The following is a 288,358-nucleotide window of genomic DNA, read 5'->3' on the forward strand; positions in this document are numbered from 1 at the left end:
ATAATAAATAAGTGATGAGTTTTCTGCCTCGGAGAATCCAGCAGGGGCAGGACCCAGCCAGGTGCCTGGGAAGCCAAACTCTTTTCCAGCATTTATAACTGAATTCTCAACAGCCAACTCCAAACTCCACAGTCAGTTCAGACCACAGAGTTTCTATGTATTTTATGGGTCACAGAATGACTTCTTTCTCTGGTCCTCTGGAATAAAGAAAGTCCCTCAGCCTATTCATTCTATGAATTAAAAAAAAAAAAAAAAAAAAGATTAGAAAGGTCTCCCTAGGTTACAATGTTGTTCATGTCCTTTGACCAGAAAGACTTAGAGAAAAACTTCAGGATTGATCTGAGGGATGCAGAGCCCAGGTTCCATTAAAGTATATTAATGCCAAGGTCTGTGCAATTAGTGAAAAGTCAATCCCCATTACTAGTTAACACTATTGAATATCTGCTTTCTTTAATAAAAAGCCATGTCCAGTACAAAGAGAATAAGTCAATAGGTTGGCTGCATTTAGATCTTTTCTGCCTGTTCCGCAAATGCACAGAGAAACTCCCTGTCAGAGCTCCCTGTCTGTCTGCCAAGCTCGGTCTGTGAGCTGGCAGCCAGCCCTGACGTCTCTGCCTGGAGTCTTTCATTAGCACCATCTCGCCTTAGCTCTTGTTTCTCTAATCAGAAAATTTGAGTTTTACCTTGTGCTTAAAAAACCCTCTATGTGAGCTTAACCTTGATCCGCCTCTGATTTGGACTTGTTCAGAAAACAAGCTATCTGCAGCTTCGGATATACTTGGAAACCCCAGCACTGGCCAGCATCAGCCTACCCTCGGGCAAGGAGAGTGTGGGGTGGGCGCAACCTCCTACAAGGGGCCGCAGAATCTTTAGGGGCTGCGAGAGTCATCAGGTAAGCCCTTTCCATTGTTTCACAGCTGGCATACCCTATCTGCTGCCAGTCTGGGAGGCAGCTGGAATGTTCCAGATTGTCAATTGTGAAGAGCAAAGTAGGATACACCTGTCCCTGGACGTTTCCGAGTCCTCTGGTTTCCCAGGGCACATTCACCCTCTGCCGCGGAGGCTGCCCCTCTGTAGCTCAGCCTGGCTACCCATCCTCCACCATGTGGCCCACGGAGGGCAGGAGCTATCTAGGCACCACTCTCATCATAACACTGAGTTTATTACAGATTAAACGGACCCCTGAACCGCTCCGTCTCTCATGTACTTGCTGATCATAAGCAACTTACTCTTATGTTGGAATACTGTATTTCCGTTAACGTGAATCACACTTCCCCAAATCATTTTATTTACCAGAATTCTCAGCCTTTGACTGAAAGGGATTGATATCATTTTCTGTGCAGAATTATATGGTATTCTTTTTGTATCGCTGGGTCTTTATTCTTACTCATTAGTCTGTACTCAGTACTTCTGCACCCGCTGTCCCTTCCCAGAGCATGTGTTTGGAGGGGTTAGTAGGCTGAGTGGTGATACTAGTTTGCATCACGGTTTCAGTAAAAGGAAATATTTGAAATCCATTCCTTTGAAGATTCAGCAAATCAGTATAGATTGTTCTCGGAGTTTCAATTGCTTCAAGTCTATTATTTCTCCACCCAAGAAGGTAGACACATCTAAAGAAGGGAGAGCTTGCTGAACCTACAGCTGCTGATTCCTGGTCCTCAGGTCTGCTCTGCCACGTCAATCATCACAGACCAGGCCCTACACCGTGAAACCAAAGAATGAGCCCCGCTATTGTTGTGGGTGCTTCCTAAAGCCACTGATGGCATCCACTGTACTTGGAGAATTAAGAGGAGGCATTTCCTGTACCACCTCATGGAGTAGCTTGTGGGGGAATGTAACTGAAGCAAACAGTGGCAATTTACACCATCCTAATACAAGGTGGGGATGTGCTGGATTGCGAGGAGGCATTTATGGCAACACAAATAGCCAGTTTTTCTCTACATTCAAGGTGATAGATTTTGAAAAGGCAGGTTTTTAGGTGCCAAGGAAAGATTTAAAAGCCATCAGACAGGCTGGCAGAGTGCTCCCAATAGCTCAGATGCCTCTGCCAAAGGAATGCCGACTAAGGAACAGGTGACTAGATCAAGGGACCACTGATCTTTGTCATCCCTGGTAGATGAAGGTTGTCTACTTAGCCAGAAGCAGTGACTGAATTCCCATTTCGGTATGGAGGTCACAAAGCGATAAGCAGGCACTGTCAAGAAAATAATGCAGGATGAAGTATGGTAATGAATGTTGGGAAATGAACAAATGCAGTCCCAAGCAATCGGCCTGTGTGACATTTATGTAGGAAAACCGCCTTTTAAGGGTTCGACAGTTGTCTTTGGTCCTTTAGCAAATCCCACTCTGATAACCTTGAAATGAATAGCAGGAGGCAGAACTGGATTAAACAATTTCACTTTTGCAAAATATAAAGAGATGTTTTAAAAGTTCAAAATTCACAGAATTGCCTCAAATGCTACAAACCTTATGGAACATCAAGCAGTCATCCTTTCTTGCCTTCAAGATGGGGTGTGGCGTGGGGGGCTGGGAAGGCTGTCAGAGATATTCCCCCATGCTGTAGGCACTCCTGAGGACCATCTTTGCAGGAGGCTCAAGTTGCCAAGCCAGAGCTGGCAGAAGACTGGCTCCATAAAATGAGCACAGAATGGAATGCACTCTCACCTTTGAGTGCAAGTGCATTTTGAGATTTTTATCTGAAATGAATCCTGATTAATATCAACGACTAAAGGAGAAAAATATTCAAGCGTGTGTTTATAATTGTTGACATGCATAAAGGATATACCTTAAATCTGAGTCATAATACTGGAAGGAAAGAGTACTGAGAAATGCACACCACTGATGCCGTCTTCCCAAGAAAGTCAACACGCCAGACCCCACAAGAGACAGGGAAAGTTGTCTCAGTGACTTGTCCAGTTTCTCTGCAGTGTGCACATGGTAAAGTCAGGTCTTCATTGTCACTTTCTCCGTACAGACATCCTGAGCTACCTTACCTAAATGTTTTACCTCCCCCACCTCCCAAGCAATTCCTATCCTCTTTCCTAATACACCATATAATTTATTTTTTCAATCTTATTTAGTCCAGCTCCCCAGTGGAATGGAAGCTTCATAAAGACAGTGCTTTGTTCATTTCTATGTCCTCAATGAGTAGAACAAAGCCTGATAAGTAGTAAGAGCTCAATAAATATTTATTAAATTAGTGAATAAAAGAACGAATGAATGCCAGTAATTTACCAGAGGAGATTTCCATCTCTTCTTCATTTAAATATAAAGGCCAGGTATTTTCATTGGGCACTAGAAGCATCAACACCATGATCTTCATCACAAATGAAGCTCTTACCATGTGCCAGGCCTTCTGAGAAATGCCACACTGTGTTATCTTAATGTTCACAACCAACCCCTGAGCTGAGTGTGATCATCCCTACTCCACAATGAATAAATGATGAGCCAAGGAGATCAAGTAACCTGCCAATGCTGGCATAGAAGAATCAGGTAGAGCTCAAGTACAAGTTGAAATCGAACACAATGGATCTCCACCAGAGGGTAAGTCCCCCACCCCCTGGGCATTGATTCACTTTTCATTGTTGCAACTGGGGAGTTTCTACTGGTATCCAGTGGGCAGATATCAAAGATGTTGCTAAACATCCCACAGTGCATAGGCTATCTCTCCCACAGTGAAGAATTATCAGCCCCAAAGGTCAACTGCGCTGAGGTTGAGAAACCCTGGTCTAACTCCATAAACTGTGTTTGGTCACTGTGCACTTTTGCTTGATTAGTTGCTGGTGGTGGTGAAAATGGCATCAACCCTATTGTAAAGCAATATGACAATATTTTTTTTAGGAGTGTTGATTGTTTTCATATCTTCTAACTCCAGAATCTTATTTCTGTAAATCTGGCCTCAAGAAATAATATGATATATGGGAAATGTCCACAAATATCTATCATGACACTATTTGTAATAGCAAAAATCAGAAGCCACCTAATGTCTGGTAATCAAGGAATTGTTAAGTAAACTCTGGGATATCCACTCGTTGGGATATTAAGCAGCTATTAAAATGATATTTTTAAGAGTTTATAAAGAAATGGGAAAATGCTTACACAGAAATGATAAATTTTAAAAGTTAAGTTTCAAAATTACGTATGCAGTATGACTGTTAAAAAATACCAAAAAATTATACATACAGAATAGGTGAAGCAGAAATACACTAAAATATTAACAGTGCTGTAGAATACAAGCTGGTTAATTTCTTTCTTTTATCTTTCAGTACTTCCAAAATGTTCTATAATAACCATCTATTCATTTCATAATGGAGAAAATATCATTTAAAAAGTAAGACTTTTTTTTTTTTTGTAAGAAGAAAGAAAGGTAAAGAGAGCACTGATACCTAAAATGAACTTCAGACCTGTTGAGCTGTGTTTGGCTCTTATGTGGATTTATTAACTGTGTTTAATTAGTATTTGTTATTATTTATTATTCCTTTTAGGTAATAAAAGTTAGAAAGAAAGGCACGTTAACTATGTTGTAACTAGCTTCATCTTTGCCAGTTTATAGCTACCGAAAACATTTTACTCGCTTATCTTAAATTTGTCTTTTAATGTTTTAAAAACATTTGATTCCATGGAGTCAAAGAATTCCCGGCCTGAGAACCAGGACTTCTGTTCGGGCCGTGGCTGTGTGGGGCCCCGAGGGGCACGTGGGGGGCGGACGTGTGTGGCTAACCTCCCTCTGCATGGACCCAAAGCTGGGGGCCGTGGGCCTGGCGGCTGAGCATGAGCTCTGGACTCCCAAGGCCGGGAGTCAGATCCCAGCTCCACGCTCACGAGAGCGCCCTCGAATGAGTTCTTAACCCTTGCATGCCCTCTCTGGCTCCCAAGCCTGTTTAAAACCTCTGGGAAATGCTGTTAACACCTGGCAGACTCTGTGCTCTTTGAATACGACAACTTGGGACCATTCAGCTTCAAAGTTGTCCCACGACCAGCCTAGTTCTTCACCCTACCTTTCGCCCCACTTTCCAGAGATGCCTTTAATCTTGAGAAAACTGGAGGCTTGGTCCACAAGAGGTGAGACACCACCTAGGGAAGCCTCATCCAAGATGCTTTACCTTTGGACTTTGTTTTAAATGAAACCTGCCTTCATCCTGTGGACTGATGGGGGAAAGGCTTGGCTTTCTGGTCAACTTTAGGCTGCAGCCCAGGAGTAAGAAGCACAGACAAAGCAGCCAGAGAGACAGATCTTCGCTTCCTCAGACACTTATACTGGGAAATGAAGGGACAGAGAGCTCAGTTATTTAATTAACCCTCAGAGTCTCTGGAATGTAAACATTTTCTTTGTAAAGCCCCGAGACTGCCCTTGTTTCCAACCCAAGGCCTGTATTTCTGCCTCTCCTCCTATTCTCTCTGTTCTTGATGCCCCCCCCCCCACCATAATACATTGTTAGATGACTTGCTTGCACAGAGGGACAGGATTTTTTCCCCCCAAAATCCTTTAGGCATTAGAAATTTTCTCCCTTATCAATTTTCCATCGACTGGCCCTCTATTCCCTAATGGCACTGGATTGGTACACACGGCAGACACTGGCCCCGAAACAAAAGGAAAGGCGAGAAGATAGAGATACACACAGCCAGCCTCCCTGGCTATTCCCAGGGTGTCCCACTGACAATGCTGTGTGGAAGGGAAATTGTTCTATCAGCGACTGTGTTAGATTCATGACCCCACCACAACCTTGAATTGGCCTTTAGTTGTCGCTGATGGGAACTGAAGAACAGCGCCTGTCGACATGATTGCTACTCTCCAATGAATCAGAACATACAGGGCGAGGAGCAGCACATTAAACCAGCTACAGAAATATATCACTGTACTTTTATATAGATGTATTGCTTTTGCCCAGGCATATAAATGATTGGGCCAGCCACTTATTTTTTTTTTTTTTCAAGGACTATAAATTTAAAATAAGCTAAGGGTTTTAAAATTATGTTCTTTTTAAAAAATCAAGGTAGCTATTTTAAGGCAACAGTCAAATATTTAAAGATCATCTTATATGGATATTTCAGCCACTGTCATTGGGAGGAAAATCAGCTCTTCCACCAGCACTCAGGTTGCTTAATACATGGACACTGACTTATCATGTGTTGTCATTTGCTAATTGATGTTTTTAAAAAGTAAATGTTTCCCATATTTATTTTCCTGCCTGCTTACTAGAGAAAGTATAGTTCACAAATATAAGTTGTGATTTCAAGCATACCTACCAGCCTAGAATAAGGTGCTGTAAAAGTCAAGGTGTTCAGAGAAAGCTAAGAGCTGGGAATCAATGACTCTTATATTTGGAGGTTATAGGGTCCCACTGAGACTGAAGCCAATGGACCCTCTTCCCAGAAGTGCATGTAGATGCTTTCACTCATAAGCAAAATTTTTCATTTTACTTCAAAGACTCACAAACTTTCTGAAGCTCCTCCCTAAAGCCCAGGTTGAGATCCCCTGCCTTTGAGGTTATTATCTTATAAAGGTATGAAGTTGGGACATACTAGAATGAAGTGATCAGCTGTAAAACATGTCTCAAGTGGTTGGTAATTAAAAATAGGTGAAGTATAAATGTTTGCAAATGATTTACTTTTTAGAAGTGTGTACAGTTGAGAAGATTCAAAGGGTTACCTATAACAGCATTAGTCTCAGTTGTCACCATAATAAGACCTTATGTGGTCTAACTCCTGCCTACCTCCCTCACATCACCTCTTAACACTTTTTTCTCACCCCCAAAGCTCCAGCCACATGACCTCCTTTCTAATTTCCAGCTCACTAAGTTCTTTCCTGCCTTGGGTTATTTTTAATGCTGGGCAAGCATTTTTAATGTTCTGGGCACAGTTTGAACAAGGCCACAAAATCTATCTTATATTCTGTAGAGAGAAACAGACAATAGATGCATGAATAAATCTATAAGTTTGATCATTTCAAATGTTAGGAAGCAATTAAAATAAGATGGTGATGGGATAGAGAGTGACTGATGGGTGGCCACTTAATGCCTTTCTGAGAAGATTTTAGCTGAAATGGGAGAAATGAGAAACAGCTGCAGGTTAATGAAAACATTTTGCAGTAGCAAGTGCAAATGCCCTGAGGCTGGAAAGAACTTGGTGGTTTGGAAGGTCAGAAAGGAGGCCATGCGGCATCTGACAGGCTCTCTCATGGAGAAACTTAAAGATCTATGCTGTTGCCCAACTCATTGATATGCCATAAGCAGTTGTGGTAATTACAAATTAAGTGCTTTATTTCCCTGCAATGATTTTGAGCTTTTGTCAAAATCTGGATATGCAAATTGAGGAAATTCAAGACATAATTTGAGATGGAGTAACATGAGGCCCAGAGTGGTGAAGTAATTTGCCCAAGGTCACACAGCTAGTTAATGAGTTAGCTTAGTGGAAGAGACCAAAGGAAAGCCACAGCTTGTGCATTTGTGGGGTAATATTCTGGCACCATAACACTCTACTGCCCAGTCATCTTCATATGACTTTCCAAAGGTTCCTTTTTCTGGAAAACCAGCCTGGAGCCTGGTTCCATATGCTGCTAAGGCCCAGAGATACACCATCATTACATGGTTTTTAGCTTTCATGAACTTCTGTTTAAATCTAGCTCTGAGTTCTTTGTGCTCTTAAGTGGATTGGCCCTTTGTGGTATAGTTGCAAATATTTTTCCCCAGTTTGTGAGTTATTTTTTGACCTTTCAAAAAGGTGTTTCTTGCCCTAAGAATTTTTAATTTAATTTTATGTAGCTAGATTTATCAAACTTTTTTTTTTTGCCAAGGAAAGTAAGAACTTACTCTAGAAAATTTTACACCTGAGAGAGCATAAGGAAAAGGAAAACTCAAAGGCTATGTAATTGGGTGGATTCTAGTCCCACCTAATTCATTTTCATCATTTTAGCTGCTAGACCTTTGGAAAAGTATTTAACCTTTCGGAGCCTAGTTTTTCTTATCTGTAAAATGGGATGATAAAATGTATCTCGTGCTGCCATAAGGATTTGAAATGCTTAATTCAATGGTTGGCACTAAAGAGACATTATTATTATTATTATTTTCATAATACATCTAATTCTGATAATTTAACAAAAATCTCAAGATGTGTTTGATATTTTGTTCTCAACATTATTTCATCAAGATTCCACCACTCCAGAACCTGAGAGCTTTTTACCCATTCACCTGTACGCTCATCAAAATTGTTCTCTTCGCTTCCTGAAATTATCTTTTGAAATGTTCTCATGTCTTGTTCTATAATGAATTTAGAGAAAGTTATGAAGATGAAGGAGTTAACATCCGTAAGGCACACTGAGCTGGGAGAAATAGCATTAAAATGAGTTCCATAAAGGATTCTAATTAACCTATTATCACCCTATCTCTCCAAAGCCCTTTCCTGCCCCCCAATCCCAAGTTCAAAGTTTTGTGGTCATTCCCAAAGGACACATCATCCAAAGAACCGGGAATCTTCAGTTGACCCTGGTTATTGTCACACCACAAAGTACTCACTGGAATTCCTATGGTCAAACCTATACTTCATTAACAGTCCATTCCTTTTCATTTGCCCTGTGAAACAAAACAGATACCCACAGGGAAGTCTGATGACACCTTTGTTTTCAATACCATTCAAAGCAAACACAACCAAGACTATTCCCCTAATCCTTTGGCAGCGGCTTCTAAATTATTTGAACACAACAAGACTCTCGTCTACCCATGAATGAACTAGGAGGAGGTGCTTCCTTATAGAGTACAGATGTCTTGCAGGGCAAAAAAAAAAACCAAAAAACGTCCAAGGGCCCCATGGATGGGAAAAGATTTTCTTCTAGTTAACTGATGTTTGTTTTTCTCATTGCTTTATTCCAAGGGGGTGACTTGGACACAGTTGTCCTTCTACCCTTTTGCAAATCCTCAGGGCATAGAACTGATGGAGGGAGAGTGGAAGTGATAAATGAAAGGCAACTGACTCTGCACCTCGGCTGTAATCTGGGTACCACACTTAGAGATGTATTATTTCAGTGGTTCTTAGTGAAGGGGATACCACCCCTGAATGACATCTGGAAAGTTTGTGGAGCCACTTTTTGTTGTCATAATAATTGAAGAGTACTACTGACAGTTATGGGATGGCATAAAGAAAAGTAAATATTTGTTCTTTGTCCAAGTTTCCTGGCACAGAGACACTAAAGTACTTGGAATCTCCTGAGCAATGAATGTCTTTTGTATTCTAATGAGATGGGTTTTAGGCAAGAGAGTGGGGGATGAGATGGGGGTATGGTGTCCCTAGATAGCTTTAGGATGGAGCGTAGTCACCAGAAAGACAAGCCATGATTAGAGGATTGGAACTATCAGCCTCACTCTGCACCCCAAACCTACCCCTACCCCTGGGGAGAGGAGAGGGGCTGGAGATTAAGGTCAGTCATTCATCACCAATGATTTAATTATTCATGCCTATGTAATGAAACCCCTAGACAGTGGGATTTGGGGAACTTCTGAGTCAGTGAACACATTTCCATCCAAAAGGCTGGCATGTCCAGAAAGGGCATAGGGGCTCTGCACCTCCCCCCACCTTGCCATATTTATCTCTTCTATTTGGTTGTTTCTAAGTTGCATCCTTTATAATAAATTTTTAATACTAAATATAGCATTTTTCTGAGTTCTGTGGGTCATTCTATAAAATTATTGAACTCGGGGTAGGGCGACGGTAGTGACTCCCAAATTTTGATGGTAGAGAAAGAATGAATTATCTTTCTCTTCTATCCTTAGAAAAAATTACAAAAGTCATTATCAAAGGGTTATTCAGAATATTGATTCAAAAATTGTAAGAATAAAATGTATCAGAGAGTTAAAGGTTATGAGCAACCAATTCCAAGGCATGGCAGTGGGTTTTCCCCCACAAAGCAATTCTCATATACCAGCAGGGAGTCCTACAATTCAACTCCATTCTTACACTGTATCTGGAGATACCATCAGATCCGCAGGCTAAGTCCCACAAGACCGCCCCCATTCCCATTCAAATACCACTGTCAAGTCCAGGTTGTTCGCTAGGCTTCTCACAGACCAGCTACAGATTGGAGATTCCCATGACCTCTTCCTTGGGTTCTATTAACTTGCTAGAGAGGATCATAGGACTCAAACATTTTAGTTACTAGATTACCAGTTTATTCTAAAAGGATATAACTCAGGAACAGCCAGACGGAAGAGATGCATAAGGCAAGGCACATGGAGAGGGTGAGGAGCTTCCGTGCCTTCTCCCAGCACACCACTCTCCCCAAATTTCCACATGTTCACCAACCCAATGTTTTGAGTTTTTTATGGAGGCTTCATTATACAGGCATCATTGATTAAATCATTGGCATTGGCATTGATTCAACCTCCAGCCCCTCTCTCCTCCCCAAAGGTGTGTTGAATGGGAGTGGGAGATTGGGGTCCATAGGCTGACAGTTCCAACCCTCTAATCATGAGGTTGGCTCTCCTGGCAACCAGCCCCCATCCAGAAGTGCAGTCCAAAGTCACCTCATTAACATAACAGAAGACACCTTTATTACTATCATCACTTAGGAAATGCCAAGGGACTTAGAAGCCTTGTGCCAGAAAGGGGAGGAAAATCAAATGTGTATTTCTTAATATAAATCACAACTTCACAGAGGTGTGTTGGGCAATTAATTAATAAAATTGTGTTCTTTTTCTGGATTTTGTGATTTTACTTTTGTACCTGTTTGTATTAGTAATTTTATATCTTTTTTCTTACAGAGGACCTCTCACATTGTATAAGCTTCAGGTCTCACAAATAGCTAGCTCAGGCCCCACTGCTCATGAGGCCTGAGCTAGCTATTTTCAAAGCGCTATTAGGCAAAATAGCTTGTGTCATATGGTACCAGAGGGCTAGAAATTTAATTAATGGTGGAAGCTACAGCAGGACAGATTTCTGGTCAATTTAAGAAAAAGCATTTTAATATTCAAAACCTTCCAAAGACAAAGAAGGAACCTATGGGGAGTAGTGAGTTCCATGACTGTGGAGCTATTTAAGTAAATGTGTCATAATCATTTGGCATGGCCACTGTTGTGTGGGCCCAAGCTCGGAAGGCTGGCGGGGTATAATGAGCTTTCAGATATACTTTGATGCAGAGTGTCTTCTTCCTGTCTGTGTTCCCTCGGACCCCTCCTCGCGTCCCCAACTTTCCTCTCACAATAGAATCTCAGGGAGTGGGGACACAGGCAGGAGTAATGAGGGCAGAAAACGAGGAACACAGCAAACACATCATCTTTTCATGAAGAGGAGCCGAAGGCTCAGAAGTGAGATTAATGGCATGGCAGACTCAGCAGCTGAGAGGGAATCCACAGCAGACACTTTCTAGAAACACCTTCTACAAGCTTCCCAAAGACCTAATCACGTCCTAAGGGAAAGGCCCAGTTTCTCACTAACGGTGGAGGCAGTTGCTATGCCATTAACCTTTGCAAGGGGTCATCGCCACACCATGAGCTCAACATGCCACCCAGAAAATGTAACTGAACATCAGTTTTGCTGTTCCTCTTGCTTAACTGTTTTAAATGTCCTTGAACTGCATTCCTCCACCAGGCTTAATTTTATGGATTGCGGATTACATTTACTGCTCAGCACTTCTTGCTCAACCCTGGACAATCGCAGGCCTACTGAGTTGTTAACTCACACGGTCAGCATGAATGTCTGAGACTAGTTATACCAAATGACTGCAGTGTAGGCCATTAACACCTGGCCTTCGAGCGTCCCAATGAAATCAGCACTTTGGTTCTTCCTTTCCACCCAGCAAAACCCCAAGAGGAATGTGCGAGTGATGGCTTAGGTTAACTGTGCTTATCTTCCAGAGAATTCAGATTTCTGCCCCAGTCTTACTAGCTGTCTTATCTTGGAAAGTTGCGTTGGAAAGCTGCAGGGAGGCCTCTTTTCCCATCTTATGGGCTACCTGTAGAGTTCCAGAGACAGATGTGACTTCTTCAGAGTCCACAGAAATGCAGTAGGTTATCCTGATGCATTTGTTTTTTCCATTTGCTCAAGTGACTTGGTTAGGAGAGTTCGAAAAAGTTGTAAAAGCTACAAAAAGCTTTAGAATGATAGGATTTTAAAGTTGAAAGGAAATTTATTTATTATTTGCATCTGTAGGTCTGAAACATCTCAAATAAAGGTGACTAGAACCTGCTGCATGTAGGACCTACAGCCTAAGCCACTGTATCTGCCCGTCAGGATGAACACTCCACTCAAGTCAGAGGAATGAGCCCAGGAGAGTGGAGTACAGTGAACATAACTCGTCTCTGATGGGCACTTGAAATCATTGCTAAAGGGCTCCCAGTTCAGTGCTAATAACTTTGTCAACTTTTCCAGGTCTTTTTCTCATTTTGTCAGTCCCATTCAGTGTAGATGGTTGTTCTGTGAAAGTCTGACATGTGTCGGGATGCTCAGGTTAACAATGTCCATGATTCTATTTAGGAGGAGAACAGTCTGCAGCAGCTGAGAGTGGGGAGACAATTCTGAAACGTCCTCTCCTGGTTCACTCAACCGTCCCCCCCACTGCTCCCGTGAAGGGGAGGTTGACAAATTCCCGATATCAAAACCAGCTGTCAGGACAACACAGGGTAATAGCTGTCCTTGTCAGATGCACCAATTAATTCACCTGACTGTCAATGCTAGGATAATTGATAGACTCCACAATCTGGCTGAGTAATGAAAGTCAAAGGCATTACTAAGACCATTTTACCTCCTAACAGGCGTTGGGGTGGAACTGGGGCTGTCAGTACTGGACCAATAAACCTCTGCAAAAACTAAAGCTTGACTTTTAAAAGCACGTGTGTAGGCAAGGGAGGAAGGCTCCCGGATCAACTGTATCTATTACTATGTGATCAGTTCCCCAAAATATTACCAGAAAATGCTCAAAGGAAAATATGCTAAATAAGTAAGCATTCTACTGTTTTATTCTGAAGTTTGTTTTCATGTAGACACTTCACTGTGTGGGGATGCTATTTAAGATTGTAGTTGCCTGGACCTTTCTGCACTCCTTACTTACTTTGCCAGAAGTAGAAAATAGAAATCTGGGTCAACAGAAGTCTAGCCAAAGGATTTGGTAGGAAATATTCTTGATTCTTATGATGGGATAATCCAATGACTAGCATGCAATGAGAACACTCTCATGGCTAGAGATTTTTGCTGAACATATGATGATATAATATAAAATGTTGTGGAACTCCAGGGTGTCAGTCCCAATTAGAGAGGTCTGGCAGGGAGGGTAAGAGCCATCTAATCTGGTAGGCTCCCTCGTTCTGGTAGAGTTCCTAGGAAAGCAAAGGGTTAGCTAAGAAAGGGCAGGTAGGTACAATAGGTCTAAGCAGGCAAGATGTTGAATATAAAGGTCCTAAAATCTATAGCTGTGAACAAGTCTAAACTCTGGTCTGTGCATTCTAACTTTGCTACATGTTTCTTATACTAATTTATACTATTTGCTGAGCATGGACCATCCTCAGCCCAAAAGTAATAGTAATAACAATAATGTAATTTATTGAGCATTTACTACCTTCAGGCACTTTGCTTAGATTTTATATACATCATCTCATTTAATTTTCACAGCAACCTTATGAGGTAGATATAAGTGAATACAAAATTTTAATGTGCACAGACTTCTAGCCTAACAGAAAGACACCTATGATCTCTCCCTCAGTTTTCTTCCTATTTCTCCCTCCCAAAGAGAAAGGATTCTTCCTTGCTAGTAGATGGGCTAAACACTAATCTGATCAATAAGATGCTTACAGAGAGAGGAGGAGAAGGGTGGCAGAACAGCTTGTCATTGGTTTTGGGGTGTGTAAGGTTTAATTTTTCAGGAGCATCTGAGGAGAGAGGCTTAGAGCAGCTTCAGGGAGCCAATCAAGTGAGAGGGAGGGCATAAGAATTGAATAAATATTGCCATAAACCAAGTATTTAAATCATCTATAATGTCCTTTGAAGGATGCCAGCAAACACTGGAATATCTTTTCAACTACTTTTGGGCTGTTGAAATCAGGGCTTATTATATGTGACATCACTCTGAGATAGAGCCCCATGGCCTCCAAGTTTATGAGGATTTGGGCATAAATATTACTCATTAAAAGATAAGGATATTAGAACTCTAAGAAATACCACTATTCACCCAAAGCTTTCAGTACATTTGTGAAACTGTGATTTAGCAGCACAGATGAAACTACCCCTTTTTACGTTACTTCCCATACTATTCTGAAACAGTCCCATATTCAACTATTTTACTTGGCCCATGATATCTATTTCCCTCAAAGCCTCAACTCAAAATTTAACGGCTTTCTTGTCAGCAGTAATAATACTTTTACACATTGGGTACTTACTATGTGACAGGCTATGCCAAATACTTGACTTGCATTTTCTCACATATTTCCCTGAAGTAGGTATCATCTCCAGTAGACAGAAGGGAAACTGAGGCTTCGGTAGATTAAGTACCTTGCGCAGGGCTGCACAGCTTCTGTATAGCCCAGTCCAAAGTTGGGCCCAGCTCTGTCTAACTGCAAGCCTCTGTTGCCTCTTCTGCTTTAGGATCATGGTGATGCTCCAGGGAAATGCAAATTGTTACTCTTGGGAGTGGCAGGATCTTGAATCTTGCCAAAACGCTCTAGGCACCCTTCTCGCCTTGGCCTATTTTCTTTATGATTGTTTGAGTTACCCGTTGATCTAAAACAGCCACATCATTGAAATAACCTGTGTACACAGAGGAGGGGAATGTCCAGCAGGGGATCCGGCCCTGGGGATTAGCTTCCTTGGAGGAGCCTGGTGGATAAGCTGAGATTTGTGTAGGCAGGCAGTCTTCAATTTGGATTTGTCAGGATCAGGAAGACTTGTGTGTTTTTTGTGCAGTCATGTGAGGCTCTGAGTGAGTTCATTGTAACGTTTGTTCACCTTGACTATGATCTTTAAAATCATGACCAATGTTTCTCAAGTCACCCACCTGAGAAAACACAGGCATAGGTTTGTGTAGTGTTCCAATGGAAATAGTTTCTCTTGAAAAGTAAAACATTTTTCTTCCTTTCTGCACTTCATGTTGAGTGGAGTTATTTAATGAGAAGAAAAAAAATGCAAAGAAAGGAAAAAGGTAAGGGAAAAAAAGGAAGCAAGGTCCTGTCTTGATTTTTTACCCTAAGGATCATGATATGAGACCTCCTAATTGGACTAAGGTCCGTGTACCAGTGAAAAATAGTTAAGTGGTGTCCAATAAAGTCATCCTTCCTCTCCTCACCCACCTCGCCGATTCAGGAGGCTTTCATTTCATTGCATTTCATTTTATTTTTACATTGGCCAACTGAAGCTGTCATGTTTGAGAGCTAAATGTGTTGTCCTGCGTGGGCATCACATCCATCAATTAATGTTTCTGCCTTCTGTGCTACAGGAATTATCTCCAAGTTCATCTTGATGAATTTTTCTCTCTACCTCATTACCCAAGCCAGCTACAGCAGAGACTTGTCATGTTTAATGGTGACTATCTAACACACATTCTGATTCTTTTGAATGCACACATGCCTGTTTATAGAGGCCCATGAGCATCTCATTGACTATTTTTGCATTAAAAACACTTAAATTACAACAGCCATACAAGACCCTGTAACATGAAATCAAACATTATAGAAGTGTTTTTTAAAAAATGAAAGCCCTTGAATAGAATTTCTTTTCAATGCACAATTGAGAATCGAATCATATTATATTTATACTACTGTGCTTTGATTTTTTAACTTACTTTTTTTTTTTCAAATCTGAATACAAAGTGGTAAGACAGACATTAGTAACCATTAAGCTCTTAACATTTTTAGAATGTGTTTAAGTTTTATAGCACATTCACATTTAATTTTTAATTGCTCCTCAGATGGACCTATGAGATTTTATTAGAGGAGATCCTCAGACATTAAGATTCCTGAGGTAAGTTCCTTATATGTTTCTCTGTGTTTACTTGCCTATTTTCTGGTTCTCTCGTAGAATGCAAACTTTGTGAAGGCAAGGGGCCCTGTGTATGTCACTGCTTCCCCTGGTATATAGTAAGTGGTCAATAAATATTTGTGTACAAATAAACAATAAATCATTTATTCTAAGTAGCTCTATTTTCTGGATAGTTAACAGTTTGGGTTTTAAAAATCTAAATGAATTTATTGCTGAGATGTATAAAGTCTTTCTTGCCTTTTAAAATATAGCATATTGTTCATAATCTAGCTATTTCTTGGGGTCCAAGTCATTGTTGAACCATTATCATTGTTATATATTGATTTATTATTATTTTTAAAATATGTCTTTATTGATTTCAGAGAGAGGAAGGGAGAGGGAGAGAGAGAGATAGAAACATCAATGATGAGAGAGTCATTGACCTGCTGCAGCCCGCAGCCCGGGCATGAGCCCTGACCGGGGATCAAACCCTGATCGCCTGGATCCTAGGTCGATGCTCAACCACTGAGCCACGCCTGGCTGGGCATCACTGTTATATATTTAACCACCATGATTTCAGGGCTCAAGACATATCAGGATCTTTGCCTCTACTCTAACTGACCTAGACCTTTATTTAATTTTTGAATCCTTGAGTTTTCTGACTTTAACAAATCATTGGCAGTTGATAGCATCAATTTTATTTTAGTAACATATATTGAGTTCCTGTTATATGCTAGATGTCATAATGATTACAAAAAACAAAAACAAAGACATAGTCCCAATGCACAGGGATCATGTAATTGTATATCCTTGATGTCAGTGCCCAGGAATTCTTCTCATTTGGATCTGCTTCTACTCAGTGATGAGTGTTGTGTAGTGAGTTTGGGAATCAATAACCAAGTGTGTTCACCATGTGTGTCAAGTATGAGAGAGCAGGTATAGAAATAAGGCGCCTCCTATTTATCCTGTTAAGGAGATTTTGTGTGTGGATTCGATGATAATACCTAACCTGGTGTTCATGGAGGACTTTGTTTAATCGAATCAAATTCTCAACCATGTTTAGGAGACTATGTTCTTTTTAGAGAATGTATTACTCTCTACCCATATGATAGAAATGACACTAAGACCTGAAAGAATAAATATCTTGTCTAAGTTTGCATTGCTAATTCTGTATGTTTCCTACTGGATCACAGAATCACAAGAATTTGTGACAAAATGACAAGGCACACAAGTGAGCCCTGTATGCACGTCTGTGTAAAAGTCCCAGTAGCTTTCCAAAATAGGGGATGAGAGTCACTTACCCTTTCCCTCATTAAGCAGCTTTCTTATGTGAATTTGTTAATATCAAGTCATATAAGAACAAAGAGTGGAGGCAAAGTTTTGTAATGTGTGTTGAAGGAACACGGACTAAGGAAAAACAGCAACAGACACGGTGACCAATTCAAAAGCTACTCGGCTATAATATCTTGCTATTCTCAAATCTTAATCTTTTACAGTTGCCCGAGGTATTAGTTTAGGTGGAGCAAACTCCCCAAGCCCAGAGAGCATGCAATGTCAATATAGCTTCACTTCATGTGACCTTGTCCTCAACACAGGCCTTTCTTGGGCTTCTTGTTCATATTTGTTTCTAGAGTTGGATCTCTCGTGGCTTAGGTCTCCTCTTGTCCTGGCCTTCTGACTTTTCATGATAAGTATTGGCATTTCTGTTGACTGATGTTGTGATGGCTCTTCAGGCAAATGCTCTGCTGCTGAACACAGTAGCCAGAAGGACCTTCCCAATATATAAATCAAATCATGTCATTGGGCTACTTAAAACCTGCCACTGTCTTCCTATGGGAATTAGAATGAAATTCTAATTGAAATTTGCTAATAGAATAGAATTTGCATGTTCTCATTTTATATATATATAATGTGTGTGTGTGTATACATGTACACACACATATATAATATTCCCCAAATATTCTCATTTTATATATATATATTCGCCAAAAATGGATACACACACTTTGAATACTTATAAAGGCAGTGTAATTGAGCAATCAGCTGTTAAAGTGTGTATACATTTTTTGGGACACCCTGTGTGTGTGTGAGTTCCACAAGGGCAAGGACTTTTAAATTCTCATGTACTGCTGTTTTTCCAAAGCCCAGAACAGCACCTCGCACATAGTAGGGGCTCAACATTTGGCTGTTGAATAAATGAACATAACATAATTTAGATCAACTTCATGAACTTCAGTGACTCTCATCCCTGCAAGTACTCTGTCCTGCTCTCAAGCTCATTCACAATAATCGAGCCCTTCTGATATAGTTTGCTGAATTTATAGTCTGTAATTCTTGCTCACACTCATACTGGTAGGGTCATTATAAACGACATACTAATAAATGTGCTTACAGGTCACATATAACAACAGTAAGAACAATCATCATCATCAACACTTATTGAGCACGTGCTAAATGTTGGACATTACACCTGTCTCACATTTATTTCCAACCACTACCACAGTCCTGCAAAGTAAGTGACAGAATCCACGTTTTGTGGCCCCATATTCATTATGTCTCAAATGTATTTGCAGGCTCCTATGTTCCTCTCAGCATGCTTATCAATGCTTATTAATAAACTCCTACTCTGAGCAGCTATTCTGCCAGGGACTGAGGACAAAAGAGGCTCTCACTGAAGGGAGAGGGAATGAGAGTGGCCTCGGTGCCCTGGCCACATGGAACTAGAGATATATTGTCCCCATGCTCTGCTCCAACCAGAACAGGAACTGAGCAAAAGGCTGGGGGAGGGGCTGGGAATGACCCCCTTTGCCACCATAGCTAATTTCCTGTTTGGGGAGCTTGCTAAGCATGCCAGCTTCTTTGGGATTCTATGGTGCACAATCCTGTCCCCTTTCTTGTTTCAGCAGAGGCCCGTATGGAAGAGAAATGTCCATGGTGCCCCCTCCTCTTTACAGCGCCCCTCCACTCCACTGTGCTCCACCCGGTGACAGCAAATACCCAGACCTGGCCCTTGCAGAGTTCAGAGGTAGGAGCCAGTGGGGGAGGGCTGGCCATGGCTTGTCCTTGGCAGTTGTCTGACCCTGATGTGGGGAAGGCTTTGTGGGAGGAAGGTGGGAGCCTGGGTGTGCCCAGCTGGAAGCCGCCAGTAATTTCACACTCGCAGATGGAGACTGAGGGTGATGCGAGACCCCCAGCTGTCTGCCACTCCGCCTTCGAGGCCCCCCTCGGCTGCCTGGGACTCGGGATGCTTTGGGAAGGGCCTGGTGCGGGGGGGAGCGGCCTAATAAAGCAGCTGGTCTATTAGAAGATAAGCTTTGTGGAGAATCATACAATCATTCCGAATCCCCCTAATCCCAAACTTTATTGCCCTAGATAATAAGCTTTGGTGGCGACGCTCCATTGAAATATGGAACTGTCTGCAGGCTGGAGGCACCTGCTGTGTCACTCAGCTTTGGGCCAGCAACAGCAACGCACAATTCAGGGGCAGGTGCACCTCGCCTGCTTCAGCTCCCGGAGGGACAGAGGGCAGCTAAGGGGGCCCGCTACGCTCCCACGGAGGGTTTCAAATTCTCTGTGGCCCGGAGGCCTGACTAGGGCCTGAAAACGCTCTCTCTGCAACTCCTGCATTAAGCTGTTTTGAGAACTTGGGAGACAAGAAGCAGGAGGGAGCATTTGCCAGTTGGGGACGCTGAGGCTTAGAGGCCAGTTCTGTCTGCAGACAGACCTCCGTGGACAGGGATGGATGGGTGTCTCCCTTCCTCCAACTCCTTCTTGCAGCTGCTTTAGGGCCACCTCGGCACAGGCTGCTTCCTCTTCCTGCAGGGTCCTCCCCTGCCCCCCTTACCTGTGTGTCTACCTGCGGAGATTTCCTGTCCCCTTGTCTATGATGCCTCTGTGCCCCCAAGCAGATTTCTGTGTCTTCTATGTGCCTCTCTAGTTCTTGATTCATGTCAGGATTGTAGTCCACACGACATTAATTAATCAGATAATCAATTAAATGCTTCTCTGCCTGTCTCCTTCTCTAGATTAGGAAGTTTCGAGAGCAAGGACTGTATCTGCTTCATCTTTTTGTCCACAGTATCTTGAAGATGCTCAAGATTTACAAAAAGAAAGAAAGAAAGAAAGAAAGAAAGAAAGAAAGAAAGAAAGAAAGAAAGAAAGAAAGAAAGAAAGAAAGAAAGAAAGAAAGACTAGAAGCAACCTAAATGCACATAAAATGAGAATCCTATGTAGCCATTGAAAATAATGAGGCAGATCTACACAGAGTCACAAGGAATGAGGTCCAAAGCATATTAAGTGAAAATAATGCAAAATGCTAAACACTACAAGAATGTTATTTTATGTTAAAACAAATTAATAATGATAGTATGGTGGTAATAATTGTCTCTGGGCAGGGTACTTGAAAGGGGTTATGGTGAGTGGGAGACTTCTTTTATACTTTAACCCCTTTGTAAAACTGAGACTTCCAGCATGTGTGAATATTACCTTCTAAAGAGGTGGAAGCAAATACACTTGCACATGTGGAAAGGTATCTGTTGAATGGAGGCATAAACACAGTTTATGGTCAGGTTGGTTGGCCTTACTCCTCTTATTGCATTGCCCAAACATGATCTAGAACAATGGGATGCATCGACCCCAAGGTATTGGCAACAGGTAAAGGAAATGTATGATATTAGTTCTGTCAATGCGGATGGACATTTTGGGCTGGAACAGGAATTTGTCAGTTACCATCAACCATCTGAGAAGCAATGGAGGAGAAGCTTGAATGGCACAATGCAAGAGCTGCCTGAGATGTCTCTACCTGCTCCTGAATGGACTACGAGAGGGAGAAACCAAAGGGCATTTAATGAACCTCAGTTTGAGAAATAATACATCTGTCAAGAAACATCTGTAAAGAAAACTATCATCTTTTCCTAACTGTTCTGATTAGGATAAAAATGTTTAAATTTCCCTTAATATATTCTTTCTCACTTCTCCCTCCCTCTCTCTCCCTCAACTATGGTTATAAATACCCTTGCTAGAAGGTCTGCCCTCCCTCAGATGAATATGACCTAAATTATTTGGCTCCCTCTCTGATGGTGTATTGATTACTTCCCCATTCCCATAAACAACCCCTCGGCACCTCTCCAGGGGACTGACTGCACTAGATTAAATTAAGAGCAATCTTGGGTTTTAACAGAACCTCTCCACCAAGCAGTTGCCTTGCAGGAGCAATTCATGAGTTTAATTTATGATCCTAACGGACTCTAGGAAGGCTGACCATTTCTTTTAACATAGCCTTTAGTTATAGAGACTGGGTTTGGGGACCTTTGATTAAGGTTGGGTGTGTTCCCCAATTCAAGAGATAGAAGGTAAGAACATGCACAGTGTGTGAGGTCACCCACAGAACCAAATTGAGAGCTCTGTTCAGGCAGAAGTGGCTCAACTCTGAAAATGGCATTTGGGTGGTTGCTCATCTGCTGTGGGTTAACGTGGCAATGCGTTCTTTGTGGCCTTCTCCCGCTAAGCTGCTGTGTGAATGTTTGCTTCTATGTTTTCATGAAACATGTGGCATGTGGCTGTGATCATGATTCTGATGGGCAGAAATTCAGGAACTCCCTGCTTCTTTCTCTCAGGTGGGATTTAGGTTTAAAATAATTCTCAATTAGCTAATGAAGAATTCACTTAATGGCTTCACTTACATATCCCATCATGCACTGTGCCTCCACAATCATCTGTTTCTCCAGAAAATTCCCTATTGTTTTTCTAAGGCCTATCTCCTGAATTTAGTTGCCTTGACCTGCTTCAAAGAGCCTGAGAGGCTGAGGCAGGAGTTTGCCTTTTTGGTAACTGACTTGGGTAGAGAGGGCACCCTTAGTTTTTAGGACCTCCACAGCCAATATCCCCAAGACAGGACATTATAACACAGCAAGAGTTTGGGACATTGGAGTAGAATTCAATGGCCAGATACACACAGTTCCCAGATCCATCAGCACATAAAATGCCCAAGATGCTGAAAACCTTCATGGGCCCCAGATCGCCTACCTTTAGGAAACAGCGTCCTAGATCAGTGATTCAAGCATAATGGTCCACATTAAGCATATTTTGTATATAACTGTTGAATTGCAAGCAACTAGTCGGCATGTTATTATATTTGCAGACATTCAACTAACTACTTACTAATTTTGATTTTCAGCATTCTTTGAAATTTTTTTCCAGTCTTCAAACACTGTCATAATCTGGGTGCCCTGATCATGCTGCCCAAAGGATGAAAGAGCCCTGAAACCATCCTTTGCTCTCTGGAGGAGTTGATGGTACCGCAAGCAGGATTCAGAGAACATGATTTTCATTGGCTGCATTGGGGCGGCCTCTGGAGTATTCCAGAGAGGTGTGTCAGCCAAGGATGCACCCTCACACTGCTCTGAACTTCCAAGGAACACTGTTTCAGTTAGTCTTTGCTGTATAACAGACCATCCCAAAATGTGGCTTAAAACAATGATTTATTATTTTTCAAGATTTTGTGAATTGGCTCCAATTGTGCCTGGGTTTGCTCCAACAGCTAAATTCAGGTGGAGGACCAGCTGGGCTCAAGGTTGAGATGGTGGCATGTGTGGGAGTGGGTGCTGGCTGTTGGCTGGGGTGCCTCACTTCTCTCCTGTTTCGTCCCTCATCTTCCAGGGTACACTAGACCAGCTCACTGTATGGTGGCCTCTGGGCAGCATTCAAAGAGTGTGGAAATAGATTGCTCAGAGCAAGCCACGACAACAGCCCAGCTCCAAGAGGGTGGAGAAACAGACATCCTCCTGGGTGGGAAGGGTGCGGAATCACAGTGCAAAGGGGCCTGGACACTGCCGTGGAAGGAATTCGCAGCCATTAAACACGTGCCACGGCCTCGCAACAAAGGGACTGCGGGCCCAAGGAGAGGGGAAAAGGAAGTGTCCAGAGCCTTCAAAGAAGCTGGAGCGCTGGCCTGAACCACAGGCCCTGTGGCTCTGCCCCCTTCCAAGCCCTTCCTTTCTAAAGCGGCTCGCCTGCTGAGGGCAGCTCAGCAGCATTTTGCCCGAGCAGCTTGAGGGGCCCTGGTCTCCCATATGGTCATTTTGTCCCTCTCATCCTTCTCATCTGCCTGGAATGGGGCTGTCCCTCACCCAGGAAACCTCGGACAGGCGCCTGCCTCGGCAGTCACGGAGGAAGAAAACAAAGCCACGGTCCTAAATGATACAGGAGGTAACGTAGGCTCTCAAATCAAATGCCTGGAAGGTGGCCACAGAGGTAGCAGCTGTACCGCCGCCTCCCGCAACCACATGGAAGATACAGCTAAAACACAGAACCACCAGCACTCAGCGCCTCCTGAATTCCGGCTGCACAGAAGCCCCACAACCAGGGAACTAAAGAAGCACCGAGACCTGTAGGAGGGGTGAAGACGCGGGCGGATCGGGGCTGGATCCCGGAGATGGGGCCGCGGGCCCACACCCGGTGCCGCAGGGTAAACCCGGGAGGGAATCTCAGCGGCGGAGGTTTCCCAGAGGAGCGAGGGGTCCCAGCCCCACAGCAGGCCCCAGCCCAGGGCTCCAGGGCTGGGAAGAGACGTCCCCACAACTCTGGGCTGTGAAACCAGCGGGGACTGTCCCTGAGGGTCGCGGAGGCTGCGGGAGCCCCAGCAGCTCCTCTCAAAGGGCCCGGCACGGACTCACTCGGACGCTCCCTCTGAGCCCAGCGCCGGGCAGCAGCCTGAAAGGACCTGGGACACTCGGGGAGGAACTAACCTGCCTGAAGTCGGGGCGAGAGCTGGAGGGCGGCTTCCTCCCAGGCAGAAGGGCTGGCGGAGGCCATTGCTCCTGTGGCGAGTCCTCCCCGCACACAGCCCGCAGGCAGGCGCCATGTTTGAATCGCCAGCCCCTGACTCACACCGTTGGCCCCGCCCCGTGATTCCCGGAGGCCCCGCCCCCCACCTGCAGCTCATCCAGGCCATTTCCAGGGGCTTTTCTGTGCAAGTGGCCTCTCGAGCCTCATGCTTAGGACTTTCCTAAAATCTCTCAAACAAGCAGCAGCTGCCCCATGCGGCTTGATAAGTGGTCCCAGGCCTGGCACTAGCGGCAGCCTGCACTGGCTCATAGCTTGGCCTCTCCTGGGCACCTCCAAGCCCAGCACAAGTAGCAGCCAACTACGGTTTGCTGAGTAGCTCACGCTGGGTGGCCCTGGGCGAGGCACTGGCAGAGGCTGACTTTGCACCTCCCGGGAGGCCCCAGAGACAGTGCACTTAGTGGTCAGACTCGACCACGCTGGATTACAACCCTACCACATTCACAAGTGACACACTCAAGGGGCGCACTTGGTGAACACCAAAGCCCCACTGAAGTAAATCCTGCTCCATAGGGGTGTCTCCAGCACAGCAGCTCTTTGACTGTATTTGCAGCGGGTCCTCACAGCTAATTGGCCTGGGGGTCAGTTCCTCCCAGTGATGCCAACAGCAACCAAGGCTCAACTACAGCAGGACAGTGCACACAGACCACTCAGGGGAGCACCTAGAAGGCCCAGCTCAGGTGACTGGGGAAGCTGAGCCACTGGACCCTACAGGACACCTACTACACAGAGCCACTCTACCAATTCCAGGAGACATAGCAGCTCTACCTAATACATAGAAGCAAACACCAGGAAGCAGCCAAAATGCAGAGGCAAAGAAACATGTCACAAAGAACAAAAGAAATCTCCAGAAGGAACTAAATGAAATAGATCCAAGCAAGCTAACAGATACAGAGCTCAGAATTTTGTTTATAAGGATGATCAAGGATATTAGTAAGACTATTTTGAAAATAATGAGACCATCAATGACATAATAAAGTACCACCTTGAAATGAAGGCTACAGGAACTGAAATGAAGAATAATTTACTGGGAATCAACAGTAGAGCACAGGATGCTGAGAATCAAATCAGCAATTTGGAACATGAGGAAACAAAAACACCCAACCAGAAGAGCAAAAAGAAAAAAGAATCCAGAAATACAAAGATAGTATAAGGAGCCTCTGGGACAACTTCAAGAGGCCAACATTTGTATTATTGGGGTGCCATAAGGAGAAGAAAGAGAGCAAGAAATTGAAAACCTATTTGAAAATAATTACAGAAAACTTCCCCTACCTGGGGAAAGAAATAGACTTACAAGTCCAGGAAACACAGAGGATTCCAAACAAGAGGAACCCAAAGAGGCCCACAGCAAGACACATCATAATTAAAATTCCAAAGGTTAAAGACAAAGAGAGAATCTTAAAAGCAGCAAGAGAAAAGCAGTTAGTTACCTACAAGGGAGCACCCATATGATTGTCAGCTGATTTCTCAACAGGAACTTTGCAGACCAGAAGGGAGTGGCAAGAAATATTCAAAGTGATGAAAAACATGGAACTACAACCAAGATTGCTCTTCCCAGCAAAGCTATCATTTAGAATTGAGGGTCAGATAAAGAGCTTCACAGATAAGAAAAACCTAAAGGAGTTCATCACCACCAGACCAGCACTACAGGAAATGTTGAAGGGTTGTCTTTAAGAAGTAGCTAATGAACAAAAGAATCTGACGAACTAAATAGATCCAGAGACATTGACGCAGGCAACAGACGATCATATTTCAGAGGAAAGAGTGAAGGGGTTTGGAGGGTGGGAAGAGATTAACCAAAGAAGTTATATGCATATATGCATAACCCATGGACACAGTCAATAACAGGGTGAAGGCCTGGGGAGGGGGTGGGAGCGAGGTGGTGGGGGCCAATTGGGGGGGGGAATGGGACACCTTTAATACTTTCAACAATGAAGATAAAATAAAAAAAAATAAAAATAAAAATGCCTAGGTTTGAATCCAGACTCTATTACCTGCTGGTGTAATATATAAACAAGAGACATAAACTCGTTAAGCCCCAGTTTCCTCCTGTGTAAAATGGGATGGTTATTGTTTCTTTTAAAATTTTTAATCATGTGTGTGTGTTTATATGTGCATTCAATGAGACAATGTCATTTTGCTTCAATATATTTTTGTAAGCCATTTGTTAATTCTTAAATATTAGTTCTCATTATTTTCCAAAGACACAGAAGTCAAACCAAAAACAGTTGTCTGAAATGAATATCTTAACATATATTTATAAAATACCCATTCAAAAAGAAAAAAAAAAAAAATTCAGCCTCCCCAGTTACCCTGATATTTAAAGTCCTACTGTTGTGCTTTATTGTGGGCTGGGAAGTAGTGTGAAAATGGTCTGCATTTTGTGCTCAAACCAACCTGGGTTCTAATCCTGGCTCTGCCAGTTACGAACTGTGTAATTTTGAGCACAGCACTTACCTCCCTAAGTCTCAGTTTTCTCATCTGCAAAGTACACATAATATCACATACAATTATATATTAAAGGAGTAGATGTGAAAATTAAGGTAATGGATGTGAAATACCTGGCACACAGTAGGTATTCAAAACATAGTAGATCTCTTACCTCCACTTATTGAATTTCTAATTTCCCACTGGAGTTCAAGTAAGAAATTCAACAATATTTTTTGAGCTCTGGAATATAGAAGATGGCGATTGACTTGACTTTCACAGGTTTTTTTGGTTTGATTTCGGGTCTTTGCCAGGAGCCACAAAAATTAGCCTCCCCTCTCTTGAAACGTCAAGTGTGTTTCTGTCCTAATCGACTGTTCTCCCTGCTCTGTCTCTTTAAGGAAAAGACCCTGAACAGGCTGCTCACCTCATTAATGCTAAAGGCTGTGAGTTTTTCGGTTCTGGTGAACTCTGCATGACCCTCACAGACAATAATTGCTTTAACATAGGGTTAGGCAACAGCAACAAACTTGTCTAAATATAAGCCAGGGCTTAAAATACAACTTAACCTGGGAGATTTAAGTGGGTAAAGAAGATGCTTCTCTCCGGAATTGCTTCTTGATTAATCACCCCATCTGAGGCCCTTGGAAAAATGACAGTTTTCAAACAGGACTTTAAATGTCTCCGGCTCTACTTTTCCACGCTGGCAGGAAGCCAGTTTCTATAAGCCACGGGTTCTTAAAGGGGACAGATTCCCTTGGATTTTCTGTGTTGCACAGCTCAGGAAGAGAGCGGGGTAGTGAGGGACTGACTGACGGCAGGGAGTTTTTATGCTCCTCACTTCAGGTTTGCTCGTCTTTAAGACAAGCCAAAGGAACAGCCGTTGAACCTAGAAGAGAAGCAGTGCCTGGGGAAGTGCACACCTCAGCTGTCCTCGGGGCTTAGGGGAAACAGGCTTCACTATGCCCACTGGCTCATTTCCAGTCACATTGTCCAGTATCTTGCCATCTACACTTGGGTCCAGGCATTTTGTTGACTTGGCCCTAATCTGCCCTCTGTCCCTCCTGCTGACCTGTGTCAACTCTAGGGTTTTTCCCAGCTTCCACTTCTCAACATCCATGCCTTGAGTGTAGGGAGCTTCAATTTGCAACCAATCTGGAGATCATCTCCCATCTATAGTTGTTTCTCTTTCTCAAACCTGGGCTAGAGTCTAATATCTCCTCCATACCTGCTGGGCACCCACAGCATCACTGGAAGATACCAGTGACTAGTCTCCTCTCCTCTGTGTACTTGCCAATGGACAAGCTGATTTCTGCTCTCACCAAATCCCTCTGTGGTCTCTAAGTGACTTTGGCTTTATCATCTGGCACTAAAGTATGCCTCCAACTGATGGGATTTTTAGACAAGAGTTCCATCTTGGCCTTGGGTTAGAGATTTTTCTTAGCCAAGAAAGATTTCTTCCTGATCTTAAACCAAGTAAGCTCTATACAGGGTTAGGTTGGCCAAGTGGTTCTCACGTTGTGTCCCTCATCCACACCCTAGGGTTCTGCACAAGATGCTCTGGGGATCTCCCGCATGGTTTCAACAAGAGTGCCTCTCCTCTGACCAGGCTTGTTTACAATAGCGGAGTTCCATCTAGGATCGCCCTTCTCGTCTGCAACATTCATCCCAAGATATTTGCAGAGCTTGCGCCTTCTTTTCCTTTGTGTCAATAGTTCAACTGTTTTGCACAACCGCCCTATATAAAATAGCAACATAAACACAAGCTCCTCCAATTTCCTATTTTTCAGACCATAGTATTTATACCATCTGCGATGCCATACAGTCATTATTTATGGTGATTCAAGTTTCCATGAATTTTTGTTATGTTTCATACTTCATTCCCTGCACCTAAAACAATGTGGACTCATAGGAAGTATTCAATAAACATTTGTACAATAAATGAAAAAATTATACTTACAGAGAGAGCCCTAAAATTCTAGGGCATTATGTCTTGTTTATCCTAAGTCAGAATGACTTATTGATGGAATAATTTCTTTCTTTCTTTTTATTTTATTCTATTTAAAAAATTAACATACAGTCAAGTTGACTTTTTTTTTTTTGGCATGTGGTTCTATGAGTTTTAACACATGTATAGATTTGTGTAACCACCACCACAGTCAGGGTACAATACAGTTCCATCATCCCCCCCAAAACTTCCCATGCTGCCCCTTCGGAGTCAAATACCACGTTCCCCACCAAACCCCTGACAACCTTTGATCATGATACCTTTGTCTTTTTAAGACTATCATATAAATGGAATCATACAGAATGAAATCTATTGAGACTGCCTTCTTTCACTGTCTGAATTTTAAGACTTTTTAATATATTCTAGCTACAAGACATAATGTAATTTACAAATATTTTTTCCAAACTGTAGTTTGTCTTTTCCTTTTCAAAGTAATGTGTTTGACAAAGCAAAAGTTTTTAATTTCAATAAAGTTCAGCTTACCAATTTTTTTTATGGATTGTGCTTTTGATGTCATATCTAAGAACTCGTTGCCTAATTCCAGGTCATAAATATTTTTCTATGTTTTCTTCTGAAAGTTTTATACATTTATGTTTTACAATTAAATCAGTGATCTGTTCTGAGTTAATTTTTATATAAGGTTTAGGTCTAAGTATAGTTAATTATTTTTGCATATGAAGTCCAATTGTTCTAACACCATTTGTTGAAAAGACTCACCTCTCTTCGAAGAATTGTCTTTGCACCTTTAAAAAAAAAAAGATCATACTTGTGTGGGTCTGTTTTGGATTTCCTTTGTTATTCCATTGAAGTATGTTTCTATCCCTTCACCAAAACCACACTTCCTTTATTAATGCATCTTGATAGTAATTGTTAAAATCAGATAGAATGAGTTTTCCAACTTTGTTATGGAATAGTTTTCTGACCTCTATCATCCTGGGCTACAAAAGAGAAAATAAAGGAAAAAAACTTATTGGGCACTGTGTATGTCATAGGCAGTGGACCATGGGAACTTACAGTATTTAATTTTTAAAACAATGCATTCCAGTTAGGTATTATTTTCCCATTTTTGAAGATAATTGAATCTCAGAGAATTTTAATAACATGCCCAAGACTGTATATTTAATATAAGGCAAAGCCAGGTCTTAACCACAGGTCAGAGTGACCCTTAAGCTCACGCCCTTTCTACTGCACAATAGTTCGTGTCAACTCTGGATTCTGGAGGTATGGAATATGCCTGAGATTGCTCTGCTGGATTTAATTTTTAAGAAATAATTTATGTTAAAAAAAACCAAAACCCTCTGTGGTTTCCCAAAGTTATTTTGTTCCCATGGTTGAGATGCAAACATATTCTTATTTATACAGTCTGAACAGAAGGTTTAGTTGGGCCTCTTGAAAGACTGTGCCGAGTTAATAATCTAAGAGTAGATTGTCACACTGGCTATAGGAAGATAAATAATCAAGGATTATAAGTCTTTAATTTAATATAACTTATTCTCATTAATTAAATGCCAATTACCTGCTTGTCTTTCCTGGGAACTGGCCTTTGCAATCAATCTTTTCAGAAACGTTATACACACACGCTCACAGAGGTATTAATATCACTCAAGATTTACAGGCACTGGACTCTTTGGCTTAAACCATCCTCAAACACTCTACACTGTAACCGCAGATAATCGTCATAAATTTCCTGATCTTTGACCTAACCGGTTCTTAAATTTCCATTCCCTAACGGGCTTGAGGAGTTCGTATTTATCATACTGAGACGCTTACTTCTAAGGATCAGCGCGTTCCAGCAGGGCTCTGGATTGCAGAGCTGACCCACCCTCCTCCTCGGGGGTTTCGCTAGTCACAACACATGAGAATCCTTGGGACTCAGAGAGCACTCTGTCTTGACTCCCCTGTGCAAATCATTCATTCGCGGACAATATAACCTTGCAAAGTATCTGGAGCAACTTGACCCCTCAGAAGTCTTTTGAATGCCCCACCTGCACCGATTTAAGCATTCACTGGCAGCACACATCCACTGCTGAGAATATCCCCATTCCAGCCTTTAGCAGTTGGCTGTGTGAATCTGCAATTTTTATTAAATTTCTTATTCTCTAGACTGCTTATTCCTTATGCTTGTACGTAACTATACATTTTATGGGTGCCCATAAATTTAAGTCTTGCAAATAGCTGGTGGTTTGCTTTGCAGAGCTAGTCTGGAATGTGTGCCTTTTAATTCTGTTTTTAAGCTCAAAACAAGGAGACAAAGGAGGAAACCAAATTTATTGAAGGAAACCCCAGATTTACTTGCAAGCTCAGAGTCACAGCTTCCTACATCTGATCAGCTTCCACTCTTTCTTTTCTTAACATTTCAATTTGAGTGCACAGAATAGAATTATCTCCATAGCAATCATTTGTTGAATGTACTTTTTATGTTGGTCTATTTTGAAAATTAAAATAATTATGTATGCACATGCAAAGTAGAATTTAGAGTGTAGAAAAGTACAGGAGAGATAAGTCATAAAGCAACTATTGACATGCATATATAAATTATTTGATAATGGTAGCTCACATGTGCCAGGCACTATGCTCTTTGCATTCATTTTCTCACTGACTTTTCTCAATAATCCTATGAGATCAATACTGTTATCTCTCTTAATGATGAGGGAACTGAGGTTCAAAGAGATTAAATAATTTGATCAAAACCTCACAGCTGGAGAGTGGTAGAATCCTGTTCAGAACTAAATTTGCTTGACTCCAAATCCCATGTTCCAAACATGATACTAAAAACTTGAGTTATTCACCATCATTATGTCTCAGATTCATCTTTTCAACCATGTAGCTGTGACCTAGCTTACCCGTGTTAAAAATCAGTCAATTATGGGTGTTTAATGTGGGCAGGTTCAAACATCTTCTAAGAAGCACTTCATAGCTTAGCTTGACTAATTCATTCCTGAGTTTGACCAATTCATTGCTCCAATTTGTAGGAAACAAAGAAAACTGGGCTGGGGATTTCTTAATAAGTCATTATTCTTGCAAAGAAACATGATACTATTGATTTTTATCAGTACATCAAAGGCTATGAATTATTGCAGCTTTTTCCCCCTTCACTAGAAGAGATAGATATGCATCAATTTACTTATATTTTTTCAGCCAATCTCCATGGTCACGTGGATGAGTTATTTATTAGTAAGGTGGTAGGGCTGAAATTGTCCTCAGCAGCACACTGCTCTGACTTAAACTCAACAACCTATTCCACTCATTCCCAAAAGTGGGTACTCTAGGTCTTACATGAACCTGGTTATTGTTGATTAGATTGGGGTGGACACATAACCTGGGTACCAATTCATTGGCTAGGAAAAAGTTGGTCAAATGATTTTTTTTTTTTTTTACTGAGCATCAGATAGAAGATCCATGAACAATTGCTACTGAGGTACCTGGACAGTCTTGGTTTGTTCCCTCTCCAGGCTTGCTTGTTTCTTGCTATTTATTATGTCTGTATCCTATAAAAAAGCTTTTCTTTTGAGTGAATTGGAGCAACTTTTGGTTCCTTGCAATCCAATATCCCCTGGGAAAGAGAGATATTTTAAACTTTCTTTAATATCAGAAAGAACTTTTGGAAGTAGAAATGGGTAAAGGTCCACCCACTAAAGAGCATAAAATGGTATGTATCAGACTTGAAAGAGTTAACTTGCCTGCAAAGAACCAAGGGGTTGACTTCCTTGGCTTCAGTTGGGCCCAGATTAATTTTGGTTGGTTATAAATGGTGTTTTTATTTGGGAGGCATGGGACATACGTGATAAATGTGAGGACTATCACATGTCTTATAAAGAGCTAATTGTTTGTGAAAGATGCTCTCCCAGTGACACACACGAGTCTGATGCACCCTGGCTGCCGGCTCTTCTATAACAATTTCAGGAAACCATCAACCCTTACACCAGAACGTAATGTGACAAAGTAGAGATTGTCTTCTTTGACCTTGGCAGGATCTGGAGACATTAAAGAAAGATCAAATACTCTTTTTTTTAAATAAACAACTTTATGAAGACCTAATCACCCTGCATACTAAATTCAAGCACAGGATTTAGATGCCAACCATTTTCTCATTAACACTGTTGTTAATTTTTCATGCCGTATCCAATTTTCTCCATGTCTCAGACTAACCATTTACTCTAATTTATTAGCTTAGGAATTGCCGAATTACAAAGGTGAGAAAAAATTATATGTTTCGCCTTTCCTCCAGAGTTAGACTCCCCTCCCTAGGAAATGGAATTCTTCACTCAAGAAATCATTTCTTCCCATCCTTTAAATTGGTATTTTATCAAATCTCCAGCCTCTGGAATGTTGGCAGGCATTACCCAGAGTGGACTGTAATGCACTGTTTCGTGTCTTTGTAAAAGTCATTTTGCATTTATCTTCAGAATTATTTTTATCATTTTTATGAACAGTTTAACATATTTACTCATGTGTAAATGGACAATGGGTGAAGATTAGGGAGGCTTCATTTGCAGTGAAGACCTCACTATAGTCTCAGAAAAAAAGTTGAACTGCTGGCTAAAGATTTTAAATTGTGCATGTCAAATTATGGTCATAATCTCTAACCTTTAAGATATTGCTTTTAAATAGGACAGAAAATTTATTTAAAAAGTGAATATATATATATATATATATATATATATATATCACACACAAAACAGGTACCTATCTATTAAACAGATATATTGATATCTTTTCTATATTTATGAAAACATATATATATATATATATATATATATATATATATATATAAAACATGTATATAGATATATAAAACATGTATATAGATATATGAACATATAATATCATCCTGACAAGGAGTCCTGAAACAGCACTGTACTAGAGAATTATTAAAGACTTGAGTTTGTTGTTAATTCTTTACTGCGATTAAAGAGACATATTTGTGAAGTTTTTTGACCTACTTGGAAGAAAAGAGAGACATCTTAAAACTATAGGAAACTTCAGGAATTGCCCCAAAGCTTTAAAGTAGTCAAGGCCCTGGCCCATGGGAGATGTAGTTCATTCTTGATTATTTGGGTGTCCATTTCAACATTGCTTTGCAGATGTCAATGTTAACATTAGTCAGAGAAGTTCTAAATCCTTAAAGAATAGATTGTGCACTCATTAGCTTGTTTTAAGATGTATCATCCAAACAATGAAAGTTTAAAAGGCTTAAAACATTAATTTCTGAGATTTAACATTAGCCAGACCTCTCTGGCTTACAGGCGTGCACTCTTAACTACATGGTCCAAGGGTCACTTGCCTTGTACTCATTTATTTTTCCAATAAAAGATAGTTGTCATCAAACATTCTTAAAATGAATCTACTGATACCTTTTCCTGCTTATACACAGCATGGCCAAAAAGTAACAGTTATGAAATATAAACCATGGTCTGCAAAAATCACTGCAGAAGACGGAGACCGTGTTTTACAGGACAGCCGGGGGAGCAAACAGAGTAGCACTGTCTTTGGAGGAGAACAGGCTCATCTGCTCTGCTGCAGGTTAGACTACTGTGGTTAAGGCTTTGGTTGGCGCCTCTCTTTGGCCCAGCTCTGGACTGAATCTTATGCTGAGTAGAATGCCTGACACATAGTGGTCACATGATACATTTAGTTACCTGGTGCATGACTGTAGAGGTACAGATTTGCATCCCTGACTTCGATCTAACGTTCCCCAGGTGCGTGTTACTGGCCACTAAAAACACCTGAAAAGACACTCTACTGGGTGTGCCATCGCACTGCCAAACCTCATTCCCCAAATGCGGACTAAAACAGAATCTCTTTGACTTCAGGTGAGTAGTAGAAACATTTCCTAACAAAACAAAAGAACTATACATAGAGTCAACTGAAGAATGACAATGATAATTTTATAAAACTTTCATATGAAAAGAACTACGTAAGAGAAAAAAGTGCCCAACATACATCTCCCTCTAGAAGGCCTCTAGGTCAGCAGTCAGCAATAATTATTTGGCGTGTTGTGAACGGAGAATGCCTCTATTGAATTGCTTTTAACACTGGTCCAAAGGGGTGGTGATGAAGGGGCTCTTTAAATAGCTTTGAGAACGCCGAGCTTTAAAAGCAGTAGGTGATGTCCTCAGCATGCCATCCCAGCGATTCACTGCAGATACTACCCGCAACCACAGAACTGGCATGGATATAAATACTCATATCGATAAATGGGATATTGCTGAATCCACAAGAATAGCTGGAATAACCTGCATATTGTCACTTCACGGGAGATACATAATTTATTTCTTGGGAAAAGCCTTCTTTAAGAGTCACATCGTCACAAAACAGTCTCCCATGTGCCACTGTGTTGATTCTGTTAGAAAAAACCCATCACATATAAATTGTGCTCAAGAGTCCAGCTTTCCTGGCCCTCTGTAAAAGCCAGCAGACCTCATATTAATGAAACAACCAGGCTACCCACTTGCCCTCTTTGCTCAAGGGTGTCCTGCTATCTGAGAAGGTGAATTCATCAATTCATAGTTTCGAGAAAGTAAGTGATCAAAAGACATACAGAAGTCACACCTATTGACCTGAGAAATCATTCAGTTTTGGACCTAGATCTTTTGCTTTCTCTCCTTCCTAGTCTCATTCCCTGACCCCAACCTCACCTTTTTACTGAGTAAATTTCTCTGCACAACCTCTGAACTCAAATCTATTTTATGGCTGTTCCTGAATATTGTACCCATAGAACTCACCCTTCTTGGGAAGATGATCTATTAAATACAAATGTGAGAGAAATGCAGTGCCCATCTACCATAGTTTCTGAATCTTCTCAGAATACACGGATTCCATTCTTAAGACATAAAAGCAACATATTGCTTCCACTGCAACCAGTGGTGTCATAACTAGGTCCAGACTTCTTAGTTAGTTGGCCCTTTAGAAAAGAATGTAAGGAAAATTCTTATCCTTTTGTACACCTTATTTCAATTCCACTGGTACCTAGAAATACAGCCAGTGAAGGAAAAGGGTTAATTTGTTATATGTTGGACATAGTACCATTGAAATAGACACAAACACATCCATTCATTCTTTCTCTCTCATGAGAGATACTTTAATGCAGAAACAAAGTGTGACGAGTATCATTATTTTTATTATTTCTATAAAATGGATTTTCACAACTTTTCTCAGGTAAAAAAAACCTCCAATTTTTCAACTTTTAAAGATAAGAGCTAAGATAAACATGGTATTTCAAATCTTGCAACAATTAGTGCTAGAGATAGGAGTACTGTGTTTCTGGGATCTCTGTACTATTTATGCTTCAAACCTTTTATCTTCGTTATCATCATCATCTAATGAGATAAAAACTTTGTGGAGGGCCCCTTCTGGTGATTGAATCAGTACGAGGTCTTATTTAGAGAATGCCAGACTCTGCCTTCTCTCAAGGAACCTCTAGAAGATAAGAATTATTTTGATATTCCTATTTATCTTCCATTTCTGATCTACTGATCTTTGCAAAACTGAGTGTGGAGGGGTCAGATATCTCTAGCCTGGGAGATGGAACTCAAGAAAGTGGGACAAATTGAAAGAAAGGAGGAAATTGCACCCTGTATGTAACACCCTTTCTGTTCCTGGTGATAGTAAGTTCAAGAAAGCTCATGAGGGAATCTCACTGCTTGTTCAAATGCCCACGCACAGCATCAAAGTCCAAAACCCTGGTTTCCACACCTCATAATCCAACCTTGATAGCCATGCCCACAGGAGTACAAGCTCTTGTATCTGAGAGCTACAGACCACAGTGGGCAACTGGACCAACTCCCCAGGAAACACTGGTCAACAGGATATCAGTGCAGCCCAGGCCAAAGTCACCCTTCCATACAGGTTCAGAACAGCATAAAGAAACATGTGCTCCGGGCAGTGTTTCTCCAGGGAGCTATTTCAGATTCCACATAAGAGTAACTGGTGGCCTTGGATAAATCATTCCTCTCATTTATGTGCTGAATGGAAGAAAACAAGTCAACAACTGATGCATGCAAAAGCATTTGGAGGTGATGGATGGAGACATTATGGTGCATTTCGTCAATGGCATGCCATTAGAGGAAACCATTTCATAGAGTAAATTAAGAAAACAAACCAGCTACGTGACACACTTGAAATTGCCACTGGCCAGACCAGTTTTCCTCCTGCAGGAATGAAGCTGCGTGGATTGACGTTATCATGCTCACTCAGGCTCCCTTTCCTGGGTTAGCTGCTTCTACTTGTCTGAGACTTATACCCCCAGCCCGCACTTCCACACGATGGCCACTCACATAGCTGGAGAAACTGGTGTATCACAGACCCCAACTTTCTTTTCTTGCTCTCTTGAACTATTATTTAAATATCTCTTACTGCTGTTTAACTTCATGTGTCAAGATCTCATTTTCTTCACCAAGTTATACGAACCTTTCTTGGCAAAATCTGGGTCTTCCAAATAAAGCTTATTAGCACAGCCCCGGGCTTATAATATTCAGTAAATATTTGTTGATTTCATCTGTGATGAACTTCTCTCTTTCTCACATACCTGGCTATTATCTGGCAAACGCTGATTAATTCATTCAGAAAGCACTTCTTCAGACCTAGATACTGGGAGCGCAGAGACAGGAGACGTGGCTCCTGACCTCGGGGAGCTCAGGCACACAAGCAACAATCAGAACCTGCTGCAGGTGGAAGTGTGGGGAGCAGGGGCTAGGGGAGCCCCAAAGGCTGCTGTTCTGGGTAGGGGAATTCAGGGAAGGCTCCTAGGAACCAGGAGTCCCTTTAAGATTAAGTGCTGTTAACTAAGCATTATAGCTGGTGTGTGAAAGGGCATGTTAGTGAGCCCAAGCATGGAGCATTGGGTTCCAAGTCATTTGCTATTTCAGGAGCTTCTACTGCAGAGCTCAACCTATTCCCAAGGTCATCCACTCAGGTCAGGGCAGAAATGGGCTATGAAATCACAGGCCCTTTCCCTTGGTAAGCGGGCGCTGAGAGCATACGGATGCACCTCATGGTAACTGTGGCTTCATAAAAATCAAAGCTGATTGATGGGAGCAGGCTCTCTGCCTTCGTGTGTTTAGTCTGCTCGTGCTTTTAGCACCGCTGTGGCTGTGCTTCCTAATGGAAATGCATTTCTCACTCTCACCATTACCCAGATATAGATGCTCTCGGATATAAAAGGCCATTTACCTCAAGATCTTTGTCTTGTAAGGCATCCCTAATTCAGGAAGGAAACGAGAAGGAGTCGAGAAGAACCCACCACAAATGTTTTGTCAGGTAGTTCAGAGAGAGAGAGAAAGAGAGACAGGAATTTAAAGAGCTCAATTTATGTTTGGCTTGAGTTTGCAGCACCATTACCCTGACTCAGTCCAGTTCGAGGAATTCACTTTCTTTTGTGAGGGACTCTAACATAAAAAATTAAGCTAAAGGTTTATTTTTGCCATTTTTTCTTTAAGATATTATGATTGACAAAATAATAAAATCTTCCATTCATTTTATAGCTCAGTGGGCCCAGGACCTTATCGGTATTATCACATCAACTCGGACATCTATTGTGGGGTAGGAATTATTCCCACTACACAGGTGTGGAGTCAGAGGCTGAGAGAAGCAAAGCAGCACATCCAGGGTATCCAGATGGCATAACTGGGATTTGAAAACAAGCACACCTGCTTCCAACGTTGGGGGCTCTTACCACATCCAATGTCTTTCAGACCGGACATACATGTGCATGTTAAACACATGATGAAGAGCTGTCCACATTCAGAGCTAGGCATGGCAGGAACCATGCATCCACCTCTCATTCAGGAGGAGGAGCTGGGTGCCCATCAGAGTTGTTGTAGATGGACTAGTTGAAGAGAAAGAAAGGGAACCCTCCTGGAAACACTCAGAAGGCAGATTCCAAGGTTTCTTTCAAATAATTTGGCTTAATAATAACAAGCCACCGATAAGTGACTCATTCTCTGCTATAAAATCACATTATCAGTCTGGCCAAACTGATCTTTCCATCCAATTATCCTGAATAACAAACTGGAAAAGCAGTTCATACTCAAAACTGCCAAGGCAGGGCTCTCTCTGATTTGCTGTGTGACCACGGTGGTGCCACTGACCCTCTCTGAACGTCTTATGAGCTGCAGAGGTCAACTTTATATGGCACCTGGAAAGAGGGAGGCTTCTCAGAGAGGCCTTTGAATCATTGTGGTTTGCTCATCCATGGAAAGGCAGGATAGCAGCAGAGAGGTAGAGGTGACATCTTCAAAAGGAAGAGAGTAGCTCTGAACTTCTGGAAGAGCCATGCTAGAGAGTGGGCACGCATGCAGTAATCCTGCTACTTCACTAAGAAGCAGGAGAAAAAAGGTTTTGCATTAAGAAGTTGACACGCAGAAATGAGCCTGAAGCCTCCTGTGACACCACCCATTAAGACTCAGAGGAGGAAAGACTGTCGGGTCCGGGAACCCTCAACACATGGGCCCCCTGAGCAGTGCTTCCCAAGTGCCGCAGCTCAGGGTCAAATTCTCAAAACAAAGCACACCTTAATTCACTTTGGTTTAGTAATTAAACATGAGGTACCTAAAACTTTTAGGAAAGTGAGAATAGCGCATGAAAAGATACTGGGAAATCAAAATAATATATGGATGTTAACTCCCTTGGAGCAGCATTTTCCTGCTGGACAAGGTTTGGGGGAGGGGAGCATTATTCTGGGCACAGCAAGTGTTTTATCTGCAACTGATAAATCTCAAATCCTCCAAGCTTCTGTTTCTCCCTACTTAAGACCTGGGTCACGGTATTTATTTACTTAAGTGATGGAGATGACGGCAGGCTTAACGCTGGCCACCTGTCAGAATAGCAGTAACCTGCCTCTTAAGGGGATTTCAGCGACCCCCCCCCGCACCCCCAGCGCCCAACGTCTTTATAAGACAAAAGGGGATTGGGAGAAAAATGTAGGCAGTAAAATTCACTAATTGAGCTTGAAGGAGATGGTGAGATGGTAGGTAAAGGCTCCAAGAGGAGAGAGATGCTGAGATCCAAGGGTGCCATTTAAAGCAACATGAAAGAGGGCAGGCCTCTTCCTATTAGGAGATTAGAAGGGATTTGGCAAAATATGATACCCAAACCGAAAAGTCAGGCCCTCTTATCTGCCTCTTGCAAATGCCCTTGGGGTTCTTCATATTCTCATGAAGAGAGGTTCGGTGCCCTTTCCAAAGAATGCAAACAAACACATTTTCTCAGAAATAAGGCCACAGTGCTCTTGAGGGCGAGGAGTCAACAGACAGGTCCTGCTGGAGGATCTGCAGGCTGCTTGGGGGACCTCGTTTAACACACACACATGCACCACTCCCTGGATGCTGGGCAGTGATCTCCAAATATTAACTCATATAACAAGTTACAACCACCTCAGCGTCACCCCCGAGACGCTGCGTACCTGGTCAAAGGCAGCACAGTGCTAGCTGGAGGTGGAGCCAGGACTCCCAGGCACCTGGCCCCGGGCTCTGGGCTCTCACCCACCGTGCTGCAGGCAGAGGGGTGGCTGGCGTGAGGCTGTCACAAAGCTGTGTTGCCGGTGCTGCAGCAGCTCCGTGAGGGATAGGAAACGTCCCCAGGCCCACATCAGTGTTAGATCAGCTCTGATTTCTGCTCCCGGGCCAGGGCGATGCAAAGGGAGTCATGGAGACAGGCAGACCTGGTTTTGAACCTTCTATCTTCCTAGGGAAACGTATTCAACTTTTGGAGCCTTAGTTTCCATCTATAAAGGGAGGCTTATGTAACCTCTCCCAGGGTTTTGTATTAGAAACAAAATGTGAAGCCTGCTCAGCAGAGTGCCTGGTAATGGAAAGGGAGAAAGTGTCCAATCTGTAAAAGCTGTTTCAAATGTTTCCTTGTGCTAAGGCTCAGTGAAGAGCGCGTCGGGCCTCTGGACAGTCACTGTGGCCCGCTGGAGGCAGTTCACGCCTGGGAAGTAGATGGAGAACCTGGAGCGGCTGAAGGGAACGCTGTCCCTGAGCCAGTCTACCCTGGAGATTCTGCAGGCTGGGCTGCTTCCTGCCCCCACACAATGAAAAGCAATTTTAGTAAGTGTTAAGCTTAATTAGTTTGTGTCCAGGCGTGCTTTCAAGGGTTGTGCATGCACACTTGTCATCATGATCAGCCACCTGTTTCTGGAGAGCCTGTTTTTCCAGAAGTCTGTGCAGAGCTCCTCGGTGCAGTGACTGGGTGAAATATCCACTCAGTCCACCTCTCACTCCAGCTCCCTAGGAATGGGCCTGAAGTCAGCACCCTCTTCTGCAGCTGGAGCAGGTCAGAGGAGGGCTGACTGCTTCCAGTGCATCTTAGCTATTTACTACGGTAGTGGACCACCTCTGACTGGGGAGCTGGAGCGTTCGCTCAGCTCAGATAAAGTGGTCAGCACAGGCTCTGGGTGGAGCTGAGACAACTATGATAGCCCGAGATGATTCTATGTGAGTCTGAGCTGGAATTCTGGCCTAGAACATTCTTTCTGTTCTGCTGGTATTGAAGTCCAGCTGGGCATGGCTCAGCGGTTGAGCATCAACCTAGGATCCAGGAGATCATGGTTCGATTCCTGGTCAGGGCACATGCCCGGGTTGCGGGCTCGAACCCCAGTCGAGGGCGTGCAGGAGGCAGCAGATCAATGACTCTCTCATCATTGATGTTTCTCTCTCTCTCTCCCTCTCCCTTCCTTTCTGTGAAATCAATAAAGATGTATTAAAAAGAAGAAAAGAATTTCTTTCTGGAATTACTGCCAAAGAATCTCCAGTGGGGAGGAAGGAAGGAAGGTGTGGGTGAATGCAGCTCGACAGGCACTGGAACATAAACTCTTGGGCTACGTTGCAGATTCAAGATCATGCTGCTCTTCTTCAATGGCTCTTCCAGAGAAAATAAAAGAGACATGCATAGTTTTTCCCTCCTCACCGCCTGCGCCTCCTGCCTGCCACAGCATTTTAATGGCACACATCATTAAAAAAATGGGGAGGGGGCGTGATAACTGCTCCTGGGGACAAACGGGAATGTGCAGTGGTTACTCTATCACTCACTGGTTCTCTTTCTCAGGACCACTCCGTGCACAGTGGAGCCTCCAGCCTCCACTGCACAGTCACTCTGCTCCTATAGAAATGACAGTGGCCAAAGCGAAATCTTCACCCTCTGAAATCTATGGCAAGATAGATGACAGCGTGATGGAAGGAGAGAGTACACTGAGTGCCTTATCGATCCACCTGCCAGCCTGTGAATGGTGGGTAATAAAAATTTATTGAAAATTAGAAAAAATGTCACTGATTTTAATTCCTTTGAAAGGGAGTACTGATGTTGCATATGAATAGCACCCCCCCCCAAAGCCTTCCACAGGGCGCATTCACCATCCCCCCACCAGCCAACCCTCCAAACAGCACGGATTTAAAAATCTTGCAATTTTATTTGCATATAAAGGCCGCTAGATATAGAATATCACAATAAATTTAAAGAAACAACTGCTTTCCTAAATTTCATTAACAAGGTAACATAAAATAGAATAAAGCTCAACAGCATTTACAATGGGAAAACAGAAATGACTATTAGCGACAATATTTTGTGCTAGCGAAGATTGCATCGACACACAGTGCAAAATGGGGGGAGGGAGAGGGAGAAAGAAGACAATTCAGGGTATTTAAATATAAAGGACAACTAAGCCTTATTTTAGTTCGCTTCCATCGCATCCATTTAAGTCTATACACACCTGTAACTGTACCTAGATTTGACTCAAGCTCTTTAAGATCTTGAGTTCTGAGAAAATGTGTGAGCTCCTTCGGACTTCGGATGCCCAGCTATACAGCATCCCCTTGCAGCTCTACTGTCCTTGGCAATATTAAACTCCTAACTTAGTCATAATACACAAAAAATACTTATATATATAAACCCATATCAAAAAGGAGTTTGCACACTCATTTTTTTTTTTTTTTTACTGCATGAAATACCTGCTCTTGACAGATTCCATTTCCATATTTTTAAAGCTAAAATAATTTAAAAGAAACAAACAAACAATGAGACCTTGTATAATAACCACAGTGTGGATCTCACTAGCTAAGCCATCCTTTAAATGAGGGCCGCTTTCTTCCCCTTGACACAACTTTCTTTAGAGTGAGAGTGTGAAGGGAAGTCTTGCTCCTCGCCGACTCCTGTTGAGAAGATTCCCATCAATCGGGGCCCCACCTGCAGAACAGAAGCATGACCAAGAAAACAACAACAAAACATCAAAAAATAAAATAGTTCAAACAATACTCTTCAACAGTTGTGCAAATCCGGTTGGTTTTTAAAACACTGCCTACCTGTTTCTTTTTTTTTCTTTCTTTTTTCTTCCAGCTTAAAGCATATTAAAATAAGACTTTTATTACCTTTTAGAAAGAAAGCTTGGCTGTCATTTGGCGAACACTAACAATTTACAATGGCGTGGCCTTCGAGAAAACAGAAGTCATTTTACAAATTCACAATGCTCCTCTGATTTCAAATGGATACCCCATTTAAAAAATAATAATAATAATAATAATAAAGAAGCACAACCTCTAGCATCATTTTTTTTTTTTTCTTGTTCCAGCAATTTACAAAAAGAACTCACAGAATTTGGAAATCAACAAGTCAGAGAATGTAAATTTATAATTAGAAAAAATGGCAGTTTATAGACCTTCCCTCACACTGGGCATTCCGAGCTTCAGGAACCCTGTGGGTTCGGAAGGTCAAATATAATTGGAGGGTTGGTCGGTTGAAAGCTGACTGTACACGTGGAGGCGTTGATGTAGGTGGTGTAACCGTCGGTCATGATGCCGTAACCTGTGGGGGGAGAGAGTGTCACGCTTACTGTAAAACATACAAATAACAGCGACTCGATGCGGGGCCATCAGGCAAGGAAAACAAACAAGCAAGTCTTTGCCAGTGGGCAGGGAGATGAAATTCAGCGGAGCCTCCCAGATATAACAGCTTTGAGAAGCAGCTCTCGATTTTATTCTACTTTCTTTAAAAGGAGAATCCTCTACTTCAAAGAGAAGGGATTCTTTTGTCCGTATTTAAATACTGGATCTGTCAGAGAAAGGCCGTAAAGTGTCTTTACTAGGGAGAATATATATATAAAAAATATGCCCTTTTTTTAAAATGTGATTTTCATTTCAAAGCACCTGTGTTAACTATTGAGTTCTAGGGGAGAGAGTGAGTAACATAAACTCAGGGACACACATCCAAGCCCCAAGAAGACTTCCAGACGCATGAGCAAGAAGAGGAGTTGCATTGGGAGCTGGGAGAGGGGGCTGCTCAGCTTCCCTATCTATGAAATACCATCTAAACTGCCGCAGTGAAAGGACACCGTAAGTGCTCTCCTCTTACTTAAATTGTGTGGCTTTCATCCTGAGTTCCATTTCATTCAAAAAAGTCAAGTAATCAGACGTCCTAGCGACTTGGAGAAAGATCGCCATAGGACACTGCTTCCTAAGCTTACCTGGACACTGAATCAAGCAAAAAACACTTCCCACATGCAGTATAAATTTCTTGTGACCTACTGGAAGAAAGCTAAGAAAGTTTCTCTGGGTCTTTGGTCTGTACGATCCTTTTATAATTTTTAATACATTGAAATTTTCAGCATGTTTGCAAATTTGCACATTTCCCTGGATACCTTGTTTGCCTTATAGCCTCTGCAATTAAGTTTGTAATTCTATGCTGGTATCAAGCTCTAGGGCACAGAAAAATATGCCTGTGAAAAAAATGAAATTACCAGGACTTACAGAAATAACTGATAAGGGTTTTTCCCCCCCTTCCAAACTGCTAAAATTTCTCCAAGTAAGCCTGCGGAGAGCTTAATGAGGGTCAATGGAAAAATCTCTTAAGAAAAGAAAAGAGGCATTTAAAACTCGCCCTGTTTAGTTCTGGGGTCAGAAAGCCTTGTTATCGCTCTCCATCAGGAGGCTGGCATTTGCCCTCTCTCTGCCCTCTTCAGCTGTCAGGCGAATAAAATCGAGACCAGTTTATTTGAATATGATCTCCTCCCTTTTAAGCAAGTTTATTATTTTGGGACTTCAGTGGAATTCCCCAATTGTCTGGCTAGTTTAAAGCTAATTAATGATTAAAAAAAAAAAGATGAAATGCAAACCCATAGGCATGCTGCAGGAATTTAAACCTGATAACTGCCCCTAGAAATGCTGTTTAGACATGAGCGCCCATTCCTCTTACCCCTGAATCATGCATCAGGCCTTAGAGAAGTGCCCTCCTTTTCAGGGAACACAGCTCAGTCAGGGCAGGGTGACATCCGCTCTCGGGGAGCTGCACCCCTGCTTTCCATTCCCTTAACTGGAGCCTGCACTTGGAGCTCACTTATTTTTTCTGGCCTCAGTAGGATGACTGCCAGTATGTTCTCTATTACCTTCCTAAACCAGGAAGCCACTGGATTTGTGGACTTTGAAAAGCAAACTTGGTTTTTCTGTTTTTGTTGTTTTTTTCATTGGTTACATAGACCTAAACACCTCAAATGCAGATTCATAAATAACCTTAAGGAGCAGCTATAAGCAGGACACGGAGAGGATATGTGTCTGCCTACACACACCCACTGCACACAAACGTGTGTAACTGGGAGAGTCCGGCGGGGCCAGAAAATCAAAGGCCAGTTGAAAGAGGGCTCTGGTTCTGTCCGAAGGCCCGGTTCCCCCGGTTTGCAAAAGGGAGGGCAGACCAACCTAGAACCCTGAAGGTTCCTGGGAGACTTCCAGGTTCTGTGAACTTGACTCCAGCTTACTCGGAAAGGCAGAAAACGGCAACTGGACCAGTTCCCATTTAGGGTGGATTTAATTATTCTGTTTAACCTCAGCCGGAGCTAATAGCGCTGATGACTTCTGAGAAGTCTGAAATGGTTTTCTGAGGTTACTGGTTCCTGCCACTTCTGTTACATGGCTTTCGCTGCACGTCCAAAGTTATTTTTTGAAGACTGTCTTGTCTTCCTGGGTCTCTGTGTGCATTCTACATGAAGCACATTTAGAGGTAGGAAGAGGCCACAGGAGTTATTTAGTCTAAAATCCAGGCCGTTTCTTCCAACACTCAAAGAGGGAATTTGTCCTTTATTACTTCACGGCTGTCCTACCACAGTGGTTATCAAACATTCCTCATCAGAGCCCTGAAATTCCAGAGGCTGCCCGGGGGCAGTGCTGGGTTTTCTACAAGGTGGGTCAGGCCTGGCTTCTACTCTGTTTAAAAGAGAGCAGCTCCTATAAAATATTTATCAGCTTTATATGCAGGTGTTTCTCCTAATATTTTACCTGATGAAAGGGTTCTGCTGCTAGGAAGAGTTTGAAAATTATTGCTCCAGTGACTCCCAGTGCAGCCAAGGTCCCCACTGTGGCACGGGATCATGGCTAACGACACAACATGTCCTGGCCCCTTTCTTCTGGTCTTACCTTCATGAATTCCACCAAACACGTGCAGCTTGGGTCGGACTCGCCTCTGAACTGTGTTTAAAAGCTCCACGCAGCCCACTCTCTGAAGCTCCTTTGGAACCCAGTCTCGAAAACCTAAGGGCAAAATGCAATCAATACTCTTAATTTTCTTTCTTCAGGTAAGGTTTCATTTAGACTTTCAGGAAGCCATAACTCACGGAAGGTTTATTACATTATCTGTAATCCTAGCCTCTCCATTAAAGCTCACAATGGCTTTTAAGGAACTTCTCACTCGTCACTTTGTCTTCTTTAGGTTCTTGAAAAGAATTTTTTTTTTTTTTTTGGTTTCCATTTTTTTTTCTTCCTGTTAATTAACCTTTTTTTTTTTCTTTCTTTCTGTGAGGGCTTTGATTTACTTAGCCACGGGTTTCAAATCTTCTTCATGGGCTCAGTGACATTTATTCCCGGCAGTCCCATAATGTCTCTTCCTCCCCTGATTCAGTTCCTTTCTTTTTTTATTATACTTTCCTAATAGCAGTTCACTTCCAAGATAATTCAAAGACAGTTTGGGAAGAGCTGCCTGCCAACTGGCCACAAGATACCTTGCTCTCTTTAGATCACCAACTTTTAACCCTTGGAGGTTCCTGATGACCAAAGCTTGGGGATGCCAACTTCCTCCTCTAGTCTCCTCTCTAGCGACAGGCAGCAACGGTGACCTCGCAGTGACATGTAGAAAGCTGGGGCTATGTAAAAGTCACTTAGTTCTACACTTAATGCAGAAAATCCATAAAAACTGACATCAATTATAGCAAAAGTCAGCTGTCTGAATGATTATGGTCCAAGTGACTCAGCAGGACGGGGCGTAAAGAAGGCAGGTGGGACAAAAGGCTAAGTCATAGTCAGTGGGAACCCATTCCATAGCTCCATGAGGTGATTCCTGTTATAGAGAAGTGATCAGGCAGAAAGGGACAGGACGAGTCTATTCCACTTTGGCGAGACTGGAGAGATGGAGATTTAGCATCTCTTTAAAGACATGTTGGCTGGACTGTGGGGAATGGCCAGAGTCTGGGAGGAAGAACATCAGAAAGTGGGGGCCCTATAAAAACCCAACCAGAGTTTTTAAAACTTTGTTAATTAGAGGGAAAAAATCCTTAGTTCACAGTAATTGGCATATTCTCTATTCCCTCCAGATGTGCTTTTTCTTGAAGGGGTAAATATCTCATTTTGTATACAATCACCAGAGAAAGCATCTTGCTCACATCATAATAATAAAGTCCCATGGTGTGGTGGCTTCCCTTCCCAGGAGAAACGTCAAGGCCAATCCCCAGCCCCCACTCCCACCTCCCAAGGCGGCATTTTCACAAGAGTCCCAATAGCTGTACTGACTGAGGTTCAGCTTTACCTTATGAAACTCCACCTGAGTTTTCCTTTTGGAACTCCAGATCTTACTCTGCTCTATGCACAGCTCCCTGGACACTTCAGCTTTGCTACAAAGAGAGGGTAGCTTCCCTCGCGAGGACATCTGAATCCTTTGGTGGCTAGAATTCAGACTTCCTGTTATTACCACTTACTTTTGTACCAAAATTAACAACTTGATGAAGTCTGTGTATGAATTGATCTGTCCAAAGTTATATTTCAAATAATACTTCAGGCACGTAAATGGCCAAGTCCCTCACAGTAAGAGGCCTATGGGGAATCATGCCCGAGCCCAACCAGGCTGCCTGGGGAAAGCTCCCAGCTGGCTGGGATGCCATCTCTGGAGGATCTCACTGGGTAACTCTGCTGATCAGAATATTCCACTAGCAATTTAATGCTTTAGTAAGTTTCTAATGATTGCAAAATAGGCAAGTGAATTAATTATGACTTGATAAGTTTGTGGATAAGTATAATCTTTTAAAACATGGGATGGAGTGGTATGGGGTAGGGAAAAAGCATGGGGACGGTGGTTCCGAAGCGTTGAAAACATTAGGAAGTGCAGGTCGTGCGCAAATCTACACTCTCCCGCCTGCAACAGACCTGGCGCCCCTTCTCTTGCTTCGCCAGCATTAAAATGTGCCACCAGTTCAGGCCCTGGTCCTCCCTGCCTCTGGGTCTTTGTGACACACTGAGCACTCCCCTTCTAAGGGCAGGACAGCAGCACTTAGTGTCTCGGAGGCAAAAATATCCAAAAGATTAAATTCGCATTAGGGGATGTGTTAGGTCTTTTATTTTTCAGGCTCATGGAGGAGAAAAGTGACATGAGTAACAGTCCTAGACCACAGGGAAAAAAAAAGTGAAAATCATGTATTTTCGTAGTGTTTTCCCCCCTCTCTCTAAATCAAGATGATCGAGAGAAGTTTTCTAGTACCCTTACAGATTTGCTGAGGGGCTACGTGTTTCTTACCACAACTTAAAGAGAAAGAAAACTCTCCTACTAAAAGTGAAACATCTGAATTTCCTGAGCACAGCTTAGTTTGATAAGGGAGGGTCCTGGTATAACAGACACTGAGTAGATGGGGGATCCAGGTGGTGGTCATGTTTGGAAAATGTTCTATGGCTAAGCCAAACCCTAACAAGCGCACAAATAACTAGAAGGTAATTATAGAAATCAAATAATTGCCCTGGCAGGCGTGGCTCAGTTGGTTGGAGCATCATTCTGCACACAGAAAGGTCACGGGTTCGATTCCCAGTCAGGGAACATACCTAGGTTGTGGGTTGGATCCCCAGTTGGGGTGCTTATAGGAGGCAACCCATCGATGTTTCTCTCTCACAGTGATGTCTCTCTCTTTCTCTCTCTCTCTCTCCAAATCAATGAACATGTCCTTGGGTGAGTACTAAAGAAAAAAAAAATTCAAATAATCATCTTGTAACCCATAAATTGGGTAACCACAGGTCGCCTGGAAGCACACTGGCAATCTACACCTGGTTGTGGGCTCAATATATCTACAGGATGAGTAGCTTTAAGTGACATTCAATGTAAGTCCTTATTTAACACCTTACTAAAAAAAAAAATAATAAAAGGGTCCTTTTCTCATATAACCAGCACAATGGTTAAACTTTAAAGATCTCCCAGGTTATATGATGATATGGAAAAGAAAAAATGAGCTCCTTTGAACAAAAGTTTCCATCATCTCACTGCCACGCAAAAGCCCTGTGATTGGGAGGCCCCCGTCTTCCTTCCAGTCCCCATTCCTTTACTCCAAAGTGAGTACAGTTCTTAAAATAAATTACCAAGCTCAAAAGACTGTGGTGCTCCATACTCATTTGATTTTCCCTGACTTGACTAAATCAAAAAATTTAATTTCAAGAACACCTGTAAGCCCAGCAGAACTGCTGAGTTTAATTATCATACCGGGGTTCTTTAAAGACATCGATACTTTTCTTTTAGTACCCCCCCCTTTTTTTTAAAAAAAGAAAAATTATTATGTCCCCAAAGCACTTATTCATCACGCTTGGGGAAAAAAGGCGTCTTCTACGACACAAAAGGAAAACCTTCGCTTCACTTACCTAGAGGAGGTCCGTGCGTCATGAGAATGTCGATGCCCTCGGGGATGAGGTTCCATTTGTCCAGCAGAGACTGGCCTCTGGGTAGGTTAAAGCCCCATCCGTTAAACCACGGGGTCCTTGGGGAGACAAGGCACACGGTGTCAGGCGGGCAGGCCCGTTTCTGCCCTGCCACCGCTCTCGCACATGCCCCCGGCGGCGGCTCTTTGCTTTTTGCCGCTGGCCCCCGCCGCGGGCCGCCCTTCTGTTGGCCGCTTCAAAACCAACCCATCTGAAAGCAAGTGCGGGGCCTGCGGCTGCTCAGCTAGAACGGGGCACGCGGCCTTTGCGTGGAGACTTTCCCAGCAGACTTGTGTCAAAACCTGAACCATGCTGAGTCCTTCCCGAAATCTCAGTGCCTGCTCAGATGCCCAGCCCAGCCCGAAGCACCCTGCCCCTCCAGCAGGGCCTCGGGGCTAAGAAGTGCCATCCGCGCCCCTTCCTCCCCATCACTGTGGACTGACTTCCCCCGGGGGTTCTCGCTGAAGTCCTGGGAGAGAAGTAGGAGGGTTGGAAGGCAGACACCTCGGTATGTGGGGAATATCCTGGGCCGAGGATATGGGAAAAAATATATGGGGACTCTGAGAGGTGAGATGGGACACAGTGAACACAAGGCCAAGGTGGAGTTTTCCTCCGTCACCAAAGGGGAGATTTCTGGGGACATCCCTGGTCACTCTGGAATCTACTGTCCTGACAGTGAGTGTGAACAGCCCACTCTCCCAGGAACTTCTGCTCTAGGAGTGAGGTTCTGCGATCACTGCTGTGGGGTCTCCATCCAACCAGTAAGCATGTCTACTTGGACCTGAAAATGTCCCTCCATTTATAACAACAGAAGACTACCATAGGCTAAATCACAGCAGAACAAAGCAGTGCCCAATGCTGTCCTAGTCCCAAACATCTGGCTATAACCATTAGTTTTTGAAACCAACTCTTTTGCTCCCTGGGAAAATTCCAACTTGCTAAGGCGTACATGCAGAAAAGACAAGTTGGCCAACTTTCCGGTTTAGCCTTTAACCTTCAACTGCAGCCGCCTCTTCCATGCCTCCTGAAAGAGGAGCGCCGGTGTCCAAGGTCACCTGGGCAGTCACAGCTGGTTAAACAAGGTGCACTCTTACTTAAAGCCTTTCATGGCCCAGGCCAGTCAGATTCTCCCAAGGCTCTGAACTCGGAAACCCTGACCCAGCATTCACTTGGTGATGGACACGTGCAGTCAAGGCCAGAGGTGAAAGAATGAGAACAAAAAGCCATGTGAACACCCAAGTTACAGGTGAGAACCTCAGTTCCCAATGAGGTTTGAGGGAGAAAGTTCCAGAGATAAGAGTCTGTGTTGCCCCAACTAGAAACAGAGAAACCATGTAAGTATCTGACTTGGTTCCTAACCGCTTTCCATGTCCCTAAGTCATCCTCAGGAAGCTTACTTGTGATAACAATAGTAATATGAAACAATAATAAGAATAATTATTATAAAGCTATTATTTATTGAATGTTTATGTCAAGGTACTATTCTAAGCACTTTATTTTTATAACATATTTAAACCTCACAACAAGCTCATGATGTGGGTACTATTATTAACCCCATTTTACATATGAGAAAACTGAGGCACAGAGAGGCCCACTAAACACAACCAATAGATTGGATCTAAACCCAACCAGGCCGGTTCCAAAACCCATACTCTTCACCACCATGCAATTCCTCTTCTTATATATAACCTGAATGAACTTACAATTTTCTGGCCCTGGGTGAGTCCTTTCTTTCAAGTTTGAGTGTTTTGTTGCTTGAAGCCAAATGAGCTCGTAATGGGAATAATATATATATGGCATGGTTCTGAAATCCAGCAATAAGATGCTGAAAGAGACAGGAGTAAGATGGTGGAGTGGACACCAATGGTTTCTGCCTGCTCAGATCTTTCCTCTTTTCTTTTGGTAACAGCGTCTGAATTGTCTGGGAGCTATTTTAGCCACCATGCTGGTAGCCTGAGCTTGGAAATCAAACCACCACAAAGAAAGCCAAGAAACAGAGCACCTTGATGACGCTGCTGGACATCGGGATCCTGCTGCGCCTGAAGCCAATCACATTTTCCTTCTAAGTATACAAGCGAGCAAAACCCTTTTCTTTTTATTAGCTTGAGTTAGTTAGATCCTGATTCTTGCAACTGAAGAAGTCCTATTATATACAATTATTGCATTTAGTGTAGAGATGACCTACATACCCAGGGTAGGCAATAATCTCTCCCAACCCCCAAGATGGTTATGTTCCAATTCTTGGAACCTGTAAACATGCTACTTTACATAGCAAAGGGGAATGAAGGTTGCCATGGAGTTTAGGAGCTAATCAGCTGACCTTAAATGAGGGGGATTTAAATGAGGCACAAGCCAAGGAATGTGGGCAGCCTCTAGAAGCTGGAAAAGATAAGGAAAGGAAAGGAATTCTCCAAGGAGCCTCCAGAAAGGAGCACAACCCTGCTGATACCTAAATTTCAGCCTAGTGAGACCTGGGTCAGACTCCTGACCTACAGACTGTTAGGTAATAAATACCTGTTGTCTTAAGCCACTAAGTTTGTGGTTATTTGTCACAGCAACAATAGAAAATGAATGCAGTGCCTAAAGGGTCTGAGCTGTCCATATTTACAGGTCAGGGACTGTGAGTGGCCCTGGCCTCGCATGGTAGGCAACGTATGTCTAATCGATGCAGCCCTTCCTTGCTCAGTTAGATGCAATGCTGGTGGTTTCCTCGGAGGAAAAGGGGGGCACTGGGCACCACAGGCGTGGGGATAAGGCCAGGGAGACCCTTCCAGAGCTCAATGAATCCGTCCCACTCTGTCTTCCAGGCCTCCCTGCCTCCCGATTCTGAAACTTGTTCATTTGAGTCTAAAATAGAGCTTTCCCAGTTTGAGATGCCATCCTTCCCCTGCGTTTTTTACAAATGCTTTTTTGTTGTTAGGAGGAACCCTTTCCCGGGGTTTGTCTTAAAAGGAAAAAATATGGCAAGTTTGGAACCCAGCGAAAAAATCAGTGAACATTTTGGCACGAGAGAGAGAAAAATAAGCAAAAACATCTGTTTTCCTAGATTTTGAAAACAAGCTTCTGGGTCTATGGTTCCTGCCTGAATGGCAAATAAAGAAGGGTTTGAAAGAGTCCCAAGCACACCCAAGTCGTCAGTACAATGAGGGGCTCTGATTTCGCTGCCAGGGTCTGTCTGCGGGCAGTCAGCCTCCGAACCCCCACGACATCCCAGGGGCTTCCAGCGTCAAAGAAACAGGACTTAATTTTTTCAGTCTTCGCAGTTTTCTCTCACAGAATTTTTTCTTAGAAACCCACAACCCTATCCCCCCGGGAAATGCTCAGCTTTACAACTGCACTGTAAAAAACCCAGACAGGCCCATGGTCTATAGATACCCTAAATTTCATTTGGTCAATGTTAAGCTTGTGACAAAATCCAGAAGTTTCCAAGGTAAGGGTAAACTTCAGAAATTCCTGGCTTTTCTTTTGACTCAATCCTGTATGTGTATGAGAACACCACAGAGGTTAAGTTGTAGGAAAGAGCACATTTATCAAGGCCCTCATATGCTTTCCATAGGGGATTTACATAGACTATTAAATTTAATTTCTCATGACAATCCTCGAGCTAGGTATTATCAGCTTTATTTTTTAGATAAAAAAGCTGAAGATCAGTAATGTCAAGTAACTTGCAAGCTCACATTTGAACTCAGGTCTGCTTGCTCCAAAGCTGAGCTAAAACCTTGTAGGCCAATTCCAGTTAGGCTCTCACTCGCATAAAGTAAACACCGGGCTGCTCCATGCGATCTGTCAGGCCGCGCACTGCACAACCCCGTGAAACAAAGTGTGACCAGCAACGTGGCTATGGCTTTTCTGGGATGTTTTCTGTTCCTCTAGATCCTTAAAGCCTTTTCCACAAGACAGTGGCCAGGTGGCGGGAAAAGCAGCCTGGTGATGGGTTTCAGAATTATCCCAGCCTGGTGTCACAGGAGTTGGGAGACCCATGTGCTGGCGTGAATTCACTAACCCACGTGGACCTTAAATAAGAGAAAGACCCTAGGTGGGCCAGTTTCCTCTCCTGAGACATAAATGAGTGGGTGGATTCGATGACTGGTTTTCAGGATTGTTTTTAGGTTGCAGAAATCCTTTGCAGAAGCCTGGACCCAGACCAGGTACCAGCAGGGGCGCTCTTGCTGGGGGAGAGGGAGGAAGGAACCGAGTCCCCTCCTCCTTTCTCACCCACAGCTCTGAGCGCCACTGGCACAACCTGGCCCTTGATGATCTTCCTAGGATCCAGAAATCCGAACATTCTAGAATTCTGGGCAGACTATTAACGTTCTGAGTAAATGCTGTGAATTGCTTTCAATGAATTCCCTGAATTGCCTGTAAGGGCCTGAGTCCAGTGTGGGAGAAATAACTACATAGAGTAGAGACAGAATGTGTCAGCATCAACGAATGATGCTTTATCCAGCTGCGTTTCAGCCTGAAACATGAAACCCCGGCAGCGAGCCCATCGGGGTTCACTGGCAAATACGTGCCACAGTCGTGCCCAGTCCACCCCCAGAGCCCCACAGTGGGCTTTGCTCTGTAGCAATGGGGGTCAGGGGGAAGGAGAGAGGAACCCAAGGGAACAATGCTTATCGCCTCAGCCAAGGATTTAATAACTAGCTGTGACTAACAAATACCACATGGGAACTGACTCATAAGAAAATGTCCCACAAAGCACCCTATTGCCAGTGGACGAATCGGAGCTCATAACCCAGCCCCTCACAGAGAGGGATTAGAAAGCCCTGGGAGGAAGGGAAACACTGCAGCCGCCTGAGGCTATTGGACAGAAGAGTCGGATGGATGGAAGCCAGGGGTGCTTGCTCTCAAGGTGCCCTCCCTGTTGCTCTCGGAATTAGAGGCACTTGGCCTCTCCGGGCTGGAAGTCCAGGAGCAGGCGCTAAGGGAGTTCACCTAGGCAGAACTCGTTTCAAACAATGTCAATACAAAACAGGTTTTCTGTGTGGAAGCAGGTGGAGATGAAATCACAGCAAAGGTCATCTGTGTTTGCAGTACACCGTGCTGTGGGCAGTAGGGAGGTGCCGGACCATAAATCCTAGGCCCGGACAGGTGAATGGCTGTTTACTCTCCCACCGACTTCAGCGCGGCTGGGCATGCCCCAGGAAAGCGAGAAGCTGGCTGCTCAGCTCAGATGGGCTGCTCAGGTTCCCAGCCCGGCTGCTGATCAGTGCCAACAATTTCTCCATGGACGGAGGGCTCCTGGCCAGGCTATATCACAGACGGGGGAGTCTTGTTCCTACAGTCTCCTGGGTGCCTCCTGCAGAGATGAAGCCTCAGGTGGGCTCCACTGGAATTCTGACTGGACTGTGAAGGAGAAAACGAAGGGCTCACATGCCAGACCCAAGAGCTGGTGTTTTGGGCATGCCACTTACAGATATGAGAACCCGGGGTTTCTGTAAAAGTTAGCCATTCTTGTTTTGGAGACAGTGGGTAAGAGCATGGATCACGGAGTCCAAAGACCCATGTTCAAGTCCCACGTCTGCTACTGACTGGTGGCTTCTCTGAGCCTCAGTCACCTCATCTTTCCCATAGAGACAATATCTGCCTAAGTGGATAGGGTGAGACACTATGTAAAACTTTTGGCAGAGCACTGCCACAAAGTGTTAATGTGCAGCTTTCATTTACATATGATATATATTAGCAGTATGAGTGTAGGCGCGCACACACACACACACACACACACACACACACACACACGAGTTGCTCAGGTTACCCTTTCTCTCTAGAATTTCCCAAGCCACGGCTCATCAAATCAGCGACATTCCAGCTCCAGACTTTTGAAAAGTCCCCAGTGAATAAGCAAGCATTACTCGATGGCTAGATAGAGCCCGATTTCCTCCGGCTGATTACTTATTAAAAGGCACTTCCTCAGTTCACTCCCGAGTGGAAGTTTTTCAGAACAGCACTCACTCCTGGCTGCCTGGCCCAGTCTTGCATAGATGGTCCCGGGGAAAGTGAGAGCACAGGGCAAACCTGTTAGTCAAGGCTGCTTAGCCGGCTGGTACAGGTGGTTAGATTTTGACAGGATCTTAAATTGGGGAAGTTCAAGGAAGAAGGTTACTTTGGGTCCTCGGAATATTTATAAGAGAGGGATTGGAGAGGTTCCCTGGAGGAACTGAGGAGCTACTTACTAATGACATCACCACCACCTGGCAGCTCCATTAAGCGAAACCCAGAATCTGGGAGCAGGTGGGTTCCCACATACGCTTTCTTTTCTAAATAGTGGCATTTCAGAATTGCCACCTTCTCCAGGCCTGGCACTCCCAGCCGCCGTCGGCCCATCTCTGACTGCACAACACACCAGGTCCAAGAGGAGCTAATTTAACCACCGCTGGTTAAAATCACACCGCACTTTACAGCGTCCCTCTCATGCCACGAAGCTGTCATGATAATTCTTGATCTCACCTGACAGCTGGGCCCTCCCCTGACTGCACAGCTTCCCATCAGTTAGAAAGAGCAGCTTCCCCGGCACCAGATGTGTCGTCCTGCATATCCGATGAAAGGCAGACACCTGGCCCGCTCCCCGCCTCGCCTCCTTTCCTCCGCCTACTCTGGAGAGCCAGCCTTCTCCCCCCGAGTCCCTCCACTAGGCAGCCTGGGAGTTACTTTTCCATGCAGTTGAAAAGACATCTCGGGCTAGCCGAAGGAGGGATGTCATACCTTGTGCAGCAAAGCGACATACACACCCACTGACTAGGAGAGGGAGGGACAACTTAACTTCAGGACAAGATTTACATCCCAGTGCAGCTGCCTGGCGCAAATCACGGGAGGCTCAGCAGCCACCGAAGGGCAGCGTGGGCTTCTCGCACTCCAGCTGTCTAGTCTCGTCTCTTCACTCTGACTTTGTAACTTGGTCTCTCCTTACGAGGGCCTTGGGATGGGAAGAGATACTGTTTTGATAAAGGGCAGGCCTGGGTGAGTAACGTGGTCTGCATGCCGTGGACAGGACAGGAGCAAATCACTCCTGAGATAGTCACCTGAGGCCCATGAGCTGTGACCTGGGGCTTTGCAAACCAAGGCGGCACACACTCCAGTCTTGACAAACATGTCCACGGTGTCCCCTTTTGTGTAACTAATCAGGGATGAGTGTCAGGATTACCCCTCTGTTGCCCATTTTCCTTCCCTCTGCTGGAAAGGAGATGAAGCAGAGTTTGCTCTAGGAACCAAGGGGGGAGTCACTATGACCTGTTTTTGAACTTGGTGTGCCCTGAATTATTAAAAATCACAGTGTCTGCCTGGCCCTCCCAAGCATACCTGCCTTAAATCTTATACACAAATTCATAGCAGGAAGAGGAAGATTTCCAGGCCATTTCCTTCCCACAGGGATGTGAGGAAGACTGTGCCCGCCCATCACGCACAGAGCCCGACAGGGCAGAGGGCAGACCACGCGGGACTTCCGTCAGGGGGGGCAGGTGGAGCAGGTGTGGCACATGCCTCGGCGCTTCCAGATGGGTCTCTTTGTTCTGTGGCTGAGGAAACCAGAGGGGCAGTCCTAGGGCGCCTGATCAGAGGGTGGGCCCCAACTCAACAGCTCCCAGTGGGACGTGCATTGATATCCAACCCCCCGGAAGGGAGAATTCTTCACAGCAGCCACCACCCAGGTTTCACAGAAAAAGGAAGGCTCAGTAGATGACAAGCAGAAAGAGAAAAGCAGCATTTGCTTTTTTCCCTTTGCTTTTGCAATCATTTTTTTTTTTTTTACTGTGGCATAATATATATAACATAAAATTTAATATTCTAACCATTTTTAAATGTACAGTTCAATGGAAGTAAGTACATTCACAGTGTTGTGCAAGCATCACCACCACCCATCTCCAGCACGGTTTATATTCATCATCGCTAACAGAAGCTCTGTGCCCATTAAACAACAGCTCCACATCACCCTCTGCCCACAGCCCCTGGCAACCACCAGTCTACGTTCTGTCTCTATAAATATGTCTACGCTGGGTACCGCACATAAGTGGAATCGGACAATATTTGTAATCTTGCGTGGAGCTCATTTTTCCTAGCATAATGGGTTTAAGGTTCATCCAGGCTGTAGCACGGATATGTTAGAAATCCATTCCTTTTTATGAATGAATAATATTCCACTGCATGGGTATATAGCATTCATTTTCTCATCTAAGGTTTCTGAAAGTCTAGGATGTGCCAGGCACCAAGCTTGGCCAGAGAGAGACACAGATGACAAGTCCGAGTCCCTTTCTTCGTGAAGTGTGCAGTTCCTGGGTTGAAAGCCCAGTGAGGACAGTCTCCGTGTGGTATTTTGGGGATATTGACTCACTCAACAGACATAACCTGGATGCCTACTAGATTCTGTCAAGGTAGGTGCTGGGGACACAAAATTGAGCTCAGTTTCCGGGATAAACCCACAGCTTGGGTTTTCATAGGTAAAGCTGTCCTGGATAGTAGTCTTTAAACGTTGGCCTTTATGTCTAAGCAACCTCATTTTAGAGGCACTTGGGGAACACCAGAATGAGCTGAGAATTCATCCAGCAACTCCAAGTACAGATCGTCCCCTAGGCCAGGAGGCGACCAATGGCATTTTGGGCAGGACTTCTCGGGGGAGGTCTCATTTCCTCACACACGCCCGTCAATAAGGCTCTTCAGCTGAAACCAGGACCACAGAGCACAAAACCACATCCCAGTAAGAGACTGAGCCGGTGAGGGCAGCCTGTGTCACACACCTGGCCGGCTCCAGAGCACACGACAAACAGGTCAGGGGAGGAGGCGGGCGACTGCCAGGTAGTCAGGCAACAAGGCAGACAGCACCTGCAGCTCCCTCGCCCCTTCCCACCCCGGAGACATGTCACAGAAACGCAGCAGGCAGAGAGTGTTTTTCTAACTCAGGTTTCCCAGAAGAGTAAAAAGAGAAAAGGTGGGTTCGGGATTAGCGAGATGTTGTCTGTGACATAGCGAACTCTTAAAATTTGATGGACTGATGAAGTCTCTGCCCCTCAGTGAAGGATAATACATTTTACCATGTTTAATTTAGGTTAGAATGTGTGAGTGTGTGTGTGTCACACCCATTTACATCGCTCCTGCTGGTTTCTCTTTATACTATTTTATATTCTGGGGCCCCAGACAGATATAGCCTGGGAGGATTATGCTGTTAAGAAAGCCTGTCTCCTGAAAAATTGCTCCAAAGGGAGTAAATGATAAGAGGACAATAAAATACTATGTAGTCACTCATTAAACACAGCAAGGAAGCTTGGAAACTCCGTGACTTCAAGTCTGGTTTACCACTGTGTCCCCAGCACCTGGCACAGGGCAGACACCTAAGGATTTGTCAGCTGAACGGAGTTAAGAATGAGAGTTCATGAAGAGTTTATAACTTCACAAGGAAACGTGTTGTATTGCTTGATGGTCAACGGAAAAACAAAGTATTAATGTGATTTTCAGTATAAATCCAAGTCTGCCAAAAACACTTAGGAAGAAACAGACCGACATGCCGAATGCATGGTTATCCCGGGGCCGGGAGGAGGGTTAGCGATGATTTTTCTCCCTTCTTTCTGTTTGTCTATGTTCTACTTTTTCTATGCTGAATTTATATCATTTAGGGGAAAAAAAAGTATTCAGTGTAAAAAGTCTCCATTCAGCTAAATGCAAGCTGAGTGTGGAGGGAGATACCTGGAGAATTCATTCTCTACTTAGACTCTACTCTCTGACTGCAGAGCAGGTTCCTCCAGGGGGTGAAGGAATCAGTGGGTTTGGGGCACTTCTGCTCAAGAAGACGATGGGGGGCCTGCGTTTTCTCTCCCCTCCTCATTACCACTTGTGGGAACAGAAGGGCTTCTTCAGTAGCAAAGGTCTTGTATTGATTCAAGTAATTCAATGCACATTTACTGAGCACCTGCTGTGCACCAGGCACCCTTCCTGGTGGCTCACCTCTCACTGTACTGGGGAATTTCAGTTTAAATGTAGGTAATATTACGTAACTGCATAGTACTTACAACAAATCATTCTCACATTTATTTGTTTACAATAACCCCGAGTGGCGGGCAAGGTATTCATTTTAGAGAAAGTGGTGTACAGAAATAGGAATGTTAGTAACTTGCCCAAGGTCACTTATAGCTGAGACAGCATTTCGTAGTCCAGTGATTCCTTACCCAAGGTTAAAAGTTAGGTCTGGGTTCAAATTCTGATGGTTTTTGGCTTAGCAATATGACCTCAGGCAAGTTTTTCCACCTGATCTCGGATTTCTCGCCTATAAAGTGGAGATAATACCAGTCACATAGATGTGTGAGAACTGAAAGTGATAATATATTTAGTGAATTTAAGGCAGAGTGTTTGCCCTATATTAAGAATTAGGTATTAGCTCTCATTGTCATCATGATTATGAATGTTAATGTTATAAATATTAGTATCACCAACTCTTTGTTTTTTTTCCTAATTTATCTTCTTTGTGTCTCTACAAAAATGTACCTTCTTTCCACTTCTCAGATTCAGAATGTAGATGCCAAAGAACTGGGTGAATCTGTCTCCAAGCAACAAGTGACAGCATTCAGATACTGTGGACCAGCTTCCAATAAGGGCACAGCACAACTTGCTGTTAGAAGTCATGCGCTCCAGTCCTGGCTTCCAACTTAACCTGCTACATATCCTGGAGCACCCAACCTCTCTAATTCTGTTTCCTTAACTGCAATAGGGTAACAAGTCCTATGAAACTGGAAAGGTCATCAAACACAAACACGTGCGCATAAGCAAGTAGCCACTACAGGGAAAGTGCCTTCTGATGAAGTGTCTTCTAATTCCCACATCACTGGCTGCCCATGTTGCCTGTTTGTGTCATTTGAAAAGCTCAGAAGAACTGGAATCACTGACAAGTAGGTCAGATGTAAGTTAAACTGTTGGACCCATTTATCTACCATTTTGGCTCTAAACGACTAGTTTCAGTCCAGACCGATTTAGTAAAGTGAGAAAACTGTGACGGCAAACTGGCAGCACACACCATCAGAAGAAAGAGTGAAAAGCTGAAGCTGCCCCTTCAATTCAGAGGTTACAGCAAGCAGACAGATCCTGGTGTCTCCCTCGCTGTGTGCCAGCCAACCATATATTATTAATTGGGCTCAGCATACACGGTGGAACACCTTCCCCTGCAAGGCCCTGGCAAGGCCTCCAGGGAGATCTGAATACAATGCGAGACCGTCCCAACCTGCCATCTGGTTGGGGTAACGAGATGGTCAAAATTAGTCTCCTCTCTCTCTGCCCATTAAAATTCTACTGAGCCCTCAAGGCTCAACTGGTATTTTCCCCAAGAAGCCTGCCCGATGCCCTCAGCACTTTGTTTAATTGTCATTTGTGAAACTGATTGTACTGTGCATTATTACTGGCCTGTGCATGTGCACAGGTGTGTTTTAACTTATTTCCCACATCATTCCTGCAAGCACTGGATACAAAAGTTGTGCTACGAATATGTCTATCTTCCCCAACAGATTGTGAGCCACGTCCTGCTGATTATATTGGGGCCTCCAAGATCTAGCGCAGTGCCTAGTACATAAGAAATGCCAAGAAAATATTGATAATAATGAAAAGAGCGAAAGAGTCTAGAGCAAGTGCCCAAGGGAGTGATCCAGGTAGTGTCTGGGATTTGAGGTTAGAATGGGGGTAAGACAGATTCAGGTTGGGTTTTTAAACAACAAAAACCATTTTAAAATGCTCATTCTCACGCAGGCCTTCGCTGCAAAAAATGATAGCCACTGTGTGACTACTGAGCACTCAAAATGTGGCGAGTGTGAATTGAAATGTACTGTAAACGTGAAGCACACATGTGATTTTGGATACTTCATACAAAAAGGAATGCAAAGGTGCCTTAATTTATATAATCATTACATGTTTATTTTTATTTATTTATTTTTAATTTTTTAATTGATTTTAGAGAGGGAGGAAAGGAGAAGGAGAGAGAGAAACATCAATGTGAGAGAGAAATATCGATCGGTTGCCTCCCATACCCGCCCCAACTGGGGCTGGAACCTGCCACCCGGATGTGTGCCCCTAACTGGGAATGGAACCGGAGACCTTTCGGCGTATGGGAAGATGCTCCAACCAATCGAGCCACACCAGCCAGGGCTTCACTACATGTTTAAATGATAATATTCTGGAGACAGTGGGTTAAATAAAATATATTATTAAAATGAGTTTTACTTTTTTTCATTTTTTAATGAGGCTACCAGGAAATTTTAAATTAAATACGTGGTTCCTGTTATATTATTGGACAATGCTATCACAGATTGCACAAATGTTTGTATTATGATTCAGTGATCCCTGTTTAGGGATTATATCTTAATAAAGTAATCCATAAGCAAGGGAAAATGTTATGTGCAAAGTTATTCGCCACAGTGTCATCTTTAAGAGCAAGATATTAGAAACAAGTATATCCTAAACTCTGTATAAAAATCAGAATGGTTAAGAAAATTACTATGATCAGAATATCCAATAATATGTATACTATGCAAGCACTAATTATGAAGAGTAGGCAGCCACACAAATTCTTAAGACACAACATTGCTTGGAAAAGTTAGGCCCCAGCAGTGTTCAATTTTACGTATAATCTAGATGCACGCATGTTCTTTCCATCACGCACTGTACATTTGCCGAATGATTACTACACACCAGGTTGTGTATAAGGAAAGATCGGAAAAGAAAGGGGATGTGGGGACAGCCAGGTGTACAGATGGAAACACATACCAGGTGAGCCCGCCATCTGGAGGAGGTCACACCTAACCTTTCCTGGGATGAGCAATGACTGGAAAAACTGTGAGGAAGAACACGGTAGCTAGTCTTTTGGTCAGGAGTGGTATGGAGTTTTTGGCAGATTCCCAAGGTTTCTTGAATTTTTATCAAAAAAAAAAGCTAGAGTGGAAATCAGGGTCTGCTCCGCAGCGAGCGTCTGGCACCGAGCAGGTAGGTGTGTGCTGCTGGCTCCCAGGGGAACTGATCTGTCCGTAAGAGTGAGGCCCTGGAGTCAGACTCGTTTCTGAACTGGTTCTAACACCTCCTGTTGCACCATTCTGAGTCTCAGTTTGCCCATCTGTAGAATGGAGACAATTCTAGTATCTATTTCATGGACTTCAGGGTGGAACCTGCCTGCTCCTAACACTACTTTCTAGTTATTCTGAGTCACTTATTCACTTATTTTCACTCTAGAATCTTTTATAGCCTTTGGATTTACTCAGCCAAAATTTCTTCTTCATTTCTTTATGCCTCGAAGGATGATGAAATTATAAATGTTCTATATAATGCGAGAGTGAAATAATTTAACCGGAGAATTATTTAGGTCTGCTGTCTCTCACTCAGCAGCGTAACTCTTACAAAAGCCAGACTGTACTCTCATTTCAAATTCCACTCCCTCCCCGACCAGCCTGTTACTCATTCGGTTCCAATCCACTCAGAGTACCGAGCACCACTGTTCAACCTCCAGGTGATCTCCCCGTTAGTCGAAAACAAAACCAGGTCAATCGTTTTGTTGGTTTTTTAAAGAGTGGTTGATGAGTTCAAGAAATCTGGAAAAAGAAACATTTCACTTTTTTCTCATACTCAGTCCTGCTCTTTCTCCAATAAAAGACTAAACACATTTACACGAAAACAGACTCTTTGTTTTATAAATAGAACGTTGTTCAAGGTTTTCTAGAGGTGTCTGCTAAAAATAAAGAGGGTTACGGTTTACCTCTTTATAGCTTTCAAAACAAAACCAAAAAGCCGGAGCTTAACCAAACATGTTATATTTCTATTTTGAAAGGTATCTTTATGTGAGCCAGGCCCGATTCCTTGAAATGAAATTCCCCAGAAATTAGGTTTCCTATGTTTATACAAGATGTGCCTATGTAAAGGAACGGCACCATAGCGGGTTTTATTTTTTGACACCATAGTGTTTATTTTATTTTTTTAAAACACATGCCCCAGAGTGAATACAACTGAATATTATACTTCCATGCTATCAAGCACTCACAGAATTCTTGTGAAAATTGCTTACTTTGAGGAGTATGATAACCATTTTGATGCATAAGTTCTAGGTTATCTGCTCACAAATTAACAGCATTACTGAAGATGATGCTGGTCCCTGAATTGTGAACTGTGACCCATGCTGTTTCTAGGTTGCCTGCTTGAAACTTAGTGTCATGTTGTGGAGACAATGCCAGGTTCCTGGGCAAGTCCCCAGAGGCCAAGCTAACTACAATGACCACAATAGTGCTGAGAACTCTCGCTGCCCAGACTGTGAGGCAGGGCTGGTTTTCAGCTCTGAATGCCAGGGACACGTCTCTCCTTGCCCTGGTGAAACAAGTCCCCAGTCTGCAGTTCAGTGGTGGCTCTGGGGCCAGGGGCAGAGGCTACAAGTTGGGCAAAAGTGAAGCAAGGCTTCCTGGTGTAACTTTCCCGGGCAGTATCTCCCCTACTAGGTCCAACAGATCTGATCTGCTGAGATTGTTCTGGATCACACGGGGTTTTATGGTTAAATAAGTTTGAGAAACACTATTGCAACTCCCTCCACTTTGGGGTATAAAGTGAACATTACCACAGTAAAGACTCTGAGAAGCCCTGGAGAGAAATTTGTTTGACTTGATATAACTTGACGTGATCCCAACATATTAGGCCCCTACAAATCCTGTCCCAATTTCTTCTATGATGCCTATGAACAATAGCTAACATTTATAAAAGCCGTGCCGGGTGCTGTTCTGAGCACTTTACATACATGAAGTCATTCAATGCCCATAGCGTCCCTTTGAAGTAAAGGGTAAGATTAACCTTATTTATGATTTGAACACTGAGGCAGAGAGAGGTGAGATTTCCAGAGCCACACGGAGACCCCTGTTCAGTCACCGTGCAAAAATAACCCTTGGAGAGCAATCATCTTGATGGTCACTTTAGGGAAGAGTGCCCAGCAGGTAGGCCCAGGCCCGCTGCAGGTGGCCCTGCTATCCCTTCCTTTTCCTTCACCTTCATGTCCTAGCCCAGGAGTCTTTGGAAGCTGGATGTGGCAATTTTCTAAGGGTGACAGGGTTCCCTCTTTTGCAACAAAGACAAAGTCTAACAGTGGGTCTTCATTCGTAAAAGACTGAAGGAAGATTCACCCACAGCTCAGGGGAAACCAGGCTACTTTATCCTGGAGTATTCATTTCCTGTTTTCGCTATAACAAATTACCGCAAATTTGGTGGCTTAAAACAACATACATTTATTCTGTTACAGTTTTGGAATTCAGAAGTCCACAGTCTCATTTGACTAAAATTGAGGTATTGGCAGGTGGCAGCTCTAGCGGAGAATCCGTTTCATTGAGTTTTCCAGGGGCCGCCTGCATTCCCCTCGGCTGTGGCTCTGGCTCTGGGCCCTGTGTGACTGTGACCTCGGCTTCTGTGGTCCCTGTTCTCTCACTCTGACCTTCCTGCCTCTCTCTTATAAGGGCCCTGTGCTTACACTGGGCCCACTGAGATAATCCAGGATAATCTCCCCATCTCAAGGCCCTTAATATAAATGTATCTGCAAAAGCAATTTTGCTATGTAAGGCTTACAGATTTGGGGGATTAGGATGTGGGCATCTTTTGGGGGACGGGGAGCATTATTCTGCCTACCACATTGGCATTGCACTGCTGGGGAGCTGCAGAGGAAGATGGGGACCTGAAGTTGGCACGGGGCGGGAGGAAAGAGAGATTCCTCTGGGGCCCCCAGCTTCCCCTACACGGGGAGGGGAAAGAGACAAGGTCATGGGCTTCTCCCTTCCTCACCTGCCCCCTTTCCCATCACCAGCTCAGTCGGCTATGACGGCCCCTGAGCCACAGAGGTGAGAGGAACAAGGCAGGGATGCGCTTCTCAAGCGGGTGTGGCTCGGCTGGTTGGGGGCACGCAGGAGGCAGCCAGTCGATGTTTCTCTCTCATCGATGTTTCTCTCTCTCCCTCTCCCTTCCTCTCTCTCTCTCAAATCAATAAAAACATTTTTTTATATAAAAGTGGCGTTGTCTGACTTTTCAACAACTGGAAAATTCTAGGAGTCCGGGTTTTGCTGGTTCTCCCTAAAACAGAAAACTCTGAACTAGTGGCCTTGACAGCCGATCACAGTGGCCCGACATTGGGAAGAATACCTGACATTCGTGAGCTCCACTCTGCTTCTGAGGACACTGGCTGAGCACATCCAGGGAGCCGGACAGAAACACCCCTTTCTCCGAACCCTGACAAAGGGGAGAGTGGGGAGCTTTGGGAGTCCACGAGTAGGGACACTTGGCTGGTGGGCAAAGCCTGGTGGCCCATCATTCATATCCTACCTCTCTCTAGACTGGAGTCGTTCTTGGTTTCATGAGGAAGTAACTGGGGTCTGAATTTCCAGCTCTGCCTCTACCAACAACTGTCAAACTGCCCATGTTAATCCGCATGGGGTCAATCTCTAAGGGCAGAGAAGGGATTTGGGCTCAGGTCAGCCTGTCTATAAATTCCATGTTTGTTTGTTTTTCCCCCTCGACAAGACACAAGGCGAAGTCATGAGCTCAGGAGAGCGTGGTCAGTGCAGTACAGCAGAGAGACACCACAGTCAGGTACCGAGAGACCCGGGTTCTAAACCTGCCTCTGCCTTATAAAGAGCTGTGTCTCCTGTGGTAAATTACCTTTATGCAGCTGCTCCCTCATCTGCCCATCAGGGGACAGAGTGCTGACACAATCACCTGAGAGGTCCACTCCAGAGTTAAGTCGGTCAGGGCAGGCCCGGGGATGTGCATTTTAACAAGGTCAGGAGCTGCCTGTAGTGTTAGCCCTGGGACCAGAGTCTGAGAAGCACTGGCATCGTGGTAAAGAGTTGGCTTCTGTGGCAGATGACCTTAGTTCAAATCCTGGCAGTTAGCTTAATTTACTTCTCTGTGCGTTAGCGACCTCCTCTGTAAATGCAGCTAACAGCAAAACCTACCTCACACACTTCTGTATGTAAGACACTTCCAACAGGACCTGCTATTTCATAAGCATTATATCTGTTATTATTATTGGGAGATTTTTCTTTCCTGCTTTGATGTTTTAGTCTTTGTTTATATTAGTTCTTTCCACAAAAAAATGGGTATGTGTAATTTGAAAATCCTAGACTTCACCCCAATAGCTACTCCAGACACGGCTGGGACTCACATTTTCTCATCAAGATCTATGTGGATTGGGGCCTTTGCTGAGTAACAGAAAGAGATTTCTCAATAAGTCAGTTTTGAAAATGAGCACCTTTATCTTCCAAATCAGACAACATCTAGGTTCCAGCAATAAATAAAGACATCATCTCCTGCCTGGAGAGTATGGCCAAGGTGGTCATCTCTGGATGGTCAAGGCCGTGACAGACACCACTTCTCTGAGCCTGCCTGGGCTGGCCATGGGAGGTGCAGAGAGCTTCTTCTATTTAAGCTGAAGGAAATTAGCAGTGGAACAAATTAAAACAACAATCAGATTTAAGTGGCCTCTACCAGGAAATTAACTTTAATGGATATTGTCATCACCAGGCCTACCTCCGAGTCGCTCTGCTCACAGCGTTGGGATGCAATAAAAACCAGAGCCTAAATGCTGAGTTACCCACCCACAGCTCAGAATGAATTTTCTTTTTACTACCTTATGTTTGCTTTAATATGTTCCTTTCCCTGTTCATTCAAGCTTTTCTATGATTCTATTAAACTGATTGCACACCTCTGCAAATGACTGCACACTTTACCTGAGCTGAAAGCTCAAATGAGGACTGGGAGACGGATTTCTTGCTTTCTCACTTTCTCTTAAATGAGATCTGAAAGCTTCCCTTTTCTCCATCACAGTCCAACCCTTGAATGGTGAGGGTGCTTGAAGGGACTGCTTTCTGTTCCTACATGAAGTCCTGGGCACCGCTACTCGATCTGGGGCTCCTCTGGAACACTTTGTTCAATTCTAGACCTTGTCTTGTCACCAGCCTTCCTCTACCCACCTGGCCTATGAGTAGCCTTCCCCCCTCATTCACAACACCTCTAGATTCTGTATTGAAATTTAGACTGGGGGTTCAGCTGTCATCTTTACTAGCTACCTCGAAATCAACAAATCAAGATCAAGAGATCAAGAGCAATGCAAGGGAGGCAGATAGAGGGAATGGGGCCTCATGGGAGAATCTGACTTGTTAACAAAATGAGCCTCCAGGGCCAAGGAGCAGAACTTTGGGGGAAGCAGAGCTGATGGGCCTGGCCACCCAGTCCATCTACCAGCGGCTCATGCTGGGTAAGAGCATGGATTCTAGAGCCAGACAACTGGCTTTGAATTCTTGTTCCGACACTTACCAGCTGGGCGAACTCTGGCAAACCTCACTGTGCCTCAGTTTTCTCATCTGTATAACTGGAATAGTAATAGCTTTTCTACCTCGAGGGATTATCATGAAGCTTAGTTAAAATACATAAAACAACCAGAATGCCCCCGACACATATGAAGTGCTAGGTGCTTGTTAACTGAGTAAAATGTGTCGGGCCCTACTATGTGTCCGAGATGACAAAGACAAGGCTTTCACTCTCTAGGAGTTGATGGTCTGATCAAGGGGATGCTTGAGGAGAAAGTGGGGGGCAGTAATGCACTCTAGTTGGGGGAAAACTACAGCCGCTTCCATTTATTAAACACCTACTAGGTGCTTTCCACATATGTCCTCTAATCCCCATAAGAGTTCTTCAAGTGTTAGAGTCTCAAGTAAGTTATGAAAGATAAGACTAAGAAAGCTTCTGTCAATGAACTAAGAGGTCACAGCCAAGTGGCTGAGCTGGGACTTAGACACAGAGTTGCCTCCCTTCAAAGTTCATGTTCTTTCTCTTGACAAGATAAAGGGGTGAGACGCTTAGAAAATGTGCCATGTGCCTTTCATCCCAATAGAAATGGGTGGAGATAGAGGGCAAAAGACTGGCTTTTCTTTCCTTTTTTTTCAATCCGTAGATAACTGTGTGACCTTGGAGGAATTACCGATCTCCCTTGTGCTCCAGCTCCTTTGGGTGTAAGCCGGTGCTAATCTGTGTTCTCCCTGATCCTGCCTTGTAGGGTTATTGTGAGATGAATGGTGATAGCAGGGCAGCCCTAGAAGTGTTTAGAGTGCCAGAGAAAAGCAAGATGCTCCAACTCTAAACCTCAGCATACGACAGCCTTAACCGCCTGATCCGCCTCCCTATCTAGCGCTTGTTACATGCAGTCTTATCTCCTTACCCAAACAGAAGCTCTAGGACAGCATTTCCCCTCTTCTTATAATCCTGCAGCATTTTTCCCGGCGTTAGACACGCAGAAAGAACACACTTAACAGGTGTTAAGGAGCAGGGCTTCAGCAAGGGAGAAAGACTTAAGTAGAAAATGACAAAATGTGTCCAAGAACTCAGAAAGATGCGGAGTTTGGCAGAACAAGTCAAGAGGGACTAACATAAATGAATTGGGAGAGGAATGCTGTCTGGTTCTGAAAGAGCCTGGGTTCAGACAAACTCAGGTTAGGCCATTGCACTTACAGATTCAGAAAAGAACAAGCCCTCCAAACCTCTAAAGGTTTGCCAATCACTAATTATGTGGCAATTATTCTATTTTGGGCTTTTGCTAATGAGATCTGGGAAGTGTCTTAATTACCCAAAATTATGAAAATAATTTCAAACTTGACTCTAGGGCTAGTTTTACTCCACTTAGGAAGAAAAATATAAATGAATGTGCACGGGGTTATTTTTTATTAAAAAACAGTCTGAATTTGCTGGAACTCTAAGCGCCTATCGTAAACTCGAGTCTATAGCACACCAACGCTTTAAGGTTTGAAGTTTCAGCCACCTTTGCGGTGTCCTTATTATGTTTAATAAACTGCTAGTGGATTTTGGTAATTTCCAGAAAAAAAAGCTTTAGAAAGCCCAGCCCTTGCCAAAGGAAGAGAAGATTAATAACACTCTGTGCTCGAGGTGGGAAAAGGGGCTGGGACATAGTTTAGAAGTGGAAGTAGAAAGAATAAAGATAACTTTTTATATAATATATACGTCTCCTCATGAATTGCTTCCTATAGCCAAGTAAAGTGAATTTCCCGAGATAACACTGTATCCTGTTTGAATATACCTTTGTAATATATGGCTTGATTTTGTGATGTCATTAACATCTCTATGGCTCAGTTGTCTCGGGTATAAATCAAGGTGTTAATTGTATTACCCAAAGGGTTAATTAGAGGCAATATATGTAAAGCACTCAACATACCCTAGACCTGGGGTCAGCAAACTGTGGCCTGTGGGCCCAATCTGGCATGGTGACTATTTTTGTAAATAAAGTTTTACTGGGACACAGCCATACCCATTCCTTTGTGTATTGTGTGCGGCTGCTCCCACACTGCAATGGCAGAGTTGAGGAATCACGGGAGAGACAATATGGTTTGCAAAGTTTAAGATATTTACTGTGTGGCCCTTTGCAGAAGAAGGTTCCCTCTGCTCTTTTAGACACTAGCACTGAGTGAATGAGGGTTATTAGGGCAGTAATAGAGGGGGTAAGTACGGTTATGGCATTTTACAAATAAAAGAAGAAGGCCCAATAGGGGGGCATTCCTTACTTAAGGTAGCAAAGCTTATAAGTGCCTGGTCCAGGCTAGGCCCCACAGGCTGACTCCAAGCCCAATGTTTTTTCCCCACTACACTTTACTGACATGTTCATTTCACTCAATAAGCAACCAGGGCTGAGTTGGCACTGCCAGCAGATCGGTGGCCTTGCCTTTGGCCTCTGTACAAGGTGTGCCTGCTTGTAAGTCCTGTTCGCATGGTATCACCATGAGAAAGCATCCAAAGGACGCTAAGAAATCCCACAACAGCCACGCTTTCCACAGTGTGTTCTGCGAAATGATACTAGGTCTTAAAAAAGGGTGCCGTAGTCAAACACATTTGTAAAGAGTTAGAGTAAAGAAGTTTCTTTACTCCAGGACTTTTCAGAGCCTTTAGTGTATTGGCACACACAGTGAATCTCTAAGAGGACACGGCGGCACCTCCCACATCGATCTGTTCCCTCCTTCCACATCCCATGAGTTACCCAGCAGGACCGGTGGTCTGCAGAACACTCCTTTTTGGCCTCAGAAATAATATTTCCCCATTTGCAGGAAGGGACTATACCTCCCCACACCCGGATGACATATTTTTTAATTAATTAAAAGAAATTAAAACCAAGGAAATGCCCTTTTAATTACAACTGAAGCATTTACTGACCAAATAGTTCCCAGGAGTTGTTACTAGAAACACATGCTTTCCGATGCTGCTGAGAAAAGACTTAAGTAGCAGTTTATGTTCCTTTTAATCTTCGCAGACCTTCCTAATTCTGGGCTGACCATGAGACAATCAAGATCATCTGCTCCACGTGGAAAATCAGGAATGGAACAAGAAAGAGATCATGTTTTCATACAGCAGTTGCCACGATTCCCTTCTTTAAACCGATTGCTTTGAGAAACATCTGTAACGTATGAACTACTTTCGGTTGGTACAATCTTGTGGTACTAGCTTAATTATGCCTCCAAAAGATGCCCCCTCATTCCAGGAGCCTGGCAACAGATCTCCGATTCTGTGGTTCGGTCTCATATTTCTCTCTCTGTCTTCTAAATCAATCCCAATTATAAAAGTGGGAAGCTTTGGTCCCCAAATGCTGTTCCCGCGTCATGGCCTGTTTTCTTGGACCCCCTTCTTTTTGAGATAGGTCTCCCCGTTCCTGAGACGTAATGGGACCAAGTGCGGGGCCTATCAGCCTCCAGAGCCCCGCCCCGGGCTAGGTGAGGCTGAAACCCCCATCTCCCTGGAATTGCTCCTGCACTGGGGCGCCAGTCCCAGGGGGCAGGTGTTGTTTTCCGCTGCATCCTTGCAGCCGGGTCAGTGCCTGGACCTAGCCGATGCAAGAGAGACATTTCTGTTTGTTGATCTCTGGCTCATGGGAATAGCTGGCTCAAAGATGGAGAGAAGGGAGCGTTTCACATGCACTCAGGACACCTGAAATAAGGAGACGGGCAGGCTTGCTGGAGAGCTGTGGAAGGAGGTGGGAAGACTCCGAGGAAGAGAAAAACCCCCTCCAGCATGGCGGCTTAAGGAGAAAACCCTGATGCCCTGGCCAGTGGTTTGGCTCCGTGGTTAGAGCGTCGGCCCTGAACTGAACTGAAGGGGCCTGGGCTGGATTCCGCCAAGGGGCACGCTGCAGGCTTGACCCCCGGCCCTGGCTGGGCGATTGTGGGAGGCAACCAGGCCATGCGTCTCTCTCGCATCGATGTTTCTCTCTCTCTCTCTCCCTCCCTTCCACTCTCCCTCCCTTCCACTCTCTCTCCCTTCCACTCTCTCTGAAAAGCAACAGAAAAAATATCCTCAGTGGAGGGGAAAAAAGAAGAAAATCTTGAGACCTTGGAAGGGGAGGGAAAAAAAGGACTGATCTCCAGACAGAAATACATAGGCAATGTTTTAGGGAAAGAAGAAATGGAGCCCAGCTAACCAAGATCTGTGATGTGGGCACGTAGTCAAATGAGATCCCGGTGTTGGAGAACTGTGTCCGACAGGAAGGGTCTACAGAAACAACAGACACATTTGCAGGTCGCCTGCTCCATGTGAAAAAGTCAAGTCGGAGCAGCGGGGCTAAGGGGAGGAGACGAGACACCGCCCCAGCTCCAACCAATTTCACGGGTTGATAAGGGAACCGGGTATAAACATGCTTTAAAATTCTGTGGCAAGTGTTGGCATTCATTCCTCACTTTGTCCATTCAGCCACACAGCAGCAGTTGCTGGGCGCTCACTGTGTGCAGGCTGAGGGACCACCTCCGCCTGGGAGAGTGCGGGGCCATCACAGGCCAGGTGACACTTCAGCTGACTGTCCATTGGGACTTTCTCGCCGTGTTTTTTAAAAAATAGTTATTACTATTAAGCTTTGATTCTAACTTGTCTTGGATCAATCATTTGAGAAACTCCTCAGATGCAATATTAATATATCCCTTTGCTCACAGATTCCTGAAATCAATTCTCCACCCTTGTTTCCCCGTCTACTCTGCTGGGGACCTGGTAGGAACTGATATATTTTAAAAAGTCATAAAACAGAAACAGCAGTTACGATATGAAGACAGTAAAAATAACAGCGGTAATCATTAATGAGGGTTTCCTCTGTGTCAGGCATTAGGCAGAGTGCTTTACAGGCCGAAGCTTATGATCTAAGTATCAGTATCCTCTCTGTTTCCAGCTGAGGCATCCAAGACTTAGCAAAGTTAAATAACTCGTCCAAGGTCACCCAGCACAGGTGAGAGTCCAGCTCTGGTCGGCCTGACTTCAGGGTCAGTGTCCTGTCTGTCTCACTGAGTTCCCTTCACACTGTTTGAAGGAAGAGGGGGGGAGGGGCAAGAGGTGGGAAAGGAAAGAGAGAAGACAGAGGAGGGACAGAGAGAGAGAGAGAGAGAGAGAGAGAGAGAGAGAGAGAGAGAGGGGAGGGGGAGGCTAACTAGTCCCAAAAGATGGCACAATAGATGGGAGGTACCCAGACTTTGCAACCAGACAGAGCTGAGTCCAAATCTTCACTCTGCAGAATGAACTTAGGGAATAGGCAATGCTTTGTATGCAGCTGGGAGTAATGAACAGTAGATCCCTCCTCTGGCACCTTCTGTCTCAAGAGAATTACCAGTAACTAGTTTAATGGAATTCTATCTATTGGAAAACAGTCTGAATCAGCGCCGTTTGTCACAACAAGGAAGACTGAATCATTAAATACCAGTAAACTCACTGAAAGCAGGGATGAGCTCACCTTAGGCTTCTCCCTCGCACCCAGGTGCTTGGAACTGTGTGTTGCTCTCAATTCACATTTGACATGTGGATGAATGCACATTGCTACGATGTTCTGGAAAAAGCACCACTTTCAAAGCAGAATAAATGTCTTTCTGTGTTCTTGTCATCTCCTGAGAGTTACAGCAAAAGCAATTATTTTGAAAGAAAACTGATTAAAGCTTTTTGTAATGAGTTCAAAAACAAGTAAAGAAACAAATGGCTATTCACTGAAAAGTCAAAAAGAAACTAAACTGGATGGAATCATAATGTCAGGTGAAAAGTTTGCCCTGAAAGCACAGAAGGGGAGAAGATATGAAACTGAAAGAGGCAACTGACAGGAGGCATGATCTGCATTCCACCTGCACCGTAAAGTAATGAAAATAAAGCCATGTGCTCAGAGCAGAGCTGTCACTTCTGATAGCTCCAAATTGTTTTGCTTGTCTCACAAAGTGCTTCCAACATAGCAAACACACTTGCCTTTCTGAAGACGTTGCTTATAACAAGACTGGAAATTAATAGTGGTTTCGGAATTACAAACACACAAGCAAAACGTCATCCCTGAGTTTTTTCCAGATAGGACACTTTTCCAAGATGACCTAACTCCAGGATAGCTAAATCCATTTAAAACAAACATTCAAAATAAGCACATCTTAGGGCTGACACAAGAAATAAAAATACACATTTACTACGATCCCAAATAATGTTACACGTTAAAGCTTAAAAAGAATAAATTAATTAACTCACTTTAAAAAAAAAAAAAAGGACTTTTACTGTAATCTTACTCCATTCCACTTTTCCCTTTGGTATTATATCTGTACTTCTGGGGCGGTGCTGGTCTGTTGGAATTTTTCCCACTTGTTTAGTTTATTCTAGTTAAAATTTTTGAATGATTCAGTAATGCACCCAAACATTAAAAACGCTTTGATGCCCTCATGACAGTATTAATTTCTTAAACCCCTACAACTGTGTGCGACAAGGAACCAGCCCCTGCACCACCTTAATTAAATAAATTTCAGGATGTCCTCTGCCTTGGTTTGTCAAGACTTCGGGGAGTCGGTGATCACTCGCGTTGGGATGAAAGAATAGGACACACAGCAATTTCTTAACAGCAACCACATTAATTTATCTTCCTCTTTGGGAATTGTGAAATTAAGTTTGGGGGTGAAGAAGCTCCCACCTTCTCTTTCACTCTTCTCCCCTGACAGCACCTATTCTAGGTGTTCAGTCATTGCCTGAATGACCCGAGACAAGAGAAAATGCAGAAAGCAAAAACCAGGCTGGCCTCATTAAAATGTCCAGTGGGAGGACTCGGAAGATGAAGGAGGGCTGGGTGGGTGAGGCTGGCACAATGGGATCACTGGTCAACCCCCTCGCATCCCAGATAGGAAACAAGGCTCAAAGGCTCGACTTGATTTGTTGGCAGTCCCTCATGGGCCTAGATTCCACACTTTATGACTCCTAAGCAAAGAAGATCTTTCCATTCCTGAGTTCTAGTTTAATCCCTTATTAATTAATGTAACCTTTTTTTTCACTGTGGTAAAATATACATAACATACAATTGACTATTTTAACCATTTTTAAGTGTACAGTTCAGTGGCATTAAGTACATTCACATTATTGTGCAACTATCGCCACCTCCTATCTCCTTAACTTTTTTATCTTCCCCAATTGAAAATCTGTACCCATTAAACACCGCCCCATTCCTCCCCCACCTCAGTCCCTGGCAATCACCATTCTATCTTCTGCCTCTATGAATCTGCCTACTCTAGGTACTTCACATAAACAGAATCAGATAATCATGTCCTTTTGTGTCTGGTTTATTTCACTTAGCATGTTTTCAAGGTCATCTTTGTTGTGGTATCTGTCAGAATTTCCTTCCTTTTATGGCTGAATAATATGCCATTGTATGTATATACATTTGGTTTATCAATTCATCTGCTGACGGACATTGGGTTGCTTCCACCCTTTGGTTATGGTGAATCATGCTGCTGGGAACATAGGTGTATAAACATGTGCCTGAGCTAGCATAACCTTCAATCCAGCAATTTCTCCCTTCCCTAGGGTCACTGCTATCATCTCTACAACGATGGCAGAGGGACATGGACCTTCTTGAGTACCCCATTTTCTACTAGTACAATCTCTTCTCCATGGACCACCCAGTATTTCACTAAGCTGGTTGCAGAGAGCTAATGTTAACCCTGCCCAAATTTAGGATGATCCACAATGAACAGCTTTGCAATAAAGGTCAAAAGTTTCGTGTTCCTTCCTGGCCCTGAGAAATCCAACTGCCTACAGAAAATGGGGCATGCTAGAGGATACCAGCAAGTTCCCTCTCCTACTGTCTTCTCTTAGTGTTTCCTCCATTGGGAATTCATTCTGAGCAGACTCTTAATTCAGCTCAACCTAATGACCACTTATCCAGCTAGCACCAGGATCTATGCTAGGTATTCACTGGCTTGGTCTTGGCATCCCTAAAACTATTTTTCTTTGGAAGATACTATGATGGAATGGCACCTTTTAAAAAGAGCTAGCTGTTACACAGCGTGACTTAAGAAGAATAAATTAACTCACTGTGAAGGAAAAAGAAAAAGTATATGGAAACAGAAGAAACATCTCCCGGCATGTTTGTTCAAATTTGCTTGCCTGCTGAAGCCCCCACACTCTTCCACTCTTCCTTTCAGGCAGGATTTAAAATATCTATAGAGCCTGCTTGGCAAGGCAAAGAGAGAGCCCCCTGTATTTCAATCTGGCTAATGGCTTCCCTAACCAACCCCTCCCTACAGAAGTGCCCAACAGCAAAGGCGGAGCACCCCTCTGATTCCACACTCCCATATGAAGAACAAGACCGTTGAGTCCCCACTCCCATGCAGACTTCCAGTCTAAAATGACTTCTTATGCCCAATGTACTGATTTCCCTGAATACAGTGACTTACAATGGAAATGTGGACATTTAACACAAGTGCTTTTTGTAATGGTTCTGCATTAGCATTTTGAGAAGCGGGCAGCCACAAAGTTAACACAGTGTGTTTTCTAGAGGGGATGGAGGGAAGGAAGGAAAGAAAAGCTGTTGAAAACAAAAGGTCATTTGATTTGATAATGTTAACAGAACACTAGATGTGTGCTCTATGAATTGGGCTGCATAAGTACAGGGTCGCTCTAGGCAGACAGGCCAGTGTTTGTCAGGTGGGCTCGCCCTGCCCCAGAGCATGTGGCATCAAGTCCTATCAGTATGTGACAGAGTCCAGTGGACCAAGAGCTGGCCTCCTGCGCTGCCACGTGCCATGAAATTTCACACGAGTTCAGAACTCCTGACACTGTGATTTGATAAAAATCCCGAACCCACAGTAGCCCGTTGTGTGGGCAAACTATTCATTTTATATTCACCTCCTTGTCGTGTTGGTGCAGAGGTCATCTAAAGAGGAGGCCTAATTAATCAAACTGTCAGAGGCAATGAGGAGGAGCATGTTAATAGGACTTTTATTTCACCCAGGAAAGCGGCGGCCTGACAGCGACCAGAAAATATGGCCTGGGTGTTGCTGTTTATTAGCAATGCTGAGATCCGTGGTAAGGGGAGCCAAGCAGTGTGTGGTTGATAAACTGCAGGGTGTCAAGAAGCAGCAGCAACTCGAAATTAGACTGACAAGAGCCAGCACTCGGGGGATATTGATAGCTGATAAATAGGGAGCCAGGTGCCGAGGGGTACTCCGGAGGGAGAGGCCCGCAGCCAAGAGGGGTCTGTGCATTAGGTGGGGGCAGGGAGAAAAGGCAGAGTTCAGATTCTGTCCTCTGCCGATAGCTGAAAGGGTCTGCTTCCTAATGAGTCATTACTTCACTCCACCAGTATTTCTTCAAAGGCTCCTTGCACCAGTCCCGGTGCCAAGTGCTGGGATGCAAAGATGTGTAAGACGCCGCCCCTACCCGCCCATGCTCTGCTTATGCTGCGCAGCGGACCGCCTTCAAATATGAAGAAAACTATCCATCTTCAAAAGGGGAAACTCCCATCTGCAGCCAAGATACAAAATGAACATGTCAGGGGGTTACAGAATCGATGCCCACTCAGAAACGTCGTCAGAGGGAACCCTGGCTAAGAGCCCCTTGTCTGCTGCCACCATCTACTACTGAGCAGTATGTTTTCAGAGGTGAATGAGCATCACTGGGGGGGGGGGGTGAGCCAAATCACAAGGGCACATTTTAAAAACAGGGATCTCCAGTGGAGGCCTGGAGAGGTCCTCGTGTCATTCACACTGAGACCCGTCTATGCTTCTGCGGCCACATCCCAGGTGCTAAGGAGGGAGCCATGACGCTCAGAGGAATCAGCCAGCACAGGCCTCAGGCGCTCCTGGGATGGGTGGGCTCTCAGCATGGAGTTCCTTCCACAACCTGGCACCGCTGCCAGGCGCCCGCTGGGCAGGCGCATTCTCTACCTCTGGGCAGAGGCCCAGGTTTCTGATTGTCTTGTGGGTTCCACAGATGATCATGATGCACACTGAAATTTTTTTTTTAATCTTCACTGGAGGATATTTTTTCCATTGCTTTCCAGGGAGAGTGGAAGGGAGAGAAAGAGAGAGAGAGAAACATCGATGTGAGAGAGACACATCGATTGGTTGCCTCCCTGCATGAGCCTGCAATCGAGGTACATGCCCTTGGCCGGAATCGAACCCAGGTCCCCTCAGTCAGCAGGCTGACACTCTAACCACTGAGCCAAACTGGCTAGGGCTAAAATTTTATGGCTTTATACACTGATTCTTAAAACAACCTTTAGGCTGTTGCTATACATCTAATGTGATCTATAAGGAAACAGACAAGCCATTTTAGACAACTTTCTTCCACAAGGACCAAATGCAAAGGACTTATGTCTGTAGAAGCCATTCCCTGATGGCCCAGAGGAACATTCCCCTGTTATATTTTTAATCCCCTTTCTATGTTTTCTTCATAGCACTTGTTCATAACTTTGTTTTACTCATCTGTTTACTTTCTTGCGCTTCAGTCTCCCCTACCGGATTTTAAGGTCACCACAGCAGGAACTGTGTCTATTTTAAGCCATATATATATTATGCCTAATATATATCCACTGTCAAGAATAGAGCCTGGCACATGGCAGGTACTCCACAAACTTTGCATCTAAGTACAGCTGAAAATAAAATCAATCAGAATATCATGGATCTTCAAGTTCTGAAGTTCTTGAATATGATTTCGTTGCTTCTTCCAAAACATTCATTAAGCATCTATTACTGCCAGGCCTTGTCATACCTGGGGCTTCAGTTAGCCAAACAGCCTTGAGCCTGTACTCATGGGGTTCTACAGTCTCACTCCTTGTCTGGGTCAGAATAAATAATAAATATAATGACTGAAACACTATCAGTAACAACAGGTGTCTTAAACTGGTTCTATATTCCAGGCTGCATAAAGTAATTTGTACATATTATTTCACTGATGCTCACAACTGTCTTATAAATTAAATGCATGGGTCCCATTTTACAGATGAAAATCTGAGCTCTGGAGAGGTGAAGTAACCTGCCAGTGACCAGTCGTGGGCAAATGGGGCACTGGGATTTGACTCCAAAGCCTGGATTTGTAGGATCAGCAATAGGGCTGCACCCAGGCGTTTTGAAAACACCCAAATAACAGACACAGAAAAATAATAGCTACATATATGAACGACCTTGGACCCTACTCTGCACCCAGGTTTAGCAGCCAACACTTTAATGGCATATGTCCTAATAGAGTTTTTCAGTTTGCAAAGAATTTCCACAAAAATGACACATTTAACCCTCAGAGAAACTCTAAAAGGGAAGAGAGAAAATACTAGCTCCTTTCTCCAGAAGAGGTAACAGACTCAGAGAAGGGCTGGCTCAGCGCCACACAGCTGGTGAGCAGCAGAATCCTGAACTTGGTCCCCTGGCTCTCTGCCTTCCCAAGACCATTTTAATTTTTGCACTTAAAGGAATCACACACTATCCCAGTGGATCCTTGAAAAATAATCTGTGAGCAGCATGGTACCATGAGATGGGAGAGCAGCAGGTTTACATGTAGCAGGAGTCACCCGGGGCCTTTGGCCCAGCCTCACCACCAACTAGCTGTGGGGATCTGGGCAAACCACTGCCCTTCTCTGGGCCTCGCTTCTGCCCCTGTAACAATGAGGATGGAGACCTTGACGACATGATCTTTCCGACTCTGACACTCGACGGGAAGCTCCATCACACTCCTTGCTTCTTCCTCCTGTTTGGCTTCCTTTCTTCATCTTTTAGCTGCTTTTACGATATCCGGGAATTAGATGTGACAAAGCTTGCCCCCAGCCCTGCTGACCTGACCCACGCGCAGCAGGAAGAGGGGTCTCAGAGTAAGGGAGGGAGGCGGTCTTTGCCCGCGGGTGGCATCTGTTATGATGCATCATGGAGAGTCCAAATGCCCAGTGTCTTCTATCATCACTTAACCAGGCTGATTCAGAAACTCTGCCACTGAGGAATCTCTATCTTAGGACCAGGAATTTAGTCTATTTAGAATCTTATCAGGAACCCCCACTCCTACTCATGACATCACTCCATGGGAGATGCTATTTTAATGTTAAAAGAAGCCTTTTTCCACAAATGTCCGCTTGACTTTTACCGGTTCCCTGTGTGTTCCAACAATGTTAGAGGAACTTTCAAAGGAATACAATGCTTTATGCAGTGGGCCTCATTATCACAGAATTTAAAGGGGTGGGCGTGGGATGTTTTTTAAATTTCCCTGACTAACCGGCTTCTGGTGGAGGGGGGTTCAGTTGGAGCTTTGGAGGAAGGGGACCTGTGCCCCAGTTCCCACTCTCCATGTAACTGGATGCCATTGAGGGCAGGCCGTTTAACCTTGATTTCTTAAATTGAGAATGGAATCACACCAATTAAGCCTGCCTTGTGGAACTCGGGGCTAGAAGGGAGCCACGAGTTCCCATTTCCGCCTCTTCTCATTTTGCCCTTTCTGCTCATTTAATGCTGCCTCAAACCACCTCAACTGGCACGACAGGATAAAAGCAGAAATCAGATCGTTTCACGTCTCTGTTTAAAAACCTTCAAGGGCTTTTCACCGCCTAAGAATAAACCCCAAATTCCCGAGCTCTGCCCACAGAGTCCTGGCCTACATGTAGTGCTCTGGCCACACTGACCCCTGGGTGGCTTTACCCTTTCACCCCAGTCTCCCTGACCTTGCTATTTCCTGTTCCAAGAGCCTCTTCTCTCCAGCATGGCCAAGCGGCCAGAACTGAGTCATCCTCCAAGATCTGGCTTGAACATCCAGGGGTGTATGGACCAGTGCTGGTCCATCTCGTAGTATGAACACCTTCTCTGTACACACTCCAAGGGGACCTTTATTCGGGCAGTCTCTGCACTATGCCCTCCCTCTCCCCTCACTATATCAGTATTTCTCTTGGGGTCCACGCATCAGGATTACCTGAGGTGCTCGTTAGAAATGAAGACTCCTGGGTCTCACTCAAACTCACCGGATTACAACCCCTAGAGGTGGGGCTCAACTTGTGCACATGGCAGATGAGAATCTCGGGTGACAGGAATCGTGCCCGATTCGCTGTGTGTCCCAGCGCTGAGCACCGTACCTGGCACACAGGAGGCACTCGATGAACATTTGGAAAAGAATGAACGAAGTGCATCCTCAGGACACAGGCATCAAATTCTTGTTTGAGGGTTTGACTTGAAGATGAGTTGCCCCAGGATGTCATTTTGTCTGGCAGTGTGGGCTATACAAAGATCTCAGAGAGCGTGGCTCCCGCTTCTCTGCCAACATTATTCCATGTGGCTCTGCCAAAAGGATGGTGGGAAATTACAACAGTGGGATCTGAGAAAGAAGGGCCTTGGGCAGTGGCAGCCAGTGCTGATGAGGCAGAGGAGACCTTCCTGGCTGAGGGTCTACAGCGGCCAAGGCCCTCGTCCAATGTGACTCCCTGGTGAAGTCAGCAGGCGTTCCTTGCAAGGATGTACAACCCCGTCATGTGCTTGGGCTCTGAAGGAAAACAGCCTTGTCACTACGCAGAACGTGAAATAAATATAAAAGGTTAAATTATCTGCAGCTAAAATTAAGCCTCTGGTGACAGCCACATAGAAGCAATGGGTTCCCTGGGACACTTCCATTGAAAAGAGAATTTGGGGGCCAGGCCTAAAGAGGTACCCTGTCCCATCAAGCTGAGGCTCTGTCTAGGAAACCTCCACACCCCGAAGGCAGGTCCAGAGATACAGGGAAGCTGCTGGACGAGGGTGAGCTGCCTCTGTTGTTTGCCGGCTCTCAGGCATCCTTTAATTTAGGCTTCTTCGAAACAAACTCTTTGAATTGAGGCTTTGCAGGGGCCCTAACAAAATGAAGATGGAGAGCACTTTATTTTATCTTGGGGACAATAAAATTTCTCTCTCTCCAATAGGGTGATTTCCAAACTGGCCCATTTTGTAAAAGGTGTGCTGCAGTCCCAACACTTGCCTTTGGCCACCTACGGTGACATTCTCACTGAATTTGTTTCCTTAGACATTAGGAAAATAACTGATTTTCCCTTCCTACGGGGAAAATTGAGTGCACCAAAATTTCTGCTCATTTTCTACAGTTTGCTCGGTGATTTTGAAATGGCAGATTTCACCGGACACTGATAAGACCAAGCAGAGAAAAGTGCTTTTCTACTCTGCTTCCCAAGTTGGCTCAAAAGGACAGATGCCCTTCTGCTAAGGCAAACTTGATCCAGGCTGGCCGGCCAGGCATCCCAGATGTGGTCTCTCTGAGGTCACTGGGACAGCATTTTCATGACATTTGCATGCAGCAGGAGTCAAAGAGGAAACTTCCGATGCTCCCCTGGGTCGCCGTAGTACACAAAGGAGGCCAGGGGAGTGTCATTTCTTTCCCAAAGAGGTCATCCCCATCTTGTCCTGTCTTCCTGCCACACACCTTTGTTTCATGCATTTGTTTCATGAGCCGGCAACTAACTCCTTCACAAGATTCCAAAGGGAAGGGAGTTTCTTTTTACCTTGGCAAGGAGACTGTTGTCGCTTGAAAACAAAAGGCATCTGCATCTTAATCCCTGTGACATTGCTCGAGGAACCTTATTTACAGTATGATAAAAACCCGCTCCATTCTTACAGCCTCATTAAAGCTAAGCCTCATTTAACTAGTAGGACATTTTTACAATGGGTTTACCGGCGCGCTGTGATAAATGGCTGTCTAACATCCTTCCACAATAGCCGGGCTACAGCCACAACCAGGACAAGTATAAACACAGCATCAGTTGAACAATGCACAGGGCTGAATAGCAGGAAGGGAGGCAAGCATTTTCCCTGAGCATTTGTGTTTGTGTGGGGGTGGGGGGGGGGAAGGGGAGGGATTCTGGAAGGATAATTTATAAATTTTTTTTAACAAGTTTAATATTTCTGCTGAGGAAGTAAAGATGACCTTTGCAACTCATGACCTAATTTAAAAAAAAAAAAAAAAGTTTTCCTAGAATTTGATAATTTGATTCCTGAAAGACAAAACGGGCTGGAAGAGAATGAAAATGATTGTGCTCTCTCTCCTTCTTAAAAAATCTTATACCTAAACATTGAATTGAATGACTTGTGAGTATACATAGCTCACCTTCTAGAAGCTGAAGTCCAGCTTGCTTATTCAAGAAAAGGGACAGGTTGCTGGACAAATCAAAACAACTGGTGCTAGGCCAGATTCTGAAGAGCAAAGGATTTATTTTTATTTTTTTTATTAGAAGGTCTATAAACTGCATTTTCTTCTCTGTGACAGAGAACCTAACTACCATCTTTATATTAAACACTGTTGGGGCCTCTTCTGGGTATGTGGGTGCCAAAGGGCAAAGCATAAGGTTTCCTAAATTAGGGAAGAAACTTAGAATGTGCTAGTACATTTACTTCCTATCCAGATTTTCACTGGCCTCCGACAGAATTTCATACCAAATGCTGTTGCATAACTGGCCAGAGCAAAACCTCTAGTATTTACACTGGAGACTGAGGTCTGACATTCCGTCTAAATGAAATTTCCCAGTTGTCCCAAGCAGTTTTTACCTGGATTCCATGCTAGCAGTTTGAAATGTCACTATGTATTGTTTCAATGACAGGTGAGCAAGAGCCAAAGCTGGCTTGGCTGGCGCACAGAGCAAACAGGCCTGGGAACAAGCTAGTGTCCTCTCCCCACTTCCCTCAGGCGCTGACCCATGCTCAGTGCCAGCAGGAGGCACTGCCAAAGGGGACCCAAAGCTCTGCAGTGACCCTCTCATAGGCTGCCTAGGAGGGATGGTGGACCATTGTCACTGAAAGGAAAAAAAACTCCATCTCTGTGTGTCTCTTTCCCTGACTGTGATTTAAGAATAAAAGGCTGCCTTTTGGAACAAGTTTTGGCAATAGCACTATTTTTATTATTAGAATATACACTTAAAACAATAGTGTTCCATAAAACTAATTTTCATCGTTTAAAAATATTAAAAAGCTGAGTACAAATCCTTAGGTTACTCACAGTGTCTTGGTTTTTGTCTTCTTTTTAATACCAAAAGGCAGCTTTCTACAACCTCCGCCTCCTTTCCCATATGGGAGGGAGGCAATCAGAAGGCATGTCTGCGGGCTTCATCTAGGGGCTTCATCAACGGTATAAATCAATTAAGCATCGCTATTCCCCCCAGGCAGCCATCCCCTTGCAGATCAGCCTGGCTTAACATGATGAGATATGGGAGCTCCCCACTCACAAGGGTAAGGATTCTTCACCTGGACAGTCCTGCCAAGATTGGAGCAACCTCTGGGCACATCCAGGACTTGTTAACCAGCCAGGCATTCTATCCAGCTCTTCGAGACTGACATACTGATGCTCTGACCAAGAAGCTCTGTGACTCAGTTTCCCTTCTCTGACACAAACAGGACACTGGCCTGAGTAATGTTTCATCACATCCTGAATTCAAAGCCTCTAGGTCCTACTTTTGAGGTAGAGCATAAGTTCTAAGAATTTAAAACTCTCTCCAGACATGACTTTAGCCATGCTTTATAAATATAATTTCTTTATAGAAATTTTGCGCTAGTATAAATAAGGGAGGAAACTGTGTACAGATTCCTTTACTTTTGCTTGTCATTCCCCACGAGAAAGAGCAAATAAAGAATCTGGGAAACATTCACCTGGAGAAGAGAAACATCAAATTCCCTTTGAATGTTGGAGGAGTTACCTGCCATGTGGACTAAGGCTTAGAGGGATATGGGTTCAACCAAGAAGGTTCGAGTAGAACATAATGCCTTGCCTGACGAATGGTCCTCAGTTGAGAGGAACAAAGGCAGAGCAGTGCTAGAGGAAGGGGGATGAGCACCCAGCAGAAAAACCAATCCTGATCACATAGCAGGTAACAAATGTCCCGGCCACATTCCATATACCACTTGGGCAGTTAAGCAGAGAGTGGATGAATTCATTCATTCTCATGCTCTCTCTTTCTCTCTGTCTCTCTTTTGTGTGCACATATGTAGTGAAAGTATGCCGCAGAGGCACTGATGACTAGATAAACCTTAAGAAATGTTGCAATCCTGAGATTCCATAATCCTAAGAATGAAACGAGATGGCCTAGTCTCAACTTCCCATTTTTTCAGCCCACATTTTTTTGTAGGCACAGTATATATTTTAGGCCTTTCTGATTTTTTTAAACAGTGCCATAATGATTTCCTATATAAGACCCTTTCCATCAGTCCTGTCTTTCCAGGAAGATGAGGCTTTTCAAGCCCTATGTGAACACCAATTATTCATGCAATCACACAGCAGCAAAGCGAACAAAAACTGGTTAGACTGACAAACGCACAGCAACAGGCACTAATTCACACCTGGAAAAAAGTGATCTATACCCCTGTTAAAAATTATTACCTCATATGCAGAAATAAATTATAGAAAGAAAATTCAGTGCCTGGCGGGGATAAATCTTCTTTTTAGGCTTCATTTGATAAATTTTATTTTTTGTCCTTTAAAGGAGGCGGGGAGTTCACTCCCACAGTTTCAGTCTGTCTGTGAAAAAGACTCATCAGCGTTTATGGAATAAACCAACATGCTCTGAGAATGCACACCCAGCACTGCTCCCTGGACATGTTCTATAGGAAACAAGGAAATGCGGTCCCACCATGAGGAGAGGATTTCGCCCTGGTCTGTGACAGGGTTCTCTCAGGGACTGTATTCTTAATGATAATGTGTACCCATGAGAAGAAGGCTCACAAGGACTTTCTCATTCATATATTAATCTGACATTTTGACTTTCTAATTTTTTCAAGAGTCCTTTCTTTTTAAATTGCTGAAAACGGATATCCTCCTTAAGTCACGTGACCCCTTGGCATTTCTAAATTGTTGATATGTGCCTCAGGTTTGTAAAGTTTCAGATCCTAATCATATAAAAAAAAGTTAATAAAGTTCCATGGAAGAAAGCTAGCATTTACTCAGTGTTCAGTCAATTCCAGGAACTGTTACATACATAAACTTATTAAATCAGTTTAATCTGCAAGTGAGCTATTTCACAACCTGTATGTTGATGAGGCTCAGTAACCTAAGCAAGATAAAGTAACTAAATAGTTAGTTAGTAAATAACTAAACCAGGCTTTAAACACATTTCTATGTCCAAAGCAACACTCTTCCCAGTATACCAAAGGATCATAATAAGGTTTGCAGTATATGCTGTCTTGGTATTCTCGAGTTAGTAACAAGTATCATCTTGGGTTTACTTGTGGGTCACTACATTCTTATTTGGCTTAATTCAGAATCTATGTTCCCAGAGAGAGGATGCAGTTTGATGACAGCAATGAACCAATACGTATTAAGTTCCCCATTTCCCAATGTCCAGTGCAACCTCTGATGCTGCAGCACCTAATGTACATAAGGTATTCCTGGGACGTAAGAAATGGAGCCCTTCCCGTGGTGTGAGATTTGTGTCACAGTGGAAGGAGGCCTCACTTGAGTGCCAAAGCCCTGCCTGGACTCTCATTCTGGCTCTTCCAAATCAGCACCTGCCATCACTTCTCAGTCTGCTTTCTCTTATGCTAAATGAGAGATGAAGATGAGATGACCTCACAGGTCCTTTCCAGTTCTATGCATGAGAAAATACTTTGAGGTTGGGAGAGAAAAAGTTAAAACATGAAATAAGGATGGAAAGAAACTCAGAGATCAATGAGTACAATATTTTCATTTTATACATAAAGAAAGGGAAAGCCAAAGGGACAAGGTGACACCCAAAATGACACTACTAGGAAGTGAATCATGTATATAACTGAGATTCCCTGAGTTTTCCATCAACCCTCCTTCTACAACACAGAGCAGAATGAACTTAAAATGGAACATAATTAAGGGGAAAATATTTTTTAAAAATCAGTAAAAAAATCACAGTTATTTTATCGGCCCCAACACAGATCATGAATTAACTGGATTTTAATTTATTTAGTTCTCCACTTTTACAGGAAAGATGTCCCCATCAGGAGTCAATTGATTAAGAAACAAGCCTGAGAATAAAAGCACAGCCAACTCAAGCAGCTATGGCTTCAAAGCCAGCTGTTCTCACATTTTCATAAGCATAGAAATCACCCTGGGTGCTCAAGTGTGGATTTCTTGCCCCACCCCCAAAGGTTCCAATTCATGTTGAGGCGGGACCCAGGCACTAGGGGAGCAAGAACAGAGCGGGGGCACGGCTGAGACCTGTATTCAGGAACCTCAAGTTCTAAAGCTACATAAGTGGGGTCAATAAAATGTTGTTAATCGTGGTCACCTGGAGATAAGAGATGACCCTGATTTAAAATTCCTAGGGCAATTCTGAACAGTTATTAAAATAAAAGAGTTTTTTGTTTAACCTTCAGAAACTTAAACTTATCCAAACACTCCATCTACCAAAGATGCCTGTTTATCAGTGTCAGGTGACTTTCTGTGGACAATGTTAACACATTCACAAACCAATTTCCCAAAGCGGGACTTTCACGGGACTATCTGGTTTAACACAGACAAAGTCACTATGACAACGCTAATTTTACAAAAAGAAAACCCATAAACATCCCAGCAGAGAAAAGAAAAGCTCAGCTCTACGGTTTTAAAACACCGGGTCTCGTGAGGTTTCTCTGCAATTGGAAATGGTCAGCCTTCATAAGAAAGAAGCCTCTGCAGCCCCTTTAGGTCATGCTATAAGGAGAGGCCTTGACAAGATCATAAAATATTCAGTGCAGCAGCTTTCAAATCCACAAAGTTTCACACAGACGCTCCTTCTCTGGGTCATATTATTCTAACATGTACCTCGAGTGACCAGAGTTACGTGAAATTGGAAATAGTAATTCTCCTGCCCCCTCCTCTTCATGCCAAACTCGCCACACGTGTGGTCAGGTTGGTCACATACACCAGCATCAAACATTTCTCTCTTTGGAAATCCTGACAATGTGCATATTGTGACAATCAGTTTTGGTCAAGGGTGGCAACCGTTTTCAGGCAGCCAAACTGACACTCTTTTTCCAGAAATGAAGAGAGATAGTTTGAACTATCTGGAGACCGACAGCGGCAAGGAGTCCTTATCTGAGAGTCAGTCTGGGGTCTGTTCCATTTCGTAGCTGACATGGACCTTGTCTAAGGGGAAAAAAACACTCTAGGGGCTTAGCTGTTACAGAGGCACACTGGGCATTTGTACTTGGCACAACTGAGACCAGGGGTGCCCCGACAGGAAACAGCGATGGACAGATGAGAGATCCACACCCTGCGTCCAGCATTTTCTGTTTATATCCAGAGGATCCTGTGTTTTTTGTGAAAGCTGACTTTTCTGTATTAGTTATACCATACTTATTTGTTCTTCTTATCTTTTTTATGCATTTCTGCTTTCCTTGGCCACAGTAGAAATGTGGGTTCCAATCTCCCACCCCCTTAAAATGGAAGAAAACCCTTACTGACAAATATCAGGAATCTACAGTCCCAGATTTCTGAGGGTAGGGAGGGGAAGGAATTCTATCTGCTAAAGAAGAACCTGAGAGATTGCAGATGAAATGGTGCAGCTGCTGTGGAAATGGCATGGTAATTTCTCAGAAAAATTAAACATAGAATCACCACGTAGTCCAGAAATTTCACTTCTGGCTCTATACCCCAAAGAAGTAGAAACAGGGGCTCAAACATATCTGCACACTCATGTTCACAGCAGCATTAGTCACAATAGCCAATAGGTGGAGGCAATCCAAGTGTCCATCAACAGATGAACTGATAAACAAAATATAGCAAACACATAAAAGGAAGGGAATTCTGGCACATTCTAGGACATGGACGAACCTTGAAGACATTATGTTGAGTGAAATAAGGCAGACTTAAAAGGACACGTATTATATGATTCCACTTAGATGAGGTACTTAGACTAGTCAAACTTAAAGAAAACAGAATGGCAATTGCTCGGTGTGGGGGTTAAGGGAAATGGCACTTACTGTTCAGTAGGTACAGAGTTTCAGTTTAGGATGACAAGAAAGTTCCGGACATGGTGGCGGTGATAGTTGCACAATGATATGAATGTACTTAATGCCACTGAACTATACACTTAAAAATGGTTAAAATGGCAAATTTTATGTTATGTATTTTTATTACAATAAAAAAACACACACACCCTGGTAAGAAAACGGTGATGCCGAACAGGAGATCCCACGAATGGGACTCGGTTAGCATTGCATTTGTGCCACAGCAGAATTGAGAGGCAGGAGGCCTCTCCCTGCAGGAGAGGAAAGGATGCTCCCTTCCTCGCACCCCAGCATCAGGGTCGTGAGTAGAGGCCCTGAAGACTGTCAGGGTTGCCACGGGACAGAGATGGATGCGAATGGCCCAACAGTGCGAAGTGCAGCACCCGGGGCAGGGATGTGGTGGAAAGGACCTTAAAGAGCGAATGTCCCCTGGAAGATGACTACAATAGCTAAATCTGCTTTATAAAGAGTAAATATTCTTTTAGCCTTCCCATATTTAAACGAGAACATCTTGACAATTTAATCTTTAGAATTTTTTCCAAGTCTTATTTCAGATTCTGAAGGTAAAAGTAAGCACCACACATTTCCTATCACAAATGGAAACTTAAGCTACGTCTCAGGAGAGGATCCTGTGTAAACATTCAGGCAGAGATGCTGGGCACTCACCTTCTCCCATATATTCGTCTGATCAACTTATCATTTTGAATTCAACAAGTTTGTAATCCTTCTGGTGTTGCCAGACTCGAAGGTCTGGAAAGTGGGGTACTTGGGGAGATCAGGAAAAATATTGCAGTTACACATACAACGATCTGCACTAAAGAACTTGGAAAAGCTTGCTGTGGTTCTGGGCACATTTTAAGAACATAAAACTGAAAGTCACATTCAACACCTGTTTTTCATTACCCTCTGCTTTCCAGGGTAAAGACATCCCCGTTACCAGGGAGTAATCAAAGATGTAAACATTCCTTTAACCTAACAATCATCTGAAAGCAGCCAAAAGCAGAATGCAAGCAAAACCAACTCTACAAGCACCACCCCCCAGCATGAGCTCATTTATGTTATTCTATGGCCCATCTGGAAAGACAAAAAAATCACCCGCAACCTCCGGATCCAACTTGGGCATGAAGGAATATGAAGACTTCAGTATGTGTTCTGCATAAAAACCATAGCATAAGTAGTACAAATAATTTAAAATAATGTAAAAATACCAACAATCTTTTGAAAGTATATTCAGAAATATTCCTAAAATGGAAAGGGGAAATAAGTCACTGTTAAGGATTATTTTAAACAATGACTTCCTTCATTTAGGGGGAAAAAAATTCCGTTTCTATTTCTGGCCCTCAGTCTATTTTCCTGGAGTGGATCTCCAAAAGTTTACTCACGTCCAAGTACTTGCAAGCAAGGAGTCCAATAATCTCCCGTTCCCATCCACTCTCACATCCACGTAACTGATTAAATAAAAAGCCACTGTAGTAGGTTTAATTGACAGAAACTGAAATAAATAGATGCATTTATTACCCACATGGCCAAAAGTATGGAAAAGGGCACAGTTTCTCTATCATCTGGTATTTATTTGATGGGTGGAAAGTTTAATAAGACTCTAAAAAGGCACATATGAAGAGATTTTAAATCTGGAAAGAAAAGGGTCATACAGTAGGGAGCTGGTTGGGGGAAAAGTATTAACTGTTGGAGGAAAGAAAGATGGGCTTCCTTAAAGAACCTGTGGTTTAGAAAAAGACAAATACAATAGTTATGAATAGTTGAGTGGCTTTAGAATCGAATCTGTCAATGCACATTGTAGGTCCCCACCCAGGGCCTGCAAGGCACGGGGTGGGAATCTGCAGTTCTTACATATTCTCCACATAAGTCTTCTGTGCCTTCCAACTTGGGAAATCCTGGCCTGGGACTTTAAGTTTACAAATACTCAAACTTATAAAAGAGAGAGACTAGGTAAAAAAATTAATTAATTAAAAAAAATTTTTTTAATCCCTAACACATTTTCTCCGTAAAGATTTATATCATTCAGAAAGGTTTCTCTGCCATCTATTCAGGCCAACAGTGAAATGTCAGTTACAATACAATACTGAGAACCACCGAAGAAAATAAACACCAAATAATTGTAACCATGTAGAGGAAATGAGCTTCAAAGGGGGGTGTCCACTTCCTGGCCCAGTAAACAGCTCAGAGTAGGCCCGTGTTAGTTGCTTTCCCACGGTCATGCCTCCATTTCCCCACACGCCTGCACTTCATGCCCAGCAAGGCAGAGCTTGCAACCTAGGCTGTGGCCGTTAGTGCATTCCATTCCTTTGCCCCTGGTTATTGGTACAAGGCTGGAGATATGGCCCAAGTCAGCCCCCAGGTCCAGCTTCAGGATTTTGCTGAGTCTGCCTCTCTCTACGTACAGTTTCTTTCCCCCTTAGTTCCCCAAAGCCACTGACAGCCACTTGGAGAGCATGAGAAAACAGTACGCCTGAGAATGGAGCCGACATCTAAGAAATGGAAAGGGGGAAACAGTGTCCCACTCACTGGCTAAGGTCATCTTCAAACCTCTAAAGCCATGTCTACCTTTGAATTTTTTAAATAGGTGAGCCAATACATTCCATTTGTTCAAGCCCGTTTGGGTTGAGTCTTCAGTTACTTGCAACATAAAAATTCTCACTGATATAGGGTTATACCTTAACTGCTATATTTTTTAATATAGTAAAATATCATTCATTTGGACCTCAGATTAGTGAATTTTAGAAAACGTAGGGCTAGGTTGAAACCTATCCATACAGTGTCTAAAAGAACAAGCTTCAAAGAGAACATTTAAACTATTAGGCTATAAGCTGTATATAGTAAGCATTCAATAAAAATCTAATCAATTACATCGATATATATATATATGCCTTTATATGATACCTTACCCATACAGGCACTCATTACAAATTTGTGAAATGATAAATACATATCAGCCTATTTGATTTGATCTTTTATCAGAGCCAGAGGTTACCAGACTTGCGGACTTAGTGGGCCAGTAAAATCTCAGGGAATGTTTTAGGTACTCAGAAGCTGTTTTTATCCTGAATTAAAGAATAAAACACAGACATGCACATACACGTTCACCGACACACACACACACACCACACTAGACCGTCATCTACTACATCTCATTTTTCTTTCTTTTTTAAAAAATTATCTTTATTGTTGAAAGTATTACAGATGTCCCCTTTTTCCCCCCATTGATCTCCTCCACCTCACATCTGCCCCACCCCTAGGCCTTCCCCATAACGATGTCTGTGTCCATGAGTTATGCTTATAGACATATAAATTCTTTGATTAATCTCTCCCACCTACTCCCCCACCCCCGCCTCCCTCTGCGATCCCTCAGTCTGTTCCATGCTTCAATGTCTCTGGATCTGTTTTGTTCATCAGTTTCTTTTGTTCATTATATTCCACATATGAGTAAAATCATGTGACACTTGTCTTTCTCTGACAGGGTAAGAGATCTTTCTTTTTCACAGCTGCATAGTATTCCACAGTGTAAATGTCCCACAGTTTTTTTATCCACTCATCTGCTGATGGGCACTGAGAAGAATATATATTCTGCAGCTTTGGGATGGAATGTTCTGTAAATGTCAATAAATCCATCTGATCTAGTGTGACATTTAGGGTCACTGTTTCCTTGTTGATATTTTGTCTGCAAGACCTATCGGGTGAAGTCAGTGGGGTGTTACAGTCCCCTAGTAAAACGGTCTTGCTGTCAATCTCTCCCTTAAAGTCCTTCAGTTTTTCTATAAATTTAGGTGCTCCTATATTGGGTGCATCTGTGTTTATCGGGGTTATAAATTAAAGCTCAAAATGTAGGGTGACCATAATTTCAGAATAAAGAATAATTCTTCCCAAGAAAAGAAGCTGATGACATACAATGAAAACACAACACACATGCACACATCGTCTTTTTTCCTCACTTCACCCTGATAATACCATGAATTTACCTTTTGTTCTTTGATACACTTGACTTAATAAATCATCTGGAAACTTAGGCTTTTCACTAATTCAGAAGAGCTATTTCTCAATTATCTGGATAATCAGTAAGCCTTTCGAGTGTCTGTTCTGTACAGGGCAGGAACCTGTAAATTTGAGGCTATTTTGCCTGAGAAGAGTCTCTGATCAAGTTCAGAGAAATATCCAGAAACAGTCAAAGCTGTGACTTGCTGCTCATCTTCAATCAATTCACTTTTATGGTTTATAATTTTATAAAATTATATAATTTTTATAATTTATTTTATGTTTTAGATTCCTTTGTGAGGGTGTAAAGATTTAGCTGGGAAAGTTCTCAAGGAACTTATTGGGTTGGGAAGCCAATACTAATACCTGTGAGACACCTGGACAACTCGCAGGCTTTCTGGTTCAATCCGACTCAGATAAGAGCTCAGTTTGGTATTAAGCAAACTGAATCAGGTTCCTATTTCTACTGCTCACTAGCTACATGATTTTAGACAAGTCCCCTGTAGGCCTTGGCTGCTGTTTCTACACAGCCAGGGTTAGTGTACCTTTCTCACAAGGTTGTGAAGATGAAATAGGATGTTCAGCACAGTTTCTGGCACAGGGTACACTCTGTGAGTTAACAGTATCTCAAGTGGTTCAGGCTGAAATTGCATTTAGAGTCCATGAGGATATGTTAATTAAATAGGTGAAGCTGGAATATTAGAGCAGTTGGAAAAGTGATGGGGTCTGTGGCACACTGAAGCATCCACGTACCACAGGAAACCTTTACACTCATTTATTTGCTTAAACAAAACACTGTACATGGCAAACAACACATGTGGAGTCCAAATGTAGCCCTACTTCCTAGGTTGGGGCCTTTGGCAGGTAGAATCCAAAGAGAGAGTGAGGAGTTGAGGGTTCCAGTGGATGGAGTGTCTTTGAAAGCTACATCCAAGCTTATAGTGATTATAACGCTTCCCTGAAGCAGCCACTCACTAAGACATACTTTATCCTGTGCACAGCACCTATGGGTATCTGATAGTCTTATTTTACATTATTTTTATTTTGGGTCCACCTATTTCTTGTTAGAATGGAAACTCCATGAGAACAGACTTTGCTCTTAAGCCTGGAAACATTTGTTGAATGACTAAATGAAAGTTATTATTTGTTCCTGTGGATTTCTACACACAATCACTACTTTCAAATTCAGAATGTTAGTTTCTGAAATTTAACAGGTTTCTCTTCCCCCTTTGAATGATAACCCAGGTAGGTGAGCAATGTCTGGCAGCCATTAATACGTGGGATTAATACATGGCGAATTCGTTAAATACATGGAGAGTTCGTTTCAAAGCTGTTAGAAGAGGAACTTGGACTGAGTAATTAATTGTAGGATGCCATCGTCCCCCCTGGGGCCGGAGTGACAAAGGGTGGGGGTGCTGTTGCTGGAGGCTAAGACCACCCAGACAGCTGGGACCATAATGACTCACCCAGCTGAAAAGCTGGGTCCACTGAGGAAAGGGTTCTCCAGGGGAAGCCAGACTCCAGAGCCCCGCTAGAGGTCAGTCAGCAAAGGAGCCTGGGAATCCTAGTTGGCAGCAGTCGTCCGCCCTGGGAATCAGAGGAGCAGGCTGAGGACTGGAAGAGAGATGAATGCAAAGAGTGAAGGATCAGCGCAGCCTCTGAGTTGTAAAACATTAGCACTGAAGGGGCAATGACACGCAGGGGCCCAATCAAAGCCCAGGGCCCCAGCTGGCTCTCTATTATCTCCCCCTACTTTAAATGCTTTTGAGAATTCAACTAAAACAGAACTTTTTGGCCCCAAATACCTATGGAATATTTGGTTAAATACATTTGAAAAAGAGAATTATTGAGGCCTGTACCACCATGCCATTCAGATTCTTTACTTCTGAGCCAACTCTATTTGGTAGAAACGGGAGACTATGTCTAACGCTATACCTATTGGAACACGGGTCTGAGCCCCTGAATTGGGGGTGTGTGTGTGTGTGTGTGTGTGTGTGTGAGAGAGAGAGAGAGAGAGAGAGAGTGAGAGTGAGAGAGAGAGAGAGAGAGAGAGATGTTATAACAAATGCTTTAAGCGCATACACATAGTTCACATTTTTCCTTCACACATGACAGACTAGTTAACAGAAATATTAATCTCTGTTTGGTTTCCTCTGTTTTTCTCTCCCTTATTCCAAGGCGGCCTTTGTGTTCCTTTGCCTCAGGGGTGTTTATATCAGGGTTTAAGTTGAAGTTGCCAGAAATACCACCTGCCCCCACCCTTCCTGACTTTTGTTTTCATTGAGGGCATGAAGCTAGGTCAACACTTGGGGGAGGAGGGCCTGGGGACAGGGGTGGAGGTGAAGGATTACAAGAAACAGTCAAGATAAACTGGAGGGGGGATTCCTACAGTCCAAACAGGAGGACTGTCTGGACTAGTGAGGCCTCCGCTGGAATTCAGGGCAGGGGGATGAGGGGGGGAGTGGGACAGGGGGAGTGACAAGCCCTCAGCAGGAACAGCTGTGTGGTGTCCCTCAGGAGGACAATGCGAGCCCTCACTCTGCTTGGGCAGAGATCCCCCAGCCCAAGTCAGGGAAAAGAGAGCCATCATTTGCTTTCAAGGAACCACATGACACCAAAAAAGGGCCCATCAGCAGTGGACCAAAGTCCAGAGGGCGCCCTCCAAATGTCCTGGATCTTTCCAAGGCCCTGGGTTGGCAGCCAGGGCAGAAAGAACCTCGATCATGGGTAAAATCTAATTTCTTCCCACGCTAAGGGGTAGGGGCTCAGATGTAGATCTGTTTCAGCTGTGAAAGCAAACAAACAAACAAGCTGATGTGAAATGTCTTGCGTCTGTGTATCGTAGTGGGATAATATTCACACCTGCCACACGTTTAAATGTTTAAAAACTCAAGTTGCTGGAGCAGAGTTATAGCTCACGCCTCGGGCTTTCATCAGCAGATGCAGCTGTGCAACTGCTGGGCGTGCGAGGGGCCCGTGGCCCTGGGATTCCTCACCTCGGAGATGGGCTTGCGGACCTCGGTAAGATGGCACGAATGTCTCTTAGAGACCACATGGGGGGGACCACTCCCACATTCTACAGAGAAGGCAACGGAGCTCCCCAGAGGCCCCGAATTCAAGTCAAAGATGCCACAGATTACAACACTGTTTCCCAAGCCTCAGTCCTCATGCACTAGAGTCATGATTCATTTGCCACATCTGCGCACCACCTGTGCTAATATTTACCGAATATTTCTCTACATATGGACTCGCTTTTATTACTTAAATAAATGTATTCTTATCCTAAACAACAATATTCGTGAAATCGCAAGGTTGGTGTGCTACGTACGTATACACGTATCACACACACGCTTTTCGGTCCGCATGCAATAAACACAAAACTACCGAAGAACAAATGCTCGCCTGCGCGCCGCCTGGGGTCCTGTCACGCTTCGTTAAGTGCCACAGCTTAGCCCAGTGCGGGGAGCTGCATCGCACGCATTTCTGTGGGGCCTCCGGGTGGTCTGGGTGTTCTAATGGCATTTTCTTTTCCCTTGGATCGCGATTTCTAGACTTTGATGGCCTTCTACTGATGATTGGTCTGAATATCAAGTGATGCTAAGAGAGGAGCAAGGTAGGAGGAAAGAAAGGACAGACCGGGGAGGAAGAGATGCAATAATAAGGAGAGAAAAGAAAGAGAAAGCAAGCTGCCCGGGCAACAGGTCCTAGCAAAACTATGACCAGCACAGGGACTTCTGTACTTGTGCATGTGTGTAGGAGCAACGTCAGCGTGCCAGGAAGTCTGTTTATCAAAAACACCGTTACCTCATGAAGAGGGAGTATTATCCCTAAACAATGGTACAAAGCTCGTCCCACACATGAACCTGAAAATAGGAAACACTTACGTACCCATTGTCCGGATTCTTCCAGAGCCCCCTGGAGTTCACCCTGTCACCTGATCTTGGCCTTTTCTCTCTGCGGAGACTTACAGCGATAGCCACGCAGCCAGCCCTCCCTCCACACCTTCCCCACTTACCGTCCTTATCGGCTCAGGAAGAAATTTCTGCAAAACTCTTCCTCTGGTCACTGATATCTGGGAACCAAACCCATTAAGATATTTTTGAACCTTACTCATGCTATTTTGAATGTCTGGTGCACAGGAAGGAACTGATAAAAATAGAATGACAATGCCCTTACCGCCAAAGGAGCAAAGGGGCTGATTAAGATTGATGTCTGAGTAAATATACAATAGCAGGCCCGACATTTTAATAGCCTTTGATGGAAGCAGAAAAAGGAGTGCAGTTCTCCCTGACTGTAAATGTGTACATTTCTATTGCTTTACCATGTGCTTTTTTCTTAAAAGATGTCCCTCTTCTTTTAAATATTAGAAGTCACGTAGAATAATATTGACAATATAAAATAATGGCTAGTAGTCATTGGGCACTTACTAGATGACAGGCATGGCCCGGGAAGTTTACATGTGCTAACTGGCCCCATCCCCACGACAAACAACCCAATAGGAAGACCTGGATACTGTTATTTCTTTTTCGTAGACAAGGAAAACTCAGAATCAGAGATAGCAATAGTATAAGGGAGAGATCCAAGCCCAGTCCTGCTTCTCCAAATAAGCATATTAGCACGGGAGCTCCTTCATCTCTTCACCCCAGCTCCTCCGTAGGGAGAGCATCTAAGATACAGGCGGCTGTGAGCCCCAAACGAGAGGTATGTAAAGTCCTTCAGGGTGCCTGCTGTGGGGTAAGTCCTCAAACACACTGCACCACCACCAACACCACCATCATCTTTCCTTTTTCCATACCCTCCACTGATTAGGAGGAATATTCTCTCTCTCTATATGTAAAATTGGTTACAGTATATTAACCTTTCAGTAAGTTGCTGGATTTGATTTTCTAAATTTTGTCAAATATTTTTGTGTCTGTTCATGAGGCATATTATTATGTAATTTTGGGGGGGTAATGTCTTTGTTAGATTTTGGTATTAATGTTATGCTGGCCATAAAATGTTGAGAAGTATTCCCTCTTGTAATTTCTGAAAGAGTCTGTGCAAGATTTTGCTATTTCTTCTTTGAATGCTTAATAAAATTCACAAGTAAAGCCACCTGGGCCTGGAGTTGTCTTGTTGAGAAGGTTTCTGAAAATGAATTCTATTTCATTGTTATATATGACTTCAAATTTTATGTTTTATCTTGTGTCTTTTTTCTTAGTAAATTGTATTTTTAAAAAATTGTCCATTTCACCTGAGTTTATTGGCATAAAGTTGTTCATCACAGTCGCTTATTATATTTTAATGCTTCTAAGAACTGTAGTGATAACTCTTTCGTTCTTGATACTGGCAATTTATATTCTCTCTTTTCCCTTGATCATTAGAGGTTTACCAGTTTTGCTGATCTTTTCAAAGATCAAGTCTTAGCTTTGTTATTTTCTGTTTTCTATTTCGCTGATTTCTGCTCTTAACTTCAGGAGTTCCTTCATCTTACTTACCTTGGAATTGTTTTTGCTTTTCTTTTTCCAGGCTCCTGCAACGGAAACCTGCAGTAACTGGCTGGAGGTCATTATACTTTTCTAATATAAACATTACAGCTAAAAATTCCCCTCGAAGCAGTGCTTTATCTGTATTCTGCAAATTGTACTGTTATATTTTCATTGCTATTCATTCACTTTGAAATCATTACTAAATTTGGGCATCTCCAACTCATGTAGAAGCATGTTGCTTAATTTCCAAATATATTTTTGGAGTTTTCAAATATATCTTGTTATTGATTTCTAAATAAATCTCATTGTTTTGAGGGAATGATCTTATGATTTCAGATTTTAATGCTTTTAGATTACCGAAACCTGTTTTATGGTCAAGCACATGGTCTACCTTAGTGAAAGGACCATGTGAACTTGAAAAGAATGCAGTTCTTGGGTAAAGTGTTCATTCCACAAATATCAATTAGGTCAAGGTGGTTAGTAATGTTGTTCAGATCCTCTTATGTCTTACTGATTTTTTTGGTCTAGTCTCAACCAGTTAATGAGAGAGATGTGTTAAAATCTATTATGATTATGGAATTGTCCCTTTCTCCCTTTAACAATGTCAGTATTTGCTTCGTGTATTTTGAAGGTCCAATGTTAAGCACATATATAGTTTTGACTGTTACGTCTTTCTGATGAATTAATCCTTTTATCATCATGAATGTTCCTCTTTATCTATGGTAATCCTCTTCTTAAAATATATCTTACCTGATATTTGGCTGTTCCAGCCTTCTTCTGCTTACCATTTGCCCGGTACATCTTTTCCCATCTATTTATATCGACCTATCTGTAGCTTTTATTTGAAGTGCATCTTTATATTTAAAGTGCGTCTTTATACTTAAAGTGTGTCTTTTTTAGATAAAATATAGTTGTTTTCTAATTCATTCAAATCATCTCTGCCTTTTAAGTTCATTTCATTTAATTATTCATGTGAGCAGATATAGGTTATCTCTTATTTATTTTCATTTGCCCTGTTTTTTGTTCTTCTTTCCCTCCTTCCTGGCTTCTTTTGTATTAGTTAAAATGTTTGGAATTCTGTCTTACCCATTGGCTTCTAAGCTTTATATTTTCAGAGGCTCTTCTAGGATTACATTATACAGCCTTAAACATTTTACAGTCAAGTTAGAGATAATATTGTACCATTTCACATAAAATGTAAGAGTCTTGCAACCATGTATGTCCCCTCGCATTACTATGTGACATGGCTGTCATATCCCATCTACCAATGTTATAAACACAAGAACTATACTATTTGCTTTAAACAGTCATATAGGTTTTTCTATCCACCCAGAGAGTAACGATTTCTGACGCTCTTTATTCATTCCTAAAGATCTGAGTTCTCCTCTAGTTTCATTTCCCTTCCCACTGAAAAATGTCCTTTCCCCACTGCTTGTGGTGTGGGTTTGGTAGCAATAACTTTTATTTCTTTTATCTGAAAATGTTATTTTGTTTTTATTCTTCACGGATATTTTCATCGGCTGTAGAATTCTGGGTTCACTGGTTTTCTTTTCCTTTAGCCCTTAAAAAAATGTTCCACTGTTTCCTGCCCTCCACGGTTACTGATGAGAAGTTTGATGGATTTAAATCACTGTTCCCCTATAGGTAACACGTGCTGCTTTTCATCCGGCTGTCTAAACCAGTCTCTCATTTTCTTTGGTTTTCAGCAATTTGACTGTGATATTCCTGTGCATAGTTTACTTGAAAGTTTTCTCTATTTGGAGTCCGCTGAGCTTCTCAATATGTTAATTTATGTCTTTCACCAAATTTGGGGACTTTGGAGCATTGTTTCTTCAAATAATTTTTTGGTTCTACTCTGTCTTCTCATATGGGTCTCAAATTACCTGTATATTATTAGACCTTTGATATTGTCCCATAGATACCTGATAGGGCTGTTAATTTTTTTCAATATTGTTTTATTCTCTTCTTTGGCTTGTATAATTTCTATTAATCTACCATGGAGTTCATCCACTCCTTTTTTTCTTTTGGTCCATCTGCTATTAAGGTCCATGTAGTGAATGAATGATGTATTCAGGCATTATACTTTTTCAGTTCCAAAATTTCTACTTGGTTCATTATTTTTTTTTATATCACTTCTGGTATTTCCTAGCTTTCTATTCATTACAAATATATTTTCAATCCTCACTTAGCGTAATTATAATAGCTGCTTTAAAATCCTTTTCTGATAGTTCTAATACCTGATTCATCTTAAGGTTGGTCTCTGCCGATAGTCTTTTCCCTCGACAATGGCCCTTCACATGTGAAGTAATACTGTCTATTTTGAAGGTTATGTTGTGGAGACTCTGGATTATGCTATATTTCTCCAAAGAATGTTCATGATTTGTTTCAGCAGGCAGTTCATTTGGCTAAGAGCAAACTCTAAACTCTTAGGTGGATGGTAGTTCAATTCTTAGTTCAGACTGCTTTCAATTGCCCATGCGTGTGTGGCTCAGGAGTCACCAGAGACTTGGGCAGAGTTTATAAACAGAATTTGGGGCTCCTCTTGGCTCTCTCTTTTTTTTCTGGAACTCCCCCTCACTCGCTGGTAACTCTGGTCACTTTGATCTCTTTCAAATGGTTCCTCCTGCCAAGCAAAGAGTACAGGCTCTCCATTGGAATTTTAGCCACCCTATGCCATAACTCTATCTAACTGTAGCTGCCCTCGGGGCAAAACCATAGAAATGGAAAACTCACTTTATGCCAGTTGCTTCCTCTAAGTTTTAACTACCCTTCAAAAACCTCCTTCCTTGTGTTTATTCTCCAAAGTCCTTATGGAGTACTTCTCTCCAGAATTTATAGTTATTTGTGAAAGGTTCAATCTGTTAAGAGTTTATTCTTCTATAACCAAGGCAGAAACCCGTATTATCATTTTTATAAAGTTCTACATCAATAGCCATATATTATTTAGTTCTGTGTTTGTTAGGATAAATTTAAATAAGCAAAAAAAATGATAAAGATAAAATTCAAATTAATGTACACCTGGAGAAGGCAGAGGGATAAGAAATGGGAAAACACATAGATAAATACAAATTATTGTCTGAGTTCTAGTGCTCTGGCTGTGTGTGGGCGAATGACTGTTCATTACATTATTCAGAAAAGGGTAAATAACGTGATAATAATAAGGGCTATGCATAGACCCTCGCTGGCAGTGTGTCACGAACCAACAACTTTGATTAATTTAATTCTGTCCACCTCAAAAATAATGTTCACGGAGTCCTCGTCTTGTTCTTAGACTTCTGAAAAGTCTCCATACCAACATGATTCTGAGAAGCTCTAGTCACAGGGCCTATGAAATAGCTGAGGATTTATGAGATTCATTTATAGGTAAAATTTATGGGCCATTCAAATTTAGGCACATCTTAGACACATGGTTAATAATGAGAAATCCCCTAAATAATGTTGTCGTTTGAATGAAAAAGATAAAGAGACACAACCAGGCATGTGTGTATTGTTTCTTTGTTCACAAGACACACAGGCTGCTTGGCTGAGACAGGAAAAGCTCCTGCGGGCTTTACTCGGGCTAAGGGGAGGCCTTCAGCTTGCATGCGCAGAAGCATGTCCACATGTCAGGGGCCGTGGGACATTTTCCCAGGGGGGACTGGATGAGGAGCCTCTGGTCTTCGCATCTTACACTAGGGCTGAGTGGAACACCAGGGAATATGCTGGAGGGAGGGAAATCGCACTGGCCCACGGGGTGGAAAAAGTGATGCAATCCGGGAGCTCTTTCCCATCTCTAATTTTATGACTCTCTGTAAAAAAGAAAGAATTCAAACCACTTCCAAATAAGATCACCGGAGACCTGGCTTTGAGGGCTGCATCTGATGAGAAAGGAGTGGATGCAGATTTCTTTTCCTGGGTGATAACCACATACCATGCTAAAATACACCTCCACCTGATCACTGCTTCGGAGCAAGAATCGGGTACACTTTTGAGCAGACGCAGAACATTTCTCTGGGAAGGGGGAACCGCAGAGGGACAATCTACAACAATACCACTCAAAAATAAAGGCTTTGTTTCCCGACAACCAAAAGCTTGACAAATCGCGCCCAATGTTTTACTTCTCAGGATATTTACGCTCTTTTTCACCTGCTTCCTATCTGGTTTGGTTTTAAGGACTCCCAATGACAAACCTCTAAAGCAAAAACAGTACCGTTAGGTTTTCTTTTATTTTTTCTTACTTGATGTCATTACTAGTAAATTGTATTTTCCCAAGGGGGAAAAAAAAAATTTCATTGCTTTCACTGAAACATCCATAAAAACACATTTTAAAAGCTAAGCTTTATAAAAGTACGCTTTTGTTTTTTTAAAAAAAGGGGGACAGAGAAATTTGCTAATTGCTCTAAAATTCAAATCTCCAATCCACTGAATACCCCTTGTGGGTGTGAGGAAATAGGACCGCTTTGGGGAAAGGTAATCCTAATTATGTGGCAGGCCAGAGAGGCACCCAAGTTTATGTCAGGAGCAGATGCTGATAAGATATGCTCCAAAGGAATCGTGTCTGGACTGTTTCAACTGGGAGGGTGTTGGTGTAATGTTGGTATTTAGCTGTGATCTAGAGGCCAGCAAAGGTTAGGTTGGACAAAGCAAAGCCTAATGAAGCTGCTAGTGTCTGGGGTGAAGGAGCCACAAAGCCTTTCAAATTAGCAGCTGAATCCTGACACTCATTAGTGATTATATATGCGAGGGCTGCAACTTAAGCCCCAACCAGTAAAACAGCCTAGCGGCTCCGCATACACACAAAGGAAATAAAGTAGGTACAAAAATAAAGAACAAGAACCTTTTCAATGTCTTCCCTTTCATACTTTGACATTTTTCTTTTTCTTTTCTTCCTTTAAAAAAAAAAATAAATTAATGACAAGATTGCAGTTACCTTCCAATTTGGTACTGAAATAATTACCACCACGGCTAAAATGAGACTTCATTTATTTTTAAATCAAGGAAGGTCTAGTCAGAAATTGCTTCTGCTAAGTTCTGTACAAGACATAATACACTCTTGTTAACTAACAAAACCAATAAATCAAGCTGAAGCACTTATTAAAGTATCTCACAGCACTAAATTTATCACTGATGACAAATTTAATTTGGGACTGTGACAGTTTGCTCCTTGCATATATAGTACTCCAACAGATTATTTTTTTTAGGGGGAGGGGACGGTTATTTCATCACAAGTGACGAATGCCAAAATGTACTAGAAATTTTTAGAGATGTAAAAGACTTCCAATAGAGAACTGTTTTTCCCACAGCGGCACAGTCCCTGGGAAAAGTCATGCATTAAAATTCTTTTCCAGCCAATTCTATCATTCACAGGTTAGAGTTAGCAGAATTTTTAACATGGTGATAATGAGCATTTTACGAAGCAATTTATAATCATCACTCAGTTAACCCCACTCTATCTCCACGGGTAGGTCGCTGCAAGTCCCTTGATAATGAAGATCAGAAAATTGAGATACAGAGTTTCTCCCTACCTAACAGGTAGAATAATTTCGATCTGGGGCAGGGTCGTTTGGCACAAGGGAGGGTGGAGAGAAAAAAAAGTAAGGAAATTCACAAAATTGTGTTGGGTCTTATAAGTACTCACTATTGCAGCTAAAAGGACAATATTTTCATTTTAAGTATCAAACGAGAATTACATTCCAAATACACATAAAATTATTACTAATAGGCAACCCTTGCTCAACACCATATTTCTAGACTGTATAATATGAATAATGCCTCATTTTCTGTCCCAGTCAACGGCCCTATGCAGCTTATTGTACAACACAGCCAGGCTACGCAAGTTATATTTTCTATAAACTTTCCCTCCTCCTGAACCGCAGCTCTGCAATCCTACATTAGCATTTTCTTGCTGTCTTTTCAAAAGGTATTTTCTTCCTTGACACTGCAATCAGCATATAAAAACCAAATTTCACTGCCTGGTCCCGTTTAAGGCAAACCCAACACCCTAAACCACAGCCTGACAAGGGGAACGCATTAAGCTCTGGGACAAAGGCATCCAAGTCGACCTGTTTTGCAGACTGATTAATAGAAACAAGCTCCAAGGACTAATCACAAGTCGAGCGAGCCCTGTTTTGCAGATTAATAGAACAAAGACACACGAGAGGAGGGGAGGTTACAGCACTGGAATACAAATAAGCAAAGGTAGGCACCAGGCTTTCCTCCACTGAAGTCACATCCTGTAAAGCCAGACCCACAGGCCCCAAATCCCAGGCTGCCACACTCAGGGATAAGTCATAATGCACCACCAAAGAGGTCTGGGGTCCACCGGTCGCCCCAGCACCAAATGAGCCATCTAGGTGCCACCATCTTTGGAGATTCTGATGTAAAAGAGGAAACATTTTTTTGGCAGAAGGAGGCTGGCTCTGGGTGCTCTCGGGGAACCCTCCATGCCAGCCAGGAAGCCACAGCACTTGTTGGCTGGGACGGACACTTCCACCTCCCCACCTTCTGCAATGGCCTGCCACACGGTAGTCTGCAGAGTGTGTGTGTCCAGGCTCACAAACATACGAGGACCACATCCACAGCACCAGCAGAATGTTAGAAGAGTCATTGCCAAATCGCCCCTAGACGCACATTTTTACAGGGGAATGTGGCCTTTTTTCCCTGACTGTGAAAGTACTTACCCACTGTAAGAATATACAAAATCCCAGGGAAGTAGAATGAAAGAGAAAAAAAAGAGCATTCATAAGAGAACATCACTGTTATACTTGTGGTATATTGCCTCTCAGTTTTCATTTTCTCTGTATGTTTATATGTTTTTTGTAATGCTATGATCCCTCTGTATATTTTTAGTGGCGATATGGCTTTTGAAATGCTTACTGCTAAATATAAGAAGAAAAACATACCACAGCTCTCTGATGACTGATGCTAATTCTTGAATGACTAAAACCAGGTGAATGTACACATTTTTACTGGAATCGTAAAATCTCCATCCATGTGAGTGTCTGGTTCACTGAAGAGAGTTTACACAGCTTGTGAAACAATTCTTAGGAATTTAGATGTCTACTTTTTGCGTGATTTCTATCCTTGGTGATTTTCTGCAGTAACTATTTCCTTTTAACTCCCCCTTCCCCCATTCTTACTTGTAGAAACCCAGAAAGAGAGTGTTTAAAATAATTTTTTTTTTTTTGGTTTCATTCAAAATAAGAGTATTAGGTTCAATGGACAAAAAGAATGCATTTTTTTCCCTGGCATACTTGTCTTCTGCTTTATCAATCATCCAATTATTCTGTTGATTGCAATAATCAAGCAAGGAAAAACATTTGTAATGAAAATCATAAATATCAACAGTTACAAAATCTCAAGAGTGACCTCCAAGCACGGTTAAGCCTGTGGCCTCCAGACCAGCCAAGCTGCAGAATTTCCAAAGGAGTGATCCTGTTTCTCTCAGGCCTTTCAGAACACAGTTCAAACTCCACCGAAGGTCATTTCCATAGCAAATAACCTTAAAAACCAATACCCTCCTTGGTATCAGATTTTCCCTTTAACAGAAATACTGAACAGCACATAAACAGGGTTTCTGAATGTAGGAAGGCCCTGAAAACTCCCTTGCCTTTCATGACCTGTCTCTGAAGCTGCTCTGCAGGCCACAGCCACACGGACTCGGTCTCCAGCAAGAGCTATTCGAAAGCACACAGGTCAAGGCCAGCGCTATGCACACTCACTTAGGTTTCCCATTTTTCCTGCTCATTCCGCTGGACCAGAAGGTAAATTCTTCTCCTTACACAAGTACATCTTTCTAAGGGAGAGGCTGAATTTGGATTAGAAAAAAACTAATCTTTGCTGTTTCATGTGAAGAAAACAACACGAGAAACATGAGGAATGTATAGTAACAGAGGCATCGTAAGCAGAGCCTAAAATCCTCATTGTCAAATCTGTCTCCATATTAATTTATGTAAATAATGTACAAGCAAACCTCACAAATGGAGTTTCTGAAATTCCCTTTCCATGGTATCTTTTTCCCTTAAGTCAAAACACCACTGGAAAAAAGTAAAAAGAGTTGAGCGAGGTGGCTAACCACTGCCCAGTGGCATATTTCTAACTAGTTCTGCTACCAACGATTTCTGAGGAGGTTTTAGTCTAGCGTCTTTTATTTGTTCTGAAAGGATCAACATAAGAAGAAGGTGTCTTCCGCTGATTCTTCATTCAAAATAAAAACAGAGGCCAGATGATTACTAGTGACTTGGGGATTGGACTTTTAAATCATGAAGACAGTAAAAACTTTTATTTTTCTAGTTTCTGTCTTCGATAATCCTCTTTTTAGAACCAGGGTACTCCAATCCACTTCCCATTGCTGATGAAGCCTTGTGTGGCATGAAAACTCAGTACATCTCATTGGACTCAGTGTTCAGGCTGAACATGTCCTATTATTTCAATACATACAATCGCTTGAAATGTAGTGAGAAAAACAGTGATCTCCAGTTATTAAGCGAGGCAGACATCAGAGCCACTTAGTTTTAAGTGCCATCAGTTTGTACACAATATGAAAAAAAAAAAGCATAACCAATTTTAGAAAAAAATGGAAAATCAGTGTGTCTACTCCGACCTGTTTTTTCGCTTTACAAACATAGTAGTGGTTTTACTGAGTCTTCAGTGTTGATTTACTAGAAGTTCATATAACATTTTAGCACCACTTTTTAAAAAATGTGAGCTATCCTAAACCCACCATGCCAGACATTAGGCCTGAAAGCATCTAAATTACCCAACAAATATCACCAGCACCTTCAGATGCTGTCTTGGGAAATTTCATTCTGGGAAGAATTGTATTTTGATAGCTATTTCTTTTTCTTTCTTTCTTTCTTTTTTAAAATATGTCTTTATTGAATTCAGAGAGAGGAAGGGAGAGGGAGAGAGAGAGATAGAAACATCAGTGATAAGAGAGAGTCACTGATCGGCTGCCTCCTACATGCTCCTTACTGGGGATCGAGCCCGCAACCCGGGCATGTGCCCTGACCGGGAATCGAACCGCGATCTTCTGGATCAAATGTTGATATTCAACCTCTGAGCCACGCCAACCGGGCGATAGCTGTTTTTTAACTATTTTCTTTAATTTGCCTCTTATATACCATGTGTTTCTCTTCGCTGACTTTTCATTTCTCACTGTAAGTTTCATACTTGGACATTACTAGTCATGGTAACTCTATTTACACTTTAACCAAACTGATCTCTAATATTTGAGCAAAACTGTCTTCCTATATCCTCTCCTGAATTCATGCAGATCTGTAATTCATCTTTTCAGCATTTTACAGAACGTAGACACATTCTGCTAACCCAGAGGCTTTCAAATTTGTCACTAATTTCCTGTGTAAGCAGCCCTCATGGAACATTCCACACTCAATTTATAGTCCCCATCTAAGATTACCTTTATTTTTCTTGGGTGGAAAATGCAGTACTAAGTGTTACTCATATGTTCAAAATGATACTCATGTACATGACCTTAAAAATACCCATATATCTTAATTTAACAGACACCCATTCATTATTTTATATATTTTGACCAAATGCAGACGCTATATGGAGTTCCTTCCTTAAATGGTTTCCACTTTTCCAAATCATAAGCAACTTGCTGTGTGAAGAAAATGTACAATTGCTTTAAAAAATTCTCTTTCTCTTTCTTACACACACACACACACACACACACACACACACACACACACACACACACACAGGGATAGCCATTTTCTTAGACTAAGTGCCCTGTTCTCCTCATTTCTGCCCCACATTTTTATGATGGTATATCAGGGGCATTCTCCCCTTCTTCCCTGATATACCATCGTAAAAAAGAAAAACATAAAGCAGACAAACAGCCCCGGCCGGGTGGCTCAGCTGGTTGGAGCGTAGTCCCTTACACCAAAAAGGCTGCGGGTTCGATTCCTGGTCAGGCAATACCTAGGTTGCGGGTTTGATGCCCAGTCGGGGTGTGTATGGGAGGCAACTGATTGACGTTTCTCTCTCCCTCTCTCTCTAAAATCAATAAACATCCTCAGGTGAGAATTAACAACAACAACAAAAAGAACCCCAAGCAAAGCAAAAATGAAAAAAGAAATCCTGGCCATTACAAAACTGCATAACCGCTGCTTCTCAGGGAAGAAAATAATACTTACTGAGCATTTACTGAGTGCCAGGAACTTAACACCATCATTACATTTTAATTCCATAAAAAATATATTAAAGAATAAAACAAATAAGGACTTCGGGGTTGGACTTCCAGTTTTCCTGCTTGGGAAATGGGCATCCTTGGGTGAGTTATTTAACTTCTGTGACCTTCAATTTTATCATCTCCCAAGGGGGGTTTGTAAAATTACCTTCTCTATAGGGGGCAGATGCGGAGTGGAGGGGATCAAGGGGGGGGACATCAGTAATACTTTCAACAATAAAGATACATTCTAAAAGATGTAGAGAAAGAAAAATAGACAAAAACAAAGTTATATAAGGTATGTATATGTGGGTGATGCTCAATATATAGTAATTATTTGCACACCCATTTGCCAGATGAAACTGCAGTTCAGGGAGATGAAATAACTTGCTTAAACAAGGTAAATGAGTTCTAAATGATAAAACTGAGACTCACGCTCACTGGGGATAGCTGTTTCTAAAGGTCAAAGCCTACCGCCCTGCACTACACACTGCCTCCCCCCCTTCAGTAGGCAGAGCAGGGCTGCAGCTGTTCAAACTATGTCCAGCCGGGGATCAGGCCATTCAGGGTGTGTCTTTCTGCTGGGGAGGTCCTGCCAGAAGTTTATTAACCTGAGGAACTGGTGGTTAAAGGACCAGGGAATCAGCAGGAAGAGCTCCGCCCAGTTTCAACAAAGACTTCACTGTCAGAGGGATGTCCCTGAGCACAAGGTATGGCCTGTCCCCCAACAAGCCTCCTGGGGGCTTACAGGTGAATCCTTAGGAGGCTGAGTGATGTCATGCCTTGACCCTCTCACAGAGCAGCCTAGAAGGGAGGAGGGCTTCTGCCCTGTCCAGCATGACTTTGATTATCATGATTGTTGTAAGGGGTAGGAGGCACGTCCTGAGGCGATGCAGATGTGGTGCCCCGCAGAAGGGGAGCACCCGGCAGAAATGGCACCTGCTTACCTGTGTGCTCCAAAGTCTAGCTCATCTGCATTGCAGATCATTAAGAGGATTAAAGGAACCTATGTAGTTACCTGAACTTACTTGTGAGCACATCTGAGCTAAAGGGGAGAAGTGCGCCCCAGGAAGGCAGAGCAGCAGCAGGGCCGGCAACCAGGCAAAGATGGGTCAAGACCGTCAATGGGACCCCAAAGGACTCACTATCTGGTAATACCTGGAGAAATTCACATCACACTTGGTGTTCAGAGTATAAAGTGAGGAATCCATGTTTGCCAGGTAGCCTGAAAATAAATGGCATGGAATCTATATGACTTTAATTCAACTCTAAGAATTCAACCACTGAGAATTCTACCATTGCAAAAAGAGAATAGCAAATATTTGATAACTGGTTTCTAATGTCCAAAAGACTTGCTGAGGGCCCACCTGGTCTAGCTTCCTACCAAACACACCTTATGCTGACTTCTTTTACAGCAGTTAGAGGCAGTCTCCAACTCTAGCAGAGACTCCCACAGCTGCTCACAGCCTGGAGATAAGGCATCTGAGTAAAGAAATGACAATAAAGAGCTTAAAAATACTGTTGGAGCCTTTCTATGAAAACTCTCACTGCCTTCAAGTTAAGTTTGTCCAACTACTCCCATTGGTCACCTTTACCAAACCTATGCACCTGGAGAGATGCTGCTGTGCTTTCTCCATTACTGAACGTTCAGGAAGGATCAAGGTATGTTCAAGAAGCTCATGGACATAATTTAGTGCTTTGTTTGGCTCCATTACACTCTACGATCTTCGGTCTGCTTTGCAGATTCATGCTATGCTAGATCTTGTATTGGAAATATTTTCTTTCCTTTTGTAACTGGGTGGTCTCATCTGTGAAGACCTTCAGTCCATCAGCCACAGGCAGATCTCTACCACCACCCCTACTCATTCATTCCTTCAGCAGCTGTGGACGAAGCATCCACTCCGTGCCAGCACTGAGCCAGCCTAGGTTATGCATAGAGAGCAAAGCCAACAGGATTCCTACCCTCATGGAGCTTACAGCCACTGTATAATCCCCTTCCATCCACCAGCAGCAACTCTGGGTTAAAAAGAAACCTGTCAGTATAACATGAGAATGAAAGAACACCCAGCAGCCAGCCAGCTGCGTAACAACGTGAAGGTCCAGGTCTTCTCTGCAGCGTGGTGCCTGGACTCTCGCCAGGCCTAACTTCAGCGGGGGCACGCGGCCAGCGCTGCTTTCTCGGTGCACACGCCCAGGCTGCTGTCTCTCTCACCTGCTACTGGGTGCTTTGGAGGGGAAAAGCCACATGCACTTCATACCTGCGCCCCTGATGGGTGTGCAAAGGAAACAAGCTGTCTCAATGGAGCAGAAAGACCAGAAGGACCCGATCCATGTCTTAGGAGATGTAGATTTTTCATTTTTAAAACCGTAGGTTCTGGAGCACACTATGTAAAAGATACTGGATCATTCCTTTGTTCTGTCCCCTCCACATTTTTATTTTGCCCCCGCAAGCACCATATCACCGAGTCCTGAGAGCTGCTGAAGGGTACTGGCCTAGATTTCTGTGTGCCCTTTTTGTCACTAGATGGACACAGCCAAGTGTTCTAAGTGGCCACTTCCTGAGTTGCCTCAGGTCAAGGAGCAGAGGGACATCTGTGGTTACTAGGATACCCTGGTTTAGTCTAAAGAACTCAGCAAAGGAGCTGAGGATTCTAGTGCCATTTTCCCCCAAACTAACTCCCTGACTTTGGGCCAATCACCTTCTCGGTCAAACACTCTATCTTGGTCTCCTCGGTCAAAAGGGGGCAATACTGAGCAGACCTATAAACACTTGTACATGCTGGCTATTGTTGCTATTAATACATACCCTGCTTATTTTAACTGTCTAGAATTGCTTTTCAATTTAAATTTTAATTATTTAGAATGACTGTGAAGCCCAAGTGAGATAACACATGTGAAAACCCTCTGAGTGAAAATACCATTCAAATGTAAGTTTATTATTGTTGTCTGCTGACTGAGTTTGCCTCTCGGAATGTGCAGGAGAAAATGTAAGGTATGTCAATGGCTGATATGCACACGGACACTTCTATGCCACATTCGTCTATACAACTGCCACCAACACATCAGAGAAAGGCCGAGACAGGCTTCCCAGGCTTGGACAGGGTGGGCAGAAAGGTACGAGGTGGCTCCAACATCACAAGGTCCGCATAAACTGGCTTTCGAAACGGTATTTACTGACTCCCAATCAATGGGAGGTAGGAAGCAAAGGGATTGGCTTTGCATTCTCCTTTTTCAAATAAACAGGACAGTTGTTAAACCAGAAGTGAATCTGATCCTGTGTGGCTTTAAGAGCAGTCAGCTGCATTCTGCAACAGGCAAAAATGTAAACAGAGCCTGAAACTCTAGAGCAGGGCAGACTGGCCATAGGTTTCATAATGGGAGAGTCTGTGGGCCCTGAGCCAAGGAAAATGAAATGCTAGCCTGGGCCTTTAAACAGAATCATGTAAAAGCGGAGTGCATATTTGTTTAACACACACACACACACACACACACACACACACACACAGTTACACACACAGACCTTTTTCTGTGCCAATACTTTTCTGAACCCTCCTGAAGAAAAGCCAGAATCCGGAGTACGTGGTACAGAACCAATATTGTTTGTATAGATCTGGTTTCTTAGCATGAAAAGGTTTTCCTGCTGAACGGTGGAGAGTTTCTTTCTTTCTTTTTCTTTTTTTGGCCCAAGTTAATTACGAAGTATGACTGTGAAAATAAAATAAATGAGCCCATTCCACCCATCCCCATATCTGAATTCTATTGTATGAGTTGCCAATTGGTTTTCTAGTCATCTCACTCAATATCTGCTGTTAATTTGCTCGCTATTTCAAGAACTTGAAGACTGTCATCAGAGTCCATGATGCATTACAAAACTTATAGCTGGAAATTAAAACATCTGACGCTCTTCTGACAGGGTGAACATAGTACTCTTGCACTGAACAGAACAAGGAGAGGTGAGCAACCTTGTAGCTCTTGGTAGGCAAGCACAATTACAAATGCTGCAGAGCCGAATCAACACTTAACTCCCACTTTGAAAAATGCTGAGCAAATTACATCCAAATGAATGAATGAACTCAACATGCTTATGATCCTAAATGGGGGGAAGAGAGGAGGCGGGAAGAAAACCCTGCTCCCTCTGCCTTTGAAAATGCAACTCAATGGGCTTTCTCTTGCTATTTCAGCCGTTTTAGAATTACACTGCCTCGGCCCCAGATCTAATTTGCCTGCTGCAGAAGTTAAGGCACTTCCTCCACAGTTACTAAATCTGACAAATTACACCTGGGTCTGCTGTAACACGAAAAAATGTGCTCTTTGTTCCTGACCCCTTGGTCAGCATAGAGATCAAATTCCTGCCCATCGGAAAGCCCCACTCATATTCATTAAAAGCCACGGGGGACCGGCTGGGCATTGCCGTGGGAGAGGGAGCAAGGCGCAGGCTGCTGCTCCACCACAGGACCGCTCTGCTCAGGCAGAGCCATAGGACTTTTGACGTTTTGCAACTTGGCTTACTGATCAGTGAGTACCTGGATTTTTTTTCTTCTTCTATATGGCATCTTAGTAACAAAAGAACACTTGAAATGAGAAAGAAAAGGGGAAAAAAAGGGTTAGTCGATGTTTAAATGCCAAGTCCCACGAGTTGAGTTTACAGAAACTTGCTTGCATTAAAATGACGGCTACACAGATCAGTAACCAGAAACACAAAAATGATTCTAAAATTCCGCTGCCCCCCTACCCTGGCCAGGCAAGCAGTGTGTTACCACAGTGGCTAATGTAGGACAGATTAGAGTGTTGTCTCCTCTTTCTAACCATCCTCAGCCTCTGGAAAAGATTACAGAACCAAGGGTGATCGTAAAGAGGAAATCAGGAAGCATCTTGGAGGCAGAGAATCAACACAAGGGATGCAAGAAACCTACAGCTTTCCTGTCGTACAGCAAAGTCCTAGGAGGGCCTTGCTGCCTGGTAACACAGACCATCTTCTTCTGTCCCTCAAAGAGGGAGAGAACATAATAGGCCATGTTAAGAAAAGGTGTGACTGGACTGCTGCTCCCAAAGATGACAGCACATCACGCCTGATTCCTTTCAAGATTCCTGTAATAAAGAGACAGTGAAGGACAGCAGAAGCCACACAAGCTGCCATAAGGCCTCCTGTGGCACAGGTGTCTCCAGGAATGTGCAAACTCTCATCCTCCTTGCAGGGGAGCACTTTTCTCCCAGGAAAAGGCACCCCACTTACAACACTATTGGTACTGGCTGCTGAATTTTCCCAGGCCCATCAAACAACACCGAGATCCCCTTTCCTGTGGATCTAAGAAGTCCCACAGCACACTCCAATCGTAAACACACAGGAATGCTTTGGAGGGTCTTACGTTATTTTCCACATACACATTTCTGCTAAATTGTACATCAGGAGATACTGCTTTCCTCCTCCCTGATCTCTAGGAAACGTTCAGCTATGCTACAAGTTCTGAACATGTAACAGATATGGACTAGGACTCCTTTGCTGCAGGAGACCAAGTTGTCACAGTCCACATGTTTTAGATACATGAGTCATACCTGTCTTCCTGGTCAGATGGCCATTACTTTTGAGAAACCCATGACAGGATGGAAATCCTTAGTACCAACGTTCTGATTTCTGTTTTTAGATTAACACCACCAGCATTATCAGCAAATCAGGACTTAAGTATTTCCTCCAAAAAAGTCACTGGGAAAGCACGTAAATCAAACTTAAACGAGTTTCCACTGTGTTGCGGCTGCAATATCTAATGGGCTACTCAGCAAGCATTCACCTACAGGAGAATCTCAGGGATGGAAAAACCCAGCTTCCGAAGTGAGAAAAGGGGTAACTTGGCTTCTAGTCAAAAAAAGGTTAAAAATTGTATAAGATATTAAGATAATCAAGCATGCCCGCAAGATCCTGACTTTGAATATTCCAACTTTGGTGACATTAAAGTGAGTGGCGTAGGACGAGACTAGTGCAGATCTCATTGCCCCTGTTTTTACCAATAGAGAAGTTCAGTGATTCCTCTTGTCACCCAATCAGTAGAGGCCGAACTAGGGCTAGAACCCACCCTCTCTGACTCCTACCTACCTACCTGGTGCAATAGTCTTCATAAGAAGCGGAAAAAGGTACAAAGTACCCTGGAAACACCAACCCCGCTATATCAGTAACAGCTACCACTTATCAGATGCTCACTCGATGTCAGGAAGTCTTCTGCGTGCTGCAGATGCATTAACACATGAATCCTCCTAACAACCGTGTGAGGGACGTCACGTTGCTATCTCCCACTTTAGAGATGAGCAAACACACGCATGGAGATGTTCAGAAACTCGCCCCAGGTTCCAGGGCTGAGTGAGTGGGAGGGCTGGGAAAATTTGCCCTCCCTGCACAGAAATGCTCATGGAGGAGTTCCTAAGTCAGTGTGCAGGTTATCAACAGTCCTGGGAATATTCATTTTAACAAAACAGCTTTACAGCAAGACCCAAATTACTGATGCCTCCAAAATACAGGATGAGACTGAAATTTCTGTTTCATCAACCTCTGCATTTTTTGTTCAAACACAAAGTAGCAACAATTCCTATGGGTGAGACAAATTCCAAGTAAAGATCTCCCTTGTTGTAATGAGGTGCTAGGCAGGAAGTAGTCAAGCTTTCTGGAAAGCCCAACAAATTATGGATAAAAACAACCTCAGGATAACATTTCAGATGGCTAATGGTGCCTATTTTATTGACTTTACCACCTTTCCCAATGCTAAAATAAAATTTTTGAATGATATGAATCCAGTTCAGACATAAACTTTCTCCGAAGTTTGTTTGCACCACCACCAAAAATGAATTATCCCTCATCACATCACATTTTTTGAACTATGATGTTTTTGAAAAAACTGTGAGATGCTGCCAGATCTGCCCCAGGATCCAGAATCGCTCTCTTATTCATCACAGCCGTATCTGATTTAGCTAAACCAGATCTAAACAGGTTTGGATCTGCTCAGATATGGAGGAGGTTTGTTTGCTGTTGTCCCTTCCACAACTATCAATCCAGGGATCTGGGAAAGACCTGCTTGCTCAGGAGCAGCCTTCAATCTTCTGTACCCTCTGAAGATTTTTCAAAAATCATTTGAAGTTACTGAAAAAAATGATCATGACTCTATGCAGGGCTTCTCTGTCAGTCAGAGGTCATGCCTCAACTACCAGATGGTCATTAAGAAGCAGCTGGAAAAGTTCCCTCTCTCTCCTGTTCTTTACCCAGAAATGCTCATATCAACATCCCACACTACCCTGAGATCTGTTTTCAGATTCCTATTTGAAAAGACTGATCTCTGCTCTTTATTCTGTTTTCCCTTTACCACCTCACATATAAAATAATTCACTGACATACACCAATAAAGCTGGATACACCCACTCAGATAATAACCACCAATTATCACACCATGACCACTGCCACCCCAGCCACACCATGCACCCTGCCGTCAGACTCAAATCAGGATGCGACCATTTAGTACCCGTGTGACTCTTGAGCAGTTACTTAACCTTTCTGTGCCCCAGTTCTCTCATCTGCCAAATAAGAATCACAATAGTGCCCATCTCTTAAAGGTCCTCTCAATAAATGAGATAATGGATATAAAGGATTTAGAACAGTGCCTGGCATTTATAGTATGGACTCAATTAAGAGTTCACAATCATTCTGAGGTTGATTTTAACATGATATACTTCCTGTACCCGCTCATCAGTCCTTTTGGATGCCAAATAAAATAGGAACTATCTCAAGTTTCTGTTCTACGGAGGGTTTTACAAACCAAACTGTAGAGTGGGGTGGCCAATCTGAATTTACTGTTTGTCTTCTTCTAGTCTTAACTTGCAACTCCTGGGGCGGGACTGTAATACTTCTGCTGGGTGGGTAGAAGTTAATTCTTCAGCTCTATGTACAGATAGAACTCTCAATAAGTACATAAATAATAAAAATCCAAGACTTCTTTGATATGGATCTCTTGATCTAACAGTCCCATTTTAAAGATTAAAAACTGGCTCTGAGGGCTCAAGTTCACATAAATACTTAGTGGCAGAGCCAAGGCTAGAAAAAGTAGTAATTATTACCCTAAGCAAACCGCCAGGGACTCTTCTAAATCCACTGCAAACGTCACCTACTTTAATCTTCATCATAACCATCTAACGTGGGTATTATTTTCACCCCCTTGGAGATGCAGAAATTGGAGCTCCACCTCTGTGAATTAGCTTCTTCAAAACCAGACAACAGACAATAGAGCCAAGGCCAAAATAGGTCTTGTCTGGCCCCAAAGAATATGCACCTGCTCCAAGTTTTCTAGACCTCAGAGCAGAGAACTCTAGTCCTGAGCTCTCCCCCTGTGACTTCCCAACTGTCCATGCATCAGCCTCGTCTGGGGAGCTCTGAAAAATACGGATTTCTGGGCTCCACATAAGGAGGGAGAATCAGACTTTCAATGGGCAGGGTTTCAAAATCTGTATTTCTTCAGAGTGAGTGATGTGTAGCAAGAGTCAAGCAACCCTAATCTAAGCAAGATATTGTATGAGTGCTTCCAGTATAAAATGAGAGGGAAATAAGTGACCGAGGCTGACAGAACATTCAGGGTAGCTGAGTCTGCGTGAAGATGAACAGTGGTGACCCTCCCCCAAATCCTCTGTGTCCCAGGGACGCACATGAAGCCCCACCCGCATCCACCAAAGCCCTGCTCCCACTGGTCTTGGCTGAAAGACCTCTGCACCCCAATGAAAGCCGTAAACACGGCCTCTGCAGCAGTGCCAGGCTACGGGTTCTGTCCGAAAGACAGCACCAAGCTTCCTTTCCAGCTTTATCTGTTTCCTTGAAAGCACCTAAGTCTGCATCACGCTTTCTGAGCGCTGAGCGAAAACACGGAGGGCAGGCAGGACTGTTCAAATGAACACTTACCAAGGCGCACCGTATATTCTGAATCCCTTCACTGTTACCTCCGAGTCTTGTAAGTAAATACTGTTTGTCAGGAGGGACTGAACGTTGTCAAAGTCCTCTGGTTTCAATTTGGACACAGAGGGGAAACGGTAGTAGTCCTGTTTAACGAGGTCTGCCATGAATTCCTTATCAAATGTCAGTTCATGGTTCCCAGCAATCACTATTTTATATTCATATGGCAGGTTTCCTGAAATAAGAAAAAAAGAGCACCAATTAGCACGTTCATTTCCCATCACGAAGTACAACAGCCGAGGCTGTGTGATTAGCAGACGGTGCACCCAAATGAAATAGCTCATGCATTCCTTTATATTTCCATGGGAACCGAAATTTATGACTACTCCTTTATGCTAACAAAAATGATAATAAATGGGAAATGGGAAGCTGCTAAGAAGCTAAAAAGCTACTAAGAAGACATTAAGTTTTCTGGTTCCATTTCCCTCTTCTGTATGCTACAAATTCACTGCGACGAATCCGGCAAAAAGCACTTTAATTGCGATCCTTAAAGAAAGGTCTGGACTTGGTTCACTCCTCAAAAAATAAGCAGACCACATCGTAAGGTATTTCAACATAGAATCACTATGTTGTACGCCGGAAACTAATACTGTATTATTCAATAAAATAAATAAGCCAACCAGCTATTCTTAACAACTCAGATAACTGCTAGATTTTTAACATTCCTCCATTTAAACAAAACGTGGCACAGTCAAGCATTTCACAATTTACACAAATGAAAGGAGCTACGTAATACAATTCCATACTGTAAGTTAAAGTTTACCTTTTGGCTCGGGAATAAAAAGAACATTAATAATGCCTCCCCCTGCCCCCCCAATTAGAAGGCTAACTTTCTACCGGTTGGGGATGGGGGAAGAAACTGTAAAGCTTAACCCCCTTTTAATATTTATGGTATGGAAATGTGAGTTCTCGGTGTGTGCTTTTTATGCAAAAGTTTCCCGATCGAAATGAGATAATTCTGGGAAGAAGAATGAAAGCTATAAAGGAAAACCCAAACACCAGACTTCTGCATAGATTTATAATGTTTGAATAAAGTACAGATCATACATATTAATAACTCACCGTGATGCTATAAGAACCAAAATCCAAAGGGAGATAGTGTCGGGCAGCTGTCCCCATCCTGAAATTAATGCCCTTTCTATGCGTTTTCATTACCCATCCCTCAAGCCTCACCACTGGGCTGCTGCTCATTTCATTTCATTTCATTTTATTTTGAAAGGAAAAAGGGGTGGGACAATGGTGCCTATAATTCCAGCTTCCCCAGGCTCCTGGGTCCAACGCAAAATGAATGTTCCCTGCGATTGCATGAAGAATGAAAGTTACCACTAGCAGGACACTCGATACACTTGGAAAGAATTGGTCTTTACCAGCAAGCCAGAGGCAATGATTTAATTAATGAAGCTTAGTGAGGAAGAGAATTATATATTTTGGGGGTGGGAGGTGCGGGGAGATTTTGTCATGGGTCGACTTGGATCTCAGCAACGCACACTGTAGAGATTACAAGGTGAAGTCCGCAATCCCAGCAGCACACTGGGATCAAATGTGTCTGCCAACGCCGAAGTGATTTTTAAGATTGCTACAATATGCTACGGGTTTTTCTTTAGCTTTCACTTTTTAGGTTTCTAACAGTAATAAAATTGCCTATATAGCATGTGGGTTAATGGGGAGGCTAAAGAGAGAGATGAAAGGAGTGGGAAAATAACACTGCAGAAAGATGAAACTGGAAACACTGTGGCCAAGTGTCAATGGGTATCCTCGGCCGCTAGTCCACGATGGGGTGGCTGGGGTGGCGTGCCTTTGGTCTCAGTTATTTGCAAGGTGGACGGCTCATGGAAAATAGGAAGCCTCTCTCAAATGCATGTTTATAGGGGTTTATAATCTGTACCAGCATAAGGCAATAAGGAGTGCAATGCATATTCATAGTGCAAGCTGCTTGGATAGAATGATGATATTTTGCACAATTCCTTGCACTCAAAATATGGATAAAAGATGCATTAACGGGCTGCAAATTCCCAGCACTGCCCACGACGGAAATTTGTAAGATGCCCCACGGCTCTAATATCATGGCTCTGTGACTCCATTGGCCTAATACCACCCCGCCCCCCAAGTTTACCTGTGTTCCCAAGGCTGGAGCATTTTCCCGGACAGTAATCTGTTCCATGGCAGGTCCTACCAGCGTGACTCTATGAGCGACTGTATTTGTACAAGTCAGGCTGTAGCTGCCCGGTTCCCCTTTAATCATTCATGATGATGGACTCACTGTAAACCCTTTCTTTATGCACCACTGCTCTTGCAACAGGGCTTGGTTTCTCGCTTTTTCCATTTTAGAGCTTTGGTGCAGAGATGGCATGGGTGAGGTTGGGAGGCAGGGCAAAAGAAAGCACACGTTTCCCCTTCAGACCAGTTTGTTTTTTTTTTTGTTTTTTTTAAAAAGGTAAAACTGCTGCAAAGTAAATCTTCCTCAGGAAGATAGGACTCCTCAGAGTGTTTTAAATCAAATTGGGAGACTCGACATAAAGAAGTAGCCACCAAAATGAACAGCCGCAGAAACGGTGATGAAATTTACACACTGCCAACAAACTCATCTCTTTCTGAGAATCCAATAGCAGTTCCCAACTTCCAGTCTCTGTCACCTATGTTATGAGATTGTCTGACATATTTTCTTTTTTTGCTGAACTGACCTTTCCTCTATAATCTGCCAACCTTTATGTTTTATATGAAAAGTGTAAGCAGGGCAGCTGACAAACCTCCTGCTACTTGACAGCATTTTAGTTTTTTTTTCAGGCTAGATTAATTTGGAAGGTTCTGCAGTCAAGCTCCAAACTTCTTGGTATTCAAATATCATCAAACAAAAAGGTGCCTGCTTTTATCCACTTTATTCAGACTAACCGATAGCAGCTGACCTGCCTGAACAAAAAAATCAAGGCCTCATAGTGTCATTCCGACACAGAAAAACTCTTGCTTCAAATGGCCTGAAGAACTTGACCAACTAACCAGTTCCATCTTTCCTAAGACATGACCTATGTCTTACGTGTGATACATAAAATTATTTTAGATGGAATGGAGATGCACATTTGGCAAAATGTCAAGTAGTTTTCTGTATGTTTTAAAAATACATATTGCCCGGCCAGGCATGGCTCAGTGGTTGAGCATCGACCTAGGATCCAGGCGATCGGGGTTCGATTCCCGGTCAGGGCACATGCCCTGGCTGTGGGCTCAATCCCCAGTCGGGGGCGTGCAGGAGGCAGCCGATCAATGACTCTCTCATCATTAATGTTTCTCTTTCTCTCTCCCTCTCCCTTCCTCTCTCTGAAATCAATAAAGATATATTAAAAAAATAATAAAAAATAAAAATACATATTTGAAAAGATACAATGTAACAGTGCAAATAATACACTAGTTCATTTTTCTAGTTTTTATTTTTCTATTTTTATACAGGGTGGGGCAAAAGTAGGTTTACAAAGTTGTTCATATGGAAAGTAATACATTAATAATAACAATAAAAATACAAAAATAAACTCTGTGTTTCACATACTCACAGCTGTAAACCTATTTTTGCCCCAGCCTGTATATAAAATATGAGATTATTTAAAGAAAACAACTGAACAAATAATTGTACAGATAATTCACAAATATGGCCAATAATAGCACAGATAATTCACAGGTATGATGATGGCAGTAAGTGATGAATAAAATGTGGAAAACGAGTCCCTTGGGTCTGGTTGGAGCTATGGACCGTGGTGAGACCATAAACTCTTAGAGGCAGCAATTAAGTCTCATTCTAACCTGCGTCTTCTTACTGTATCTGTTAGTGCCTCACAGTTTCACATAAATAGATGCTCAGTTAAAAATTACAGGATATTGAAAGTCAGATGGGTCCTCACTGGGCCCTAGAGTTCTAACTGCCCCACGTTCTGGCTGCCGCCTGGTCCCTAAGCAGTCGCCACAAACCCTTCCAGGTTCCTCTCCAGCTGCCAGGCTCCTTTTGACCCCCTACTGGGCATATGACATGTCCTCTAACCTCAAGGAAGGCTTTCTTCACTCCTCTTACCTGCCCTATTACTCTATTTGTACCTCATTTAATAACAGGCCTCTTAACTCCATTCCTCCCACTCCCACTGGCACTTTCCAAACAGCTCTCTTAGATTATGTTGAATCTTTGTCTCTCTCTTTGTAATCGCTTCCTTAGCGAGTTTATGTTTTCCCATCCCATGAAAACAAAACACAAGCAGCCCTTCACACACACACACACACACACACACACACACACACGCACGCGTGCACGCACCTCACATACAATTCCATACCATCCCTAACTTTGTGGCTTCCTTGAGATGCCTCCTCATTTCACTTCTATAGTTCTGGAAAGAAAATTCCAGGAGCTAGCAACTGGTGGGCCAAATTCAGCCCACAGATGTATTATAGTTGGCCCTCAATTGTGTTTTATTTTTTTTCAATTGAGCTAATATTTGGAAATCGGGAGTTCTGGGTTTCTAGCTTATTCTGGAAAATTGCAAGATCGGGCGAAGCTGACCTCCATCTGCCGCAGACCTTTCCACTTTCTATTACTGGTCACATCTGGCCCCTTGATCCATGTTTGTGTTGCCTGATAGGCCATTATCAGAATTAGCAACTTAGAGACAAATGGTTACTCAGAACTGACCCAACAAAGTCTTCCAAGAGTTTACCCTGGAATATAAGTGATGACCTAACAGCCAAAGCCAAGACTTATTCTCCATTCCCATCTCCACTGATCCCACTGCCACTGTGGCACCCCTGTGCCTCAGAGGATCAATCCCCTTGATTACTGACGTCACACTCTCGTTCCCTCCTCCCCATCTGCTGCTCCTCTTCCTCCTTCGTCTTCCTCAGCTCCCTCTGCCTCTTCGCTGACTCATTACACTCTCCCTCTTCACCTTTACTTCTGTGGGTATTACTTAATATTTTCTGACTGTATGTCTCCCATTTCTATTCCTTGTGATTCAATTTTTAAACCATGACAATTTAATCCATGGGGGCGGCCTAAGGTGAAGGGTGGGGGCTCCAGGCTGCGGCATGTGTTAGCTGCATAACCTTGGACGGAGTCCTTACGCTCTCTTAAAGCGCAGTAGCAAACGCGGGTAATAACTGCACCCCCCTCATCGTTTTCAAGATAAAATGAAGAAAAGCTTTTAAAGCGCATGCGTGATATGAAGTAGAAACAATCAGTGCATGTTCAGTATTTTTCACTTGATTTTATAAGTTTTGCTTTTTGCATACAACTCGTCTCTCCCCTTAGACTGCGAGGTCTTTGAAGGCATGGAGCGTGGCTTGTGGTTCTTTGTTTCACACAAGGTACCCCATTCAACACGGTCCAAATGACAGGAGCACAACCAGTATTTGATGAATTAGTGAAGGAAGGAATGAATCTCTCAAGATCTGTCAGGAGCTTCCTTAGAATTCCAGAAATTGAGCTCGTCATCCTGGGCTATGACCAGAGTTACACCAGTGTCATGTTGTCCCCCTGAAGTGTCATCCAGTCCAGCCAAATAATCTCCAACAACCGTTTTTAAACACAGTTTCATGAAATATGAATGGGGCAAAATGCTACTATTACCCCCAAGGTCTTCTGCGCATTATATAAGATACTGCAGTTAAAGAACTTACAATTTCTAACACTTCATAATCACTCAAGAGCTGTATTATAATAATCATTATAATGATTAACCTTCCCAGGTGCTATCCAAGAAAACATCAGTTTATCCACAGACTGGATCACTCCCTGGTCATAACAGCACTCTTCTCAAAAGAAAGCATCTGAAGATGGAAATGAAAGCTTTGATTTTCCAAAGGCAGAAGCTGGCATGGTCCATGGTGTCCTTCAAGTTGACAAAAGATTTACTAAGGTCATCAAGGCCTCTGGATCTAGAGGGGATGGTGGGTGGCCTACGAGGTCTCCAAGCTGTACACAGTACAAACGCAGCCACCTCTATCAAGATGATTTTAATCTTGCAAAATGTGTACCCCGAACACATCACTTCTTTCCTCCCTCTGTTGTTCCATCAGCCACCCTTTCTAATATTTACGGAATACCACAAAATGTGCCTGGATCGGCTTCTCATTCACAGTGACTAGCATAACCTGGGATAGATGACACCCAGATTCTGTTTCTCTCCAGTGACTGCTCATTCAGAATGTCTCCAATATCTTACAGCATCGGATGCGTGTGTAGGGAGGAATGGAATATTCAGTAAAGTTGCAGATCTTCAGGTATGTGTAAGTCTGATAAATCCACGACAACTCTGAAGCACACATACAGAGAACTGTGTCAAGGTCAGCCTCCCTTCCTTATCAAATTCGGGGCATTTAGTCTGTCACTTAAAGTGGCTCCCGTAAATCACAGCACATGAACCCAGAGGAGCCTCAGAGACAGCCTGATCTGGTGATTTGAAAGCTATGCCCCCTGAGCCTCCCGGGGCTGGAGCAGGGGACCCAAGGAAAGAGACGGGGGCGGAAGGGAGGGACCCACCCTCATGTTCACTACAGCAGCGCTGCCTTCCTTTATGTTACAATTTGGGGGCAGATTTCATTTGAAGAAAGATATTGCTGGCTTAAAAATATTAAAAGGAAAATCCACTGATGTATCCAATTCCATTTTAGTGATGAAGAAACTGAGCGCGAGGGAGGTGCTCCCACTCGCTAAGGAGAGTCACCGGCCAAGTTGGTGGCACCAGTGGGACAAGTAGAGCTCTTTTGCCTCCTGTGCTTGTTTTTCTTGCAGATGATTTCCAAATTTTTAACAGCCTTATGAAGCCTGGCTCCAGATCTATCCCAAGGCCTCCTCATACCACTCCTCCAGCTACGGTGATCTTTTCTCCAGTTCCAGGCAGCTAGGGCCCTTTTTGTGTATGCCGTGAAATAGAACCCCCCCTTCTAGATGTTTGCCTGGCGATGTCATGGATTTCTCCTCCAGGGGACCTCAAGCCGTGTCAGCTTCGCACCATGACAACCCGCATCCTGGCTCATTTAAGGCATTCCCCAAATGCTGCTGCAGCTACGGGTGAATGTCTTACCCACGTGCTCCCCGAAGAATTTGGGAGCCTACCCAAGAAGGGAAGGTCACGGACTTGAGGAGAAGAGAAAGAAATGCTCCCCTGCTTAACTTTACACAGGGTCCCAGAATTAAACAAGCGCCTTGGCTCTATTATGAGAACCAAGAGGAGACTATGGCACGAGGACCAACGTTCAAGGTAATAAACCCAAACGCCTCAGGGAGCCACAGAGGTAAAACGAAAGTGTGAACTGGGCCAGGTAGAAGGAACAGGGAGCAGTAAGGACTAGCGGACATGCGCATCGCCATTTAAAAATAAACACACATAAGTACTGCTTTGGCCAAACAAGATTCCTTGCTAACTTGCGCCCACCCCTGACATACCACCAGTAAAAATTAATGTCCCTCAAAATTAAGTAGCATACAACTGCAACCTATTTTTCTGCTACAAGTCATTAAAGAATGCATTCCTCTAGGAAACCCAAGTTCAGGTCAAATCAAAATCCAAAGTCAATTCCAGAATAGTCACTTTTCTTGGGAATCATCCTGCCACCTGCTAGAAGACGGCTCCTGCACAATACTCTTCATTCCTCATGAGTAGGGGATACGGGAAATAGTAGGGACAACCAAATGGCCATCAGTTTGTGGCTAACGACAGACACCACCTTTCCCATGCCCCACTTTTATCAGGGACCTGAAAAGCAAGGCTAATTGATTGCTATCTTCTATTTGTTCTGCTGAAACCAAGGAAGAGAAGGAACCCAGAGTACAACAGTGGTTCTGCGTGAAGGAGAGCGTCCCAAAGCAAACATCACCTGCCAGGGTTCCTGGGTGAAAGAAAACCCAGCTGTAGGAAGGTGACAAATTTCAAGATCTCCAATCCTCATGCCCACTCCCCTCCATACTCCTAAGTTACAGACTTTGAAAATAAATGAGAAAACCAAAAATGCTGGTGGCCTAACGCTGATGTTAAAATGAAGCTCACTAGGTAGCAAGAAGAAAACAACACAGAGACGACAGAGAAAGAGAAAGAGAACCTGCTGTGGCTCTCAGATGCCCGGGAAGATCAAACTCACAAGGCACAGCCTTCGGGCTCACTTTCCCTTGGCAAGGTGCCAGAAAGAAACTAACTTTCTGAGATTAAAAAGAATAAAATAGACATGAAGTCGGGTCTATTATTGTGGGACTGATCTTAAGGGAAAGAGATATGCTACAATCAATCAGATCTCTGAAACCTTCCGCCTGCGCAGGGCAGCGCCAGGGGCCTGTTTCAGAACACTGTGCCCCTATGCCAGTTTATAAAGGGACCTTGCTATATCCCCCGGGTGGAGGAAAGACGGCACTTCTTTCTGTTTAAAATGAATATGTTTTTAATATCGCGACTCTAGCAGGGAAGGACAATGTTCGAACTCTTCAAGTCTCTACATTCCACTGAGAACTAAGACTAACCTGAGCTTGAAAACTGGCCAAGCAGAAAATTTTGCAGAAGTATGAAAGAAAAACACACACAAAAAGAACACCAATGGTTGTGAGGATGGAAGAACTCGGAGGCTGTGGGATGTACGAAGAGATACGTCACCTAAAGCCCCTCATTACTATGGGCTAAGAGAGAAGGGAAGGGCTCTCTCAGCGATAACTGGGCAGAGCCCACCTTTCCCTGCTGTCCTTCTAGCACCTGAAAGAATGTTTGGCACTGAGTTGGTGCGCACTGCCTACCTGGCTAAGTGAATGAATGAACCTCCAGCAATCCCTCTCGGCTCCTAGCTTTGCACTCACTCGCCTGAGCTGCAAAGCCACCAGAAACATTCAATCAGGCGAAGCTCCGTCTCTGACCTCAGTCTCTCCCCCGTCAGGCTCCATTAATTTTCACAAGCCCTGACAGCTCTAACGTTAATACTCACACTTGCTGATGGAGCCACACAGCAGGTTCAGACTGCTACCTTCTCCTCTGAAACTCATGCATTAGGGTTTCTTCCATGCTTGCAATGGGAAACCAAGTCTAAGAAATATTAAACACAGAAAACTATATTACAATGATGTCAGGGCTGAGCCAGAAACCCAGGAGGAAGTAAGGAATGCGTGTGAAAACCCAGTGGCCTGCTGCAGGAATCGGGGCTCAGGTAAGACGCCACAGCTGAAACATGCCCTCCTCTCCTTCAGTCTCCTTCATGAGAAGAATCCCAAGGCACCAGGAGATGCTATAAGCCTTAATCTACACAGAGGAGGCAAACATCCATCCCCCACTGAAGACAGCAGACCCCCTCTGGACCTGAGAACTCACCAGTACATGGCACTGATGACAGGTACCATAGCAAAGTGTAGACCACCAGGGGACAGGCCACTAGGACCCATAACTACGTATCAGGGACCTGAAAACAGCTCAGTAGCAACTTGTTTACATGCATTCCTGTTTCAAACATCACCTTATTCCAACATAACTCTTTGTGACTTAAACACACAACAAACACACGCACACACACTACTGATTCACACTCATACATTTTAAGACAACCATAAGGTAGTAAAAATAAATGACAATATCTTCTTCATTAACCAAATGAGTATCTCTAAACTGCCACCCAGGCCAGCACGGGGCTCTCCAGGGGAAGCTGTGGAGGACACTGCTCACTGCGGTGAGGCTCCAATGACACCTGAGCCTCAGGAGCCGGCTGCACGGCTGGAACCACGGGGGGTCTCCTCGCTGCTGGTTTTTTGTGCAATCTCCTCCTTACAAATGAGACCTTGTTGAGTAAGATTTAGATCCCATACAACAAATTCGACCTGAACAGACTATCTTCTAAACTGAATCCCACTCGGGGTTCCACTGGATAGCAAAAGAAGAATTCGGGAAAGGCATTCTTAAGTCGCACCCCGACCAGCTGCGTGCATGTTTCTGTCGCTCAGACGCACTGGAGTGCACGGGTAGATGGCACCAATGAAGATCGGGGCTTTGGAGTCAGGCAGATGTAGGACCAAATTTCTGGGTCTGTCACTTAATACCTATAACACTCAAACTCAAAACATGTTCTTTAACTTTCCTTTTACCAGAAAAAAAATGACACTAATTGTACAGCCTACATTACAGAGTGGATATGCAGATGGAGAGAGATCAGTAAAGGGCCTCACAGGAAGGGTGATGGTTACTAGTATTTTTATCTGTCCCGTTTTGCACTGGAACTTCATTTGGGATAAGGGGCCATCTCCTACTTCCTACCACCTTAAAAGAGTATTCAATGAGTAAGTGACAAAGTCTATGGTGAACGGAAGAATTATGTTGCTGTTTGTTCCCCACAAAGCCTTCAAAAAGCAACTAAGAAAAGGTATCCCTTCCAGCAATAATTATAAAAACAAGTGGCAATTATTCTACTGACTAATTAGAGGAACAAATGCAAATCCTATGTGTTTGCACTTTAAACCATTAATATGTTGAAAATCAAATTAAATAAAAATAACATGGGTATCAAGGCCATATTCTTGAAAGGAAAGTAATGATTTCGAGGCTTTTCAGATTCCCTCCACACCTTAACCTTGCAAATGGCAATAAAAACATCTTTCCGTACTAAGTGCTATTATTTTCGCATGCTGAAACGACGTCTGGGCAGATGAATGCAGGACAATGCATGCGGGACACGGGTGTGCCGTGATTCCAAGGGGTTGGTCCGCAGAAGCCAAAGCAGAGGGTTGACAATGGAAATAAAATCTCTGCCTTAACAGTGCCGCTGGGGCTAGATGAAAATGGTCTTCCAGAACTTGATTAAAACTAAATTGAAAAAGAACACATTTGGCTAATATTACATTAGACTAAAATATAGCAATGAACCCTAATACTCTTGAAATCTAATAAGAAAAAGCCATCTCAATTTCCAAACTTTCAAAAGCATATTCTTTAAATGCATCACAGATCAATTTACATGGTACTTTTGGCAATAAGCAAAACCAAATCCCAGGGTCCAATTGGCTTATATTGGAAAGTGTGAGAGCAAATGCTAGAAAATGCAATTACTGCAAACAAACTCCATTTTCTCTCCTCTGAAGGGAATTTCAGAGAATATTTTATTGCCATCAAATAATATTTCTGAAGGCATCAATACACAATTCTATTTTCTCTTCTGAGTCCCTACTCACTGTATAATCTAATCCACTCTACAGAATATCTTGAAATTTAGAGAAGAGCCTACGAAAGGGGATATTACCTTGCACACACATCCTATGTCAATTTTAATAATTTGCACTCTGGACAGGAAGCCGCATAGAGCAAAAGTTAGGATCCAATAAAATTGACTTTTCCTATTTTATAACTCGAAATTTTAATGAAGCATTTCAAGAATAAAATTTTAAAAGAAATCTCTCAGGGAAGGTTATTTTGATCGATAGTGACAGCAATGAGATGGACGGGATGGAGGCCACATTCATTTCCTCTTCCATTTCTGCTTCTCCCCCACCCATCAACTGGCAAAATTTTCTAATAAAAATTCCAGATAATAAGAAGCTACAAAGAAGACATCCTGGGGGGTGTGAAATCATGAAGTCTCCTACCGATGAGGTTTCAGTTTCATTGAAATACCAGCTCCAACAGTCTCTGATCTCTTTCCTTTGGAACAGCTTTGCAGCCTAAATGCCACCAGCCTCCCCTCTGAGATAAACTACGCAGTGTAGTACCTCAGGAAGAAAGGATTTCTGCAAAGTCCATCATGGCCCTTGGGGCCCAACATCTATTTCACTTTCCACATTTTCATTCCTTACCCATGTTATGGTCTGAATGTGTTTCTCTAAAATTCATATGTTGAAATCCTAATCCCCAAATATGATGATATTTGGAGGTGGGGCCTTTGGGAGCTCATTAGGTGATGAGGGTGGGGCCCCCATAAATGAAATTAATGCCCTTATAAAAGAGCTCCCTAGCCTCTTCCATACATAGAAGCACAGTGAGAAGATGCCATCTATCAACCAAGAAGAGGGCCCTCATCAGAACACGACCATGCTGGCACCCTGATTTTGGACTTCCCAGCCTCAAGAACTTGTTGTTTAATTCACCCAATGTGTGGTATTTTATTGTGGCAGCTCAAGCAAACTAGTATACCTTCTTATAGGCAGACTTTGCTTAATCTATCCTACACACTAAAGCTGAGGTGATTTTATAATACAGATCTGATCATACACAGGGTGTCCCCAAAAATGAATACACACTTTGAATAATTGTTAGTTCCAATGGGTTTAATCTGAAAAGAAACACCAATTGAGCTATCAGCTGTTAAGTGTGTATACATTTTGGGGGGACACCCTATGCATTCCCTCTACACACTTACTCAGCCATTTAAAAATCTTCCTAGATTCCCTATTATTGCCTACAGACAAAAGGCCAAACTCCTTGTGTGGTGTGTCCAACTCGTGGGATCTGGCTCACCTCAGCCACTCCACTCATACCTTGGGTGGCTCTGAGCTTCCCAAGTGCTTGCAGTTCATAGAATGAGAATTTGTCTACAGGCCTCTTTCTCCCACTTGCCTATAGGCTTCAGGGGGGTCAGACTATATTCCGTTTATCTTTCAATCCCCGGCAGGCTTTAATAATCATTTATCAAATGAATGAATAATTAAAAAATAATTGTATCCTGGTTAAGAATCATGTGGATATGAAGCTAGTACCTCAATTTTGGATTCCAGATGGCCTTAAAGTGTTACAAATCCTATTTTTATTTATCCCAGGATGGCACCAATTATATCCATCATAAGGTCTACTATTCATTTGCAATTGCGGAACTAAATCTGATTTTAAAAATCTGTTATAAAAGGACTTTGGGGGAGGGGAAGGCAGATGGAGGCAAAGATATTGGCTTGCAATAGTAAAAACTCAATTTTGTTGAAGGACTGAACAAATGAATAAATAAGTGAATGAATGAACTATACACCTCACACAAATAACGTGTTCCAATTTCAAAAAAGAAGGGAATTACTGCTATTGTACGGTTAAAACTACTAATTTAAGGATTTCTGCGGCCTTGTTCCCAGGATTGGGTAGTTTAGAGGAGATCATCAATAGTGGAGTTGATGGAACAGCCATTCTTTATTTGAGGAAGTTGCCTGTATTTCTTCTTCGCTGTATCCCTTCATCTGAAAGTTCACCCCTAGGCCTCTCAGGCAGATTGCTGCTGTTTTGACAGCTGGGTCTGCAGAGGCCACTCTTTACAAATCAGCCTAGTGCCCCGGCCAGGCCAAGCAGCTTCACGTGTGGGCATCTTCTCAGACCCCCAGTCATGGGCCAGATGAAAGAATCCACGCGAACATCCTTGCAGGGCCAGCTCTTCCCTTTTGCTTCCAACAGAAAAATCAAGAGGCAGTGGGATGCCCTCGAGATCTTATCCTCTCATTCCAGGCTTGCTGGCATTCCAACCTAGGAAAGTCTGGAAATGAAAATCATTCCTCCTGTGAAACAGAAAGCTAGATCCTGCGAGGCTATGTGACTCGAACTCGCCCAGTGAGTTAGCTGCAACGCGGAACTCCCTGTCCTCTACTTCACCGTGTCATACAAGCACGCGGTCAGAGTTTTTGAGTTGAAGACTGTTGAAATGGTTTTCTTTATAGGTCAGGAAATTAAGATTCAAAGAAAGGGAGAGAGCCTTTTCTAAAGACTATGCCTACAATCATGAATCCTGACTCCTAACATCGATCTGCCATTACCTGCAAGTCCCATCCAATACCCCCCAGGACAGATGGCCACTCATTTCTTATCTCACAACACTCAGGACTGCTCAAGTTCATGGTTGGGGTACTCATTCTGTTCTTTTCTTAAGCTTCTACTATTATAGTTTAAGACCATTTTCTTTCATTTGACTCAGGTATGGCATCTTTTGAGTAACCTTAACTGCAAGCTTAAGTCACAAAATAACTTAGGATAAACCACTGTCCTTCCAAACTCTCCTTCTGTCTCTGACACTGTTATTGAGGTGCCTTTAATGAAACTCAATGGTAAAGATCTTCCATGAATCCAACATCCCAATTTTTACTTATTTTTGTCCATCAATAACTAAGGGACTATGCTTGCTTACTTTCAGCCAATGTGGCCCCCTTTTCATATCAAAATACGTAGGTGGTTTCTCAAGGTTCTGAAAAAAGGGTTTTCTAGAATGATATCTTCTTATAATACATAGATTCGTCTCAACCACAGTATTTCATTTCTCCCTGTCCCTGAAATACTGCCAGCATTTTTTACTGAGGTTACTCTCCTCCAAGTGTGAGGTTGGGTCAGTATCACTGATTTTTAAGTGCTGAAAATGCAGGTCAAACTTTTTGAAAAGGACTACTTTTATTTTTTTTCAAATGAATTCTTTTGGGGTGTTTTGGCTAGAAACTGGAGATTAGATACATTAGTAGAAAAAAGGGGGCACAGTCTGTATTTTTGCAGGGTCTAACATAATAATTCACAACTGAGAACTCTAACCACTTCCATTCAAACTCATTCAAAGCCTGTGAAGTTGATGCTTTACTAGGAAGGTCTGGCCAGATTTCAATGCTGTGGGTTAAACTGTTCTTACCTTTTAACTCTGTCATGTGGCAGTTCACTTTCAACTCCACATTCTCAGATTCACCCAGTTTGTGGTTTCCTTTCCCTTTTGGCTCATTTCAAAGTTCTGGCAAAGTCAGGCCATAACTTAATTGTCTAACCCAGCAGCCTTGGGGAAAAGAAATCTTATTAGATCCCATGAAATCTCATTAGATTTCTGACTGTCTCAAAAGTTCAGGACGAGATTTGATAATGAAATGGGGTCCCACAATGCCCACAATACTATAGAGCAGTGATTTTCAACCGGTATGCTGGAATGATCACAGTCTTTCTACAACACTGAACAACTATTCCCTGTGGTCCTAGGGTAAGATAGGCAGTGTGCTGGGTGCTGGCTGGGAATATAATGAATGCACAAAATAGAAAAGGGTCTGCCCTTAGGGAGCTTATACTCAGCTGGGAGCAACAGACAAAGAAGTAAATACCTACTAACAAAGCTCAGATTATGATCATTGCTAGGAAGGGAATTAGCAGGTGCAATGAAAGAGAGTAACAGAAAAAAATCTATTGAGATACAGCGATCAGGAAGGTGTCTTCGAGGGGGATCAGTCAACATTTGCAGTCTGTCCAGCCCTTTAGCAATAATCAGTTAAGATATGCAAGAAACAGACTTTCCTGATCATGTGTAACATAGTGTAAGGAGGCAGGAAGCATGCACACACCCCAATGATGTTTAGAACAGTATTCAAGAAAAAAAAAGAATACTGTAGAGCAGCGATTTTCAACCGGTATGCTGCAAAAATTTTTAAAACATGCCATATCTGGCTATTTAGTCAGGGGCACTGGCCTCTTTTCCTTTAGATTGTCAAATTAAAAAATGACAACAGTCAACACAACAATAGCCCTCTGATATAAATGACTCAAAGTTATACCCTTTTTTTGTCAAATAGGCAAAATTATATAATTTGGTGTGCGACAAGATTTTAGTAATTAGTTTAGGTATGCCTTGAGATGAAAAAGGTTACAGATCGCTGCTGTAGAGAAAAACGAGAAAAACAAAATTTTTCAAAATGAAAATAGTAAACAGGTAATAAGTATGGTATCCTAAAGCATTACCCAAAGTCGTCTCAGTCCCCAGACAAGCCATGCAACCATGCTTGTCCCCTGAATTGCAATAAGTCATACCACATGGACTCTATTCTAGGAAAATAGTAGGCTACTCCGAAGTTCAAGGCAAAGATATTTCATTACCAGGCTCATAAAGCAGACTTTGTTGGTGGTCTACTCTAATCTCTCCCCAGCTTTCTGTGACAGCAGAGCCCCTAATTTTGTTCATCTTTGGGAAGCCATGTGCCCAAGAAAAGTGTGCCTATTCCTAGACCCAGGTGAGTAGATCTTGATGAATCCTATTTCCCTTGCCAGTGACTGGTTTAAAGAGGTGCATGTCACCCGATCCTAGCCAATGAGACATGAGGGACAGTCTGCTGAAGGACTTCAGGGAAATGGTCACCACCTATGCAAACAGACCATACAAGGAGGGAATGGTCTCCTTCCGCTGAACAGTGTCCTGTCTTCATACTAAGCTTAAAACTTCAACAGTGACTCCAACCTTAGGGGCAAGGTTAACATGTGAGAATAGGAAAAAGAAATTCGAAATACACTGGGTTCCTGAAAATCATCACTGGGTCCCTGAATTTCCAGGTCCTAAAAAATGCTTTACTCCTCCCAGCCTTCTTGTTATGTGAGATAATAAATCCCTTGTATTTAAGCGATTTTGTTTCTTCCAGCCAAAAGCTTCCTTACTGATTTAATACACTTTGTTTACACTTCCACATGCTTAATTAACAACATAACGTCTCTCCCAAACAATGCTATTTGTATACCTTCTACTTCTCCTAACAACAGCTTAGTAACAGATCCTGAATTGTGAATTGCTGCCTCTGGCAAGGACCCTCAGAGTCCCTGTAAACAAAATTAAACAATGATGACAATTATGAGGCTTAGAACCAACACAACACTTGGTTGGGCACTGTCCTAAAAAACTTTATACATTAACCTACTTACTCTTTACAACAACCCTATGAACTAAGAACTATTATCCCCTTTTACTGATGAGGTAACTGATGTACACAGAGGTCACAATGAAAAAGAATAGGCTTGCTAAGGGTGATGAGGGCATGCAGGATATATCCCTGAACTTCACAACTGATAGCATCATAAGCAAGAACAGGGCAGTGAATTGGAAGAAGGACCACAGAAAAGTTCATTAAAGCTCCAATGATTTGCACCCAACAGTAGAGTACCTGATTCAATAAGTCTGAGCTGGATTCTAGGAATCTGAATCTTTAACCACCTGCCTGGTGTTAAGCAGTCAGATTTAGGAGAGAGGAACTTGAAATAAGGGAAAACTGAGCCCCCCCTTGTATGGCTCAGGGGTTGAGCATTGACCTAAGATCCAGGAGATTGAGGTTCGATTCCCGGTCAGGGCACATGCCCAGGTTGCGGGCTCCATCCCCAGTCAGGGGCGTGCAGGAGGCAGCTGATCAATGACTCTCTCATCATTGATGTTTCTATCTCTCCCTCTTCCTCTCTCTGAAATCAATAAAGATATATTTTTTAAAAAAAGAGAGAGAAAACTAAGCTGTCTAAGATTCGGAGACATAATAGGGTAAACTGAGCTGATTTATTAACTCCTTTTTAACTAACAATGCAAAATGCTTCCAAAGTTAACTCCCATCACAGTGGTTCAATAACTTTAATTCTTTATACCTTAGGATTTAGTTAACTTGTTTCCCAAATTCTACAGGACACAAAGAGCTGTGTGCGTTTCCTTGTCTTCTTGACTGTCTGATTCACATACTGGCCCCAACTTGCCTCAAACATATGCCAAGAACGTCCTGCAACAGATAGGGAACAGCCCACAACAGGAAGGAAACTTAAAAATCCCACCAAGTCTAGCTCACAGTCATTTCAGTAACTTTATAATACAGACGCTTGAAAGTCTGGATTGGCCAGGAATAATTCAAATAAATCAGGCAGATGTGGTCACGATGGCAATTTTCTGTCTACCAGAGTCGGAGAGCATGAATGTGACCAAAGACGAATGACACTAAACTGACCTGCAAACGCATGGTACGTGAGCAACTGCCTCCCCATGCCACCACGTGGCAGCACTGCCAATCAATCATAGCATCTTTCCCACTGAGCCTGGATGCTCCAGGGAGATCCCTCTTAACAAAATGCTTCTGGCCTGAAACTCTCTCAGAACAAGAATAAAAATTAAAATCTCTCACAAACAGAAGAAAAGAAAGCAAAAGAAAAATATTGTGTGTTAATTTCCCAGACATTCTTCTGATGTATCCAAGTCTTCTTATTACTATTTCTATAGCTCCTCATGTTCATAAACGGTGCTTGGATAAATGTTTGCTGAATTTAATTTGTTTGTTTTTTTCCTACTACCTTGGCCAAAGGATTCAGCATTTTCCCTAACATGAATATTAAACTCAACAGAGCCCATGAAATACTGGAACCAAAACAGTTAATTAGCAAGTCACCAAGACTTAGCTAGAAGCAGGAGACACTGCTTAGGAAGCTGCCCATTTTTCTTGTAATAAAGAAAATAAAGACAGTAATTCTGAGGACGTTTATTAACCCCCCAGTATGGGTAACTGCCATCAGACGCGGGTCTGCTAGTCTTGCATTAACATAAGCTACTGGATCTCGGTTTTCAATGGCACAGTAATGCCCATGATACTGCAAATAAGTGCTAACGCTGGAGTTTTGGAAACCAAGCCCTGTGTCTAGCAAATGCTTTTAAAAGAATTTCACTCTCAATGGTTGCTTGCCCAGAAGAAATTCATTTTATGTTAAAAAAAAAAAAGTAAGAAAGCAAACAAGGAGGCATTCAATTGAGCAAGCATTTTCTTAACTCATTTTAAGATAATCTCTTGCATTCACCAACAATTTCTCCAATTGGCAGAACCACAGAAAGAGACTTTGTATGGTTGGCTGTATGCTCCATTCTATATTGGTGGATGACCTAAAATAACGGAATGGTGATAAAACAAAAAAGAAAAGAAATGCTTTATAATAGTCAGGACACGCCGACCAATTTTAAATTGAATTACACAGCCTGCTAATCTTTATGATGGTTTAAAATTTCTTTCCACATGATGCATTATACTAAAATTTGCAGCCCTTCCCCCTTCCTACTTCTTGAGCTGAGAGCCCCCCAACAGACACACCTCCCCAGTGACAGAGCTTCTCTTCGACCCCAAAAGCATTGTTCCCGCTGCCTGGGAAGGCAGGGCACGGCATGTGCAAGATTTCATTTTTATAGCTATTGTGATTGGTGCGCATCTATATTTCACACCAGGGTATACAGACAGTGCTGCGAACACCGGGCAGTTTTCCTAACACACGTCTCCAAAAGGGGAGAGTCAGACACACACAGATGATAAAAGGGATTCTGCAAACCCGACAACATCGAGGAGCTTGTGAAATTTCCAAAACGGGTGTGCAGAGCAGGGCACGCTGCGCATCCGATGCAGCTGCTACGCCTCAGAAGCTCAGCCACGCAGGGTCAGGGCGGGAGGAACCGCACCGACGCGGGAGCCCGGCCACCCGGGCCGCGCTCCTGCTCGGCTGCTGCGTTTTTCGCACACTTTAGGCGATGGGCAGGGGCAAGGGCGAGGGGAGAGAGCTTGTTCTGATGCGCTCAGATATCTAACCCTCTAGCCCTGGGGAGGACGTCGGCAAGAACTGCCTTGATGCGTTTCCAGATCCTTCTTCCTCCTGCCACGGGGAAGGGAGTGTCCAAATTTACCTCGCTAATGTCCAGGAGACATGGCCCTTCTTAAAACGTAAGCTCCTTCCCGATACCTTAGACCCTGGGATCTTACTGTGTGATGCATTTGGCTTATTTATAATAAAAATAAAAGACACAGCCGTACACACTGTCTAGTGAACAAAGCCATGTTCCCTATCACAGAGCTCTATCTAGGACTTTTCAAGACGTGCAAGGCAGGCAAAGAGACCATATATACGAAGAAAAACTTGGATCTTATTATCGGAGTGTACTGCAAATTATGAGCTACAGAACAGCTACCAGAAACCACACAGTTTCTGGGAATTCTAGACTCTCTATTAACTGACACTCTCTGGTTCCTCTGAGACACATGCTGACTGCTGCCCACAGTGTACTGACTAATGACAGTCACAACTGTCCCTGGTGACACCTATGCACGTCTGCTCCTATGTACTGCAGCCCCAAGCCACTTGCATGTATCTCCAAACTAGTTTATGCCAGCTGCACTTTTTACCATAATCACCTAATGTCATTGTATATTACTTAAAATTACTACATATGAACATTAAAAGAGTGTATAAATTTTCTGTTGCCTAGGGAGTAAACGACACCACATTAAAAAGGAAGGGGGAAAGAATCATAAAAATAAACATTCTGCACTCCCATTGTTTCTCAAACATCTTTAGGTTCTGACTCACCAATACATAAACGAAAATAGAAGTGTGATAAATATGGTGAATTTTAGATGAAGATCATAAATTATGTGTGTGATTTACCCAAGAAAGACACTGCTGATCTCTAATCACTATGAATGAGGAAAAGGCTTAGGCACGACTTCAGAAGATTGGCCAAGAAGTGTGCATCTATATGCTTTGGGTTATAAAAGTATCCAGCTACATGGTTATCACACTATGGTTTCCTACTCTGGCTGACTTTTTGATTAGCTGCTCCCTTTCCAGTCCCTGGCACAGGGTAAGAGGGCTTCGGCTGGGGGAGCAGCTGCATGTGCATGTGCTGTAGCTGTGAAGGTGGAAGTCATGCCCATCGCCACCTGTAACCCTGAGACCTCATCAAGAACAGACACCCAGAGGCAAAAGCTCTACCTGTGCTACAAAAGATGTAAGTGTAGTTTTGGTTTCTTCCTGTTTTCACAGGAGAATCCTAAATTTCCTCCCTTTCACAGTGCTAAATATACAAGTGTGAAAATATACAATTTGTCAACTCATACATGTCATTTTTAGGCTTTGTGGTTACCTTGCTTTCTGAATCCAGGCTTTTTATGAAAAAGAATTCATGAAATGAAGAATATGGAAATATCAATGTGGTTTCCCAAATCCCCAGGAAACTCAAATTGCAGCTAACTAAACTAGCATTCCTACTAGGAGCACCAGTCCTAGCATGACCACTATCACCACCATCACCACCACTAAGACTATTTCTGTATGTTCTTGTGTGGTTATCAACTCCAAATTCAAGTGATAAATGCATAAAGCTTTGATACACCATGGGTACTGACTCACCAACGATTGTGTAATATGAAATAATTGAGTCAATGAGTAAAGAACTACACAACCTTGTCCTCAGTATTTTACAGAGAAATCAAAGCACAAATCGAATACACAAATCTGTTTATTTTATAGTCAGATATCTATCCTCACAAGCCAGTCTAGTCTCCTCGAAATGAAAATAAAGTTTACGTCTCAACCTTATTTTCAGACAAAGGAGAAGAATACAAACTAGAGGATAAGTGAAATTTACCCAAATGATAGGGAGAAGGGAGACAACACAGCTGAGTTGTACCACTTTACCCTGAAATTAGATGGGGGGGAAATGTGCTGTTTCTTTCCTGCTCCTGAAATTTGAACACAAGTTAAGAAACACTGGGGGAAAAGTTTATTTCAGTTTCATAATGTGCACAAAACTTGCTGCAGTAATATCTAAATCTAGCAGATCAATAATGCATGTTATAGTCAGCTGCTTAATTATTCATTTTGGATGTACCAAGTAGGGTTTAAAACAAATTCCAGATGTGAAAAGAGCTGGGAAATACAGGCAGTGTAATCAAAACTAAAAGTCATTTTTTCCCCAATGTTATTTTTTTCTGGAACATGGTAAAAAGCTCTACTTCTCAAAATCAGAAAGAGACACTTTGATTAAAACTTTACACACACACACACACACACACACTCAGTTGTGTTCTATGGACTGTTACAAATGCTACAATCAAATGCTCTAAATAACCCACTTCCAAATACTATACATAAAAATAGCATGTATCACAATATCAAAAGGTCACAAGGTGACAAATAGAAGCAAATGCTAGAATAAGATCAGTAACCAAAGACATGCAATAAGAAGTAAAACAAAAAGCAATACAAAAGGAGTGTTAATTTGGGGACAAATCAAAATAGAAGACTAATTAAAGGTTGCTGTATAGGGTGCAAAGGGTGAGTGGGAGCTACATGCCATTCAACGAAGTATGTACCGCCAGGTCCAGGGGACACCTCTTTAGACTCTGTACAAAAGCACCTCATGGGTGAGCAGCTGCCCTGATCAGAAATAACACATTGGAAAAACTATTTTTCCATATTTGCATATTTTTAAAATAAAAATGCAAAACTTACTCCAATTTCCTTCCCCAAGAAGGAAAAAAAAAGCCAAAAATAAACAAAACCAAAACCAAACATAGGGATCTATCTGTGAGTTTTGCAATGAACCCCCCTTTTAGGCTAAATTATGAATGCCTACTAACCAACTATCTATGTAGAAGCCAGAAGCCCTTCAGTCCACAGCTCTGGAATGTGCCTTCAAGTTGCCACAAGGCCTAACTCATCTGGGCCAGAAACACACAGAGGGTCTGAGTGCACAAGTTTCCAGTACCACCAAGCAGGTTACCGAGGCTCTTTTCAGTTCATGACTCAGCACTTTCTGGCCTGCAGTGGAGCAGCCGTCCATCAGAGAAACCTAGTTTATTTGACATTCATTGATGATTTTACTCATTTTTAAAATTAGTTAAGATATCCGGCAGTATCTCTTGGAGAAAAAAAAAAAATCAATTAGGGAACATTCTAAGGTAAATAATTTTCTGGTCCTTACCAGGACAATGTAAAAATTAGAAATGAAAGAAACGGGACATCCTTTGATTACCCACTGCCCCCAGTCTCTAGCATCCTGGGTCCCAAGATTCGAGCTCTGTGACCTGGGCTACGGTAGGTGCAGCATCCATAGCTGCAGCTCAAGAATATCTTCTTTGTGTGTTTGTTTGAGGATTGAAAGAGATTAATACGTTTGCAAAAGGCCCAGGACGTCTTGTCACTTAATACACGGGTATACTAATTTTACAGGATCAAGTTTCCATTGTAACCCCTCGCTCTTACTTAAGGGTAAGAAAATGAGAAACTGTATTTTATTTTAATTTGACTTGGTTTGATTTTTAAAACTGATTGCAATGCATGGTGGATTCTGAATAGGAAAAAAAAAATGCTATAAAGGACATTATTAGGACAACTGAAAAAAATGTCTGTAGATTAAATAATAGAATTGTATCCATTTGTATTTGATTTTGAAAATTTTAATGGGTTAATATAAATGAATATCCATGTTCTTAGAAAAGACACATTGAAATACTGAGGGTAAAGGGGCAAGACGCCATAGCTTACTCTTGAATGCTTCAGAAAAAATAAAAAATAAATAGATAGACCTAGAGAGAGAGAGAGTGAAGCGTAAAGTAAATACAACAAAACTTTAACAACTGGGGAATCTGGGTGCAGGGTATATGATAGTTCATTGTATTATTCTTGCAACTTCTCTTAAACTTGAAACTAGATTTAAAATAAATATAAAATGTTAACTGAAAAAGGGTTAACCAAGTGGACTGTCCACTGAAGTGCGAAGCGCTGCTTAGCACGAACGGCCCTCCCGGTTCTTCACCTTGGGCTCCACTCGGCTCCCCGCTGCCGGGGCCGCGCCTGCCCCGCACAGCAGCGGCCCTGCCGCACTCCGCAGACAGTGCTGCAATTGTGTCCCCTTGTCTTTCATCTCCTTGCACTACTCCGAGGGAGCGCGTGAGGGTGAGCTAATGATTTGCTGGGTATCTCCGATGAGCACTATATTATTTGCATCATAATATTTTCATTTCTTCCCCCTGCACATAATGCCACGTTGACAGCAAGGTCAGTTAAGTTACTATAAGGGATTTTTAATGAAAACAATTATAAATTAAAAATAACTGTGTTTAAAGCATTTAACAGTCACTAGGGTCAAGTGATTACAGCAGTTACAAGACCCATGGGACGTGTTCACATCAAAACAAAGTGAATAAATTACCTCGGCTGGCGCATGTAATCACTAAGTGACCACAGGGGTCAGGCAGAGTGGAACCCTGAAGACTATCACGCAAAACCAATAATGAAAATTTATCAGTCAAAAGGTGGGGGGAAAGGGGGAGCATCAAGAATTAGTGAGTCGAGCCACAGACTGGAGTAGAACTGACCCTCCATGCAGCTTGAAGGGCCAGGAAAATGACATTCAAAACCCCAGGGGACCGCTGGGGAAAGAACTCCAGGAAACACCAGGCAGGCAGGCTGGGAGGAGTGGGAGGGCGCATGGCAGTGATCTGCGCAGCACCGGCAAGCTAAGAGCCAGACCAAGGGCTGCTTGCCGGTAAGAACGACCGTCCTCGGCCAGAAACCCGTGGCGGGGTCTGGACGTGCATTCGGAGGTCTACGACATAAGACAATGAAGGGTGTGATGTTAGCAATGAAACGATCACCTCTAACATTTACACGGCACTTGACGTCTCCTGAGGCTGCTCCTCAAGCTTCACCCTCACAGCTCTGCGTGTGACTGTTTCTCCTTGTTGGAGAGCAGTGGCTGAAGGTCAGGGAAGTAAACACATTTTGTTGATGGAAGTACACGCAGGAAGTGAAGAAAACCAAACATTTATTGAAGAGTCCCTATCGGCTGAAGACTCCACTGGGAGTGTCATCTCGGGAGACTCACACTCGAAGGAGAAGACCAGAAGCCCTAAAGCTAATGAGTGCTAGTCATATGGACTCAGTGTGGAGGAGACAAAGAGATGAAGGCCCGTAAGGGAGGCAGGGCCAGTTCCCTAACAGGTGACCTTTGAATTAAGCCTTAAAGAAGGAGCGAGAGTCACAGAAGAAAGAAAGACTGGCAGGCAGGTGGTGGGACCAACAGGAGCAGAGTCCCTATTCAGCAAAAATGTACTGAGGGCTTTGTACACACACAGCACGGCGCTTGGCACCTCATCAAAGACACAGAGACCCATCCCCTGTTCTCATGGAGAGACCCGTCCTTCATCCCACGGAGAGACCCGCCCCTCACCCCACGGAGAGACCCGCCCCTCACCCCACGGAGAGACCCGCCCCTCATCCCACGGAGAGACCCGCCCCTCATCTCACGGAGAGACCCATCCCCTGTTCTCACGGAGAGAGACCCGCCCCTCACCCCACGGAGAGACCCGCCCTCATCCCACGGAGAGACCCGCCCCTCACCCCACGGAGAGACCCGCCCCTCACCCCACAGAGAGACCGACCCCTCACCCCACGGAGAGACCCGCCCCTCACCCCACGGAGAGACCCGCCCCTCACCCCACGGAGAGACCCGCCCCTCACCCCACGGAGAGAGACCCGCCCCTCATCCCACGGAGAGACCCGCCCCTCACCCCACGGAGAGAGACCCGCCCCTCACCCCACGGAGAGACCCGCCCCTCACCCCACGGAGAGACCCGCCCCTCACCCCACGGAGAGACCCGCCCCTCATCCCACGGAGAGACCCGCCCCTCATCCCACGGAGAGAGACCCGCCCCTCACCCCACGGAGAGACCCGCCCTCATCCCACGGAGAGACCCGCCCCTCACCCCACGGAGAGACCGACCCCTCACCCCACGGAGAGACCCGCCCCTCACCCCACGGAGAGACCCGCCCCTCACCCCACGGAGAGACCCGCCCCTCACCCCACGGAGAGAGACCCGCCCCTCACCCCACGGAGAGACCCGCCCCTCACCCCACGGAGAGACCCGCCCCTCACCCCACGGAGAGACCCGCCCCTCATCCCACGGAGAGACCCGCCCCTCACCCCACGGAGAGACCCGCCCCTCATCCCACGGAGAGACCCGCCCCTCATCCCACGGAGAGACCCGCCCCTCATCCCACGGAGAGAGACCCGCCCCTCACCCCACGGAGAGACCCGCCCCTCATCCCACGGAGAGACCCGCCCCTCATCCCACGGAGAGACCCGCCCCTCACCTCACGGAGAGACCCGCCCCTCATCCCACGGAGAGACCCGCCCCTCACCCCACGGAGAGACCCGCCCCTCATCCCACGGAGAGACCCGCCCCTCATCCCACGGAGAGACCCGCCCCTCATCCCACGGAGAGACCCGCCCCTCATCCCACGGAGAGACCCGCCCCTCACCCCACGGAGAGACCCGCCCCTCACCCCACGGAGAGACCCATCCCCTGTTCTCACGGAGAGACCCGCCCCTCATCCACGGAGAGACCCGCCCCTCATCCCACGGAGAGACCCGCCCCTCATCCCACGGAGAGAGACCCGCCCCTCACCCCACGGAGAGACCCATCCCCTGTTCTCACGGAGAGACCCGCCCCTCATCCACGGAGAGACCCGCCCCTCATCCACGGAGAGACCCGCCCCTCATCCCACGGAGAGACCCATCCCCTGTTCTCACGGAGAGACCCATCCCGTTCTCACGGAGAGACCCGCCCCTCATCCACGGAGAGACCCGCCCCTCACCCCACGGAGCTTGCTTTCACGCATCTATCCATCCCTCGAGCACGTTCCGAGCAGCTCCTGCGAGCCGGGCACTGTTGTCTGGATAAAGGATACAGGGCCAGTCCCCCCTCCCGGGCGGGCGTTCGGCGCAGGAGGACCAACGATACGGAAGACGACACGGAAGTGGAAAACGTAAGATCTCACCAAGGAGGTGGCCTCTGAGCAGAGGCCAAAGGAAGAAATGTTCGGGTTAACGATCGTGTGAATTAGAATGGGACTGAGGAGAAGGAGCAGTATTTAGAGAAGATGTCAATTCGGCTTGAGACATACGGGTTTTGAGGTATCTGTGTACCTTCTACTATCTATGGAAAAATAACTAGACTCCAGTCAGATGCATGTGTGCGTGTGTGTGTGTGTGTGTGTGTGTAGAGAGAGAGACTGAGACTCAGATTAAGCCAGTACTCCATTCCATAAATCACACCTCAAAGAATGAGAGTGATCTCCCAGGTTTTGCCATGCTGAATGAACATAGAACGCACACACCCGGGCAGAAGACAAAGCTCCTGCTGCTGGGCCCTCCACTAACAAATCTGTGCAGAATTGGCTAAGACATTGAAACTCTCTAATTCAAGTTGTCTAACTTAGAAAACAGGGGCGATAATATTGACAACCAAGGCTGCTTGCTACGTGCAGCGATGCCGCTCTCTTGGTCCCCCCACACTGTCTGTGGAAGAAGACTGATGAAGACTGAGATCATATGCAATAACCTTTTCAGGATGAAGACCCTGCTCCAGGAGGTAGGATTATGTATTTTGGGGGCTTCGATTTTCCCTCTTGGGCCAGTGGGTTTAGAAAACTTGGAGACTTTTTTATTTCCAAGGTGCTCCTTTTCTTTCATTTATTTATTTTTAATAGTGACAAAATTGTCATATAGTAAAATTCAAAAAGATTCACCCTTTCCAGGAAAGTGTTTACCTGGCTTCCTCTGCTAAGCTGATGAAGTAAGGTTCTATGTGTCTTGCCCATGCCTGTTTCTCTTTAGGAGATGGGGATATTTCAGCAAAAGAGAAAGCAGGAAGCTTTAGAACTGGGATTTGGAAGAGTAGAGACAACATCCAGAGGCTTAAGCTCTTGTCCACAGTGTGACCCCAGTCTGCCCTTCCACCTTTCCGGATCCCCATCCATCCATCAGCAAGACAGGGACAATACTGTCTGCCCATATCGACTTCCCTGCACCATTATGAGCATTAATGATCTAATATACTCAGAAGTACTTTGAGTCCTTTGGAGGAAAGATGTCATATAAATTAGAGGCATTATAATTAATGTAATTTAAGAAAATGGCTGGCCATAACAAAGAGGATTAGGTTCCCACAGATCACAAATGACCTAGTCATCATGTCCCCAGGTCACCAAAGGTCCTTTCTAATGAAACAAAATCTAGTCTTACTTTTTGAGCATATTCAACTATTCTGTATTTAGATTCTTCTGTTTTCAAGTACTGTATTTAATTCTATATCAAAACTGAACTACACTTTAAAGTTAATTCTGTCCTTATTGGAAAGAAGCACTTATCTATGAATTAGACCATGAAGTAATTCACTTTAGGATGAAAGAGTCTTCAGTGTAAAGAAAGACAAGTGGATAATATGCATGAATCTGATATTTGTTGTTGTTGTTTTATTTATCTTTATTGTTGATGAATCTGTTATTTGGATTAAGCAAATACTGATATAACGACAGACAATGAAACAGGACATTTGCATCTACATGATAGGATATATAGGCAACTCATAGATACTTTTTGAAATTCTAGAATCTCAAACTAAGAGAAAAAACCCACTCTAAGTAATTGCTTGAAATAGAGAGAGAAGTTTTTAAATAAATTATACTTGAGGGTAGTAATCGGGAAAATAAAATTATGAATCACAAACTGGAAAGTATAGCATGTCAGATATGGTTCTTGTGAGCAAGCTAATGATTAAGAAACTCCTTTGACATCAGACTCCAGACAAGGAGAGTCAGGGAATCACAGGCTGTAAGGACCTCTCTGGTACGTTCTCTGTAAGTCACAGGAAGTCATCTTGTTCACCCTTCTTAAAGCCTCACACCTTTGCCTCTTTATTAGAATGACTATTAAGTAGTCATAAAGATGGATCACTATAAACATTCCAGCAAGGCTCCCCTGCTCAAATCACTTCTGCAACATTTTTCTGGGAACTGCTGGGCACCTACAGGCAGTTGCCCTTAGGTTACCTCATGTGTTTTATTCGAGATCATCTACCTCCTTTTGCCCACGTCACAAGATCCAGTCCCTAATACTTTTGTACCACTGCAAAACCCAGTAGCTTTAAATGTGCAACCCACGCCTGGAAAGCATGAGGTGTGAGAGCTTAAAAAGTCAGCTGCAATCTGACCAAAGCCTGGCATGCTCGAGTTTGTGAGGCAGGAGCTGGTGTGCAGAGATGACTTCCAGAGGAGGGATGGTGACACGGAGAGAGAAGGGAGTCAGGCTAAAGATCGGGGCAAAAGGGAGACCGCAGGGGATTGAAACAGGAATAGGGAGAGTGGAGGCCTGGCCCCTCTGGTATGGTTTAAAAGTTAATTAGAATCTAAAAACACATCTATGTGTGTTGGGTTTGGGATGCTTGGAAAGGAGATGGTGCCACTTTTCTGGTGGTCAAGCTGGGCCATGAGGCTCGCCCTTTTCTCTGTGCCACAGGCAGACTGGGTCACTGGGGCACAAACTACTCCAAAGCCACTCTCCGTGAAGTTCGGCCCTCCCAGAGGGTAAGAAAAACCTGCCTACAGGGCAGGAAGGAGGAGTCATGGCACCGGCATGCTTGGATAATGTAATTGAGCAGCAGGTACCCTTTACTGACCATTCCCTACCTGTAAACGCCGGAGACACGTGTGCATTCACACACGACAATAGGAAGCACACTCATCATTAATAGTATCTGTGACTTGGGGGATATACTGGTGATCCTAAATTCCTTTTCTGTACAATTATCTACATTTTCACAAAGAATATGTAAGCTTTCACAATTAGAAAAAGAGTCTGGAGTCATTTTTAAAAAACCCTCACAGGGTGAAGGTTTTCTGCCACTGAGAAAATTCAAAAATATATGCCACAAACTCTTAAATACTGCTGAGGCTATTATAGAAAATCTTTATAGAGGAAAATGTGACAATACACAATAAAACTTTTTAAGATGTATGTATCATTTGGGGCAATAATTCTAATTCTAGGAGGATATCCTACAACTATAATTAAAGATGTGAGAGCAAGAAGGATGTTCATCACACCAGTGCAGATCATAACAAAGGAATGAAAACACCTCAGGTCTCCAGTAATAGGGACAGCTAAATAAATCCGAGTGCATCCATACATCAGAATGCTGCAGTGACACAGAGCATGATGTGTGAAATTTTCTAAAGTTACAGGATAATATGCATAGCTCTATTCATTTAAAAAACAGTCATTGCCAGAGGGGAAGGGTTAGGGGACTGGTTGAAAGAGGTGAAAGGATTAAAAACTAAAATTGGCAGTTACAAAACAGTCAAAGGATGTAAAGTATAGCATAGGGAATATAGCCAATGATATTTAATAACTATGTATGGTGCCAGGTGGGCATTGGAAATATCAGAGGGAACACTTTGTAAAGCATATGACTGCTTAACCATTCTGCTGTACACCTGAAACTAATACAAAATAATACTCAGTGTAAACTGCAATGGAAAAATAAAATTTAAAGTTCTTTTTTTTAAAAAAAAAAGAAAGTTGTTTGGAAAAATAATTTTAGTAAATTTTTTTTTAAAATAAAAATAAATTAAAAAATAGTAATTAAGCAAAAAGCCTTTAAAGCGTTAAGATTGCTGCTATTAAGGATATTCGAGATAGAAATAGAAAATAGAAAAATTTCTCAAATGCTGTACAGCAAATAGTAAATTACTCTGAAAACAGGATTATAGATGAATGCATATTTTCTACTTTGCACATGTCAAATACTAAAATTTTTATAATGTATATGTATCTTATTTATACTGAAAATATTCTCTGGGGGGAGAAGTCTAACAACTTATTGATGTAGCCATATTATTGATATATTATTAAGATGAAGAACAGACTATGAAATGGTACTACCGTAAGGTCTCTTTGGTAAAATGTATGTCGTGTGCATGCATATGTGTATCAATACAAAACATTCTATAAAGAGCCACACTAAATGTTAACAGTGGTTATCTCTCACCATGGGTAATTCTGTTCTCTTTTTTCACTTGTCTCTATTTGCTAAGTCATCAGGAATGAACATGTATTATAAGAGTAGAATAAATAGCTCAGGCTGCGAAAGCTTCTCCCAAAGACCAGCTCCAAAACTTTCGGCCAGCAGTACGATCACTGGAAAGGAACACGGTCTCCCAATATGGTTATTGTGGAAGGGACAACGTTGCTCTGTATGTCTAGGATCAGGGACGTCTGTTACAGTCACACTCCGTTATCACCGTGCCTAACACAATGCTCCTACAAATATGAATAATCCCTTTCTTGAGATTTGCCTTGGGAGTATTTTCTTTCTTTCTTTTAGGCCTGGAGAAACGGAAGCTCAGAGCTATTTAATGACAACCGAGTCCAAAGAAAGCCATAATTAAAAGTTCACGGCATTGGCGCTGCTACGTTAAAAGGGAGTTTGACTGACTGGATTGTTATACATAAATTTCCGGATGAAAGAAGAGGCTACCCAAGAACCCTTTCTAATTATGATATTGGAGCCAAAACAACAACAACAAATCCTTTGTAAGTATTCCTGCACAGTATATAGAAATCACTAACAATAGCCAACTGGCTCTTATAAATACTTTGAGGGGGAAAAGAAAAGGAAACAAAGGGAAGAGAAAGGAAAGGTAGAGAAGGGAAAGGAGGACAAAATTCTACCTACGGTAAGAGCTGCATAATTTTAATGTTTGAGCCAAAAGGCAAGGCAGGAAAAAATTTTTGTACCTTTATGTTCATTCATTCACTCAGAGATTCGACAACCATTTGTGCGCACTCCTATGTTCCAGGCCCTTTACTCAGAACTGGGGGGACAAAGAACACTCGTCAGGCCCACGCTGTTGCCTGGCGGGAGACAGACAAGTAAATAATCACATAAGGACCACAAGAGGCGCTCGCTGTGCACTCGCCTGACCAGTGGGCTGAGGGAAGCCACCAGCTCTGAGCGACCTTCAGGCATAAAGGATGAACGAGTTCTCCTAAAGGGAGGGTCATTCCAGGAAGTGGGAACAGGGTCTGCAAAGGGAGAGAGCGTGAAAGGACCAGTGCATTTGGGGAATGGAAAAAATTTACGGGGAATGGAAAGAATTTACGGGCAAACGAAAGTGAAATTAAGAAGGTGGGTGTGCAATGAAATGATAAGATTTCCTAAGGCTCATTTGTGCAGCACCCACAGGCAGGTAAGCAATATTGAAGACGACTACCTAAAGTATTCTGGAGAGGACAGCAGGGATAAAGACAGGACAAAGACGGGTGAGTAGGAAAGAATATCAAAGAGGCTCAGGGAGACCACAGAGGCAAAGGGAAGGAAGAACACATGAGGCCCAACACCTCACGAAATGCACCTTCAGGCACATCAATGGTGTCAGAAAGCACTGACGTTCAGAATTTACTAAAAAACAATAAAAACAATCATGCTTTAACTGTCAGGTAATCTATAGTTGACAAACTTATTTATAAGCCCAGTCTGTAACTTGGATGTATTTTTGCCAAGATAAAAAAGAAAATACTATAATGGCTGAGTGGCCAGAATCCCAGTTCAGCTCACCAAAGACTGTTCATGACATGCCTCTAAGATATCTGAGCTCACACATTAATGGGCTATAGGGTTTAACCATCACTTTAAAAAGTATTTCTTTGGGGAAGATTTATCCGTGCCTCTTTCCCACAGCTCTGCAGTCCCTAGCCATATGAAGCTGTGTATCCCTCTGGCCCTGGACTGGTTCCCTTCCTTGCAAACAGCTCCTCACAGCTCCGACTGTGAGACGGAGGACTGCGAGGTATGATCAGCCACACTGGGGAGGGGTGAAAAACAGGGATTCTGGTGGCTCCCACAGGATGGGAGAGACAGATGTCGAATTCACTCCCCTGCCCAAAGCCAAGATTTCAGAGGGAATTTATTTAATCTCCCTTGCCTCAATTTCCCCTTCTACTGAATTTGGAAGTGGGACCTCCAAGCCTTACAGTCCTAACATTCTGTCCAGTAGTGTAATTGTTCAGAGGGAGGCTTCTTTTCCGTCTCTATTCTATAATTTTTGGTTCCTCTATTACACTCTAAATCTCTCTTTAAATTCACAGTGCCTTGAATCTTCTAGTTTCTACCTTTTGGATTCTAATGCACTGGCTCTGTTGTCTCCCTTCACAGGATTTGTTTAAAGTCGTCCATAGGCCAAGGGCTATGTTAAAAATGATACAAGCCTTATCACAAAGCATATACAAATGAGGAAATCAAGGTTCAGCATATTAAGCAATTTATCAAAGGTGTGGAACTTAAAGCTGGCTCTTCCCAGCTGTTCCTGATCATTACAGGCTACACTACCTTTTTCTCCTCTGACTGCATCTAGTTTGAGTTCTGTCTTCTTAGGGCTCTGTGTGTGCTAGCTTATCTCATAAATTACTTTGTATTAATAACTTTATGTGCTACACCTGCCAGGTGACATATGTCCGTATTAACCAGGACCCATCATCTCTGAACCAACAGGGAACTCGTGATGGGAATCTCAGGCCCTGCAGCTGGTAGGTCAGGGTGAGATTCCAGACAGGCGGGGCTTTAATACATCTTTCAAATAACAGCACACGGTCAAACAGCTACTCAACTTCCATATGAAGCTGCCGGAAGCTACCACATTTTAGTTCAAGCCTAAAACCTACAAGCTTCCCAGCTGCTATAAGCCCACTCATAATATCACAGACAGGTCAAGGAAAAGGGCTCACACTGTAGGACAAGACAACCCTAGATTTACTAGTCCAGTGCACTTTGGTGGATTTTTTTAGCCTCTCTGAGCTATCTACCTGCTAAATGATCTTGGGTAAGGTAACCCAACTGAGCTTCAGGTTCCTCATTATAAAATTGGGATAACATTAGCAACCTTAGAGGGATATTGCAGGGATAGAGGAGTGCCTGACATGTTGGGAGAGTGAAGGAGCTTAGGGGATGGATGGTAAGGTTGCTTCTAATAATTAGAGTAGTCTAGACTAGAGTAGAAAGACAGAAATCAGCTGGAGGTTCATTGGACTCAGTACCTGCAGAATCTGAGGACTCATGATGGTTGAGAGTTGGATACCCTAGTATGGCATAAGCCCTAGATTGATCCTATCCTTGATTCCACGCTACTAGGCCTCTTGGCAGCTGTTGCTGGAAGTACATTTTTCAGGTAAGAGATTCCCAACTGAGCCAATGGGTAGAGTGTAGTCACATACCATCTTTCACCTCAGAGCACCATGAGGTTGCTGGGGTAACTGAACTATTCTGGGCCTTCCCTAAGGGATCCGAACTCCTCTATCCATGTCCCAGCGGGCTCCCTTCCTTTGGCCTTACATTCTGCACCCCCAGCAAGACCTCTTCCTCCTGCCTCAGATCAGAGAGGAAATGGGAAGGGAAGGAACTGGCCAGGCACCTGGACCTCGGCATCTTATTTCCCTATCATTTTATTTTCTTAGTTACGGCACATTTCCATTTATGAAGTACTTTCCCTTATAAAATCTCTCAATGTTTACTTGTAACCTACTAAATAATTCCTCTGACCTCTTCTTGTTTTTACCCTTTAAATATCTGTTGATGGTCCATTCACCACATTCCCCATTCAGTTATTAATGGCCCACAAAAACTTACTAGCAGCAATCATTTACTGATTAATCTGCACAACAATCCAGAAAGACAGGTAGTATTAATCCTTAGTTCTGCACGGGGAAACCAAGGGGAAAAGAGAGGTTAACTCAGTTGCCCAAGGTCAGTGGCTAAACAAGATTACAACCAGGATCTATCTAATCTTGTATTTCTATGAACACTTCCCACAGTGTTATTCCTTCTTTACAAATCAGTGTTGTCAATGCAGCTAGATCATTTCCATGTTGAGATTCAGTTGTCACAGAACAGCTTAAAACTGTCAAAATTCAACCCAAAATAATTTTGCCTGTGAATAGCTCATAAATAAAAGTGGCTCAAATGAAGAGATAATAGTACTTGAAAGCAAATTTTACAGAGGCAAAAGAGAAATAAAAAGATGTGGATTACGGACCCAGCTTCTGCCACAAGGAGACTGAGAAAGTCACAGAACTTCTCTGCACCTCTGAGTCATCTGTAAAAATGAGATTATGCTGAATGATATTCATGGTATCTTGCTTTTTAAATGAGATGCCTGAATACCTACAAAATCAGCACAAAATAGAAAGCTCCAATATCCAACTCGGCCAAGACCATGGTAAAACTGGTCTACTCATTCACTGTTAATGAAGTACACAGCTAGATGCCAACAGACAGCAAGAACCACAAAGGATTTCATATCCTTGACTTAGTAATTTAACCTACACCATGTTTTACCCTAAGAAACAAGTCAATGGAAGCAAAAAGACATATACAAACAAAAGTGTACATTTCAGTGCTAGCTATCAGAGGAAAAACTGTTATCGATTTAAATGTTCATTTTAAAGGATGTTTTAGTAAATAAAAGCATAGAACAATACACACGCCATGTTGCTATTAAAAAGTATAAATATGAAAATTAGGCAAAATCATTTAAAACCTTACAGATACTGTTAAATTAAAATAACAAAAAGTAAAAGAACAGATATGTACTCTGATGTCAGCTATATAAAAATGCGGATTGATGTGCAAGAGCACAGGAAAACTCAAAATAGTTAGGTTATTAAGTATGCTTATTAATTTTTTTAATCCTTTAACTGTTTTAATCAATATTATTTTTCATTAACACATACATTTGATCAATTCTTAAACAATTTCTCAAACCTTGCTTTAAAGTGTCTGCCTAATTTTTTGCATAATTTTTGCTGGTTGACATATTGTTTGTGACATTGATTTTCCAGAGTGATTTTTGCTTAATACTATATAATTCTTTAGTGTCTTTGGAGATTCTAAAATCTCAGAACCCTTGCAATTCTTTCTGTCACCTAAAAGAATTCTTTTAAAAATCTGTCATCTAAGCTAGCTATGAATAACCCCATGATTGCCTTGTAATGTTAATATTTGGCAATGCCTGACCCAGGAGTCAAGAAGCTTCCAATAACCCTGACCTGTGGGGGCCTCTACAGGAACCATCACACTTTTCACAGTGCATAGAGTGGTTTCACATTCCAAGGTTTTAGAGTTTTACAGCAGGACATTTTATATCTTCAGGGACTTTAGAGAACCTTCTGGTTCTCTCTGGAAGGAAAGCTGCTCTCAAGCGCCACTGTGCTAGGACCTTCCCTTCATGGGACTTCTCCACGCTCCTTCACTCCTTAGAAATGTTCTCCTGCTAGTAGGTCATTTGAACATCTTTGCTCATAATATCTGGGAAAGATTGCAGAGCCAATGAATTAAAAATATGATTCTAGGTCTCCTGTGTGCCAATGAATGCCCTCATTAAAACAGAATGAGCAGATGAGATCGGTTTCAAAGCTTTCCATCCCTTTGCCCCAGAGCCGCCGAGGCCAGGCTCTGAAAGGATGCACAGTAAAATTAAATATCTAAAAATTCATCTTTAATTAACAGAATTGGATTAAAGCTAGACACCACGGCATATCATACGAGAAATGGCTGAGCTGGCTTCCAAGTGCTCTAATTCAATTAGGACGCGGTGAGTGACACTCGGACGGGAAAGGTTAATTGGGGGCGCCAGAACGCAATCATTCCTTACCTAACCAGTCATTAAACTTCTTAACCTCTGAGGGCAGTCCCAGCTCGGTGAAATCGCCTGTGTGGAGAAGGATGTCCCCATAAGGCATCTGGATACCATCTGTTCTGGAGTGTGTGTCTGAGATGCAGACAAACCGCGTGTGGCCCGCTGGTTTTGGAGTGTCATATGGGATGGGGTCGACCCTAAAGTAGACATAACAGATCCCATAACAGTTAAATATATTAGAACCCTCGTAATTGTCATCGCACATACATATCGATCGCTATGCGTGAACGCGCCCAGACAAACCGATGCAAAAGCAGAAGGGGCCCTTGTAACGAGGGACGCTTTGGGGCACCAAGTGACAGCGTCACCCACCTGGGCAAACTCAAAAAGTCTTACTTACCTGGTACGAAAATTAAAAAGGATAGCTTACACGCAGAGACGGAAATAATGCAGGAAACAGAGAGTGATTAAGGCTGAAGTTTAGGGATATTGAACCCCAACTGGGGAAGCAAAATTATGTTATTTTGTCTCTCATCATGCTCCAATTGATCCCACTACTCATTAGGAAATGAATAACTAATTTATTCCCTCTTAAACATGCACAAGTCAAGCAATGAGCTAATTTACAAAGAGCACGGCACGTGCTCTGCCAGCTGAGATGTGGAGAGACATATTAGATTGTACCAATACTTAGTATTCTTCCCAGAGCCATTTAACACCTGTATCTTCCTGTCTCTGCTAAGAGATTCTCAAACCAAATTGTGGGGAGGGAAGGTGACGTCAAAATAACAGAGCTTTAAAAAAAAAACATTGGACGTTAAAATACTTTGTCAAGCTCCTTCTTTACCACAATGAATTATCTGCAGTCACAGTCACACCTGAGGTTACTTGGAATGCCCTGGGCAAAATCCTATTCAGTACAAACAGTAAGCCTTTTAATGAGTGTCTATAGATGCACATATGCATTAATATATGTATAGTTTTAGAGACCTAAGCACTGTGAAATTACACTAGGGCATAAGAATCAAAAGGCAAAGGGATCAACCCGAAGCAAAGAAAATGAAACAGAACATTCTCATTTAATTGAGTGTAACAAAGTGTGCCAAATAAACTTGGTAAAGAAATGCAAATCTGACTCTTCAAGCGTACAGTTTTAATTATTTAAGGGGTTGGTAGCAGAGTCAAGGATGCTTTAACTATATTAACTCTATGCTGACAGCTTCCTTTAATTTCTCTGTACGAACGGGCACTTGTTTTGGATCACGGGTGAAGAGAAGCAGTTACAACTGCAAAGAGAAGGTCAGGAGAGAAGCAAACATGCAGTGCAGAGATTACCGTGTGAAACGTTAAGTAAGAAGCAATATTTCATATCACAGCCCCGCCCGACAGTTAACATGCAGCAGAGAACACACACAAAGCACAACGTTAAGATTCCCTATGCATCTTGCCTCTACAGGCTTGGTTTAATTTTTCTTTCCTTTTCCCACTTTTTAAAAAGAAACAATTAGTTTTAACAGTGCAATTGTAGTGAGGGGAATAAAGACATCCATATGCAACCTGGTTGGTCTTGCATGTCCTTCATAGCTAACCTTTTAATTTAATTTTATCTTTGACAAAGAAGAAGGAAAATAGGAAAGAAAAGAGCTTGAAGAAGACGGAAAGGAGGAAGAGAGGGAGGGACTGTGAACTGGTTAACACAGTGGATCTAACTGGAAACCCAAAAGGAGAGTTTGCCTTCTGCAAACAACCAATAATTTTCCCTGTAAAGGTTGGAAATTACTAATGCTGTTACCATGGAGAAAACTCACTAATCCACTGAGATCTCATGAGTAACCTGGAAACCCTCCTGATTATATCCAGTGTTGATTTTTTTTTAAATATGTGAAAAAGTTTGGTATCTTCTTTTCCATTACGGTGACTCTATTCCAATCAGTCTCAGTGGTTCTAATCTTATCACTATCTCCTGTCTTCTAAAAGTGGTTTACTCAGAGAAGGAATGATTGGATTGTTCCCTGCTGGAAGAAAGCGATAGTATTCTATTCCTAGGCCTAAAGTTAACATGCTCACTAGAATGGGATTATGCACATTTATACTTCATCCACCCACATCTGAATGGATATTAAATAAATTAACCACTGGACTTTAAACATATGAATAAATTCAATATTACATATGCCTTTATTTTCCACTTTTCATCCTAATAATAATAACAAGCCCATTTCTTCCTTTCAGTAACTCGGCTAAGCTACAGGCACAAGCACTGCATTGAAATCCTTTACTAGCCCAACCAGATTCATCAAAGGGACATCATAGTCATCACTTAGAATTTATTAAACAGAAAATAGCACAGATATAAACCCTTCACTGTGAATAGACCCGGTTCTATGAATCTACTCAATTTAAAGAAGCCAATCGTCATACAGTATGTAATTTGTTTCCCATCTTAGCTCTACATAGGGCAATAACTTTCCAAGACTATTGGAACACCAGTCAATTTTTAAATGGCTGTAACTTCCTTCCCCACCCTACCACCTCTTCCAAAGAAACTATTAAATGTCGAACAGAATGAACACGATATAAAGGCCAAGGAATGGAAAAACAAGAGACAGAAAATAGGGAGAAAATGTGTCTTCTTATCGATGAGCGGAAATAAAATGAGTCAGAAATACACAAAACAATGGCAGAGACGGTCCACCCATCACCACCGCCAACTTGACGTGCAGGCATTTGGGAGAGATATTGAGGATTAGTTTAAGGTAGAGGATCTGGGAAGGGGGAGGCATAAAAACCCAAATGCAGAATTTATACACATCCCCTGACCCCGAAACACCAACATCCTTTGTTACCCACAGTACTAAGTACGAGAAGACAAGACAGCGCAGCATGTCAGAGCCCTGCTGCAGGATGACATGACAAATGTCACCTGGGGGTCATAGGAAGACATTTCCACCCAAAGACATTCAGAGCCAAAAATAAGACATCTAGTAGAGTAGGCAAGTCACAGTGAATATAATTAAAGTTGAGACAACCCTAGGGAAGCTACTATTTCCAAATTGGGCATTTGGTAAACACTTTGAAAAGTCAAGACAGACTAACGTTTTCACTCTAAAAGCATGTGGAAGGGGTAGCCTGACTGCCATGGCAACATCTACCTGTTCACGCCGTGTGAAGACCCCCCTGCTCCACGTTCCCCTTAGTTAACAACCTTCCTGCTTACTGTTTATGCTGCAGACTTCTCAGATGACCTGCCGTTTCCCCCAAGGCATCATGTCAAACATCCCAGCAAGTGAGTCTCTTACCAAGGCCATCTAACCCCTAGAGCCAGATTCAAATATCAGAATGAGATTTGCACGTACATCTGAGCACACCCAGGGGAAAACAAGATGACATGGGAAGATGAGAAGGAAACACGGCATCATAAAACCCCGGAGCTGGACAAAACCTGAGGGGGCACTGGGTTCAGTGCTCTATACAAAGCTGAATCCCCTCCCCCGCCCTGCCTAACTGACATCAATTTTCTCTCCTAGGTTTCCAGAGAAGGGGAGCTCCTGCACCCCCTCCCCTCCCCCAGGGCAGCCCATTCTGGTTTTCGATAGCTCTCCTTGCTAGAAACTTTTGGATCCAGAGTCTGCACCTCTGAGAAAGCTGAACACGGTCCAAAGGGACCTGGCCCAGAGCCTGAAGGCTGAGTAACAACTTTGGCTGAGTTATTCGCTTTGGACAAGTTATTTCATTCTTTCGGTCTTCATTTTTTTCTCATTTGTAGGATGGGAATAATAATGCCTAATCCGCTAAGTTGCTGTGAGGATATAAATTGCCGAGCCCTGGGTCTGGCACGCAGCACGTGCTCAGAAAGCAGAGGGGCAGAGTGACGTGAGGGTAAAGCACGTTCAGCTACACGGCCAGGCTGTCTGGCTCCGACTCCCCCTCCACGGTTACTGACACTGTGACACCAAGCAAGGTGCTTAACGCCCCTGCCTTGGTTTCCTCATCAACAAAATGGGTACAAAAATAGTACCTATCTCATAAGACTGCTCTGAGGATGACAGGGAATAAAGTATTCAAAGCGTGCAGAACAGTGTCTGACACACAGCAGATAGTAAATGTTAAGGATTTTTTCACTAATTAGTATTTTTTGCTACTATTATTGGTAGTATCCTTTAGTTTCTCCGAGCTCCATCTCTACTATTACAAGGAGATAACAACCACCACACACACAGGGTCTTTGTGAGGATTAAAGATCACATACACACCACCTAGCACAGTAGTGGGTACATAAAACACAGTCAGTAAACACATTTATTTCCTTCTGTCACTTCCCTCTTAACCCTAGTTCTGAAATAACAGAATAAGAATTCAGTCCCTTTTCCATTTGATAGTCCTTCAAATATTTGAGGACACGTACAATAATCCCCTGGAAGCTTCTCTACTCAAGCTGAGAAGCCTCAGTTTCCTCAGCTTGTCCTTGGTGTCACTGGATCTTACGTGGCCTCAGAATCCTGGTGATCTCCCAGGTACAAGCCAATTGGTCGGAGCCCCTCCGTCTCGTGTCAGAATTCACAGGCCACATGAATTCGCGGACCAGTAAGCTGTTTATCAAAGACAAATCTAGTACCGGCGACAGAGAGCCAACAGTGCTGGACACATGGGTGGACTTTCCTAGAGGCCTGAGCTGTTATCTCAAGCCATTTTCTCATTAAATCTCCAGGTTTTGTGCCAAGCCTCAAATCTTGCTCTTGAAACTCGATTGTCAAATGTTTACATACCTCACTGCATATTCAAACAAATAAACCATTCTCATTTATTCAGTCTTGGCACATTAGAGTTTTTTACCCATAAAAAAACAGTAAGATAATATTATTGCTTCCACTATGGAATCTTCTCCTGGCCATATGTGTTATTTTTTCCAATAACAAATTCATACAGCGTTGCAAGTTCCATTGCTAGATCTTCAGAAAAGCTATTATCATGTGGTTTGTTACAACATGGGTTTCTTTTCTTAGGCCATGTGAGCAGTAAAAGCCTTGTGTGCACAATTAGCCTAATAATTCAGTGTCAGAACAGACTATAACCCTTACAAAGCATTTTAAAGGGACCTGAAGGTATTCACCATCCCCCTTCCACTTGAAAATCTTGATGTTGCGCTTCTGCATTCCACTGGCTTTATCTCTAAAAAGTTTCCCGGTGTGACATTAAAGCATTCATTTTTACCCAGAAACTTTAGATGGCATGAAAGCTAAAATTGTTTGTGATGTTACACCATCCACCCTAGATGTACTGTTTGACAAAGATATGCAAAACTCACCAGCAAAACAATGAATAGATAAATACCAGGCTTAAATTAGTAGTAAAATCACAGAATTTTTAGACTGGAAGGGAGTTTAGGGATTATCTAATCCTGCGTTTCATGTCTTTGAATATCCTCTTCATGGTTTTTGCTTTACTCGCGTATATGAACTCGCGTATATGATTATTTAATTTTTGTTGCGTCAAGAGTTTTTGCACATTTTTTTAAGTTTTGCCCTAAATAATAGCATCATGAAGTCATGAATGGACATATGCTGGTTGCATTTTTCAACTACACATTAAAGTAAATACGTAACTGTTAAAACTCTGTTTAATTTTTGTCCACTCTAAAGAGCTAGAACTCAGGTTTTTTAACTTCCATTTCCCTTCCTTTCCCTCCCACTTAATTTTGGAAGCTAAAAATATGCCTGCACTCGGAGAATGAAAATGATAAAAGTTATAAAATGCCAGAAAATCAATCGCCTAAACTCCTGCAGCCGTTCATATCTAGAGAGACTGCTCAAAATGATTGGAATTCACTGTCAAAAAAATCTAAGTGTCAGTGCTCTGTGAATTGATCCCTCAAAGTCAAATGGAGTCTCTTCAAGCCTCTGCTGAGGGAGTGAGCAGCATACAATTTGATTTTTTGAATACTGATCAAAACAAAAAGTGTTCCTCATGCTCAAGGATGTCACATGTGCGGCCTGATCATGTTTCCAAACGCAGGTGTCTTCAGAGAAACTACTTTGGTTAACAGAAAAGCCTCATTAAAAGAGCCCTGCTTGCAGAGTCCAGGGGCTTCCTGCGCTCTTACTACACTGGTTATCGATTAGCTATGTGACCCTGGGCAAGTCACTTCCCCTCTTCCAGCCTTTTCCTCAAGTATGAAAAGTGGAGCAGAACCATATGATCCCCAAGTGATTAGCTGCAGGGTTTCTATGACACTATTAATTTGTACAAGACTTTAGAAACAATTCCGTCTCCTACACAGCTTAAAACATGTTCTTTCTCTTACAATTTTGTGTTCCAGACAATGCAAATATAAATGCAGACCAGATCCATCCAATTACAATCAGAATTAGTGAGGCTCTGTATAAAAAGATGTGGGGCTGCAATTTCGGACTATGGATAAAGCCTCCAGGTATATCTAGTGTAAGAGAGAACAAAGAAGCCAGAATTCCAGTTACCACAATAAAACAAAAAGGAAAAAATATGTGATTTAACTAGTTGCTTCAGAAATGGGGCTGTTGTCTTTCTTCTGGAACCAAGAGCTGGTGAAACTCTCCTAGCTTAGTCCTCCTGCCCCGGAACAGAAACGGTGCTGGGACACAGTCAGCAAGCGTAACAGAACCAGATGCATAAACACAGTCACATGTGTACCAAGGGCACCGCTCTCCTTTAACTGCTGAACTGCTGTATCAACACTGTTCTATCACCAACTAATTACAGCTAACAAAACCCACTGCGCCGAGTGTCTCTCGTCTATTTTTTCCCAGTACAAAAGTACAGTGCTGACACTGGATGAATATTAAGTGGTAACAATTTAATTCTTTGAGCGCTGCAGAGGATAGGAATTCATGGTCCTTGTACTACTAGTTCCATTCGAGGTATTTTGGTGTCTATCACGCTGGCTACTGTGAGCCACAGAAGCCTCTCAGATGGCACACTGTTGGCTCATGAAAATCCCACTGGAGATGTTCTGTCCAGGGCTAAATGTTTCCACTCTTTTAACCTAGCAATCCAGTTAATCGGCTTACATATCTGAGTGCTGGCCTTGCATTTGAGAAAAGAAGCCATGTGACACTGTACTGTGCTATTCCATACAGTCTGTCAGTCAGTCAGTCAACAACCATTTCTTACGCACCTACTTGTGTGCCAGGTGCCACTGTAGGCTCTGGAAGGACAAAGGAGCAACAAGGCTGGTTCCTTCAAGGATTCTGCAGTCCATTCATCAATTCATTACTCAACAAATGCTCACTGGTACACCTGGTTTCTGCTCAGTCATTTAGTCATTTCACAAGCACTTATTAAGCACCTTCTATGGCCCACAGATAGTGCTAGGTGCTAGGAAGACAGCTATAGCCAAGTCTGAGATGGTCCCTGGGATGTGTAAGCAGGTGACTTTGAAACAACATGCAATGTGTTATAATAAAGGAGGTGCAAGGTGCTGTGGGGTAGAGGAGAAATGCCTGGCATTACTTTGAGGGCTGGAAAGAACAGGGGACATTACTGTGGGCGCAGAACACAAGGTAGTGTGTCCATTTCAAATGCCTGGCACCAAGGATCTTAAGCTCAGAAAGAAGAGGCATGAGAGTGGCCTGAAGCTAGAACTTGAATTGGGATTTAAACAAGCACTGGGCTTGGAAAATCAGGCAGAAAAGAGGAGCTGTTCTGGCAACAGCAGCAGGGGTAGGGAAGCACTCAGCGCTTTTAGGGATGGTGAGTAAAGCAGCGTGGCTGGAGCAGAGTCACTGTGCCAGCGAGCAGTGGAAGGTTTGAAAAGCTGGTGGGACTGGAGCCAGGCCACAGAAAGCCAGGCTGTGAGGCCTGAAGCAGCCTTGGAGGCCGTGAAAAGCATCCTCCCCTGTCGCCCCCTAAAAGCTGGCTTTTAGGAAAACCACTAGTGGCTCCATGCAGGACGCGAGGGGGGGGTGGTGAGAGGGCACTAAAGGGAAGGACGCTGGATCGAAATTAACTACAAAAATCTAGGCTTCTGATGATAAAGCCAAACCCCACCAAAACGAACACAGAAATGAGAAGATGTAAAGAAAGGCAGTAGAAACCCAGTGATGGTATTATAAACAGAAACTATCAAGAGTGTACTATAGATGAGGATTGGAGAAGCAGTCTAAAACGAACAAGACCCTGCACCATTACGTGTTCTGGAGATCCATCCTGTCCCCACTTTTATCAGTGATCTGGTGCTATGGACTGAATGTTTGTGTCTTCCCCTAAAATTCCTATGTTGAAGCCCAAATGCCCAAAGTGATAGCATTTGGAGGGGGAGCCTTTAGGGGGTAATTAGATCATGAGGGTCAAGCCCTTATAAATGGGATTAGTGGCCTTATAAAAGAGGCACAAGAAAGATGATCTCTGTCTGGGCCATATGAGGTCAGAGCAGGAAGGTGGCCATCTAACAAGCAAAGAAGGGGGATCTCACCAGGAACCAAATTGCCTGGCACCTTGATCATAAACCTCCCAGCCTCCAGAACTGTGAAAAATAAATGTTTGTTGTTTAAGCCAGCCAGTCTACAGTACTTGTTATAGCAGTCCAAATTGACTAAGACATCAGATACTGATATAGAATTTTTTGGCTGATAATAGCAGCCGTTTTCAACAGGACTGTGTGATGCATCTTCAAGGGTTGTTTTCATTTAATCTTAACTGTAGGTGGGCCCTGTCCTTGTCCCACTTTACAGATGAGGATACTGAGACTCGGGAAGATTAAGCAATTTGGCAAAGGCGGAGGGGTAGTAGGCTTTGTCTTCCACCAGCTATACCATCTCCTCTTACACAACACACCCAGATGCAAGAGCAGATTCTGTGATTCTGTCCTAAAGCCAGGCACACAGTTTTTTAGTCAATAATTACAATTACATATTCAAGAACAAATGTGGGGTTTTTAAACTGGTCCACCTGAAAACATGTCTTCATCTGGCTCAGTCCGGTAGAAAGAACCTTAAAGGGCATCAAAAACACAAGCTTTAGTATTTTAAGTGTTGAAAGGAAGCATTCATGAGGACGTGTTCTGTCTAATTAAACAAGTTGTTTGTTTGTTTGTTTTTGTATTAAAACTAGGTCAAAGGAGAGTGAATTCTACTTTCTTTCTCCACCTTTCCAACTCATCCAAGCCAAGTTTTCCAAGGCTTAATGTCTCACAAATAGCTGTTAATGGAATTCACTGTTTCGCTAATTGTGCTTTATCAGAAGTGCAGGTAACGTCATATTTGCATAGCTAATGGGCTTTCTTTAAAGCGTATGGCCGTTCAGTTAGATTTTTATGGTCTGTAGTTTTTTTCCAACTTCGGGTTGAGTTGATTGACTTACTTTCAAAAAATCAGTCATGCCTAAAGCAAAAAGACCATTTTTAGCCACCTATGGGATATCACGTAAATGCATTTCAAGACACATGCTTATGTGTAAGGGCACTTACTGTGATGCCAACATCTAATGACCTTGCAGAATTAACCCAGTGCAATAGTTTTCAGACTCAATATATGCTACTCTGGAGAGTGTTCCATGGTAATAAAGAGAACCATTTTACCCAGCATCTTTACCCCTTGCTGAAATAGCTAGCCCCCTATTCAACCACAGAAATTACACGGTTCCCACACAACAGAAGGACCCGTGGAGAACTACTTCCTTTCCCCTCTGGGAATGAACAACTGTTACCTTGGTCGAGTATTTCACGATTTGCATTCACCCGTGATTACCGCAGGGTTGGTCTATCCAAGGTACAGGCGTGGCTGGTGAGTTGCGGGTGATCACCAGCAGGTATGTGATTGAAAAGAGAATCACTGCTAAGTCTGAACGCAACTCCAGTGGTCGATTTACTTTGAACAATAACAATGGGAAATACCTTTTACCCAGCTACGACGTCTGATCAGCACCGGCCAAACTCTGCCCAGGCTTCCCTGTTGAATGACACTGAACAGGTCTACCAGTAAGTATGACTGTAAATTAGTTCTTCACCTCATGCTTTTGCATTAGCCACCTTAACCATTTAGTGCAGCGGTCAGCACACTAGCCCATAGGCAAAATGGGTTCAATGCATGCTTTCAGAAAGAAAGCTTAGAAAGAAACCACAGCCACATTCATCTAAATATTGTCTCTGTCTGCTTTTGAGCTAGAGCAGCAGAAGTTCAAAGCTGTGAGGGACTCCATCCATACAGCCTGCAAAGCCTAAAATGTTTGCTGTTTGGACCTTTATAGGAGAAAGTCTGTCCACTCCTGATTCTGTCATTCAACAAACTTTTATTAAGCAACAGTGTATGTTGGACATTTTATTACTAATAACAATACCTGACAATTAGCAGCACCTACTATGTGTCAGGGGCTTTTCCTGCATTATTACATTTAATCTTCTCAATATCTTTGTATGTTGCATGTGTGTGTGCTTTTTTTTTTGTATTCTTCAAATTTTGCTTAGAGTTACCTAATAAGCTTGGGACTTTGGATTTGGAGCCTGTCTAAACCATGATTTTTTTGCCTTTTGCTATGCAATTGTGTTTCTCAGAGGTTTGGGGGGAAAATTAAGACTTTGGAATGAGCATCCTTTTTGAAACCTCTGGGTGTTCTCTGGTCCCACAGGGACGTAGATTTTATCCTTTGGGCTTAGCTTACAACTTTGTAACTTATAGATAAGTAAAAGCAAAGTGAATAATTCTTATCTACAGATGCAAATGAATTCTGTCGAGTGGAGTTTCAGTTGACTCCCTCTCCAGTTTTCATTCATTGGTAAGCTCATTTCAACATTCTTTTCTTCCACATCAATTTGAAGTTTTTCCTACCAACCTGTTACAACAAATGTCTTCCTCATTTAGTAATGGGTTAAATAAAATTTTTGAAAAGAGTACATTTTATATCTGTATGAGAGTCGAGATTTTAAAAAATTATTCTTTTACAAGATGAGAGGGGTTCATCTATGTCACCTGCAGCATCACCACCACCTGGGTTTGGACCATGGCTCTGCCTCTGCCTAGCTTGGAGACCCTGGACAAGTTACTAAACTTCTCTAAGTCTTAGTCATCTCACCTGTAGACTGGGGGTGATAACAGAGGTTGCCTCAGAAAGTTGATGCAAAGATTGAATAACTATGGCTTAGAGTTATTTAAATAACTGGTGCACATTAAGTGCTAAATAAAGGTTAGCCATAGCTATTGAGATGCTTCTATGAGAATATTGATAAAAGGAATTAGTTCTAGTTGGGGATGGGAGGTTTTCACAAAGTAGGTATATTTTATCTGGGCCTTAAAGAGGTAGTAGGAGTTCACCAAGCAAACAGCTAAGGTGACGTCATTTGACATAAAAGGAACAGTATTTTTTTTTAAATAAAGAGAGGTATGAGGTGAGGAAGGTGAGTCAGAGTGCCAAATTGACAAGGAGGTAATTTCCTGCATTTATAAGGTGGCCTGGACTTTCCTACAGTTGTTGAAGTTTGTACCTCTCTACTTCACAGTTGCATAAGGATTGCTAGAGCCAAGTAGGAATATGTCATCCAGGTATCAAGTTTTCATGAAATCCAGACACAAAATCATCACGACTATAGTTATGACTACTCACCCAGTCCAGGTAGCCATCAGGAACAAGTGGTTATTTTATTCCAAACTTTATAAAAAGTACTAGCCAGGAATGGTTGAGCCTAAGGTACAGACCACGATTTACTGAGACCAAACTTTTATTCAACATACTTTAACAGCTTACATAATATTTCTCTCCCTCTCTCTCTCTCTCTCTCTCCGCCCCCTCCCTCCCTCCCTCCTATGCACCCAAGAAAATAACACATAAATCCAACAAATGCAATTATACCCTGGTTCTTATTCTGGCCAGATCCAATTTCTTTCATTGCCTGGTTATATGTCATTTCTACATTCTTTTATTGGTCTCATAATGGTTCACATATCAAATTACCCTATCCTATTGCAAATCAGTGGCTTCCCTGGATACTTTGGGATAAAGGGAATAAACTTCAGGTAATTCTCAGTTCTCTGTCAACAGTTGCTAAAAACTTACTAGAAAGCACCATGTTTGCATAGTTCTGTCTGCTCCTTTTCACCCCTGCATACACCCATTTGAACACTGAACTGTAGAGGCCCGTCGTCTGGAGTGTGCATCCTGCAAAACTGCTTATTGTGGCACCCGGCAGGTCTGCTGAGACCCAGGCAGGTCACCTAGCTCTTTCTGCTGGGGCAATGATGGATAAGATGAAAGGGAGGTTAGACCACTTTAGTTTTTTGGCAGGGAGAAAGCTTCCTCAAAAAGCCTCTCCTTAAAAAAACACAAAAAAACCCTTACAGGCACTCCCTGTGCCCTACTGTCAGATCCCACCGCCCCCGTCTCCCGAGGCCCGCGGTGTGATTGTTTCAGCTCCTTCCCCGTGAAGAGGCGCGCACGTGACCGCCGCCCATAAAGGCTGAAGTGAGTGTACTTAGCTAAAGGGCATGGCAATAATTTTTCTCTTCCACGTGAGAAAGTTAGCCTTGAAAATTCTCTGGCTCACTGCCTGTTTTTAAATCATCTCTTAGGGAGGGGTGGCCAATGAGGCATATTAAGTTAGAAATAAACCCCTTGCATTCCTGTATTAATTGCTTTTAAAAACAATGCAATGATGATGATGATGATGATGATAATAATAATAATAATAATAATAATAATAATAAAAAGATTGTAGCCCCGCTCAGCCTTCAGGTTTGCTTTCAAGGCAGTGCTAAAGACTGGATGTTTTAATAGGCAAAGCCTCCCAATGCCCACTGTAGGAAAGCAGTCCTGGCTGACAGATTACGTCGGGGCTGGCGCTGTTCCGTTCAGACAATGGGATTCCTCAGAATCTAGGGTGAGTGGTGGCCTGAGAAAGTCACTGAAAAAATTTATAACCCCCAACTACAAATCAGCTTCTGATTCCAAAGAAATTATTGTCTTTCCCACCCATGTTGTAGCATGCACAGTACCAGAAAAAAATTGGTGAGAATATGAACCCATTTCAGTAAGTGCAGCAGAACTAGAGTAAAATTCTCCTTCTTTGTCCTGACTCTTAAGGGGGGGGGGGGGGGGGGGAGGAGATATGGGGGACATCTGTAATATTGTCAACAATTTTTTAAAAATGTTTGCTACAGGATCCATGGCAGGGCAGTGTCCCACCACATCCGGCAGAGAGGATGTGAGAATAGCCAGGAATTTTGATGTGAGTTTGCCAAAGTATAACTTTGCTGAGCACTTGCTGCAACTGAGGACACATAATTTCTATAAGCTCGTGGCCTAGGAGGTATGGACAAGTTCACACACATCTGTGCTTGGTGCTTCCCCACCTGGCCGGGCTGAAGAAATGGGCTCTTTTGTTCCTCCTCTCACTCCTCTGTGGACAGGGGAACCTCAGCCAGGCCTGTCAGGGGGGTTCCCTAATAGGAAAGACACAGCCCTCCCCCGGGAAAAGATGCAGTAAGACCTCCCCCAGGGTTCGGGTCCGGCTGGTCCTTTCTCGATGAGACAGCACAAATCCAGTGAATCTGTCCATAGCGCTGCTGGGTTTCTGGGTTAGAGCATTTTTTTCACAAGAGATTGAGTATAACTCACTCAACTTGTTCTCGGCAAACTGGATTCCTGTGGGAAAGTTCCAGTAACAACTTAACTCAGGTCAACTACTTCGCCCTTTCTGATCTGCCTACTGTTCTCTTCATTTTTCACTTGTACACTGGTACAACCCTTCATACTTTTCCAAAAAGCCACTTCATAAATAGTCGGATTTCATTCTCACCTCTATGTAACAAGGACAGTGTTATTATTCCCATTGGAATCTATGATCCAGATGGGTGGAGTGACTTGCTCATGGCCAATGTTACGAACAGAACTGGGTCCAGGCTCTACACTTCGCAACTCGAGCAATAAAAATAATGGTGCCACCAGTGAACACTATTTACCATGCATCTGGCACTGCGCCAACCACTTTATGAACGTGACCTCATCTATTGCTTGCTCGAACCCTGTAAGGGGATATTATTAATCCCATTTTACAGATGAGACATACCAGGTTTATGAGGTTAAATAATTTCCCCAAGGTCAGCGATACCACAAATGATGAAGCCTCAGTTACAAAAGGGGGTCTCTGAGTCCCGGCTGAGTCACTATTATATTGACTCCCAGTCCAATACTTTTCTCCTACACAAATCCAAGGTTCAACTGAAGAAATGTAAGTTTTCTCCAGATCTGAAGATTTCAAATATTAGGTACTACTTTTAAATAACCTAATAAACTTTTGAAATTCCAGTTTTGCCCAGGTTGATACGGTCCAACAGAAAACGCTCTGAAAACTATAAAGTGCTATTTTTGACAGGTGTTCTTCCTGGTCCAAATATCATTTGCTTCCACCTCTTAGTTCATTTCACAGAAAAACAGATGCTGCATATAAATTCCTGCATCAAGTTTACTAGAATCCCCAGAAAACTTTATGGACATAGTAAGGTCTCAACACAAACAGCATGGACTCAAATCCCAAATATTATAAACTGAAAACTTCTGGAATGAGAGCAATTTACTGAACCGCAGGCTTCAGTTTTCTCAGTACTTACCTCCCAGAGATATTGGGACAAAGTAATGAGAATGCACAGGCCATAGTGTAAAGGACCAATCATTATCATCATTATGATAGTTTTGTAGTTATTTCTATCTCTGCAGAATGTCTCAGGATTGCCCTAGTTTCACTACGTTGCAAAACCTGACTCCTCTCCATAATGAAGTGTTCCAACACTCTCTCATATACCGATAATAAAGCACTCTGTGCTCTAACGGGGAGAGAACATACCATTTCGTAATTTATAATTCAGCTCCGTCTCTCAAAATTATTATTCACCGGGTGCTATTAAAACTGTCAAGTCTTCTAGGTCACCTAAGTACTCGTGTCAAAGAGCTGTTATTTTACACAAAGTAATGTGTTAATTCAGTCAAATAAGAGTCACCTGAGAGACCAGAGTCACAAAGGACAAGCCAATTTCCCTGGCCTACAAAGGTGAATTTGCCCAAAATATGAGAAATTATTATTTTACTGTGAAAAAAAGAGCTTTTCCCCCTTCTAATTATAAAACATATGCTTACTAAAGTTAACAAAATTAAGAACATGTGCATAAAAAGCAAAGAAAGCTGAACCCCAGAAACAGACACACTAACATTTTGGTATCTTTCCATTCTGTCTTTCCGTTACGCATTTTTAAGACATAATTGGGATCATTCTGCCCTCAAAATGTTACATTCTGGGATTTTTTTTTTTTTTTGCTCCACTTATACCATTATAACGTCAGCATTTTCAATGTTACTGCAGACTCTTTATAAAGGTTTTCACTGGGTGCAGGATATTTCATGAGTTAGTGTTGTCATAATTTTCTTAACCGTTTCCCTTTGCCGAACTCCCCCAAAAGGCTTTTAAGCTGTCAAGCCCAGACAAGATTTCTAGACACACCGCCGTAACAGCGGGGCCTGCCTGTGGTCATGAACTGGGCCATTCTGGGAACTAGCTACATAACTTCTCACCATTAAGTGAGAAACACCGTGGGTCCTACTCTCCAAATGCCAACAGACCAGGAGTTCAGTGATGTGTGAACCCCAAATGCCAGTAGTTCTGGGCACAATTACAGCAACTCCTCTAAGATAAATAAAATAGTGTACTCCACCGTCCTGGCCACCCACAGCGAGAAGAGGGAAGAGCACAAACACCTCCCCCTGGGAGCCTGCCCTCCAGTGCAAACACGGGCCACAGATGAATCTGCTTTTCTCTTCCCCTCCACGGTCCATTTCCAAAAATCACTGTTCCATCACCACTCAACACCATTTGCCGCTGCAGACTGCACTATAAAACCTACTTTAAAAATCACGTATCATGTTTGTTATATTTTCTTTCAGGGAAAAAAAAGATGTTTAAAGTTCTCATCACAAGAAAAAAATTTGCAACTGTGTGTTGATGGATGTTAACTAAACTTATTGTGGTGATCATTTTGCAATACATACATATATCAAATCATTAGGTTATCACCCAAAATGAATACAATATTACATGTCACTTATATCTCAATTTAGTAACTATAAAAATGAGTAAAATATTTTCCAAGAGGGAAAAAAAAGCGCAGGGGCTGGGGGGAGGCAGAGGGCAAAGGCTCTGCAGGAAAAAAACCATGCGGACCTTGCTTATAGTCACAGGATGTAACACTGAATTCAGAGCATACGATCATCACGCTCACTCACTACCTTCATGCTTGAGCATGACCATCGTCTCAAAATCCAAAATGCAGTGCCAGGACTTTCAAGTTGGGGACAGTGGTGTGGTCTCAAGAAACAACTTGTGAATTACACTTGCATTTCCCACAGTTAAAACAAACAAACAAGGATTTTTGTTTCAAGCAGTGTAAGTTTCGCACAGAGAAGGCATTTGTGAAACTCTAGGCACAGTAGCTGGAATTTTAACCACCTTCACTGCTCCTGTTAAAAACAGTACTGAGAAACAGGACAGTGGTTCCTACTTCAAGCTTAAAGTTAGGGGGGCCCAGTGGGACAGAATGGGCCGTGTCGCAAGAAAAGCTGGGCTTGAATTCTCATTCAAGCGCCATAAAGGAAGGACAAACAGCCAAGTCAGAGGTTTCTTTGAGTATTAAATATGACATCCACACCTCCAAGCACCATCTCTGGCACAGAGCAGGTATGTCTTCCATTGTAAGGATTTCAGGATTATTAACAACAAAAGTTTATACTGCAAGAGGGAAGCTGTCAGGAGTCAGATTGCACTGATGATTCGTGAGTGCAAATAATCATAAAGTCAAGGACCTCGAGATTAAGAAATTGAGGACTACTGCTTCTCCTGTTTTATTTTTTTAACCGTATTAAGCAAACTAAGAACTAGGGAGGAAAGCACACCCTTCCTAGACTTCTTGTCTTGTCTTGGGGCAATTGGCCCAACAGTGGGTCCTCTGGGCACTTTGTGAATTTCCCAACAACTGCAGAGCAAGGTTTTCTGTCCCCATGTCCATCCCCAACCCGGAGTCACAGCAGCTTCATGGCCACCACTCAGCTCAGTCCCAGGTGAGGCGTCTGAACTGACCGTACTCTGACCATAGATGGCATTCAAATACCCTAACCCTTGTTTCAAGCGGCTCAGGGACAAGCCATTCTGACATCTCCCTCCGCTTTGCCTTCTCCCTTCAGTTCTTGTAAATGGGCTCCGCTCTCTTCCTGTGCTAAGCCTTTATAACCTCCTACAGTTCCAGGCCCTGCAATCAACTGGCTTTTGCCCTGTTCCTTTAAGGCAAGGCTCCGATTTTTCAATTTCTGCCCCGAACTCAAGAATATTCACTAGAGGTCTGCCACCTGCTGCCACCCCTTCTTTGGGTTAGAAGAGCCCCCACACTTGCCTGTGCTCAGGCCTGCACCACACGCTGGCCTCCCTGACGCTGGCCCCCTGGCACACAGCTCCTACCGTCCCTTTGAGGCCCGCAGCTCACATTAACCGCAAGTGCAGACAGTCTCTGGGACTCCACAGGAATGATGGGCTGGGAGGCTGGTCTCTTCCACCATTTCCTGGGTGCCACTGTGTATGACAGGAGAATTATCGTCACCTATTTAACTCATCTCAGAGGACAAACTGGTCTCACTCAGCTGCACGTTATTTTTTTTGAGATTAGATTTTCCTGCTTCCTCCCCATAGGAACCGCCTCAGTCCGGGTCCTCTGAATTGGTCATTCATCCACGACTTGGGAACCCTGTCACTCCAAACACCACCTCATTACTGTCACTCTCTTGCTTTAGTGACATCAACTGATATACTGATTCGCAGGTTTTTAGTACCAGAAAGCAGTTTGAGGGACCTACTTTACATCTTCCAGATAAGAAAACAAGTCTCAGATATTGACAGACTTGTTCAACATCAAAACGCGAGTCGGTGGCAATTCTGAAACTAGAGGCTCCCGGGCCCTAGTCTCTCAGGCCACTGGCATATTCTTAGATGAATATGTCTATGAACTAGAGAAGAAAGAAATCCTTTCACGCTTCTCTGGACTCTCAATTTCTTCATTCCTGTCTCCACATCTTGATTTCACACTTCCATATTGTGTTCTTTGAGGAAATCTCTTTCTTCCACAGGCCTCCAAATGCACTTCAAGGTAGAGAAAATCTCTTCTTTCTTAAATTTTTACACTCAGTTTTGAGTATTTAGCTGAATGGGTTAAGAGTCTTGAGTGCTCCCTGTGGAATTCCATGACCTATGAGTGTGATGTTTCCAGGTGTAACTCCACTGAATTATCACCAATCCCAGTGGCCTTGGAAAGTCCTGGAACTAATACAAGGAACTGTGAGTAACTTTGCCTTAAAATCTTAGAATGCTTGAAATGCAAGGATCCTTGGAGACCATCTGCTCTAACCACTATTAGTTCCATTTTACAGACTAGGGAACTGAGGCCTATACCACTTGATTCTCAATTCAATGTGCTTTTCTCCATGGATCCCCCAGCCTCCTAATAATGCATTTCTCCATATTCTAAAGTAAGAAAGTCCTCCTTGGTCATGCTCTTCTACAGGGCCTCCCTCAATCAGTGGGATGATTCCAAAAGCATGTTTGTGTATCTGGATTGTATTTACTTCATGCTTCTTCATGACTTCAGATCCACATGGTTTTATCGTGAGCATTGTTTTGGAAGGGAAAAGAAAACAAAGTCCAAATCTTTAATCCATGAGTTTGTCACTGTCTCCTTGACAGACTAGCATGACAAACTCGTGCTTCACTAACTAACTGTGAAACCCAAGTCACACTGGGAGGCCTCTTCTAGCCTTTGTTTTCTTATCTGCAAAATGGGACTAATACCACCTACTTCTGAGAATTAGGTGAGAATTAAATAAGATATGGTGAGAATTAAGTTATGGTGAGAATTAAGTTATGGTGAGAATTAAGTTATGGTGAGAATTAAATAAGATAACGTACTAAGGCAGTTAGCACTTAGCTGTATCCGTAGTAGGCACTCAATAGATTGTAGCCACATCATTATTATTGTATTATTATTATTATTATTATTATTATTATCTCTGTGGATTTTTCCTTGTTCTGTCTGACCTGGCTCTTTTTACCTGGTTTCCTAGGTCTAACTTTGGCTGTATGCCCTGCAGTCCAGAGGGCTGAAGATGCCCTAAGGTAGATAGGAAAGGGGTTCCCCAAAAGAAATGTTTAACCAAGGCTAAGACAATAAAATAAGGGGGAAAAATCAGAGTCGAAAATAATCAAAATAATAAAGGTTAGTTTTATACTCTCGGCTACGACAAATTTTGTGTCAAAGCTGAAGGAGGTCATTAACAGTCATTACATTGAAACTTCTCTTTCATAATAAATTTAAGAGATTATCATTTCAATTTGTTAAACAGTCCCAGACTCAAGCAGTTTGCTTACCTGGCAGGAATTCAATAAAGGCTACTTGTTAGGTAACCAATCAGTAAACATCTCTATCAGTCATCTTGGTCATCTAAAAAACGGAATGTGCAATTATTTCAGCCTCTAAGCTGACAGACCTTATTTCCCATTTATGTAGGACCGTTTGGATCAGCTTTCTAGTAGCTAGTCCAATACCTTTGTAGTCAAGTAAAAAGGTGATGTACTACTAAGTATATAAGAATTCTGAATGGCACCGACTATGAGGGGGGTCCAACCAAATGAGTCATAGCCTGTGAGTCTAAAGAGCCCTGTAGCCAGAGTAAGAAAGTCATAGGTGAGAACTCACTAATGGACTGTATTCCTCGGGCAAGAGTGTGAGCGAGAACGAATCCTGCAGCTGGAAAATGGAGCATTGCTCCCATAAACTGGCTCCGAAGACAACTCCTAAAGAAATGGTTTCAGAACTATTCTCAGCATCGCAGGCACTGCAGGAACACCAAGCAGTGCGCGCACCCACACACGCACACATTATTTCTTTACTCTGGTAAATTTATTGAAAAGAAACAAAAAATCTGGGTCAGTAGTTTACACACTTCAAGCCCGATAGTCTTTCTCACGCTGAACTTGACCTTTCTCTTTCCTCCAAAGCCAGAGTTAAGCTCTTCCCAGGTAAGAGCTGCCTTTCTTACAGGCACATTGTCAGCTGCTTCTCCCTTCTTTCTTTCTCATTCCCTTCCCTCTTTCCTCCCTCCCTCCTTCCTGTTTTCTTTCTTTCTTCTTCATTTTTCCTAGCTGGGAACACACCAAAATGGGAAGAGGGGAAAAAAATGGAAAGCATAAAAATGCTTTACAGTCATAACCAATTCTTTTCAAACAGTGAGCAAACCTGGTCCTTCTCATTTGGACAATTACAGCCGAGAGAAGGATCTGGTTTCAAAGTGCAGCTGCTCATTTGAAGTGGGATAGGCATGGTTAATTTTTCCAATGAGAAAATGGTGATGAATGGAATAGAAAATAAAGATATCTCTAAAGCTAGACTAAAAAAAAATATATCTTAACTCAAGAAGGTCATCAATTTGGAAATATTATCCAGAGAATTATCAAATCACAGAGAGGAGCTTTCAGAAAATCTTGAGTGACTACAAATGAAAAGTATGCCTTGGAGACCAGTTTAAATAAAAGTCACAGTAGTCACATATGCAACTCTAAACGCTGCAACATGCAGCTGCAGAGGACTCCTAGGGAGGCCAATGGGATCCCAACACAGACAATTATCTTCTCCGTAAACCACACAGCAATAGTAACAAAGGTCTCCATGATTTTTATTAATAAAAGTTTATTGCAGATTGCAATAATATTAAAATCCTATGACTTTTGCAGACTAAAACAGATGATCTTTAAAACTACACACATATGTTCCTTTTGTGAATGCTCAGTTAGTCAAATGCAGTTAATTTGTACACGTCTCTGTATGTATGCCATGCTTCAATTAAAAGTTTACTAATTTAAAAGAAATTATACTCAGTCCTCTCCTTATATATGAAATATTTTTCTTGGATACACTTTTCAAGTAATATAACAAAACTGCAAATCTCCTTCAAAGTCTTATTGAAAAGACAACTAAAGCTGTTCAGGAATGTTAGTTTTTCTCTTGGGTTTTGTATCCTTAAGTCTTCCCTTTTGATAGAAAAAAACTACCCTCTCATATTTTAATTTCGCATTCATCCCATATAATTCTTCCCACTTATGTCTACGAATGCCTTTCAAAATAACCAAAGCTCACCATTGGTTATGAAGCTCCTTGGCTTTGGTGTATCACTCTGACAAGCTTTTTCTCTCTGAAAACAGTCTTCACATTTACCAAAGGGCATAATCAGCACTCTAGCTGCCTGCTGCCTTGTGGGATTTTATCAATAATGTAGTTAATAAACAGAGGCTTTGCGGATAACCGCACGTTATAGGTTATCTAAGAGCTCATACCTTTCCCTCGACTTCCATCTTAAAAATTCATGAATTAAGAAAACCTCAGTGGAGGGGGGAGGTGATCTGTGAAACAGGGCATCCTCATTTGTCACTGAAATTACTGACTTCTGAAGTCTGCGATTACTATTGTGTTAAATTATTTATTTTCAAAGAAAGAAGCAGGGGAATCTCAAAATGACTTTTAAGGCATCTACCTCCAGGATATCTTTTAAACAGCCAATTAAGATAGGTATTTTTATATTGCTCACTAAAAAAAAAAATAGTGACTAACTGAAGTTTTTGGTTTTGTTTTATGTGAACCATTTTCTGTAGCCAACTGCCTGAAAATTGTCAGATTGCTTTATACTTCCAACCTACAGTGACTGGCATTTACTCTCCGTAAGCAGTTGTCACAAACTGCAGAAAGTGATTAGCAATCACTTGCTACACGACATGAGATAGTCTTAAAACTCCCATTTACCCCCTACTGAACCAATAGCTTAGCTCATTCTAGAGAATGCGAACGACGATTTCTCCAGCAACTAACGTAAGTGAAAATATGCGCCCTAGCTCTGTAGAATGCAACACATTTGGTCACAAAGGAAAATGAAAGCAAGCCCCCTAACACTAACTCAAAACACTTTAGTTGGAGAAAAACAGCCTGCATCCCATAACATTTTATGATAGCAAATGAGATGCAGGCAATGTAATTTCACTTATGTGATTCACTTACAAGCCATGCAAATGCAATCTTGCTGATTACATTTAAAAACAAAAAGACTGAATCTGCTTATTTATAGAGCAGATCCATAGTCATGCAAACAGCATGCTCCCCCCTACCCAGTGTGGAACAAAAAGAAAACAATCTGGCTGAAGACATTTTCATCACTACAGAAAGAAAAAATGATGTTAATGTGGAGGCCAGGTTGACCCAAAATGCTTAATAATGTGGCTTCTTGGTGCCCTTAATAGAAAACAAGGTCAACTGTGTGTAATGTTAGCTGAGGTGCTCAACTCACATGTAAACAATGTGCAATGTTTTATTTGTTTTTTCACTGGTCATAAGAAAGTGCTCAGTAAGCACTTGCATCTATGTTTAATTTCAAATCTTCATTTATCTGTGGGCAAGTGTGCCTGTGTACACACACGTTTCTGTATATAGACAACAGAAATGTAGAATTTCCACAGTGAAATTGCTACAACCAATCTATTCATTAGCTCGACTCCTCACAATGCATATTTTATGAACTCTGCCTAATAAGTTGGCATCTTGAGCATTCCAGAACTACTAATTTCAATCATTACCAAAAGTAGGGCTTTCATGAGATAATTTTTCTATTACGCAGTTCAACAGTGAAAGTTGCTGCCCAATGCCATCTCTAAACTTCCCAGAAAAGCAGAGTTGGAAAAATTCTCCTACTTTCTGTGATGCTCAGTTTTTAAAGATCTAACAGTTACTTCTGGCTCATGATCAGCAGCTGAAGCAATGCCCAGCTGGCAGCCATTGCACCAACATCCTAGGCATTTGGCTAGAGGCTTACTGATAGCTAGAACTGCCGCACTCCAGGCAAAGGATCATGGCCAAAGCCAACTTGGGTCCAGATGCAGTTTTAACAATAAAGAAGTTTAATGTGATAACTCACACCTTTCATCAAGCATTTTCCACGAGGAAAATCGCATGTGGCCGGAAATGCTCCTTGTGGAGTGACTTGTGGCCCGAGGGTCTCTAAATCTTAATGAAGATGACACACTGTAACCAAGTGATGCCAACACGAATGATGGATAACAAAAGCAATTTTCTGGACAATAACATCACTTCTTTTTAGTCAGAGACACAGTTTTCAAATAGTAACCTCTTAGAACTTCTCACAAATAGAGATGCCTTTGAAGTTACCCTGTCTTTGATATTCAGCTATAATCAGGTCTCAAAACTACTCAAATTGAATTCTGTAAAATTTATGTTGAAGTATCCAACCTATTATCTTTATGTCTCCGAATAAAAAAGGTCTAGAAGCATAGTATAGGTTTGCTCGTTTCCACACAGCGCAAGCACTGGGCCAGGAACCATTTCACTTGTTTGGAATGTGAGCCATTACCCAAGCCCACAGCATATGGTTGCACACTTCTCAACACCCACATCCCAGCAAAAATGCAACTGCTGTCCAAGTGTGCGTAGTCTCTGAGTAGAAAATGGCAGTGGTTTCTAGAGCCCTGGGGTCCAGAAGCAACTGCCAGACCTGAGAGGAAGCAAGGGATGCAAGAGTGGTCAGAACAGGAGGAAATATTATGAAATGAAAGCAAGGTGTGATCCTCCAGAGCAGAAAATAGCTGCTCCTGTTTCATTTGCACCGCTTTCCATTGCAGGGTGCCTCCTACACGCAGCCTACCTCCTTTCATGTTTGGGACAAGAATCAGCCCTGAAGACTCTCTGACTACCTTGGGGTATGTCTACAGAGAAAAGTCAGGAAGTAAAATTGGAAAGTAATTTAACAGAATTAAGTCAGATACCCGAAAAAAGTCTTATTTCAGACATGTGCTGGAAGAAATTCTCCCTCGTTTCTCCAGTTAGGCCTTATTATCTGTCCCAAACTATAAGTTCCTTAAGCACTTTACGCTCAGTAAGGGTCAAAAAGCGACACACATTGTACTGCAAACCAGTTGTCTTTTATGACCTTCATCAGGTTGTTATAGTATCGTATGAAGCTAGGAAAATTCCAGGACAAGCAGAATAGGGAAACTGAGACAGATTGCAGCCACCTAGTAAATCCTATCTTCCCCAAACCAAGGGCACTTAAGGGTAAATGGTTTGCATTCCTCCTCCCCAGCCAGAGGGGAAATAGCTTAAATCACCCTACTCAGGGAGACAGATAACAGAAATCCAAATAGTGCCATCTGCCAACCACACCCAAGGACAAATGAAGTTAAGAGAATAAACCTCATTTTGGTACATCAGCATAAAGCTGACAAATATTCTATTGATCCACCCCTAAACGCCCAGCCTTTAAAACCCCTGAAAATGCACGTTCCAGGGCGCTCTCCCCCCATCCCCCCAGGGGAGCACACCAGTGCCATTTCCTTCTCCCCTCCAAGGGGGCCCCATGAGACTTGCAACCAGGGGAGCAATGGGCAGCAGCAGCTCGTCCAGGGCTTAACCCCCGAACCTGTCTCCAAGGCCGCCTTCCCTCTCTGACTTCTCAGTGAGCCAAAGCAGCCCAGCCGAGGCTCTCCTGTTGCTGCTTCTATGCTCTTCCTTGTTTTGCTGTCCCAAGTATAAGGAACTTAGACTGCAGCCAATAAATTCTTGCTTTCTTTTCTATACTTTGTCTCTTGATTGAAATCTTTCCCTCAAGAAGACAAGAACTGAGGTCTCGCCATCATCTCCCCGGTAACAAGGTGACTCAACCTCTCTGGGTTGCAAAATTCTCTACATGCATTTCCCTCACAGTGAACACCAGCACACAAGTATACAAAAATACACCTTGATATCCTATTAATAATAATGCACACAATTATTTTATCAAATATTACTTAATTCGGGCTCAATTGATTGTCTCCCTAAATAGGCAAAACACCCCTAGCAGGTAAGGACTAGATGGTTTACAGTTCTTCATGATTCTGACCGTCAGACCCAAAAAGACATTCATTTCTTCATTTCTTCATCAGTAACTATTTATTTATTGTAGCAGATACTATGCTATGTCCTGGGGATAAAACAATAAGCAAAACAGCCACGATCCCTGCCTCCCATACTACTTCCAGCAAATACTTATTTGATTGAAACATTTTCAGTGACACCCAACTTCCCCCAGACTTCCCAGACATCTTGCTCATTTCCTTCGATCCTGTAGATGGTTTCCTAGACTCCCATCAAGTCGAACAACTCTTTCCCCCTTATTCAAATATTTTAGAGGTTCTCATTTCCCCGTAAAGGTGTTAGAGGGCTGTAGAATCACAAAGGAGGCCTTAATCACTTAATGCCAAACTATGAGAGCAGCCATCCTTCCGATATGGGTGAATGAGTGAGAGGAGTGGGCAGGGCATTCTCAGCAAACTGCAAGGACTGACGTGAGGCAGGTGATGTTGGCAATGACTAGTGCCTGGGTGAGCATAAAAACAGCAGAGATGACTTTTCAAAGAGGATGGGGAGATTCTAAGCTCAGAGATAATTTACGGTGAGGACAAACGACAGAGGAAACACATACAAGAGACTGTTTATTGATTTTTAGAAGATGTATCTGATTCCTGGGCCCATGGACATTGTAGAGGATTCCAGATCAACCAACAGCAGCCTTGCCCTGGCAGAGCTTCCAGTCTAGGGAGGGAAACGGTGACGTCCTGGCTATCCCCTTATATTGGCAAGTGTGGATTTCAAAAAGGAGGCAGCTCCATTCACATCCTGGAACGCATGTGAATGTACGTCACGTGATACTGCTAAAGGCTGCTCTTCTGATGGTCCCACATGAAGCATTGTTCTAGGCTCCGAGAAACACGTGTGAAAAGGAGACGTTACACACACTTTCTTCTACTCTGGCCAAAGGAACGCTGCCTCTGTCTTCATATTTTTTACCCTTGTCCCAAGATCTTATAACATCCAAAGACTGAGCACCGGAATAAATCTGAAATATAATTACATTACTTGTAAAACTGTAGAACACATATACTTATGTGAGCAGGGATTCAAGTTTCTTTGCTTTCCCCTTAAGTTTCTTTCTCCTAGGCCTTTGAGCCTGTCCACTCCCCTTGATCCCGGACGAAGCAATTAAGGAGGTGACACAGCTGTGAACAATGAATCACGATACCGTCTTATCAAGACAACCAATATGCATGGTCAGGCTGACCCAACAATCAGTCAAGATATCGCCTCATCACGACAGTGCCAGATGACCAAGAACAAAAGAATGACGTCTTCAGACTTCCAGGACTGCACGTAGCTACATTCCATTCCCAGCCTCAGTCTGCCCCATTTCCCTACATAACCCTATCCCTCAGGCCACTCCTTAAGACAGGTTTTGGATACTCGTATGCTCCCTGTCTTCTTGGTTGGCCTACCTTCTCAACAAAGACCTTACATGATTCAACCCTGCCTCCATTGAATTGGACACAGCAACAGGCAGCCTGAACCCCACCCAGGTTTCCCGGTAACAATCTCATGGTTATTTCCCTGGGTTATGTGGACCAGAAAGATACACATCTACTAAGTATTTTATAACTTTAATGGCTTTTCCCAATTCACCTCCAGTAATCGCTATTGACTTTGCCTGCCCTCAGCCTCGTGTACTTGTGCACACAAGCACACATAGACCTATGAACTCAGTCTCTGGGTGTGCCATACCTTGTCATCCCTAGCTGTGCTGGAAGGTGTTCTACCTCTGATAATAGTGATAACACCAATATGAGCAAACACTCTGACAGAACTTACTGCATCCCAGGAGATGTTCTAAGTACTATACATGTATCAACAGATTTAACACTCACAACAGCTATATGAGGTAGCTACTAATTTTCCCCCTCATTTACAGATGAGAACCCAGAGGGGTTAAGTAACTTGCCCAAAGTCACACAGCTAGTAAGGGCCTGACCAAGACTCAAACTTAGGCAACCTGGTTCTACAGTCCATGTTCTTAAACACTACACTCTACTGCTTTTCTACCTCCTCACAGTCAAGCTCAGGAACATATTCCAGATCCTTAGACATTCATTCCAAAACTACTTATTAAAGCCTTGTATGACAGACTCGACTACGTTTTCTTAATTTACTCTGCATTCACATTTATTTCCCAAAATCTAACCAAGAAACCAAAAAGAGGGAGAGAATGGTTGAAACATATGCACCCAATTCTATGTGCATTGAATGTACTCATGGCCCCCTAATCTGACTCCACATGTGAGCAAACAAGATATATAAATCTGAGTAGATTGGTTGTTCATATAAACAATTCAGAGCCTTATCATGTCTCTGTGAACTGACTCTAATTCATCAAAAATGTAGGAGCAGATTATATATGACACCCTCCATTAACTGAAACACACCAATAAATTTCCAAAATGTAGGACTCAACACCAAAACATATATATATGTATAAATATAGATACAGATAATGGAGAAATCCCCACATCTATTGCAGAGCTCCGCGCAGCTTGTGTCTCCTCTGTGCAGTCTGGAGTCATGCATAATGCAACACAGCGACTGCTAACAGCAGGCGCGCACCAGATAATTTACACTTGTTTTTATGGACACGAGGAACTGATCTTTGAAGCTGTCCCTAATGAGATTCCGCTTGGCCCTAACAGCATCCTGAGAGAGTGTTCCGGTTTTCTACTTGGCATCCGGTGCATATTTATAATGCAGAATACAAGCTCATTTAAATTGCACATGTGGATTTTGGTGTCTTCCCTATTTTACAGAAAGATTTTGGTATACTAAGGAGCGCTGACTCCTCAATTACTAAACCACACTTTACCTAAACCGTGTCACAGCCAGTCGCTACAGGTACTTATCAAAGAGGCAGGTTCATCAAAGGGCTTCTACCTACAGGGCAAAAAGCTCCCCCAATTCTAGTCCACACTCAAGGCCAGAAACTCAATTAGTTCCTCAGCCAAAGGGCATCTCCAGAAAGCATAATTATGCAACACCTTCCTTAATAGACATAGTAACAGGGACAGTTAGGGAGAGAACTGGAAGTCAGCTACCTAAATTGAGCACATCCTGCCCCAAAGTGCTCACGTTGCAAACCTCTCTTTCCTATTATCTCCCCTCTTTTAAGTTCCGCTTCATGTAAAATTCTTTCTTAAGCTTGGCACTTTACACAGGCTTTTTAAAAAATCAGTTGGCTTTCAAGAGGTTTGTAGTAGAGTCACCCATAATTAGAACTCCATTACATACTTACTTTAAATTTCATTTGTTTTACCTTTAAATCAAAACTTTTAAAAGGTTTTCAATCACTGTATCACACCAATGTTGTTATGGTGGTACTATACGTACTTAACACAAATCACAGATTTCTGTCAAAATAGTCACTCTATATAAGAGCCTGAAGAGTTTACTATTTCAAAAGAAAAAGCAAGCCAAGTTGTTTAAAAAATCTGAGTAGAGAATAAAATTGCGCGATTCCCATGATAACAGATGACCTGTTTTCATGGTCTTCATTTCTGGGAAACTCCACGTTAAGGGTAGTTGTCAGTCAGATTCCTGGTAATTGCGCTGAATTATATTCTAATTGATTTCACACTTCTAACCAGTAATTGTTGACTTTAAGTAGGACCAATAAATGAGCATTTTACAATATACTTTCTAACGCCTCAGTTTTTAAGTTAAAGTTAAGGAAGCCCAAATATTGAGGGTCCAGTTGAAAGTGAAACTTTGGTGTTTTTCCTATGTTAGAAATGAGAGTTTACTACTGTCAACGTAAAAGTCAGCTGAAGGCAGAATTGGCTGTAGTTAGTATAGGAGTATCAGAAATACTCACTCTGAGCTTCATCCAGCTCCATCCTGAAAAAAACGGGAGACTTATAAGTCACCCTCTTTAAAGTCGAGTCTAAATACATGCTCTCAAAGTGAATGAACGATTATAAGGGAGCACACAGTAAGAGAATACTGAATCCTTGCACACTCAACTTTCAATCATTCATTCAACAGGTACTTGGAGTGTGTGTAGTGTGCCCAATGCAGTGACAGGTGCTGTAGTTGGAGGCAGGGAAAAAATTAAAGAAAAAGAAAAAGAGAGAGTTGTTGCCTTCAAAGAGTTTAGAGCCTGGTGGAAGGAAGACAGTCTTTTCACAAACAGTTAGAAAATATATTTATGATAAGTGACCATGGTAAAGCACTCTTTGCAGGTACTCTGGGTTCACCTAATCTAGAGAGCGGGGTCAGGAGTCCCCTAAAGATGTGACAAAGGAAACAGTATTTAGGGAGGAGGCCTGTGGACATCATTCTGAGTTTCAAAGTTTAGGATCAGCTGGCTCTCTCCCTGAACCTCTCAGTACCTCTCCACTTAGAAAAATTAAAAAGTACAAAATGCAGGGGGCATGCCTAGAAAGTTGGATTTACAACGTATTTTCCCTTCAATGTCAGCACCGAATCCAGACGGGATAGAAGACCTTGGGAAAAATCGGCGGACAGAGCACCAAAGTTGGCGCTAACTGCTGCCAAATGTCTGGCTGGCACCAATGTACAGGCTCAATTGGCCATAAAAAACCTCACTGTAGTCTTGCTCCTCTGAAAGGAAATCATTTTGCAATCCACAATGAGGCTTACCCAGAGGCCAGTCTTAGGGGGAGGCCTTGAATTTGGAGCTTAACTCAATTGCACGGTTTAGGGCAAGAGTTTCAGGTTTCAGATGGGCAGTCAGGTAATCTGATCCCATCCGACTTTTAATGGCTTCTAAGAAATCCAAAGTGTTAAATCCATTTCCCAGCCTCTCCCAGAGCAGTCTAAGGGTGCTTTTTGCCAGCTTCCATTCTCCTCCCCCGAGTCTCGTATTCTCATACTCAAACTGTAAGTCTGAGACACTAATTTAATACTTATTTCTTAATCCAAAAATCTGATCAAAATCTGTGTTCTAGTCCCATTTGTTTATTTTTTCCTTTGTTTCTCTTGCCCTAGGAGATGTATCAGTGAAAATACTGCCACATGAGATGTCTGAGACTTTACTGCCTGTTTTCTTCTAGGATTTTTATGGTTTCACAACTTACATTTAAGTCTTTTATCCATTTTGAGTTTATTCCTGTGTATGGTGTAAGTTGGTGATATAGTTGCATTGTTTGCATGGACCTGTCCAATTTTCCCAACAGCATTAAATGAAGCGACTGTCTTTACTCCATTGTATGCTCTTGTCTCTGTTGTCAAATATTAATTGACCATATTGGCATGGGTTGATTTCTGGGGTCTCTGTTCTGTTCCATTAGTCCATATGCCTGTTCTTGTGCCAGTACCAGGCTGTTTTGACTACAGTGGCTTTGTAGTATAGTTTGATATCTGGCATTCTAATCCTTCCAACTTTGCTTTTCTTTCTCAAGAATTTGGAGGCTATTTGGGGTCTTTTTTGGTTCCATATGAATTTTTGGAATATTTGTTCTAGATCTGTGAAACATGCCATTGGTGTTTTAATAGGGGTTGTGTTGACTCTGTAGATCACTTTTGGTAGTATGGGCATTTTAATGATGTTAATTCTTCCAATCCATGAACATAGTATATGCTTCCACTTGTTTGTATCTTCTTCTTTTTCCTTTTTCAATGTCCTATAGTTTTCTGAGTACAGGTCTTTTACCTCCTTGGTTAAATTTATTCCCAGGTATCTTATTTTTTTTGTTGCAATGGTAGACTGTTTCTCTTTCTCAGAGTTCATTATTGGCGTATAACAATCCCATCAATTTCTGGATGTTAATTTTGTATCCTGCTACTTTGCCGAATTTATTTATTAAATCTAGCAGCTTTTAGGTGGAGTCTTTAGGATTTTCTGTGTACAATATCATGTCATCTGCAAATAATGACAGTTTTATTTCCTCCTTTCCAATTTGGATGCCTTATATCTCTTCTTCTTGTCTGATCGCTGTGGCCAGACTTCCAGTAGTATGTTGAATAAGAGCGGTGAAAGAGGACATCCCTGTCTTGTTCCTGATGTTAAGGTTAATGCTTTTAGTTTTTGCCCATTGAATATGATGTAGGCTGTAGGTTTCTCATATATGACCTGTATTATGTTGAGGTACGATCCCTCTATTCCCACTTTGCTTAGAGTTCATATCATAAATGAGTGCTGGATTTTGTCAAATGCTTTTTCTGCATTTATTGATATGATCATGTGATTTTTGTCCTTGATTTGGTTTTTGTGATGTATCACATTTATTGATTTGTGGATGTTGTACCAGTCTTGCAACCTTGGAATAAATCCCACTTTGTAATGGTGTATGATCTTTTTAATGTATTGCTGGATCCAATTTTCTAATATTTTGTTGAGGAATTTAGCATCTATGTTCATCAGAGATATTGGCCTGTCATTTTCTTTCTCTGTAGTGTCTTTATTCTGGGCTTGTAAAAAGCCCTTGGAAGTCTTCCCTCCTCTTGAATTTTTTGGAATAGTTTGGGGAGGATAGATGTTAGTTCTTGTTTGAATGTTTGGTAAAACTCACCTGTGAAGCCATTTGGTCCAGGAATTTTGTTTGCTGAAAGTTTTTTCATTACTGCTTCATTTCATTAGTTGTTATCAGCCTATTCAGGTTTTCTGATTCTTCCTGATTGAGTTTTGGAAGATTGTATGTTTCTAGGAATTTGTCCATTTCACCCAGGTTGCCCAGTTTGTTGGCATATAGTTGTTCATAGTATTTTCTTACAATCCTTTGCATTTCTGTGATGTCAGTTTTTACTTCATCTCTTTCGTTTCTGATTTTGTTTACTTGGGCCCTCTCTTTTTGTTTCTTGATAAGTCTGGCTAAAGGTTCATCAACCTAGTTTATCTTTTCAAAGAACCACCTCTTGGTTTCATCGATCTTTTGTATTGGATTTTTAGTCTCTAGGTCATTTATTTCTGCTCTGATCATCATTATTTCCTTCCTTCTACTTACTTTGGGCTTTTCTTGTTGTTCTCTTTCTAATTTTTTTAGTTGTAGGGAATGATTGTTTATTTGAGCTTTTTCTTGTTTCTTGATGCAGGCCTGTAATTCTGTGAACTTCCCTCTGACTACTTTACTGTGTCCCATAGAATTTGGGTGGTTGTGTGTTCATTTTCGTTGGTTTCCAGAAAGTTTTTTATTTCTTCCTTAATCTCATTGGTTATCCATTCATTGTTTAATAACATGCTATTTAGTTTCCATGTGTTTGAATGTTTTTGAGTTTTTTTACTATAATTGAATTTTAGTTTCATGTCATTGTGATACAAGAAGATGCTTGATATGATTTCAATATTCCTGAATTTGTTGAGATTTATTTTATGTCCTAACATGTGGTCTGTCTTTGAGAATGATCCTTGTACACTTGAGAAGAATGTATATTCAGCCACTTTGGAATGAAATGTTCCATAAATATCAATTAACTCCATCTGATCTAATGTGTTTTTTAAAGTCGCTGTTTCCTTGTTGATTTTTTTGTCTGGAAGATCTATCCAATGATGTCAATGGGGTGTTAAAGTCCCCCTACTATGATTGTATTGCTATCGATCTCTCTCCCTTAAAGCCCACCAAGAGTTTTTTTAATATATTTAGGTGCTCAGATGTCGGGTGAAAATATATTTTCTTGGTGGATGGATCCCTTTAGTATTATGTAGTGACCTTCTTTGTCTCTTCTTATGGCCTTTGGCTTAAATTCTTTTTTGTTCGATATGAGTATTGCTGCCCCAGCTTTTCTTTTTGTTTCCATTTGCACTGGAATATTTCTTCCCCATCCCTTTACTTTCAGTCTATGCTACCTTAAACTATTCTCCTGCTTTTAAATTTGTTTTTATTTTTGCTGCTCTAATTGGGTGTTTTTTCCTACCTTGTCCTCCAAATCACTATTCGACCCCCAAATCATTGCCTCATGCAATGTACTTTTAATTCCTTCTTGTGTATTCTTGATGTCAGATATGGTATTCTTCATTTCCGACTGGTTCTTGTCCATGGTTTCTAACTCCATTTCATGCTGTTGTAGTTTCCACTAAGTTTCTTGTAATTCTCACTAAGTCCCTTGAGCATCTTTATAACCATTACTTTGAACACTATATGTGATATGTTGCTTGCCTGCATTTCATTTAGCTCTTTTTCTGGAGCGTCTTTCTTTTCTTTCATTTGGGAGTTGTTTCTTTGTCTATCCATTTTTGCTGTCTCTTTGTGTTTGTTTCTATGTATTAAATAAATCTGCTATGTCTCTCGGTCTTCATGGGGCAGCCTTATGTAGTTAAGTGTACTGGGGGCCCAGTGGTGCAGTTTCTTTGATCTCCTGAGCTGGATGCACTAGGAATGCCCCTTGTGTGGGTTATTTGGGGTGTTCTGTTGTAATCGGGTCTTGATTTTTGTCCAGTTAGTGGGTGAGTTCTCCCCTCAGCCTGGCTGACTGCGAGGCTCAACCCCAATCACATCATTTGAGCTCTTGTGCAGGTGCTGATGGAACAAAACAAAACACAACAATACAAAACTGAAACAGATAAAAGTCCCCTACAACGTCCACAAAACCAACCACAAAAGAAAAGAGAATTAGGAAAGAGAAAAGAGAACGAGAATAATAAAAGGGAAAAAATGAGAAGAAAAAAAGGGGAAGAAAAAAGAATATGAATGGAAAAAGGGGAGAGAAAAAAATAAGGATAAAAATAAGAGCAGGAAAATGGAATAAAAGAAAAGTGAAAGGAAAAATTATGAACAGGAAAACAGAGAAAGAAGAAAGAGAAAAAATAAGAAAAGGGAAAAAGAAGGGAAAGGAGAAAGGGCAGAAAAAGAGAGTAAGAAAAATAAAAATAAAAATAAAAATAGGAGCTATGAAGGACAAAAGAGAGAAAAATAATGACAAAGCAATAAAAAAAAAATGCAAAAAAACGCCAAAAAAAAGCAAAGCAGAGTTCTTTTCGGCAGAGTTTAGTGCCTCCTGGGAGCTCCTACTGAATCTTGCTCTTATGTTGACTGAGGCTGTTTTGTATGTCATTTCATGGGACTCCTGAGAGGTATTTTGGTGTCAGCCACTGTTCAGAAGCTGTCCACGTTTGGTTCTCGGCAATCTGTTTGAAGCTTCTAGTGACCCACAGTTTGCTCCACAGGGCTTGGCTGCACGTAGCTGCGCTCCAGGGCCAGCTTGTTAGCAGCATGGGGCCCAGGGGTGGGTAAGCAAATGTCCCAAGGCCTCTGGGGATCCATGTCCACCCACCTCTGTTCACCAGCCAGCTGCCAGACTTAGTCACTGAAAAGGCTATTTCTGAAAGGGCTTTTGGGGGAATCAGGAGGCTGAGACTTCAGGGTCTCCCATGAAGGGGAGGTGCCATTCAAACTTCAGGGAAGATGGTGGGTGTGGTCCCGTCCCAGAGCCACATATCTGGGTCTGTCCTGGAATATTACCCTGACTTTGGCTGGGCGGAACCCCTCCTATGCAGTCTGGTGGGGTCTGCTGGAAGCCGGGAGAGTCCATCAGTTCTCCCATGATGGAGAAGTACCAGTCAGGTTTCCAGGACATCGGGGGGAATGTCCCAACCCCAACGCCAGTCACTGATGCCCCCTGAGACTGTCCGTGATAGGCTTGGTCTCTGCTGCCTCCTCAGCAGGTGTTGAGATGCATGGTGGGGCACGTGGGATTCCTGGGGGCTATATCAAACTAAAAAGTTTCTGCATAGCAAAAGGAACCACCAACAAAACGAAGAGAATCCACTGTATGAGAGAACATATTCCCCAATAATACATCTGATAAGGGGTTAATTTCCAAATATACAAAGAACTCATACAACTCAACACCAGGAAGACAATCCAATTGAAAAATGGGCAAAGGACCTGAATAGACAATTCTCCAAAGAGGACATACAGATAACCAGTAGACATATGAAAAAATGCTCCACAACACTAGTCATCAGAGAGATGCAAATTAAAACCACAGTGAGGTATCACCTTATACCTGCCAGAACGGTTCCATCAACAAATCAACAAACAACAAGTGCTGGCGAGGGTGTGGAGAAAAGGGAGCCCTCATGCACTGCTGGTGGGAATGCAGACTGGGGCAGCCACTGTGGAAAACAGTATGGAAGTTCCTCAAAAAAATTAAAAATGGAACTGCCCTTTGGACCTAGAGATCCCACTTCTGGGAATATGTCCTAACAATCCAGAAACATCAATCAGAAAGAACATATGCACCCTATGTTCATAGCAGCATTATTTATAATAGCTAACATCTGGAAACATCCCCCAAGTGCCCATCAGTAGATGAACGGATAAAAAAGCTGTGGGACATTCACACAATGGCATACTATGCAGCTGTGAAAAAGAAGGATCTCTTACCCTTTGGGAAAGCATGGATGGACTTGGACATTATTATGGTAAGCAAAATAAGCCAGTCAAAGAAAGACACATATCATATGATCCCGCTTACATGAGGCATCTAATGAACAGAATAAACTTATAAACAAAATAGATCCAGAGGCATGGATGCATGAACAGAATGACAGATCTTGGGGGGGGGGGTGGAGGGTGGGAAAAGTTTAACCAAAGAATATATGCATATATGAATAACCGATGGACACAGACAATAGTGTGGTGAATGAAGGCCTGGGGTGGGGTGGGGCGGAGTAGAGGTGGGAAAGAGGGGAAAATCGGGGACCTCTGTAATATTGTCAACAATAAAAAAAAGTGTTCTAAAATGGTGCACACCCCCCCAACGCACTCCATTTAATAAAACACTGAGAGAGAAAGTAAGCGAATAATGGAAGTGAAATATGTAGAAACGGTGGTTTATTTCAGGGCCAATACTGTTATGAGTCCTTATGAGGCTGGGAAGAACATTTTCCGGTTCTGTGGAAACCAAAGGCAGCAAACCCAAGCAAAATCCACAACTCCAGTAAAAGGCACATCTCGGAGAGTTCCGCTGTCCCAGGCAGAAGGCAGGGAGCTGGGACAAGTGTCCATTAAGTCTGTGCCCTGGCTACCAGCAGGTTGACACACACTCAGTTCTTCCCTCCCAGTGTGGGAATCACTTGGGAGAACCCTAGCAACTTTAAAAGCCGGAGGAAAACGAAAACAAAAACAACAACTTCTCAAGAATAAGACACACACACCATTCTTAATGGCAATTAGTATTCATTGTGCTTAATAACAATAGCTAGCATGCACCGAGCATTGAGATACTGTGCTCAGTTCTCTCCTGAGCACTAAGCGTCACCTACCATGGCCTTCGCCACTACCTATTAAAGCATATAGATTGTTACGCTCCCACGGTAGAGATGAGACCCCCATGGTGGCGAATATAAATAAACACATGCAAGGAGCACGGGGATGGAGAGACAGACTGGCTTCTGAATATACTTTTTTTTGTGGGGGGAGCTCTTCAAGCGACCTCTTTTTTTATATTTTTAAATGTGCCTACATTTCTGCTTAGCAACAGCCGCTCCACTCCCGAAACGCCCCCCTCCAAAATACACGCATCCCCTCTTCCCCTCTCCCGCTCTGCTGTTTACGGCTTGATTAAGGTCCCAAGGCCAGCGTGGCTCCTGCGGCCCGTGGTGCAGCACCTCGCAAACCAGCGCTGCCTGTTTATAAGGTGCCACAACCTTCCCTGCAGAGCGTGGGGGCATGGTTAAAATCGACTAATGGCCAGAAAGCTCATTTTCATCCTACACTTGACAAAATAAACACCTCGTAAAGGCAGGTAAGCAGAAGCTACTTTTCACTCTGGACTTGCTTTGTCTTAATAGCCTTTGAAAGGGAGGAACCGACTGCAGGGAACTAACTTCCAGGCTCTGGCACACACAAAACACAATTATGGCACAAGGAGATGGCAAAACCCCTTAGTAGAGTTAAATTATGTTTTGTTCCTTGGAAGGGGGTACCTCTCCCAAACACAGACCGGTGCTGAATTGCAAAGGGTTCTTTCAGTGCGAATTCTGGCTACAGTAGCGGGATCTAACCGAGCGTGTCTTTAAAACCAGGACATTTGATTTCCCTGAAATCAATTCCCTAAAAAGGCTGATATCCCGCCCCCCCTCTTTTGCCCATAGCAAATGAAGCTCCACTTACATATTCGAGGAAATATTATAAAACATTCCCTTTTTTCTCAAAGTGCAGAATTTATGGTAACAGATAATTAACAACAAATGACAAACAATCTGAGCAGTAAAGGTCCCAGTTTGGTTGCCAAGATGATGGTATCAAATTCCAAGATAAACAGTGGAGCGTGCCGGCTGCCATTACCGTGGTGGAGGGGTCGAGATGGACAGATGCAAAACAGACTGGCCACCCGCCTCCGAGGGGCACAGCGTGGGGCCAACAACCTCCCACCGGGTTACTGTTTCCCTTCTGAATTCTCCAGAGTGTCAGTGGGCGAGGGGGTGGGCCCAGGCCGCTCCCCTGTACGAGCAGGACACAGCCCTCATATTTCACATGGAGAAGACATTAGATTCTTCTTTGAACTGCATTACAGAGGAATTGGGAATTCATATGCATTAGGAGCTAACACCACCTTCCTACTCTGTTGGTTCTTCCCCAAAATTTGCCCCTCCCCATCCCCCTTTTCTCTAAGTTTGAGACAAAATAGGTTTCAGCCCTCCCAGCTGTGCCCAAAATGTGAGGGTTAAGAGCAAAGTGAAAACAAGTTAACCTGTAAAAAGTCAGAATCTGAGCACAACATATGGTAAGGCTCCTTGATACTAACAGATGGCGAACCTTGGGAAATCACCATTTCAGATATTCTTACATTTCTCAAGAGCAAGTTCACTATTTGTCAAATGGATTTGAAAAAATACAAATTGAAACACAACCCTAAAGTTTTGAATTACCTAGCAAATTGTTCCTTCTCAGAGAGCAAAACAGGTCAATGTATCAAAAAGTGTTATTTTAATGCTCTCAAATGCTGGATTCACTGGTATGTAGAATTCGCATGCACACCCCAGAAAGTCGAGATGCAATTTATCTTCTCTCCCTGTTAACTCATGTTTAGAGACACTGACACTCTCCTGGTGTTAAAGTCAAGCCCCAGACCAGGGACATCATAACTGCAAGAAAGAGTTATGAGCTACTGAATATGCCTGGTAGGCCCTCCTTCCCTCTCCCTCTCTCCTTCACACATACCCTCAGTTTTCTCTTCTCCATAAAACATGCATCTCCTCATTATATGCCTGCTTACCCAAGAAGGACCAGTATGAAAAAGTTGGTAATTTTAAAAAAAGGAACACATTAAATATAAGGCAGAGCCAAGAGCAATGGGTATGATATTTGTGATTTTTTAAAAAAATATCTAATAGAATCTAATAGAGTCTGTGGTAATCTTTGAAGTCTTAAGGCAAAGCAAAATGAAACAAAAGGGAGACAATTTTTCCAAAACTCAGGACCCAAATAGAGCTGGTAAAATGTCTGTGTTATAGCAAAAGGCTAAATCCTTCAGGAAATTAGAGAAACATGCTGAGGTTGCTTAGCTGGTGGGAGACTTAATTTTTCTCTTGATTTCAGTTTTAAGTCTTGGTGCAAAACACATTTTTAACTAAGTGTACAATATATAAGCGCTTCGAGACTTGGTCTGTGGCCCGAATACCACAAGTGAGCCACTTTCCTTAGCCAATCAGCATACATGCCAAAATAGCCACTGCAAGATGGGAAAAGATATTTTTCTAACCCGAGAATTATCAAATCTTTGAGCTAGAAGGTTTCAGAGACTGTCTGCACAAAGAAATAAATGGGTCTGAGTACAGTCCATGTCATAGCAGCGGGCCCTGCAATCTTTCAAGGAAGCCACTACCAACAGAGGAAAATCAAGAATGGTTTAATTCAGACTTGGAATTTTAAAGCTCAATACTATCGAGAACTAAAAATTTACTTCCGATTGCTTTATAAATGGTGCAAGTTTTTCTTTTTCTTTTTCTCCAATTAGTGTCAAGAGCTTTACTACTTAATATAAAACTGCGCAGAAATTTAAACCAACTAGAGGAGCTTATATTCTTGATACGTGGTAAAGGAGGAAAAAAATAAAAAGCCTGCAAAAATGCATTTTCTTATTTGCATACATTTTACCCTTCTACAGGGGCAGGAATTGAAAAAAGGAATCTTCAAAGCAAAATAGAACAGAAATATGCAGACCCAAATACTGCAAGGGCCAATAAATCCAACAGAGTTTCCTCTTTGCAGAGTTAGTGTTTCGACACAGACGAAGTCTCCAACTGTACATTTTACATTAAGAAAACACACACAAAAAACCAAAAAACGGAGGACTAACACGGTGGTCTGCAAAAGGGCGGTACTTTTATCAGTACTGATATTGAAATAATAGCCTAATCATGCCAGGGCAGCTCCGAAACATCTCGTTTTCAGTATGCTATGAAAATCTAAAAGGGAAAAAGACATGGGAAGGAAAGAGCAAAGGAAATACTGCAGAGGAATCAAAACAAGCTGATGGATACATTTTCCGAGATTCAGTTCAGTGAGCTTTTTCTCCTTTCTGAAATCAGTTTAGAACTACCTTGGGTTTGTTATACAAGACGTGGTGGAGTCAATGGCACTAGCTTTGTTTTTAGATCTTAAAAGCTCCATCTTCATAAGCTCTAAAGTCTCCGAATTAAAATGAAATGTCTCAAATACAGACTGCTATATTACTTCCTGTTTAACTTGCCTTGCCATTTTGCATATTTTTATCCAGACATTTCCGTGAAAGACTTTTTTAAAAAACCAAAAATCCTGTATTTAGAACAAGAGAGAGATTCAATCCTTAAGGAGAGGTGATAGGACGGTTTTCCGGTTTTATGTGCTTATCCCTTGACTGTGGTCCTGTTTCCCCTGTGAATCTTTCTTTACCTCTACAAATGTAGGTAAGTATTTCAGAATTTGAAATCCAGGAATGCCATACTACAGAGGATCTGCTTTATTTATCAAAATTCTTTACCCTCCCAGAGAGTTAAGTGACCAAAAAAACAAACAAAAAAATACTACCCAGTTGTGCAACATACAGCTAGGGTTCTAAGAACAAATCCATATGGACAAAAGAAAAAATACCTAAATTTAGACTGGCTTTTTAAATGCTCGATTGCAAACAAAGAAATCTACAGAATAGGAAAAAAAGTCAGCTCTACAACAAAGTCGAACTGTCACGGACCACAAGACCAGTACCCTCAGGGGGTGTAGAAGAAAAAGAAATTATTTTTAAAAAGAAACGAGAGAGGAAAAGAAAAATACCCTGTGTTTATATATGAGTGCAAACTAAAAGGGCCGTTCAGCATCTCCACGATGAATTTCAGATTGAAAACATTAACAAAAATTATGGCCCCGCAAATGTGCAGGCCAGTGATAAATTTGTAATGAGAATGAGAAAGTGGCTTACCAAGAGAAAGATGTTCAGAATTGTTTTCTTTTTGCAAACAGCTAATGCAGCCCAGCTCTGTAGGAAAGGAGGAAATTCCACCTTGTTTAGCAAGTGCAGTTTTACAGAGCCCCAGACATTCGTTCATTCATCCGCATTGCTCCTCCGTCGTCTGAGAGTTAGGGGTTATTTTTCTTCCCCTCCACCGTATCCCCACGATGCCTCCCTATTATATTCTTTCCCTGCAGAATATCACTAATGATGAGGGGTTTGTGTTCTTAATTTCAAATAGACTAAAGAAAACATAAGACATAGGAGAAATCCTAAACTGCCAGCGTGAGAAGGTGTGATGCTAAAGGCATCACGTCCAGGAGCTGGGGAGGAACCTGAGATTCAGAGAAGCCCAACTTGCTAAGGGTCATGGACCTAGTGAGTGACCAAGCAGGACTAGAATCCAAGGTCCCTGAAAAACTGTCAAGCAGTCTCTTACGCAAGCCATTTACTTCCTGCTGTGTAGACTCTGCTGGCTTCTAAAAATGAATTTGAAGATGCTTTTTAAAAAATTCCACTTCAGGTATAGGACTAAGAAGTAGGCAGCCTCCTTGGCACTGCTCTCATCTTCCCACACACGAGCAAGTTGAATTCTACTGAACCAAAGAACAGCCCTCGGTCCATTCCTTGGTTATAACATAACATGAAACAGAAGGTGCCAGCTAAGGAAGCTAATCCCAGAGTAAGTAGATTTGCAGCAGAGTGAGCCTTTACTGCATATCTTGCAGACAAAGCAGAAGGACTTGTAGACACATTGTATTTTTACCATTCTTTAAATATATTTTTTCATCATAAAAGTATTACATAAATGTTAAGAATATAAAATAAAAAGGAAAGGTCTTTACCCAATACTCCCTCCACAAATTCATTCCCAAATGTACTCCCTAAGGAGCCACCAGTAATGTTGGTATTTATCTTTCCACACATTTTTATATATTTCTAACCAAATGACACCATTCTATAACTTCTGTAATTTTGTTTTTGCACCTAAGGATACCTAATACAGCCCTGAAATAAACAGTTACTTCCTACCGCATAAGAATGAAACTTCAGATCAAACAAACGTTCAAAATCTTATAAGGATTTTGGCATGGAATGATCACCCAGACACCTTAAACACTTCAGATCATTTCTGATTAGCAAGGCCCGGCAAACACTGACATGCTCCTATACAATTCAACAAAGCAACAAGAACGTAAGTTGGACTCATCAGGTTTAATACCACCGAGCAGTTCAGAAATAAAGATGTTAACTAGCACTTATCTCATGCTCACCAAGTACTGGAAAAGACCGTAAATATTATCCCAGCATCTGTTTATCAAGTGCTATCTTCCAGGCATTATATGTCATATGCATTATCTCATTTAATGCTCACAACTATTTTAAAGGGTCACTAAATCCATTTTACAGATGAGAAGACTGAGGTTCAGTAATTTGTCCACCATCACCCGCCAAGCCTGTAACTGGTGGGATCAGCGTTTGTAGAGATCCCTGATTTCAGATCCCACTCTCAGCTACCATGAGAACATTACCCCCATTCCCCAGCCCAAGCTGTGCCCTTTGCACTCAACCCTGCTTAATTATGGTTAACTCTTGATGCTTCTGTTTTAACCTCAGTCAGGTGGGGAGCCTCAGCCACTGATGGGGGTACAGGGACCTGGGATCAGCCCAAGTGGAGGAAGGCCACTGAGATTCCCCAGAGAACAATCAGGCAACACTCAGCGCACTGGATTCCTTCCCCCAGGGACTGTCACTCCTCTAGAGTAACTAGAGGGAGGTGAGACACTTCTAAGCTATGACCTTGACAGACACTAAAAAGTCAGGATACCTGCCAACCCACCCAGAAAAGTTTGCTGGACAAAACTTACCAGTGAGTTATTTTCTTATTAATTCATATATTTATACACTACTGATTTTCAAAATGAATTGAAGCAGCTTAGAATAAAAAACGCAGAATCAATAGAACAACCTTAATGATAACATCTAACATTTATTGAGTATAGGCCACATACTAAGCACTCCTCTAAGAAATTTACAAATAATACTGTTTTTAACCTTCAAAGAAACCTTTTGAGTTAGGCACTATTTTTACTGTCCACATTTTACAAATGGGGGGAAAAAAGCAAACACAGAAAAGTGAATACATTTCTCCATGTTTGGTTACACAGCTAGTAAGTGGTGCAACCAGGTTTTAAATCCAGCAACCCGATTCCACTGAGATGTTCACCACCATGTACCACCATGCTGCGGCATCTCCCAAAACAAGTGCAAAAGAACCAGAGCTAATAAGATCCCAGGATCACTTTGTAAAGTACTAGTCTAACCACCATGCTAGACATCTGAAACAAATATAAAATAATATTGAATGTAAACCATAATTGAAAAATATTATTTTTTTAAAAAGAAGCCTCAAAAAGCTATGGCACATTTACACCATGGAATAGTATGCAGCTGTAAAAAAAGATATCTTACTCTTTGGGACAGCATGGAGGGAACTGGAGGGTATTATGCTAGGTGAAATAAGCCAGGCAGAGAAAGACAAGTACCACATGATCTCACTCATATGTGGAATCTAATAAACAAAATAAACTGATGAACAAAATAGATCCAGAGACACAGAAGCATGGAACAGACTGAGGGATCTCAGAGGAAAGGTGGGGGAGTGGGTGGGGAGAGATTAACCAAAGAACTTATGTGTTTATAAGCATAACCCATGGACATAGACATTGGTATGGGGAAGGCCTGGGATGGGGTGGATGCGGGGTGGAGGGGATCAATGTGGGAAAAAAGGGGACATCTGTAATACTTTCAACAATAAAGATAAACATTAATAATAATAATAATAATAATAAAAGAAGACCCCAGGGGTGTTGCCAACCAAAGATATAGGCAAATAAAATAAGTAACTAAAACTGAAAATAAAATTTGATTTCAGCTTCTTAACAAACAACCCTTAAAGAAAAAAATGAGGGATTAAACAAGTGACCAACCCTCCTGGTTAGCGTGGGACTAAGGGGTCTCCCAGAACATAGGGCTTTTACTGCAAAAACCGAGATGGTTGGACACTCTACCAAAAAGGTCTGAAGTATTTTATAAGGCCTCAGGTAATTAAAAACATACAAAATCATTATGGTGTTTGCAAACCTACATTGGCTCCTTTAGCACCTCCTCCCACCATCATTAAATACTAAATAATTTTCTCAACAGTCTTCTTAGGAAAGATGAAAGGGTTGCAGAAAAATGAAGCCCTGTTAATTGTTGGTTTTCAATCATCCCATCTATTAGTGCGTTCAAAAGTCTGGGTAAGAGAGGCACACAAATTCTAGGTTAAATTCTGCCCTGCCAACTCCAGCTGTGTTTTAAATTTCTTTCCCAAGGTCATATAGGATTGCTTTTTTTAAAAAAAAAAAAACACAAAACCTTCCCTATGTCACAGGCAGAGATGCAGGCCAGTGGTTTTTCGAAAGCGTGGCGGAAGCCTCATTGAAACTCACAGGTAACAGCAAACCAAGACAAAGCAGTCAACGTCTTAAAGCCAGCTCTGAAATCTGTGCTGGGCTTCAGGAAGATGGAGACCAGGTCTTATGTGTCTGTGTTCCCCCCATAGCAACACCCTGCAAATAAATACTGTCTTAGTTGCAATCCTCATCTTAGGATGTTAGAGCTAAAAGATCCAGAATTATCATTTGGTGCAAATGTTTACAGATGAGTAGACTGAGGCCTGAAGAAGGGAAGTAAATTGCCCAAGGTGGGTTCCAAGGCTGAGGTGAGACTGAGTGACTTAAATGGGAGGTGAGCTATTCCTTAATTAGGGTGAAAAAAACCCAACTAGGCTGCATGAAAGAAAACAACAGATCATTTAAGGGAGCAAGACTGTAACCCCAATCCAGGTGATCTGTCTTGGCTCTCATAGACCTCAGTTGTAAGTGCAAAAGGAAAACAAATGTTTTAAGAATCCCCTGCAAAATAAATGAGCAACTATTCAAGTGGAAAAGACAAACTACCTCCAGAGAGAGGAGCAAAGCTCTGTATAACATGCTGAAAATTTCAGGAAAATGGAAGAAACTTTAGACTAAATATTTTGTGGATATTTTCCAGCCAATTTAAATTTCTATTTGGACTAAGGGCAATCTTGTTTCAAAAAAAAAATGTAATAGAAATGTAACATTCTCACATTTCACCAAGATACTTGGATGCCTAGTATGGAGCAATCCCTGCGTAAAGGGAAGGAAAAGGTGGGTCAACATCGATGATGCGCATACACCTTCATCCAAACACTCATAATGTTAAAACAGCTCCGAGAAATTCCAGTGAAAATCTCCAAATCTCCAACAGAATTTCTCATCTCAATGCCCAAGCAATGAATGGATCAATCAATCTATCAGTGTTTCTGAACACCTGTTACCTACTCAATCCATTCCTTTAAGAAACGAATGAAGCAGGAGAGAGAGAGAAAACAAATAATAGTAATGCAGGTGGTGTGGATTGAAATTAGTGATGACCAGGGGCATCGATGGGGGGGCGGCGCACAGTCAGTGTGGACTGGGAGACTGAAGAGGCTTCACAGACGTAGAGGAGCCTGAACTGGCTCTGAGGCATCTGATGAGCGGAGCATAACTGTGAGTGTCTCTGCTGTGAGAAATAGTGAAAGCAGCGTTGCCAAGATGGACAGGCTCAAGGTGTGCCCAGGTGACAGGGAGCCAACTTGTGTGGCTGGAGCAAAGGGTTCAGGTAGGAAGCCCTGAGTGGGTGATGGTGAAAGGCAAGCTGGACCCAGACCATGGAAGAACCCTCTACTCCAAGGCAGGAAGGCAGTCTTGTCAAAGGCCTACACAGCTCTCTAGGCTGCCAATGAAAACTCCATTCAAGTCTTTTTTTTTTTTCCAAAAAGGTATAATCTGGTCCTTCAAATATCTTATGCCTAGATCTAAGCAGATCAGTTCTAAAGTTACATGATTTTTAAATCTCTGTGCATTCATAGTTCAGGAGTGGAATCTTACGGCTACAAACAAGTAAAGACTAAGCTGAGATTCTCTGTCAGTCATTTTCCAAGAAATCTGGGACAAAACATACTTTCTTTTGCCTGAAAGGAAACAGAATCCCCAAAGCTCTTTGCAATTCTTTAATACCAAACATCACCCCAGCAAAACAGAGCTAACGGTATCCTACCTCCACTTGCACAAATTCTATCACACAGTTGAAGAAAAAAATTATTAAAAGCAGAAGAAAAAAAGGAATATTGAAATGAAGACACAGTAATTATTCAGGAAAAAACATTTTAACAAAAAAAATATTATTCACTTCAAAACTTTTCCTTAAATTCATGTTAGCAATCCTTTATAATCATGAATATATTCTGATTTAAAGGAAGTATAAAATTCTTAGAAATAGTTTATCACGAACCATTTACAAGGATTTCTTTCTCTTCTTTAGAAATTCCATCACAGGTAACTGAGTTGGCTCTACTGGATACACTTGCAAAGTAACATCCTATTTTACACTAATACCCAGGCAGTCAAGAGAAAGATCTTTTTGCTTGGTTAGTGTTTCTAATTTTTGAGTGTGTGTGCCTGTGTGTGTGTGTGTGTGTGTGTGTGTGTGTGTGTTTGGGGAGGGCGGTCCTACCATTTTTTTAAATGCCCAAATAAAACAATTACTAAAAAAAAGGGCTTGTGACTTGGACATGCCCCGAATTCAATTTTGCCAGGAATGGCAAAAACAGTCAACAGAGCCCTAACCTCCTTTCTCTCTTGACTATACAATAGTTTTCAAAGAGGTTTAGTCCCACTATGAAAGACTCATGTTAGACATTGGAAGGGTCTCACAGAGAATGAGCACCAGGCCTTGAATAAACAAGGGAGATGGTGACCTTTTGCCCCATCTGCTGAAAGCCCAGCACATCCTGTGGCAGGGGAATAGAAAAAAGCTGGTGCATCCAGGTGCTGCGAAATCCCTGCCTCTTGATTTCTCCCACACTTTGTTACTGAAACAGTTTAAACCGCGCTTAATTTAAATAGCATTAGGGAGTGAGAGAAAAGTACAATTCCTGGAACCAATGCTCCACTGTCCCTTAGTCTTTTGTCCCCCGTAGTGTTTGAGTCGTGCACATGCAGCACACTTTCCACGAGCAACAGGCAAGACAACGGATTTAGCAGGGGCTGAACAATTAGTCCCGATTAGGCTATTTCCCAGCTGGATGTAAAGGGGTGGCGAAGTGAGGTGAGGGGGAAAAAACTAGAAATGTTCAAGAAATATTTCCTCATGGAGACAAGCAATCTAATGTAAAGCAAACTGAGCTAGGGGTCAGGTGGAGGCTCTGCCAAAATTCACTGTGTGACATTAGGCGGATACCTTAACCTCTCTGTTGTTATCCGTAAAATGTGGGCAACCTACCACCACCCATGACAGGCTCTGGAAATCAAACTGTGGTTGAAAGTACTCTGAAAATTGGGAGGGTCACACAGATGTAGGGCATTCCTCCAAGCTGTAGTGGAACCATAGGTACGCATCTGTTCTGACAATCATATGCCTTTTATTGTCCCCGGCAGAAGTCATTAGCGATCCTCTTATTTTATGTCTATTTCCTTGATGGTTAGCTTTTTAAAGTTCATGAGCGATACTTACATATGTACATGTGGCGGCTGGAATCTGCTCTGGTTGATGTTGTAGTGCGTGAATGCCTGGGTGGGGTTAGAGCTGTATTCATCCACCGTTATGGTAACTTTGCCTTGAGAAGGAATCCCATGTGCCATCCTTCCTCCCTATAGGCATGAGCAACTCACAGCTTTCCGGAGCGAAGGATGGAAGCAGGCATGGTGCGTCTCAGCCAACCTCTGAGCCCAAGGGTCTGCTCATCAATACTGGTGTGTGTCTCTGGAAAAAAAAATTATAAAATGAGAACAAAGGAAAAGGGTATTCTAAGAGACATCAAATGTGGCACCTGGATGTGAAACTGGTTCAGGGGGGAGAAAAAAATCTCAGTATGTGTTGCTGCCTCGTGGATACAACCTTTCCCAGCTCTCTACCCCGCGAGCACTTCAGAGTGGACATTACACTCCATGTGACACCGCTGGCTGCTAGCAAATCATTTCAATGGCGTTCAAACGAAGATTTCCTCTTTAATTATAATTATGGCACTTAACGTGAGTTACAGAAGGGCCATATCCACAGTTGCCATGGCGTCTGACTATAAATGGCTTGTGCTGGAAGTGGGAGACTCTTCCAAACCTTCCCTGCTAATTGGAATATCTGGTCTGTACAAAGTTGGTGTCATATAACAATCTGAAATCTCAATGCTTAGCACAGCCATAAAATGCAATGGCAAATGTAAGTTTAAAACGCTGTGCTCGTTAACAACACCTGTGTGTACCTGTACTACACACATCCTGTATGCACACATTACACATAATTTTTTCTTTCACAGGCAGCCCCTATAATACACAGGTCCTCAAGGCCCGGTACACGTATGCATTCCACTCCTGCAAAGAACTTCAGGGAAAGGCAAATTCTTCATTCTCAATGTCATATAATTTCTCTCAACACTGCAGTCACTTGGGGGAAAGGCAAGCACACCCAGGCCTGGACCACCACTTCGGATGCATTCACGATCGCCCCCTTCCAGCCGGGAGGGAGCAGGAAAGGAGGGGGGCCATTACATCTACTCGGGCTTCGTTCTTGCTCGTTGCTGCATAATTCTCAGTAGTTGGTTTCATACTTTTTTTTTTTGGTAAGTTTCCACTAGTTTCGAATCCTCTTTCAAATGTGAATATATGATTTGCTGCACTGGGTTCAGAAATGAGGATGTTTACTTTTATGGCAGGTGTGCAAAGACTGAGGAAAGCGCATCCCTGCACGGAGGCTGCTGCCATCGATCAGTGCACCGGGAAGCCGCGGCGGTAACCCTTGGGTAAGCCGCGCTCTTGCTTTAAGTGCTCCACATCGGAATACGTTTGCCGAGTGCACCATTAAGCTCCGGAGTCTTAGCTGCTATCTCAGATAAAAATATGTAGAATAATAAGATGAGATTTAAATTTGGCATGAAACACCTTAAATATCAAGCAAAAGGCAGATGGCCTGCTATAGGCCATTTATTTTATTATTTTACAACCCGGGGCTTGTGTAGTCCTCCATATGCTAGCTGGGCTAAGGAAGTCCACAGCGTTCTGCTCAAATCATTGCCTTGTTCATCTTAGCAAAGCGAGCTAAACAGCACCCACCTTGCCTGCGTAGCTAATGTACAAAGGCACTGCCAAGAGAGGAATCCCTGGTGCGCTGGCATTTGAAACAGTGCCCCTTTGGGTTCACTTTCTTCCTCCTGACTTCATGGGAGGTATGAGGCCTTTAAGCACCAGTTGATAGAAAACCAGGCCAGCAGGATTAACGAAATTAAAATCTTTCCCTGCCCCTCTGATGTAAGATACCTATAAGAACTGCTTACAAATCATAATGTAGCAGTTTCCATACCAAGTTTGCAGCTGTTTCCTTAATTTCCCCCACAATTATATTTTACTGTTATTTTGCATAACAGTAAAACACAACACCTGCTTCAAATTGCAGTCCTGTTCTAAGTACTGTAATTCTCTTTTGAGACACAAAGTACCGAGACATGACTGAAGCGCAAAACTGCATAATTGCGCCATGCTGAAAAGTAAATACAAATGAAAACATCTTCCTGTTATAGAAATCACTGTCATTAAAAAGAATGTTAGCCATCAAAGCACAGAGGGAAAAAAACACACACACAGTTTCAGACTGGGAGAACTTAAAAGTGTTTGCACAAATTAGAATGATGGCAATTCTTATGTTCCTGCCATCAATGTCTATTGTGTGAAACACAGAACATTAAGAGGCGAAGGAAACAAAATGCATGTCTAGACCATTGTGACCTCTCAGTAACAATCTCTGCACCCGGTGCCAGAAACAGTTCAAATGTTTCTGGAGCAAAACCACTAAATAGCCTAGAAATAGAATATACATACCCATTGTGTAAATATCTACGCAGTGACTTACAGGAGTTAGCATTAGACCCTGCCACTGGAAGCCTAGAAGAGATGGAACCTAGAAGGTGATCAAGTCGCACGTAAATGATCCACTCTATCCTAGTGAACGTAGGACTGCCTTCTCTACCAAGTGAACATCTGTGCCTCTCTGCACCTTTGCCCCAGCAAGGCAAATAGAACATCTTTTCATCAGCAAGCACAGGCCCCTGCAACTCTGAAGGGCTAAATGGGTGACTGGCACTTCATTTGAATTCACTTTAACCATGTTCTTTTTCAAATGTTTTATCAAAACAGTGCACCTGCCGTGTCTATCTTCTTTAATCTGGAGTCCTTTGAAGAAAATGTCAGACTAAGGCAGAGAGCTTCAAAACTTTCACAGGAACCTTTACAGACAAGTCAATAAAAGGCTTATTTTTTTTTAAATGCTATGTTTACCCCCACTCACATCACAAAATGAACATATCCTGAGAATATTAAACGCCAACACATGTGAGAGACCTTTTTTTGGGATAAGCTCTCAGAGACGGGACAATGGTCTCCCTCCTCTACCTGGGAAATCTGTTAAAAGCTCAAAACAAGACAGAATGATACACTGCCTAAAACTATCAAGAAGCTACCTCACCTTACTTCACATATTTAGGCAGTAAAACCTTGCAAATGATCAGATTTTGGAGCATCTCATTCTCATCATACTTACATTACTTTTCACATATATTATTTAAAGAGACCAGTAATCTTTTAAAAAAAAAAAATTTCATTTTATACTTCAACACATTTGCTCCACAAAACAAAGGAACCCGGTACTAAATGCCAGGAACTCTAAAGGAAAATAAAAATGGGACTGACACTGTCAAGCATTAATACCAGTGTTAGTTTGATTTTCTCTTTAAAAAGAAAAAATACCATGTGAGCACACTTTTCATTTCCTAGACAGCAATCACTTCTCCTGTCCCCGAAGCTGTGCAACTTGCAGTATTGCTGTTTTTTTTCCCCCTTAGGATTCTAGTTGGAAAACATTTTTAAAGTCTGCTGGCAATGAAAGGATTAAATGCTGAGGAATTAAAGAAGTGTCTCCACCTCCTAGACACCAGAAGTCCAATTTACCAAAAGTTTCAAAGCAACAACTCATGACCTCTTCTCCCCCTGAGCACCGCGCGGCAGAGCCTATGAGAAAGGAGCCCGTGATTTCGTCGTTTAAACCAGAATGCTCATTTTAGTCACTTGCCCTACGAAGATCGCCCGACAGCCCGGCCAGACTTCGGGGCTCGCCCGCTCCAACTCCGCCGAACGCCGCTCCGGCCCCTGCGCCGCACGCACCGAGCGCCCGCGCACGCCCGCGTCTGCGCTCATGCCCACCTCCCGCGGCTCCTCCCCGCGGCCCGGGGCGACGCTCCCTAGCCTTCCCGGGGCTGCAGCGCCGGGGTTCGGGGAGGGACGCACGGAGCTCCACGTGCCGCTCCGCAGGGCGCCCTCCCCGCCGCCGCACTTACACCTGAACTTGTCTCCAGCACTGCGGACACCCGGCTGGCACATTCTTGAGCAGAGCAAGGGCAGGACTTTTCTCCCGCGCCTCTTGCTACGCGTAGAGCCTATATATGGTGGGGCGGGGGGCGCGGGATTCTCTACTTTGGATTGGTGTGTTTGTTTTAAATCGGGGGGATGGGGGGGCTTCGCCAACTACACACTCACACGCGCGCGCGCGCACACACACGCGCGCGCACACACACTCACACAGGCTCGCCCTGCCCTCGCGGCTCACGGCCGGCGCGTCCGGGCTACAGCTCCCCCTTCCTTCCTGGAGCACCAGCTCGCCTTACTCGCTGAGTCCCCGGTTGCCGCTGCCGTCGCCTCCGCTGCCGCCGCCGTCGCCGCTGCTGGCACTGCCGGCGCTGGCGCTCGCGGCCCCGGGCTCCGCTGCGCGCCTGTCTTTCTTTCTCTCCCTCTCCCCCCAGCCCCTGATTGATTGATGACCACCGGCGGCCAATGGCTCTGACACCGCGCCATCCTCGCGGAGGCATCACAGCCCCACGCCCCCGACGTCAGCCTCCGGGGCGCGCTGGCATCCCCGAGCCCTCAGCGCGGAGCCCGCGCCCGCCGCCGCCCGCTCTCCGCCGGTGCTTCCCCGGGGCGGCGGAGAAAGGACGGGATGAAGCCAGCGGGCGCTGGAGGGGGTGCGGGGGCCACGGACCCCCCCACACACACCGGGAATCTTTTCTTTCATTTAAAGTTTTATTTGTTTTTTCCATCCTGACCTGTGTGTGTGTGTTTGCAGCATCTCAAATCAATTACATATTTTTCATGACCCGAACGTGCACTTAATTGGGGTGTTGCGGGGGGGAGGTAAATACCCTGTAAATCTACTCCACTGGGGCATCTTTAATTTCTTTTCTTGCTGGTGGATACTAACCCCCTCCCCAATCTCCAGTGAAACGTGCCCTTCACCTCCTAGGCCGCAAACCCCCGGAATTCAAAGGCTTTACAAAGATAACCCCGTTTCGCGTCGATAGCAAAGAAACTCCTGCCTCTCTCTAGAAGAAATCGGGCGGCAGCGGTTACTTTTTTCCGCCCCCCGCCCCCGGCCGCCCAGCCCGAGGCGCCGACTCGCCCCGCGGGTTGCGGTCCTGCGGACCCGAGGCGGCGGGGGAGCGAGGTCGGGGCGCGGGGACGGGGTGAGAAGCGGCCCCGCGCGGGAGCGGCGCGCGGGCGGCCGGGGGCGGCGGCGGAGCGCAGCCGAGCACAAAGCTGCGCGGCGCCTGCCCGGCCGCAGCGCCTCGCTCGGGCGGCCGCGGGCGCCCGGGGCTCGGGCCAACACAATGCGCCCGGGCCTAGGCCGGGGCGGCTCGAACGCGCAACCCCGGGACTTTCTAGTAAACAGCTCGTCGTGCCCCCGCCCCGCCCCCACCCCGGCCGCCGGGCTCCGGCCGCTGCCCCTCGCCGACACCCTCTCTTCCCCTCGGAAGAAATCCCGGCGGAGGAGGGGGCGGGCGTGGGGGACCCCGAGAGGTCGGGGCCGAGGACTGGGGGGAGGGGAGAGGAGCAGAGGGGCAAGATGGGGGTGGGAGGTAGACAGCTCCTAAAAGAGAATTCGCTTTCGTTCGGGGGTACAAAATAAGCCCTCCTCGGGCTCCGAACTGCCCGGAGAGCGCCCGCTCAAGCGAATGTCAGGGGCGCCGGGGCAGCCGCGGTCCCCGCTCCGAGCCCCGCACGCGCCTCTGACAAGCCACCTCTCACCCGGGCTCCGCTTTGTGTGTGCATTTTTTTCCCTTCCTCTCGCGCTCGGCACCGGGCGCCCGGCTGCCTCCTCCCCCTCCCCCGCCCTCCGCCTCCCTTCCCCGGCGGATTACCTTTCCCGGGCTGCGCTCCGGGTCCGGGGGATGCCTTCAGCGCCCGGCCAGCAGGCGATCCATCGCAGGGCGGCCGGAGCCGGCGGGAGGCGCGCGGGGGGCGCGCGGGGGCGGCGAGGGGCGCGGGCGGGCCAGAACCTTCGACCTCCGAGGTCCCGCCGCGGGCTGGGGTCCGGGGCCCGGGGGCGCAGCGCGAGAGGGAGGCGGGGGCGGGGGGGGGGAGAGGACGGGAGCAGCCTCGATCTGGGGAGGGAGCGAACGAGGGGGCGAGGAGAGCGAGCGAGGGCGCGGCGAGCCGGAGGGAGCGGTGCAGTGACAGGGACTGCCACTGGGGTCAAAGGAGCACAGCTCCAGGAAGCAGGGCGGCCGAGGCGCCGCTCCGTGCGCGCTCCCTGGCGGGACCCCGCGCCCCCGCGCGCCCCTCCTTCAGCCCCAGCCCGCTCGAACCCCCTTCGGCGCCCCGGGGCCCCGGGGTTGCAGCAGGAGGAGGAGGGAACTGAGGGCGAGGCCGGCAGCCTGCTGGTGCTCCGGGGTCAAGCAAGCGGCAGGAAGCTGAGCTGCAAGTTCATCATCATGAGTGTGATCGGGGTAAAAATGACAGGGGATCGGGGAGGGGTGCTGCGGAACCCCAGGGCAAATAAAGGGAGTTTTCCCTCCAAATGGGCGTCTTCTGCAAAGAGAACACCCAGGCCTCCCACCCACCGACCTGCCGGGCGCCGTGTGGAGCCCTGGCGCAGCTACAGGGCGCAGAACTCGCCGCTGGGGCGAGGAGAGGCTCGGGCACTGCGCTCGGACCACGGAAGGCGACCCCGGGTCTCCTGTCTGCTGAGCTCAGGCTTTCCTGGGGGAGAGCTATGCTCCTTTTGCCCAAGCCTCTGGACTCGCCAGATACGCACACATACAGGCACACACCCCTTTCTCTCTGCAACGCTGTTCCTGAGAAAGAAAAGGCCAACCCAGCTGATTTTTTTTTTTTTTTCCACCTCCATGAATTAAGGCTGGTTCAGGATAGGGAGCTGAGGAGAGGGAGACTCTAGTTGTTTTCATTTTTGTCTTTGGGGCACATTTTCCCGAAAGATAAACCCTTCAAAAACGTTTTAAAAAGCAAAGTTCATCCCCTTTACTCTGCTACTTTGGAGAATGGGGGGAAAAAGGTTTTCAGAATTGTATGCAAACAACATAAGGGAAAGCCACTGAGATGCTAGAAGGCAGGAGGCAAGGAAGTGAAGGCTTTTAGACAACTTGGTTGGCAAGGCTGCGTCCCAAAGATGAGGTAGCCCTGTGATGTTATGCCATTGTCAGAGCTGAAGGGCTTGGACGGCAACCAGATCTAATTCCTCTCCAGGAGTCAGACTCAAAGACCCAGCCCTTCTCCAAAGGGAAATCCAACGCGGGTGCTAAGTAGACTGTGTGACAACTGACTAGACACACCGGCTGAAATCATATCCCCTAGAAATAAAAAGGAGCCATTTCAACGTGGTCTGTGGCCTCCGTGCTGAGACTAATTGGTTTGCAGGGTCTGGGGAGGAAGAGAGAGAGGCTGGTAGGAGCCCCTATAAAAAAAAGATCAAACGGAATTCACTTGAAAATATTTCCCTTTTATAAGAGGCTTTCCTGGCACTTGAATTTTAAGTAACCTATCTCTTGTGCCTGGGCCGAAATGAAGGGGGACATAGTCCTGCTAATGTATTTATTTTGTTGTACAGTAAGCCCAGGGTGTCGGCACTTGTCATATGTGCTGGGATCAATGCACAGTGACTACCCTTGCCCAGCACAAATCACAGCAAGTGGCACTGGCATGAAAGAATGCCAAAGACGGGGTGAGGGTACCTTATATTTTATTTTTATTTTCCAGCCCAGCAGCAAACATGGACTAGAATCATGTTTTTGAAGAAATGCTTTGTTTTGTTTCCCTTGCTCTATGAGTTAGCGGTATAGTCCCTTTATCTAAATGTTTTGCATTTTTAGACTGATTTGGGATGATTTAATCAGTCGGGGGGAAAAAAATTAGCACCCACCAAGCCAAAAAACTTCTGTGGTTTTCTAACTTTGTCTTTCTTTTTTTAAAAAAAGTAACTGGTAGTCAATCAAAACAGCCGAAATAGTTTGTACATGATTCTAGAGCTATGTGCACACAGACAAGAAATAATAATGCCTTTTCCTTCAGTGGCACGTTTTACAAGACATTCAATGGTATAAAAAAAAATCAGGTGAGTGATCCTTTACTAAGTTGATGAAAATTTGTACATCGTTTTGCTGACTGGGGAAAATTGGAGGAAAAAAAAAAAAAGCTTAAAATTGTAACTTGCACTATAGGAAGAAGTCAGCCTCTCCTGTGTCCCTGCTGATCAGTTATCCACTGAGAGCAGTAGTGGCCAAGCTGTGTTAGAGTTCTGAAATTTCATTTCCATTAAGCTACCAAAAGAAAGAAGCTGGAGAAATGTAAGTGAATTTAAATAGTAAACCAGGAACAAAAGGAATTCACTTTTCAAATAATTCTCATTACACAGATTTGAACATGCTGCATTTGGTTAAACTACATTCTCCACCGATATAGCTGCCTGCACTAAAAGCTTCTTTTAAAATGATTGGATGTGAACCATGTCTGTCCCCTGACATGGGCTTTGAAATATCGAGCTTCATTATACCAGATTTTAAATGCTAACGGCTGGCACTTTGTTTGTTTGTTTGTTTGTTTGTTTAAGATAAGTGAGCCTATAAGCCCCATTTTTTTGGTTATTGTTGGTAAATTCAATTTTTATTGTTTATAATGGAAAAGAAAGAAAGGATGAAAATCCAATGCCAAGTTTCTGGTTGCCTCTATGCAAATACTACGCATTTTTGTCTTTAATGGAATGTAAATCTGGACCCTTTCTCCAGTGATTTCATCCAAGGAACAGGCAACTGTGCTTCCTGATAGCCTGCTGCAATATCTTTTAAAATATCTTTTCCGAATGTATTTCGGGAAGAAAATGAGAGAGAGGAACGTGGGAGAACTTTAGGTGGAAGCTTGGAAAGTGAAAGCTGCTTCCCTTGAAAGCTCAGTGCTTAATCTGGAGTTGGCTTTCTTTTTCCCTCTAACAGTTTTTTTCAGTAATTTAGGGATATATACTTGCGTATAACTTAAAACTTGTTTCCATAGTGTGGTTCTTCCTCAGGGAAAAAAAAAAAAATTGTTGAAACTATTTCCATTTCATTGAGTAATTTCATTGAAATTGTATACGCTAATCTAACTCTAGGAACAAACAGCAACTATTTTGTCTCTTTTTTCTTTAAATTGTCTGCATTTCTATCATTTTCCAACAAAGGCTAAGATATATAGTATGAGGACTCAGAGCCTGTTAGTAGAACTATTATTACGATGCAATTAGAAAAAAAGTTGAGCCAACAGACACCTTTATTTTAAATTCCTACAGTTTTTGCATTTTTGTTTCTAATGTTTTTATTGTAACCCCCTCCACTTTAAGACCTATATCCTATATCCCTTTAAGTCCTTCATTCTTACGTGCTCCACAAATAGTAGAAATTTGAAAATATTTGTTAAACAATTGTATGGGTGAATAAATGAGAAAGTGAGTGAGAGATGGGGTGAGTAAATGAGACAGTGACACAATGAAGGAGAACCCAGCCCAGATAGGCAGGGGCGGAAGTGATGTCCTGAGACCCGTGCTGGGCGGTAAGAGCTAAGAACTTTCCATGGGGTTCAAACAGCACATTAAAGGAGTTTGCTAATATCTTTAGAGACATGAGATAACATATAAGACTGTTCCAGAAGTTGATTTTCTCATTGAGAAACTGAAGGTTGTTACTTATCACATCTGTTTAAAGGCAGCCTTTTTTTTTTTTAACCCTTTCCCAAGGATATGGTTTTTATTGATTTTTAGAGAGAGAGGAAGGGAGAAAGAGAGGAACATTGATATGAGAGAGAAACGCCGTTCCGTTGTCTCCCGCATGCACCACAGCCAGAGATCGGACCTGCAACCTGGGGAATGGTCCCTGACCCAGAATCGAACCTGCAGCCTTTTGGTGTACGGGACAATGCTCCAACCAACTGAGCCCCCCAGCCAGGGCAAAAGCAGCCTTCTTTTTAAATAAAGTAGGATTAAAAAAAAAAAAATCTTAAGTAAAATTTGTATTTTAAGTTTTATAGGAAAAATGTACCAAGATATAGTTTCCAAAGAAACTTACATGATTAATCTGATTTTTTGATAGATCCTATTTTGAAGTCCTCAAAATAAATATGTAAATGTCTTTTGTTCTTTGTATTTGAAATTTCCTGTTGGTTAACCAATAACGTTTCTGGCTAAGGCAGACTCAGGCCGCACTAGAACTGGTGAAATTTCATTTCATAAAATAAATGATATAGGCATCACCTTAGAAAGACTGACTTTGATCTAGCTTTGCCAGCAGCTTAAATAATAAACATGGAGGGACTGAAAATCTGAGAATTTTACAAAACACTCACTAATTCTTACCATTCTTACTAACCAATATCTAGTATATATCAACAAATCAGACAAGTTATTTATGAAACAATTTTAATAATTAATTTAAAAAATCTAAACAAGGTGTGAAGCATGTGTGAGTGTGTTTTTCATCCTAGGAAGAGTGTGTTCATTGAAGTAAAAGCTGAAGTAATCTCTTTTGAAAGATGGGCAGTGTGGAAAACCCATAATCACCTGATTAAAGAAAATGTATGTGGGAGTTTTCAAGTTTAATAATTCAGTTTGACAAGATATATCAATATTTTGAGTAAGCAATATATAATGTAATTTTTCTTGTCAGCAAAAGTAAATAAATGAATGAATACATTTTTTTAGAAAAGATTGGGTTTGCGAGACCAGTAAAATTTAAAACCCATTGCTCTCTGTGTTATTACTGCAATGGTTCTTCAACAAATATTTTTTAAGCCCTGCTCTGTGCCAGGCAGGGTACTTAAACCATGTTGATGGTCTAATGATGCAAAAAGCAGAATTTTCCCTCACATGATGATGAAGTCAGTAATGTCATGAGCCTGGAGACTGACTTCAAATAATCACACAAGTAAATAAGAAGTATATCTATGCAAAGGAGAGGCACCTGGTACCAAAAAAAAAAAAAATTCCACACACTTTTGGAGACTTTCTCCTCTGAGACTGAGTGAAGATCTCCCTGATGGAGGAAAGGAAGGCAAGGATGTCACAGGAGAAAGAGAAGCAGTGTGGTGGGGTGCTGAGTGAGGAATTGTGTGAAGCCTGGGAAAGGGTCTAGATCTGGATCTGCAGGCAGAGGCCAGGACCAAACAGCCAAGTTAGAGACGTTTGAAGGTCACAGCTAAGGCCCCGTTCAAGATGTTTGACTTTATCCTGAGGGCAATTGGAAGCTGTTTAAGGTTCTTAAGTAGAAAGGCTAACATGATTACATTTGTAATTTCAAAAGGTCACTCCTCTCCCAGTGTGGAGAATGGATTTTAGGGGGCTAGAGTGAACATTGGGAGGCCCTTGGAGAGTTGATACAGTCATTGGGTTGGAGGGGATGGTAGCCTTCAACAGGGCAGTTTGGAGGAGATGAGACATGGAGAGACATGAATGGATTTGAAATTTGAATAAATTTTATATAATTAAAAACAAAGATTTTTAAAAATCAGAATCTTGAAATACTGGCTGAAAGCATTGAAATGCCCAGACAGAGAGGCTGGGAGTCATATTTAGGTGATGATTGTCTTTCTTAAACTCCCCATTCCACTCAAGCCTTCCTGTGTCTCCAAGCCATCTTCATTCTATCCCACACACTTTTCAGAATCCTACATTGTCATGAAGAACTGCAGTATTAAATGCGACACTGGCACAACATGTCACTAATCTGACTTTCTTCAAATATGCAGATCCCAAAACGTTATCCCCCATTTTTTTAGCCCACAATGGTCTTGTTCTTATTTCATATGAAATAGAAATCCAGTAAGTAAATGTGCTTCTGTTTTCCTTTAAATTTTTAGATACTACATCAATTTCATGTCTGTCCTCATCAGAACTAGTTCACCTGTATTTAATAGTCCAAACAATATTCGAAGGGGTTCTTAACAAGTGGTGGTTTTTTCAGTGAAATCCTCAAAGAAATGAATATGCTCTCGGAGAAAATACACAGACACTCACTAAAAGTAAGAACATTGTTCCTTTGCTTCAGGGTAATTCCATGTGGACCCAGTCAGTCCTCGGAAACCCATTGTAAGGAAGATATTCTGGTTGCTGGGCTCCTTTCTGGTACGAGCTAAGTCACTGTGGCCCTGCTGAGCAACTCAGACTGCTGAGAAAAGATGCAATGGAAATATACACAAACATTTTATGGCTTCTCTAATGGCAATTATGTTTTCTAACTTTACCCCATTCCTAGCATTTCTACATTTGGAAGGCTCCATCGGTTTCTTCTTCTGTTCTCATAATTCCTCATAGTGACCATCTATAAACAAAGTAAAATCTGCACACAAGAGAACAGTTGAATCGCCAAGATTTAGGGCACATGCTTTTACTAGATGCTAAAATAAAAAGAAAGTTTACTGGAGGGTAGTTAAAAAAAATCATGGCACTATATCAAAATTCCTATTTCACACTTAGCACAGAAGGAAATTTTAAAAGATGATTGTTTCAATTTTTTTTATCTACTCATTGTTTTGTGAAAATTGGAAAATACAGATAAGCAAACATTTTTAAAAATTAGCTGTAATTTCATCATTCAGAAATACCCACTGGTAACATTTTGTTATGTACTTTTTCCAGTCAAATGTACTTTACAAAAAATGGAATAAAGTTTGGAATACAGTGAAGGGTATAGTGTAGTAACTAAGAGAAAAGCAAGGCTGGAATCCCATCTCTCCCTCTTGCTACCTGTATGACTTTGGGTAGATTGCTTAAATCGTAAGTGTGCCTACTTCATAGAGTTGTTACAAGGTATAAATGAGTTAATATATTTTTTAAAAAAGCTTAAAATAATGCCAGATATATATCAAGCAATTATTATACAGTATTGTCGTCTACTTCTAAATATATATATATATATCCTCACACAAGGACATGCTTGGAGAGAGGAAGGGAGAGAGGAAGAGAAAGAGAGAGGAAGGGAGAGAAACATCAACAGTTGCCTCCCATACATGCCCCAAAGGGGGATCGAACCCGAAACCTGCATATGTGCCCTGACAGGGAATCGAACCGACAACCTTTCGATGCACAATATGGTGCTCAACCAACTGAGTTACTCTGGCCAGGCCCACTTCTAAATATTTTAATAATAAATTAATACACACTCATTGTAAATAAATACAGAAGCACATTAATAAGTAAAAGCTTCCCTCATACCCCCCCACCTATATAACCTATTCTTTCAAATGAACAGAAGACTCTGAACATCTTTCCATGTCATTAAACATCTTTCTATGGTTCTATAGATGACAACTCTCATGAAAAGAAATGCTATGGATATTATAAGCTCAGAATACCCAATAGTCCATATTTCGCTTCAGATACTGCACACAGTACAATCATGGAGACTACTTTAAAAGAAATTCCCTTAAGATTCAGTAGTTCTAAACGTATTAGGAAAATCCTTTGGATATTCATATTAATGGGAATGATTGAGCTGTTCTTTGCAAGACCAAAAGATTTGCATTTAGTTTATTGTCAGTTTATTAATTCCCATCCTTTGAGGCCTGAGCAATATTCTAAAAAGCAAATTAAGGACTTTCCATTTTGCCAGCTGCAGTCAGCTTTTGGTTATTTGTACTGCTTAAATTCGTAAGCAAACAAGTAAGCGGATAGTTTGTTGAGAATTGGTGACTAATTTATATGATACTCCAATTGTTGATATAACATTTATTTGCTTATTTCAGAGCTGTCAAGAATATATAATGGGCCCTAATGTCTAACATTCATTTGGCAACAGGAGGTTCAAGAAGTGAGGGCAGTAACATGGGAAAGTTGTAGAATTTAAGGAAGGGAAGATGTAAGAATTTGGGGGGAACTTGGCAGTTCTTTGGCAAATGGTATGGCTGCTGCTTTCCCACCACCCCAGTACGAAGTATATGGAAGTGTAGATGGCCACTGTTTATTTTATAAAATATGCACATCCAAATTAAATAATCTGTGGTAATCCTCACCCTTCATCACGCACACAGGCTAATCTAGTTATACAAACGTGAGCGTGTTTGGGTGCCAAGGGGTTGGCCTGGTGGATTCTAAGAATTTTATTTTAGAAAAGACAGCAGCTAGTATCTGGTATCTGAATTTTCTGTTGGCAAACTGGTCCTTGCATGTCTTCGAGGCATATGGAAATGGATGACAAAAGTGCCTGGAGTAACTAGAAATATAATTTGATGAAAACTGAAGCAACGAACTGTGAGAAACTGTTAAACCAGTGTCATCCAACAGTGCTTCAAAAATAATGAAACCGAACCATCAGCTCTTTATGAGTAATACTGGGGCAAAATGAGAAAAGCACATGGTATGTACAAAAAGTCGAGATATATGAGGTAATGCTCTTTTTAATTACTATTATTACAAAGACCACTCTAAAAGTCTCCACCCAGACTCCTTTCCATTTATCTCTGAGTAGACAATGACATCACGTCTCCTCCAAGTCATTCAGACTCAGGGGATGGAGTTGGCTCGTTCCATCGGCAATGCCATGTAGGGTGTTGGCACGGCCCTGAAAGCCTCTCTCCACATTATCCTGAAACTGAAAAGAACGTTTGATGGTGGCCAAAGGATTTAAACTTTTTCCCCTCTAGACGTTAAGCACTCAGAAAATCTGAAGAACAAAAATAGGTATAATTATAAAACGTCACAGAAGGAGAAAACTTAAAAAGTGAGAACGCTCCAGTCATCTGAAGGCTAGCAGTTCGTGGAGTCATTAGAAGTCATTCCATACGGGCTGAGTTTGAAGAAAAGTCAGAGGTTGCTTTGTTCTTGACTCTAAGTGAAATCAAAACCTACCCAGACTCTACACAAAGGCAGCTGCAGGCCGCCTTTTCCTTTCTGGGTCTGGGCAACTAAACACACGTAAATGACTTATATTCAGAGAAGCCTGTGATTCTGTTCATATTAATCCATGTCTCGGGCTGGCAAAATGCCTAAGCACAATCAAAGGGGGCGGGAGGGGTAGAAGTCTGCCTTTTCAAACAGGCTAGAAAATTTGTACCAAAAGATCACAGGGCGACAGAGACAGCTGGAAAAATTGGAGCTGGGGCTCTGATTTTCGTGCCAGTGGGACACCTAATGCAGAGGGAATGCAGAGGATAGATGGAGAGCTATGTATGTATGTTGTTTAGTTCCACGATACTGTACATACACAGAGGTAACGGCATAACAATTTTAAAGTAATATTGTGCTATAAGGAAACACAAAAATCTCTTGCTGTGGCAGAAAATTAATACATCAGAGTCCAGCAACAAGTTGCTAATAAGATGAACACTTACAAAGAAAAGAGAAGGAAGCAATAACTCCAAACTTAGTCAATAAAGAGGTGAGATGCTTCACTCCTGGCCCTTAATAATCATTTCTTTGGGGGAAAAACAGTTCCAACCAGTGTTTTTACATGCATAGAATTTTCTGCAAGATGGCTTAAAATGCTTGGGACACAAGAGGTTTCCAAATGAGAGATTTTAGGACATTTGTGCTTCTAAAGGAATGTATATGATTTTTCTTGGGTTTCAGTAGTGATTTTATTCATAATGGAGATTAAAAAGCCAGGTATTTGATGTAATTATATCATCTCTATGTGAAGGAAGCTTTTCATTCAAGGTGTTCTTCTATCTAATTTTGGGCAGATGAAGGGTGGCATCCACATCGGAAATGCTGTGTGGAAAACGAAGATCATTAAAAGTTTTACTGAGATGTGTTGAAAGAGTCTGGGGTCCAGGCTATGCTTTCAGACTCCGATATTCCATGGCCTTCGACAGACACGAAGACAAGCAGAACCAAAGCAATTCTTACCACACAGCCGGTGGTCACAGAAAACAGCCTATGGAGGGTCTGTCGCTGAAAAGAATGGCCTCTGGAAGAGAACCGAAAGGGGAAAAGATGTGGAAATGGAGTACGTATATGAGTGTGAGTGTGAGTGTGAGTGTGTGTGTGTGTGTGAGAGAGAGAGAGAAAGAGAGAGAGAGAGAGAAGATGGAAATATGTGATTTGAACACTGAAGGTAAAAGTTAAATCCTGAATAATATCAGTGGGTGGACTCAGGCATATATTTTCCTCTTCTCTTTTATCTCCAACAACTCTATTAATAAGAGTTTAAAAGTATAGATGGTAATTACATGCGAAAAATCTTCTAGAACCTTCTGGCATCTTAGGGAAATTGGCTAATAAGTTCCAGAAGGAGGAATGGAATACTCCTAGAAACAACAAACTTATTCCCTTACTTCATTATTTACTTTAATATTTTCATCTTTAATAAAGCAACCTCATATTCTACATACTAATTATATCATTTGCTATGTCTCTAATGTGCTTTTTTGATATTCATGTGCTCTTAGGTTAAAATTCTTTTAGGGTGATATTTTGATAACTGACTGATAATAGACCAATAATATTTATTGGAACATACACTTTTATTTTAAATGTGTACACATTCCCTGAAGCTTTTTTTAAAAAAACAACAACACACAAAACAAAGCAAAAAGATTAAAGTACTCTACACACATATACACATAAACTTCTGCACATCTAATATGTAAATTCTTTAAGCGAGCCTGGTTAAGATAAAATCCTAAAGCTAATATGTAGCCAGGCTTCTCTCCTGCCATTCTCTCCGCTTCCCCCTCCCCTGGTTTTCCAAATAAACAGCAGGCCCTAAGGGCTCTTTGAACTCACTAGAGTGTTTAGCTCCAGCAATCACTGGTTCATGTAGCTTATCTTTTCCTGGTATTTCTATGCGATTTAATAGTTCCAGGCTGGCCGAGGGAATGAAAACTTCTGGGTCTGTTTCTGGAAGCGTTGCACTCCCCGTTGCCATCTGCGATAAACCAAATAACCTTTCTGCGCCTCAGCTATTTTCTTACAGCTGAGCCTGTTTTGCAGCAATGGAGTGAAGCTCGAAAACATAGTTGGAGGTGTTCACCAGCGAAACAGTCTTCTTCTGAGCCATGCAGGTGTGTCTAGTAATTAAGTAATGAACAAGGACCAACCTCTTGATGGGGATATTAATTAAATATCCAACATTAAAGTAGCATTTAATTGCCAAGGGATTAATAAAGCAGATTCTTACTCTATTAGATTGGGATTCTTTAGTTATAAGTAATAAAATCGGACCCTGGCTAAGATCAGCAACAGGGAGTTTATTGAAAAGTAACAGGATTACATCAATTGGAAGGCTCAGAGTTGGGGATTAAATTTTCCAAAAATGATTGCACCAATATGTATTCTGTCCCAAACGTTCTTTTTACAATTTGATCTCGACTGTGCTCTGTTGAGAGGCTCGAAGGTCTGTGTTCTTTCCCCTTGAACGTAGGTGGACTTTTACAGTGTTTCATCCAGGAGTGCAGCAGAAATAAGCTCACGTGACTTGGGAGGCTAGATCATTACAAGGGCTTCTGAGTGGATCTTTCTGGATCGGTGGACCTTTAGATCCCTGAGCTGCCACGTAAGAAGTCCGGCCACCACCCCAATGCTGGATAGACCATCTAAAGATTTTGAGAGATGCCCAAGGAGCGCCATCTGTTCTAGTCCCCAGCTGTTCCAGTCTTCCCGGACCAGGCGCCAGACATGTGAGCAAGCCTTAAGCCCCACCTCTAAGCCACCCAGGCAAAAATGAGTAGAGATGAAACAAGCTGACCCTGCTGAGGCCTGTCCAGACTGCAGTCTTCAGCAAAATAGATGGTATTGCTGTTGTTTTAAACTACTAAATTTGGGCAGATTGCAACAGCCATGGTAACTGAAACATTTGGGAGAGAGCAGGAATTGAGGAGCAAAGGGCTGGGAACTAAGAGCTAGAGAAATATCTTGTAGCACTGGTACTGCCACCAAGATGACTCAACTCCAAGTGTCTCTCCAATACTGTATCGCTTGCTTAAAAGTCAAAGTCCTGGAGAGTACATCCAAGGACCCAAATGAGACTGGAAATACACCTTGTGCTGAATCTTAGAGATGCTGGAATGATTTGGTAGAAAGAGCCCCAGTGGCTACTGAGGCTCCCCAGTAAGGAAGCAGGCACCTGGATTTGTCATCCCCACCAAGACTATAACATGGGGGAAAGAAACTGGATTGTGTTTTGGAACAGCAAATGGGTGACAGACGTCAAACAATGAGTCCATTCAGACCACTTTCATTCTACTTTGATTAATAGTTTTCTTTAGTTATAGTATCCTTGAATACAAATTAATTGCAAGTAAAATGTATGTCTTGTTTGCTAATTGTGTTTTGGAATAAAGTTGCTGAAACAGTCTTTAAAATAATTTACTGGGTATTAGAAGACATTAGGCTCCTTCCTTTGTTAAAATGATCTTTAATAATTTAGCATTTAGCACTCAATCTACAAAATATTCACAAACAGAAGAGAAGAGCCTGCAGGTTATAAAAATACTCAGAGCTGCCTTAAACCTTTTTTGGAAAAAAGCTGAAGGAACAAACAAATAATAAATTAGTAAAATATTAAAAATAAATTTCAGGGCCATTGTTTCTCATACCACAGTTCTTTTTCACTTGTATTTAATCTGTATCAAGTGTGGTGGACCAACACATACACACACACTCACACACAAGCCTCAATCATTTTCAATCAAATATGCTGTTCAAATTCCTGAAAATAATAAGACTCACTGATTGTTTGACTGGATTGGAGGTTTATTTGACTGAACTGAAGGCCATTGATGCAGTTGTCCCATGGATAGACAATGTAAACCATTATTTTTCCTTACTGTCATTGTTCCTTCAGGTTTTAATTTGTTTTAGTTATTTAACAGGAGACACAGTTATCTTTTAAGCTATGGTGCACGCAGTGAAAAAGAAGTGATTCTTCATCATTGAAATTTCTCTGTAATTTTAAACAGGAGAAATAAAGACATTTATAAACCAGGATGCCTTCTCTTCAGTAGAAAAGACATCTGTAGAAGACTCATGATTTGCCCAAGGATTTAAATCAGATTACATAATCTTAGACCAAAATATACTACAATAACATATCACTGCTAAGACAGCTTATTGTCATTTCCTTGAATGTGCATAAAGTAGACTTGGAAATACAGCAAAATATGAAGAATTCCAGCCAACCTTGGGCGTCTAACATAGTTTCATATTTTATTGGTGAAATTATTTTATAGATAGTACAGAGATAGATGGTAGATTGATAGATAGGTATAGATAAAGATATAGATGTAGATATCTCAGAAATTGAGAATTCCAAAATTTTGTTTTGCAGTTTAAGTGACTGTTTTTCTTTCTTACTGCTTCTGCTTCTTTCCAGCTTGACTTGTCCAGAGAAATCTGGTAAAATCAGGAAAGGGACCTGAGTGTGGAAAGCAGTGGTAAGATGAAAGACGCATGTCACTGCAGAGTCTCTCACTGTTGTCCTTTCACTATTTTGTGGAAGCAGGATTTCCAACCTCAGCACTATTGACATTCAAGCTGGACATTTCTTTGTTGCAGGAGCTGGCCTGTACATTGTAGGATATTTAGCAGCATCTCTGGCTTCTAGCCAGTAGATATTAGAAGCAGTTCAGTCTGTTTTTTTAAATCGTGGTAAAAATATACATTACATAAATTTACCATTTTAATCATTTTAAGTGTGCAGTTCAGTGGCATTAAGTACATTCACATTGTTGAGCAAACACTGCCAGCATCATTCTCCAGAAATTCTTCATTCTCCCAAACTGAAATTTCATACCTATTAAACAATAACTTGCCTATCCCACCTCCCCTCAGCCGCTGGTTAAACTGTGTTCTTCTATCTATCCCTGTGAATTTCACTACTCATATAAGTGGAATCACACAATGTGTTCTTTTGTGTCTAGTTTATTTCACTTAGTGTAATGTCTTCAAAGTTTATCCATGTTGTATCATGTCAGAATTTCCTTCCTTTTTAAGGCTCTATAATATTCCATTGTGTGGATATACCACATTTTGTTTATCCACGCATCTGTCAGTGGACAATTGGGTTGCTTTCCCCTTTTGGCTGTTGTGAATAGTGCTGCTGTGAACACAGGTGTACAAATATCTGTCTGAGTTTCTGCTTTTACTTCTTTTGATTATATAGACAGAAGTGGAATTGCTAGGTCGAATGTCTCTAGACAGTGCCAAACGTCCCTCGGGGGCAAAGTCGCCCCGATTAAGAACCACTTGCCTAAAGAAACAACCTTCTTTGAACAATGATATTTCCACAGAGCTGAATCATGGGCTTTTAGGTTTAGAAGGGGCATTAGAAGCCATCTTATTGAGTGATTCATCTCGACCTCATCCCTGAGACTTGTATTTGGCTACTAGCAGTGCTTGGGAACTTGGTCACCTCTAAGGCCACCTCAAACTTTCCCTATCAGTTCTTCTCTCCTTAATCTTTTTTAGTCTACTGGCTCCTTCCCATCATGCTACAAACATGCCCACGTCTCTGCAGCCTATATCTCATACCTTCTAGTTACCAGCAAACATCTTAATAATCTATACAATTTCAACTCCCTTTTATTCTTTAATCAATTGACATCTGAGGCTGCTTCTAATACAATCACCTAATTGTTAGATTCAATAGCTTCTTTTATCTTTCTTCTTGACATAATCATAGCAATATCATTTAATCTGACCCAACTCTCCAGTAAGTTATTTATTCAGCAAGTATTTATTGCACCTACTATACATCACTGTGTAGTAAAGATTTTATTGACTTTTGTCTCTGGTTCCTGGGAAGTAACCTCTAAACCCTTGGAATTTCCCAAATGATAGGTATATTTTTCATGATGCACCCCTCAGACCACACCTGAAAGCTCATGCTAACAAGGAGATTCATTGTGGGTCCCTGGATAGTTTATGCTAATGAGATGAATCAGGATGGTGGCTGGCCATGCCAGCAAGACCAACCATGTGATTAGATTTTGGGACTGTAATATAGATTTGGAGTCTGTAATAGATGCCTGCCCTCTGGGAAGTAGGATGAGACTGGAGAATGAGTCACATGGGCAATGATTCAGCCAATCCTGCCTGCATAATAAAATCCTGACTAAAAAGTGTGGGCATTGAAGTTCAGGTCAACTTCCTTGGTTGGCAAATACTCTGTGAATGGGCACACATCAGTGTGCTAAGAAAGTAATGTGCATCCTGGGGACAAAGAAACTATATATTTGGGACATTCTCTGTGCCTCTCCTTTGGCTGGTTCTGATTTCTATCCTTTTGCTGTAATAAAACTATAATTGTTAAGTATAGTGCCTTCCTGAGTTCTGTGAGTTGTTCAAACAAATTACCAAACCTAAGGGGGTAATGGGAAATTTTGAATTATAGCCAGCAGGTCAGAAATGAGTGTGATCTGGGGACTTACAAATTTGTGGCTGGTGTCTGGAGTGAGGGAAGTCTCGCGGAGGACTGTGCCCTTAATCTGAGAAGTTTGGCTTGACTCTAGGTAGCTGGTGTCAGAAGGCATTACAATCACTCTGAGGCACTCTGCGACACCACGTTGAACAAAACATTGTTTCCTAGCCTCGTGGAGCTCACAGGAGAGAGAGATGGAAATTAAAATATCATCAGAAAACCAAACACAGAAACTCCTCTGGGTACAGGTGAGTTAAATTTCCAAAGTCTGTTTACAAGTCTATTTGTTCCTAAGTCCAAAATGAAGCCATACAAGTGATGAGCGTATGCGCATCAATTAATGTTGGGTTTCACTTGGTTTCCGTCAGAATCCTACGCCACTAATTAGTCGTTTTCATCACTCTCACCGCCTGTACATTCACTGGGCATAATGAGATTGATAATGCTCATAAAACACCTCCGAATGAAGCACAAACACAGCAAGCACTGGAGAACTAAGGAAATGAAAACAAACTGGCTAAGATTAAAATGACAACCATGACCACTTCTGCCTTCAGTCGTTGGTGAGCAAAATTGACTTGGCTTTGTCCCAGGGCAAAGCTTTGTTCATAGCAAGGTCTAAGAATTTAAGTTGGGCTTCAGAAAGAAAGGATATACATACTTCCATATATATGGATAAATCAGTGGCTCATTTAGGTGGAAGCTTAGGGAAAGCTTCCCAATGGCCTGAAGATTGAATAAAAATTGGGCAGAGTGGGAGAGTACCGTCGCAGAAAGAAGGTTTAAGAGCGACAGAGATCCTGAGGTAGGACAGCGCCGGGCATACTGAAGGCAAAGGAGGGTCTACGTAGGGAGTGTGTCTGGGAGTGAGGACAGTTAGGTGAACGTCTGCCTCAGCAAACTGGCACCAAGGCTCAACTATCAGAGGGTGGCTATGGGTGATGTATGTTTGGGTAAATGATCTGGCCAACACTGGGAAACATGCCAAACCAGCTACCCCATTGGGATGTGAGCTTCCTGGGTAATATATGTGTGTGTGTATGTGTGTTTGTGTTTGTGGTTGCTTGCTTGTGTGTATGAGTGACTAAGATGTCTAATAATTTGTTGTTGATAATTGGGAAACATCTAGGCACAGAGGAGATTTAGGTGGTCCACAGGTGTGGCAATGAATAGCTGCAGGTCACATGGTGAGAAATGTATTCCCCCTGTGATTCTTTCCCAATAATTGGGATTAGGACAAGTAAAAGTATTTGTTTTGTACTAGTCAATACTTAACCCCTATATAACACAAAAGTCTCCCTATATAGAAATGAAAATCTCTCAGTATCTAAATAGAATATAACAAACTATTTTGCTTTCATTCTATTTTTATAAATATAAAGCAAGTAAGAGAGATAAGCCATTCACTATAGTAATATAATTTTGATAAATAGATTTAAATGAAAATGTGAGTAAATTTTAAAAATTAAGTAAATACTGCCCAGCCAGGCGTGGCTCAGCGGTTGAGCGTCGACCTGGGATCCGGGAGATCGGGGTTCGATTCCCGGTCAGGGCACATGCCCGGGTTGCGGGCTCGATCCCCAGTCGGGGGTGTGCAGGAGGCAGACGATCAATGACTCTTTCATCACTGATGTTTCTATCTCTCTCTCTCCCTCTCCTTTCATCTCTCTGTAATCAATAAAGATATATTTTTTTAAAAATTTTAAAAAAATAAATAAAAATTAAGTAAATACTAATAGAGTCTGTGTGTAGGTATACTAAAAGGGCACATAAATGCCAGAGGTTTGGAAAATTCTGTTTTCATGAAATATCAGTGCTGTGTCACCATGAAGCATATAATTCACCAAGGTAATATTCTTAAGAAGAAATAGTGGACAGTGGAAAAACATTGACGTGAATATTGGGAAATCTTGGCTCTGGCTTTGGCCATGAAGGCTGAAGAGAACACATCTAGGAGTCATGTCTTCTATATCTGAATCCTGGTTCTACCGTGTGTTAGCTCAGATGATTACATAGACTTTAAGGCAGAACTTTCTGTCATGATGCTTTATGTTGTATAATTTGAGGTGAGCAATGCAGCGGCCACCACTGAGCACTTGAAATGTGGTCTGTGCAACTGCGGGACTGAACATTAAATTTTATTTAAATTAATTTAAATAGCAACATATGGCTAGTGGCTGCTTATTGGCCAGTTGCAGCCCCAAGACTCAGTCTTCTCATCTATAAAATAAAGAGTATGATACTATTTGCCTGAGGGGATCGTTTTCGAATAAAATGACACAATACACGTAAAGAACTTAGAACTTGGCACAGAAAAAGAGGTTAATAATATTAGCACCCTATTTAACTAGCTTTATAGGTCATGTGTTTCACATCTCTGAAATGTAGTTGTTGCTTTTGTGTGTTAATTGCATGGTGTCTAAGATCACCTAAGTACTGATGTCCCCAGTTCAGGTTCAGGTTCAGGTCAGCCACAGAGCGGAGCATAGGATGCAAAGTAAAGGCTCAACGACTGGAGTAAAGGAGTAAAGGGGAGCTTTGGGTGGGGTGGATCTTTTAAATCTTATTTAACAGTTTCAGATTTCTTACATTTGTAAAAGTTTAAATGTTTAAGACAATACAAGAAAATGCAGGGTGACCAAAAAAACCCTTTGAATAAGTTAAAAATATTACTTTATGTGCAAAGCATGCTAAGTTGGATTTTAAAGCAAGTGTGAAGGCTTGTTGAGTTGAGTCTGTCACGTGTTAACGTTTCTGATAGTTTGGCCTTCCTGTATCAGCTAGGCTCCCTCCCTTAAGGCATTTGTTAAGAGCCTAAGGCATGCCTAGCAACTGCCTGTTTATTATTGCTTATTCCACAGCAATCTTGCAATGGAGGTGCCCTTATCCTTATTGCAAAGGTCAGAAAACTGAGCCTTGGGGAGGATTGAATGAGTTGCCCCAGGTCACATACCTAAAGGCAGAATCTGGCCCTACCTGGTTACAAGCTTGCTGTCCTTCCTCCATAGAGCTTACATCTCTGCAGGCACTGCTAATGAAGTCATAATAGCGGCTCAGTCCTATAACTCAATTAGCCTGTTGTTTGATTTCATCTGAATCCATATGATTCTGTAGAGTCCTCTCTCAAAGTTATTGCCAAGGGTTATGCTGTTGGTTGTATGTTTCGGAGGATTCTGCTCTTGAGGCTGGAAAAGAAATTAGTAAGATACAGCTACAGCTTCTATAGTTAACATTTGTTGGCAACTAATTAGAATGAGTATCTAAGTGCTTTACCTGGACTATTACATTTAATCCTTTCAACCTAACCCTTACATGCCATTCTTACACCCATTTTATTGACAAGTAAACTGGAGCAGAGAGGGCAAACAACACATTTGAGGCGACACCAGTATCCAGGCTTTCAGCTACCACACCATGCTCCCTGCTGGTCGTGCTGGTGTGAAGTCTGAATATTGGGGGACACAAAGATTTCTCTAGAAGGTTCTTTATCACAACCTGAGTCTTTTTGTTTTCTCCCTCATAATACTTTTCTTCTTCATGCCTCTCCTCCAGTTGACATTTTGTGTTGCTAAATTCCAGTTCCTTTTCTCCTCAGCTGATTTTTACCATTGGGATCCTTACATAACATTAGGAAGTATGTGGGTTTTATGCCAAAAAAGAAAAAAACAACCTTTATTGGCCAAATAGTGAACTTTCAAAGCACCTGGAAAAGAAAACTGTTATGTGAATTCAATAAGCAAAGAATCCCAAATCTCAGTTTCTCCTTCATTTTGGCCAGTACAGTTTTGAAATGGGAACAGAAAAAGCAGCGATGTTGTACTGAAACTCCAATATTGTAATTTCTGTTAATAGAGTTTGGTTAAAAAAAAATAATCCATGTAACTTTCTGCTTCTAGAAACACTGTAGTTCTCAGAACTCCAATATTTAAGGATATTAATGAGAAATATCCAAGGGAAACACTAATCATTTGAGGGGGAAAATACATTTTCTGTGTCAAGGAAAAAATATTCCTGTGTTGTAAGTGGGCCAAATTATGAGAATTATTCACAGACTTTTTTTAATAGCACTTAGCAGAGCCGTTAGGATAATCTATGCTCTATTGCATCATGCGATACGTTCAGGATTTGGCGTTTAAGTATGATACATGTTAAATTGAAAATACCCACTTGTTAAATAGAAAGAGCAGGAGAATTCGATGAGCTATTTTTCACCTGTCAGAGGTTATCGGAAGCTGTAATTCAGGGAAACAATGAAAGGAAAAGATGTAAGTTGCCCAATAGGCTGATACTACTTAGTGAACTTCCAAGAGCCTCAGTGGGGTTTCCATTTGACCAGCCAAGAAGCAACACACTTTGACGATGACAAATATAGGAATCCACTGAAAAGGTGTTTAAATAGTAGGTAGAGTCTGCACAGAATATTCAAAATGCGTAGAATATGTACAGGATATGCAACGTCCCCCAGCTAACCTTAGTCAATAGTATCTTTTCTTCCATTGCTGCTTGACTGGAGATGAAACAAAATAAGTTGGATGCTCCACACTGAACTCTACCATTTATATGTTTATATGAGAATTAATATTTATTCTAGCAACTGATTTGGGCACGTGCTCTGAGATTCTATAAACTGTATGTCTCCATGTCTCTGTAAGCTATGAGATTTCATCAGGAAGAAAATGATTATAATAGGTAATATGAATCATATTTTAGCTGATGTCAACATTATAAGAAATATGTTTATTTTAATAGGGGGAACCGCATGAAATTGTCAATATTTAACAGTTTTTTGTCTACAGAATATCATTTTATATGGTTCAACCTAATATTTTAAGATGTGAATAAATCACAGAGCGACGATATTATTTTTGGATTCTAGCAATAACTGGAGTTGCCCTGGAATTTGTTTCAGTTTACAGAAGCTATGGTGATTTGAACATTTTTACTTCTGGATTGTATTTTGAAGTGATGGACTGGAAAATAAATAGAGTTTAAAATGTCCTCTGACACTCTTAAATATTATATCAGATTCGTTTGGCACAGCAGACACTTTCAGAATTATTGTGGACCCAAACAAATAAATCATAAATGGATAATGCAAAACATCTATTGATTAGGTTGAGTAATTTCCGTGTCAACCTGAATAGCAATTAAGTGGCAAAGAAAAGCATAGGTAACTTTGCCTCCTAGGAAACTCTACTACACCACAGGTCACTTGTTTCTATAATAATAATTAAAGAAATTAAAACGATGAGACTAAGGGAAATACTTAAGACCTTGGTCCCTTGACTTAGATATATGGGATTTACTTTATCATTTAAACTGCAGAGAGATCTCTTCAAGAGTGAGACTAAAGTGACCATTAAAATCACCGCTACTAAAAAACCAAACGTCAACTGGTTCCCTGAAAGAACAACTAACAAACTAGCAAATATTTTACTTTGAAATACTTTAAGCCTAGTTTTTAAAATATGTTTTTATTGATTTCAGAGAGGGAGGAAGGGGGAGAGAGAGAGAGAGAGAAACATCGACGTGAGAAACCTTAATCGGCTGCCTCCCGCCCGCACCCGGCGCGGGATGGAGCCCACAACTTGGGCACGTGCCCTGGCCGGAGCGGCTCAGTGTAATGGTTATGCTGCGTATACTTACCCAGATGCACCAAGTGCTTAATTGTTACCATTTGTCCTACTCTGACAGTCAGAAGGAAGCACAGATATGTTTTAAGGTGATTTTCAAGGGTCTTTGCTTGCTCTTCATGACAGGTGTGACTCTCTCCCTCTCCCAGTTTAAACAAGGTGTCAAAGATTCATAGAGAGATCTTGACTTTGGGAAGTACCGAGTTTCCTCAGGAATCCACTCCTAACCCAGCCCGCTCCATACCACATTTCCAGAGCTCATTCCTTCAGGGAAGAGGGAGCAGGGTGGTAACTTTATCATGCAATCCACAGGGCATGTCGGTGATGACGAAATGCTCACTTGGTACCCTCAGCAACAAAACAAAGCTCAGACAAATCAGTTTAAAGGGGGAGAGGTTTTGTTATCTTCCACCCATCAGGCAAGGTCTAACTCCCATAGCCAATTCCTTTGGGGAATGTATGTGTTCTTCTCGCCCCACCTTGTGCCTCTCCTGGAATAACCTGCCAACTGATCTCCCTGCATCCGGTTTCTCCCTCCACTCTCTACCTCATCCTGCACACAGCTGCCAGGTCCACCTTCTCGAAACTCCACTTTGATCATGTCATTCCCCTGGCCAGAAATTGTCACTAATGTGCTATGTCTAGCAGATTAGATTTTAAACTTCTTAGTCTAAGACCGGTATTTGGCTGGTATGACCTGGTATTTCTGTATCAGTTGTGAAAATATTAAAATACTTCCTTACTGGTTGGTAAAGAGAAATACTCCACCGGCTGTAAAGTGCTTACTGATCTAGCCCAGCAGCAGCTATGGCAGAGAGCAGTGGGGCTTGGGAATGGTGCTGGCGCCAAGGGGGTGGTTGATGGTCATGGCTAAGGGGTAGAGGTAATGGAGGTGGTGCCAGTGGTGGTGGCCCAGGCAGCTCCTGCCAGCTCCAAACCAAGATACCATCCTTGTTTTAGGTCTTGCCTTCAGACCACACATCCAGTCCATTAAAAATAAATAAACAGATTAAAAAATCTGCCCAAGTCTCACCATTAGCACCTCACAGTCTGGTCCAGCCCTCCATCAGCTCACCCTTCATATCAGTACATCACCTTCCATTGACCAGCAGGAGTGATCTTAACGCTTCAAACAAACCAGGGCGCTGCTTCAAACTCCCGGTGGTTTCCTTGCACATGGCAGATGAATCTTCAACTGTCTACGACGCCGTCGGGGTCCTGCCTACCCTCTGACCTCATGCCTTCCAGCCTTCCCTGGCTCTAGCCGCCCTGGCCTAATCTCCATCCCTCAAATATGCCAAACTGGTAGCCAGCTCAGAACGGTTAGCGTCGGTTCTTTCCACTCGGAACAAACGGCATAAATTCTGCTCCATGACCGCACCACCTTCTTCTCTTAAGTCACGTCTTTATTCAAAGTCACTTCCGCACAGAGGTCCTCCTGGAGCGCATTTGAAAACTCTTGTCTCCCCTACTCTCGTCACTCTCTACTTCATTACCTCATTTACTCCATCGTATCACAGAGCACGCGAAATCATCTTATATCTCTTTATCTTATAATTTTATTTTCTCTGTCCCTCTACTGGACTCTAGGTTTCTAGAAGGCAGGGTTCTGTCTTATTGCTGTATTCCAGTCCACAGAGCGGTGCCTGGCCTGACGCACGTTTGTTGACTGACTGTCTGACCACAGCACAGTGCTGGCACATAGTAAGCACTCAGTATCTGTTAGCTATTTTATCGTCGCGGTTTTCTATCTGGTTATGTATTCTTTGGCCTCCCTTGCTTTTTGGCCTCATCTCTCTCACTTTTATATACTAGCACCAGTAATGTGCTTGGCACTAAACTGTTTTTGTTGAATCTATTTTTTTATTATAATCGGTAATTATCAACCTCTTATAGAGTTCGGACAGAGACTTCTTGGGGTCACAGTATCCTTTTCTTTCTCTCGATTTTGACTTGGGGGGAAAAAGACCAGATTTCTTGAAAAAAATCTGGTTATAAATTTCTCAAGTTATGTATATTTTCTATAAAACAAATGTTGTGAACTGGTAGCCCGGGGTTCAATATAGCACTTGTATATGATTTGTTTTTTCAATGTTCATTAAAAATAAAAAGAGTTTGCACTTCACTTGGAAAAAAATATTTTTCAGTTTCTCATTAAAAAAAGAAAAGAAGAAGAAGATCTGGCTACACTGAACTGAGTTTCATGCCACTCTTGGCTGGAGATGAGTCACAGCTGCTGACTTCAACCTGGGCATGAACCCTGCGGGTTGTTCTGGTCCCCACCCATCCTTTTACATTCACGTGTCACCTGCCTGGATCCCTGGAATCATTTGAGTTTGTGATTCTTATGGTAAAGAAAGTTTTCATAAAGGGAATAATTTATTTTTTTTACTTCTTGCTAGATGTAATTAGAATTTTCCCAGCTCATCTGATTCAGGGTCCTGGTTTCATATGAGAACTGGGAGTTAAAGGACACTTGAGAAAGGAAGTTAACTTAGATATAATGGGAAGGGGAGGGGAGCAGGTAGGAAACACACAGATTTTATGGGACAAGATGTTTAACCTCTATTTTCAAAAATATATAAACAATTACAAATTTAAAAAAAATAGTTAGAATTTTCCCCCAGGGCATTAGAAGAGGCTGGGGCAAGGGCCGGGTCCTGCTGTGTAAGAATCATTAGCTCTATTGTAAATCCACCTCTGACTGGGGTGAGGAAGAAGTTGACAAGCTCTAAAAGCAATCCCTTAGGTATTAAATGTCTATGCTCACTGCACTATCAAACATGCAACCAAAGATTTCACTAGCTGATAGTGTGTCATAATTATGAAGTTAAAAATAACATAATGAAGACATCAGGTTCTATGTCAGATAACCTGATAAAATATAGGATTAGCAATATCTCAGATAACTCCCAAAACACATCTCAAGTTCTGGGAAATTATCACAAATAAACCAATACTCATTCATTGTTACTTCAAGATAGAACTATTTGGAGCACGTAGGTTGATGTGAAAGGCTAACATGTCATATGCAAAATGTTACAGATGTCTTCTTAGCTACAAGTGTCTTTAAGCTACTAGCTGAATTCTGTGAAATGAAAACTAAGTGTGGATCGGTGCCACACTCAAAACACCAACAAATCATTTCCTGTTGTGTCTCAAGAGAAAAAATAATGTTTTAGATGAAAAGAGGGACACAATTATGTCCTTGGCTAAAAACAAAACAAAACAAAACAAACACATTTCAATCAGACAATAGCATGAAAGATAATAAAGCATAGAGGGGAAAAGTAAAACATGAACAAATATTCAAGTGTATTCCACTATGTCATGCACTGCCAGCGTCCTAGCATACATACCTAACCATACTGATACTTCCTAACAAATGTTTGTATTTCAGAAATGTGTGTAATTATGTGCAATCAGAAATAACTTTCCTAATTTAAGCAAGTTTTAAATGGTGTTTGAGTTCTACCTTTAGGTCAGAGAAAAGCAGTTAATAGTTACCAACTTGAAAACAAAAACATACTATCCAATGGAATCACTACTGATAACATCCTTTTTGAGAAAACACATTCAATTTTTTTCCTTAAAAATCTAGAAATATATTTTCCTTAATTGAGGAAGTGGCTTTAGCAGTCTTCTGCGTTAGGGAGAGATGCAGAACAGGTCTCAAACTAGGGGAACAGAAGGAAACAGAGACAGGAACTTGCACAAGATAGGACTCTGGTAAGGGCAGTAAAAGTTCCAAACATGGATGTGAATAGAATTTCTTGAGTGGTATTTCCAGCAAAGCTCTTTAGAGGGGACTAACTCAGTGGACAGGAACACTCTATTTGCTCTTTTTTGTTTTTCCTGCCCAGAGTGCAGATGTGATGGCTGGAGCAGCAGTTGCCATTTTGTAGTCAGGAGCCGACTTTAAGCATAGAAGTCATGCACTAAAGATGAGGTAGAAGAAAGATAGAGCGAGCCTGGTAAATTTGTGAAAGTGGGACCTGTTTGACTAGCCTGAATCTGCCTGCCTTTAAACTTCATTTACATGACATAAAAAAAACATGGATCTTTTCAATTTGCTCATATTTTAGGTTTTTGTTCCTAGTAACTAATATTATTTATAAGTGATACAAAGGACATAAAGAAAATTTATTGAGACTCTTCTCTTTGCCAGGCATGTTCTAAGGATAATAAATGAAAGACATTATTCTTACTTTCAAAGAAGTTAGTCTATAGCAAGTAAAGAGATGGCTATAATAATATGTGATGAGTGCTAGTATGTTAGGAGATCACTTAGGAGGGACGCTCAATCTCACTTGGGGTATTCTTTTAGTCCAATAAAAAAAAATTTTATTATTTGGTCATGATGCTGATTTAGCTGAAGTATTTTAGTATTATCTAGCTGTGTAATACTGGAGGATCAGAATCTTACATATCACCAATCCTTCCCCAGTTTTCTCCATTCCAGTGAATGCCATCCCTCCCCCAATTAGGACTTTCATTTTGTCTTTGGTGATGTGTCTAGCTGTGAAGTATTTTCATTTATCCTCTTGGGACTAGTTGGGCTTTTTGAATCTGTGGATTGACATCTTTCATCAGAGCTGAAAAATTTGTAGTTATTTTCTCTTCAAATGTTGCCTCTGGTGATTATCTTTTTCCTGTTCTCCTGACAGCAGTTAAGTATATATTAAACCTCTCCCTGTCTACTCTATGTCACTTAATGCTCTCTTCTGCAGTTTCTATCCTTTTGTCTTTCCCTACTTCATTACTGTTATTTTCTCCTAGTTCTGTAATTATCCCTTCAGCTATGTCAACTGTTCATTGAATTCTTAATTTTGATGTTGTAGTTTTTAATTATTGAATTTCTATTTAGTTTCTTCTTCAGTTTGTTTTGTCACTTTTTAAGAGTTTCTGATTCTTATTTGAAATAGTTAAGACTGAATTTTATAGTTGATTTATGGTTTGTGATTGAAAATGTCAGGGCTGAGAATGTTGGTTGATCTATTTCTATCAGCTTTTTACATGTGCTAGTTTTATATCCTTATGCATCAACTCTGATCTAATTTTATGTTGGAATTAAAGCAGTATTTGCACACACAAAAATTTCTGGAGGAACTTTTCTTTCTTTAGAGAGGATATTCTTTTGTCTCAGGCACCTGTGCATTAGCAATTAAAGATCATTCTAATCCAATTTCCATGCCTGAAATTTTTCTAGGTCTCCCAGATGACTGGGAGCTGGTGCCATCTGTGTGAGGGCTGATTTGCTTCCAATTCACCTAACTCTAATAATGCAGCCCTTCAGGGTCCCAGGCCAAGGCAGAAATGGCTCAGCAGACTTCCCGCTCTTGCCAAACTTTAGACTCTTTTATTTCCTAAGCCTTTTGAGGGTATTAGAAACAAAACAAAACAAACAAATAAAACCTTTAATTTCTGGACCTTCTCTCCTGGATGGACAAATACAGGGCAAAAATAACCTCAAATATTGGGCTCATATCTCTGAATTTCTGTCCTCTTTTTATCTTAGTCTATTAATTTCTCATTTATTTGTTAACAGTTTGGTTATCTCTAAAAGGTTAAAACAAAACATGTATCTCACCTGTATTAGTAGCTTTCAGTAATGATTTGAATGATCTAATCTGCTATTACCAAACGTAGAAGTCTAGTTCCACCAGTTTCTGTCTAAATTATATCTGGAATCCTTCCAATTATGTTTATTTCACTACCACCATCCCAAACACCATTATCAGTTACCTAGATCCCTGAAATAGTCACTAATTTTCCTGAGTCCTTAGTTGTCTCCTTGAATCTAAGGTTTCTCAACTCAGCACTATGGACATTTCATTACATTTTATTTATTTTTTAAATATATCTTTACTGATTTCAGAGAGAGAGAGAGAGAAACATCAATGATGAGAGAGTCATTGATCGGCTGCCTCCTGCACGCCCCCTGCTGGGGATCGAGCCCGCAACCCGGGCATGTGCCCTGACTGGGCACTGAATCTCCATCTCCTGGATCCTAGATCTATGCTCAACCACTGAGCCACGCCCCGCCGGGCAGGAACCACTGTTTTAATCCATTAATTACATAGCAACAAAAGTAAATTTAAAATATATTTAAGTTGTTAGCTCTCCCATCATTAAAAGCCCTTTAATGGCTCTTAAAATTATACAAACTTCTTGTAAAGGCTTTCAAGGCCTTACATGCAAGGGTTTCTGCTTATATTCCTAGCGATCTCTCATGTCAATTTTCTATTCAGACTTTGTATTGTAGCCACATTGATCTTTTTGTTCCTCAAAATTTTTTCACCTATAGGGCCTTTGCATACAATATTTCCTTTCCCTGGAGTGCTTTACTCTAGCCTCTCATTCTGTAGAATTCATCTTAATTGCCATTTCCTCAAATAGGCAGTTTGTTGCATGAATGAATGAATAAATAATTGCAGCTATTTTAATTCTGGGTTGGATACTATCTCAGATGAAACATCTTATTCAAGACCCTCTTAACAAGCAAGACAAGCCAAAACAAACAAAACATAAAACCTACCAAGAACTCTTACCCCCTTTACCAGGGTAACTTACGATACCCTTCTGGACTTGCTGAGTCTCAGGAAAAAGAAGTCCAGAAAACACACTGGTCAGCCCTCAGGACTTTTTCTGCTCATTTCCCCCCCAATACTCTTCCTCAGATTGTTAGATGATTCTATGTTTTCTGGCCAAACTAATGTCTTCTGAGGGGATTAAAAACAAACCAAGTTCCCTATGTCTTATTTTTTGTATTTCCTGTACCCTTTTTCATATTCCTACAAACTGCCATTTTAAAGCACACACTGAAATTATACAGATCATATTTCTCAAAGGTAATTATATCCAAAGTGTTTTTACTTCATGTTTTTTAATGAAAAATATTAATTCAACTTCAAATTTCTTTCTTTTGTGTTTAGATCTGGAAGACTGTTAAGTGACAGAATTTCTATTTAGCCCATTTCCTCAAGTTTCAGCACAATGATGCGTCTGCCTTGAGGTGCAGGTTAGTTTAATTCTTTAAATCTCAGTTGAAAGAATTCTGGAGCACTCTATTATAATAACCAGACATTTACATTAACTAACTTCCTGAGGGAGGGTAAACAGTCTGCAGGTGCTGAAGATGGAAGGTAGGAAATAATACTCATTCACAATGTTTTTCCACTATTCCTGTTGCAACTGAGATTATAAAAGATAGAGTGTTAACTTCCATCAAAAGAGAGTTTGAATGAACAAGACTTGTCCTAGAATATATTTTGAAACAGTATCCTGTCTTTTCGTAAGTACAGTTTATCATCGTTATTTATTCCAGACTATGAGAAACAGATGTAAGATGTCTGTAGTTGTCTCTAGGGAGAAATAAGTAATACTAATGAAATACAGATTACGCTTAAACAGATAATCAAGAAATTAAAATTTATGGCATTGAACAACTCTTGGCATGGAAATGATCTACTTGAAGCTTCTGAAGATGATACATACCTGAGAAGAAGTATCAGATACGCTGAAAAGAGAAAAAGGGTACTTGAACTGTACACTCCTGAAATATTAAGATGCAGCCTTAGGGAAATCCTGAAGTACAAATGAGTCTAATTCGCATGTCCTCAATATGAATAATATATACAGCACTAATCAGGATGTAACTGAGGAACATATGGGAAATTATGATTCACTTATGAAAAAGTAAGTCACGTTCTACAAAGGAGAGAACACATGACAAATATTTTATCTATATTTTCAGGATAGGAAACAAAAATTAAAACCGGCAGAAAAATGGGAGCCTGGTGGAATGGGAAAATGCTGGGCTGAGAAACAGGAGCTCTAGTTTCAAATATTTGCTCTGGCTCTGTGACCTTGGATGAGTCGATTACTTTTTTCCTTCCAAATTAATACAGTTTATTTTTAGAACAATTTTATGTTCATGACAAAGTTGAGCAGAATGCACAGAGAATTCCCGCACACCCACTATTCCCACAGCTGTGCAGCCTCCCTGACAATCAACACCCCGCACTGGAGTGGACCCCTGCTGCTGTCAGTGAGCCTGCACACGTCCTTACCTCCCAGCACCCCCGGTTTACAGAGGGGTTCCCTCTTAACGCTGCACATTCTGTGGGTTTGGACTGAAGTGGTGGTGGCATCGTGGTGTAGTAGGATAGTACAGAATAGTTTCACGGCCCTAAAATTCCTGTGCTCTGCCTGCCCATCTCTGCTTCCCTCCTAACTCCTGGCGACCCCTAATCTTTCATTGTCTTCATGGTTTCGCCTTTTCCAAAAAGTCATACAGGTGGAATCATACAGTATGTAGCCTTTTCAGGTTGGCTTCTTTTACTTAGTAATATATTTAAGTTTCCCCCGTGTCTTTCTATGGCTTGATAGTTCTTCTATCATTATTATTATTATTATTATTATTATTATTATTAGTTAGTGCTGAATAATGTTCCATTGTCTAGAATGTCATTTATCCATCCACCTACTGAAGGTTGTTTCCATTCCATGCTTTGGCTATTTGGAAAAAACTGCTATAAACATCCATGTGCAGGTTTTCATGTGGACATAGCTTTTCAACTCCTTTAGGTAAATATCAAGGAGAGTGATTACTGAATCAAATGGTTACTAATAATTTTTCAATTTCTTTAACAGATATAGGATTATTCAGATTGTCTATTTATTCTTGTGTGAGTTTTCAGAAATAGTGCCTTTCAAGGAATTTTTCCATTTCATCTAGATTTTCAAACTTGTAGGCATAGAGTTTTTCATAATATTCCTTTTATTATCCTTTTAGTATCCATGGATTCTGAATTAACATTCCCTCTTTCATTCCTGATTTTAATAATTTGTGTCTATTTTTTTTAGTTAGCCTGCCTAGAGGCTTACTAATGTTATTGGTTTTTTTCAAAGAGCCAACTTTTGGTTTCATTGATTTTCTCTATTGATTTCCATTTTGTAATTGATTTATGTCCTAATTTTATTTCTTTTTTCTGCTTACTTTGGATTTAATTCATTTTTCTTTTTTTAATTTTCCTATACTATAAACTTAGATTATTGATTTTAGATCTTTCTTCCTTTCTAATATAGAGATTTAATGTTACAAATTTCTCTTGGAGCACTGCATCACACATAAATGTAATAAATTGTATTTTACATTTCATTTAGTTAAAACTATTTTAAAATTTCTCTTGATGTTTGTTCTTTGACCCATGTATGATTAGAAGTGTATTGTTTAAACTCCAAATATTTTGGAGCAGGTATTGCATAATTTATCTCCCTTTAAATTTGCTAAGATGTTGTTTATGTCCCACAATGTGGTCTTTCTTGGTGAGTGGTTCATGAGAGCTTGGAAAGAATCTGTATTCTGCTGTCGTTAGATGAAGGAGTCTAGAGATGTCAATTATATCCTGTTGATTGATGGTGCTGGTGAGTTTAACTGCGCCCTTACTGATTTTCTTTCTATTGGATCTGTCCATTTCTGATACAGGGGCATTGAAGTCTCCAACTACAATAGTAAATTCATCTTTTTTGTTTTCAGTTCTATCAATTTTTGACTCCTGTATTTTGACATTCTGTTGTTAGGCACATACCCATTAAGGATTGTTATGTCTTCTTGGAGTATTGATCTCTTCATCAGTATGTAATGCCCCTCTTTTTCCTTGATAAAATCCCTTGTTCTAAAGTCGGTTCTGTCTGAAATTAATATAGCTACACCTTCTTCCCTTTAATTAGTGTTAGTATGGTATATCCTTCTCTGACCATTGACTTTTCATCTATTTGTGTCTTCATATTTAAAGTGAGTTTTTGTAAACAATATATATAGTTGGGTATTGTTTTTTGATCTACTCTGACAATCCCTGTCTTTTAAGTGGTGAATTTAGACAATGGCCATTTAAGGTGATTATTGATACAGTTGGACTAATATCTGCCATATTTGCTACTCTTTTCTGTTTGTTGCTATTGTTCTTTGTTTCTATTGTCTTCCTCTACTTTTTCTACATTTTATGGCTTTAATTGTGTTATCTCAGGCCTATATTTTGGTGTAAATTATTTATCCTACTACTTTAATGGCAAACAGTTATCAAGGTGAGCTTAAGGCAGTAATTTCACATGTGTATTGGTTATAGGTTAATTATTTAGGTGCCACAACCAGCTTTGCAATAACGAACTGTCCTGGGCAGGCCCCATAAAATATATTCTTCAGCTTTAAAAGAAAAGAGGCTTAATGTTTTTGCTGTCCAAGAAAGCAGTCCAAACCAAGAGTTAGACTGTTCAATACACAAGGAAATAGAGCTCATGTGGTGAGGGCCTTATTCTGCTATAACAAAGTACCACAGACTGGGTTGTTTCAACAACAGAAATTCCTTTTTCATAGTTCTAGAGATAGCGAAGTCCAAGATCAAGGTACCAGTAAGGTCTCATTCTGGTGAGGGCCTACTTTCTGGTTTATAGTGGGTGACTTCTCGATGTGTCCTTGTGTGGTGGGCAGGCAATATAAAAGAAAACTCACTTCTCTTGTGTTTCTCTTTTACCTTCACATTACTACCACATTCACAACACTTCTGATGCCAGATGTATGGTTTTTTTCCCCACGCCAAGCAATTCTCTGTGATACCACCTGGGTGTCCTACAATTCAATTCAATTCTGACACTAATGGAGTTAACACAGATTCCATAGGCTAAGGACTCAGTCCCACGAGACTGCCTCTACTTCAGATGGCAGTCACAAGTAGTAAGTCCCCAGGTTATTCACAAATTGTTTTACTTGGTTACAAATCAGAGGTCCTCATTACCCCTCTCGTTGGATTGGATTATTTGCTAGAAGAGCTCACTGAATTTAGGGAAACACTTAGTTTTACCAGTTTATTATATAATAAAGGATATGATAAAGGACGCAGATAAACAACCAGGGTGAGGTCTGGAATGGTCCCAAATACAGGAGCTTCTGTCTCTATGGAGTTGGAGAGCTCTACCACCCCAGTACATGGATGTGTTCATCAACCTGAAGGCTCCTCAAACCCTTTAGTTTTGAGATTTTAATGGAGGCTCCATTTCCCAGATATGACCGATCTTTAACTCAATTTCCAGGCCTTCTCCCCTTCTTGGAGGATAGAGGATGGAGCTGAAAGTTCCAAGCTTCCAGTCATGGGTTAGGCTTTCTGGTGATCAGCTCCCATCCTGAAGCTATTCAAGAATCCGCCATGAGTCCCATTATTAGAACAAAAGACACTCCTATTACCCAGGAGATTCCCAGGGATTTAGGAGCTCTGGGGCAGACATTGGGTAAGACTAATCAGAAGGTGCTCCTAGAGCTCTTATACTTAGGAAATTATAAGGGTTTTTGGAGCTTTGTGCCAGTTACCAGGGACAGAGAACACATATATTAGCTTTTATTTCATAGGGGGCTATAGCAAGCTTTCTGGGGCCTCTTTTATAAGGACACTGATCCCATTCACAAGGGCTGCACCCTCATGACCTAAGCACCTTCCTATCACCTCCAAATACCATCATATTAGACATTAGGATTTCAACCTATGAATTTTGAAGGGAAACATTCAGACCATAGCAGTGAGACAGTTTTGTTTCCTTCTTTATATTTTGCTTCCCCACAAGCCAACAGGGCTGACCTTATTTTCTAACCTAGACCCTCCCCAAGGATGTACTTTTATTGTTAGAATCAGGGCTACCTCGGCCTAACGGAGAATAAAACATCAAACAGGTAGTTTTCAATCTGATGAACATATTATATAAAAGATGGTACGTGAACATGTAGCAGGCTCACTAACTTAGTCTGAGGTGGTCAGTGGAAATGTTGAGGAATTGCCATTTAAGGTGAAAATTGAAAAGTCAGTAGAATTTAGCTAAGCAAAGAGTATAAGAGTGGGGATGTGTGGGGGAAACTTTTATGGAAGGCAAACTGATTCCACGGTGGGGTGACTTTGAGGAAGAAAGCCTAATTTGTAACAAAAGCTGAAAAACCAGTAAGGCTGGATCCCTAGAGAGTGATGGGAGATAGGCTGGGAAGATAAGCTGAGGTTAGACCAAGGAGAACTTTACAAGTCACTGAAGTTTTATGTTGAGTGACCAGGCACTTAACAAATATTGTGACTGAACATCACAATAATCTCAAAGTTGAGAAAAAATCGCAAAGTTCATAAATTTCCTTGACCTTTGGTATGGCAGACCCTATTTCCATGGTAACAGGATTGCAGTTGGTTTGAGGCTAGCAACATACCCACCCCCAGGGGATGAAGCTTAATAGGTCTCATACAATCATGTCTATTTTCTTCCTGTTTGCCAGTTACTTATTTATCTCAGCCTCCCTTGTGTTGAGGGATAGCCTATATATAGCCTCTATCTGGCCAATCGGATGTAAAGGAAGTATGGTGAGGGCTTGTATTCGTTTCCTATTACTGTACTGCTGCAGCAAATTACCACAAACTTAGAGCCTTTGTGCACAAATGAGTTTCTTTAAAAGTCTGGAGGCCAGAAGTCCAAATCAGTCTCATTGGGCTGAAGCTGAGGTGTCAGCAGGGCTGCTCCTTCAGGCAACTCTAGGACAGAATCCGTTTCCTTGCCTTTTCTAGCTTCTGGAGGCCACCTGCATTCTTGGCTTGTGATTCCTTCCTCACTTCACCACCACCTCCTGCCAGTCATTGTATCATCTACTTTCCTTCTGTGTCAAATCTCCCTCTGCCTTCCTCTTGTGATTACATTTAGGGCCTGCCCAGGTAATCCAGAATAATCTCCCTTCTTAAAATTCTTCATTACATCTGCAAAGTCCTTTTGCCATATAAGGTAACATTCACAGGTCCCAGGGGACTAAGGTGTGGTCATGGTGGCCAGTATTCAGCCCACCAGTAGGCCTCTGGGTAAGTTTACTTCCTGGCAATAGGAGGGCCCTCTGTTCAGTCTCCCCTTCCTTGCTAGAAATTGTTTGGAGAAACTTATTTTTTTTTTGTAGGCATGCCTTTTCATTAAAAAACTTCAAAAATATTTTTCTACAGCATTATTGAGGTATGATTGACAAATCAAAATTGTATATATTTAGGTTGTGCAATATGATGTTGTTTTTCTAAGATGTACAATGTGATGACTTAATATAAATAGACATTGTGAAATGATTACCACAATCAAGTTAACATATCCATCACCTCACAGTTACTTTTTTGTGAGTGTGTTTGTGTGTGTGGTGAGAACACTTAAGATCTACTCTCTTAGCAAATTTTAAGTATACAATACAGTATTATTGACTATAATCACCAGAACTTAATTATCTTATACCTGAACATGTGTAGCCTTTGACCAGCATCTCCTCATTTCCTCCAGCCACCAGCAGCCAGCAACCACCATTCTTCTCTATGGTTCTTTTGAGTGGGACTTTTTAAAATTCCACATATACGTGAGATCATACAGTACTTTTCTTTCTCTGCCTGGCTTCTTTCACTTAGCATAATGTCCTCCAGGTTCATCCTTGCTGACACTTTGATGCCTGGAGGCTCTGTAGCCATTTTAGAAGCAGAAAGTGACATCAAAGAATGAAATCCCCACACATGGAGGACAAAAAGAACCTGTGTTCCTGATAGCAATGTTGAGCTGCTGTCAAGAACCTTGCTTAATATGCCTCCAAATTTCCTGTTAGTTGTGATGATTGTCTTTTCTGTTTATGCCACAGTTAGTATATATTGTTACTCGCATCTGAATACATCCTTACCACTCCACTTGACAAATGAAATCTGGTGCTGTTTGCAGCCAGGAAAATGTTATGATCAAGATCTTAATACTAATATAGAAACAAAGACTTGCAGGGATTGAAGAGAATAAGAGTTCACTGAGATCAGCCTCTTTATTTTAGAGATTACTAATTTGAGGCTCTGAGAAGTGATAGATTTCTGCAAAGTCAATAGCCAAAATTAGTTCACAACTGGATTGCAATTTTATCTCCTGGCTCCTGGTTCAATAATATTTCCCATGAATCCTTGGGACAATTGAACCTATAGATTTGAGGTGGGGGAAGGCAAAGAACAAACATGCTCTCCCTGGGATGCAGGTTTTAACCAGGTTTCAAGTTCTTCTAACATAATATAATTTAATGGGGAGAGCTCTTGACATTAAGAGGCAAAATTTATATTTAAAAGCTAAGATCGTGACATATTAAAGCACTCTAAGGATGTTGGCAGAGAACACCAAGAGTAACTGACGGTTGTTATTATATATAAGGACAAATAAGTTGAGTCTCTGCAATTAAAGGTGGTGTGGTGTCATTGTTACTTGTGGGGAGGAGTAGGCACCTGGATTTCTTTTTTTTCCTCAGGCCAGCTTTATCCAAATAAAACACGGTGTGTTTCATCGCCCATAATGGAAAGCACCCGTCACTCCTTAAACATCATCATATGGTTGGTGGCCGGTGGATAATGGAGCTCTGAGTGTCAAGGTGACTGGCTTTCAATGCACACAAAACTAAAAATTATAGACCTGTCATTCCAGAGGCAGGCCACAATTAGCTGTCTATGCAACTTGAAATTTCCATTTTGCCAGCTGAGTAATCCGTTGACAGGAGTTTTTCATTTTGGGTGCATTTCTAAGTCTTTTGTGTGCCTGTCTTTTAAAATGTGGATTCTAAGGTAAATAAACAATGCACTTACTCACATGTATTCTTTTTAAAAACACCCCTTTTACAAACATACCAGCAAACTCCAATATTGTTATAATAGTAGCAACAATAATGTGACAAAACAGTATAAACCTTGGGTATTTTATTTAGGGATAGTAAAAGTTTAAGTTAAAAATGAGAATTATGCCTTAATATCTGAGGATCCAGGGTTGAGAAATAGAAACTAATATTTTGGCATCAGGTAACTTGATAAAGTCACCAAATAAAAAGTAAAATCGGTGCAAGAAGTCAAAACTTGGGAATTTCAGTCTTGGAAACACTTGCAGACTCAAAATTGTCTATTTACCTGCTTTCTATGTAGATTTGGTTTCTTGTTATATATCTGAATTCCATGTTTTCACCCCAGTCTTTTAGAGCTAGAGAAAATGATGCCAAAGTGAGGTCTATTGGAAAATTGTATCGCAATTTCCACTCAGTTGCTTTGAATACGTAAACACTAGGACTCTACAATCTCAGATCAGATTCTGGACCATTTAGTTGAACCTGCATCTTCTCTACCCTCCTTGTGGGCCCCAGTCCACATTACTCTCCCCCTCACTCTATGATCCCTGTCTAAATTTAAATTGCCAAGCCACCAGGACATAAGCAAAGTTGACAATCAATATGAAGGCAGGACAAGATCAAAAGTCTAAGATCAGAAATCTTTCAGGGAAATTCTCTACCAGTCTTGGAAATCTCATGATTTTATTTAACTTCCATCGTGGTTTTGATTATTGGAAGTGTTAGGCAAGGTTACAAGGAATAGAAGAGACTTGCCTGGCATAGTAAAAGAACCAAATTTATATTGTATTGAAATAGGTCCTAACTAGACTGTTGATAATGAAATATCGACTATTCTATTGTTTTGAATGACCAAGTGTCATATTTTACTGCGAATTGATTTCTGAGCCTCAGTCAAGGAGTGATTGAATTTACTAATAGAGTCACTCTGCTGTGTAACTCAGATTATGCAAAGATCATTCTACAACAGCAACTGAGCTATACAACCCAGGAGTTGGTGCATAGTTTCTCTTTTTTTGTGTGAGTGTGTATATTTAGTGTTTAAAGCCCCAAGAGACTTTCTTTTCTATCTCTCTAGAAAAAAAGAAAAAAAAAAGGCATAACATAGCATTACAGGAGGCTTGCCTACCTATTTTTTAAGAATCTAAACCTAGCAATTGGTTAATATTCTGTCTTCCATTTAGAAAAAGAATAAGCTTTGTCATTGATTCCTAATGATTAGCACAAAAAGGGGAAGGCTTTTCAAAACCAAGATAGAATCTCTTTAATTCCAAAAGTATCCATTTAAGAAATATAAACTGCGAAGATAAGCAAAGGCGATTTTCTCTAAAGGAAATCATTTTCAAATGAACAGTACAAGCAAATGTGGACTTAATTAGGTGGAGTCAGATGGCTATTAATTATTCACCTTTCCAGGGCGAGAATGGCATTGTTGCCAAAGAAATGAAATAAGGCATGCTGTTGGCTTCTTTCCCTTCCTTTCTGTTGCTGCTGCTCTGCTCTGAACTGGTGGAAGATGTGATAGCAGGGGGCAGAAAGAAAACCTGCCTTTCCCTTCATGACTGTGGTGGATTGCTTTTGGAAAACGTAGTATCCTCCATTTAAATAAAATGTTACTGACTCTCTGCTTTGAGACATAATAAACCTTATGTTTGGAGTATCCACAACTCATCTGTTACATTCTCTTTAATATGTCAAAAATAGCTAAATAAAACTTGTGCTCATTTCCATATATTCTAGATTTGGAGATACTAGCCAAAGAGGCCAATAATTCAAATTGATGATAATCACACAAGGATTAAGCCTGTTTACTATGAGCAGTCTCTTTAAAAGCGTTTGTCGAGAGGAGAAACAAGGTGGCGCGTAGGGAACAGCTGCGCCCAACGCCTCCGCAACCACATCACAATCACAGCTAAAATACAGACCCACCAGCACTCAGAGCCTCCGGAAGCCTGGCTGCACAGAAGCCCCACAGCCAGGGAGCTGAAGAGGCACCAGGACCGGGAGGAGGGGCGGAGACGCGGGCAGATCGGGGCTGGATCCCAGAGACTCCACCTGGGCCCACACCCGGTGCCTCGGGTAAAGCCGGGAGGACATTGCAGCAGAGTGGGGTCCCGGAGGAGGGAGGGGTCCCAGCCCCACAGCAGCCCCCAGCCCAGGCTCCAGGGCCAAGAAGAGACGTCCCCACAGCTTCGGGCTGTGAAACCAGCGGGGACTGTCCCTGAGGGACACGGAGGCTGCGGGAGCCCCAGCAGCTCCTCTAAAGGGCCCGGCACGGACTCACTCGGACGCTCCCTCTGAGCCCAGCGCCGGGCAGCAGCCTGAAAGGACCCGGGACACTCGGGGGGGAACTAACCTGCCTGAAATCCGGGCGAGAGGCGGAGGGCGGCTTCCTCCCAGGGAGAAGGGCTGGCGGAGGCCGTTGCTCCTGTGGCGAGTCCTCCCCGCACACAGCCCGCAGGCAGGCGCCATATTGGAATCGCCAGCACCTGACTCCCACCTTTGGCCCCGCCCCGTGATTCCCGGAGGCCCCGCCCCTCCCCACCTGCAGCTCATCCAGGCCATTTCCAGGAGCTTTTCTGTGCAAGTGGCCTCTTGAGCCTCATGCTTAGGACTTTCCTAAAATCTCACAAACAAGCAGCACCTGCCCCATACGGCTTGATAAGCGGTCCCAGGCCTGGCACTAGCGGCAGCCTGCACTGGCTCATAGCTTGGCCTCTCCTGGACACCTCTAAGCCCAGCACAAGTAGCAGCCAACTATGGTTTGCTGTGTAGCTCATGCTGGGTGGCCCTGGACAAGGCACTGGCACAGGCTGACTTTACACCTCCTGGGAGGCCCCAGAGACACTGCACCCAGTGGTCAGACTCGACCACGCTGGATTACAACCCTACCACAGCCACGAGTGACACACTCCAGGGGCACACTTGGTGAACACCAAAGCCTTACTGAAGTAAATCCTGCTCCATAGGGGTGTCTCCAGCACAGCAACTCTCTGGCTGTAGTTGCAGCTGGTCCTCACAGCCAGTTGGCCAGGGGGTCAATTTCTCCCAGTGATGCCAACAGCAACCAAGGCTCAACTACAACAGGACAGTGCACACAGCCCACACAGGGGAGCACCTAGAAGGCCCAGCTCAGGTGACTGGGGAGGCTGAGTCACTGGACCCTACAGGACACCTACTACACAAAGCCACTCTACAAATTCCAGGAGACACAGTAGCTCTACCTAATACACAGAAACAAACACCAGGAATCAGCCAAAATGGGGAGGCAAAGAAACATGTCACAAAGGAAAAAACAGAAGAAATCTCTAGACGAGGAACTAAATGAAATAGATCCAAGCAAGCTAACAGATAGAGAGTTCAGAATTTTGTTTATAAGGATGTTTAAGCAGACTATTAGAGAAATAACTGAGAAAGTCGATAACATAATAAAGTACCAATTTGAAATGAAGGCTACAGGAACTGAAATGAAGAATAATTTACAGGGAATCAACAGTAGAGTAGCAGACGCTGAGAATCAAATCAGCAATTTGGAACATGAGGAAACAAAAAACACCCAACCAGAAAAGTAAAAAGAAAAAAGAATCCAGAAATATGAAGATAGTATAAGGAGCTTCTGGGACAACTTCAAGAGGCCCAACATTCATATTATTAGGGTAACAGAAGGGGAAGAAAGAGAGCAAGAAGTTGAAAACCTATTTGAAAAAATAATTACAGAAAACTTCCCCTACCTGGGGAAAGAAATAGACTTACAAGTCGAGGAAGCACAGAGAGTTCCAAACAAGAGGAACCCAAAGAGGCTCACAGCAAGACACATCATAATTAAAATGCCAAAGGTTAAAAACAAAGAGAGAATCTTAAAAGCAGCAAGAGAAAAGCAGTTAGTTACCTACAAGGGAGTACCCATATGACTGTCAGCTGATTTCTCAACAGAAACCTTGCAGGCCAGAAGGGAGTGACAAGAAATATTCAAAGTGATGAAAAACATGGGACTACAACCAAGATTGCTCTTCCCAGCAAAGCTATCATTTAGAATTGAGGGTCAGATAAAGAGCTTCACAGATAAGAAAAAGCTAAAGGAGTTCATCACCACCAGACCAGCACTAAAGGAAACGTTGAAGGGTCTTCTTTAAGAAGCAGCTAATGAACAAAAGAATCTGATGAACTAAATAGATTCAGAGATATTGACGCATGCAACAGACGATCATATTTCAGGGGAAAGGGGGAAGGGGGGTGGAGGGTGGGAAGAGATTAACCAAAGAAGTTATATGCATATATGCATAACCCATGGACACAGTCAATAACGGGGTGAAGGCCTGGGGAGGGGGTGGGAGACAAGTGGAAGGGGCAACTGGGGGGGGAAAAATAGGATACTTGTAATACTTTCAACAATAAAGATAAATTAAAAAAAAAAAAAAAAGCATTTGTTAAGCATCTGCTCCCTTACCCAGGTAAAATTTGCATCTAGACCCTACAAATGAAATATACTTAAAACCAGTACAGTAAATTATCAGCATTTATCTGAGTACCAAAGTGGTGTTAGTTTCAAGTGGCAAAAAGTGGAGTTTGAAAGAACCTCGGTATGAGATTTAGCAAATTTGGTTCCTAGTCTAGACAGTGATAGGTAGCCAGTAGTCACTCTCAATACTGGTCAAATTATTTGTCAGTATGTATGTGTATGTTGGGTGATAGTGAAGTGTGTGCCAGGATGGGGCTGAGGGGAGTAAAGGCAGAAAGAAAGTCACCAAACCTGAATAGTGTTTCTAAGAAGGAAATGACTATTATCATGTCTACATTCTAACTATACTCATACCCTGCACATTTTTAATTCTTTTGGTAACTGAATGTTAACTGCCTTCTATAGCTGAGCCAACCAATACCCATGAAGACAAAGTGACTTGGCCCACATTGGACAGGTTGCCAATAGCAAAGCTGGAACTAGGTTCTAGGCTCTATGTCTCTGATTTCCTGTGTCAGATACATTTTTCCCTAAACAAGTTGTTTTAATCATGGGACTATGAAAATAAGCAACCTTTTCAAAGTAGCACCCCATACTATATGTTGTTTCAAAGAGACCTTTAGAAGTAGAAATAACTATATCATCTTAACAAGCGCATTATAAATTTTAATCCAGCATAGAAAAATGTGATTTATTTGCATGTTAATGGTACTATCTTTTAAATTCTATGACTATAAAGGAAAAAAACTGTAGACATATAGGATAAAATTCCATTCTTTATTTAAAATCATATTGGGAGAGAGGTACGTAAGAACAAACTAGAAGGCAAAAAGAGTAAATCTGCTTGTGCAGTGGCTGTTTAGGTAGAGTCCGTGGTGGAGCTGGAAACCACTGAAAGAAATGTGTATTTGTAGATACGTGCCAGAAGTTTGCCTTAAATTTAAGTCAGCTGATATTATTTTTTAAAGCAATATTACTTTCAGTAAAGTTTAGGAATCATGCAACAAAGTGTCCCTTTCTTTGGGATAGGAGTCAAATTAGACCATAGTTTTCTTTAAAAATTGAAAGATTTATGAAAAATACTGTGAATCACACTAAACATTCTATTTCTACTAAATATAACAGGCTTTTGGTGTCTAAATTAAGACAATTACAATACACCTCTGCAAGTATATTTTTTCTTATTAGTTCCTGCATTTGTAAGAGAGGTTGGAGAGTCATAAATAAAATAAATGCTATGGGAAAGGTTATTTATGGACAAATGTAATGTATAAATTGAACTCCACATTAGTGCAGTCCTAAGAATGCATTCTACTTCTCTTCCAAATCTCAGTTTACTACTATTTTGCAACAGACTCTCCGCATATTATAACTCGCTGATGTTGTTTTTCAGGGGAAAGGTACCTTTTTTTTTTTTTTAATGGAATAGAGGTTAACCAAATTTTATAGCTTAGTTAAATACTTTTTTGCCGATCCAGAATTATGCCATTCCTATAAACTTTCGTGGAATTACGTGCACATAAGGACTGGCCGTTTAATGAATGCTTCTTCTTTGTTAAGATCATAGGTGGGCTCACATCCGCGCTACAGCGACCACACACAACATGATGACTGCTAAGTGAGGCTCACATGGAAAGCAGAGTGTCGTGGCGCGTCTTCAACGCCAGGCTCTTAGTCCCCCAGTTAAAACACAACAAGTGATGGAGCAGCAGTTTAGCTCTCCCTCCAGCCCGCCAGCCCCCCAATTCATCCCGCTAAGTTTTATGGGGCTCTTTCTTTTCCTGGAAATTCGTCTGTCCCATCATGCGCGTGGATCTGTCGCTGGATCTGAACTGCACGGGCATCCTGCCTTGAACAGAGTCCCCAAGGTGGGGAAGCGACCGTGCCCCCGCCCTGCCTCTTCCAGCCCCGCGCGAGCGCCCGGATAGCTTTGTGCGCGCGCGAGGCCGCCGGAGCCCGCGACGCCGCCAGGCCCCATTAGCATGAACGCTGCCCCGCGGGCCCCTCGCTCCGCTCCGCGCCCCCCGGCTGTCGCGGGTCCGCGGGTCCCCGAGCATCGCTGACAGGCCTGACACCGCCAATCAGCTGCCACTCAGCAAGGTCACCGCTCAGACCCGACTCGTGATTGGCTGCTGCGCCTCAGCGTGTTATTACTGTCTGATTTGATCGGAGGCAGGGGGTGGTCTCCAATCAAACAGAGAAAAGGTCCTGGAGAAGGTAATTAAATCCTGTCAGAGGCAATTATGGGCTGCGGGGCCGTGACTCTGGCCCTGAATGCAGATGATCTGAAGCTGTTCTCGGAGAAACTCCGGGGCCGGCCCCGCGCGGCCGGCGCGGAGGAGGCGCAGGCTGCCTGCGAACAATGCTCTCTGTGTTTCCAACCCTTGCGCCGCTCTTCCCCTTTACCCGAGGACTGCTGTTTCCATGATCAAAAAATAGGCCTTTTCAGGTCACATTCTCATTAATTTAATAGACAAGGTTTTCCTTTCTTGTGCATAAATAATGACAAGTTTTACCAAAGAACTTCGCCCCCCCCCCCCCCAAGGGCTGGAACAAGCAGCCTTTACCAAGGCAAACCAAAGCATCTGGCGGAAGGACTCCAATCTGTAGCTTAGAGCAAGGGGGGGACACATTTAAAGCCTCTACCATGGATGTCCTGCCTGCGGTGGACCCCCCCCCCCCGTTTGTTGCCACCTTACCATAAGGCATGCTGGGGTTTGCCCCTGTGACAAACCTAGAAATTCCTCCAAGGTAGTCTGGTGGTGGCAGCGTGCGTTTTGTGGCCACAGTTTTTAAAGGACAGGAGAAGGCCGCAGAAGATTTCAGTATGTGAAAATAATGCCTTCCCCTCCTCCCACTCCCCAAATACTTAGGAGAGTTAAAATTTTAAACGGGACACCTGGAAAATGAAAACAGAAGGGAAGAAGTGCAGTGTTTTTAATTGGAAAGGGAAAGCAAAGATAAGTGCCGTAGGTGCGCTTTTGCTCATATACAGACAGAAGACTTCAGTTTCGTTTCCTGTGCGATTTCTCTTAAACAGGCATAAAACATGCTTTGCAACGTGGTTTTTGTCCAAGAACCCAGCACTAGAATGTAAACCTCTCTCCAGAGTCTGAATAATATTAATTGTTCTAAATTGTATCAATCAGTTTAGCATGTATGACGGTGCATCTCTAAAGTTGCTATAATCTCACTCTCTTGGCTTTAAGAGACTTTCTGAAATATTGCACTTAATAAATGTCCACTTTCCAAATGAAGAGCCTTGATTCCACCCTTTGTGTTTTGTAAGCATGGGTATTATTATTATTTTTTCAAGAACTAAGTTGTTCAAAACACCATTAAAACAATTTCTGCATTGTTGCTGATGAAACAGTTTAACCACTAGGGTTTCTCCCGAGGGAACAGTTAACTTTCCTCTAATCTTGGTTGCTTTCTTTGTCTCTAAAACACCATATTCCTTAATATGTCTGACTTTATTTGTTTTGTTGAAACAGAAACACATGCTTTAAGCAAAACATCATTTTAAAAAAGTAGTCCCTGCTACTAGTCCATTAATCAGGATGAAGTATCAGGCTGGGAAAGAAATTGGAGAGAGAAGATGTTAATAATAAAAAAACTGCTTTGGACACTTGTTGGCTGGATTTAAAAAAAAAAATTCAAGTCCAAATCTGCACACATGACTGTGAAAATGATGTGTAATTCATCCCATATTGTGCTTTGGGAGCGCGAAGGCTTCACTGACTCCCCTGATAAAGATAAAATAGATAAGCAGATACAAGCACACAGCTCACTGGACTGGCGGCACATTTTAGACCATGTTGGAACCAAGGTGCACCACTGCTTGAGAACCATTTTTCTTTTCCTCCATTGGAGTGACAACTCTCTGTTTCATTTTTGAGCTGGGGTGTTTATTTTTCTTTGACCAACCATTGTATGTTATTGTGGGGTTAGACCATTTGGTCTAGTTTGGTTTTGTATGGAAGGGGTAGCTGTTTTAATGAAGACACCTTTTCTGAAAGAAATCTTTATCTGTGAAGAAAAGAAACAGCTTTTGTAAGTAAAATTTTAAAAATCTTCAAATATTTTCCCTTAATTAAGATCAGTGCTTAGAAATGAGAAAAGAAAAGAAAAAGACTGGATCACATGTGCTTAGTTTACTGAAGAGTCCTCGCTACTCAAGGCTTCATTATCTCCTTTGCCCCACACACATCTTCCAAGCTCCCTCACCAGAGTGGGAGCTACTTGAGGGCAGGGATGGTGTCCCACTCCATCTGATATACCCAGAAAGTCAATAAGTAGAAGACTTTGGCAATCTATAGGCCTTTCTAGGACAAACAGATGGGCCTCCGTGAGATGGGCTCCCAAGTTGAAATCCTGGCAATGATCAGTAACTATATATTTAGTTAATAATTAAAATTATTTAATCAGAGAAGGGGGCTAACTAAAATGTCCTGTTGTGGAGTGGACCCTGATATGATGGCTGTTACCTGTGTTTAATTGGTGCTCTAAATAAAGATGGCAGCTTCTTTATGCTGCTGCTTAATTCTGTGACCAATTAAGCACCGGCCATTAGAATTGCCTTCATACAAAATATGAGGTCATTAGAATTATAAAGGTGGGCTGTCTGCATGATGTGTCTTTAAAAGGTTTGCAAGCAGAACTCTCCAGGAAACAGTATGTTGTATTCAATATTAAAATTTATTTAAAATTGACGATGTTTATGCAAAACATAGAAAATAAGTCACATTTATCTCCTTATGTTTGGTTGCCTTGTTCAGTGTTATTGGAATGGGAAGGGGATTCGCCTTTTAACTGGTCTTTTCCAGACTTCTGGTGAGGTTCCTAGTACCACCAGCCCATACAAAGCCCATTGGGGTACATTTTTAGGATGGTAAATAAGGGAACGATAATTTACAAACAGTAATAAGGGCTGGGTATGCAATTCCCCTCCCAACACCGGGATAAGTGTACCCCACTGATTACTGAGTGCACTGAAAATACTTGAGTAAATAAGATAAAAGCCATCTGCAGTTCCTTATTTATAAATTGAAATTCCTCAAAAGCAATTAAAAAAAAGACATGACATGAAAATCACTATTAAGCAATATGTACTAGAACTATAATATATTTTTAAAAAAGGGGTTGGCAGTGAAAAATTAGCTGGGCCTTACCACATAAAGGATGAAAAAATTAACTTTCACTGTTCTGTGATGCTGCTGTGAATTCGCTGTGTTGCAAGCTGCACATTCACCCCTCCAGGGATCTGAAAACTTATCAGATTTTATTAATTTATTGGCTCTGTGCTAAGGTGTATTGTAAACCAATTTTAAGTACTTCATTTCGGTATTTATTCGCTGCTTACTGAAAGAAGCAGCCTTTCCTACAAACCCCGAGGGTTTCCACAATCAGTTTTATTATGGCTTTCCTCAACCTGAGGATGTGAAATCTAAATACATTTAAATATTTTATTTGATGTTTCTTAAGGGCTGCCGCCTTCATTCCTGATTTGCAAAATCAGGGACATAGTCTTTCAGGGGCCTCATCAGGGTTGTGGACTGAGGGTGTGATTGAGGAGGGTCCCCCTTTCTATTTATAGTAGATGCCAATTTTACCCCCTTCTTCTGGAGACAAAAATCTGAAAATGTGGATGGTAGAAATGGTCACTTTAGAGCGAGTGTGAGGTTGACCAAACAATTACTCCATTTTTATGTGACATTCAAATTGTATCAGTATTTTCTTTGCTAAACCTGACAGCTCTACCACCTGGCCTGCAGTGACACCTGGAGCCTAGTGTAAGCGGATGACCCATGGCAGCCAATATCAGTGTCGATATGAAAATTGTCCCTTGATAAAAATTCTACTAAGAACTTAGAAGCTAATTTTTTGCTTCTTACCTTTGTCATCTTTATATAACATTGCAAATATTTTCTCTCTCATGTTCTAATACCTAAACTCCTTTGTCCATCTGCTGGCCCAGTTCATCAGTCCCTTCATTTCCTTCTCCCCTGGAGGCCACAATCCATTGCTGAAAATGTCTTTATCTAAAGAAGATCGAGTCTTTCTCTCTTAACAGAAACCCTGTTCCTCCTTGAGGATATTACTTCCTTTGTAACTTGAGTGGAGGCCACCGTTTAGGAGATACCCAAAAACCATGGAGCAAGGAAGCGAGGGGAGGGGGGCGCTCTCATTGTTAGTTCCAAATTCCATGCAAAAACCCCTTGTCATTTGAGAGTCCGTTCCATGTGTCTATACCACCCCCTTCCCCTCTTTGCTGGCAGCCTCATCTGGTCATTTTCCATGGGTGATAAACGGTCAGGTCATAAATTGCCAACCGTCTCACCTCCTTCCATATTATATATATGGAACTTCCATCATTATCCATGAGAATTTCAACATCCACATTCAAAGTCTACTGATACCCCTTTGCTTACATCAAGAGGTGGAGTCTCTTCCCCATCCTTTAAATCTGTTCTAGGCCTTGTGGCTTTTCTGTCCAATTGAATGTGGCAGAAAGAACACTGAGTTATTTCTGAACCAGGATTTTAAGAAGCCTTACAGCCTTCAGCCTCCTCTTTCTTTCTCCCTCTCTCTCTTTCTCTCTCTTTCTCCCCTTGTCTGTCTGTCTCTCTGTCTCTGTCTTGCTCTTCATCAGAACACTTCCACCTTATAAATAGGCTGAGTATAGCTGATGGAAAATAGAAACCACGTGGAGCAGAGACAAGCGGACTCACTAACATCCAACTGCCAGGCAAGTGACTGAGGCCATTTTAGACCATCCAGCCCCAGAAGAACTGCAAACAGACTGTAAGGATCAACTGTTCCCACTTAGACCAGAAGAGCTGTCCCAGACTTTTTAACTGTCTCAGTCATCCCAGCCAACTCACAGGACATGAGCTAAATAATAAGTATTTGTAGTTTCTGCCTCTAAGTTATGGGATGATTAAGCAGGAAAATTTAGATGAACGCTTTGGCATCCAGCTCACCTTTTCCATCGTATGCGTGCATTCTACCATCCTTGAGAAATTCCATCTGCCACATAGAAATTTTACTGACATCTTTCCCTTATATGATATGGCTTCTTCATCTTTAAATAAGTTCAGGAGAAAAGGGCAGAAAAAGGTAAAGGGGAGTAGGACCAAGTCTCCAGGCTGTGATCTACAGAGGAGAAATCCTTTTTGGATTGATAGCCGAGCTAATGACAGGCAAGTGGGAAACCTTCTGTTAAAGGAAAGACAAGTCTAGACAATTTAATCAACATTTCTGTCTAAAAAATATCTTCTTCCAAATCTGCATGGCCCATACTTCCCCAAATAAAAACTGAGCAGAAAGATTGGATACTTGTGGTTAAGGTTTGGTTCAAATAGGCTATAATTAAAGAGAGTCCATAATTATGGGGTCTCAAATAATCTAACAATTGAGTGATAACAATGACTTTTTCCTTTTCATTTAATAGACACCTTGAGGTCTAAGGAGATGAAGTGCCAACAGATATATTTCAATGACTTCCAGGGATTAGATGGGAGTGATGATCCTTGCACAGCAGTAGATATAAAAAGTAGGAAATGTGATGATGATGATGGAAACATGGAGGTAAATTTTGCAAGCTAGTGATCAATGAAGAATAGACATGAACAGAGGAGGAAGATGCTGAAGGGGAATGGGCACTGCTGGGTACTTGGTTGATCTCATGGAACAGCAACTTCAACTCTCTGGTCTCCCCTTTCTCCATTGTAAAATCGGTGGACTAACATTGGGACAGCACATTGTTGACATGCTTACCGCCACTTCCCCTTTCCTTGACCAACCAGACTTTTATAATCAATTACATCCCACTGTCTTGTTAGGCATGGATGTGGCTCCTGAATCTTTCAGTCCAGCAATCCAGGTAAATCAATTAATACATTAGAGGCGACAGGCCAGATGAAAACCTATTCCTTCATCCCAGGCTAGATGATCTCAAACAACTTTTGTAGTATAAAATTATTTTCCTATGGAAAAATCTCAAGGCTTCCTTTTATTTCTCCTTTAGGAGATGCTACAAACTGTGGCCTATTGTAACCTGGCCACTCACATCAAATTACTTGGGTTTCCAGAAAAAAAGTCGGTATAGATATTTGTTCTCTTCAATCTATTTTTCAAAATTCTAAACATAGAAACCAAAAGAGACATTTAAATTTAATTTTATCAAGATGAAGGGGAAAATTGATTTTTGACATGCCTAACCACCATATTATCAGATATATAGATTTCAAGGACCCAACATTCAATTTTGTGAGCTTTTTCCCTTTCTCATATATATCATATTGTAAATTCATTTTGAAGATACAAGTTTTTATGCTGTTGTTGTTTCATTGGATTTTTCTTAAAGCAGAACCCAAGTCTAGCCTTGAAAACAGAACAAAAGTCTCCTCTAAATACAAAACCAACCCTTCTCTCAAATAGCATCTGCATTTGTCCTCTTTGTTCTGAGGGAAAGTGGCACTTCCCAAATTACGCATGTTGGAAAATTGTAGAGCAGGAGTGACACTCAGTTTTTCGTACAAGCTTATTAACATCTTGAATAATCTTATCCTCTGTCTATGACACCGAAGGTTGCAGAAATGTGGGCTGTCTTATTTCAAATTTGATCCTACCAAACAACCTTGAGAAAAGGCAATATTGAATATATATTGAATATATAGATGAATTATATGAAAAGCCTGTCTTCCTAAGCTCATACTTTTTTGGGTCATTTTACACCTTTAAAAATATGTTTTGTTGTCTTCACAAGTATAATGAAGGCTCAATGTGGAAGCCTTGGTAAATTCAGAAAACACAAAGGGAAAAATGACTCAGATTTCTTCCACCCCAAAGCTGACATGCTTATCATACTTTTATGTCTTTTAGTCCTTCCTTCTCCCCCCCCCCCTCCCTCCCTCCCTCCCTCCCTCTTGCTTTTCCTTTTTTCTCTGGCATCATGAAGTGTTTATTGTCACCTTTAACAACATTCTATGAAAATGCTTCAATATAAATGCATATTTTCCCCCAGTAATTTATATTGAGGTAAATATTACAGTGAAATACACTATAAAATTTTATGAATTTTACAAATGTGTATAACAGTGTAACCAACACCACAATCCACCTTTCAGTCGATTCCCTACCCTCACATAATTCCCAACACTAACCCTAATATAACTAACGTCTAGTTTTGCCTGGCTTGAACTTATTCAAATGGAATTTTACAGTATGTAATCCTTTGGATTTGGTTTATTTTGCTCAATATACAGTCTAGTAGAGGAGACAGATATTAATCAGATAACCATGGTATCAGGTGTAAAGCTACAATGTTGACTGGGAAATGTTAATGGGGGAAATGGTTGGGTTGAAGAAGTCAGGGAAGTCTTCTCTAAGGAAGTGGTGCTTGAGCTTGGATCTGAAAGATGAATAGAAAAAGAGGGAAATTAAGAGTCTTCTAGGAAGAGGGAGAAGTATGTGCAAAGGCCTGTGCCTAGGGGAAAGAGGAACTGAAAGATCAAGTGGTAGACCAGGGACAAGAGGAAGAGACATAGAATGAGATGAAGCTAGAAGGGCATGTGAAGGCCAAATCATGTAAGGGATGGCTGACTGTGTTAAGGAATTTTGTCACTGTCATAAGAACGATGGGATGCCATCGAGTATACATGGCCCGACTCCATTTGCACTGTGAAAAGATCACCGTGTTGTGGTTTATAGAGCATGTTGGGGAGCAGACTGGAAGTGAACGTGAGCAGACAAGTTAGTAGCCTTGTGCTGTGATCCCAGCAGAAGAGACAAGAGGAAGAGTGGAGGAAATGCGGAGGAGTGGCTGGATTAGAGTCATTGAGGAAGTAAAATTCACAAGACTGAGAGTTGTGAGGGGGAGTTAGATATAAGAACAAGTTTCTGGCTGGTGTAATAGGTAATACAACTGATGGGGGTGGGATTCATTCCTTTAGAGTAGAGGTCGGCAAACTATGGCCCGTGTGCCAAACCTTGCCGGCTGCCTATTTCTGAAAGTAAAGTTTTACGGGAACACAGTCACACTGACTTGTTTATGTGTCGTGCACGGCTGCTTTTGTGCTATAAATGCAGACTTGGGTAATTGTGACAGAGACTGGCTCACAAAGTCTAAAACATTTATTCTCTAAGCCTTTGCAGAAAACGTTTGCTGACCCTGGCATTAGAAGGGATACTGGGGAGGAGAAACGTGAGTTTGGGAGAAAGAGAATGAATCTGACTTGAGTCATGTGTATTTGAAGTGCTTTGAGAAAGTCAAGATATGAAGTTAAGCAGGAAGTTACATCCGGGGCTTCAGAGATGGTACGAGTGTATGAGCCACCGTATGAAGCTCTAATGGAAGCCATGGGTAGGAGTGAGGTAAGCCCGGGGAAGGTCAGAGTGAGAAAAAGAAGACGCCTTGGATAGAGCCTGAGAAGCTGCATCACCTGAGGGCCAGGTAGAAGAGTGGTTAGAGACTGTGATGCTAAAGACTGTGGCATTGCAGAAGTTGGGTCTATTGGTTTCCCAGGGCTGCTGCAACAAAATACAAGTGGGTGGGTTAAAAAAACAGAATTTTTTTTCTCTCAGTTTAGGAGGCCAGAAGTCTGACATCAAGGTGTCAGCAGCATTGATTGGTTCCTTCTTAGAGGTTCCATGAGAAAATCTGTTCTTACCTATTTCTTAGCCTGTAGTGTTGCCAGAAATCCTTAGTGTCCTTTGGCTTATAGACGCATCATTGCTTTCTCTACTTCTATTGTGCCATGGAGTTCTCCCTTTGTCTTTATTTGTGTGTCTCTTTTCCTCTTCTTATAAGGACACCAGTCATACTGGATTAAGGGCCCACCCTACTCCAGTGCAACTTAATCTTAACTGATTACATCTGCAATGACCCTATTTCCAAATAAGGTCATATTTTGAGGTCTGGGGTACACATGAATTTTAGGGCACTCTACCCCACCTAGCATACCAGGGGAAAGGTAAGTTCCAAGAGGAGACAGTGTCAAAGCAGCTGGTGCTGCAGGGAGGTCCAGAGAATAGTTTCAAATGTGTCCTTGTTTATTGGAAAGTAGAGACCTGTGGACGAAACAAGGGCCACATACTAAACCTGACAAGCTCAGGGGAGGCCTGCATGGTGGGCCATACAAACTCAGACTCTGAAAGTTACCATATAGGATGGTCTGAAATTAAAACTTCCCAACTAAAGGCGAGTCATGGCCGGTAGTCATGTCTTAGGCCAGTTATCTTCCCTAACAGTCTTTACCTTAACTGAGCCTGTCTATTGTCTTTTTGCATCTAGGATAACAAACCCTTGGAATGTGAGAGTAAGACCCCTTTTTCCCAGACCCCTCAGGGAAAAACCTCCCCCCACAGCAGGAGACCACAGAACCCCTCATTGTTATCGTTATCACGTTAATTGTTAACTGTTAACTATCCTATACCCACCAATGTAAAAGGAGTAAGTGCCTAATCCTTTTACTTTTTATACAATCCCAGAGACTTCCCCCACTTTCCTTTCTCCCACCTCCCTAATCTATCACCAGTGGATTTCAAGTAACCCCTTTATGCCTCCTCCTTGGACTCTAATGTATCAAATAAAGTGTAAAACTGCCATTCTCTGGAGCATTTTCTCAATCGTTCAGATTTTGCTTCCCAGGCAATTGTTGTCAGTATGGCTCAAATAAACTCATAAAAATTCTCTACAGGTTTGGATGTTTCTTACATCAACAGACCCAAAGATAGAATTTAAGTAGATTAGACTTAAATCTGAATGTGCCAATCCGATCCCCTTCTTACCAGTCATCCTGGAGGTTTATTAATGGCTTGTACTGGAGAGTTCATCTTTATCTTTCGGAGATGGCCCAGTTGGTCCCTCGTGTGGCACAGAGGTCCTGGCTCTGGAGCGATGTGAGTGTACAGATGCCACCTTTGGCATTTCTCTCCTTGATCTCTGCAGTCACTTGATTTCCCTTGGAGGTTTTTCCTTAAGTAATATCCAAGCTCTCTCCTATTTAGAGTGCACAAGGCCTAATGGAATCACTAGCTGGGGTGAAATGGTTGCAGATGGTAATGTGAAGACTAATTTATTTTCAGAGGCTTTTAGGAATTCATGTGCTTTTAATGATAGCTTACTATAACCACAGATACCTCATTTTCATTCTTTAAAGGGAGAGGACATTGGCCATTATTAACAACAGAGGAAGATAGAGTAGGTAGCTAATTGACCCAGCGAAGCGAACACTGTTCTGGTGGCTTATGAAAGCTGTGGAGTTTTACTGTGCTCCTAGGACTTTTGTCTCATTTTTTATATCGACTTTTTTGACCTCTTTGCAAGCCATTTTCACCTGCTCGTCTCTCTTCCTCAGTCAAGCTTCCATCTGTCAGGTCCACAGTGAGTTCGGCTTTCTAGGATCCTTTTTTTTTCCATGAAAAAGTTAATGTCTTGTTCTCCTGCCGATGGATAGTGACTTTTTCTTGGAGAGGGGAAAATTGGGTGGGATTACTTCCTGTCCAGCACTCTGCTTTCAGAGGTGAGGCTATTAAATGCTTCTTCTAAGCTAAGGGCTGGGGATAGCATGTGGGCTGTCGCTAACTTGGTAGGGAAAAGGAGGGAAAATGGGCAATGGGTAGGAATGGACAGATATATTTTCTTTCAATCTTGACATGAAGGAAGAAACAAAAGTCTTCCATAGTCATAAATCATTAATTTCAGGAGTGAAAATGTGGGTTCCCTTCCCTGGCCCTTTAAGCCAGCTGGACTTAGTGATACGATATACATACATATACATATACATATACATATGTATATGTATATGTATATGTATGTATATATGTATATACATACATATATATGTATATGTATGTGTGTATATATATATAATTCATAAAGGCCAGAGGCCCTGAGATTGCTTAACGAGGCCAAAACTCTCCTTTGCTGAAAGCTTCTCCTCCTTCCACCACCTACTCCACTCATGTTGGAGTCTTGGTTCTGCTACCCAGATTTATGTTCTGCCTCTGATTAGTTGCAGGTTTATCATTACTCTTTCCAGGTCTTAAAACTAGGATTTTTCTGAAGGATTTTGACAAGGGTTGCACATCTGGTTCTCAGAGGCTTCAATTCATCACGGGTCTGCTCTGCTCACGCTCCACCCATCCCAGTCAGGAAGGTCTTAGAGCTCTGGCACCCAGGACAACAGTCTGGTTCTGAAATCCAGGAGATATTCACAGTTTAGGAAGTTGCGCATGATCATTCATAATGGGAGAAATGTGGGTTTTGAAGTCAAGCCCACCAGGGATTAAATGTTGGGCTCTGACCACTTTTATTTTTACTTAAAAAAATTCTATTAAGTACATTTTAAACACAACACAACAATGTTTGTACCTACAATACATGTGTGAAAACATGGACTGGAGTACACTTACACAATTCAGGACTGTTATTCCTCCAAGGTGAATCTGGGGACCAGGTAGTACTAGAGTGAGGGAACAAAGGGAATTTTAGGTTTATCAGTAATAGCTTAGGGTTTTTATATTTTTTTTAAAAAATGAAGCTACTTTGACAAAAGGTTAACATTTAAAAAATTCTGATGGTGGGTTACATTACTCTCCCTATTTTCTACATTGACCATCTTTCATAAGTCTATTTGCCATTTTATTTTTTCTTCTATGAATGGTTTATTCATAATTGCCTCCTGTTTTTTACATTGAGTTGTTTATCTTTTCCACATTTCTTGGAAGTGATTTGTATATTCTGATATCAATCCTTGGTTAGTTATGTGCATTGTGTCTTCTTCCTGTTTGCGGTTTATCATTGCCTTTTGTTTTTGACATCTTTTGACAGACTATAAGTGACAGAAACAGTAGACTGAAGTTGACTAATCAAGCTTTTCCCTTGTGCCTGAAGTTTTTTTGGTGTCCTGCTTTAATAAACTTTATTGTTTTCATATATTTTCTTGTAATACATGTTATATTTTTTCTTGTAGGTCTCTAATCAATCTGGAATTAATTTTTTTGACATGGGTAATTTAAAGATTTAATTTTCTTCTATATTGAAATCTAATTGTTTGCAACTACTTAATGATTGGTTACTGGAATGCTATAGATTTTTGTCTCCAGAAAACTTGCTGCATTCTCATACATTTTAATGATCAAAGCTTTTATTCAATTTTCTATATAAACAATTGATAATATTGCAAATAATGACTATTTTCTGTATTTCTTTTTAAGCCATATATCATATTTCTTTTTCTTGCCTTATTGTAGTGTCAGAGTCACTAGTACAATGTTAAATCATAGTGAAGCTAGCGGGTGTCCTTATCTCAATTTTGACATTAATGAGAATGCTTTTAAACTTTTACTATTAAGTTGGAAATGTGCTATAGACTTTGTTAGATATTCCTTTATCATGTTAAGAAAGTTTTCTTCTATTTCTAGTTTGCTGCAAATGCATTTTTAAAATCATAAACTAATGAGACAGAGTTGATTTCTCTCTCATGTAATAGTTACCTTGTGAATGGTGGTTGAATGCTGCTTCTTGAGGGATTAGAGGAAATACCCAACAGAGTGAATATCTCTATTAAGGAAACATTTTGCTGCTAGAGTAATTTTATACAAAACTGAAATTTAAAGAAAAGTTAGAATATTCAACATGTTAAAAAGATCCTTTTTTCCTTTTTAAAAAATTCTGTTGCTTTTGGAAAGGAGCTGAGATTTGGTAATTGCTTTCACATATGATTTGCTTAGTTAAATCTTTGTAACAAAAATGTTTATTTGTCTTTGAGTATATAGATATAAGTCAGTAGAGAGAAGCCATATTTTCTTCCCAAAGAGTTATCAACTCAGGAATAATGATTCACCCTTAGGCTACTTTGTACAGTCATCACAGTTCATAAAGGAATGTGACAAGCCAGCATAATTTAAAGCCATTCACATCTTTAATGCCAGAGATCAGGTTGATCCAATCATGGAAGTTTTAGCAGACCTTTAGAAATTAAATGAACTTTTGGGATTATTTGGTTTAACTTCCCCCTCTTTGAAGGAATGCTCTCTATAAGAAATCCTAAAAGATAATTTTCCAATTTATAAACCCATAAATCAAGAAAACAAGAACTTTCTAGGATCCTATGCCATTCCTGATCTGTAATTCTCACCTTTTCCAAAAGGGACATTTTCCTTTCTTTCATTATTATTTCTATAGTATTCTACTTTATTCAGTCATATAGCTATATTCAATTTTTAAAAATATTGCTCCAAGTTATCTAATTTCTTAAATGAACAGAAGCCAGAATGGCAATGCAGAATGGAAGAGTGAATTAAAACTCTATTTACCTAGCTACACATTTGCTAGGAAGAGTAAAAAAACAGTTTAGATGCTATGCTTGGTTCAACTTAGCATATTCACCTGGATGGATCTATGTGCTTGACTATATATCAACCATATGTTTTATATGTTTTATTTGGTCCATACTATAAAGTAGGTGCTAATATTATGCCCATTTTACAGATACGGAAATCAATTTATTTCCTATGTATAGATAGATAGATATAACTAAAATTCTATCCTAATTTTGTCACACTTCAACCAGTGTTTCTCAAGAGACTAGAGAGAGGAGAAATACTCCCCCAGGGCATGTTTTGAAATGAATGTGGGAATTTGTTTATTTTGATTGTCACAATGGTTGGGGAGTGCTATTGGTGGCCAAAGGTGTCAACACAATAGTGCCCAATTAAGGAAACACTGACCTATACCACCCTAAAATAAGGTAGAACACTGAAATCGTCTAGAAGTGACGATTAGAATGTTCACACATTTATTATTTTATAAATTTGTGACTATGTCTTTGCTTTAAAAAAATGTGATGGAGGAAGAAGGTAGATCTTTATAAAGGAATCTTACAGATCTGAATGAGAAGTGGAAACGAAAGGAACTGTCATACACTAAAACAAGTAGAAAAGCAAGTGATTGCAAGGTCTGCTGACTTCTGGAAGCCTCATATACATCACGGTTAAAGCTGGTAAAGATATAGCGTATGGGTTGCCAGTATTTATTAGCGATTCAGGCAGTATTTTTTAAGCAGCTGAACTGGTGCTTGAAAGATGTTTCTGGGAAGCCTTATTGTTAAGCTCATCTCCTCTCTGATAGTGGATGAGTTATAGCCCAGCCATGGGCTCATAGTCTTTCTTGTTAATGTCAGATAATGTAAATTGGCTGAGGGGAGGAGTGAGAGTTTTGAACGTATAGTCTCCCCTTGCTCTGATTTGAGAGGTGCAGACAAGGAGAAGCATCTTCTTGGATGACTCCATCTCTGTATTAATCTTCCCATTGCCAGTCCTTTCCTACTTTATTTCCTTCTCTACACCCAGGAGTTCTCTACCACGCTGGCTTTTAATTTGTGCTCCAATTACGCAGATGTGTAATTTGTGTGTTTGTGGTTACAAATCATTTCCTTGGGGAATCACTGTAGGAGGGAGTGGGGTAGGGATAAGGGTGTACATGAGGTGACAGTGGGGATGCAGGCTCCAGGCAGTCTGACTCCAGAGCACATGCTTTGAAGCACTACAGGGTAGACCAGGTTCAATCCTAGCTCTGCCCCTTATTAGCTCTGTGACCTTGAGCAGCTTACTTAACTTCATATGTCTAATAGGAAGAAATAGTAGTACTCATGGAGTGTAAAAATTAAATGAAATGATGGGAGTAAAAGTACCTGATCTCTAGTAAGCCTCCAGTAAATGTAAACTATTATCACCCACCATCTGGCTCTATCCTTTTCCCCCAGCTTCTACTCTTTCCTGACACTGTATACTCTAGTATATCAGACTAACTAGGTGGCGTTTCCAAAGTACCTTCCTGCTGGGGCTCCTGTTGCACCTCTTCTATGAAATACCACTCATCTATTCTATGGGGCAAAATCTCACTCTTTCCAGATCTAGCTAAAACACCCACCTACTTCACTTGTCAGCATGCATTGTACCCTTTTTTGGCTTCTGTAGTAAACACATAGCTGATAACTTGTCCCTAACTCCTCTTTGCTAACATAACCCAGACATAACCCAGACTTTAACGCAGTAATATGCTCAACCCCAGGAAAGATCACAATGCTGGTCCCTGCTTTCTCAGTTCTCATTGTATCTGGAAGTGATCATGTGACTCATTTCTGGTCAATAGGATACAAGTGAAAGTGGGCAGGAGTGGTTCTGGGGAAACATTTACTTTGCTGATAAAGAGACAGCTCTGCTATTCTTACCTCCCTTCCCTCTTTCCTTCATTGAAGATGTTAGGCAGAAAGTAAAGAAGTTAACAAATAAATGGAGACATGATGGTATAGAGAGGTGTTATGAAGAAAGTAAAATAGGGTCATGTAGAGAGGCAGTGGGGAAGTGGAGAAAGGAGTGGATGGCGGTAGCTTAGGTAATGAAGAAGGGCTCTCTCAGGAGGTGACATTTGAGCTGATGGCTGGGATGACAAGAAGTATTCAGCTATGTAAAGATGTGAGGTATGGGTGTGCCAAGCAGAGGGAACCGGGTGCAAAGGCCCTAAGGAAAGAGTGAGCTTGACATACTTTGAGGGAAAGAAGGATGATGTGATGAGTGGGAAGGAGAGTAGGAGGAGATGAGGTGAGGAGGGCAACAGAGCTCAGACTATGTGCAGTTTAAAAGACTATGGTAAGGACATTGGATTGATTCTGAGAGGGATGAAAAAAGCAGTAGAGGACTTCATGCATTGGAGCAAAACCAGAGCAAAGTCTGATTTATATTCTAAAACATTCATGTGGCTGCTGTATGGAATAGCGCTTGTAGGAGAGCAAGAATGGGAGCAGAGAGACTAGTTGGGAACTTGGAGTTCTCTAGACAAGGAGTGGTGGTGGCTAAGACGATGGTGGTGTTGGTGAAGATGGGGAAAAGTGAGTGGACCAGGAACATGTTTCAGAGGTAGAGCCAGCAGAGCTTGTTAGGAGATTGTACATGTGTTGGGTCTCTTTTGCACTTTGTGCAGTGTTCTGGGCTTGGGCACTGGTGTTAAAATGTCTCTTAGAATTCTGGTTCCACCACTTACCAGCTGTATGATTTTAGGAAAGTTACTGACCTTCTGTAGTTAGATTCCTGCATCTATCAGATACCTCATAGGACTGAATAAATGAGCTAATGTATGTGATATGCTTAGCACGATACTTGACTCACAGGCAGTAAACACTTCAATAAATTTTGGCTATTATTGTTATTGGTAGAACATGCAACCTAAAATATTTTATTCAAAGGCAAGTGTACTAAAGCTACTTGACTTGAAGTGGGTAGCGGAAAAAAAGTTGTGAGGCAAATAATGCAAGAAGTTTATCTCAGGAGACTTGTGTCTCCCAGAGGACTTGCCTCTGAGCTGGCTCTAGACAGAATGGCTGGAGGTGTATTCTCCTTGGCCACTGATAATTCAGTACAGGATATAAAAGACTGTTCGGGAAGAAGCATAATAGTTTTTTTTCATCTTTGGTAATGCCCCCTTTTTATTCTAGCACATTATTCATCTGTAATATAAAGGAAATAATGTGGAAATTAAAGTGCTAATTTCAGCTGTTATGGGAATCAGGCCACAGTGAGGGGATTAAGAGACAAAAGAACAGAAAAAAAAACAGAAAGAAAAAAACCCTTCCCAGTCAGGTTGCTCTAAGCCTATGGATTTTTATGAACAATTTGCTCGGCATTGAGTGGAAAATGCCCCTTTTATTGGTGAATTTCTGAACACCGTAAAGTTTAGCAGCATGCACAGTAATCCATGGTTCCATATGGGGGTTACAAATGTTTCTTAACTGAAAGACGGTGAGAAGTGTTAGAGGGAAGGTGAACATTAGGCAGCCCGCCTTATTGTTAGATTTTTGGGCACTAATAGTAAAAGCTGCCATTTATTGAGCATTAACCATGTGCCAGGCACTGTTGCTAACATCCCCTATCGTACTTAATTCTTACTACAGCCTTTTAAGTTAGTTATTGCTATCTCCACTTCAGAGAAGATAAAATGAGGCAGAAAGAGGCCAAGTGACTGGCTCAAAGTTACAAAGTAAATGGCGAAGCGGAATTTGAACCCAGATGCATCTTTAAATCTTGAGCTTTTAACTAATACCGATGCCTGCCAAATTTTGTATTAGACTTTATATAAATGACATATTGCTTTGTGAGGAAAAAAACCCCATGAAGACAAAAATAGTTTTTATATTTGTACATATTTGTACATATTTTTATATTTGTATATATTTGTACGTATTTGTACATTTGTTTAACTAAAGACAAACAAATGTATGTATTATAATTTAGAATCACTCTTATATTGTTCATCATGCGCTGTGTGCTTGAATATGTAAAACTTATTCTTTTTTTAAGTTAAAAATGACCTGTCCTGAGGTTTGAAGACAAGTGAACAAGGAAAGTAAACCCTGAAATATTAGATTCATGTATGGCTTGGTTTTGTCTTCAAATTACTCTTCTAATCACTTCCAGCCATGAACCTTGTCAATTTGACATTTTGTTTATTTCAGAGAGAAATAATGGAGGTCAAAGTCAAAATGTCAGAAGAGTGAATAGAAATCCTCCCTACTCCATCCCATCCCAAGGAAAAGTACAATGGAATTGCCTTTCACAGATGAACTCTTTCAATTAACTCTAGAGCTGCACTGTCCAAAGTGGTAACACTAGTGCATGTGGCTACTGAACGCTTGCAGTGCGGTGAGTCTGAACTGACACGTGCTTATAAGTGTGAAACATACACAGTATGACCAAAAAAAAGAGCCACATGTCTCTGTCATTTTTTGTTGATTACATTTTGAAATAATACTTGGAAAATAGTGGGTTAAATAAAATAAATGATGAAAATTAATTTCACTTTTTTATTTCATTTTTGTATGTGGCTACTAAGAAATTTAAAATTGCACATGTAACTCATTATTTTCTGCTTGATAGCACTGTTCTAGAGTCCTGTATTTAACATATTTATTTCCAGACCCATTTTGGAGGTTAATGGGGGAAGAATTCATGCCCTCAGATACACAAAGACTGAGTGTATAATGGTCCACTTCTGATATAGTGTAAAATCAATACAAGATCCTCATCTAATTGCCAAGGGTAATAAACTCACGCTTAAGTTCCACAAAGCCAAATGTCTTCCAGGGAACACGTCTGAATTATGGAAGGCACCCAGGCCTTGCAGTCATGCCAGCCTGATTTTAAATATTGAATAACCACATGACCTTGGGTATTAGCCACCTCTGGTATCATTTCACTTCCTTCCAGCCCTGTGTCATGTGCAGTCCCTGCTGTCTCAGCCACTTCTGCACAGGCTTCAACCAGCTTTGCACAGGTGAAATAGGACAGTGCCTTGCCACACTCTGCCCAGATCTCTAGCTCCCTGTCCCAGTGCTTAGCTGTGGGGCACCTGTGGAAACACTGTTGGCCTGCTGCATGCAAAACAGGAAGGGCCACAGAGTTAGCACCTGTGGGGCCCAAAGATAAATTATTCTCCCTTTTCTAACCCGGATGCATATTCTATGACACACGTCACAAGGCTCCTTGGAAGGACATGGCAGTGTCAAGCTGTCACCTTCAGAAGGGGCCAACATAATAATGCATCCTTTATAATGTATTTTTCTTTTTTCTTTTTTTAAAAAATATATCTTTATTGATTTCTGAGAGAGGAAAGCAGGAGGAGAGAGGGAAAGTTGAAACATCAATGCTGAGAGAGTCATTGATTGGCTGCCTCCTGCAAGCCTCCCACTGGGGATGGAGCCAGCAACCTGGGCTGTGCCCTGACTAGGAATCTGACAGCGATCTCCTAGATCCTAGGCGGATGCTCAACCACTGAGCCACGCCCAGTCGAGCTATAATGTATTTTTATTTGTTCCCTACATCCCTAAGTCCTGCTTCTTGTCCCTCTTCCCAGATAAACTACCTGCCTTTGTGTCAAGCTCTGCTTTGGCAGGGATTGGAGATGGGAAGGATGTAGGTAGTAGGTAAGGTACCTTAGGAAAGTGAGGTGTCTTTATGAATCTCAGTTTTCTCATAGGATAATAATATCTATTTCTAAGAGTTGTGGGAATTAGAGAGAATGTATAAAGTGCCTGGAAGAAACCTTTGATAGCCATTATTACCCTCTCCATTGACATTTCTTAAGGCAAAATCCATGTGGATGGTAAAATAAGGCCCTCTAAAGAAGTTCTTTCACATGAGCCCTGAGAAAGACTTGACCAGCCATTGCTGGCTTTGTAGATGAAGGAAAGGGGCCACAAACAAAGGAATGTGGGCGGCCTTGAGAAGCTGGAAAGCCCACGAGAACCTTCAGAAAGGAGTGCAGCCCTGCAAACACCTTGATTTTAGCCTGTTGAAACCCATTTTGGACTTCTGGCCTCCATAACTGTAAGAGAATAAATAAATGCTTTAAGTCACTAAGTTTGTGGTAGTTTATATTAAGGCAGCAATAGGAAACTAGTGTTCCCAGCCATTTCCACTCTATTGCCCCTGCCGATACTGATGGGGAGCTTTTCTATCCATATTTCCATGCTGACCTCTGTGCTGAAAAGGGGTGCACAGGTCTCCCCTGCTCTCAGATCACAACACTTACCAGGGAAGTCTGTTGTTTTGTCCCCTTGAGGGTATCATGTTGAGACCCTGCCAAAACTTATGCTTTGTATTTTCCTTCTTTTTCTCCCTAACCCTTTTTCAGCTCTGGACTGGGGGAAAAACCCAACTGTCCACTTATTCTTCCAAATCTACTAGCTATGCCAAAACCCCTGCAAGAATCTAATTAGTTGGCTGTATTTTCCCTCCACCAAGGAAGGGAGTCTAGAATACCTTAGCAACTGCTTGAATGGAAGAAGTATCCGGAAATTTAAAATCAAAACAAAGCAAAACAAAGGAACACCTGTTAATAGATAAAAAAATTATCTTATTAAAATATAAGTTGGCTCTTCTTTAAAATGAAGTTTTGGTTGAATTCAGATTTTCATTTTCAATACAGTTTGAGTAGGAGTGTGTTATGTGTGTGAGTGTGAGTGTCTGTGTGTTTGTCCCTATACAGTGTACAGAGATACACCACACACACAGTCATAGACAATGAAGGAAAGAGAGAAAGGACGGATAAGAGGAAGGCAGGCAAAAGAAGGTAAGAGGCAGGAGGAAAGAGAGAAATGAGAACTAAAGGTGATAGAAAAAATTTTAAAAGGGAAAAATAAGAAAAAAAGATTTGTAAAAATGTAAAACTGCTATTCTTCTCACTAAATATTTTTGTTTTAGAAACTATAGTTATTTTTCATGAATATGTTATGTTAACATGTAATATTATTTTTAAGCGGATTAATAAATATACAATTTAACAGTTAAAAATAAAGGAAATGATAAGGTATTTATGCAGTATGAGCTATAAGGGAAATATTTGCATAACATGTTATATTTTATATCTAAAATGCTCTCTTTTACCAAACAGATGATGTATTATTATCAACCTTTCAGTTTTGCAAAAATCCCAAAGAAGTTAAGTGTTTGAACCCAAGTCATTTGAAGCTGAGGACCAAACCCAGGTCAGTTAACTCCAAATCCCATCATTATTTTACCATACCCTCTTACTGTACCATATAACCGATTACTAAATAAATGCAAATTTTATTACATATTGCATTTTATATTTTATTTTATAAGCTGTTAAAGCTATGCAGTTCATTCAGTAGCCATTATGTGTTAGGTAGCCGTCTTTATAGAGATTGGAGTATTAGAATTAGTTTTATTCCAGAGTAGTTCTTTTCACATTTAATCAATAACAGATGCTATTTTTCATTCTGTGAAAGGACATTTTCAAAGTCTCCTGATGTAAAGTCTTCCATTGTGTAGAAGTGTGGATTATCTTTTATCAGAGCAAATTCCATATCTATCATAAAAAGAAAATGCAGAATCTGCTGGTGAGACTGAGACTACCAGCATCCATTCTTAAAATCAAGAGTTTCCTAATTTCAGCCTTCATTGATTATATTGAGGAAAGAAACATTTTAGTAGAAAAAATAATTTATCCTTAAAAACATTTGCTTAAGGTTGACCTGTAGTTTCATGACATAAAAAATAACATTTTTTAGTTTCAAAATTTAAAAAAATTAATTTTATTCTAACACAAGTTCTGAACACTGGTCATCTGCAGACATCCCCTGACCCTGCTGAGGCAAGGATAACTTGGAAGGTACTCCTCCAAAATGGAAAGGATTAAAAAACAGAAAAAAAACCATGGTGAACTCCACAGTTACAGGGTAGACAAAAGAAGGGAAACTACAAAATATCCTAAGAAAGATCAGTCACAGCCTAAGAAGAAAGTTTGAGTGGAAGAGTAAGAGGTGACAATCTGGTGATGATATTTAGTTAGTTTTGAGCTTAGAGACGGCAACAGAATACAATGGTTGGATCTCATAGTGTCCATGATCTCATCTGGTCCTGAAATTCTACGACTCTTAACCTAGAAAGAATTCAGACAAAAGATCCAAATTCGTGCAATCCACTTATCAATTTTTTTATATCATTTGCATTGAGGGACAGCAAGTGTAGAAACATAATACTTCTTTCTGAAGCCAAGTATGAAACAAGGTAGGTAACTTGGAGGTTTTTACTGAAAACAAAGCAAATCTCAAATTTAGTTTTTCTATGGCTTTCTCTTTTTTAGCAGTAAATAATCTAGATAGGGATCGGGCACTACAGTCAGCAGCTCTGATTATCCTTTTTATGTTTCTATAGGAAGGGAATTAGTGACATCTGTCTTAGTGAGCAGCTGGTGAAAGCCTGAGAACACAGGCAAAGGGAAAGGCTGCATCTTTCTGGATCACCACGGATTGAAGATTCCGCCTCTGGAGCCCTTGGGAATGCAGAATAAACTTGGAAGACTTTTATGAGGTAAAACACAGGCAAGTTTGGATGAATTAAAAGAAAGAAAGGCATAAAACCTTTCTTTAAAATAATTATTGGTTTTGTTATATAACATACCATTAATTTGGGGTTTGATTCACAAACTCCTTGAAGGCAGTCTTAGTCCATTCTGGCTGCTATAACAAAAATACCATAAACTTGGTGACTTATGAGCAACACATGTTTATTTTTCAGTTCTGGAGGCTGGGAAGTCCAATACCATGGCCCTGGCAGATTCAGTGTGTGGTGGGGGCCTGCTTCCTGGAAAGCTGTAACCTCCTGTGTTGAAAGGAGTTGGGGGCTCTCTGTTTTGTTTTTAAATAAGGACACCAATTCCATTCACGAGGGCTCCACCCTTATGACCTAAGCTCCTCTCAAAAGCCCCACCTCCTAGTACAACCACATTGGGTGTTAGGTTTTAGCATATGAATTTGGGGGGGGGGGCATATTCTATATGTTTATAGCAAAAAGTAAATTAACACCACAGTAGCAGAAATTTCTGGGAAAAGGTTCTCAGTTTCCACTCTGGCAGGGATGCATTATGACTTATGAGGTCCCTAGAATATCTGTCTTCATGGGCTCCTTCTTCCACACAAAAAAGTCAAAAATTATATTTTAAGGCTGTATTTATAGAAATAGAAATATAATCCAACCAAGTTTGGGTTGGTTATTATACATTTATTACTATTATATTTATTTTTTCTTCTTATTTTAAAAGAAATTAAAAGATTTCGTGAACCCCTAAAAGTATCATGGGCCCTAGGCACTGTGCCTACTGTGCCCACTGGATGCCAGCCCTATTGTTACAAACACCTCCTTGCTTTTCCCGACCATGCTCTAAGTCCCATCACAGGCCTTCCTCTTTCATGAAGCCCTCCTTGACTGCTTCTACTTGTAGGAACTCCTTTAGTAGTTATTGTCTACCTTACTCATTTTGCAATTATTGTATTTCATATTCTTTATCATTAATCTTTTATGTATAAATCCTTTTATTTTAACTAGATTTTAGGTTGCTCAAAGTGCAGGGACCATGCTTTATGCCTCTTCTTCTCCTTGGCATTTACCCTGTTCAGTGATAGCTACCATTTGTTGAGCATCAGCTATGTGTCAGGCATGGTCTGTTATATATGTGGTATCATCCTCACTTTCTAGATAAGACAAATGAATCACACGAAAGAAAAGCAACTTGCTCCAGCCCTTCCAGCCAGACTCAAAATTCCAATCTAAGTTTCTCTGATTATAAAGCCAGTCATCTTTCTACTCAGTTACACTGTCTCCACATGTGGATGGTGGTGGTGATCATGAGAAAGATGAATCAGGAGAATGGGAAAAAGGGGAAAGAAAATGACATTAAAGAAAAGTTCAGCAGGCATTTAAATTCTGCATAGTAGAGCAAATTTAAGGCAAATTCTGCTTGGATCTCTTTCTTAGCTCAGTTGAAATCTTTCTTCTAAGCATTTTTTAACAAGAAGAGGTATACCTATTTATCAAAGTGGAAACAATGGGATTGGTAACCTACCCCTGGTGCAAAGGAATCCCTCACTTCACATAGTGAAGATTTCAATGTCATGTCTTCTTTGTAAATCAGAAGAGAAGTCATTTCTTTCCAGGGACAATATGCTCAGGCACTAATTCTTCCTTCAATATGTCATAATCACATTCCATATTTCAGCCAATGTTGGGGAATGTCAGTCAGGTTCAATCACATCTATTAAGATAAAAACAGCTCTTCAACTGATTCATTTGGGCCCTGAGATGGGATGGGCTTTTCACATCGTCAAAATGGCCAGGGAAATACAAGTATAAAATCACATTAAAATGTTTCATGCAGGAAAAATAACTGGTCCCCTAATTTGATTTTGCTCATTTATTTTTTCAGCAAGCATTAAACCATAATCAAACCCTTAGAACTGGGAACATCTCATGGCAATCAGAGGTTTACATGTAACGGCTGAGATCTTTGGGGAAAGAGATGCTATCAACCACGAGCCCATTCTCTCCTCTGGAACTAAAGCCCCCTTTGTTACAACAAGCATTTTGTATCACACTTTTAATACCTTGAAACAAAACTCGTGGATAAAATAACTTACCTATGCATAGAGTTTAAGTACCCTAATTATAATATAAAGAAAAATAGAAAGCAATATATAATAAAAAATGTAAAATGCTTTGACACAACGACACCAGAGGATTTCATGAAGTTGTCAGATGCTTGTGTTCATAAATAGAATCACTTTGACTGTGATAACTGCAAATACAGATTGATATAGGTGGCTGAATTGGCAACTCAGATACCAAAAACTGTATTGCATCATTGGTTATTTTTTTGAAATGATGCATGACTCTTGATAAAGTTCAAGCAAAGCAAAGAACATTCTTACTTTGATTTACCTGATAATTGCATTCTTGAAAAATTCAAGTACATTAAAACTTATGCAAAAATATTTTGTGTTATGTGAAATGTAAGGCTAAACTCTATGCCAGTAGAGTTATAACTAAGCTTATCATTGACATGAATGTCTGAAGGGACATTCCCAACATGTATAGCTCTTGGGACAATTTTCTATTACGTAGGATTGTCTTTCCCATTATAGAATATCTAGCATCTCTAGCCCTTTATCATTTATAGGTCAGTAGTGCCCACCAATCATTGGGGTCAAATAAAATATCCCCCTTACTTTATTTAAAGCATTCCCTATGGGGCAGTCTTGTCCCTATTTAGAATATTGCTCTGGTCATAGTAAGTAACTGATTCGTGACTATGAAAGATGGATGGGCGGCTGTTTGAAATGATTAATGAATGAATGACAAAGTTCATACCAAATATTTATTATCTACTTTTTAAGGTACTGTGACTGGCTCTGGGAGAGACAAATTAAAAGTGGATCCTGTTCTCAATATGAACATCTACCGCTAATGGTCATTTTCAAGTATAAGCTACAGTGTGTTAATTAAATACGGGTTGAAAGTAATCTACATGGTGCCATCTACTTTATTTGGAATTGGTGGATTTACAAAGGCTTTTGTAAAACCCCAAGGTTAGGAATCATTAGTGTTATTGCAGGTGGGTTAGCTAGGTTATTCTGATATGGTGCAAAACAGCACAGGATTGTTTTTAAATAGTGGTTTTCATACTTGGGGTACTTTAAAGTGCTTTACAGAGTAATGAGGAAAACACGGGTGGTGAGAAACTACGTAAGCTAATGGAGAAAGCCATTATTCTCTTGACAGTAGCTCAAATGGGACTATGGAAATTATAAGCGGTTTTAGTGACATTGGCCAGGATTTGGGATTAATCCTTGCTCTTTTTGAAAATTGCCATGGGATCTTTAAATTGCACTTGAATGGCCACTGTGTTTAGTAAGATTGTTTTCTGGAATTGAAACTCAACCCCAAAGTTTTTGCATATACACATTCTACAAATAAAGCACATTAGGAGAGAGCAATTTTCTCTTTTAATGTATCTGGATGATGAAAGATTTGCATAGAAGCAGAACCAGGGAAAAAGAATTACCACAACCCTTCCTTAGATTTTGGAAGTAACCTCATCAGAGGTTCTGAAATATTTAGATAAATGTGTTCCAGTTTTGCCTTTGCTCTTCAGGGTTTTGGCTGAGACCGATGCAGAGATGCCAAAAATCTAATGAGAAAGCCTGCTCATGGACAATTTCCATACCACTTTTAACAGACTTGCAAGGTTAAGAACCTCTGAATCAATATGTGCAACTTCATGATATTGAATGGAATAATTTCTCATGCCTTTGACTTTTTAAAAATTTTGTATGAAATTCCATCCAAATTTTATCCAAATATAAGTGATCATTTAATTGGCAAGAGTAAAACAATGTGAAGTTTAAAATTTATTTTAATATATTGAATCGTCTATTAAGTTAATCTGGAATTAAAAGTTAATACCATTATTAGTATGTTTGAGGAATCTCCACTATAAGCCTGCAATGAAATCTACAATTGAAACAGTGGATGTAAACTAATCATTTAACAAAATTCTTTAAATTTTTGTTTCGAATTTCCTGAAAACTATGTCACTGTAATTCATTCTTCATTCATTCAAGAGAATCTGATTGGGTACCTAGTGCCTCTAATACGGGGATATGTGTTAAGAATAGAGTTTTAGTAAAGATCCTGAAAGTGGTGTTTGTTTAGTCCCAACTTTAGAGTTAGCAATAGTGAGTTCATATATTAGCCCTGGAATTTAAACTAATCTTCCAACTATCAGCTTTTAGTTATGAGTTCTTTTGATTTCTTACAGAGGTTTAATACGCCACAGTTTTCACTTTGAGGTTTGTTTTCTTCTCAGACCTTTCAAGTCCATGGAGAATACATCAACCAAGCCCCCTTTCAAGGGAAAATAAGAAGAAACTGTTAATTAGGTGCCTGCATTACTTGCCCTATTGAATGCAAAATAAAACAAAAACAATAACTTCTTTATAAGTAAAAGTTTGACCACACATGGGCTTGCCTTCCTCAGCATAAGCAGAAGGTTGAGCTTGATATCAGGGCTTAGGGTTCACGTTAGGTGAGCCCCAATGTAGGTCTGAGAAACTAGAGGCGGGTGAGAGGCAGATGCTCCCTAGAGCCTACCCTTTCAATGCAACTCTGAAACTTTCTGGGGATGAGAGCAGGAGATATAAGTATTAGAAGTGTAACAGATCTTTCAAGAACACAGGAGACATTTGAAAGATGTCTTTTATTCCAGTGATGTTATGTCTTTCTCAAGTTATTGAGATTGAAATGATTACCAAAATTAAAGCAAAAGCTGTGTATCATAATGTCAAGAACACTGAGTTGGGACGTAACCCAGCTCTCGTAACCTTACTTCTGCCATTGCCCCATCTTCCTGCTAGGCAACGCCCAAACCTGGCTAATTGCCATTGTGTTCCCAATGCCTGGTTTGCATTGAGTATAACTGTCCTTTAAATATGTTTTGAATGAATAAAAATATTTTTTGAAACTTGCTTTTGGCTACGACTTCTGTCTTGGCCTCAGCATCTTCATTTGTACCATGAGTGTGGGGGACTAGATGTCTCCTTGTTCCCTCTTAGGACAGTTTCTTAACTACTAGCCCTTGTTAAAAAGACAGATTTCAGGACCCAACTGAGTTAAAGTCTTTGGGGATGGAGCTTAGGCATTTGCCCTGTTCACAGATGATTCTTATGTACAGAAAATTTGTTCTAGAGACATACAAGTATCTTAAACATGTTTACAAGTAGGAGCTTTGACCACATCAGGGCATTTCCATGCAAGTAGAGAGTGGAGGTGATCATTTATGTAATTTGATTCTCTATTTTCTAACAATCTTACATTTGAGATACACATATTTTACACAAGGCATTTCTCTCCAAAGAATTTCCTTCATCCCCGATGGAGGTAGACAAGGATATAGTATTTCCAGAGTTGGTTGAAAATCTTTAACTCAAAAAGAATAAACTCTATTTTTTCTTTCTTCATGAAAATGTAATTTTCAGGCTGTTAATCTTTCCATTTGCAGAAACACTACTAAACTGGGTTTTGAAATATTATTTGACAAATGCAGAAAAAATTATCTAACTGACTGGAGAAAATATCATTGGCTTTCTCAATATTCAAACAAATTAATCTCCTTAAATGCTAACTGGCATCTACTTTTCTGGATAAGTGTTTTCTTTTAAAAAGTGTAATTTTTGAAATCCTAAATTTAAGAGTTAGCATTTTAAAATATTAAATATAAATAAAATTCATCATTTTAAAGAATTCTTCATACTTAAAATTTTACTCAAATTCCTACTAATCACAGAAAGTACCAATGAAATGTGATTAAACAAAAAACTTTTAGTCCTTTCGTTGACATTCCCAAAGGCCAAAATTAACAGCTGGTTTTAGGATGCTCAATCGCTTCTTTGTTCTTCCAACTTCATATTCTTGATGAGGTGTAGATTGATATGACTCAAGAGAAGCCAAAGCAAAGATGTTTGGTTCATGTATCTGAACTCCAGTCAAATTCCAATAGGTAGGCTGTTAAGGTAGACCCAAGAGCCAGATTTTCAGACATCATTCAGGCAGAACTTGTGCTGGGCTCCCTCTCATTTGGGTGAGTTGTCCAAACCAAACACAGCCAGTGGTTTCCAGTTTTTTCCATCAGTGAGGATGGTTTCCAACTACGGAAACAGAAAGACAATTTGCTTGACTTCATGTCAGATGTCAGGCCTGCTGACCTTCAAGGAAATCTGAGCTTGACAATAATGAACACTGGCCAGAGAACGCAAGTCTGTGGTCTGGTCTAAAACATTTGCTTCTCTGCCAGAAATACAGACGGATGTAAAATAGGAACATTTTAAAAGTTTACATTTAAACAGTGTGCTTCAAAGGACACATTATACTACAACTTATTTTTTCTTTAATTCGGAGCTACCATGTATTTAGGCCATAGGCGCAGAGTATTAAGCCAATTGAGATGATATGGCATTTTCACCATATTTTAAAACACACGCTGTTCATTTCCAGGGCATATTATTACATTAAAAAAACACCAAAGTACCAAAGAGAATCTATAATATAATAAGAAAAAAGGCATTTGAGAATATATACATGTGTCTCTTCAGTTTCTCAAAAGAAATACAGGAAAGAGAAAGCAGAAACTAAAGAGACTGGTTACCTAATGGGGTAAGTTGGAAAGGATGGAAAGAATGCGGAAACTGGAACAGGTGAGCGGTGGTGAAGAGGGCATGGAAATTCTCTGAGGATCTATTTACGAGCTCTAACTCTTAGAACCACAGCCATGTTTCACATAACCTTTACATACCCAAATAATGTGGAGGATATACAAAACATTACTTTTAAACATTATTTTTATTAATATTTAAAAATAAGAAATAATTGAAACCAACCAGGCGGTGTGGGGAAGCTAGAAATGGAACAGATACTGACACATGATTGAACTGCAGTGCAAATGGATATCATAATCACACCGGTGGGACGGGGGAGAGAACTAACCTAAGTAACTTTGGAAAACAGCATTTGATTGGTAGTGTAAGGCTCAAGACCCACAGAAGTATGTAGGCATGAATTTTGTAATAGTGTCAGTATGTGTTTTTGTCAAAGATGATATATGGTTTGGTGACTCAGAAACAATTTTTTTTTAATCCTCACATGAGGATATTTTTTTCCATTACTTTTCAGAGAGTGGAATGGAGGAGAGAGGGAGAGAGAGGAGAGAGAGAGAAACAAACATCAATGTGACAGAGACACATGGATTAGTTGCTTCCCACACGTGTCCCGGCAGGGGGTGGGGATCCGTCCTGCAACCCAGGTATGTACCCTTGACCAGGAATCAAATCCTCGATCCTCCAGTGCACAGGCCAACGCTCTAACCACTGAACCACAGTGACCAGGGCAATTCAGAAACAATTTTATGGGCATACTCAAATTGAACAAATAGGTAAATATATTGTAGACAATAAGAATTGGGTTTCTCACTGTTGGAGAAAGAATATAAAAATAAGGAAAGGGAAAGGAAAGGCTAAAGTGAACTCTGAAGTGTTGATTGGATTCTGAGGTGTCAGGATAAACTCATGGTTTTTAATATATAAAGATAGACACAAAATCATAGATGTATGTAAATGTGTAGCTTAAAACACATAAATATCTTTCCTAGTTTTGTCTAAGAGGTTTTAGAAGCAATGACATCACAGCAGTAATATACATGTAATGTCCAGATCTTAGTTTCTAAGCATCGCTGCAATGAAAGGAACCAGGGCTCCTAAGAGAAGCATTTGATCCCAGGGCTGAGCTAAGAAAAACACAAGATGATCCTGGGCTTTGTATGGTACCAGAATATAAGGAAATGCTCAATAAAAGAGGGGGCCTGTTGAGATGGTTTTTTGTTCAAGAGCGAACCTGAAGAAGCTCCTGATGGTCAAAGCTTGAAAAATTGGAGCAATGAAATAAATGGCAGTACTGAATTTTATCCTATAGAATAAAATAAATATTCATGACTACACACTGATATAAAGGAATGTTTAGTTAAGTAAATAAATAAGGGGAGCTGTAGGAAACAAGATGGTGGCGTAGGGAACAGCTGTACCTGCCGCCTCCCGCAACCACATCAAAATTACAACTAAAACACAGACCCACCAGCACTCAGCGCCTCCTGAAACCTGGCTGAACAGAAGCCCCACAACCAGGGAGCTGAAGCAGCACCGAGACCGGGAGGAGGGGCGCAGACGCGGGCGGGTCGGGGCTGAATCCCAGAGACTTGGACTCGGGCCCACACCCGGTGCTGCGGTTGAAACCCACGGGAGGGAATCTCGGCGGTGGGGGTTTCCCAGAGGAGGGAGGGGTCCCAGCCCCACATTGGTCCCGGGCCCAGGGCTCCAGGGCCGGGAAGAGACGTCCCCACAACTCCAGGCTGTGAAACCAGCGGGGACTGTCCCTGAGGGTCGCGGAGCCTGCGGGAGCCCCAGCAGCTCCTCTAAAGGGCCCGGCACGGACTCACTCGGACGCTCCCTCTGAGCCCAGCGCCGGGCAGCAGCCGGAAAGGACCCGGGACACTCGGGAGGAACTAACCTGCCTGAGATCCGGGCGAGAGGCGGAGAGCGGCTTCCTCCCAGGCAGAAGGGCTGGCGGAGGCCACTGCTCCTTGGCGAGTCCTCCCGCACACAGCCGGCAGGCAGGCGCCATGTTTGAGTCGCCAGCACCTGACTCGCACCTTTGGCCCCGCCCCGTGATTCCCGAAGGCCCCGCCCCTCCCCACCTGCAGCTCATCCAGGCCATTTCCAGGGGCTTTTCTGTGCAAGTGGCCTCTCGAGCCTCATGCTCAGGACTTTCCTAAAATCTCTCAAACACGCAGCAGCCGGCCTCAGCGGGCCCCATCCGGCTTGATAAGCGGCCCCAGGCCTGGCACTAGCGGCAGCCTGCACTGGCTCATAGCTTGGCCTCTCCTGGACGTCTCCAAGCCCAGCACAAGTAGCAGCCAACTACGGTTTGCTGAGTAGCTCATGCTGGGTGGCCCTGGGCAAGGCACTGGCAGAGGCTGACTTTGCACTTCCCGGGAGGCCCCAGAGACAGTGCAACCGGTGGTCAGACTCGACCACGCTGGATTACAACCCTACCACAGCCACGAGTGACACTCAAGGGGCGCACTTGGTGAACACCAAAGCCCCACTGAAGTAAATCCTGCTCCATAGGGGTGTCTCCAGCACAGCAGCTCTTGGCTGTAGCTGCAGCTGGTCCTCACAGCTGATTGGTCTGGGGGTCAGTTCATCCCAGTGATGCCAACAGCAACCAAGGCTCAACTACAACAGGACAGTGCACACAGCCCACACAGGGGAGCACCTAGAAGGCCCAGCTCAGGTGACTGGGGAGGCTGAGCCACTGGACCCTACAGGACACCTACTACACAAAGCCACTCTTCGAATTCCAGGAGACACAGCAGCTCTACCTAATACATAGAAACAAACACCTGGAAGCAGCCAAAATGTGGAGGCAAAGAAACATGTCACAAAAGAAAGAACAGAAGAAATCTCTAGAAGAGGAACTAAATGAAATAGATCCAAGCAAGCTAACAGATACAGAGTTCAGAATAATGGTTATTAGGATATTAGTAAGAGTATGATGAAAATAATTGACAAAATCGATGACATAATAAAGTACCAATTTGAAATGAAGGCTACATAAACTGAAATGAAGAATAATTTATACAGAATCAACAGCAGAGTAGAGGACACTGAGAATCAAATCAGCAATTTGGAACATGAAGAAACAAAAAACACCCAACCAGAAAAGCAAAAAGAAAAAAGAATCCAGAAATATGAAGATAGCATAAGGAGCTTCTGGGACAACTTCAAGAGGCCCAACTTTTGTATTATTGGGGTAACAGAAGGAGAGGAAAGTGAGCAAGAAATTGAAAACCTATTTGAAAAAATAATTACAGAAAACTTCCCCTACCTGGAGAAAGAAATAGACTTACAAGTCCAGGAAGCATAGAGGGTCCCAAGCAACAGGAACCCAAAGAGGCTCACACCAAGACACATCATAATTAAAATGCCAAAGGTTAAAAACAAAGAGAGAATCTTAAAAGCAGCAAGAGAAAAGCAGTTAATTATATACAAGGGAGCACCCATGAGACTGTCAGCTGATTTCTCAACAGAAACTTTGCAGGCCAGAAGGGAGTGGCAAGAAATATTCAAAGTGATGGAAAACATGGAACTATAATCAAGATTACTCTACCCAGCAAAATATCATTTAGAACTGAAGGTCAGATAAAGAGCTTCTCAGACAAGGAAAAGCTAAAGGAGTTCATCACCACCAAACCAGCACTATAGGAAATGTTAAAGGGTCTTCTTTAAGAAGAAGCAATGAACAAAAGAATCTGATGAACTAAATAGATCCAGAGACATTGATGCATGTAACAGATGATCATATTTTATAGGGAAGAGGGAAGGCGGGTGGAGGGTGGGAAGAGATTAACCAAAGAAGTTATATGCATATATGCATAACCCATGGACACAGACAATGATGGGGTGAAGGCCTGGGGAGGGAGTGGGAGTGAGGTGGAGGGGGCCAATTGGGGGGAAAAATGGGACACCTGTAATACTTTCAACAGCACAGATAAATATAAAAAAATAAAAATAAAAAAATAAATGAGGGGAGAAGAACCCTTTCTTACTATAGAATTAAAATTAATAAAAGTACAAGGAAGGAAGGCTATAGAAAAGCCACCAAAATTGGTTCCCTGAGATATTTACTAACTACAACAGGAAAGATAGTGAGTTTACAGTGGTGAAATGCAGCAGACACTAACATAACCCAGTGATCAAAATCAACATCATAGCACTAAGGATACATCAATATCATGAATTCTTTGATATGAAACATTGAGAAATACATAACATCATTTCTGTAGTATTCTTCCCCGAAATACATAACCTCACTCCAGTTACAAGAAAATATTAGACAAATTCAAGTTTTTAACAAAATATTATAGAAAAATATCTGCTCAATACTCTACAAAATTTCCAGGTCCTGGAAGACAAGAAAAGACTGAACTGTTACAGAATGCAGGTGACTAAGGAGAAATAAGAAGTAAATGCAATGGGGTATCTCGAGTAAGATCCTAGATGAAACTCTGGAACTTAAAAACAACATTAGTGGAAAAATGGGCGAAATTCACATAAGGTCTGTAGTCAGTTAACAGTGATACCAATGCTAATTTCTTTCTTTTGAGCATTGTACTATGGTTATGTCAGAGGTTGACAAAAACTGAGTGAGGACTCCATGGAAACTTTCTGTCTTATTGATGCAATTCTTAGGTAAGTATAAAATAAAATAAATGATTAAAAAATAAAACATAATGTGATAAGTGAAAATTGTTTTAAAGACAACTTTTAGATGTGTCCTTTACTTTTTTTTCTTGAAGACCTTATTAATCTAGACTTTTTACCATGGTCTGCAAAGGTTTACACCATCTGGTCCATTCTTACCTTCTTATGTCATCTCTAATTCTGTGCCACCCACACTGGTTTTCTCTCTGTTCTTTGAGCACGCCAAATTTACACACACACACACACACACACACACTCACACACACACACACACTATTCCTCTGAGCCTCTCAAAAGTGGCTTCTTCTCATTGTTTAGCTCTATGTATTCATCAGCTTTCATCAGGTTATACTGTACCACAAAAACAAAGTCCTACATCTTGCTTATGTTGCATGGCTGATCCATAACCTGTGAATTAGCTGTGGATCTGCTCCCCACATTTTCTTCATCCTAGGACCAGAAGCAAAGAGCAAACGTGTTTGAAATACACCAATCTCATGGCAGAGGGAAGACAACAAGCAAGCTGATGAAATCAAACACCAGTTCTCAGAGCTCCTCTGCAGAGCTGGCACACTGTTGCTTGTGCTAACATTTCATTAATCAAAGCATATCAGATGACCGAACTTGATTAACAAGGTAGGGAAGGAAACTCCTCCTACAGGAGACAGTGCAAGTCACATGATGGGGGTAGATAATCTTCTTACAAGGAAGAGGGAGGACATTCGTAAACAATAATACAATCTATCACAACAATCAGTTCACATGAAGTCATCTCCAAAAAACCTTTTTTTAAAAAAAATTTATCTTTATTGTTGAAAGTATTACAGATATCTCCCCTTTTTTTCCCACTGACCCCCTCTACCCTGCATCCACCCCGCCCCCCAGGCCTTCACCACACTACTGTCTGTGTCCATGGGTTATGCATATATGCATAAAAGTTCTTTGATTAATGTCTCCCCACCCACTCCCCCACCCCACTGAGACTCATCAGTCTGTTCCTTGCTTCTATGTCTCTGGATCTATTTTGTTCCTCAGTCTATTTTGTTTATTAAATTCCACATATGAGTGAGATCATGTAAAACTGAATCAGGAAGAATCAGAAAACATGAATAGGCTAATAACAGCTGATGAAATTGAAGCAGCAATAAAAAAACTCCCAGCAAACAAAACCCCTGGTCAGGACAGCTTCACAGGGGAGCTTTCTAATTCTTTAAGTTGTAGGGTGAGACAGTTTATGAAAAATGTTTTTTGCTTTTGAGGTAGGCCTGTATGCTATGAACTTCCCTCTTAGGACTGCTTTCGCTATCTCCTGTAGCTTTTGGGTTGTTATATGTTCATTTTCATTTGTTTCCAGGAAGTTTTTTATTTCTTTCTTGAACTTATTGGTAACCCATTCATTGTTTAATAACATGCTATTTAGCCTCCAGATGTTTGAATGTTTTTGAGTGTTTTTTACTGTAGTTTATTTCTAATTTTATGCCATTGTGATCTGAGATGCTTGATATGATTTCAGTCTTCTGGAACTTGTAGAGACTTGTTTTGTGTCCTAACATGTGGTCTATCTTTGAGCATGACCCATGTGCACTTGAGAGGAATGTATATTCTGCAGCTTTGGGGTGAAATGTTCTATAAATATCAATTAAATCCATCTCATCTAGTGTGCCATTTAGTCACTGTTTCTGTGTTGACTTTTTGTCTGGAAGATCTATCCAGTGAAGTCAGTGGGGTGTTAAAGTCCACAACTATGACTATTGATCTTTCCCTTAAAGTCCTTAAGGTTATCATTGATAGGTTTTTATTTATTGCCATTTTAATTATTTATGCGTATGTTTCTCTCTCTATTTCTTCTTATTATTACAGCAGTCCCTTTAACATTTCTTGCAATGCTGGTTTGGTGGTGATAAATTCCTTTAGCCTTTTTTTGTCTGGGAAGCTCTTTATTTTATCTATTTGGAATGATAGCCTTGCTGGATAGAGTAGTCTTGGTTTCAGATCCTTGTTTTGCAGTACCTTGAATACTTCATGCCATTCCCTTTTGGCCTGTAGAGTCTCTGATGAGAAGTCAGCTGACAGCCTTATGGAGGCTCCTTTGTAGGTAACAGATTGCTTTTCTCTAGGTTCCTTTAAGATTATTTCTTTGTCTTGAATTCTTTGGCATTTTAATTATGATGTGTCTGGGCATGGACCTCTTTGGATTCTTCTTGCTTGGGACTCTCTGTGCCTCCTGAACTTGTGTGACTTTTTCCTTGGCCAGGTTAGGGATGTTTTCTACCATTACTTCATCAAACAGGTTCTCTAACCCTTGCTTACTTTTGACCTCCTCTGGCACTCCAGTGACACGAATATTGTTCCATTTCATGTTATTCCACAGCTCCCTTAAACTGTCCTCCTGTTTTTTAATTGTTTTTTCATTTGGGTCTCTGATTGAGTGATTTTTTTCTACTCTGTTTCTAATTCACTGATCTGATTCTTAGCTTCCTCTAATCTGTTTATTCCTTCCAATGTATTCTTTATTTCTGCTATGTTATACTTCATTTCCTTCATAGTTTCCATATCTTTTTTTATGCTGTTGAGCATCCTTACAACCAGTATTCTGAACTCTATATCTGATAGATTGCTTATTTCCATTTCATTTAGCTCTTTTTCTGGAGACTTCTCTTGTTCTTTCATTTGGAGCTTGCTTTTTGTCTCCCCATTTTAGTTGCCTATTTGAGTTTATTTCTATGTATTGGGTAGATATGCCAGGACTCTCAGTCTTTTTGGACAGTCTCTGGTGCAGGCCAACATCAGACGCTGTTTGTGACTGGCCTTGAGTACTATGTTTGGAGCTATCAACAACCCACAGCTTGAGGTCCCATCCATTGGGGCTGGATACATTTGGACAGCACCAAGATGCCCACCAAAGTCTGCTTTTCCAAGGCCCAGGTCCAGAAGCAGTTCAAGCAAAGACTCAAAGCACTCTGAGTTCTGCCTCAGCCTGCAGACTGATTAATCTGATTCTCTAATGAGCCTCAGGTTGTATAAACTCCAAAGGGTAGGCCAAGAAGTTTTCCAGCAGGGTGGAGCAATTGCTTCTCCCTCAGGCAAAAGTTGTTTGGAAGTTAAATGTCTGCCTGCGAAAGATGTCCTCTGCAGTATTGGGGAATGACTCGGCACAGGAATCCAGACGGGTGTCCTCTGAGCTCTATCTCCAGAGCCCACAACTCTATATTCTCCTCACAGAGCTCCAGTCCACTCTGCCTCCCCTCTGGTGGAGCCCAAGGTGAGTGGCTGCATACGAAACTTTGTGTTGGCCCTTTAAGAGGGTGCCTGCATTTCTAGCCCTCTCTCCCTGGAGGACAGAAACCCAGCTGCTTTTCACAGCCAGATGTTATGTGGGCACCATCCTCAGTTCTGGTGTTCTTGGTTGGGAAGCCCAGCCTGGGGTTTAGGCCCCGGAGTCCTCAGTGGGACCCCCCACAGCTGAGCTCTCCCTCTGGATTTTCAGCTGCTGCCTGTGGGAGCCCAGCCAGCCCTCTCATGTCTGTACTTCCTACCAGTCTCTGTGTGGTCTCCACTTTTCCTCCTTGGTTATGAGGGTGCTCTCCAAGTCGTCTTCAGTTGCAGTTGATTATTCCTCGTGGTTTTTCTATATTTTAGTTGTAATTCCAGTTTGGTCCCGGGAGGGTGTCAGTGTAGCTTCCACTCAGTCTCCCACCATCTTTAATCTCTCTTCAAGAAAACTTCTTGTAATCCCTGCACCTGGACTCACCTCTTTCCCCTGGTCACTTAATATTTTATTCTGTTCTATTATTTTCTTATTACTTTCTGAAATTATCTTACTTTGATAAGGTTTGTTGTTATTATTGGTCTGTCCCACTAGAATGTAATTCTATGGAGCAGAAAACTTGTATAAATTGATCATAGCTCTGTCTGACAGTTCCTGGCCTTCGGTTATGTACTCAATAAGTATTTGTTGGGTAAAAGGAAGGCATAGCCTGGAGTTCCTTCATTTCCATACCTTTATATAATTTATCATATACAAAGTCTCACTAATAGTAGGCACTGATAAATGTTTTTAAATAATTAAATGGGTGCATATTTATAATAAAATTTAGAATAAAATATATATATATATATATATATATATATATATATATATATACACACACACTTTTTTATGGTTATGACTATAATTAAGCAAAAAGAATCTTCCTATTAAGGACATTTTTATGCATTGAATTTTTCTCCAAGTGTGCTTAGATAAGGTAGATGAGATTTAATTTTTCTCATGTAGTTCCGGCTGACCTCACTTATGAATAAAATGTTTGAGGACTTAGTTTGGCAAATGCAGTGCAGGTCTGCAGAACAGACAAATTAGCAATTTGTCTTGGAAGTGAACAGAGGCAGGATGGGAGATTTGAAGGGCTGGAGGAGAGGAAACAAGCAGCACCAGTGCATTGGTATTTCGATATTTCAAGTACTTTTTAATTTCTTCCACTGGTAAAAGCACCTTTGGTAGCTCATTTTAATAAATGGTACTTCTCTGCAAAGTACCCTGTTCATCTTGCCTCTCCATAATATCTGTGAAAGTTTCATCTCATTCCCCTGTTTCATCTTAGGTCCCCTGAAAATGAGCTAAATTATGTTCTAGTTTCTTTCGATGGACATGACCCTATATAGGTTGTTTGTTTAGCAATGACTGTTTGTAGGCCCAAAGTATTCACAGATACACTCAGATTTAGACTTATATATAGATGGAATTGGTACTATGATTGCAGAAACCTTGGGTAAACTTTGCCTTCTCTGATCATAGATTTCCATTATTAATAGTTTATTTCTGTGGCATTGAACTAGATGACCTAAGATATAAAGGTTGATTTCAGTCATAACTATCTTACTATGAAAATTATTTTGATTTTTTCCTGGAAGAAGTTTTAATTGGGTTCCAGGATAAAGTGCTAGAGTGGGGTGACATTGTTGGGAAACGGGACAAGGAAAAGCATGGGAGGAGTAGAACTATAAAGCTGAAAGTTTCATGAAGACAAACTTTCTTATTTTGCAAGTTTACCTTGCGATGGCTTTGACCTTAGATTAAATTACCCACTGCTGTAGCTATACACCTGCAACCTGTTATTGCACAGATGGAATTAAGATTTTCAATCTTTCTCACATGCAGAGTTTAATGATTCCAGACCACAAACAATATTTACAATGACACTAATAAATTCTAAATCTTTGTAATAAAATAATCTGAGATTAAATCTTTAGTCTGTCCATTTGTCAGCTATGTATAGTTGAACAAGATACTTAACCTTTCTAAACCTCAGTTTCTTCATTTGGAAAATGGATTCATTAATAGTATCTATCCCAGAGCATTTGTAAGGATTAAATGAAAATATTTTTGTATTCTGTTAGGATATCATCAGTTGTAAGTCACAGAAATCCAACTCAAACCAACTCAAACTTAAAGGGAAATTTATTGGTTCACACAGTAAGAAATTGAAAGTGCAAAGCTGGCTTTAGGCATGGTTGGATGGAGACATCCAATGAGCATATTCAAAACCTGACTCTTCTCCAACTGTTGGCTCTGCTTTTCTTTGGTTTGGACTTATTCTCAAGTACTCTCTTCATGTGTTGGCAAAGATGATCACCAACAGCAAACTCCAAACTTACATCTTACAGCTTAGCAACTACAGTGAACAAAGCATATCCTTTTTTTCCATGGTTCTAGCAAAATTTCTAGGGCTGAATCTCATTTCTCGGTTCTGAGTCACGTGTTCCAGACTGAGGCCAGGGGAAAGTATTTTCAAATTGGCCTAACCCTGGAGCCTGTTGGTTATACCAGCCCCAAAACAACATGGACAGAGAAGTGGGTGAGGGATACCTCTTCTCATAGAAAAAAAGGGGGCTTTGCATTACTACATGAAAAATTTGGGGAGAAGAAAAAACTACAGATGTCCACTACAGTGTTTGAGGCATTCAGCACAGTGTGACACTGAGCAAGGCATCCATGAATGTTTGCTGTTATTAATGTCATCAGTTCCCTGGAGAAGAAAATAGATGGTGACCTTAGGCAGAGAACCCCAGGGGAGAATTTGGGTGACGAAAACTTAAACAAGGATGTGAAATGTGAGAGCATGACCAACTCTTCTTGAACTTTCTATTCCCAGTAAGCAGCACAATGGCTGGCACAGAACAGGTGCTCATAGGTGCTTGTCCAGCGAATGAATCCATGCCAGAAATCACACTATACACTTCCCATCCCATAGCCATTATAACAGCAACATAACTAAGCTGCTGCTTGGTCTGTTATCCCAGTAGCTTTTCAACAGGCTCATTGTAAGGTGCTTTGAACTCGAAAGTGCCAGTGAATCGTGACTCACCTGGGGATCTTGTTAAAATGCCGATTCTGGTCCAGTGAGTCTGGGGTAGGGCTTGCGATTTTGCATTTCTAACAAGCTCCAGGTAGTGTCATTATGGGCTGGTCTGCAGAACACCCTTTGCCTATCTAGGCTTTAAAGTTTTAAACTATTTCCAAGGAGGAGTTGACATGAAGCTTTTCCCAGGGGTCATTCAATTCCACTGCTCAGTAGAGAACCCACTTTAGAGTGTTCTTGTAGCATGTCATCTCTTTCCTGAGCAAGGATGCAAAAGGAGAGCACAGAGAATTTATTCTAAGGGTGTCCTGTCCTCCTAAAAACAGAGAAACAGAGAAAACAATGTAAAACATGGAGGCAGAAAACAAGGCAAAATGTACTTTTGAAGAGGTTAATGAGTCAGTTTCCACCTTTTACAATTATTTGTTTATTAAGCAAATAGCTGTCCTTGATTGAACATGAACTCTGAACCTGGGCACTGAGCTTTACATCTACAATTTCACTTACTCATGCAGCACTCCTGTGATACTGTAAATAGTGTCCCCAGTTCACAGAAGAGGAAAGTCATTCTCAGAAAAGTTGAAGCCAGCAATGGGTTTATGCAATGATCTGTGCTTCAGTTTTTCTCTTAATTCTTATCATTTAATCTATCATATAAAATATAATGGGACTGTTAGAAAATGCACTCGTGGCTATTATTAATATCCAGCACCATGATTCTTAATCCTTTACGTATTTCCTTCAGCACTTTATGGTGTGCAAAGCACTTTGGCATTTATTACCTTATCTGATCTGGCTACTCCAAGTTAAAAGCTGACCTTCTGAAATAAAACACTGAAGCTGCTTCTCTTCGGTTTAAGTGTGCCTGCTTCAGAGAGAGAATAGGGGGTCATTTGGACCGTCCAAGGCAGAGGAGGAATGGTTTCATCACCAGGCTTGCAGTCTGAGGTTGCCTGTGGCACAGATTGTGGGCAA

At 42.1% G+C, this 288,358-nt stretch overlaps 1 protein-coding gene and 1 long non-coding RNA gene across 14 annotated transcripts; one reads left to right on the top strand and one right to left on the bottom strand.

The window, feature by feature from the left end:
- Positions 1-41,589: 41,589 nt before the first annotated feature.
- MPPED2 (metallophosphoesterase domain containing 2) lies at positions 41,590-205,906 on the bottom strand. Of its 12 annotated transcripts, none has more exons than XM_081154794.1 (8): positions 205,560-205,799; positions 199,841-200,089; positions 152,895-153,076; positions 125,830-125,927; positions 116,848-117,073; positions 49,063-49,178; positions 45,598-45,711; positions 41,590-42,997 (listed from the first exon to the last, which is right to left on the bottom strand). In XM_081154794.1, exons 5-8 carry the CDS (start codon positions 117,003-117,005, stop codon positions 42,879-42,881), a joined length of 507 nt encoding a protein of 168 aa, XP_081010920.1. In that variant the 5' UTR covers positions 117,006-117,073; positions 125,830-125,927; positions 152,895-153,076; positions 199,841-200,089; positions 205,560-205,799; the 3' UTR covers positions 41,590-42,878. The 12 variants fall into 12 exon arrangements, with proteins under 12 accessions (XP_081010920.1, XP_081010918.1, XP_081010919.1 ...); XM_081154792.1 differs by lacking the exons at positions 125,830-125,927; positions 205,560-205,799 and adding exons at positions 193,187-193,243; positions 204,033-204,354; XM_081154793.1 differs by lacking the exon at positions 205,560-205,799 and adding an exon at positions 203,706-203,801.
- Positions 205,907-206,036: 130 nt separating this feature from the next.
- LOC308565507 lies at positions 206,037-217,947 on the top strand. 2 transcript variants are annotated; one of them, XR_014000055.1, is made up of 6 exons: positions 206,037-206,147; positions 207,727-207,769; positions 207,876-208,001; positions 215,353-215,618; positions 216,574-216,675; positions 217,035-217,947. It is a non-coding gene; the product is annotated as an uncharacterized lncRNA (long non-coding RNA). The 2 variants fall into 2 exon arrangements; XR_014000056.1 differs by lacking the exon at positions 207,876-208,001.
- The last annotated feature ends 70,411 nt before the right edge of the window (positions 217,948-288,358 follow it).

Source organism: Miniopterus schreibersii (genome assembly GCF_964146895.1).
Source record: "Miniopterus schreibersii genome assembly, chromosome: 12".
In the NCBI taxonomy this organism is placed as follows: domain Eukaryota; kingdom Metazoa; phylum Chordata; class Mammalia; order Chiroptera; family Miniopteridae; genus Miniopterus; species Miniopterus schreibersii.

What these genes read in the sequence shown, in the direction of transcription:
- MPPED2 (XM_081154789.1), bottom strand. Translation starts at nt 199,968, where the DNA reads ATGGCACATGGGATTCCTTCTCAAGGCAAAGTTACCATAACGGTGGAT. An exon ending in CAGCCGCCACATGTACATAT is followed by an intron (nt 153,077 to 199,840) that starts GTAAGTATCGCT and finishes TGTCTACTTTAG; the next exon opens with GGTCGACCCCATCCCATATG. An exon ending in GAAGTTTAATGACTGGTTAG is followed by an intron (nt 117,074 to 152,894) that starts GTAAGGAATGAT and finishes TTCTTATTTCAG; the next exon opens with GAAACCTGCCATATGAATAT.